The sequence below is a fragment of the Rousettus aegyptiacus genome, unplaced genomic scaffold, assembly GCF_014176215.1.
Source record: "Rousettus aegyptiacus isolate mRouAeg1 unplaced genomic scaffold, mRouAeg1.p scaffold_m13_p_3, whole genome shotgun sequence".
NCBI lineage: Eukaryota > Metazoa > Chordata > Mammalia > Chiroptera > Pteropodidae > Rousettus > Rousettus aegyptiacus.
Window position 1 is genome coordinate 39,738,020 of NW_023416306.1, and position 281,729 is coordinate 40,019,748.

General features: G+C 37.2%; 1 protein-coding gene and 2 pseudogenes across 4 annotated transcripts; 2 read left to right on the plus strand and 1 right to left on the minus strand.

Annotated features, from left to right (window-relative positions):
* Positions 1-13,499: 13,499 nt before the first annotated feature.
* PRUNE2 (prune homolog 2 with BCH domain) lies at positions 13,500-222,971 on the plus strand. Of its 4 annotated transcripts, XM_036238787.1 has the most exons (21): positions 19,854-20,109; positions 53,664-53,768; positions 56,699-56,901; positions 58,924-59,087; positions 73,264-73,416; positions 75,901-75,995; positions 148,827-148,985; positions 151,214-157,745; positions 158,080-158,842; positions 189,250-189,329; positions 191,240-191,440; positions 196,643-196,816; positions 199,586-199,594; positions 202,303-202,405; positions 203,069-203,200; positions 204,237-204,323; positions 208,531-208,629; positions 211,636-211,671; positions 212,197-212,235; positions 215,855-215,902; positions 220,190-222,971. In XM_036238787.1, the coding sequence occupies exons 1-21, from the start codon at positions 19,924-19,926 to the stop codon at positions 220,218-220,220; spliced, it is 9,399 nt and encodes a 3,132-aa protein (XP_036094680.1). In that variant the 5' UTR covers positions 19,854-19,923; the 3' UTR covers positions 220,221-222,971. The 4 variants fall into 4 exon arrangements, with proteins under 4 accessions (XP_036094678.1, XP_036094680.1, XP_036094677.1 ...); XM_036238785.1 differs by lacking the exons at positions 19,854-20,109; positions 211,636-211,671 and adding an exon at positions 13,500-13,735; XM_036238784.1 differs by lacking the exons at positions 211,636-211,671; positions 212,197-212,235; positions 215,855-215,902.
* On the minus strand, positions 18,620-19,790 carry LOC118615008 (annotated as a pseudogene).
* Positions 222,972-272,670: 49,699 nt separating the features above from the next.
* Positions 272,671-272,789, plus strand: LOC118601341 (annotated as a pseudogene).
* The last annotated feature ends 8,940 nt before the right edge of the window (positions 272,790-281,729 follow it).

Genomic DNA, 281,729 nt, shown 5'->3' on the forward strand with positions numbered 1-281,729 from the left:
TTCTATATGTCAGAAACTTTATATCATCTCATCAAATATTCACAACAACCTGTCAAAGTAAGCACTAGTATTTCTATTACGGATGAGAAAATGAGATTAAAGACTTCCAAAAACTAGCTCACAATTCAGTGATAAAAGGAAATGAGCTATCGATCCATGAAAAGATATGGAGGAACCTTAAATACATATTGCTAAGTGAAAGAAATCAGTTTTAAAGGCAAAATACTCTATGATTACAACTAGGTGACATTCTAGAAAAGCTAAAATTATAGAGACAGTTAAAAAATTAGTGATCAATGGGGTTTGGAGTAGGAAGAAGGAGGGTGGGAGAGATGAATAGGTGGAGTGCAGGGGAATTTTAGGGTAAAAAAGTATTCTGTATACCATAATGATGGATACATGACATTATGCATTTGGGAAAACTCATAGAATTGTACAACACAAAGAGCAAACACAAAGTATATTATGAATTTGTTAATATAATAATTTATCAATATTGGTTCATTAAGTGTAACAAATATACTACAACTAATGTAAGATGTTGATAATAGGAGACACTCTGGGGCAGGGAAGGGTATACATGAGAATTCTATATTTTCTGCTAAAACTTTCTGTAAATCTAATTTGCTCCAAGAAATAAAAATCTGTTAATTAAAAAAATTAATAACAATAAAAAACTAGCCTGGCTGGTATGTGGCAGAATCAGTATTTAACCTCAGAAACATTTGGCTCTAAGAATCGCATGTGACTCAAATGATGCGAATTCTGGAGGTTCCAATGCCTTCAGAATTGTTTAACTAGTGGATGACAACTTTTTGCCAAACACATATTTTAAAAAAAACAAGATTGTATTATTTTTGCTACTTTTCTAACATGATTTTTTAATGTGACTATAATGTTGTCTTCCCAAGTCAGGTATATATATGTATAAATAAATTTTGATGGCATTATTTTACTCTACAGGTACAAATTATTAATTAATTATTTATGAACAATGAGGTTTTTCAAATTTATGATATTATAAACAAACTTGTGGCAAATATTCTTACATATACGTAGGTCATTTCACACTTCTTTGACTGTTTTTGAGAATATATTTCTAAGAGTAGACTTTCTGAGTCAGATGATAGGCACATCGTAAACACTTTTCATATGTATTTTTAGAAAAGGTCAGCGACTGGAGCCGGCTTGTAGCAGCTTACGAGAGCCAGTTGTCTGCATTTCTTCCCAACCTCGTGTTCATTGATGTCATGTTGGTATCTCAAAATTGGCCATGGTGGGACTATTTGTACCATGGAAATTAGCAAATGCTACAAATATTCCCCCTTCTTCTTCTGGAGAGCTGGTTGTTAAACATTTACTATCATACAACTGGAAAATATATACAAATCTTCAGTCCTAATAGTTTATGAAGACAACCATTTTCATCTCAAAATCCATATCAGTGCTTAAGACAGTAATAATTCCAATTGTAATTTGTATATTCTAATATTGACAATTTACAATACAAGTTGTTACCTCTGGCTTTTCTCTTCATAGCTTATTTAGAGATTGAAAACAGTTTGGGGTATATTTGGATATATTTTGTACTCGACCAGATCAATATAGTCTACTACAGACAACAAACTTTGCAGAGATTTGGCATGATTGTGTGATAATGCCAAAGGGTGTCTGTACTTTGGCAAATTGTTATTTATAAAAACCTTTTAAAAAGTTGCTTCAGCTCATATTGTTGATTTACAAGGAACAATGAACTTAATGACTCATAGAAAAGGGGAGAGAGTGATCGGAATCTCCAGGAGATATTATCTAACTTTCCATGATCATCTCATACACTCCATTTAAGCCTACAGGTAGGGTTCTTCCAGACCTTGACCTCTATACCCTGCTTCAGTAGCTAGTAAACCACTCTATTAATGTGCCACTTTGCTATAGTGGAATAAAAGTGTGGGCCACTGACTAATCTAGTTCTAAGAAGCTATGATTCTATAAGAAACTATAAATGAAGGGGAAGAAGACTGCATAATAAAAATAATATTAACTTGGGAGTCAAGGTCTCCAGAATTCTAGGTTCTACTTTGCCACTGGGCTGTGCAAGGAATCCGATGGCTTCCTCTATCACATTTCTACTCCATAGGCTTGATTTGCTGATCTAGCCAACTACATTGGTGCTTCATTTTCCCTCACTGCTTCTTCTAGGTCTTTCCGACAAGGACCTAAAAGGAGCTACCTAGGAAATTCCCACATGGAAGAGTAATGTCTTTCTACTGGATAAGAACATAGGAGTAGCCATTTTACCTCTAGCTAGCTGTATGCTCTTAGACAAGCCTCAGTTTTCTTATTAGTAGAGTGGGGGTATAGGAGATTGGGTTCAATTTGTGAGACCTGAAGTTTAATGATTCCATGAAACCAGTTCACCTGCATAGCAAATGTAGTGGAATCAAAATAGCCTCACCGCTAGAAACTAAACTTCCTTGAAAGGAGGGTTTTATCTAGCTTCCACAGAGTGCTATATGAGAAATGATGCTAGCATGTCACTGGAAGTGTGCAGTAATGATGTAAAAGACTATTACAAGGTTATGCCATTTGGGAATGTTTGTGCCCCATGTTTGTAAAGACTATAATTCACTTACATACAGACATCAAATGTTACGGAGTCATTGGGAAAGTTCTAATTATCTTAAAGCCATCTATAAAATGTGTATCTTTTATTAAGTAATATGAATATGAAGTAAATCAAATTCTGTCTGAGCTGCCCATCCTACTGATCACCTATGGAGCATTTCAGACTGTGTAGTCCCATATTCTCTCTTTTTTCACAAGTATCAATGACAGTTGTCCACCCAATGTAAGTTGGAGGGTACAATTGAAATCACTAACTCCAAAATATCTTTTCCACCAACACTTTGGAAATGCTTGCTACTTGAGATGCAGAAATCCTGCCTTCCCTTGTTAAAAACATTGTAGTATAAATTGGTCACTAATGTTGGCCTGGAATGGACGATGCGGTCGCCAAATATGTCAGCTTTCTAGGGCCGCTGTGAAAGTCACCACAAACTTGGTGGCTTAAAACAACAGAAATTTATTCTTTCAATATTCTGGGGGCCAGGAGTCCAAAACCAAAGTGTTGGCAGGGTTGGTTCATCTGGAGGACCTCAGAGAGGATCTGTTCCAGGCCTCTCTTCTAGCTTCTGGGGGCCGCCAGCAATCCTTAGTATTCCTTGACTTGTAGACACATCACTCCAATTGTTGCCTCCGTCTCACATTATCTTTCTCTTTCTCTGTCTCAAATCTCTTTCTGCCTTTTTCCTATAAGAACCGCTGAATTTAGATTCAGGGCCTACCCTAAATCCAGGATGAACTCAAGATTTTTAATTTAGTTATAATCATAAAGACACTTTTCCTAAATAGGGTTACATTCATAGGTTCCAGGGCTCAGAACATGGACATATATTTTTGGAGGGGACCTCTACAAGCCACTATACCAAGGGAAGCCCTGACAAAAAGGGTCCAAGGATAACAAATTTTGACTGGAAGCAATGGTAAAAAGAAATATTTTAAAAGGTAGCATCAAGATACTAGGTTGGAATTGAGGGAAAGGCTGGGGATGGATAAAGGGAAACTAATTTCCATTTTATTGGATGAGTATTCTGAAAAGGGAGCTGATAACACCTGAAGAAAACTTGGCCTCTGGGCTCTCCTTGCCAGCCAAGTCATTGGTGTGACAAATCACTGATTCTCAGGCTGTTGGTACCAACAAAGCACCTGGGAATGTGAACAGAACTGAACCATTACATGGTTTGTTTGTTTTTTAACCTGGCTCTTCATTCATCTATTTAAGAAACATTTATTAAACACTTACTATGTTCCAAGAATATGGTAGACTACCATTTTCTCAAGTGCTTTTTTGGGATTTTCTGTCCCTGTTTGCACCCTGCATTGGAGTTGCATCTTGTCAAATTGGTCACTATGGTTACAATCAAGTAAAGTCAAAATTGGCCTAGAAAACTTCTTAAAACATTTATAAAGTATATTCATGTGATTTTCTCTATGCCTGAATAAATGATTCAGATATAACAAGCAATCACAGGATGAAGATGAATGGAATACGCCCTAGGATGGTTAACATTCATCTAATATTATTTCAGTTGTTTTATTTTTCCCTTTGCCAAGTTTACAGAATTAAGTTTCTGAAAGTTATACATTTGACTCTAGCCAAAACCACATGAGTACCTGTTAGAGATGTAGGAATTGGAAACTCCCAAAACTGTGTGAGCCAGAGGAAACTACAGGGATATTTTGTGAGCTCGTTCACTTAGAGGTCACGGTTATGTGGTGAAGGAGAATGAGCTGAGGTGTGTGTGGGGCAAAAAGGTCTGGGTTTGAGTCCAGTTCAAACACTTCTTTCTGTGTAATATGGAAAATTCCACAAGAGACTCATGCAACCTACCAAAGTCTGGGTTGCCTCCTGGTTCATTTTAATGATCCCTCACAAAGGACCCACCAGTCAGGTAATCTTCAAAGCACTGAAAATGGTTTAAATCTTTTTCTGAAATGTCATGAATATGCACCAAAGAGGAAGTCCATACGTAGTATACTTTCTTAAAATTCCCTCTGCTACATCTCTTTTCCAACATTTCACACATCACAGATGGCAGTTACCTAAAATTCCCACTTTTTATCCATTAAAATTCTGGAAATTCTCCCGAAGTTGTCTGCCCTCTGATTTTTCTCTCTCCTTGCCCTCTCGCTTTCCTGATTTCAACTTCCTGCCCTTTAAATGTAAATTGTAAATCGATGAGATGGTTTTGGCTTTTTTCAGTTCTCTTGACCATTTCCCTCCTCCTTCCCTCAATCTGGTGCACAAAGACCAAGGCAAAACTACACAGAAAATTGGGGGATTAACTTGTATTTGAACTGAGCAGTCTGATTTTGCTACTTACTAGCTATGTGATCTTAGGCAAGTCACCCTTAACTCTCTGATCCTCCTTTTTTTCTTTCTTAATTCGTAAAGTAAAGCAAAAAATATCAATTTAAGATAGTTTGAGGATTAAGTGAAATAAAATATTTCCAGATTCCTACCCACAAAGCTGCCCCGTCTGAGGCAATCAAAAATACGCTAGTCTTCTTTTCTCTACAGACAGACCTCTATGTAGAGACAAATTGTAATCAAAGGCTGCTTGATCAATGTTGTTATTATTATTATCTTCCTTTTCTCCATCTCCTTTGCAACCAGTCTTGGTCTAAGCCATCACCATCTTTTGTGTAGATGAGAAGATAGATCACTAAGAGGTCTGTAAGTCTTCCTTCCTTCCCTCCACATTTGGAGTGGTCTTTATAAAAACACACGTGAGGCCATATTACTCCTCTGATTGTTTCTCACCATTATTTTTATGTGGGATAAAATGCTAATATCCTACCTTGACCCTAAGGGCCCTAAAGAGCTGGCCCTGTCTCTGTAGGGCCATCTCCTGCTTCTCCCCTTGTCCTGGGTGTTGCAGCTATGCTGACCTGCTTTCTATTAGTACATTTGTTTTCATGTTCCCTCTACCTAGAGTGCCTTCTGATCCATCTTTATATGGCTGGCTTCTTGTCATTCGGGTCTCAGTAGAGACTTTCTGGCCACTTCATTTTAAGTAGACCTGGCTCTTCCCCAATCATTATCATGTCATTCTGCTTTTTCTTTATGCCATCCACTACCCTCTGATATTTTGAGTTGATTATTTATTTAATTGCTTATTGTCTTTCTTCCTCCAACTGAAGTCTCCATGAGACCGTATGCCTGTATATATCTCCAGTGCCTAGAATAGTGCCTGGAACACAATAGGAGCTTAATAAACATTATCTTTATACACAGGGACTTGCCATGAACATGTCTGTGATGACCAAACAAATTCTTCATTTCTTCCCTTGCCTTCTAGGTGCTTTCCTTCATTTAGAGCTGTCCCTTTCCAGAGCTACCAAGATTTCTCGGTCATTATGAGGCTTTATCACAAAGAGAAAGAATCCCAGTTTCCTGCCTCTCTTTCCTCCCTGAGTCAGTTTTCTCTACTTCAGGCTGCCTCTGCTGTGTGCACAGTTCAAATATCTGTCTCAGTTTTAATTATTCAGTGTTGAATGGGCATATTTGCATATGCAAATATTTGAGGAATTGAAATGGCAATTAACAGATGTATATTTGAGATTATTTTAAAATATCTTTGTCTTCCTGTTTTCTTTACTTCTGTGGCCCAGCAGTAATTTAGTGATTCTGTGTTTCTCCATTCAGCATGTTTTCAGATCTACAGTAAGTCAGACTTCTGGAAAATATTGTCTTTGAATACAATCGAAAATCACCATTTTGATTCATTTTTAAAACCTAATTAAAGGTTTCAAAACTACCTGCATTGCTTCCTAATTCCAGCTCGTTAATGAGCCTTTCTTGGGCAAGACTTCAGCTAGCGGAAGTGATCAACAATTGTAATTATAATTATTTGAGGACCTAATATGGACAGGGCACTGTGCTGGACACAGTGGTGAGATACAGAGAGGAGTGAGGCCAAAGCCGTATAATTCCACAAGAGAAGCTGTGAAGTTTAATAACCTTAAACTGGCATTTGGTGGATGACATAGCATTCAACATATAATGTTTGCGATCCCACGAAGCTGCCAACAGTTACTGAATGGTTTTGGTAGTTTCCATGGCATTTTCCAAAAAACAATGTCTTTCCTTTTATGGTTTGTGTATAAATAAAAGTTTTTCAACTAACTGCTCTATTGGGGGAAATTGAGTCTATATCAATTTATTGACAAATGATGACCAAATTAGGTTCTTATTGTAGTTTTGAAGTGGTCATAGAGCAGGCTTTCCCTGACTACTAACTCCACATTCTAAAATTATTTTTAGAATTTTTTCCCCTTTCATTTACAAAAGGCACAGCACAAGGAATCTAGAATAGAGAAAAGGGTAGTGTCTGTGCCTAACTTAAATTTCTGGCTAAGTCTAGTGGAATATTAACATTAATCCTTTACAGGAGACAGAGCACTTGAATGGCAGCATTTCTCAAAGCTACTTAAGTCCAACTGGTATACCTAGGGACTGGGGCAAAGAGAGCTTGACAGAGATGTTTGTTGGGAAGCAAGTTCTTTGTGGTGATGTCCGGGCTCAGGAAACTACAGCCAAGAAGCCAAATGCTGCAGCTGGGTGCAAGAGCTCTGTATTAATGGAACTGGATTTTCTTCTTCCTTTCCTCCTGGAAATCCAGTCGTCTTATGATGAAATATTTAGAGTAGGGAAATGCAGAGCAAGTAATTTTTGCCCTCATTTAAATTGACAGTTTGTTGGACTTTTTAACATAACCATTTGTATTTTTCTATTTTCTATACAATATTACTGGAAGTATGTTGAACAGTGAATTTCTTTTCTTTCTTTCTTTTTTTCTGAGTGAAATATCACCACTGTGTCAGAAGAGAGATCAATGGTTCTTGTTAAACAACAATTTAACAACATCCTTTAACTGAAATTTGAGTCATTTTTCCCCAAGCTTCCTGTCATGAATAGATAATTCTGAGCACATCAACATCTAAAACATAAGAAGCCAGATACTTTTCATGAATCCTGCTAGTTAATTTCTCTCTTTCTAACCTATTGGTTTAAATATCTTAATTACTGGGCAAAATTAGATATTCCTTAAAACACATTATTTTTTTTTTAGGGAAACATTTTTATTCCATCTTAACATAATCTTCTGAGTTGTCCACATACATACAAAAATATTTAAGGAGTTTTTATCAAAAATAAGAATTTTAAAATATTTCTTTCTGTTCTTTATAGATATATAATGATTGCATGATTTGGTTTTATAATCATGGAATTTTAAAGTTGGAAACATCTGCTCAAGAGTCTCATTTCTCCTAGAAAATAAAGACCTGGAAATGTTAAAATCACTGTCCAAAGCACTTAAACTCCTCTTTGACTATCACTACATGGTGTTTTTCACTTAATCAGGGTGGAAGCTGGGTTCGAGGATGGGTGCTGGATAAAGGACCACATGGTGGGAAAGAAGGAACTCTTCAACTTAGCCATAATCTATGGCAAGAATTTTTAATGACTTATGATCCCCGAGATCTTGGGATAGTCGCCTCTCTCTGGTGAATTTTCTGGTGCATCTTCACATAGCAGTTATGATATTTATGTGGCCAGATCACTCTTAAGTGTAATGAAAGAGCAATTGAAAGAGTAGTAGTGAGAACTTATTCTCTAATCTTCAGGCTTTTCCCCCACTAGATGTAGAGCAATGAACAGGCAGTGATGTGCAGTAGTTTAATACCTGGATTTTGGGGCTTCTCACCTGAGTTAGAATTCTGACTTGGTGGTCACTTACTACTTAGGTAATTTTAGGCAACTTACATTTTTGCACCTCGGTTTCCACATCTTTTAAATGAGGATAACAAGAGTAACCACTTCATACATTTATTATGAGGACTAAATGCTAATAATATAAAACAATGGTTCATGTAAAGTAACTGCTCAGTAACAATGGCCTTTGTAATAAAAAGGGTTTGAATTTTTTTAATCCAGTGTTCAGATTTCAATCTTTGGACATGGCAATACAGAATTTTGGGCCTCAGTTTTGCTATCTCTAAAGTGGGATTGGTTGTAGTCTCTATTATTCTGGACTTTGTAGGATTGTTGCAAGAATGAGAGATCATGTAGGTAGATTCTCAAAACTTAGAAATTGTTAATAGTTCACTCTCCTTGTCAAATACTTGCCCAATGGAAATGCATGATGGGACGGACCATAAGTTAAAACTTATGCAGTAACTCTGCCATGTAGTATTGTTTTGAGGCAATTGAGCTACCATTTTGCAGGAAGAGAGTGTGTAAAACTTGGACCACCTGCCTCGAATAGTGTAGTTTTAAAGGAGTAGAGACGTTAAGACCATCATCCCTCATCTTTCAGCAGGCCACAGATCTGAAAACATGGCCACTGTCTCATTATCCTGATGACTCATAGAGCCAGAGTACTTTGCCTTTCCTCTGCTGTCCTTTCAAATTAAATTCATTGTTCTGCAATATGTCTGCAGTTCCCAGAAATGACGCAAGTGGTATGCACCCTATTCAAAAACTGGACATTTGACTCTCACGACATTCTCCCAAGTGATCTGGATCCTGTCACTTGCTAATAACAGCCGCTGATAATTCCAAAATTCTTTCTCCCTCTTTCTTAACAGAAAGTCAGAGAGGATTATGGCTATAAGGACTCTTAAAGAAAAGTCTTGCAAAGCTCACTGAAAAAAATTTGGATATCCTTGGTGAAACACATGATAAAAAAATGAATTTCCTTTGATATTATTTTCATAATTGGTAGTATTTGACCAGCCACAGAGTAAAAAGCAGGCATTTAATAGTTTCTTAAAAGCTAAATAATAGGCACTAGTTAACTTATATTAATTAACCAGTTAATGCATATCAGTCCTTCTTCAGTCTCTCATCTTTGAAACAAGCTTGAAATGCTTTTAAGTCTAGTCAAAGTGGGAGGCACAGTTTCTTGAACATCTTTTGACCAGGAATTGGGCGCTTTGTATGTATTATTGTATTTAACTTTTACAACAATCCTGAGAGTATTATTCCTATTTTGTAAATGAAGATGGTAGAGTTTAGAGGATAACTTGCCTAAAGGTACTTAGGTTGTAAATGACCAGGTGTTCTGGTTATCTCTTGCTGCCTAACAAATTACCAAAAAAATGTATTGGCTTATGATAACAATCGTTTTGTTATATCTCACTATTTTGTGGGTCAAGAATTTAGGTAAGTTTCAGCAGAGATAGCTAACTCTGTTCCACATGATATCAGCTAATGTAGCTTGACTCAGGTTAGAAAATCTATTTTCAAGATGGCTCATTTATATGTCTGGCAACTGGACTATTAGTCAGGGTCCTTAGTTCTTTTCCATGAGGACTCTCCATGTAGCATGATAGGTAGTTTCTAAGAGTGTGTATTCTAAAAGACAAGAAGTGGAAGCTACCAATCTCTTAAGACCTGGTCCAAGAAACTGTCATAGTATCACTTCTACTATCTTTTATTTTTCAAGAAGTCACTGAGCTCTCCTAGATTCAAGGAGAGGGAGCATAGACCCAACCTCTCATTGGGATGTGTCAAAGAATTTCAGTCATGTTTACTCTGCTACAGCAAGGATGAGAATCTGGATTATAGTCATGACACTGTATTCCATTTCAACTGGTACGATACCAGATTCATTTTTTGATCACTGCATTTATCTCTTTGGATGATAGTAACTGGAATATGAGCAACTTAAGGGCAAGGATCTTGTCTTATACACCTTGGGTTAGGCAGAATGCCTACCTGAGTATAGTCAATGATCCATAAATGCTGAAGGAATGAATGATGGAAAGCTGAGGTCCCATCCTGGCTCTGCTTCTATGCAGCTCTGTTAGGCAAAGCAGGAAGTTGAAGTACTCTGAGCTTTGGTACTTGCTCAGTAAAATAAGGTGGTGGAATTAGATGATCCCAAAGTTGTTCTTACCCAGCACTAACATTGTATGAGTCTGCTCAGGCTGCTATAATAAAATACCATAAACTGAGCAGCTTATACAAGACAGTTATTTCTCACAGTTCTGGAGGCTGGGAAGTGCAAGACCAAGGTGCTGTCCAATTTGGTGATTCCATTATGCAGCCAGGGCTGATAATTAATCTAGAGTTAAAGGCACTAGATTTCTGGCTGCTATGGAATAATAAGAAATCAAGGATCAAAAGCTGATGGCTACCAAATAACTTGGAGTGTGGGTTGTATCGTATGTAGAATAATGGCTTCCCAAAGATGTCAGCATCCTAAACCTCAAAACCTGGAAATGTGTTAGGTTATATAACACAGGAGAATCAAGGTTGCTAATCAACTTACCTTAAAATGGAGAGATTATCCTGGGACAATGTAATCACAAAGGTCCTTAAAAAGTGTAAGAGGAAGATAAAATAAGTCAGGAGATGTTGCTGGTGATGGAAGAATAGTTAGAGCTAGGAAACATTGTTGCTTTTGAAGTTGGAAGAAAGTACCATGAGTCAATGAATGTGGGATACTTTTAGAAGCTGGAGAAAGAAAAAGAAAGAAAGAAAGAAAGAAAGAAAAAGAAATGTATTATTCCCTAGAGCTTCTAGAAAAGATTGCAGCTCTGTTGACAACTTGATTTTCACCTGGTGAGACCTGCATTAGACTTCTGACCTACAGAAGTGGAAGATAATGAATTCATATTGCTTTAAGCTACTGAATTTGTGGTAATTTGTTACAGTAGCCTCAGGAACCTAGTGGAGATAGTCAGTTCAGGAAGGCTTCCTGGAGGAAGTAAATTTTTTAAACTTTTGCTGGGACGTTTTTGGTGGAGAAAAACTTGGGGTGACAGATGATAGAATTTGAGTCCATCAGAAGAAAATTTAAGAAATCTCAATGCTGTATAATACCTACCCATAATGTTTAAAATCAAAAGTTAGAAGAATAAAATAGTATTTGTGATTGTCATTAAATTTCCAAATGAAGTCAGGCAAGGAATTCTTGGGAATTTTTCTCAGTAATGTTACTTGAATTGTGATCATCAATTCACAGATTTAAAGGCTGACAAAACACTTGTTTTACTGGATGGTTTTAAACTTCTTAAGTCAGCAAGGAAAGCAGATAGAATCTGCAGCTTCCAGACAGCTCATCACCTGAATGCAAACTGGAGCTTAATGCTCCTATCACCCTCCTTTAATCAGGTCTCTAAACTCTGCTGATTTCTTTTCATTGACACCTCCTGAATTAAAGTAATTGAATAATCTCTGTGTGTGTGTCTCACACATGCAGAAAAAGGGAGCAAAAAACCTTCCATATGCACATTTGTTCATTAAAATGTATTTATTGAAGATCTATATATGACATGAACTGTGTTAGGGAAGCATCAATGATGAAACAGGCAAGGCCCTTGTTCTCGTGAACTTAACAGCCCGTGGAGAACACAGACAAATAATCAGGCAATGTATAGTATAGTAGAAAATATAGGTTACTATGAAAGAACAGGGAAAGGGCAATTGACTCAATCTGGGGTGGAAAGGGAGGAGTATATCAGGGGAGGCTTCCTAGAGAAAGATAACTTTTAAGTCGGTCATCCTCAAAGTACGGTACCTGAAACAGCAGCATTAGCAAATCTTGGGACACTGTTAAAAATGCAAATTCTCAGACCCATTAAGCCAAACCTATTAATTCTGGAGAGGCACAAAAAATTGTGTTTTGATAGATCTCTAAGTGGTTGAGATATATGTTAAAGTTTGACAACCATTGAGAACCAGAAGATCATACCTGACTGCACATTAGAATCACTTGGAGCACTTACACACCTGACTGATGCTTGCGGCCCCACCCCTAGAGATACTGATTCAATTGATATGAGATAAAGCCTGAGAACCAGTATTTTTAAAGCCCTGAGTCATTATAATATGATTTTAATGTGTAGTCAGTGTTGAGACCAGTTCTCCAAGCTGACAACTAAAGCTTGTAGCTAGGTAGTGTGGACTGGGGAGAGGGCAAAAGGGTATTACAGGCTGAGGTGCAAAGTCCCAGATGTGAGAGAAAGCCTGAGGTGGTATATCTGGGGATCTGATAAAGCTAGAGAGTACACGCAACAAAATTCCATGGCTTAAAAATAAGATCCATGGCTGTACATTTAAGTGCATATTGCACTACTTCTGAAACTTTAACACACACAGAAATTATCTGAGGATCTTATAGAAACACAGACGGTAGGAAAGTTCTGTTTCCCCAGCTTCCCCTGAGTGTCCAAGTCAGAGAGCAGATGGAGACTGCAGAAGGATATATCTATGCATCAGCCCCAGGGCCAACATAAGCAAACCCAGTTGGGGTGAACTGCAGATGCCCGTTGCTGGGTGGGTATGTTTTGAGGCTAAGAAGGAAAGATGCATCCTAGCACAACCTTCCAGCCTGATCTTCTGATTATATTCCATCAAGGTTGTACAGCTTTTAGCTCAGCAGTAACAACATCCCCTCTTCCCCCACCCTCCAACCCTGCCCCCCATCAAATTGAGTGCATCCCCTGGCCAGGCCAGCAGAGACATCATTAAGTGACCGCTGGAGCTCCCTGAAACGTACCAGCCAGCCAGGGAGGCGCTGGCCGAAGAGGGGGGACGCTCTCTAGACGCCTCCTTTCCCCACTCTCCCTCTTCCCACCTCCCTGGCCGACAGCGGTGGTGCCTGCGGCAGAGCCTCTCTCTGCAGCAGCCCCTTGCACTTGGCTCGCACTTCTGGGCGCTGTCCATGGTTGCAGCATCTTTCGGCGCGCCACGTCAGGAGGCCGCAGCAGGGCCTTGCGATTGGCCAAGGAGCCCCTCGCCATCCCCCTCAACACACCCGCCCCCGGGTCCCTGTCCTGAGCTCTGGCCCCGCAGGCGCGTGCCAGCAAGCGTGCGGGGCGCGCCCTGGGGCTCCCGGTGGCACATCCACTTTCCTTAATAGGGCAGAGTCGAATGCCCAGAGCAGGCGGGGAAGCGCGGGGGTGGGGCAGGGAGCCCTGGGACTCAACAGTCGAGGGCGCAGCCACCTCCACAGCCGCCTCTGAGCGGCAGGAGGGAGCAGCCAGTCGCTGCGCTCCTCTCCTCTCCTCTCCACCGAGATCTGCGCCCTTTCGGGTACCCCTGGTCTAAACCTCTCGCAACGATATGGAAGAATTTTTGCAACGCGCTAAATCTAAACTGGTAAGTTGAGGAAGCAAGACTGTGCGTGTGTGTATGTGTATGTGTGTGTCTGCGCGCGCGCGCGTGTGAGCGTGTGCGTGCTGAGGAGAGAAAAGGACATTGCAGTAGAGGAGGAAGAAACAACTTTGCCACTTAGTTGTCAGGGTGTGCGGGCTGTCATCTGGATAAAAATCTCTGGAATTCTGATGCTTACAACAGGCAGTCTGTCTCTAGAATTCTCCCCATAAGCCAGACAAAGTGCTGAGCTGGGGGTAGTTATAACCTGTATTTCAAGTTATGTCCTGTGTGTTCAGCTTTGGTCCTCTTTGGCCTGAGGTTGAAGAAGGATGGATCCAGCCAAATCTGCAATTTGCTCCTGAAGGCTAGAGGATGAATGGGTGTGGTGCTCCATGTGAAAAAGAGCCCAGCCTCTGCAGACACAGTGTATGTAAGTGTAAGAGGAAAAAAAGAATTCCGTAGAACTGGACATCAGGGCGCTAGCTAGTAGGAACATGTGCCAATGCTCAGTTTACCCAAACACTCCTCATACAGTGCAGGAGTTGGGGAGATTCCAGTGTGAATTGTGTGTCTCTGGTCTCTATTCAGATCTGTAACTTGGGGCGGAGAGAAGGGGAAAGCCCCAACTGTTGCTGGTGATGTGGGTTTTGCCAGACTGTTGTTCTTCTGGGAGGAGACCAGCATGTTGACTGGCTATGTACAAAGAGTGAACCGAAATTTTCTGTGTATGTTGACAGTAGCTGTACATTCTGGAACAACAGATTCCAGCAGTCTCCTAATTCCAAATTGTTTTGGCTCTCAAGCATAGCAGTAATAAACATAATGGAAATGTTTCTGTTTCAGCACTTAAAAGAAACGTCTGTCCATTTTAAAGCAATATCTTTAATGAACAGTGAAAGCAGCTTTTATGGGAGTGGCATAGGAGGAAATGCGTAATTTATGATGCCTTTAACCTTTAAACCTTCATGGAAACCAAAATATAAAGTCTGTATTAAGATGAATTCTTAATCACAAGGCAAGATATTTGCAGGCTTATTACTGTAACTCGCCTATGAACGATAAAGGGAATGCAGAGAAAAGTGTGATTCTTACAGTGACTTAACTGTAAGTATCTTGAAAAAAACATTAAAGTTTATTAATGCTAATATAAGTACTTTGTGTTTTATCTTAAGCCTCTCAGAGAGTTGAACATGTGTGGGAATTTCAGAATAGAGAAAATTTGTGATCATTCCTGTGTTTATTGCTGACTCTCTTCTGAGTTTTAGATGAACACACAAAGGAAAAATACTGATTGCAGAAACTCACTTGCATTTCTGATAGTGTAAGTTTTCTCTGTCCCTTACCTAATAATGAGAAAAATGGTGTAAAAAAAAAAGTCAATTTTGGCAACATTTTTTTGCATGTGCGTGGATGAAAATTAATGGTAATCAACAATAAATGCAGTTTTAGACTGCACCTGTGTTCCACTTCCCTAATATTTATTTTAACAATAAACATTTAGCTTGAGAGTTCTAATATGAGCAAGAGGTTTATCTCATTTCTGAAGAGCAATTACTGGGATGGAAAGAGTGTCTATTTCAGAGTAATCAGTTGAGAGTCATCTGTAAGTTTATTTACCGAGTCCCTTCATTAGACGAGCAATTGCTCTACATCATTAAAAAGAAAGACAGGAAAAAGAAGTGGTTGTTTGAAATACTGTTCTTGGTCTTCTGCTTTCGCTAGAAGCACAATTACTGTTAATTTTGTTTTCTTGGGATAGGTTTCTTGCTAGAGATCCCAATTAGCCCTTCATATTCAGCTATAGCAAAGGTGTTTGAGTCACTTTTAGTGTCACATTTTCCCTGACAAATTACATTTTCTAGGTAAAAAAAATTTTTTTACTTAATATGTAGCATTCAAATATTGTAATAGATATAACCTTTGTTTTAGAGGATAGATCGTTTTTGTTTAAGAGAAAAAAATTAAGTCAATAATTATGGCATTTAGTTGTGAGTTTATTCATAAGAAAATGGTAGGATTTTTAAAACTTAGGCTAATTTTTGGAAAACATTTTAAGGAGAAAAAAATTATCACGTTAGTTTTCACTTAAGCTTTATTAGGCCAGAATTCGATAGAATTTAGGTTTCGTGTTTAAGCTGTTTTCCATCAGAAGTTAATAGAGATTTATCCACATTATACCTAAAAAGTCTAATAGACAGGTTTTTTGCTACCTACTTGACTTCTTGCTTGGATATTGTGTAGGTATTATATGTGTGTGTGTGTGTGTGTATGTGTGTGTGTGTGTGTGTATTTTATATATATATATATATATATATATATATATATATATATATATATATTTGGCTGGTTTGAAATAGTCAGTGTTCCTTCCAAAGTCTTAACATAACCTCATTATTGTTGGAACTAGCTAATTTCAATAGAGTAAAGGAGTTTAAAATTCCAAAATAGAATTTCTATTGACCATAGACAAAATCTGTAATAATCAAAACTTGAAGAAATTATTTGTGTTCCTTTTTCCCCCCAACTAGGAGCATTTATTATTTATCTATCATTGTGAGGAGAAGCTCTCATTCTAGGACATTCCCTTGGGTTGAGCAGAAATCTTCGAAGGGGAAAGGATGTTTTTGAATTTTTATCAGGTAGTTTGGAGCTTATTTCTGTTGAAATTGGGGGAGCATTCTCTCAGTTCTATTTATCATCCCAGTCTGGTTTTGCTGGTCCTTAAAATGAAGCCTATTCATTGACATAATCCCATCTCCCTTTTCCTTAAATATCCCTTTCTGATGCTCCCCTTTCATTCCTGAGAATAGGTAGAACAGGTAGAATTTATCATAAATGGCTCTTCTCCTGCTTCTCTACGGGACCTGCCTTCTTCCTTGATAGGACAGGCTCTGGTGCCTGGAGCTTCTTTGTGAAAAATTATTTCAGCTGAAGGTGAAGAGCAGCAAGGAACGTAGTCACTCTTGCCACACACAGTTTCCAGAAATGGTACCTTCTTGATAAATAGGGAGTTGATACAATTATTGTTAAAACAATCAAGACAGTAGAATAACTGAGAGCTAGAATCTGAGGCAGTAGAAATGGCGGTCAAAAGGTAATGTTTGTTGCCTGAGTTCCTTTTCCTATGTAAGAAGCCAGCTAAGTTTCTGATCTGTACTCTCAGTGCTAGAACTAGAAATGAAAGTGAAAACAAATTTTCTTTTTTTCCTCCCATCGCCCACCTGGCTTTTCTTCTACCTGCCCATTCTGAGATGGAATAGGGACAGAAATCAAATCCTATAGTTCCTGTTTCACCCTTAAGTTTTTGCCGTGCTTTCTATCTTTAGTTATGCCACTTCTGTGGTGGTGCCTTAGTCATTCTCAGTTATATGATTTCTATGGTAAGAGAAATGGAAGCAGGTAAGGAATGAGGGCTTCCTGCCCTAGGCTGTAATTTGGGGGATGTCCTCCAATTTCATAGTGGCTAGCTCAGAAAAATATTCAGGCTGAGACAGTAGTAAACGGTTCAAGTTCCCATGAACTTTGTAGAAAAAAATGAGGTAAATAGGAACTCAGAGGCCTGGGGCTCTGGCTAGCAGGAAGCCAGGGTCCCCACACGGTGTACACTGGCTTCTGAACTTCTGCTACTGCCCAGAGCCCACCAGCTGATGCAATTCAAGCAGCTGCTCAAGGGTGGGGGACATTAAGCGCACATGCCCTAAGATGTAGGTCATGAGCCGGCCTTGGGTGTGTGTGGTGGGAGTGTCAGCTGCCAGAAGTATACGGAGCATAGTAATGCCCTAGGAATGCTGTTTTTAAAAGACAGGGTGGGGACAGGGTCACCACTACAGTCTGGGGAATGCATCTGCCACTTCAGCAGTGACAACTGCAAGTGAAGGACTCATATCTGCAGTGAGTATTGTTCAATATGTGGTCTTCTATAGAAGAAAAGTTGTGGGTGACCTAAACGTCAATTTATACTCTGTGGTATGTGGCATAGAGAAAAGAAAATACATTCAAAACCCTAAATAAACAACCACTTTAGAGTTTACAGAGGAGGTGGGGTTTTTAAAAAGAAAGATAACACTGCAGCATGTGTGCAGAATAATCATCTTGATTAGAAATTGGAGGAATATATTCTTCCTGATTTCTCTTATAGGAAGAAGGTCATATGTTTCAATAAAAAGCAACTTTAAAGTGAATGCCTTTCAAAGGACCGCTGTGGTAAGGACTAGTAATGATGGAGATGCTGGCGGAGCAGTTTCATTTGGGGAGCTGAGCTCATCCTGATCACAGACCATGGGATCAGCTCCCTCCTCATAAGTGAGAACTGGTACACTTGAGACTGCGCCTCTTGCCAGAGCATCCTGAGCAGGAAACTCAGGAATCCAAAGCACTTCTGTAAATGTGGCGCTCCGCCCCCCAGGAGCTGATGAGAAAATAGCCCTTGATTGCTTTAGTCCTGGAGTTAACTCCATTTCTCACTGCAGAAGCTTTTAGACCAGGAGCTGTGATTACCCCAGCCTCAGGGCCTGTGGAGAAGACCCAGACTTTTTCAGTGCAAATCTCATAGACTGGATTGGTCTGCCTTGAAGGTAAAGAATTGATTGCTACCATTCAGACAGCATTTTGGACTTGGAGGGTGTGATCAGGTGAGCAAGGACACCTGGAGAATATTTGGAGACTATTTTATGTTAACTGGGTTAAAAGGCAACAGTTTTGGTGTTTGTTTCTATATAACATTTATTTGGGCAGATGGTAATATTGTTTGGGGTTTGGCATACTAGTCTGGGGAGCTCTTGTAAGCAATGGTGTCTTGGTGATGGAGGCATCACTCTTCCCTTACATCCGCTCCTCCCTGTAGTGCTAACTGAGCAGAGAAAAGGAAGACAGAGGAATACCTAGTTCTGGGTGAATGCTGCAAAAGGGGAAAGAACATCTGGGGACCAGAGAAGTAAACTGCACGGTGTCGCCTTGGTCGTTGATTCTTTTTGAATCTTGGTATTTATAGGAGAGTCATGGAGTTTGGTGTCTACTTTGAAAAAGAAGCTGGGGAGAGTCAGGGCTGATATGTTCAGAAGGCATCTCTCATATGGACTTTGATATGACTGGGTCCCTCTGGGTTTCGGCAGTATGCAGCCTGCACAATCATACATGGCTGCCCTGCCATGGGTCCCAGAGTAGCCCACTCAAAATCTCTGGCAGTATCCCAGATCCATTTCTATTGGAGCCCTATGGCTTTCAGGCTTTGGTTTCCAGGGAAAGGTAATCTTTCTTTTAAAGAACTCTTGGAAGGTTAATTTGGTATTAGATTGCTCAGAAAAATCAAATCTATGAAGGCTTGGTTAGAAAAACTTGTTGAAATTGGTAATCTTGCCAGTCTCCAAGTCAATCTGAATGGCGTTTTTTACTTTGAGGAGAGGATCAGGGTAGTGGATGGTTTGAGCACCATGGGTCACCAGATGAGGGATTTTTTTATGCCTAAAAAGTTATTTCTTATTTTGCATAACTTGTACTTGCCCTCCTCATATGTTAACCAAATAGCAAAGCCACTGTTAATGTCATAGATCAGATGGAAATTCTCTACACTCTTGTCAATGCTGATGACATCCACCAGGGCAGGCTGTATCAATTCAGACCTTGCCATGAATCTTGATGAACTGCTGCATGCATATCTTCTTTACTTCATTTCCTGTCATGGCAGATTTAAGTCTGTTCCTTATAAAATGATGAGGGAAAGACATTCTCTCAGCTTGTGTGGACCAGTCGATAGAAGGGGAACAAACACATCAGTCAGTTTATCCAGCATCTAATGTTTCATATGCTTCTTAGCCATGACTGTTCTAAGCATAAAACAAGCAAGGTGTTTTTAGAATGAAAGATACTGTAAAACAAGAATCTTGCATGAAGACTGGACTCCACCCACAGCAAAGCTGCAGTAATGACCATGGGCCAGTAAAATAAGATCCCTAAGAACAGCCCGAGAGTGAGGGGACTTTCAATTATTTGAAAGGTTTATATGGAAGGGTTTCCACTCATAGGAATCATTTCCCTTCAGGTGGAAGGACAGGACTTTTAGGATGAGCGGCTTTTTTTTTTTTTTTTAAGAAGCACATCAAGTCAATAAGGTTCAACTGCATTGCTGTGAAAAATTATCAGTTAATTAAAGGTTGCAAAAGAGCTATGTGCCTGCTTGCCTCTTGCTCTCTAAAATGGAAAAAAAAAGGAAAAAGGAATTGCCTAAATTCATCCCGCACGTTGAAGCATTTTGCTCATCTTCGCACTCTTCACACACAGATTCTCTAGCAAGTGACCTAGCAACTGGCCAAACTGGCACCTGGCTCTGGGAAGACAGAAGAGTCACAGCAGGTGGACAGATCAGCTGCTCCCTGCTGTGGGTATGTCTAAGAGGACACACTCTGGCTGTTCCCCTGGGAGACAGTGTCCCTGGGCCCCTCTCCAGGGAGGCAAAGGGGCAAGTCTCCCTCTATCCTCCCAGCCCCCATTCTCTGCTTCTTAAAACACCTGTCTTCCTACTCGCCCTTAGCAGCCTGGTTTGGTTTGCATGCAGCATTTGCTGTCTGAAATACTGGATAGGATTTTTTCACCCTTTGGTGGCTACAATAGAAACAGACTGAGAGCCACTGCCTTTTGGAGGGCTGGATTCTTTCTGGAAAAGGTGAGCGGTATTTCCACTAATCCCTGTGGATTAATGCAAGCCTAAACTTTGATTCAGGTTTTATGTTTTAAGTATCTACCAAGATCATAGGGAGAAATATTTGTTTGTTTGTTTTTAGATTGTGGACAATTTGAAAGCCTAGTCTTGGGAAATATATAAAAGTCGCAGAACAGATAAATAAGAGAGAGAGTATTATCGCGTAGCTGAATATTTCTTCTATTATTTCATTGCGAATTTGCTTTGTAATATCCTAATAGAACCCTGCATGAATCAAAAGTAATTTCAATGGATCTGTAATTGTGTCCTTGCCACTTGGCTGATAGCTCTGGACTGTGGCCTGAAGTGCCATCATCACCCTTGGCTCAAGCCTTCAGAAAAATTCCAGACATAAACTCATAGTGGTGGATGCAGATCAAAATGCCATTCCAGAACTGGCTTTTAAGACATTTTGAAAAATTCATTAGCCCTCCAAAGCAGTAGGTCGTTCTGAGCCTTATGGAGGACAAAATGTACCTCTCACTTCTTTGGAATTATTACATGCCAAAATAGCCTTCTGACCAAGCATGACATCGCTGTGAAAACCAATTCACACACAAAGAGTTTCATAAGCTAGCATTTATGTAGACTGCTTTGATGAATCTCACAGACATGGAGCCATACTTATTACTACTGGCTCCTTTGTTGGACTCTAGCTCTCAGCAAGATTTATATTCAGCCACCCTAATCACTATGTTACACTGGACAGACCCTGACCTGTCACTTCAGGGAACAGGCATCAGGATCCACGTATTTAGACACAGCATTCTATAGCCATTGTCTTTTATTAGTGATTTCTTGCTGTGAAACTTATTTTAATCACAGACCTTTATGTTGAAACTATTTCAGAAGGATAAATTTTTAACATTGAAACCGATGACTCTAGACTTTGTCTATTTCCACCTCTGGTATTATGGTTTAGACTTCATTTATTTACAGCATAATAAGTAAACATTAGAGCAAATTTGTGAAATAAAGGAAAGATGAAAATTGCATTGCAAACAATAAAAAAAAAAAACTAAAAATAAAAATTACCCACTTTCATCAAAGCATGACCATTGGCAATATTGTGGTAAGTAGTTTTCTTAGTCTTTCTTTCCTGTGCGTAGGATTAAAATAAGGATATTCACATATCTAGATATCTTTATTTTCATTTTACTTAATATTATTTATTAAGTACTATTGCTTAGTATTCCAAATCAATATTTTAAATAAGAGCATATAATTTAATAATGAAGATATGCTATGGTTAAACATTTTGATTAACCCTTCCTCTTTTGCTATTGTTAATTGCACTATAACAACATCTTTGTACCTAAAACATTTTATCCTGCTTAGGATTATGTCCTTAAAATAGCTTTTCGAATATGTAATTATTGTAGCAAAAGATATAAATATTCTTAGGTATGATAAATCCTTTCAAATCGATTTCTGAATGAAATCCATTAAATTTGAAGATTCAGCAAGGTTCAGAAGGGTTATCTTATCCCATAGAACATTGTGGCAGAGCCAAGAATAGATTTCAGGTCTCCTGTCAAATATGAGAGGCTGTACAGTATAGTGAGGAGAGTACAATGCTAATTTTTATATTATTTTATTATTTTTTTAATTTTTAATTTTTATTTATTTTTATTTTTTAGGTGAGGCAACCCTTGGTGGACCTCACAGATTGCAAAGACCTTGTCAGTTTACAATCCCTTACTTTTTTTTTTTTATTTTTTATGTATACTGTACCCAGTCTTCCTAGGTGGTCTCCCATCCAAGTTCTAACCAGGCTTGACCCTGCTTAGCTTCACGAGATCAGACTGGATCAGGCTTGTTCCGGATAGCATGGCTGTGGACCAATGCTAATTTTTAAAATATGGTTTTGAGCAAGTAATCTGAAGCTGCCTTGCTGCTAAATTAAAACAATCATAATACAATCTGTGCCACACCAGTTACAGCTGTTATTTGAGACCAGGAGGAAGTATCTGACTACAGAAGCCACTTCCCTTTTTTCTTTTCACTTCCTCTTTCAATTATTTCAAAAGGATTGAGCCTTACGGAACAATCAGGCAGTTGCTATTATACTTGGCATGGTAATTCAAGTCATACTATTGTACTTCATGCTGCTCCCACCCATGTGATCTCATTTTCTCAACCTTGGACAGAACACATTATTATATCTAAGTTACAGATGAAAGAACAAGACCAGAGAGGTGAAACTCAGCCTTCCCCAAGGACACACAGCCTATAAATGGCAGAGCTGGCCATAGAATCTGTGTTTTCTGATTCCCAAGCCTTTGCTTCCAACAGTATCTATAACAACAAAAATTGGTTCACATTCTCAAAGGATAGTTCAAAGGTTTCATTGAGAGTTTGGTGGTTTGGATTCATCTCCATAAAAGAATATGGCTGACTGAAAATACAGAACACTTTTCCAAGAGGAAAATGTTCAATGATGAAATGCATTCATGTTGAAGCCATGTTGCAGGAAACACACAGGAGAGCAAGCCCATGGAGCTTTAGAATTTCGTGTGATAGACTCTGATGAACAGTTTGCAAGTACAAGATTAATGAATGTGTCATTGGTGGAAACATGCTCAGCTCCACAGGCACTGGAGAACAAGTGTCTCCTGTGACTGGAAAGAGGCTCCTAAGAGGCAGGTCTCTGTAGGGCCTGTGGGCTTCATCCCACATACTCATAATGGGGACAACAGGTGACTGGACATCGCTTATGTTGACTTCAGCTGAGAGCTCTATGTAATGAAAGGAAGGAAGTTTAATTGCCTGTAACACAAGCTTTTTCCTTGCTATGGATGAGGTATAATTCTGTGAAATACTCTTCTCTCTCTCTCTCTCTCTCTCTCTCTCTCTCTCTCTCTCTCTCTCTCTCTCTCTCTCTCTTTCTCTCTCCCCTGTCTCTACCAATTCCATCTCCACTATTTCTCCATTTGAGTCATATTCATTAACAGGCAAAAAAACCTATATGCATACCTATATTGATGCAATGGGGAGTAATTTTAGTTTAGTGCAATTTAATGTAGTATAAGCTAGATTTTTCTCTTTCAAATAGATTCGCACTGAGAAACATATATCTCTGGACCAACATTTCTTATAGCCACAGCCTGACAGAGGCTACATGATTGCTAAATTCAATATGCACAAAGATGAAGGTGCATCAGACAGATTGGCCTATGGGTTGAGGTTCTGGGTTGCCTTTATTTTCCAAAGTACTGTAAGAGTTTGACTGATGACACTGGTAAAAAAAGTCAAACACACACAGAACTGAGAGGACACTTAGGGAGCTGGAGCTCAATGTTAGCCTGGTCTTGAAATTCTGTATTAATGAAAATTTTAGGTTTATAGATACCAGTTGTCCTGAAAGCCTAATATGATATTTTAAAGAGAATTCTATTGTCTACAGATGGTTTGTATATAATTCGATACTTTCTTTACAGTTGGGGAGCTTTAATGAGGCCGAGGGAAATACACTTGGGATGATATTTTCTGGTAAGGTTTGAGATGGGAGAGGAAATCACTGAGTCTGAGAGACTTAGTTGTGTGGTTGTTAAATCATGCACATCTGCAAAATAATTAGCATGTGGAGGGGCAGGAGGTTTTCGAAGGAAATCCTTTTGTACCACAACTCCTAGCTATCCAACCCCTGTCTGAATATGCTTCTGCTCTTTATTTTTTTATTTTATTTTTTCAGACGAGGCAACCCTTGGTTGATCTCATGGATTGCAAAGACTTTGTCAGCTTACAATCCCTTATTTTTTTATTTTTTATGCCTATGGCAACTGGTCTTCCTAAGTTGTCTCCCATCCAAGTACTAACCAGGCCCGACCCTGGTTAGCTTCTGAGATCATACAGGATTGGGCTCGCTCAGGGTAGCATGGTCGTACACTGCTTCTGCTCTTTAAAAGACGTGGAGCAGAGAACACGGAGGGCCAGATGGGAACATTCTCGTTAAGCCTGTGTCTTGCCATGACCCTAGCAATGTCCTATGCTTGGCTTTTTCCCTGCTCCTGCTTCCTCGGAACATCTCTATTCTGCTTCTTACCCCTGGCACTTACCTATCATCAAAACTTGCTCTTGCCCAGCAACCAATGGAGTTACCACCTATTAATATTTACTCTACAGTTTATACATGTTATTTCATTTGGCCTTCATAGCAATCCTCAGATATATGGGGTAAAACGAGGCTCAGAGAGGTCAAGTGACTTGCTCAAGGGCACATAGCTAATGGATGTTAGAGCTAAATTTCTAGTATGCTCTACCTGAGAGTCTTAAAGTATGTTTTTCCATTTCGACACATCTCTTGGGCATAATACACTTAACTTCAGAAGGAGTGACCTTTATAGCAATGCTCCTTAAACTTTCATGTGCATAGAAGTCATCCAGAGGCCCTATTAAAATGCAGATTCTGATTCACTGTGGTTTGGGATAGGACCTGGGATACTGCACTTCTAACAAGCTCTCGGGTAATGCTGATGCTGCCAACCCAGATCACAATTTGAGTCATGAGAGTCCACAGCATCGAGTTGCTGAGAGGCAGAGGCCACCATGCATGGCCTATTTAAAGGAGGCTGCCCCCAGCTGAAGTGGGCTGTTTCTCCTGGAGGAGGTGTTGCCTTACCACACTTTCCTACTAGCAGCCTTGTAATTCAACATACAATGTGGAGATGCCTGTTGAGACCGTGCTGCTCTCTCCTAGGGTGTTAAAAATTTGATGCAAAGGAAGAAATCTTTAGTGGTTATATTTCAGGTGAGAGAAGAATTGTTTAGGAGCAAAGAAGAATCACTTTGCTGTCACACCACAAATTACTCATGAGGCAGAGCCTGCACACAGTACATGTTTCTAATATGTGTTGCTGTTAAAATTATTTAATATCTCTTATGCTTTGCCCATACAAAATATGGGCCCACAAACATGTTAATGAGCTTTAAGGAGTGAGTGGGAAGAAAGAGCTGAAGGAAGTGGCAGTGTCTTAAGAAATGCAGAGCTCTTAACCAGGTCCTTTGCATTAGCCCAGGAAGAAAGCACACCTATGGTCTCGAGGACTTGCTTCGGGAAACAAAATGTTTGAATCAAAGTATTTTTTTTCTCTTATAAACAAAACCATTTACAGTCTCTTCACCACTGTTTGGTCTCTTTCTTTATCAAAATTATTTTTAGTTTTTCTTGTCTTTATTTGATATGGCCTTTCTGACAGTCCTTTGGCATCTGAATGCTTATTTGCTTTAGGTGGCCTTGTCCCCTTTCCTTGCTGTTAGTAGTGCATGTTTATATGTGACGCTTTGTTATGGATGGTGTTCCTTTATTATTTATGCCTTTTCTCTGTTGATGGCTTTTGCTTAGTCACTCTCCTTCTCTCCTAAGTGTTCTTTGTTCACACTCTATTTCCTTCGGCCCCATAGCTCTTTCCAATTCCTTTTCCATTAACACAGAATTCTGTTTCTCTTAACATGGTGGGGAGCCCAGAGTGGCTTTGGAATCTCATGCAGTTTGGGGATGATAGTAGACATCTTTGGGTTTTTAGGAATCATTTTAGATACTGCTCTGCATTACTCAGCTTTAACTAGACTATGTTCTGTTAGCAAAAATCCCCAATGTCAGTGGCTTTCGACAGCAAAGACATATTTCTTACTCATGTTATGAATTGCTGTGGCTTCAAGTACTTTCTTCATTCTGGATGCAGGCTAAAGAAGCAATAACTCTATGAATTAGACTGCTCTCAGGCAAAAGAAAAGTAACAGAGCAGGTAAAGTCTACCGTTTGTTCTTAGAGCTTCTGCTCAGAACTGGAATAAGCCACTTCCAGTTGTATTTCATCAGCCAAAACAAGTCACATGGCCAAGCCCATTGTTAGTAGAGCAGGAAGTACTCTCCTCCCACAGGTGTGTACTACAAGTTACATGGCATTGCACAAGGAGCTATTGTTTTCCTTCTATAGGAAGGAAAGTTAAGAATTGGAAATAGTATTGTAGTGTACTGTGTAGTCTAAAGCTAGAACTTATTCTGACATAGGACAGAGCCACACTTATATTCTACTAATGGTCATATCAATGGGCAAATATTCACCAAATAAAAACTTTGGTTAAGAAACCTGAGATTTTTTTTGGCAGTTTTTGACATTATTAATCAATAAAAGTCTCTACTAGCTATTTATCATCTCTTATGTCTGCAGATGAAGCATGGATGGGGGCGTTTCCATGGCATGTTTGGGATAACTTTAGGCTGCATCTGGATCCCAAGATAGGGATGTGGGAAGCTGGGTTAACGACTTTAGATCACCAGAGAAGCGTTTATGGAACAAGACTGCCTGGGAAAATCCTTGAAGTTCTCTGCACCTTAGTTTCTTCATGTATAAATTGAGAAAACCAATAAATGCCCCTCTGTAGGGGGTCTTGAGGCTTAGACTGTAGATATAAAGCTCTTAGAACTGTTTTTGATATATAATAAAAATATTTGAGTGTTTGCTTTCATGATAATGATGATGAAGATGATGATAATGATGATCATTTCTACCACTTAAGTATTTGAACCCTGAAAAGCATATCGAGGATTCTAAAACCATCAAATTTAGAGCTGATTGATAATGAGACTAGTGTTTCCAAGTTTGATATTTGCTTATAAACACATAAAATCAAAATTAACCCAGAAAGTAGGAGCTTAAATTCTTGGACTTTTGATAAGACTAACAATAATTTCACATAGAGAAATTAATCTCTAGGTCGAGTGTTCATGCTCTCTAGTCATTGTATGGAGTGAAAGTCCTTTAAAAGTTGTTACATAAAGTCCTTGGTTCATTTGGTGACTATAGTGCACTTGGGGCTTTTGTGGGTGGGGATAGCTGCATGGTTTGCTGAGAAATTCCAGACAAGGACGAAGAGGAGAGGAACAGGACTTTTGTTCAGAAGTCAATAGCTTAGCCTAGGGTACTGGTTCTGGGGGAAATGGGTAGAGATATGCAGATTAGTGCTGTGTCAGGAGTTTACTGGGGAACATAATGAGGCTTCCAGCCTGGATGCTTGCTTTTGTCCCATCAACTCAGCCTGAGCAGCCCCAAGGTGAAAGGAAATGAAGAAAGGTCATAGAATCAGAATGTCAAGTTCAGTGACTTCTCAACTATGTAGATGTTTCTTAACCACTTTGGGCCTCAGTTTACTCATAAATGTTATATTATTTAATATTTATCCAGCCATGGTCATGTATGAAAGCATTGTATATATTCTTTAAACATTTGCTAAATGATTTTATTTGCACCGCAACCCTATTTGGTGGTTATGATTTACTCATTTTTCAGGTAGAGAGATGAATAACTTGTCTGCCCTAACATAGGCAGAAATGAATGGAGCCAGGTTTTGAACTCAACCAGTCTAGCTCCCAAGGCTACCTTCATATCTACCATGCATACTTTGCTGCCTCTTGGTACAGTCAGCTCTTTACCTGGGGTTGCTGCTGTGAAGATTAAGTCTGTTCATCTCTTCTAAATCCTAGTCTGCTACCTGTCATGTAATAAGAAGGTGCTCAATAAATATTAAGAGTTATTACCCTTTTCTCTTCTCTTCTGCTCTTTCCTTTCAGCTGTCCTGGGAGACTGCGGGAACCAGAATTAGTGGGGCGGGAGATATTTAGCCCAATTTTCTGTGGGTAAAGCTTCTCATAACTCTTAAATTTACCTTGCACTTTAAAGTCCGCTTCCATCCCATTTACTGAATGAAGCTCTCTTCCACTGTTCTGGCCTTTACTATACCAGGCTGGAGGGTGTGATGTCATCTTATAGAGAAAGACACAAATTCAAATGAACGATGGCACAGTTTGATGTTCCTTCCAACACATCATCATATCCATATATGAAAACTCTTTATTCAAGTAACATGTGAATGATCTTTACATGTTTTGGGCATATCTATCTTTAAAAAGTTACTTTATTTATTTATTTATTTATTTAGTTAGTTAGTTAGTTAGTTAGTTATCCTTTACTCGACATGATGTCAAAATGGAGACCTCCTCTCTCCTTCCCTTGGGATAAATAACCACTAAGCCAAAAGGTGCGTTACAAACAGAGCAGCCACCATGAAGACCTAAATTCATGACAAACATCTTCAATAATTGTTTCCTTAAACTTGCCTTCTCCTACTGGTGACTTGGTTCCAACATGTCCCTGTGACTAGTGCATGTTCCAGAGGAAGAATTTTGTCGTGGAAAAAGAAATGACTATGGGGAATAACAAGACCTGGATTTTAGTGCTTTCGCTTCCATGTGGAACCGGCATGACCTTGGCGAATCTCTGATCCTTTCCGAGCTTCTGTTTCTTCAGTTGTAAAATGAGAAGCTGGGGTTTGTTCAACTGTTACCAGCCAGGGGCGCTAATACTTTACGATCTCCCAAGACAGAGATCCATTTTAATATTTCAAAACTAATAATGCTGCTGAATGGTAGATAACATTATGTTAAGTGAAAGAAGCCAGTGACGAAAGGTCACATATTGTGTGATTGCATACCCAAAACAGGTAAATCAGTAGTGACAGATTGTAGGATGCTGGTTGCCAGGGACTAGGGAACAAGGGTGGACAGTAGGAAGTGACTGCTTAATGTATGTGGGGTTTCCTTTTAGGGTGATGAAGATGTTGGGAACTAGACAGTCTCCAACATTATGAATGTACTAAATGCCCCTGAATTGTTCACTTTAAAATGATTAATTTTATGTTATGTCAATTTCACTTCAATTAAAAGCCCCAAATATATACATAATCATATGTATAAATACTTATACACACGCGTGTGCATAGCGTTCTTCCCTTCCTATTGATATAGTGTTTTTCAATTTTTTTGGTTTTAAGACAACTTCATGCGCTTAAAAATAATTGAGGATAAAAAAAATTATTGAGGATGATAAAAGCTTCTATTTACTGTTTTATCTGTCAATATTTATGATAATAGAAATCAAAATGGAAAACATTAAAAATGTATTAGTTCATTAAAAACATAAACCAATTACATGTTAACAAAATAACATTTTATTAAAAATAATATTTTCCAAAACAAAAATATTTAGTGAGAAGCAACTTATCAGCTCACAACTCAAATAATTGCATAATTCCTTTTCCTATGGACAACCTTCAGTCTTCAGAATGCAACAGAAATGATTTATGTATACTTCCCATTTTGTCATTGTTAAAAAGATGTTTCTTCTCAAGGTTCGAGATTTACTTAATGTTATTTTACTGTTTCATCAAGGTCATCCTTAAGTGACCGTTTTTCCATGGTCATGGCTGTGAAGAATATAATACTGACTGGTCTCGCTTTTGCCACTGCCTTGATTCTCACTAAGACCCTGCCAGTCTGACCCACCATTGCTTTTGTACCATCAGTGTAAAATGTCTGCACAATGAAAAGGGCGAATAGTGTCTTCTAATTTTCATGAAAATAGGTTTGACTTCACGGCCCCTCCTGAGAGTTTCCCAGATATCCCCGGGGCTCTGAAAACCACACATGAAGGGTGAATTCCTCAAAGTTAAGTACAAGACTCGCGAATTACGAGTACTTAAAACATGTATGGATTTTTAAAATGTTAGACCACTTACTTTCTTAAAAGACTAAATAGTCTTTATAGTGGAAATGAAAAACAGGACCTTGCTTCAATCGAATTTTGAATCCTTCTCTCTGATATACTCTTACCTCAGGTATTTTCTGGACCCTTTGCTCAGAATGTTTTTCTTCCATTTGTGTGATAATTCACTCACTTACCTCCTTTGAGGCCTTACTTAGGTGTCAGCTCAAGGAACCTTCTTCGGCCACCTTATCTAAAATACCGCCCCTCCTCCAACACACAGGCTCAGAAACATACACACGCACATGCACACGCACACACACGCACACACACACACACTGCCTATGCACTACACACAAACAGATTTGGAACAAACTAAGTATCCGAGAGGCCTTGTGACATAAACATGTTAAACTCAATGTTTTCCAAACTTTTTACTAGTGTTCTTTGGAACATGCTCTGGGAGATGCTTTCCTATGTTTCAGCATCATTGTGAAGGTCAATTGGGATTTAAAAAACAAACAAACGCTAACGATTCTCTTATATTCTGGAGAGCTATACCAACATAAGATATTATCATTAGCTTATCTAAGTGGAAAATAAAAAATATTTCATTTTGTAATTCTTGATTTTGTGTGCTGGTAAAACATTTTGGTGATACAGAAGACTGAAACAGAAGTCTCTCTGTATTCATATATTTAAAAATATATACTTTAAAACAAGAGTAATTCCTTGTAATTCAGATTGCTTTGAGATGGACGGGTGGGGGTTAACTAGGGCAAGTAGTTAGACTTTTATAATTTTGGAAGAGAGTTTGAGGAATACTCTAATTCCAGTGGTACCTGTCACTCAGAGTCACCCAGTGGCCCATTAAACCCGGAGGAATGAATCCTCTGCTTCAGTCTTTACACATGGTAAAGAGAGAAAGTCTCTATAGACAATTACTCCTGATAAGAAATTCTTACTATGTGCCTTCTAGCTTTGCTAAAGTGGGTGGTCTATCCTACACCTCCTGGTAAATAGTCAATAGAATGTTGCTGCGGGGATTCAGAAATCTATGGATCTGGGGCTACTTCTAGTCCTCTCTAAGTAACTTTTCATTATGCAGCTGGAAGCCCAACACAATTGTGGATGAGAAAACCCAAGCCAAGGGGGCAGTCGCTTCTTCATGAGAACACTGTGTTTCATCTTGCTCAGAACACCCTGCCTTCCTCCGAAGAATTCCCCGCTTCAAATCTCTTACATAACCATGGGCTTTAAGAGTGGACATTATTCCACGGCCCTTCCCTTTCTCTTTTTCTCCTCTTTGACAGACTTTAAAGAGGAAATTTGGTTCTCTAACCAGCTGCCCTGTTCTCAAGGTCGGTCTTTATTTTTGTGCTCAGAGTCATCAATGACTTACATCTCCAGTGACCTCAAGGACCATCTGATTGACCACAGAGCTGACCTTTCCTTTCAAAAACACCATTTCTGATAAGTCAGCAGGCCCTGCAGAGTCTTGCTTATGCAGCTATTGATCCACAAACCCGCCTTGTTAAACAGATTGAGCTGCCCCAGAATCTGTCAATAAAATCACCACTGGTGAACCCACACTTCCTGCTAAGTCCAGACCCCACTAAGGGTCACAGGATATCTTCGTACTACACTTAAGTAAATTGTACTTTCTGTCTTGAGCAAGTGTATCCCCCCGGCAAATATTCTTTCATAGTCACAGTGGTTGAAAATGATATAAAAGATAGCAGTTGTCTATCCCTAAAAAACTGTTTAATTGTGCATTATTTATAACCCAGAGAAAAGTTTCCTTCTTCAAATAGCAGATTATTTATTGTCCATTTTTGATTACCGCATTCTAATGTCTTGATTTTTTAAAGCATTAATCAAACAAATTCAGGAGAAAGTCAACAGCTGAGGAAAATCTCTCTGGGGCAGTATGATTAGAGGTCACCTCAAAGTCTTGAGTGGGGCAGTGCCTGAAATTCCACCATTAGAAAGTCATTCCTTCAATTTTTTTAAAATGAAAAATGCATAGGTCCTCTTTTAAAATGCAAACCCCCCTGGGATCCCTCTCTCACATCCATATTCTTTTGTAGACTCATTCTAGAGCATTAAAGCTGAAAGGAATCAATGATCATCTGGTCTAACCTTCTTTTGTTAGCGATGAAGAATCCGAAGCTGAGAAGGCAGGAGTGTCTAGAGTAAGATCTCACAGCTAGTTAGTGGAAGAGTAAGATCACTACCCTGTGTCTCCTGCCTCTTTACCTAGAAACTTTATGTATCCTATGGTGTCCTTAGGAGATAACTTTCCTTCAAATGTGTCAACCTGTATTAAAGTTTATGCCTAAAAATATTTCATGTAATGCAGTTCGACTAGCATTTCTCTAGAGTCACTGCAATTTTAAAGGTGGCAAGTATTGGGATAATTATATATAAACTTCCTCTTGGGTTAAGTCATTTACAAGATCCAATGGTTATTTTAAAATTAGTGCATCAAGTGACGTTTGGGTAGCATTAATATTAGAAACAGAAGAATTAGAATGATGGACAGGCCCTGCAGATCTATTTATCAATTTTACCGCAGATAGTGGAATGGTCTTGGGTCTCACCCCCACCCGACACCACCAAATGTAATTGGTGTGTCTGTGCATGAGGAAAGGAGCCCGGGTATCACAGAAAGAGGGGATAAATTGAAGGAGAGAAATTTTAAAAGACAGTTATTTATGTAAGTGTGTCTGTGGAATCAGCATCTCACATCACCTGCTGCAGGAAAGGCCTGAAAAGTCCAAGGGAAGTTAGCCTCAGAAAGGGCAGCGATATGGCCAGCAGGAGCCCCGTACCCAGTCTCTCTGGCAGTGTGGGTCATGGACATGGAGTGCTCTTGTATTCCTAAGCGGAAAAAGCTATTCCTCGCCTTTGCAGGAATATTTTTGACAGTTGTCTGTGATTCACTGCAGTCAAATTCAAAGATATTTTCAGCTCTGAGTACCAATTGTATTTTTTAATTTCTATTTCGCCATTAAAATAGTTTTCTTCTAAAACCCAAGACAACCCCTCTGTGTCTGGATGAATCATTCCTCTTGAAATGGGTTTCACAAGCAGACGTGTGGAAGCGATTTCATCTACCTCATGGGAAATAAGAATTTCTATTATTAATATGTCATAGAGCCATGATTCTTAGATTTTGATGTGCATCACATCGCCTTGGAGTTTAGTGAAAACACAGGCACCTGGACCCCGCTTCAGATCTACCTGGTAACAGTATAGCAGGATGGCCCTTGGGCTGTGTGTTTTCAAAAGTTCCTCATGCTCCTCCTGCACCTGCTCTATAATTTTGTTGTTCTTCCGTTTGAGACACACCAGAAGGATGTAGGAAAGAACAATGGCTTAAGTGTTTGGAGAGCCTCTGTGCCCAAGTTCCTCATTCATTTATTTATAAACATTTATTGAGCACCTATTTACTATGTACACAGAAAGGTGCTAGGTTTGGGGCTAACCAGGATGATTCAAACACAAGTCCTGCCCTGAAGCTGCTCACAATTTAGGACAAGTAGCTCTGATGATGTCTATTTACAATTCAGATATCTTTGGTGCTAGAGAGTACTGCAGGTAGTGTGGGCAGGGTGGTCAAGAGAGGGTTAATAGGAAAGGAATGTTTGAGCAGTTTTGAAAGAAGAGTCACTGTTTTCCAGCAGATGGGGGAGGGGAAAAGGGAATTCTAATGAGAACTGCCAGTGCCTAGGTTTGGGGATTAAGGCGGGTGAGTTAACAACATTTCAGGTCCCTTTCTGTGGCTGAATCACAGTAAGGAGTGCGTAGGAGGAGGAAAGCCTGGGGAAAGGGTTCACTGGCCTAAGAAAAATAGATTCACACACACACACACACACACACACACACACACACACACGATAGTAGGGGGTTATTGACAAGAAAGCAGATTGTGTGCATGGGAAATTAGTGTTTTAAAATTGGTTACTGGAATTTTGGTGTTAATTTATTATTAATTAACATTGTCCCCATACGCTACAGAAGAGGTCTGTGGCCCTTAGGAACAGGCCGCACAGCAGGAGGTGAGCTGTGGGCAGGGAGGGAAGCTTCATCTGTATTCCCCCTGCTAGCATCACCGTCTCAGCTCCACCTCAGATCATCAGGCATCAGATTTTCATAGGAGCACCGGTCCCTGGTGCCCGAAAGGCTGGGGACCTCTGCACTATAGTACTCCCCCTGGCCCCTCTTTCTGATCTCATCTAGGGATTCTTAATACACTCTGTCAGCTGCAGGCTCCTTCTCCTTTTGTCCTTATTGTCATCTTTTATGTTTCTCTCATGCTCTATATCTAAAACATTGCTTGCGCCTACAGTTCCAACATTACTCCTATGACGTTTAAACCATCTTATTAGAATTTATATGTCTATTTCCTTTAAATGTTAATTTTAAGTTAAGCACCAATGCCAAATGAAGCTCCAGTAATGAGATGGAAAATGCTGACTGTCTTTTAACAATTAGACTGACCTAGGAATGTGACAGATTTTTAAAAAGTTGTTGTTTCTTTTTAATGTCAGGAAAACTTAATAAAGCTCTCTCTAGATTTTTAACCTAATGGCCATCAGAGTTAATGTTGTAAATTGCTTATTTTGTGTTAGCTTCACGTCCTTTGCCCATTGGTAACAATATAAATAATACTTGGCACTGGTTCAAGTCTTTACACTTTCCAACGTCCTTCTGTGTGCACTTTTAAAATGTTTTGTTTTTGTTTTTGTTTTTGTTTTTACCAGGAATCTTGTGACTCTCATAGGATGTGATTATTATTATTTTCCCAAAGTAACAGGTGAGAAGAATGAGACCTCGCCTGATTAATAATTTTCTGTAGTGATTACATTTTGATGTTTAATGTGAGTAGTATTCCATGTAGTTCAGGGGGCAGTTGGCTTTCCTTCCAATTACAACTTTAAATAATGCCATGACCAAAGCAGAGGCGCTGGTGTTGCCCTTTGATATTCATAATTAAGATAGCCTTTATTTGTACTAATAATTCAGTATTACATCTCCCTAATAGATGTACTGAGCAAGCACCACGGTGACAAGATAAGTTGCCCTGTTTTGTTCCATATGTCTGTGTTCTAACTATTCCATAGTTTTAATTGGTTCCCTGCAGAATAACATTTACAAGCATATGGTATGGAAAATGCTGACTGCTTTTGTTATCATATATTTTAGTACTTGTGGTGGCCCTGGTTCACTTAGCCTTTAAATGTGATTATGAGGTGATTTAATGCACTTTATGGTATACTTTTTCTTAACCTGCCTACTGAGTGTTAAATGCCATCAATATGGCATACCCAGTAGCCGGTTCACATTTGGGTAGAAAACTAATTCACCAAAGCTTTCATCATGGGTTTGTGCTGCAAGATGCTTCTCCCTCCTCGCCTCGTGTGCAGTTGTCAGAGGCACTATGAGGCTGCCTGCAATTACGCTTCAGAGCAGGATGCACTGTTTGGAGCCTGAACGAGCCAAGAGGCACAATAGAGCTCTCTGGCACCTTGTTTGGGAGATTTACCAGTGATTCCTTGAAAAGAGATTACAGAAGTGAAATTGGACTCATGGACTGAAGAGGGGACCAGCTGTATTTTTGAATATTATAGCTACTTTGGTTCTTGGGTGGTTTCCTCAGGGAGTGCTTTAGCGCAGTGCAGCTAAATTATTAATATTTCTCAGACTTCACAAGGATTTCTTCTTTTTTTAACCTTTGTATTGTGAAAAATTTCAAACACCTATAAAAATGGGAAAAATTGTATAGTGACTCCCCAGTAGAGGTATGATTTAGTTTTCTAGGGCAACTAAACCAAAATACCGAAAAAATAAGTGGCTTAAGCACAGAATTTATTGTCTCACAGTTCTGGAGGCTAGGAGACTGAGACCTAGGTGTTCACAGGCTCACACACCCTATGAAGGCTCTAGGGTAGGATCTGTTCCAGGCCTCTCTTATAACCTCTGGTAGTCCGAGGGGTTTCTTGGCTTGTAGGTGTCCTCCTCCTTATATCTTCATATCATCTTCCCTCGTGTGTGTGCCCCTATGTCCAAATTTCCCCTTTTTACAAGGGCACAGTTGTATTGGATTAGGGCCCACCCTAACAACCTCATCCCAACCCAGCTAATTAGATCTGCCACAACCCCATTTCCAGATAAGGTTATATTCTGAGGTGCTGTAGGTTAGAATCCCAACCTAGGAATTTTGAGGGCACACAACTTAACCTATAACACTTATCTTCAAAAATTATTAATGTTTTGCCAATGTTTCCACACCGTACATGTACACATGTAAATTTTTAGTTCCTGAGGTATTTTAAAGACAATCACAGACATCATGCCATTCTTCAGTATTCATCTCTGACCAAAAACGAGTGTGTGTGTGTGTGTGTGTGTGTGTGTGTGTGTGTGTGTGCGTGCATGCGCGCGTGCTTTATAACCACTGTGTTCAACAGTTTTGCACTTAAGGAGAAACAGTAGAGGCTCCTGCTACTTCTCAGTCTGAGAAGCTCTTGCCTTTCTTCCCTAGAAGAAAGACAAAAGTCACCTCCTCTATGAAGGAAGCTTCCTTAGGGCCATTAATGCTCCTGTCCACTATGCCCTCATGCTGTTTTTCAGTGACCCGTAGCATAGGAATAATCACACTGTTTTTGTAGTAGGGCGAAGTAGAAATAAAAACACTCTTTTTTTGCACCTCATTGCCCTGTTCCCTCCCCTGTTCTCTAGAAGAGGCTTTTCTAAAAGCCTACAGAGGCACAAGGAGCTCAGAGAGGGAGGGCTGAGAGAAGGCTTTGGAATGTACTTATAAGGAGGCCTTGATGGTGGAACTGGCTGATGCTTCACTCTCAGTGGGCATTGCTGAAAGGGAAGCTCAGCTCGCCAAAGTACAACTCTTCCAGTTGGCAAGGACTCTGGTCCATATGGCATGATGTCTATTGTTCCTGAGTGGGGGCAGACAACAGAGGTCTTCTAAATAGCATGCAATTGTCTCTGCTAATCTGTATAAATGTTTATTATTTTCATTTTCTACAATGGCATTACCTATAGTGTAATTTTTTTTTGAAATTATCATAATAATCCATAGTTGCCCCATTTGTCCCAAGATAATCTAGGGTTGACCATAATAATATTTTAAACATGTATGAAATGGCCTAAGAGGTAGAGTGAAGTAGGGCTGAGCAGAGCCTTGGAGGAACAGGATTACCAAAAACACTTCACCGCTGCGGGGTCCCCTGGAGGGGAAGTGGTCAAATGAAAGGCTTTGTGATCCCAGTCTTGGGACAGTTACCTCAGACAGACTGTATGAACCAGACTTCTTAACTTGGGGATAGTAAAAGGTCTCCTGTCCAAAATTCTGAGAGCCCTGTGAAATGATGCCAGGATCAGACAAAGCATGTAATCTACAGCAGCAGCTCTGCAGTTGCTCTGGAGGCATCATTCACCTCGTATGCATGTGAATGATGCTCCTTAGAGCACAATCACGTGAAATGTGAATGGTGCCCTCTGGAGTCGTGCGTCGCTGAGGTACTCTCTGCCGTCACTGTTGCTGTTAACTGGTTGCCGCCACTGGGTTTCCCTCTTTAGTTAGCTGAGATTTGCCAACTAAGCGAGTGGGAAGAGAGGACCACTGTTCCATAATGGTCCCACATTCTCTCTCGAATTTCTTTTCTTGTTCCCACCTCATACTTTGCTACCAACACCTTCTTACCACCACATCCAGGAATTTAACCATCAAGGATTTTTTTTTTTTTTGGCATCCTTTCCCTCCTTTCTGTTCTAAGATTCTGAATATCTCAAGATAAGAGTAAATGAAAAAGTCACTTCTCCTCACATACATACACAAACTGTTGGAGAGTCTTGCTCTCTGTTTTTCTTTTGATGAAAATTTATATTAAATATTATCTAAGGGCTCTTAACTGCTATATGCTTCTGCAACAGAAATTAACCACCAACAACAATAGACTTGGGGGGCGTACCATAGGGTAAGACTTTCATCTATTCATGAAGATAAGTGATACTTAATCAGTTCAAGATCACTGCTTAGATATTGTTACCCTTTTGGGTCTTCAAACCATAGGTTCACTTCTCTGATTTTTGTTCAGCGAGTAATTAAACAAGTCTTTCTAAAGACACTGTTTCTGCAGCGGTAACTGCAAAGGCTTCACATCTATACCTTAGGCAGTATGTCATAAAGTAGAAGAGTTCCAAATATTTGGAGTTTTCAGAGCAGACACCACGTATTAATAAATTAACCTGTAATATTCTGGTGGCTTTTGGAAATCTGCAAAGGAAATTACTCAGAAAGAACACTCTCTTAAGGAAAATAAAATGGTAAGAAAATTCGAGTTGTTAATTAAAAGCTTTACATAGTTCATCACTAAACATAGCCATAAGCCCAACATGAGCAAAGGTTAATTTTACAAGATGAGTGAAAAAAATTTAAAGCTGATGTCATTTGTTTTACAGATGTTTACTATGGTGAAAGATACTGGTGGTTTAATGACTTTTTATTATGTATTGTTAAGATTTCCATATTTTTAAACCTTTCTCACTTGTCAGTCTTTTGATATGTATTGTTTAATTGAAAGTCCAATATAATACCTGTTTAAAAATCAAAATAACAAAATCTTCCTTTAATATAACAGCTTTCTTTTTTTTATGTAACTCATTGATTGAAAACATCAAGGCAGAAAAATTTGTTTAAATATTTTGTATTAAAGTACTTCTCAATAATCTATTCAGTTGATTATGCATCTTAAAGTGACAAAAATAGAACTCACATTGATGTACTGAAAAATTTCCATATTGAAGGGCTATGTTTGGAGATTGCTGGCAATTCTCTCAACAGAAGAAATCAGACAAAGGGAAAATGTCTGGGCAATTGAAAAATAGGTTATTTACTGCTTAGAACCATAAAATCATATTCTGAGGTGGTTGGAAGGATCTGATGCTTAGAAGACTTGAAAGTTTTCATTGGGAAAGCTTGTTCTTATCAGAGTGTGGTATTAACTCAACGTTAACATCTTATGCTTTGAAAATATCAGTGGAGTCATACAGAATTTATATATGTATATAATATTTCTATATCTATCTTCATCCATATCTATATCTTATTGCACTATTCTATGCCACGAGACATATTTTAATAAAATTTATTTAATATCTTACTAATGTGTGCCAGGTACTTTTTAGTTTGAAAAGAGTTTCCTATTTTACAAAATATTGAGAGAGAGAGAGAGAGAGAGAGAGAGAAAGGGTCACCCAGAAGGTGAGAGTTCTTCTGTCACTGAAAAACACACAGTGTAATAAATAATGGCATCATTAAAAACTGTCATCTTTGCAAAGTACAGTAATTGCTCTGCACATCCCTTGTACATTTCCCTGTGAACCTGCATAAGTGCATCTTGCTGGAAACACATCTTCTCCTTCTGCCCGCTGTCAGCCACTTATCTGTTCATTACTGTCATGTCTGAGCAGATTTCAGACATGCCAGGTGTGTGGTGTCACCTGCCTGACGTCCATTCCAAATACAGACATTTATGTGTGTGAGTATTAAAGCAATAGATCTTCCTATGACAACAAAAAGCTGACTGAAGAAAAGTAAAGCTTCTGGGGAAAGTCTTCCGAGAGCATCTTGGCTTGTTCATGGGGCGAGAAGACCTGACTAATTAGCTCCAACTCTTCCAATCTGAGGGAGGAGAAATAATTAAAGTATCCGGAGCAACCTGTGCCACATAGCAGCTGGCTTTGGTAGGGGCGCCACTTTAAGAGGACCTGATCAGAGAGAAGGCTCATGAAAACAAGTTCTGGAAACTTAGTGTGGAGTGGCAGAAGCCTTTTTTTTTTCCCCCATAAAGACTGATTAAAGAAAATCTAAATTATTTATGAATCACAAATTTTCCAATAAAAATGAAATGATTTCAACTGAAAAGAAAGTAAATTATTTCAACTTATAACAATTTAAAGATGAGAAAAATAGCAAAAGAAATGAGGACTATGTAATTATTAAAATATTAATCTTCGGGGCAAATTTGAGAAGTAGTAACAAAGGCACAGCTTTCTAATCTTTTTTTTTCTGAATAATATTATATTTTGAAGCTCTGTAGATGGAGTGTTGTCCACCCCTGGACACAAATCCTTTGTCCCAGAGATGTTACCGTAAGCTGCTCCAGCAGGGAGTGTGTAAATGACCTGCATGGGTGGACTTCCATCTAGGAAAGAATTTCCTTGGCAGGTATTAATCCTCTAGTGCAACTCTTGGGGAGAAAAGGTGGCTAAACTAAGGGGATTTTAGTTTCTAAAATTTTACATAAGGGTTAGTAACGTCATATCCTCTTTATTCCCATGTGCACACTCATTCGAGAAATTGTTCGTATTGATGGACACAGTAAGCTAGACCAGACCTAGAGAGTATTGTGTGGACATCAACTAAGCAACCCACTAGTATGTGTATGCACAAAGATGAACACCTTATTTTTCTATATTGTTAGGAGAAAGCATTGAAAATGTGTTTGGAAGGATAGACAGAGGTAAATTGAGGAAGTTCAAGGGCATCGTATATTTTGTTATTTGGGGTCTTTTTCTCAGTTCTTCACTTGAATTTAGCCAAAAGGCCAAGAAACATTTTTTCTCAGTTCTTTATAAAAGTTACTATAAAAGTTTTTAAGAAACATTTAGTACATGTCACATATGTACGGAGTCATCCTAAGTTTTCCCATGATATATTGATAAGAACCTCCCCCCACCCACCATCTTTACCCACTTCTGTGAATGCATTTTTTTTTTTTTGCCCCCAGAGATGTGGAAAGTGAAAAATGGAGAGCTCTAGTGTATCATGAGTGAAATCACAATTTGGGGCTATTTCTCCACCTTTCGTAAATTGACTTTGATTTATTGCAGCCAGGATAAACAGGCACACAAGAACATAGGAATAACACGGGGCCATCAAGATGAAGAGGGAAAAAGAAGCAAAACCACAAAAGTAAAGCAAAGCGAAAGCTTCTCATTCTTTATTTTCCTCCAGTATTTTTTCTGATAGTAATCAACCTGACAGCCTCTGGAAGCATCATTGATTTAGCCCTAAATTCTAGTTTCACTAAGAATATTTTCCATTACTTCTCAGAAGATTCTGTTTGAACTGTGTGTCAGGATGGCTTTGTATGGTCTGAGATGGTTTGTTATTTCTTTGTTGTTGTGCTGACGGTGTTGTGAGCACTGCCATTCTCCTCTCCTCTCTCCCCATGAGACAAAGACAAGAACAACTATCTAAGAGGATGTGAGGTGCATGTGAGGGTTTGTGGGAGAGAATATAGTAGGAGATAAAGTAGGGGGAAGGGCAGATAAATCATTTTCCCGTGTTTGCTATTCTTTTCCCAATCTGGACTTCAGCTGCCCATGAACTCAGAATTTGGCCTCCTTATTTTTTTACTTTGGTTCATTCTTTCAATAGATATTTAGTCGAATATTTCTACCACATGCAATTCTAAGTGCTGGTTCACTTCTATAGATTAAAACCAGGAACATGCTCTGACCAGTTACCAAGGGTATCCACTCAAGGGTTTGGGCTGTTCATAAAACCCCGTGCTAAGGGCACTCCCTCCCTTCCTACCTCCCACTTCCCTCCCTCCCTCTCTTCCTTCTCTTTCCTTCCTTCCTTGTAAAACTCTGAATTTTTTGGTCCCAGTCTCTTGTAGAGTTATTTTTTATTATTTAAGTTTTCAAACAGGCACCATGGAAAGGCTAGAGAAAAATCCACATGTCTCTCTCTCAGCTTTGGAAATTATTAACATTTTGTGAAAAGAGTATTCTACATTTGAACACTTAATGACCTTCAGAAAAAGCAGGTGTATGTCTTATTGTCATCTTATTTATGAATAGGGAGTAGGAAATAATTTCAACTTTATAACACATTTCTCACATTTTGTCAACCAAAAGAGATACTCTGTGACTGCAAGAGAGATAAAAAGCACCACATGAAGTTTGGGAAATCCTTAGAAATCACTGTGTGTAAAATCAGTGCCTTGAGGCCACAACCTCAGTAGCTCTGATTATTAATATAATAGATACCCTTTTAGTCTTGAAATCATTTAAACTAGAATTTAAAAATTACACGTGACACTCATTAATCACCTAAATGTTGGGGACAGAGCTAAGTGACACCCAGTAGCTAATTACAATCATGTCCTCCTATAGTGGTTTATGGATCTATTTCAGGGCCCAGGATCAGGCCTGCTGGATATATATGTACTGATAGCAAGTCATGTTATGACAGAGTTCCATGGTGTACTTCTTCGCACTGCTTGAGACATTTAAAATAAAAATTATTGCAACAGTTACATCTTTAAAATAATGGATAAATTAGAATGTCCAATAGACTCAGAAGTTAAATGTCTTAAGGCTTGAGAGGAAAGGGGAAAATATGTGTTGACATAAATATTCATAAAATCTGTTACTTTATAAAATCATTTTAAAACACTTTTTGGAACTTTACATCATGAAGTAGATAGAATACACATGGTATAATGTTCTGGTGTGTGGTGTGTGTGTGTGTGTGTGTGTGTCTGTGTGTGTCTGTGTGTGTCTGTGTGTGTCTGTGTGTGTCTGTGTGTGTCTGTGTGTGTGTGTCTGTGTGGGGGGCAGTGGGGAGAGAGAGAAATATAGAAAGGGATCTCACCACCAAATGAGAGTCTGTTAAGCAACCTGTCATTATACTTTTAACTTTTGGGCAATTAACAAAGTATCACTCCATAGTGCTGTTATTTCATAAGAACATGACAAAGAGGAAAGGATATAAAATGGAAAACTATCTTTTGCCCAACTATTATACCTAAACTCATCATTTTCACTAACAAATGCTCATTTGCACTGTGTGCAGAGCACTCACCATCTTGGAAACTCTGGGTAAATCAAGTTCAAGATGTGGCTAGGGGTCTCAAGGAACCATCAGTCTAGTGGAATTGGATCTCTAATGTTGAATAGCTGACCTCTAGATGCATGAGTGACTAGGATCTAGAGACTGCACTCACCAACAAATGAAGAGAGTTCCTGTTCAGTTTCATTTGTGTGGTCTATGTTTATTTCTCTATGCTTCTCAGGGGGAATAGAACATTGGTCTGACAAGGCGGCATGGTGGACTTATTACCTGCCCTGTTGTTTCTCACTTGGTTCTTGGTTGTCTCATCTATAAGGAAAAAAAATGGTCTCTAATTTTTTTTTTTTTTTTTTTGTCGTACAACGGCATTAGTAAAAGTCTTTTGAGTATGTTTTCTCAAAACATGTATTTATTTCTGGAGTCTATCCATGCATTTCTATACTAGCAAATAAGGCATAGTGTAAAGCATTTAAAATACAGAAAAATTTAAAGGATGAGATAAATAAGAGTTTGAGTGGTTCCTTCCCTTACTCTCAGGTCCTCTGCTTCACCTTGGAAACCATTAATGGGTTTCAACTAGGTAAATCTTAGGACCTCTTCTAACTCTAAACTAAACTTAAGTAAATCTAATTAATAGAACACCAGCACTGCTCTCTGAAATTATACTTGATCTAGGGGAACTCGAGCAGTCTCTATCAAAAACCGAATGCAGATACATTTTGCAGCTCACAGAGCCAGGTGGTCCTTGGAATCTAGTCATGGGTCCTTTTTAAGGCCATGGTTCCCAAACCAGTCATATAATTCCTAGTTAAGTATCAGGGGTGGGGCTCAGTAATTTGAATGTCAGTAATGTCCCAGTAGGTGCTGCTAGATCTGTCACCAAGATATTAGTATCACCCAAGTGGAAACCACAGCATGCTTTTTGTCTGACAGGCAGGATCCAGGAAGGAAGAAGCAGACATGTAATGTCATGGGAAGAATATTGGAGTACTTCTTTCCAGTTCATTAAATACCGATCTAACTCATTTGTTTGGTGATAACTGCTTTGATTCTATTTTATGGATATTCCATAACTTATCCAATAATTCCTTGATTGTTGTACATTGAGATGTTTCTTATTTTTTGTTTTCTCCACCACAAATATTGCTTCAATAAACATTCTTTGGGATTTTATTACGTATCTATGTTTCACAACAGATTTTAAATAAGAAATTTTAAAATATCCATTCTTATTGGTGATTTTATTTCTACAGAATAGATTCCTAGAAGTGGATCCAAAAGTGTGAACATTCTACATTTTAATTATACTATCAAATTATTCCCACGCAAGTTGTATTTTTTTACGGCTACCTATAGTTTAAACATTTATAGATGTTAACACTTAATTTTTTACCAATCTGATAGGCCAAAAAATGACATTTTACTGTTGATTTAATTTCCATTTCTGTGACTACTAAGGAAGTTGAGTTTATTTTCATATATGTATGTCTTCTTCTGTTAATTACGTATTCACATCTTTTACCAATTATTCCATTGTGTATTTTAAAAATCAATATTTAAGAACTTTTCATATATTAGGAATATTCTTTTAATGGCAAGATGATGCAGATATTATGCAAGTATTTTCTCCCACTCTATTGTTTGTCTTTTATTATTTTTTGGTGCCATCATCCTACCAAAATTTCACTGGTTTTAAAGACATTTAATAATGACACATTTAACACCTTAGATTTAATTTTAAGTTGCATTATCATTTTTGCATGGAGCTAAGTACAAAAGAGAGAAGTAAATGCATTTCATTCAAGAGCTAGGAGACCAAGGCTGTTTCTCCAGCAAAGTCTAATGCATTACTGCAGCATTTTCAGAAATCAGAGTAGGTAGATTGAGGAAAGGATGGTTCAGAATGTACCATTGCTCTTTAGAGCTTGAAATGATGTCATATTAAATAATGAATGTTTATTGCATACTTAATGAAATTTATTTAGCAAGTTGTTTCATAGATGCCCAAACTCAGAGGACAAAGCAATATGGTATTGATGATACCAGAATATGTTAATAATATTTTAATCCTTTATTCATCAAGGAGAGTAGGACAAAAATCCTAAAAGATACATGAGAAAAAATCACAAAAAATTCCATGCGAAGACAATAATGTTTAGTGTTCATATGAAAAAATAACTAATAGTTATAATAAATATAAATTAACATTAAGATATTATTTATTTTACCTATCAACATGATAATGCTTAAACACTGAGTTGATGGTTTGAAAATTAGGTGTTTCTGTAGGTGAAATATGTAACTTTCTACAACCATTCTGGTGAGCAGCAAAATATGTACATTCTTTGACCCAGAAATGTAAAATCTAGTTTATCCTGGAAAAGTAACAAGGAATGGGCATGAAAATATTATTTTCCAAATATTCATTGCAGTCTTACTTATACTATGAAAAATTTAAAATAACTTAAATCTGCAACAGTAAAAAATTGACTAACTAAATTTTAATGGTCCATATTAAAGAATACTATATCTATTAAATGTCATCATTATTAATTCATTCATTTCTTTTGCAATATTTATTGAGTACCTACTGTATGCAAAGCAGTAGGCTGGCAGTTAGGGTTATAAAAGTAAATACATATCACCCCTAGCCATTACAACATTTATCATTTAGAACTTTAGAACAATACTTAGAATGTTGTTAAAAAGAGGTTATAAAATGTCATGTATAACAGTATCACAGTATTACAAAAGAGATCACTCATACAAGTATAGAAAAAATTGGAAGAAAACACTTAATGTTCATGATGGTTAACTTTGAGGGTTTTTTTTCTCTTGATGAGTTTCTACATATTTTAAATGTTTTCTGATGACTATGTACATTACTTTATCAAATAACTAATGTATAAACCTTAGGTTACACGGGTGTAGGTTTCTATGTGTGCATATCAGGGATGTTCTTTCTCATTTTGTCTCTAAAATTGGCATTGCCATTGACATCGATCGTTTAGTAAAAGAAGTTCTTTTAAGTTTTCCTTAAAGTTCAATTATCTTCCTAATGGTTTTGAATTTTGGAATGACTCCAACCTAGAGGTCTGTCTTTGTCAGCTGGAGCTGCCATGACAAAATATTGTAACCTGGGTGGCTTAAACAACAGAAATTTATTTCTCAGAGTTCTGGAGGCTGGAAGTCCAAGACCAGGGTGCCAGCATAGTCAGGGTTCTGGTGAGAGCCCTCCTCGCGGACTGCAGACAGCTCCTTTCTCCCTGTGATCTTACATGGCAGAGAGAAAGTAAGAGAGAGGGAGAGAGCGAGCATGCATGCTGTCTGATGTCTCTTTTCATAAGAACACTAATCCCATGTTGAGGGCCCCATTCCAAATACCATCACCTTGGAGATTAGGGCTCTGACATGAATTTGAGGGGCACACGATTTAGTCCCTAGCAAAGTCTAAGCACAGTAAGGGGGCATAGACAGCAGAAAGTCAGAGGAGGCACAGGAAAGCCTTGAGGCCCAGGGTGCATGTCCATATGAGGCTAGATGAAAAGAGCTATAGCTCTTGAGTCTGAAAGTGAATGGATAAGAGACTATAAAGACCCATGAAACCATGAAGGACAAACTTCTGGGTTGGGACATCTATATAAGCTAGAAGGAAGCAGTACCTAAATGGGAGATTGAAGAGCTACCCTATTCATTGGGTAATAAATGTATGAACACATTTCCCTCAAAACTGAAATGGCTGGAAAAGAAACATATTGTAGAAAGCTATATAGGACAATTCTTATAGGGGCTTTTCAGGAAAGGTAAGGATTGGGGGTGGAGGGCATCTTTGACCTTTTGTAATTAAAGTTGTGGAGGGAAAATAATGGTGCTTCTCCTAAAAACTTGTTCTTTGAGGACACCATTAGAAAGAAAATCTTTAAAAATATATTAAATGCTCTAAGTAGAAGAACAATTCTGGCCCAGATCATTATTATGATCCAGAAGGTATATACAAACTGTGTATAAGGTCGCTCCTTTTGAAACCCTTTGCTTCCAAGATGGGAAAAGCACATAGGTTGAGAAAGAATGGATTCAGCTGAGAAGGCAAAAGAGTGGTTGAGACAATGTCCTCAAGGTGCTGGGGGACCCACGCTGGGCACCTGAAAAGGAGGGCCTCAGGCGATCCTTGGGTTTAGCTTTTCGGCTTTGCCTGTTGCCTTCCCACAATGGCCTCTTACATTTGATGGTATAGACGGAGGTACAGGTGCCCAGGATCTGAGCCATTTATATTTGCTCAGACTGACTCTCATCCTTCATTTTTTCACAAATGAGAGATATTAAAAGAGGGCATTCGCCAGCGTGGCAAAGAGAAGGCTGAGGGGGAAAATATTATTGGAGTTGTTTGGGGAGTAATGAAGGTCAGGTAATATATAATATGTATTTATCCGAATTGATTAGGTTTCAGTTTTATCAGTAAATTAGACAACTAAATTACCTCAAAATCATTTGAGTCATATCATCGAAATCTTTTTGCCTTTGCCTAATTTATCTGTTTATATTCATCCAGTTTGTCACCAATTAAATTAGGACATTTATGAGAAAATTAAATATAAAATGTTGATGTCCTGAATTTGTAGATTCTGGTAACTGTTTTTGCTTTAACATATTACCCAAAGTATAGCTCTCAGAAGTGGCTTCCCAGTCACTTATTGTCTATTCATTAACCATTGTAATAGAACTGGACGAGGTGGCCAGTGAACCAGTGTTTCTTATTTGGCAATATAATGGAGATTTTGGACAGGGGCAAAGGCACCTAGGCTGATTCTAGATATTCTATGTATGATTCTATATATGATTCTACATATCACCCTCCCATCCTCCATCTCCTAATACTCATGTGTCCACACAGTAGCTACCATTAAGCCAGAAAGAATGAAGTGTTTTAACTATGGAAAAAGATACATAGTATACAGTTAAATGAAAAGAAGGAAGTTTCTAAAGAATGGGAATAAAAGCACCCCATTTTTATACAGTATATGTGTTAATATATGTGCATAAATAAAAATGTGAAATAATCAGTGATATGTTAACAAAGTAGTTATCTTTGTTTTGTTAATCTTTGTTGTGTCTGACTTTATAATGGCATGTATTTCTTTTCTTACCAGAGAAATAAACAAAAATAAAGAATAAAATGAAAAGGTTTCAATTGGCAGGAAAAATTCCTGTGTTCTGAAGATCTTGTAAGGTGTGATAAACACTTCCTTCTTTGCTTTTTTTAAACTTTTGGTTGATGTCATATTATTCCCTCTAGCATTCTCTCCCTCAGGGTCACAACCTCTCTACAGATAATGATAAGATGAATTTACAGATAACGATAAGAGAAATTCAGGTCAGGAGTTCTAGAAATCAGCATAAACCCAGGACCAGTATCCAGAGGCACCTCATTTGTTTACCAAATGAACAAAGAATATGACTTCAGTCATATGTGGCAGAGATATCTGAGAGCTTTTGTCCCTGCCTTTGGAAGACTAGGTTGCTTTGGGTTTCTCCACAGCTCCCAAATGAGGCTGCTTTTTTGGCTGTGGCCCCTTATACATCCCCTCCCACCTTTTCCAGCCTGGTGGAGTTGGGGACCTATGGGGACATCAGTAGCATGTTAGAGTTCCTCCTGACAACTTTCTGAGTCTTCTCACTTAGAATCATGGCAGCTACAAGTGCATGGGGTTTCCTGGGGAGGAACCAGGCCCTTCTCTGTGCCACCCACAGCCAGCCTCCAAGAAGAAAGACCACTCATTGACTAGGAGTTACTAAGTAGTCGAGGTAGCACTAGCTCGACGGTCAACTCTTTTCTGTGCCTGAATTTCTTTGGGATACCATCCAATAAATTCAAAAGGCTTTTTCTCTCACTTCTTCATTTGCTGGTCAAAGATAAGAGACCAAGAAAAGTGCCCTGCTTTAGTGTGCAAGGAAAGAGACTCTTCGACTTCTGTGGTTTCGTCTACAGTGTTTTCAATACAAAATTTTTTTCAGTCAATTAATTTTTTAAAAAACTCATAAGATTTTTAAGAAAAGAGGTATAGAGAGATTATAGCATAGCTGTATTGCAGGGACTTGTAGATGAAAGGTCTGTTATGGGATTTTAGATGTGGAAAGTTGGGAGCAGCTTTGTTTCCCAGAGGATGGAGTCATGGAAAAAAAAAAAAAAAAACAACCCTGATGAGGGGCCTAAATTTATGGCAGGACCATGGAAGCCCTCTTTCTGATCTTTTTTTTTTTCTGTGGGTGTGTTCGAAAGTGCTTTTGCCTGACAAGTTCAGTGTCCTTTAATAGGCCATTGAATCTGAGTGCCTAGGCATTTTGCTGGCTTTTAAAAAGAGATAAGAAGTAAACTTCATTAAGAAGTCTCATTTTAGTAATGTATAGGATTACACTTTGAAAGCATATTAAAGTCGTGACCTGGAATGCCAGCCTATTCAATGTATTTTCTTTTATATATTGATTATAAAAGGGTTCTGTCCATCCATTTGGAAGCGCAGATGAAAAAGCAATATAGCATCTATTTCGACCCATTACCAGGATTCCATTATGTGTTGGCCTTGTGCAGTGCTGCATTTAGGCATCAGCAATGAATCTCCGTAATACTTGGTGTGCTTGTGTACTAGGGAATGGGTATTTACTTTCTAGATCTATTTTCTCTTGGCTAAGAGTTTACAGTCACATTTAGAAGCTTTATACTCTAGGTAGTAGTTACTTGTCGAACACGCTGGGTGTTCCCACCTCGGAGCCTTTGTACTTGTTATTTTCTTGGCCTGAGATACCCTTAGGTCCACTTCTTCACTTCAGGTCTTTACTCAGATGTCACCTTCTCAAATGTGTCGTATCCTAGCACACTCAACCTCCTCTATGCATCACTAATTATTTGGTTCATATCTCCTTGCACTAAAACGCAAGTGGGATTTTTATCTATTTGGTTCACTGCTGTATCCCTAGGGCTTAGGACCACTCCTGGCACTTTTATTAGTTGAATGACAATAATACATTGAATCGATAAATTTGTACATTTCACTTTTTTATTTGGACATAATTAGTCTGTTTGTGAATAACTCAGACTCCGACGTGAACTGTATCAAGGGACCTAGATATTATGATTGAATATCTGTGAGTCTGTGAATATGTGGAGAAATGACATAGGAAGGGGCCCACAGACCTGATATGAGAGGTGCAAAGTATCATTATGGTCAGAAGTCTTCTCAATTCTGTGGTGAAGCTGCTGCAGGTGAGGCCATTGCCACAGAGTAGACCAGGCATCACAAAGAATCCCTGCTACCAGCCCTGGACACCTGACTTCAGTCCCCAGACTTTTCTGCCTTCACTTAACCCCTGTGCTTGCTCTGTTCACACTGCTAAGCAAATAGTAAGCTTAAAAGTGGATCTATATTTACTGGTTCTTGACCCTCCGATTTGAAGAGGGCACTCCTTGAGCTTACCTACTGGGTGAATCTAAACAACTAATGTCACGTTTTATTCCTTCGAACAGGCAGGAGTCAGTTTAAACATGGTTACTATGATATCTACCTTGTGCCATCCTTGGTTACTATGGTATCTACCTTGTGCCATGGTTACTATGATATCTACCTCGTGCCATCCTAATTATATCTTATCAGTGGTTTTTGGTAGGAATCAAGTACTTAGGAACATCTTAGATATTTTGAGGTGGAGCCAATTGCTTTTAAGGCTCATTGGCAGGCGCCAAAGACACTTTCTGGTAATGATAACCCTTCTGTCTGGTCCAACATTCTCAGCCAGCCTAAAATTTCTGATCATCTTTTAGGATTGTGGTATCATCCTTGAAAGGTCTCTTTAAAATGAAAGTATGTTACCCTGATGGGTAAATCATTAATTCAGGGATACCTGTTGGCATGGACTCTCCATTAGAATTGCTGGTGGAGAGCAGATAGATCCATGAAAGTATGGGCACCAGGATGCTACATTTTGATGGAGGTGGGTGGTGGGAGTAAGAGTGTTGGAGCCTGGGAGCTAGGGCATTGACTAGAGATGGCAGACATGAGCAAATGGCACTAGAACAAGCAATGACTATGAGGAAACTTGATACGTGGGAAGAAGGGAAGTCAGGAGGGAAATGAGGGAGCATGAAAAAGGCATGGGGCAACAAAGAGAAACCTCAAAGTTTTGCACTGGGATCTTCTACAGCCTGGCCTACAAGATAATACATACTTTTTCCTCTTTAAAAGGAGCAGAAATAAATCATATTCTTGAAAGTTTCCTAAGTTGTGAAAATTGATCTAACATGTTTTGGGTTCATATCCTATTTAACTTATTTCTTTTCCTAAGTAGTAATTGGTTTGGGCTTGAAAATGAATTGGCACACAAGGCTTCTTATTTCCCCCATATATTATTCCATGAGAGTTGAATATTTAATACTGAGCTGTGCCTGGGAATTAATCGAAGCTAGACAAGAAAGGAGATAGGTCAGCTTTGGGGTAATTCGATGCTGAAGCCTTGCTGTAGTTACAATACATATTTAACATCCTCTTTTTTTCTTCAATCCCTATGCTCATTCATTTTGTAGATTCTGAAGTCATTAGGGCATTTTGGAATTGGTTGTTGCAGGGTAGAGGAGACAGGGCTCACTGCACTGGGTCATGAGTTCTGGGAACAATCTTGGCCCCATCACTGACTCCATTGACCTATAAAAGGTGTTGTTAATCTTCTTACTGTCTGCCTTATAAGATCTGGGAGGAGAAATGAGGTAATGTCTACTTAGACCTTTAAGCTTCTCGGAAGAACAGCATTCTACAGTAATATGATTTCCTAATGCATTTGTTTGTATTATAATGGAGTGTAATTCCATTTGTCTAAATTTCTTGAGATGCCTCTAGAATATCTGACAATCTTGCACAGGGGAAGCTGTCTGGTTTTGAAAGTGAGAACTGGGCCCAGACTAGAACCCTCAAAGAGTATTTAGTCAAGTGAGCCAGCTATGAATTTATGAGGTTAAGGGAAAGAAGCTGGAAGAGGAAGGAATGGGATCTAGAATTGGTAGTGATGTGGGAAAGGAGTTGTAATTATTTTTAGAGAGTTTATATCATACTTTTATATTATGTTGTTTTACTAAAGAGCAATATCAATATATATTAAAATACGTATTTAATTTAACATGTTACATATTGTTATGTAATGTTACATATTGAGTGACTCATCTGCAATATTGATCCTATCATCATTCTCTATATTGATAGACTCTAACCCAGCCCTCTTTGAGATTTACTTTATTATGCTACTTGGGCCACAACTTGGTCATTTAATAACTTATTTTTGATTCCAACACCTGCAGTTCCATACAAACACTGACACATTTCTAGATTCATTTATAAAATACCTAGTAAATTGCTAATAATGCTTTATCTTTATTCTGTAGGTAAGGGAATAAGTAAGTTTTTTTTTTTTTTTTTTTTTACTGGAACAGCCATGAACAGTGTAATTTTTATATAGCCTCCTTGAGCAGTATTACAATTGAATTCTAATCAGCCCTAAAAAGAAGATAAAACAAAGAATATAAAGTGAGGAAGCATACATGTGTCATCTCTGACATACTATAAGGATGTCAGTTTAGGTTATAATTATCATTATTGGACAATTTTGTTGGAGAATTTGTTAAAAGCTATTGGTTCTTTGGGATTTCCAATTTAGTGTTTCAAAAAGAGGCCAGACTTCTGTAAAGGAATTTTAAGTTAACTATTGAGTTAACCAGGAAAGGCAACAGTATATCTTCTCCACAGAAGTGACTATATATACTTTTTAATAGCAACTGATTTGTATTTTTAGAGCAACGATACTAATCTTTTTCCTTTCTTGGAGGGGAGGAAAAGTGTTACCAATTTCATTTGCTAAATTATAGAATATAATGCAGAGATAATATATCCTGTCACCCAAAACGTGGCATGAAAAAACAAATTCCTATACCAAATTGTGTGTTGCATGCCAGAGGCATAAGAAAAATAGCCACTTTGTCTATCAAATTAAGGACATCAAATTAAGAACACCTTATAGAAGGAACTGATATAGACTACTATGGAACTGCTCTTCAGACCAAAATAAGCTTTTACTAAAAAATTAAAACTCAAAGTTACAGTTCATATCAGGTTAGATTGTGGATAATCTTAATAAAACCACATTTTTTATTGGAAGATGTCATTGAGAGTATATGACCACCAGTTGACCTGTGAGCCAGACCCCAGTTAGTTGGAGGCTCCTCATGCCTTGCTCTGCCTTTGGAATCTATGTTCTGCTGTGGTTCCCACAGTAGGATCCTTTTTCAAGGACACAGCCTTAAGATATAATGTGTTGTTGAGGCCACACCTGACTGAACCCAGTTAAGGCCTCTATATAAACTTTTAAGTTTCTGATGGGCGGTGCAGAGATCTAATTGTCTTGTGGCCCAAGACAAGCCCCATGAATTTATTAAAACTGCCACCTATCAGTCTGGAGTGGTCTGCATCTTTCTCAGTCTCACCTTACCCTCTGTGTTTTGGGGCTGGTTTCAGATTTCACCCAGAGAAAAACTCTTGAGGTTATGAACAATTTTCTATTCCTGATGATTTACTAAAATTTGAGTATTTCTGGATGTTAAATCTCTTGTGCAATTTGATGTCCTCATGTAAAACTTCATGATAAATTTATGAATTTATGCAACCTTGTATTAATTTAACTAAGGCATACTTTAAAAAAAGATTGAAAAATATCTTCTTTATATGGATCTGTTGCAATTTAAATTGTAATGGTTTATTTGAATTTGTTTCAGAATCGAAGCAAACGCTTGGAGAAGGTCCATGTGGTTATTGGACATAAATCGTGTGACTTGGATTCTCTTATTTCTGCCTTCACATATGCTTACTTTCTAGATAAGGTGAGGAAAAAGAAGATTTTACTTTTTAATTTAAAATTTGATGTAACTTTGAGAACAAATGTTTTCTGGGAAAATAAGGAATCTTAATTTTTCATGTTTTGTTTTATTGTTGCAGAGAATAATGTGTTATAATCCATTAATCAAGCTTTGGTCTAGTTATTTCTTACTGATTCTTTTCATATAACATTATTTCAATAAGATCAATGTTCTCAAATAAAAATTAAATTTTTTTTTTATAATAGTTGATTATCTATGTGGAGATTCAGAGAACTAACAACAGTAAGGGTCAGAATTTCTTGTTTTCCTTTATCGTTCTTGTTGGATTGTCTTGCCCTTAAGAGTAGAAAAATATGTCAGAATAACCTGTGAGAACATTACATGAAGTACAGAGCATATTGACTAAAATTTTCAGTAACAGAGGTATTTCATGTCACATCTATATTCTGTTTTTGCTTTTTAGCCCTGATGTTGTACAGCAAAGTCATTTCCTGTTAGCAATAATCTCCCTTGAGTGAGAATCTTAGTACTCTGAAATTTATAAAATGCTTATAGAGGTGGAAAAGACTTTTCAATAAGTTGTTTTAAAATTTCCATTTCATAAAATTTATCAGCTCATGATAATGCATTAGCTTAAAGCCTAAAACAGTATATTACGAGTATTTTGGTGCTTTTCCAACTTCACACGATTTTTAATTTCCTGGACTCCAGTTTGTTTTACTCAAATCTTGTTTGGATCCTTGGCTCTCTGAGTATGCATAGCTGAACTAGGGTCATTTAATTCACATGAAACTCAGTTCACTAGAATGAGCTGTGGATGGCAAGAATGGCTTTAGAGCAGCAGCTGACCAGAATGCCAGGTCAAGTATTCCAATCTCTACATATTGGCTGTATAGTAAATTTATCTTAAAATTTGTTGAACTTTACAAGAGAGATTAATTGTATGAGGAGATAAGTGCCTATGTCAAGACATGCATATTAAATACTAATCTTATTAACTGGATTTTTGCCTCCTAGAGGGGAAAAAATGCTGCTTGTCTTGAGAACAAAGAATTGATTGAATCAGACTGATTTTTAAACTGATAGTGGCATAGACTCAAGGAAATCATGTAACAGTTACACCATCAACAGCAACTGCGATGTCTTGAGTGATATAATAACATCCAACAAAAGGATTAGGAGAAGAAGTTGTAATAGTAAAATAGATAAAAATAAAGAGATAAGTGGCCTCTTTTACCCTTCTTCTAAACGTCACCATTAAGCATGGAGACAAATATGAATTACTGAAAGGTCACACACTGGGGATTTGTTATATTTCTATGCCTTGCTCTTAGTGTACTGGGTTCCCCCGCCCCCCTACCAGAAGTCCGCATTTCCATTTAAATTTTTCCTGACAACCTGGCTACTTCCTCTCAGAGTATTAACACAAGGATAAGTACAGAACTTTGTAGCTAAACCTATGTGACGTTGTTTAAGTGCTTTCACTCTGGTAGATATACCCCATTCTATGGATGAGGAAAACTGAGACTCAGGAAAGAAGTTGGCTTTCTAAAAGTCACACAGCAGAGACTGGGGCTAGCACCTAGTTCTTCTGAATCTAACCTCAGAACAGGTCCTGCCAGGGTAGGCTCAGGCCACATGCTCTTGACTCATTTCATTATCAGAATTAGATATAACTTTATCAATTAATTAGGCAAAATAACTCTACATAGATAATGATTAATAATGATTACTATACAGTTGTTATTCAGTATTAGCCTGACAGGTAGGAGCAAAACATTTCGTTGGAGTGGCTTTATGCTTCATATACTATAGCAGTGAGCAATTCATTTATTTCACTCAACAAATACATATTAAATTCCTACTCTGTGCCAGACCATTTTATGCACTGGGAAACATAACTGAACAAAAGAGGCAAAAAGCACTACCATCTTAGTGTTAAGAAAGAGAGACGAATGATAAAGATGTTAAAACTGTGCAAAAAACACTATGCTTGTGACAGAGCTGGTGATGATGTGAGAATAAAGGTCATTTACTTTATGCAAAAATTTAGTGTTATCAAATCCCAGATTCTGTCAGTGATATTTAGGGTTTATTGCTATACACTTAACAGTAATTTTTTAAAACCCTTTATGTTTTAAAATTTCTATAGAAAAATGTTTATTATCGTGAATCTGAATTCTCTAACTTCTACCCATTTCATTTCCCCCTATTGCCACAATTTTTAATAAGAGGTTTGTTAATGTAAGATTTTAAAAATAATATTAAAAAAACGAAACAACAGAAATCACAGCAATTAGTCTATGAGCCAAAATCTGGCTCATAAATGAGTTTTTATTAACCTACATAATAGTTTTATTAAAAAATTAATTGCAACAATTGAGCATCACAAGTAATATCTCTCAATATAGATTTCCAAGTTTTCTTGAGTAATTGAAAGATTTAACTATCCTGAACCCAAAGTTTTTGTATGTAAACAATTGGCTGGAGCTGAGTGACAGGCATACAAGAGAGATGAGACGTACATGTCTTCCTGTGTTACAGCAGTCCTCACCTGTCCTGTTTCAATCATTCTAATTTTCTGCTAATTTCATAGAGAGATGTGAATTTGTTTCCTCTGAAGAGGAGAATATAATATAGGTACATATATTTTTATACATAGTATATACATTATATATTTTTTTAATTGTGGAGGGATTGAAACGAGGCATAGAATATTTCAAATAAGATACAAGAAGTTTTATGTAGAGTAACAAGAGGTTAAATTAGGATTTTCTGCTAATGGGGTGCAGGAAAAGCTGGTTATGGATGTCAAATAGTTTAGCAAAGCCAAAGAACTTCTGCTCCCTTTTCTGGTTAAACCTGGGCTTGAGAAGATGTAGTTTTCTTTCCTCCTGCTATTGTCAGTGATTGTTAACTTCTTTTTCCACTAGGTCAGTCCACCTGGGGTTCTCTGTTTGCCAGTGCTGAACATACCAAGAACTGAATTTAACTACTTCACTGAGACAAAGTTTATTTTAGAAGAGCTAAATATTTCTGAATCATTCCACATATTCCGAGATGAAATTAATCTACATCAGCTAAATAATGAGGGGAAGTTATCCATAACACTTGTTGGTGGCAACGTGCTGGCAAGGTGAGGCTCTGGAGGTCTGATATTTTAATGAAGGCTCTTCTGGGCAAAATGTCACCTTGTTCGTGAGTTTTGTGGTTTAGGGAGATCACTGAACGCTGAGAACATTCAGAAAGATGGAAAATTTTTTTCTCTTATGGCAAAACTTGGGCTATGCCAATCCTTTGTTTTACTTTTGCATTTCAAATATGACATCTTTGAATGGAAAGTTCTTGTAAAATTGACCAAAATTATAATTTTAAACCATTTCAAGCACTTTCTTATAGTAATGCAACTGTCCTGTATATTGATGCTGAAAATGTGTAATGAAAATTGAAATTAAATGCTTAATAAAACTGAAAGTTGCTTAAGGAAAAAATCTCAGTAGTGAAATGAAAAATTATACAGATGGACTATAAAAGTCATTTGATCTTTGACTCATCATTCAAAGCATTTTATACCATGAGAGCAGGATGGATGTTTTGTTTAAGTTCATGTAGTTTGAACTCCATATTTTATGGACAAGAAACCTGACATCTGGTGTTACAAATGACTTACCCAAGGTACCACCTGCAGTTAGTAGAAGCCTTTGGATTAGAACTTGGGACTTCTGTGTCCTTCAATTACTGCTTAAGAATTACTAATTGGTACAAGAATCTAAAGATACATAAAGAGAAATAATATAAATTCTCTGCCTTCAAGGACCTTACAACTCAAAAGAAAGATACCTTTTGACAAACTATTGCTACTGAATGAAGAATCACAGTTACATATCTCAGTCATTTGAGATGTTAGTTTTTTTGCATACTTTGCCAATTTACTAATCTTTGATGACATTAATGGTGGACATAGACTTTAGTGTACATGAAATAAAAACTGTACAAGTATCTATCTTTTTATTTAACTATTTTTTAGAAAGCATATTTAGGTATGAAGACATCATAATGTCAGTTGTGCAATTTACTCAATTATAAAGAGTTTTCAAAATAATCTACCTGCATGGTGCTGTTTTTATTCCATTGTGTTTGAAAAACACAAAATCCTTTTTGAGTAATATTTATCAATCAGTAATTGATAACTGGCTGAGAATTATGGGCAAGTTATTTGACTGACTTCATTTATCAATATTCAGGATGACCACATACTTTATTAAATTTATGTGTTAACCTATTCAGATTGATAAATGCAGGTAGATATGGAAAAAGACAGTTTAAGAAGCCACATGAAATATGTGTGTCAGTTGAAACCTTAGGAAGAGTTTTGCTACCAATTAAAATTGAAAAATTTTGCTTATTTTGAGACTGAAGCTATGAACGCTGGCTTTGGGATTGTTTATGAAATGAAATGCTTTTCAAAAATAAGTCGAGATCTTCTTTCCCTTCACTTCCATTCTTCTGGTTTGGGCAGACAGAAAGAATAAAGTTTGTTTTAGCCATATTTTTCTTTCTGCCTTTGATAAAAGCCAACTCTATCTCATGTAAAAAGAATAATTGTGGAAGTAAATAAGCCAGTAGTATTTTTCCTTCAGCACCATGACTGGATGTACAAGCTTTGGAACTAGATTACCAGAGTTTAAATATAAGCTAGCCTACTTACAAGCTTTGCGACCTTGGACAAATTTCTTCACCTCTTCATGCCTCTGTTTCCCCATTTAAAAAATAGAAATTTCAAAAGAACCCATTTCATAGGGTCATTTTATAGTATAAAATGTGATAATACTCTGAGATATTTATATAGAGTCTGGCCTGTAGTAGAAGCTCAATAAATGTTAGCTATTATTATTATTGTTGTTGTTTTCTAACAGCTAAACAACAAACAGAAGTGCTGAGGTGTGAAGACACTCTTAGAAACTTGAGGAGATGATTAGTTAAAATGAAATGTGAAAACACATAGAATCAGTTTCTATGCTTCTGAGTCACGTACGCTTACTCATATTTTTGGTTATTGTGAGGAAGTCATTTGTGTGGGAGAAGAAATTAAATCATTCCGAAAAGTAAGAAAACGTGCCATATCACTTTCTCCTCCTCTCCTACATTTGCTTTACAGTGAGGACAAAACTTTAGAATCAGCTGTTGTCAAAGTTATTAGCCCAGTCGAGCAGAGCGATGCTGGGCTTGAGATCCCAGAGTCTTCCTCCTCCCTCGTCGTGAGAGAGATTCTCCAGGAGGCTCCCGAGCTCATCACCGAGCAGCTGGCTCATCTCCTCAGAGGTGAGAGATAACTCTTTCTATTAAATACTGGAAGGCTTAATGGAGTGTCTCTGGACTTGCTCATGCAGAAAGAGTGCGATCCATTCTTGGGTTAACAATCCCTTTAAAGACCACGGGAAGCTTCATCAGAGAGGCAGGGAGTAAAGAGTTTGTTAAAGAGTAGCATTATACTGAATATTAAAAATGTGCATTTAAAAATAGACATGAAGGATCTTTGCTGTTTTACTAGACAAGAATATTAAATGGAACTGCTGCACCTCTGTGGGTGAGCTGATTGCTCCCCTGGCTGTCTCACAGCTTCCAGGAGTGATTCTTGCCCGGTAACAGTGTGAATATGGGTCAGAATTCCATGTTCCCATATTAAAATACCTCCTGGTACTGATATATGCTTTTTTATTTTATATGATACGGTTTGGATGGCAAAACAGTACCTTTCATATGGTGATACTGTGCAGGATGGACTTTTATAGTCAAATTGTCACCTCCTTCTCTCCCCTTCTTGTAATGTATTCTGTCTTCACTCAGCCTGCTTTGGGCACTGTGGTCTCGAGCCGATTGTCATCAATTATTCTCCTAATCTCTATTTCACTCTGGTCAGTGGAGCCCCCGGCTTCCAAAAAATGATTTCTGAGCTTGAAATTGTCAGTTGACTTTACTGCCACAAAATTACCACAAAATCTGTACTGTCTCATTTAGGACAGTTTTAGGTTTGTATAAAGCTTTTTTTTTCCCTCCTTCAACACTCTTTCTTAAACGTGGTAGACATAGATTTTCTCAGAAACATTTAACATAAGAAAGCGAAGAACAATGATTAGCAAGCTGAAAGAATTAAAAAAGGAAGAAAACCAAGAGAATGTTGACAACTCTTTTCAAGACTTTTACCTTCACTTCCTCTGTCTCTACCACAATTTGGAGGGGAAAAGTTTTAAGCATTACATAGTTCCTATAAATGGTTTAGAACTAATGGCCCCAGTACACCTGTTTTAAATATTTTTCTGGCTATGGGCACCTGTAAAAATCATTTATCTCTGTGACGGGGTAGGAAGAAAATAAAGGTAATTGGGGATCTCAGCCAAGAAGGAAGATGTTTGACAGTGCAAATGTGGAGTGCAGGCAAACACAAGAGAATATTTTGTTCACAAATTGGAGAAGTTTGGTTTATTGTTCAAAAAATACATGTTATTTAGCAGGAAAGAATTACAGTCAATGAATAGCTCATCATTATGATTTTTCTATAAATAGTAAAAAAATATGAAACTGAAATACATTGGTACAAATGATTTTGTTGATCATGATGATGATGATGGTGATATTCGGATGTAGGGGATTAGAAGGAATGCAGACCCTTTGGTTAGTTACCTTGGTTTTAGTTAGCGAAGTTACCAAGAATTAAAGCTATGGCAAAGGATTTGTTTTTCTAATCATCAGAGATTTTGCATAAAGGTAGGTTTGAAATGGGATTAGGAAGCAAGCAGAATAATGACATCACTTCCTTGTCATTTGGAAATCGGAATGTGAGAGAATGAAGTACTGCCAGTACTGAAGGAACAAAGGACGATGACCCAAGGAGTTTGATTCTGAAGAGGTAGCTTAAGTGTTCAGAAGGGCAATGGGCTGATTCTGAATCTTTTAAATATATGTATATATGTATATATATTTATATATATTTATAAATATATGTATATATGTATATATATTTATATATACATATATATGTATATATATTTATATATATATGTATATATAAAATAATCAAGTAGAACTTTACCATATTCACTAAACTCAAACTTAAATTTCATAATTTTCCAGTCACGTATTAACATCAAACCCAAAGGGAGGTTTCTTATGTGCTTATAAATAATTTTAGCATTCTTCGTTTTCATAACATGAGTAGTTCTCTTTCTAAAGAATTTTTCTCTATAACAACTATGATGTTATTTTATATTTTAGAGTGTTCAAAATGATCATTAATTTGACACACATTTCTAGAACATATCTTTACGCATTTTTCTATGACTTGATGGAATGCAAAATTGCTATGTACACCCTAGCCATAAAGAATTTTTAAAAATGTCTGATGCCAGATGTTGTGAGACTAGATATTTATGGCTAACTTGGAAGTTTTTAAAAGCTTCATAATTAGAACTCTATGGAGGATATATTATTATAAACTTTGTACCAAAAATACCTGAATTTACTATGAACTAAATACTTAATCACTTTGGTTATTCTTTGCCTTTCATGCCAAGGCATGCTCATGTAGATTTCAAGTGTGCCAAGATATTGATCCCCTCAATCCTTGGGGAATACCCTAAGCATGCCTCTTAGCCTGGTGTGCTGAAAAAAACTGTAATTTTCAATGTTTCTTAATTTCGAAAAGGTTGGGCCTGATCTTTCTTCGTTTACTTTGTTAGTTCTTTTTTACTCAACTTCTAAGCATTGCAGTACCCTACAGTGTTGTCTTAGGCACTTTTTGCCCTATATGCTGACCTTGTTTAGTTCTGAGACTAAATATAATACTCGGGCTGTGACTCCTGGTATCTCCAATTGTCACCTATGTTTAGAATTCCAGGTTCCTATCCGGCGCCTACATAACCTCTTCACATGTATATCTAATTAGTGCCACCACCTTTTCATGGCTGAAATGGAACCCTTTAGTTCTCTGTACCTGCAAAACTGCTTTTATCCCAGTTTCCCCGTTTCAGTAAAAGCCACTGCCAACCACCCAGTTACTTAGGTCACAATCTAGTCCAGTGGACTATACATCTAGAAAATCACCATGATCACTACTAGGGTTCCAGTCAAGTCACCACTCTGTCTCTCCTCAACTAATGTAATCGCTGCCTGACTGTTGCCCTATTTCCTCCTTAAAATCTATTGTCTATGAAGTAGTCAGAATGACCTTTTAAAAATATAAATCAGGGCATATCATTCCCCTGCTTAAAACTTATCATGCTCAAAACCCAAGCGCTCCATTATTACAGTCCAAAACACAATCTTTCTCTTCCTACTCTATAATCATCTCATGCTATTTCTCCTTTTCTCATTGTGTGTTCCAGGGACAAGGGCTTTCCAGTCTTTTAAATATGCCCAACTCTTTCCACTTTTGAGGATTTACATAAGCTCCTTCTAGAATGCATGTTTCTATCTATCTACTTATCTTTCTTTTTTTCTGTAACTAATGTCCTCCTTCCCCTTGATCTCTCACTGAAGAATGTAAGCTTCATGAGAAAAGGGACCTGACATGTTTTGTTCATTGCTCCACTCTTGTGTCTCTGGTGCCTGGAACTATGCTTGCCACATAGAGGACCCTCGAATACTGTCGTAAAATGAATTTTGCAAGATCATTTATATATTTTCTATTTTTTAATGGTTAAATTGATTTAATTAGTGCTATAATATTTTAATTTCCATTGCATTCCAGCCCATCCCTCAAACATTCTTAATGTCTGGACTTTGGACGTTATTCATTCTAATACTTAATCTTTTTTTTTTTTTCTTTTTAGCTTTTAGAAATCCTAGTAGAATTTGTTTTACTGTTTTGCAAACATTTATTTTTATTTTCATCTTTTGGTTGTCGTTATATGTACATGATGCGCATATACACGCACATATATATCACTTTAACCCTTTCACAGTGTATAATACATGTACAGAAATGAATACAAAACATGAATAAAATTACATAAATATACAGTTCAATGAGTTATCTCAAAAGCAACACCATTTTAACAATAACTCAGGTAGAGAAATAGAACAAGATGGCCTCTTTGTACCTCTTTTCTTCACTATTCGCTCCTTCTCTAACCAAAGGTAACCAGCATTCTGGTTTTTATGGCACACATTTTCTTGCATTTCTTTATACTTTGTCACCCCTGTGTGTAACCCATAACCTTACAAATTGGTTTCGCCTGTCTTATACATAACAGGAATTAAATGGTATACACTCATTGTTATTAGACCTCTAGGTTTATATTAAATGTAACATCTATTTGCATAGGTCAATTATCTATCATCTATCTATTATTATTTTATTATTATATCCTTCATTCCTGCATAGAAAATTTGAAATTACTTATGCAAATATAATAAATGCATACAAATGTAATAAAATAGAAAAATTGTCAGAGTTGGGAAACATAAAAATATGTAGAGAAGGGAATAAGATCAAGATAGAATTTAAAAACTGAAGGGTTTATATACAATGGAATATTACTCAGCCATAAGAAGATATGAAATATTGCCATTTGCGACAACGTGGAAGGACCTTGAGATAATCATGCTAAGTGAAATAAGCCAGACAGAAAAAGCTGAAAACTACATGATATCACTTATATGTGGGATATAAACCTAAAAGCAACAAAGAGCAGGACAAACAAACAGAGACTCATGGACATGGACTATAGACTAGTGGTTACCAGCGGGTAAGGGGTGAAGGGAGGGGAGGTAAATGGGGTAAAGGGGGTCAAATATGTGGTGACAGAAAGAAATCGAACTATGGGAGGTAAATGCACAGTGTAAATTTATATATGCCTTACCGTTAAAATATACGACTGAAACTTATTGGATTTTGTTAACCAATGTCACCATAAACAAACAAACAAACAAATAAATAAATAAAAACAAGGAGTAAAAATAGTGTTCAGTTTGAAACTGGCTATGAGCTTTCTAGAACCAATAGAAAGTGGAAATTTTAATTAATTGTAAAATTTATATTATTACTGAAACAAACACATATATCAATTCCTCATTAAAAAAAATCTAAGTCTAAAGTATTTTTTCTTTGCATCGGTCTTGCTTCAGTCTCCTTGAAAAGACATTTGATAATATCAGAGACGTTCTCCAATGCATGTAATAGTGGTTTATGCAGGAACTGGGCACAGTGTGTCGGATGCTTCCCACTTCTCAATCAGTGTATGGGAATTGTTTTAATCAACATCATCTTCAGTCTAGTAACATTATTTTCTGTTCTGAATTTTATCTTTTGTATACACGTTGATGTTTTTCTCTAAATATAGGAAATAAATATTTAAATTCAGTCATATTGGAATCTTTCGTAGTCTTATACTTATTATAGCTGTATGTCAAATTGTATTATGGGATAATACTGCATTCAAATATTGAGGTAGAACCGTATTATTACAGATTTGATTAAAAGATCATTTAGAAGTAGGAATCATGTTGCCAGTATAGAAATAGCCTGCTATGTTTCTCTATTAATCTCCCCAGTCACTGTATCTTCTGGGCCCTGGCAGGACACATATGGATAAATGTCAACAGGTGACTCAGCCACAGCCAGTGTGTGTTCAGTTCAGACTTTGTAGGGGATTCAATTAAGTTGAAATAATTTGCATTTTCTTAAGTTAATACTTCTTGTAATAGCTAGGTCTTGCCGTTGTCTTTTAATAGGACATATCTCTAATTTAGAAATTGCAGGATACAGAATGTTAGCATAATTTCCATCAGGAAAAGCACAGACTTACTTAATGTAGATTATTTTCTAATTATTTGTATGTATAAGAAATTATTTGTCTAAGAGGATGAGATCATAAATTACCCTTATTTTTTGGAAAAGTGTCTTTTCACACCTTCGTTTCCTCCCTACTGCCCTTTTCCTGTTGTGGTTACCTATTTTCTTTGTTTTCTTTCTCCTGCCCTCCTTTCCCTGTCATCTCCTCCTCTTCCTCCTCTTCTCCCTCCTGTCTGCTTCTAAGATCTTGTTGTTATCACTTTCAGATAAGCTGCAGCTTGATCTATCTAAAAGTCACTTTATATAGTCACAATGGCCTAACATCGGTATTTGGTTATGCCCTGGGCTTGTGCCAAAAGCGAACAATTACTTTTGACCTGCCAGACTCCTCAACTTATATGTTTTTCATTTCCCCAGAGATGTATACTAGGGGATTAATGCCAAATTTAAGGTCCCTTAAAGTGCTAGATCATCACAGTGTGTGTGTGTGTGTGTGTGTGTATGTGTGTGTGTGTGTGTGTGTGTGTGTGTGTGTGTGTGTGTTTCCAGGAACAAGCTGGCAATGATGGGATTTCAGCCACTGATTACCAGGCATGTTTCATCAAGACCACGCTTCACTCAAAAGGCCTTGCACATTATTTATGTAAGACCTTGACAGAGCCACAATATGAATACAGAAACAAACAACAGCAATTGTTCTTAGCTCAGGACGTGGAAAAACTATCCCCTTGGGTTTTAAGAAATAATTTCTCTTCTTTCTATTGGTAGCCCCATTTGAACTTTAATAAAGAATAGTTCCTTGCTATTTTAGTAGCCTGGACTAACAGCTTCGATAAGATCCTTTTAAGGAGGTCAAATAGGAAAAGAACAGAGCCAGGTTTTTTTTTTTTCTTTTTTCTCTTGCCCAAAGAGTGAATCATCCATTTCCTGAAATGGTTACAAAGTCCAAAGGGAATGACATCGCTTGTTTTGCTTAGGAAGAGGAAAAACCTGTATTGGGGGTAGGGGAAGGAAATTATTTTTTTCAGCTAATATAAAATCAGAACGATTCCTCAACCTAAGAGTGTTAATTATTTCTTCTCCCTTACAAAGATAAACCTTTTTAAATTCAGACATTTTAAATTTATAAGATTATTAAGCACTTGAATAACATGCTTCTTTTTTATTCCTTTTCAAGCAAACATGTAAGCTAAGTTGTATTTTCTATCTTTTTTTCCTCCTTCCTTCTCTATTTTCTCCTTTTCCTCTCTCTATTATTCATTCCTTAATTTTTTCTTTCTTTCAGTATGAATCAATTTCAGGTGAAATAAGGAAAGAGGTTTAAATCCCTTATTTTCTGCTAAGAATTTATCATGCAGAATATGTCTTTATCATGGTGAATGTTTTCCCTAAACAACTTCCGACTTCATTAGATCATGTTTAATATTAATGTACTGCAATTGCTTTTGGCAAGTGGTCCTTCACTTCATTCTTTTGAACAAAGAATATTGTGGCCGATTTTTTTTTTTTCTAATGTAATGAAATGTTTGTTACTATTTTATTATAATTGCTTTCTTTGTTGCTTGTTGTTGATCCCCCCTGGCCTGTGAATAGCTGGGACACTTTTGGGTACATGTGTATGGATTTAAGTAGTCTTTTAGTTCTGCAGAATTTGCTGGAAGTTAAATCAACTTTTATCTGAAAATGGATTTGATTTCGCTAAGAAATGCCTTTGGCTGTTGTGTATCCTGATACAGATATGTAACTAACTATGTAGCTAAATGGGTCTCTAATGTGAAAAAGAAAAATTTGCAATAGATGAATCCCTTGGATAAAGTTGGGCTGTAGCTTTTCTTATACACTAGAAACAACACAGTCTATGGTGAACATCTTTTTGATGCTAATTATTTTTTTCTTTTAGGTAGTACATCTCTTTTCTAAGTGTCAAGTCATACTTCATCATAAACTAGTATTGAATTATCTTGTTCTCTGTTTAGTGAGGCCCTGTTAGGTTAATTTCTGAGTACTCCTTTTCTATTTTATCTATTTTAAAATCAAGATCCTCAAATCAAAAAAGCTGGATTCTTGGTTTGACTATAAGCCAGGTATATTTTTGCGAAATTTGTTCCTAAGTATCTTATACTTTGATTTAGTATTTTTTTAATTTTTAAATTTGATTTTCCAATTGTGACTGTTTTATAGATACAGATTTTGTTATTAAACATATCTAGCAATCTTGCTAAATTTACTTACTATTTTAAGCTCATTTATAGATTCTCTGAGTTTCTTACATACACAAACATACCATCTATAAGGAAAGACTTTTCATTTCTTTTTTCCTTTATTTATACTGTTTACTTCTTTTGCTTGCCTATTGCTCTGGCTATGATTCACAGTGCAGTGCCGAATGGAAATAGTAAAGTCAGGCATCTTTGTCTTGTTTCCGATTTAAAGTGGAAGCTTTCAGTACTTCACAAATATAATGTTTGCTTTCTTTATTTGGTTTTTATAAATGCCCTTTGTCAATTAATGATGTTGTCTTCTATTTTACTTGGCTGAGATTTGTATAGTGATTAAATCTTGGATTTTATCAAGTGGTTTTACTAAGTGACATCTATTGAGATGATCATGATTTTTTTCTCTTTTATTCTATTAACATAGTGAGTTATATTGATTAAGTTTTGAATGTTAATTTGCTCTTTAATTCCTAGGCAATCCCTTCCTGGTGACTACACAATATCCTATTATAGATTGTTACTTCGATTTGGGACTAGTTTAAAAAATTTTTGCATCTGTAACTATGAGAGAGATTTGCCTCTAATTCTTAATTCTTATTTCTTATTGTCCCTATTGAGTATCGATGTCAAGACAATGCTGGATTCAGAAAATAAGTCGGGAAGTGTTCTTTCTTTTTATTCTTTGGAAGATTTTCTGAAAAATTAGTATATTTCTTTTTTAAATGCTAGAACTATGGATATTAAACTATGGATTTGGTTTTAAATGAAAATAGAAATGTCCATATTTTTAACTTCTTTTCCTCCCAGTTTTGGCAGGTTAAGTTTTTTCTGGAAGCGTTTACTTCCTCTATATTTTAAAATTTATTAAAATGAAGTCGTACTTATCTTTTAATGTCAGTAGAACCTGTACTATTTCACTAGTCCATTCCTAATATTGGTGAATTACCCCTTCTCTCAGTCTTTGTATTTCTTGACAGCTTTCGAAACTCTTTATATTATTTTTTTAGAGTCAATTTTTTTGTTTTATAAACTTTATTCGTATATGTTTTTTTCCTATATCTTTAAGTTTTGCTTTTATCTTTATTATATCCTTGCTTTTGTATTTTTTTAGTTGTATTTTCTGGGTTTTCTTTTAACATCTTATGCTTTTGAGGATACAAAATTTTCTCAGAGCACAGTCATAGTTGCATCCCACAAGTTTAAATGTCATATTTTATTTATAATTTAATTAAAATATATTCTAATTTATATTGTGTTTTCTTTCCCATGAGTTATTTGGAAGTGCATTAATTTTCAAAAATTTGGGAATGTTCTAGTGTTTGTTTTATTATGATTTTCAGACTTTTTATGTTGGCTACAGAATATAACTCTGTAATTGCAATATTTTGAAATTTGTTAAGATTTGATCAATGCCTCAACAGAAGGTTAGTTTTGGTAAATGTTTCATTTGTACCAGAAAAGAAAGCATAACCTGCCATTGTTGATAATGATGTTCGATATATGTCAGTTAGGTCATTCATTACCCATGTTACTCAACTATTCTACATCTTCACAGATTTTTTTTCCTACTAGTTCTTAGAGTTGTTGAGAAAGGTCTGTTAAAGTTTCCCACTGTGTATTTATCTCTTTCTTCATCTAGTTTTGTCAATTTTCACCTTTTGTATTGAGAAGCTATGTTATTAGCACATAAAAATTTAGGATTGATATATCTTCCTGAGGGTTGGCCCTTTAATAATAAAGAAATATTTGTTTTAATCTCAAGCAATTCTTCTTGTCTTGTAGTCTACTTTGCTATTAGAATATTATGTCAATGTTATATTGTTTTCTATCCTTTTACTTTCAATCATTATCATAGTTACATGTTTTAAATGAACAGTATGGTTTTTAAAATTTAGTATGATAATTTTTGTCTTTAAATTAAAGTACTTTGTCTCTTTTTTATTTTGGTAAAAAACACACAACATTAAATTTACCAATTTAACCATTTTTAATCATAAAGTTCAGTAATGTTAAGTATATATATATTGTTCTGTAAGAGATCTCTAGCATTTTTTCATTTTGCAACATTGAAACTCTATACCCACTAAACAGTAATTGTCTCTTTACATTTAATGTAATTTCTCTTATATTTGGGTTTGAATTTTTCATTTTGCTTTTTGTTTTCTATTTGTCTCATGTTATCCTCTTTTCTTCTCATTTCCTTACTTAGCTTATGCTAAATAACTATTTTTGCCATTACATTTCTCAGTATTGGCTTGTTAGTTATGAATTATTTTAGTAATTGCAATCAAAATTACAACATACAATTAAAATCTCATATAAATTGATATTTTAACCAGTTCTGTGATAATCCAAGAATCTTAGAACAATTTATCTTTCCTTAGTTTCTTCTGCAATTTGTTATCATTGAAATGTATTTAAATTACACATATATTTTAAACTCCATTGATATTATAATTGTTTTATACACTGAATATTGATTTTTATCCCACATATTTACACTCTCCAGTTTTTTTTTTCCTTCTTAATTTCTTTGCTTCCATCCATAATAATTTTCCTCTGCCTGAGTCTTCTTGTGACAAATACTTCGTTTGTTTTTCTAAAAATTTTTTTATTCTGCATTCATTTTTTTTCATATATTTTCATTTAGTATAGAACTCTAGAGCAGTAATTATATTATATGAGAACTTTGAACATACATTTCCATTGTCTTCTGACTTTCATCATTTAAATGAGGTCAACTCTCAGTTTTATTGTAGTTCCCTTGACAGTAATATCTTTTTATACTGATTGATTTAAATTATTTTTTCTCTGTAATTTTATTAGTTTTGTCATGGGCATAGAGCTGCTTTTTTTTCTTTGCATTGATCTTGATTTGAATTCTCGTCTATCTTAAAAATTAGAGTATTATTTTTCATTAACTTTGAAAACTGGCCATTGACTTTTCAAATATTCAGTCCCATTCTCTCTCTCCTCTCAAAGGACAACTACTATTAGATATATATTAGACCTTTTCACGTCTCGTGTCTCTTATGCTCTACTGTATATATTTTTTATCCCTTTTTCTCTCCATGTTTTACATGGTTATTTTCTTGACATATTTTCCAGTTCACTAATCTTTTCTTTAGTTTGCCTAATCTGTTCTTAAACACATTTTTTGAGTTCTTAAATTGTTATTAAATTGACAATTTTAAAATTCTTTTGAATATTTTATTTATAGATGCTAAGTCTCTACTATAATTCTTCAGTTAATTTTTTTTATTCCTTCTAGTTCTGTTTCTGTGTTTTTCATGAGTTTTCCCCTCTGGAATTTCCAGTTATTTGGTCATAGTTCCTATATGTCTGGTAATTTTTTATTGATTGGTGAATAACATATATAAAAAATATAGAGACGATGAAACTATACATGATGAAACTTTTGCTCTAGATAGGATTTGCTTTCACACCTTAAAGACAGTTGGAAGAGTCAGATAAACTTAATCTGTTTTGTGTTTGAGCTGATTCAAAACAGGATTTCAGTCTTTATAAAGACTGCTCTATTTTTGGCAGGAGTAAGCAAACTTTTTCTGCATGGGGCCAGATAGTAAATATTTTAGGCTTTGCAGGCCTGTGCTCTCAGTTTAAACTACTTAATCCTGTCATTGAAGCATAAAAGCATCTATAACAATATGTAAATTAGTAAATGTGGTTGTGTTCCAATAACACTTTATTTGTAAAAACAAGCAGTGGACCAGATTTGCCCCTTAGACTACAGTTTTCCAGTTTTTATTCCAGGACTTAGCTCTGCACAGGAACTATTTCAAAACCTGGGTTATTTAACCAAGACTCCATCTCTGTGGAGAGTACTAGACTCTAATTTTTGTCTCTTTACTTCTGTGAAACTACCGTTAGAACTGCTAACCCTTTCAGCTCTTTGACTACAACTTATGAATTAGCAAGTACTGTGAGGAGAAAAGCAACATCCAGTGTTAAGTTCACCTCTATGTACTTACTTTCCCTCCAGGATCTTAGATTCTAAGATAGTCACCTGGATAACTGATGCTTTCACAATGTTTTTTAAAAATTTTATCCAGCATTTTTCTTTGTTCTTGGCACAATGGTAGTCTGTCAGAGCCAGAAGCAGATGAGAATCTTTTTTCAAAATTCAGATTCACCATTGCCTGAACAAAGAGGGGAAAAATCCCTGTCCTCTGGCAGGACTTCTCTTTCTGGGGCCAGGAACTACTCTTTGCATCGAGGAGTCACTTAAAAAAGAACTAAGAATCTTTGAGGGAAATGGCTTCTAAAATCCTTTATATATAGGCAGCTTTGCTAGAGGGGACTTGTTCTTTTCTGAATAGTGTTGCCGCAATTGAAATGCAAGATGAAAAGCTATTTTCTTAATGTAATGTAACAATAGTCACAGCTGTGTGTCCACTGTACTCTGGTTGGACTTGGTGTATACTCTAACTTAAGAAATAAATAACTCAAGAGAAGAAAAGTTTTGGATTTTATGTCAGAAATTGCTAGAGCAAGGGGTATACTCAGAATCCAATTGGCTACTTCCTACCTTCAAATAATAATTTATCTTGAACAGTTCAATTTTCTGCATACTGACTGTTCCTTCCTTAGTTCTCATCTAAAACAGTCTTCTAACTAATCCTCCTGATATGCCTTGTCTAATTCATTTTCTTCATAGTTTCCAGAGTGATTCTTATTAAACAAATTTGGGAATGTTACCTCTTCCTGCTTAAAACTTTTTAATGTCTTCTTATTTCTCTTTGAATACAAAAGGCAAACTTTAAGATGGCTTCTAAAGCCCTTTCTGACCTGACCGCTGTTTACCTCTCCAACCTAATTTGTCAACATTTTCCCCCTAAAATCTACTCTCTGGCTCTAATTAACTGCTTGAACTGGCCAAATCCCCTCTCACTTCAGTGCCTTTGCACATGATCTGCCTGGGTCATGATCTCCCTCCTACCTTGCCTTCGCCTTAAGTCTCTAGTTATCATCGAAGTCTCTGCTTAGGTTAATTCTCTCTAGGAAACCTTTTCTAGGAAAAGAAACCCTAAATTCTGGCATAGATTCAGAGTACTGTGTATTTCCCCAGTGATATTTCTTATCCTCATTATGTTGAAAATGTATATATTTACTTATCTTTAGCTCTCAAACTACCATGAGCATCAGGGGCAAGGCTATCTCTATCCTAGTCTTGAATCTTTAGCATCTAGTACAGTGCTTGGCCCCCAGTAGGTGCTCAATAGTTATATGCTGAAGGAATGAATGAGCGAAATACTTTAACTTTATTTAGCAATATTTACTTTTCATTATAATGTATACATTCATTGTTCTCAATATAACCTCATAAGCTAGGAAAGCAATGTTATTTCTGTTTTAAAATTGGGCAAATGGGAACAGAAAGGCCAGATGACTTGCTTGGGTGCTTTTTTTTTTTTTTTTCCCAAGATGTTTTAATGGTAAATGTACATCTAATCTCTAGGTTCTATAGGTCTCAGGGTAGATGTCACTGTCCTATGTCTTAGTTTTCCCTCACTCACCATTCCATTTCTCCTACATTCTTACCTCTTTCTTTCCACTCCAGCCTCCCATGACTATTTTTATGGCCACGCTGAAAGCTATAGAGATGGTGACATCTTGATTAATTAATAGATTTGGAATTTTTAGAGAGATTAATAATTCGTCATCAAGCAAAAATTCTCTTTTTTCTATGACTCCATGTTAGTCTGAGCTCAGGGTGCAGGGGTAAGGGATGTGATAACTCTTTCCTTTCAAACTGAGATTATGCATAGAAATTCCAGGAGTTAGTGAGAGGCTCGTCATTCCTATATCGGCAAATGACTTTTTAATAGAAACCTATGATTTAGACCTAGCTTGTGAATTGTTACAATTAAATAATAGTGAATAACTTCAAAATTGTGTGGTGCCTGGAAAATTGGGAATGGATTCCAGGTTCACCACCTTGTCAGGTTTTTTTTTTTGCTACCGACAGTGGAACTATGCAATTTAGTTGTTCAAAGGAGGAAGTTTATATGTGAAATCAGTATTGCAGTACGTAAGAACAGTCTTCTCTGTGGTCTCTTAAATGGAATGTTGAAGAAAGATAGTAAATAACATTTAATGTTTTGAAACAGTTTGCCATTAACTTCCATTCTTAAATTACTTAAAACCAACATATATCATTTTTGTGTTTTTATGTGGGGTGAAGGGAAACTATACATTTTATTCCTCTATCAATAACTCTGTGTCACAGAGTGCACTATAGTCAGTTAAGTTATGGAGATTAATACCTGGAGAATAATGAGGCAGAGCCGATGGTATTTGAACGATTTTCTAAAAATTGCCTCTTGAATGTTACACTGTGGAAGCCCTCTTGTCCAGCCAAGAAACTGGAAGTGGAGGCATAGATAGAGAGGCCAGTAAACATTGCTTTTCCTTGCCCTCTTCCTGGTTTGGCTGGAAGGTTAAAGCCGTTTTTATTCATGCCTTTTAGGTAGCATCCTTTTTAAGTACATGACCATGGAATCCAAAAAGATCTCAGAGAAGCAGGAGGAAATTCTTTCTATCCTGGAAGAAAAATATCCCAGCCTGCCTCCAAGAGAGGACATTATCAACGTCCTACAAGAGAGCCAATTCAGTGCTCAGGGTGAGTGACTGTCCTCCATCTTCCAAATAGAGTTGTTTGTGGTATGGCGTGTTGCTAGGCCCTGAAAGGTAAATTGATTGTGTCTTTACTTTCTTCTTGATTGTTCATGCTTGTGGAAGGTTTTCAGGCATGTAATGTTAGCTCACCTGGAAGCAGACTTCCTGTACTGCAGACTCCCCTCTGAGGCCTTCGTGTCTGGATGCGTGGTTAATTCACCCATCTAACACACACCCCGGATGCTTCATAACATGATATCTCTGTCTGAGAGGGTTCTATTTTGAGAATATTGCAAGAACAATGTCAAGCACAATGGGGTTTCATAAATCAATGACTTTTAGGAAAAAATAAGAGAAGACAGCTAAGCAGATAAAATAGTTCTCCAGGTCTAGGCTTTACGAAGAGAGTTGATTTTCTGAATCAATTGTTTTATTATAATAATAAATCGCTATAATTCATTGAGTGCCTAAAATACTCAGGTTTTGTTGGATTACCTCTCTAGGTCCTCATGACAACTCTGTTAGGTGCTGTTATTATCCCAAATTTCCAGATGAGAAAACGGAAGTGCAGAGAGGCATGTGCTTTCCCGTCATCACACACACAGCTGGCAAGCGGCCAGGCCAGGATTTAAACGCAGACAGCATTCTCCCTTTGTTTGGGATTTCCCAAGGGCAGGGTCTCAGGGAAAGCAGTCTGAGAGTTGACCCCAGCAAACACCTAGTGGATGGAGTGCTTGATCCAGCAAGTTCCAGGCTTCTCTTGGAAACCAGGCCTTTGTCCCACTAGGGAACTATGGGAAAGAGTGTAAAATTTCACATCTGTATCACCCCACCCGAGGGTGCAGTGGTATGTTGAAACTTGTTCATATGAGCTCCAAGAGCTGATTATTAAATTTTCAGGAATTTTGTGAATTGGTTGATGTTGGGTTAGCAGCTTGAGATCATCTACTGTAGAAGTATTGACACCAGAGAAACTGACAGATACTATGAATCAGATTTTCTTGCTGGTTGCTAAACATTTATCAACATACCACTGGAATATTGAGGGCTAGTTAGTCCCAGGTGATGTTAATTCTTCTAGAAAGAGCTCTGGTGGTCAGAGAAAGCCCTCAAGAAAAGAGGCAGAGGTGCTGGTGGCTGAGCACCGTTCTGTGTGATGGGAATGTCTGATGAAACGTGCGTGGGATGCTGTGTATCTGCCACACCTGCCGTTACAGATGCACGTGTGTGGATGTGCAGGTGTGTATACCCATGTGATGCTATGCATTTTGTTATCCATTTTCAAAATAAGACCAAAATTTTAATATCACAGGGTATTCTATAAATCATTTTATGCTGCAGCATGACTCAATCTTTGAGTCAAAGAAAAATATTGAGAATCTGCCTGTTTCCCCAGACTGCTATGATCGACAATGTTCTAAGTTGAGAAGGCAGGTGGTTGACTCTGGCGTCTTAACATGGATCTGGGAAGGATATATGTGTTTTACTAGTCTTTATTTTGGGTCTTTCCCAAAAGGCTAGCCCTAATCAGATATAATAACCTGGAGTGAAAGTCAAAAATCAAGCCAGGTCCTTTCCTGTTTTTTGGCCATAGATTTTATTGAAGCACATTGGTCAGCTGACTAAAAATATGCAGTTCTGGATAATTTTACCTTTCTGGATTATTCCTCCCATCATTTAAGTAATTCAATAGCTTCTATTACCAGAGTCTATTACAGGGGTGACCAACATAATTATGACAGTTTTATGGTTCACATTTATAACGTGCATTTTTAATAAAATTGTACTAGAAAGCATGCAGGCTTACCTAAATGTAGCCTAAAAGCAAATTTTGGCCTTCTTAGATATTATTTTGCTAGGTTGCATAGTTATGCTAGTTTTTCTTCGTTTGCCCACCTCCCCCACTCCATTCTCTGCCCTTGTATTCTCTGAGCCTCCAGAGGCTGAGCCTTGAGTATTTAAACTTCTGGGCTCCCTGATTATTGGCTTCCTGTCGGGTTTGGTCAATGGGAAGAATTAGCAGCAACACATGGGATGTGGAAGTTGTGGGAAAGAGAGGAGAGAGGCTGTATGTAGTATTTCCTCCCTGCTCCCTTCCTGATCTGGAGTGCTGGAGCTCTGGCGGCTCCTCTTAGGCAGGTCCAGATCTCTGTTTCCTGCTCTTGTCCCTTTGCTAAGCTTTGAATGCTCACCAGCTTTTATTCACTCTCCCTGTCCTGCCCGTATCTCTGTAAATGTCTGGCCATTAAAGAATCTTCTTTTGGATTATGAGGGGTGAATTATTTTTTCCTGCTGGAATACTAACTGATGCAAATGTTGTCACTAATGTGATTTTTGCCTTAATATGTGTGTGTTTATTATGGATAAAAGCAATATCAAAGGGAAAAATGTTGAAATTGACAGGATAAATTTTTAAAATAATCATCCTTTGATATTAGCAAAAAACGTTCCCCAGGTATAACATACTGCTTTCCCCTCTCATCCACAGGTTTAAGTATTGAACAGGCAATGCTGAAGGATCTAAAGGAACTGTCAGATGGAGAAATAAAAGTGGCCATTAGTACTGTGAACATGACCCTTGAGGTAAGGGTGAGAAGGCTTTTTCAGCAATGATAGATTTTACACAACTGGAATACAACTTTTTCTACCACAGAAATCAACGTTAGTCTTTTGCTGCGAATGCTTCTTTGTGATATATTCGATTAGGAATGCAGAATGTTATTTGGTTATTTGGGGTGAAAATATTATGCTAAGTCAGTGAAAAACACCAAACCTAGATTCCCAAGATGAGTGTTGTTTGATTCTTCTCAGTAAAATACCTAAAACCCACTCACATGTGTGTGCGTATGTGTAACCTGTTTGATAACAATGATTATTTATGCGGCTGCATTCACTCTCGTTTTTTAATGTGCACCACCTGCATTTTGCATAGAACTTTTCTAAGAAAACAGGTTGTCCTTTGGCCTTTGTAAGCTGTTTTGATGCATGTCATTTCGGTAATCAGTGGTGACAACTCAAGTATTAAGCAGACCCTACTTCTAATACTTCAAATTTTGACTCAGAGTAGAATGCTACTCTTCTTGTCTTTGTGAGTTTCCTTGGTAAATTATCTTTTGTCTACTTTGTGGGTTTTTCAATGACTTGTACATTAATCTTAATTAACCCAACTAATGGGAATTATATATTACAAAGGCACATTTTACCATGCAGAAGTCTGCATATTTCTTTACTGTTATATTGCCTCGATCCAGCTAATCCACCTTTGAGGCACTGAGCTCTCAAGTCACCCTTAATGGAGACAAAATTTGCACTGTAAGAATTTATCTTTCTGTTTTTAGAATTGTATGTTGCTATACTTTTTTTTTTCTCATGGTGATGGTGACTATATCTATAGCTATCTATATATCTATATCTATCTATCTATCTATCTATCTATCTATCTATCTATCTATCTATCTATATCTATCTATCTATTTCTAGAGAATAGTAAGAATGCCTATGGGTGTCAACACCTCAAAAACCCAAGAACAAACCACGTATTTGTTTTCTGTGATTTCTTTGTAAAATTTATTCCCAGTCGATTGGCATTATAATTCAGCCTACAGATCCCTAATGGCACCAGGAGGCAGATTGGTGTCACTAACAGTAATCACACTTGGTGGTTATGTAGCGTCTCATACTTTATGGAGCACATTCTTATTGTATGTAGGGACTCTGCTGTTTCCCTGGACTTTCAAATTGATAAATGCTCCTTGTAATTAGATGTTACTATGACTCAATACAATGAATACATGCAATTTGGGATGTAGTAACTAGATAATCGCCTTCAATTAGAAATCTGTTTTGTGTCTAAAAATCCAAGGAAAACGTGGATCTTGCAAGGGTCAGTAGCTCTGAGAATCATTTCCCATAGTTCAAGCCTTAGGGTTTTCTTCCTCTTTCCTCCCTCCCTTGTCTCCCTTCATTTAATGGCATCTTATTAGGTTTTAAATGGTTTGTTTAGAATTCCTCTCTAAATTAACAGAGTGCCTTGTAATTGCTGAGGGAACCGTCTGTAGTTAGCAAATTACTTTAAGGCTATTATTATTATAGACTTATCAGAGCTTTAATGTACCTTCATTTCTATTATAGGGTTATACAAATGCCTTTATCAGATATGTTAAACTATAAATGTTTATCAAGCTGAAAAAGTGATAAAATCATCATCATAATCTTGACAGTAATTTATATAGAGGGCCAGTAATTAATCAGACAGTTAATTATATCTTTGGAAGTGCTATGTGATCTTCTGGGAAGAGGGAGAAGAACATTTGTACATTTAAAGAAGAGTACATAGATTATGCTTTAATCAGCTGAATGACCATTTTTTACTTGTGCATAATGGGAATATTAAAGATGACTGAGAAATGGCAAAGGAATTCCTTAGTAACTTCTATACCTTCTTTGAAAGAGAAATTGCACATTATTTACTCAATCTGTCAGTTGGAAAAATCCCCAAGATAAGGGAAGAGTTCAGTTTTCTCCCTAGATCATCCTGTGATACAATAGCGTTTTCCCAGGCCTTGCTCACACTTGACTATATTTCAGCATTCCTTTCCCATTCCCTTGGACCTCACTTTTTTGAATAATGAAAATATCCACACTATCTTATTTTGTGTGTTTTAGAATAGCTGTCTATTCGCTTTTTAAATCTAAATATATTCTCAAAGAAATAGTCTTAGTTTCTATGACTTTCTAAATCTCACTTGTCCTCCAAAGCATGGTCGAGACTTAGCGACTTCATGATGACTCTTATAAATTCTCTATTTAAAAAAAAAAACACTCTCTGAACTCTTGCGATATTTAGTCTAAATGACCAACTTAGGACTTATGCTATACTATATCTTCCATTAATTTTGAACTTGTTTCTTGTATTTAAGCATGGTTAGATGATATTTTAAGTTAATTGAGGGTAATGATCTTTGACTTCTGTCTCCCTTTAATTTCCTGGCACTGTGATGAGCACATAATAGGTACTTAGTAAATACAAAGAGCTAGTACACTTTGGCCTCTGCAGTTTGTCCCTTTGATATCTGATTTTCATTTCCTTTTGAATTTAAATAAACAGCTAGGAAAGCAAAGCCACCTAGCTGTGCATCCAAGGCAATCTACTTTGTTGTCTCTCAAACAGTTTTTTCCAGATAACATGACTTAATGCTAAGTTGAATAAAATGTGCAGAACATATTTGCAGAGAGTACTGCTTATGCAGATGTCCAAAAATGGATCGGGCGGCTTTGCAAAATAGTTAGCTGTTTTCATTGGAAGGAATCAGGTGAAGGTTCTGTGGCACATCAGAGAAATGAGAAAGAGGATTCCTTACATTTTCAATGATCCTTTGCAAGCTGCAGTTCTACCAATCTATGTGTCATGGCCTTTATTTTTCTGGTGTCCCAATTAATTTTCTTGGATGAAAATATTGAGAAAATTAGAAGAATTTGTCTCCTTGCAACATACACACATGTTATTCAGATCAAACTACTAGTTTGAGAGGTAGAAATCACTGCCTTTGACAGAGGAATTAACTCTGTCCCTCTGTGTTACAGGGAGAAACTGACTAAACCCTTTGTCTTCATTTTATTGTAGCGTATGTCACAAATGATAGTTGTAATCTAATCAAGGCGATAGGAGTTATTGAAAGATCTACCATAGAAAGCAAACAATTATAATAATACAGAGTTTCAATGCTTTGCTCAATATCTGAGGTCAGAATGGATATGACTTTGAGGAGCAGTGAATAAACGAGGGCCTTCCCAGAAGCATGGCCAGAGGAGTAGCCTTTCTTTACAGGGAGGACTCGGAAGCTAGAACCATGAAAAAGACACCACTGTCTGTCCCATTTCACATGGCCTCCAGGTCAGTCTGAGTCTGAATATAGCACATATCCCTTGGGGCATACACACCACATATTGGAATCCACTTCATTGATTATCATTGTGCCTGATTTTTCTGCCCTTTTCACTGTTTGCCAATTTGATCATCAGAAGAGAAACACAGGTGGCTTTGATTCTGTTTCAATCCTTCATTTCAGTAGTGGAACAAGTAGAAACAAGTTGCCAGAAACAAACCATGTTAAACGTGGAAACATATAAAAATTAAAAAGAATAGAGTCTTATTTAGAAAAAAAAAAAGAAAGAAAGAAAAGAGAGTTTATGATCAAAGCACATGCCTAAGTGGAACAAACCTTGCCTTTATTCTTTTGCTGGCAGAAATGAAGTGGTGCTTTTACATCCTGGGCCTACTTTACTCTCTAGGAAAGCAGTATGTTATGGTTTGAGGGGAAGGGAAAATTTTTCACTCATGAGGTCCCACTGAAGCAACTGAGGTTGCTCATGGCAGCGCCACATTAATAGTTCTCTTGTGAACGTCAAATATTTTTATACCCCCTGTAAGCATCTCCCGACAGGCTGTTAAGTCTTTAGCTTCTTTTCTCAAGGAGAACAATAACCAGGTACTGACTCGATTGCTTTTTATTATGATCAATCACGTCATGATTTATTCCTTTGTGTATGCTGTATTAGTTTGCTCAAGCTGCCATAACAGAGCACCACAAACTGGGTGACTTAAACACCAGAAATGTATTGTCTCACAGATCTGGAGGCTAGAGGTTTTAGATCTGGTATTGGCAAGATAGGTTCCTTTTGAGGGCTGTGAGAGCGAATCTGTTCCGTACCTCTAGCCTGGTTTCCGATGGTTTTGCTGGCGATCTTTCGTGGTCCTTGGCTTGTAGAAGCATTGCCCTGATCTCTGCCTTCATCTTCATGTCATTCCTATTCATGTCTCTTTGTCCAGATTTTCCCGTTTTATGTGGACACCAGTCATATTGGATTAGGGCCCTCCCTAATGACCTCATCTTAACTAATACATCTGCAACGATCCCCTTTTCAAACAAGGTCACCTTCTGAGGTGCTAGAAGTTAGGACCTCAACATAGATATTTGGGGGAACATAATTCAATCTATAACATACACTGTTCATAAAAATAGTCATATTCCAGTCAACTTAAAGGAATGAAGCTTATAATTAGATTGTCTGAGTGATCCTGTTGCCTGCTAAGTCAATTTCATTTGTTGCTTCCACATTTTCATTTTAAATCAGTTCCTTTAAATGAAGAACAATGGGGATTTTCAACTCCTGAAATATTGTCTCCTTTATTTGGAGCTGGAGTCTGAGTAAATTGTTCGGGTCTGGTTTCTCTCTGCGGCTCTGCTGTGCTCTCAGCTAGGGGCCTCCTGATGACCAGACACTCTGCTATTTGAAATCTGGAATAGAGCACATGAGATGCATTCTGTTAAAGTGACTCAGACTGCTAACTCATTCTGCCCTGCAGAAATTACCAGCCAAGCTGCACCTTGGAACACTGTGGAGGGAAAAATACCAACATTTTCCTTTAGCATTCAGAGCACAGATCAGAATGAATTCCTGAAGTCCCTGTTAAACTCCTCCCTAACAAAAGGGAACATTTACTCAGTACATAGTGAAGCATCATTGAACCATTGTAACTAGTGATTTAAGACTGAGCGAACCAGCCTGAAATCTGGATTACTGATTTTAAGCACCAAATGTGATTTCTCATTGTTTGAGCTTGGAGTTTTTCAGAGTTCATGATGAAAGTAGCTCTAGAACATTTACCTATGTTATTTTATCATAGAATGCATAGTAATATTTTGGGAGAGCATATGTTATTTTTATTTATCATTTTCTTCAAAATGTCAACTGTTACACTGAAGGTGATTTTTTAAAGCCATCTGGCTAACCAATGGAACTATATGCAACCTCTCCTCTAGGTTCTTAATTAAAAGTGCCTCCATTTCCTTTTTGGCCCAGTTCTTCCAAACTTCTTGCTAAGAAGGAGTTAACATTTAATGATGAGCATTCACTGTGTACCAAAGAGTAAGGGCTTACAAGCATTATCTCATTTAATCCTCCCCAAAACCCCATGTGGTAGAAGTGCTGTGATTACCCCTGCATTTGCTAAGATAGCTCTAGTAACTGTGACAGATAAACCTCAAATCTCAGTGGCTCAACCCAAAAGTTGTTCAATTTTTGCTCGCGCTGCAATCCAATTTGGTGTTTCTGATTGGGTGGCCAGGGGTGATTCAGAGACCATCTTTAACACATGCCTCCCAAGATTGCCTGGGAACATTTCATCGTATTTGTCAAGAGGAAGAAGAACTTGGAGGGCAGAAAGGTGGAGGTTTTATGGATCCAGTCTGGACAGAGCATCCATCACTTCTACTCACATTTCATTGGTTCAGTCCCATAGTCGCATGTAACTATTCTTCTAGCCATACTTCTCTACAAATGGCCATTTATTTCCCTAAATGATACAAAATACCTCAGTACAGCTTTCTAGCTCTCATTTTGCAGCAGGAATGAGAGAAATTGAGATCCAAAGTATAGAGATTATTATGTATTATGCATTCTTTAGCATTGGGTATTGGCCTGGTCCTTTCTCCTCCCCTAAAACACTAATAAAAATATATTCAGTAGAGAAGGTAGAGAGAAGAAGTATAGAAAACACAGGGCCTGCCCCAGGTATGAACTCTCCTCAGGGTCCAGTAATCCCCACTGACTTTCCTGGGTAACTGTGCAGTGGGAATGAGATAATGAGATTAGATGCAATGAGGACATGGTCTCATCTAGAGGCTGCAGGGAATTTAAGTGACACTAGCCTCAAAAATGGCTGTTTAGCTTTGTGCAGAAAGGGAGAAAGTTGTGGGAGTAGTCGCTTGCCATTCTAGGAAGCCCAAATGTGGTTGATCAGTAGTACATGCACAGGGTACAGTCAGTGTTCCATTAAATGGCATTCTTCTTGCTGCATCTCTAGTGGAGAATGGCTTTATATGATTTAGATTTATATGCAAACATGGATGTGTATTATTCATTACATCCCTGCCCCCAACATGTTTGTGTATCTGCTTTTGCATTAAAGGTGTAGAACAAAATAGAGCTGCAATATGACAACCTAGAGTTCCTGATGTCATAATGTGTTGGGTCCAATTTGTTCCCTTCTCACTGCCTCCTCTTCAAAATAAAATGGTGTTTCAATTATGTACTGTTGTCTAGCAAGCCATCCCCAGAACCCAGAGGCTTAAAACAAGATATTATCTCTTGTAGTTCTATGGGTTTATTGTCACCTGGCTTGGGTTTCTCACAGCCTGACACTTAGGTTCTAAGAGAGAGAGAAAGACCCCCACAAGAGCAAGCTTTCTAAAAGACTCAGGTGGAAGCTGCACTTGTGATGCAATTTGAAATGTCTCAGATTATTATTGTTCATGCAAGTCTCAAAGATCAGCCCAGATTTATGATAAGGGCAACCAGTAGTGGTGTGCTGGCAAATGTTTAACGAGGTACTTTTCTGGAATATATATATAAAATAAATATGTATAAAATATATAAATATGTATTTATAATTTATATATATATTTATATATATCTATGCACACACATATGTATATATGCATACACTCATGTATATGTATATATATACACATGTTACTGATATAAAGGGTATATAGCACATAATTTGCTAATAATATATCTTTTGTTATAAATTACACACAATCATTGAATCTCACAGAATCAGTTGATTTTTTGTGCAACTCTTGCATTGCATCGATGAACGAGTGTAATTTAAACAATAATGTAGTTGATATTTTATTTTCCTTAACGAGAAAGTGAAATGATGACAACTTTTGTCTAAACTTTACCTCTTTATCAACCATATGAGTGACTTTGCTGAATTAAAGGATAGTTTTCAAATACTGGAAGAACATATCCTCAAGAGTTGTTCTGAGTTTTTGGGGGGGAGGGGAGTGCTCTTTACCATGAGATGACTATAAATACAAATCATCTTTAAGTTTAGCCTGTGTAATTAACTTTTTCTTCATTACTTTCCTAAGTCTAGACGAGACAAAAATTTTCTTTTTTTTTGTAAAGAGGCAGATAGTAAATATTTTAGACTTTGTGGTCAGAGGCAAAATTAAAATTTTTATGTAGGAACTTAAATAACAGCTCTTGAATGTGTTTAGCTCAGGGGCCATATTAAAACAGGCAGTGGGCTGAATTTGGCCTATGGGCTGTAGTTTGCTAACAGTTGCTCTAGAAAATCGATAAAACAAGCTTTGCTGTGTAGTGTTTGCCAATTTTCATAGTTTAAATACTCTTAACATGGCCAATTTTCAGATGCCAATGTGATATCAAAACAAGAGTTGGAAATAGTTGATAACACTGTATTGTATAATTGAAATTTGCTAAGAGAGAGGATCGTAAGCATTCTCTCTCTCACACACGCACACACAAAAGAAAGAAAAGGAAAAAAAGTCATCCTCATGTTGTATACTTTAACTATATTACAATTTTGTAAAAAAAAAATGGATTGGAAAGAGATGCATAGAAGCATACCATTATGTATTATTTCCGCCAGATGGATGCCATAGATATAAATAACCTCAACAGCATAGATAATAGTAAATGTAAAATAATTAGGAAGTGATAAGTTTTAAGAATTTGTGACTTTTGTCTTAAATATAATTAATATAATCTGAAATATGTAATTTAATTTTTGTAATGGCTATGTTTAATTTGTAAATGTGGGGTTTGCAAATTTCCTGCAAATTTCACAACTGTTTCTCACCAACATGTACAAACAGCTCCAGCACAGCACTGGGAATTAGAACCCAACTTTTGATGTGAGGAGGAGCATGTGCATGTAGAGTAGGGGAAAGAATTGAAGGTGGCCATTTTTAGAGACTATATATCAAAGAAAGGTATTGCATCTGGTATCCAAGGCTGTGTGATTAAGTCCCAGAGTTTTTTCTATAAGTCTAGGAAAAGTAGAACCTTAATTTATGATTCATAATTTGCTTATATGATTTCATGCACTTTGGCCGATGGTATCATATTTCTGACAATTAATAATCTTAGATTAAAAGTAGGTAGGGCCACCCTGCAGCTAGAGATAACAGTACCAAACAGCATTGAAAAATTAGTCTTTATGGTCTTTCGTATTTGGACGCAAAACATCACAGCCACCCCTGCCTCCACTCATCAGCCACCACATAATCTAGGGTCTCAGGCTCTTACCCCAGAAGCCATTTCTCCACAACTCTCTGCTTTCTTCTACTCAGCTGGACACACAGAGCTTGCTCTCTCTAAGAATGCATCTAGATTGTTACCACTTTCCTCCTGAGCTTCATGCCTCATGGGCTGTACTAGTGAGTTCTGATAATACTCTTTGGACCACATTATGGTTCATATCATTTATATCACTCCCCATCTTTCCTTTCCTTAGCAGGTTTGCACAGCTGCTCCCTTTTCCATATGTCCATCTGCTCCTTTTCAGGAACTCTGCTCCATTCTTCGCTGCTACTTCTCTTGCTTGGGTATTACCACACTTTCTTCTAGTAATTACCATAATACATATTTATAATTAAAAAGCCAATAAAAAGTCTTTCCATATGTCATCAAAATACCTAAGGCTCTACATTTAGATACGATATTTCTGGTACTTCTGTCGTCTTACTTGGGGACCTTCCCTTTAATTTTACAATCACCTTTGGGGAAATGGGTATATTAGCAGAAGGTATTTTGAATAAATTAATGTATTATTTCATTTTATAAAAATAAAAATCGTACATTTCTGGACCTTCAAAAGTAATAAGGCCAATTCTGGTTTATTGAAATCCTTTAGTAGGAAACGTAGATCAACCCTTTCCTTGTGAATGAAATAGAGTATCAATGCCCACTTTTCTGAGAAGTGAACTCCATAATATTGGTAGATTCACCGCTTCTCTCATTATTGCCCTTTAGTAAATGTTGGTATTTGGAAAGCTTATAAATAGGCTTCAGTTCTAGTCATTTTCATCATCCCATAAGATGACAAAGAAACCAGAAAATAGCCTGTTAAGTTAATTTATTCTCAACCTCAGCACTGCTGAGAGAATTAAGAGATAGCGTTTCACAAAATATGTCTGACAATTTGAACTTTTTTCATAGCACACTAATTCTCTTCTGCATCTTTCTTTATGAGAAGGGAAACCCTCAGGATATAGTGATATGCTAGGATGACTGCTCTTTCACTCTGTAAATACATTTTTTTAAGTGTACTATAATGTCATTTTGATAGTTTAATTTCTGGAAGGATTTGGCTAATTACATTTTTAGGAATGTGCTCAGACCAGTTTTAGCTGCCTGGCGTCACTTTTAATAGCAGCTGTTGGTTACCTTTTCTCTTGTTTATCTTCTCTCTCTCTTGCTTTCAGAGATATTGTGCTGATTTGGAGACCTGACCTTGGTTTAAATTAGTTTGTCTGTACTGCTCATGTGAATTATATGCAATATTTTAATAGTTAATTACTACATTGCATCAAGTTGTCATAGAAAAGCAGGCTGTGAGACTAAAGGAAAATTGTTACCTTTTCTTGTGACAGAGGAACCTATACAAAAGAGAAAAACAGTGGAATGTCATTGTATTATTTCCCCCTTCCCATCCATGTAGGTAAATGCCAAATTGGTTCCCTAAGTAACAAGGGCTCTTTTTTTAGTAAACATTGAAATGAAATTCTAAATTTATACCAAAGAGCCAGTGGCAAGTAAGAGAAATAAGAAGGCTCAAACGAAGGAATAATTTAGGATAGTTACTTTCTAGAATAGACATCTTTTTTGTTGTTTCTTAATCAACAGTGATTGCTAAGGTTGGCTGTGCGGTGTTGGAAAAGTTATTATAGACCGGTGGTGCCGCCTAGTGGTGGATAAAGGAAAATGGATCAGATGCTAGACTAGGATTTGGTTCTTTATAATCGTCTTCTTTTATTCCTTCAAAAGAATAATTTAATGCTCCTTGTATTAATAACAATGTGCTAGTCAACACCTTGAATAATTCAAATTAAAAAAATAAACAGAATAGGAACCAATATTCACTGAGTGTTTATTATGTACCATACATTTTATTTTTATTTTCTCAGTGAACTTCCATGACTACCATTTGAAATAGGTCTGTTATTATTTATATCTTATAAATAAACTGTAGAAGAGTCTTCTAGAAAAGGTAGTTCATGATATTAGATATTTATGGCTACGTTTTGCTTTCCAACATATAAAGATTTACTTTGAACTTGTAAGAATTCACAGTGGTAGGAAATTATAGAAAGTAAAAAGACACCTGGATGATCAGGTTAGAAATGTTCATTCATAAATCTGAAAGAATATACAACTGGGAAAGTTCATATCTGTGTATGGTATGATATAGTTTGAAAGTATTATAATATTTACACATCTCAAGGTAATAAATTTGTAATGAGATAGTATCAGTTCCAGCAGGAGAAGAGGGACCATTCAATTAGGATAATTTGAAGGATGTCTAATAATGTGAGCCATTTTATTAGGTGAAGTCAGAGTGAGGGATACTATAGGGAAGGGAGTAGTATCCCAGGAGTCACCACCCTAAGCCTGAAATGAAAGGGAGGGGAAAGTTTCTAGAACAGGGAAGGAGAAGGTTGAAAATAGAGGGTCACCTAGACAGGAGCCTTTAGTCAAGGAAAGGCCATGTTCAAGGTTACCCCAAACAAAAAGGAAATGGAAGAATAAACCATCTGCCCTCATTCTCCTTCCTTCCCAGCACCTGTAAGGGTTTTTCATTGGCTGAAACCATCAAGAAACCAGAAGCTGGAAGAGACTCTCGGTGTTGTCCCTAAAGTCAGTGTGCTGTGACAGACAGTAGAGGGGGGTGGAGAGTGATACAAAATTTTCAGAAGTAGATGAAATCTAGTTATACTGCTTTTAAGTTTCTCACCATCTTGGGGGAATAAAAGGATTGAAATTTGGAAAGAGAAAAGAAGAGACATTTTGAGATGTGTGTCTCTCATGTGATTAAGGGCAAGAGGGCATCAGTCCCTCACCTTGAACTTGGCTCACTTCAGAGAGACTCATGTGCACCCCTTTCAGTTTGGGGAACACAGTGGACATGTGTTTCACTCCTGCCTACAAACTCTAATGGGTGAGAAACGTGCTGACTGACTGCGTTGACAGTGAGGCACAGGCTAGATCGCTATGTGGAGTAGCCTTTACCACAACAAAATTGTCTAAGTAGTACATGCAGCAGTATTTATGATAAACCAAATCTGGCCACGTGTGAAGGAGACTTGAAATGAAAACAAAGCAGATCCCATCTGAGAGAAGCTGGAGGCAGAGCCAGCTTCCTCAAGGCTGGGGAAGTGAGGAATAGAACTGGATTCCAGTTGTTCAGAAGCACAGGAAGATAGGAGATGGGAGCTCCCACAGGCCCATGCAGAGCTGATGAGGGTGACCTGCCTGTGAAGAGCAGAAAGCGCAGTGTTGAGGGACTCTGGAAAGTAGCCGTCAGGAATAACTTTCCTTCTCCTCTGACCTCTTCTTACTTTTCGGTGCTCCAACCCGAAATGGGTCAAGAACTAGAGTTAGCGAGATGAATGAGGAGTAGAAGGTAAAGGTGGGGAACGAATGAAGAGGAGATCACACTCGCTCCCACCAGCAATGGGCCTCACTGGAGGAGGGTAAAAGCTTGACTCTATAAAGACTGCAATTTTGATTGCTCACTTGAGACTTTACCCTGTGAAATGCCTGAGCTTTGTTACCTAAGAGTGAGTGTCCAAAAAAAATCATGGGGTTCGCCTGATATTTTTTTACATAGGATCAGGGCAAGATTACAAATCTGTATATACCTATAGAGAAACATGAGTTCCTGTGTTCTCTACAATAAGGAAGGCAGTCTCGTTCCTTCCCCTATTCCCTATATGCCTCCCTGCCAGGTATTCAATCCTTCAGGAACTTTTCCTTCTTAAAAACCTCCTTGATTTTAACTATGTGAGACTTGCTTAGAAGTTCGATGGAGAAAGCAGGGAGGGAGGGAGCAAACAATATGATTTTTCTTATGTTTTTACCTCCTAAGGATATCCCTGTGCCTTCAACATTTTGGTCATGTGAACTCAAAATTAAGTGATTTGAAACTGAACCATACTTGACAGGAGAGTGCATTAGTGTCAGCATGTGTATCCAAAGCTAACACGTATGTCCTGGGCCAAGTTTCATGGCATATTTTAAGCACATTATATAAAGGAAGGAAAAAGCTTTATTCTTTGAAAGAGCAAGACTATATCGTTAGAACTTTCCGATTATTAGTATCTATATATATTTTGCAGACAAAGGTAAAGTATATATAGATTTCTGTTTTTTATTTAAGGTTTATTTACAAGTTTGAACTTTTGATATTCATCCATAGTTTGACATTAGTGTTTGATTTTTGCAACCTTGCTTCCATTTTATATTCCTGTATGTGTCGGGCACTAAGATAGTGCATGAATTTGTTTTTGTTGCTAAAGAAACAAGTAAACATGTTAACAGTTAATCTTCCAGTAATGGAATCAGAAACAAAAAAAATCTCAGCAACTTACAATGCTGTTCAGAGATATTTTTCCGCTGCCTGTTGTGAGAAGTTAGGGTATGTAAAATAAATGATGTATGGAGCTGTAGGAATGCGACTTTTCCAGACTACCTTATGTCTAAGGAACATTAAACATAGGGTTCTCGTTTAGCAAATAAATAACCATTCATTTCAATGGCTGCATAGTCTGGACTTTCGTGCATATTTTTGCAAAGATAAGGAGAGGCCATTAGGGATTTAATATAAAATAAATCGCCAAGGGGTCTTCTTGTAGTCCTAGTCTTTCTGCCACATGGTGTGTTACTAATGTGCATAAATGGGCTTAAATGAATTTGTTATCTGTATTGCATTTGCAGTATGTATATATTTATATATTATTTTTTAATTGTGTTTAAAAATAAAACATTAAATACATCATTTTGGAGAGATGAAAACGTAGAATACGTAAATCAATCAGCTTCAATTAGTATTAAAAATGTCAGTATATTAGATTTGCCCGTGGGTGTATTTCCCCACAGAGTTTAATATATTTTAGTTTTGTCATCGATGAGGTAGCCATATGGTTAATTTGTCACCTTTTAAGAATAGACTGTTACAATCCAAGCTCGATTAATGATATAATGCTTATGTGCCATCAAAAGTCCATGTTGTTGTTGTTTTATTGATGCCCTAGGTCAGATTCTGAACATCATCTCTATGCAGTACTGATGGCTCCTACTAACCAAGGAGCATTGCTGCTTTGATCTCTTCTCGAGTTATCACATTTAAGTACAGAAAGAAAGTGAAAGGAAATGTTCTGTATCGTATGAAACGATTTGATGATGTTTATTATTGTATCCACAAGGTAGTTGCTAAACGTTTACCTTTAGACTTTCTCTCTCTTTGTCTCTCTTCTTTTTACTGTAAGTGGAATTGTATTTTTTACAGTGATAGATGAAAATTAATGAATTATAATCTGATAAAATTTAAAAGTTAGATATGATCTTATTTAGATTAGACTCTGGGATGATTTCAGATAGTTTTGCTAACATATTTTAAAATATAGCTAATCATCACATAAGAATAGCTTTAATGTTTGCCCCACAGAAATAGTTCTTATTAAAGAAATTTTAAAAAATTAGTTACTTAGTAATGCCAATTAATTTCTATTAGTTTTCATGAATAACTTACTAAAGTGATGTTGAATTTTTGTGACCATGCTAAAATATAGATATCTTTTATATCTATTTTATATGTCAAGCATAGACTGTGGCACAAATATATTCTAATATTATTTTCTGTTAATTTTATTTGAGACTACCATTTTCAAAAGAGCAAAAACTTTCTAAATTACATGTGACCAATATTTCCTTTTTAAGCAGTCTTAATGCAACACTATTGTAGAAATATACAGTTAAAATATTTATTGGTAACTATTAGACCTTGGTTAATAGCTTTTATTCATATTTGTTTCTACACCCAAATGAAATCACTGTTTTCTAATTTAATGCAAGGAAAAAGACAATTGGCGAGCATGAGTATGTAACCTCTGCATTTGACTGGTAAGGAAAATACTGCTTATTTTGACTTCTCTAAATTTGACCCATTTATCATCTGAGGGTTGTTACTTTTGCTTTTTATCACTGTTTTACTGAAAATGTCTATTGGGGCATGGGCTTTAACAGCAGGAGGTGAAAAATGTTTTTTGAAAAATGTTAAGTATAAAATATAGCTTGTGACATTCATATGTTATTCAGTGCTTATTTCTATTCTTTGACAACGTATGCATACAATCCGACATTTCTGAGTAATCTTAGATAGTAAAGCTTGCCCTTGATTCCCTCAATCCAGATGAACAAACAGAGGGGCTAAGGTTCACTGCTGAGGTTAATTCCATGTCCGGAACACTGGGGTCCACTGACCTCCTTTTTCGAAGCACTAACTGATGCAAAACTTATTTAACCTCACAGAGGTTAGCAATCCACTGCCAAACAAAACAGCAATTTTGGGGTAAGAATTAAAGGTAAAGAAGTAAAATTAGAAAATTAATTTGGATATTTTAAATTTAAAATAATGTCCATAAATGACAGTAAAAAAAAATTACCTCATTTCCATTTCGCTTTGCTGTTTCCAAATAAATGATCCATTGTGTCTCTGATAAAAAAAGAGAGCCTGGGATTCTAATTCTCAAATCTTTGATTTCTCAGCCACTGCTGCTGCACATCTCAAGTGAGTATTTGCCATATAGGGGACATTTCAAGAAAATAGGCATTCAGGCAGTGGCTCTCACCTCTTCTGTGGTCAGTGAACTACAAATTTTTCATACATGTCACATTTAAGTTTTAATAAATTATGAACTACTAAGCAAGGCAGTATTGCTTTTAACACAATTGCTACTAAACAAAAGAGTTTATGATATCTATAAAGATATTCACAGGGATCACACAGTTCTCTTGCTTGCCCTTCCAGTTGGAGCAGAACTTTTAACTGCCCAGACCACCTGGCTTAATGTACTCACAGGTCAAAGTTCTTTAACTTTTTGATACACAAATGCTCTTTCTCCAGCCCCAGCATGATGTAACATGGTGCCTCCTGTGTTTAACTTAGAAAAAATTATGCTCATTTCCTATTCTGGATCTCATATCCTTCCCTGTTCAATATTTGATTAAGGCTCTGTATTAACGATCTGTGTGCTCAATTGTGGCAAAAATAAATTTTGCACATCGATCAAAATTTGGTAACACATCTATGGCTCGCTCCATTCATTGAAATCACTGATCTTAAATTTTGACCACTGTCATATTATGAAGTCTTCTTCCCTGGTAACCTGGATGGATTGCACATGACTCTCTAAGGAGTTTTCTTGCCAAAGCTGGTGGCAGGCAGGACAGGGGATTAGGTCCCTTTTCCTCTGAGCCCTTCCTGACATTGGCAATTACTATAATATGGATGAACCTTGGGGACATTATGCAAATAAAATAAGCCAGTCACAAAAGGTCATAGATTGTATGATTCCACTTATACGAGGAATCCAGATGGTCAGATTCCTAGAAACTGAAAGTAGAATGATGGTTACCAGTGGCTGGAGGAAGGGAGAAATGGAGAGTTCTTGCTTACTGGGTATAGAGTTTCATTTTGCAAGCTGAAAATTTTCTAGAGATTGGTTGTACAACAATGTGAATATATTTAACACTACTGAACTTTATACTAAAAATAATTAATATGCTAAATTTTATTTTTAAACCGTAATTAAAAATTAAAAAAAATTTTAAATGCAATAATTATATTGAATCTCAAGAAATTCAGTTCCATGTAGCTTTATATATATGGGATAGGGGAGGAAAAGAATCTTATTCTGAGGGTGCCTGTCACCCTACATGTTTATTATATGAGTGAAATGTGTAAAAACAAACAAGAAAGCAAGATTCAAAGCAAAAAAGTGAGGTGTGACATAAAGGGTAACTACAGGTGTCTGCTTTTAGGAAGAATAAGGCTGGTTGCTAAGCAGCCCCCCATCTCTACTCCACATCATACTTTGACTATATATGTATGAATAAATCTCAGGACTTTTATTTAAAACCCCGCATGATATACCACCTCCTTCTCCTCTCTCTTCTTCTACATATGTAGTATCAGATATCCTACCCCAGTGAAAGCTCAGGGAGTTTTATGTACTCAGGAATTACTGCTGCTTTTTAAATTATTATTATTAAAAATTATTGGGGTGACATTGATCATCAAAATCCAGTAAGTTTCAAGTGTACAATTCAATGGTATGTCGTATATATATTGCATGGGATAAAAAGGGTCAAATATGTACTGCGGCTTTTTAGCTGCCAATGGTTGAGCCCCTCAGGATTCTTGGGAGGTTCAGGCTTCTATGAAAGAGACATATGCAAGTAAAACCTTGACTTTCATATAGAGCACATTTTGCATATATCAGTGATAAGGTAGTATTAGAAACAAAGGAAGAATACAGATTAGTGACTATAACTTCTAAATTTCCAGACTTTGGGGAAATAATTTTTTAAATAATGATTATCTAGTTTTATTTCTTTTGAATAACAATAAATAAGCACATATTATATTTTTGTAAAACATGCAAACATTAAAAAAAAAAACTAGCTATAATTCCCTTTGACTATCACCTCAATCCCAAACCAGAAGTAATTGCCAGTTTTGTATATCTTTTCTTTCCAGTTCTTTTTCTGTGAATTTTCATACATATGTACCTATAAAAGTGTATATTATTTTCCTTACATAGAATTGTGAAACAAAGAAAATAAAGAAATATATTCTTTCTGGCCAGGTAACTTCTATTGCTATTTTTAAAATAAAAATAGTGCATATAAAAGTTAAAAAATTTTAAGAGTGCACAAATGTCAAAATGAAAAGTTTAACTTTCTCTCTGCCCAACCCCTCTCCAAAGAGTAGCACTATTAAAGGCTTGCATATATGTGTGCACTTGTATGTATGCATGTGTGTGTATGTGATTTCATTTTAGAAACAATCTTAATAAATAGAATACATGATTCATTAAAAGGACTATATTTTGGTGCTGTTAATGAAAGTTTATTTTTACAATGAACAAAATTTCTCTCTCCTTCCTTCAACTGCCATTTTCTGTTTTTCTCACTCTCTCTTTCTCAGACTTGTTTACAGGAAACCATAAGTAATAAAGTCATATCACTTCAGCAACTGAAAACATTAGGTTGAATCACAAAATAAGACAGGTTGAGTTGTGAACTGTCTCTGGGTTAAGGTTTATCTTTCAGGCTGTTTTGAGATATAATGATGTCTGCAAAGTTGCAATTTACAGAATAACACTAGAGGGACCAGAAATAAGGCAGAATCTCTTTCAACAGCAGGGTCTGTGTCTTGTGCTTGATTCCTCTCAATGTTGGTCTGGATCCTACCTGTGTGGTGACCTTTGCAGAGTTAAAGTGCTTTGGCAGTATGCAGATGCCTTTGAAGACCATTGCCATTGATGGTGGCATTATCCAGAAGAAGATAGACCTTGGTTTTAGACATCTGTGTGCCCTAGATGCCCATAGCTGAGTCCTAGATGGAATTATAGTTTATGGAAATTCATTCTGGAGGTTGGCCAGAACTGTCTCTTGGCATCTGACTACTGGAGCCCAGTCAACTGGTTGTTCATTTAAGCCCCATTCCCAGGTAAGGCCTGTCTTTTGTCTCAGCCCTGACCATGTGTTAATGCAGCAGGAGGCCAAAACCTTCTCCTGCCTTCTTCATGGCAGGCTGAAGGGCATTGGAGGCTGGGGTTTTTTTTGTTTTTGTTTTTTTGTCCTTCTAGTAGGTCTAGATCTTGGACACTGTACCTTAAAACTTACTGTGAATTGTCCCATTTCATTCTTAAGTCCGCTCTATAAGGTAGTTACTATTAGCAATCCCATGTTATAGAGCAGATGTCTGAGGCTTACAGGGGTCATTTAAATTGATCAAGGTCACTCAGCTACAGAAGTGGTGGAGAACCGAAGATTTACACATAGGCCTCTCATGGCCAGAGGATGAGACTTTTGTCACCACCATATTGCCTCCGGATATTTCCCAAGTGAGAAGGCATATGGCCCAAGGCTGAATTCCTGGCTCTGCTTTTCACTTTATGAGTATATTTATTTGTATTCTCAGAGTTACAGTATCTCATCTCTAAAAAAGAAATTTTAAAACCTACTTCATAGAATTGTTTTGAGAATTTAGCGAATGTAAAATGCTTAGTAGTTCTTAATACATATTAAGTGTTCAATAAATAGCAGCTAGTCTTCTTAAAATAGGTCTTATTAAAATTTAAAAAAGAACACTTGCTTGGCTCTAGAAAAAGCAATGCATTGTCCAGGAAGCCAGTTGACATCATACCTGTAGCTGCCTAAGCCCTTACCAAGTAAGCTACAGTATTTTTACATGCCTATTCCTTTTTGAAAATCAGACTGGAAGGAATATAAAATCTGCGGAAATCCTATATATGTTGTATGAAGCAAAAAACCTTGAAGAAGGCATTAAAAACTGGAATTCTAAACCTAGATTTGTGACAAGCTAGCTAGGTGAATTTAAGCTAACAACATAAAGTCCCCTGAGTCTTTCTTTTCTTTTCTTTTTTTTTTTTTTTGTTTCAAGAACAATAGGGACTGGGTGTGGCAATGGGGACTACTAAATTAGATATGCTCTATAGGTCTTTTGAGTACAAATTTCTATTATTCCAAATCTAAGCCTGTCCAGACTGACTGGTATGATAGTAGTTGAGTAAATTATGCCCAGAGTTCCTGCTCCCTTCACAGATTTTCTCTTGTCTGAATGGGTCTTGGTCAGAGCTAAGAGATTCACCCTTCATCCTGAGCCAGTTCCAGAATTGTCTAGGACAATGTGGGCTGCCATTAGTGGCTCTAACCAGATGGTTCCTAGATAGGCATGATGGCTCTTACGTTAGCTGCCGTAATTTTATTCTTCTTATTCATCATTGATGACCCTGTCAGGCAAACATCTGTCAACACTCAGCTCCCCTTCAGAACACATTTATAACTTTTGCTTGTATATCTCCTCTTGGATTAATAAACTGTTGTTTATCGTCTGCTGTATGCAGTATTATTTACATTATTTACTTTACATCGTATACTTATCACCTAGTGTTTCAAATGTTTCCTTTCATCCTTATTCCTTTCAACCCTTTCTAGCCTAAGAAGCAATAGTCTGAAAGTTCCCTCTGCACTTTCCCTTTTCTATATATCATAAATGCAGATGGACCAAACCCCATATGATATAATCGACTTGGATTTGAGCAATTTCTTATAATAGCACTTTAATTTTGGACAAATTACTTAACTCTAAGCATCAGTTTTGTTGTCTGTAAAACAGGGTAGTAAGACTCATCTTTCAGAGATATCATGAGGATGAGAGAACATGTACCGAGCCAGCACACAAGTGTTAGCATTTGCCAGGTAGCTGACTTAATAATGCTCAAGTCTACCAAGGGTAAAAGAAACCTTACATTAAAAGATCAAAATAAAACAAAGCTAAGAAGATACTTGCCACTTATTGGCAATATCTTTAACATAGGAAAAATCTTTATGAATTAATAATAGCAAAATCCCTAATTTAAAAAATAGACAAAAGATCTAAACAAATAATTAATGAATCTATAGAAAAATATTTAGCTTTAAAAATAAAGGATAGAATGTACATTTGAATCATACTATGTTTGTTTTTCTGATAGGAGTATTCATTCTTTAAATAATGCCATTGAGGGTGCTGCATCCCAATGGGTCAGGCCTTTTTCTCTCTGCCCAGACCATGCCACTTTGGGGCACATGGTGAAGAATTCTACAGCCCCTCATTTCTGTCATCCTGCCCTCTGTGAGACTTCAGTCCTGATCTGCTTCAGCACCCACATATACACTGCTCCTGACCTTGTTCCACTCAGGAAATGGAAAAGCTGATGTTGACTACTTTCTCAGACCCTTGTTGAGAAGCGGGCATAGGTCAGGACTGCTCCTGGGTGCTCAAACCCATCTGAGGTGTTTGCACTGTGCTCCCTTCTCTCTCTCTCCTTCTCGTGAGCCCCAGCCCTTTCATGGGCTCCTATCAGCATCTTTCTCAAGGTCTCCCAGCATCTAAGCTTTCTTCCTTCCCTTTCTGCTCCTTCCCGACTCCCTTAGCTAGACGCTTCTAAGTCTAGTCTGGAGACAGGGTGGTCTGGTTCTTTGTCTAGTTTTCCAAATCTGTCATTTATTTCTTGTGCCCTTTCTCTGTTACTCAGCTACATCACCTCAGCCATGACCAATGGATCCCCCATAATCTCTCTTCTATGAGACTGAAATCAGAAAGTTAAATGGAATGCTGGGAATGAAAAGCATACTGTTTTCTATAGTAAAATTCTATCATATATTCTACCTCCTACTTCTCATGTATATTGGAGGATAAAGACCATATGGGCAGTCCTTACTTTCATTTGTCCCTGGCTAAAATGCCATAGACTAACATTTATTCAGAAGCCACTGAGGAGAGCAGGGTTTGCGCTGGACAGGTTGGGCAAACTGGTTAACCTAGAAGAAAGTAATTTTAGAACCCAGAAAATAAGGACAGGAACAATGTGAAATATCAATCGTCCATCTGAAGATAAGAGGATAGAAGCTGAAGGAAATTGTGAAGAAGACTTAAGCTCCCACTAAACCTTTCCTGTGTCTTCCCCTGGGAGAAAATGGCTGTTGGGTGTTTGTACTTGCTCTTCTCAGCAAGGTACAATTGCGACAGCTATCTTAATACACCTCAAATCTTACATACACATCTTTTCCTGGGATTCAAAACAACAAAACAGAGACTCAGATTTGGAACCTGATTCACTGAATCAGATGAATCAGACCTATTTGAAGGCCAACTATGTGCCAAGAATTTATTAGTTCCTTTGTACTTACAAATCTGAGTTTTAATCTTTTTTTTCTTATAAAATTGATAATCTCTGAAAGTTCCATTTACTGGATGTAGCCTCACTCAGACCATCATCTTCTTCAAATTGGAAGTCATAATAACTAACAAATCGTGAGTGCTTAAATTATGTCAAGCACTGCCCTAAGTGCTTTCTGTAAATTCGTTGAATACTCACAGTCATAATACTCATCATCATTGTCACACTTTATAGATGAGAAAGATTAAGTTTTCCCCTAAAAGCACATAACTAGTAAGTAGAGGAGCTTTGCAACCCAGGAAGTCAGGCTATAAAATCAAACATTTGACCACTTTGTCTCAGGAAGTTTTACAAAGGAGATGTGAGTGGTTTGTTAGTTCAAGATCCAGTATAATAATTATCAACAGGATTCATAAGATATGTTGCTTATTTTTTAAATAATGCATTTACCTGTGGTGACTCCATCCATGGTAAGAGATGTGTCTCTTTTGACTGGAATATAGATCTGGTTAGTGAGGTTTTGCTAGTTATTTCATGCCATTTTGACTCTTATGTCTTCAACAAAACTAAGGAAATAATTGCTTAGGGCATACTAGGTCTTTAGGAGATAAACATCTTTTAAAGAAAGATATACTCTGAGTTCTGAGGTGCTCAGAATCTATTGCACAGGTGAAGGCACAAAGTGCTTTAGTTGCCGGTGATAGCTTCAGACACCAGGGACTCAAGAAGAATCTTAAAAGAGGAAGAAGAGCCAGGTGGAAGAAAGGGCAGAAAGCATCCTAGACAGAGAATATTCTGAGGCAATGTGTGAAAAAGAAAACGTAGGGACCAGAAAGGGCGAGAAGCTGGGTTTGCTGCAGAACAAGAAGGGTGAAAAGTTTCAGTTAGAGGTGAATAAATAAGGAGAAGCTGGGCTGTGAAGGACTGTGGGCACCATGTTATTAGATTTGGCTTTCTCTTATGGGCAGTGGGATGCTGGACCAGAGAAGGAGAGTCTAGTGACCATTGGAGCACTGTAGAGGCTGTTGTCATAAACAGGCCAGGCTGGAACTGCCGAAGCCCTGAACCAAACAATATGAGATTATGCAATGCATTTTCTACCTCAAGAAATAAATGAACAGAAATTTGAAAGAGGGAAAGTGAAATATATACCAAAAAAAGAGAGATAATAAGTACAGCAAATGATCAGTTTTTTAAAAGTTAAGAATAAGGATAAATTTATACCAAATTAAATTTATACTTAAGATAATAAAATCATAATAAAAAATAGTATAACAATATAATCTAAAAATAAAATAAAGAGAATAAAAAACACTTTGGTAATAGGAAAATAAATGCTATGACGAAGAATTAAAGTGATATCGTATGCCAAAACACTGTAAGAAGAAGTAATTTGGAAGTAGGATTTTGGAAAAAGAAATTTTCAACAAGATTAAAAAATGGATAGAGCAGATAAAAAATGTGAGTTCCTAATTGGAATTCTCAGGTATAGCAAGCTCTGAGGCTCCTTGGTAAGGAGAGAAGGTATGAAGTTCCTGGGGGCAGGGAGCACGTCAGGTCTTGCCCCTGATGACTGAGAACAAGACCCTCCACCCAAGTGGTGTAATCAGTCATCCTTCTGGCTTCGGTGACTCTCTACCCTCAAACTTTGCATGCATGTACCACAAGAAGCCACTGGGATTCTAATTTACATGAATCCATTGAGGATCATGCTGTTAAAGTGCAATCAGTAATAAAGGGAGAGGAGCAAGTCTAGGAGGCGAAAGAAAGAGAGGAAGATAATGATTTCGATTTGGGATTTTTTAAATACCTAAAGTTTATCTAAGGCAATATAGTCCATAGGCAGCATGTATTGGAGATAATAAGTAGGGGACTGAACACTCAGTTAGTAGCAGGGATGGCAATAAAGACTTGAGAGTTATTGTTATTGTTATTGTGGAGAAAGATAACACAACAGAGTGAAGAGAGGATTGTGTTGGGAGTTACACAGACAAAGACATGGAAGCAAAGGCTAAAAGCTAATTTATGTCAAGAAAAGGAGACAGAGATGGCCAAAAGCTAATACCAGTATTAGGAGAATTAAACTCACAACGTTTGACTCATTAGTTTAACTCTGATGGACTGAGACCCCCGCATTGGGCCCTGCTGTTGACCATGGTTCATTGGAATAAGGGACAGTGATTTCTCAAAGTTCTTTGTACCCTTGTTTCTTTTGACCAATGTGAGCGTAAATATAATATTTCTTTGAATCTCTGTTGTTGGTATCATTTGGAGTTCTCTTTTTCTTTCCTATGAGCATCAATTCAAAGATAACCTCATTCATTGGACCATCAGTGAACAAAGAGGGATGGAATTTCAGAGATATCTGTGGAAACACCTGAGCTGCCACATCCTCTCCAGACCTGATAAATGATTCTTAAAAGATGAGAGAATTCAAATTCTGGCTTCTGCTGAGAATTGAATATTCCCCCAAATTGCCTGATGCACAGCCCCAGCTGAGACCTAATGCAAGTATTTTGTAAGAGAACTCGCAAATGTGAGAGGTGCTTCTAACAATATGTGTCAAGCAGTGTGTAGCCGATGCTAGAAGTTAGATTTATGCATATTGTGGTTGTCCATTTCCAGCTGCTTTTGTGAAGTCAAACTTTTTTTATGTTAACAGATCACATTATTATCGCATTTAGTGGAGAATAATGAGATATGATGGTGATACATCATTGGCAGCTCATAGCGCCATTTGAAAACATGCTTGTTTTTTAAGTGTGCAATAATGGGTCAAAGAGAGAGAGGCACACTCTGATATGCACACAGCCACAAACACAGCTCTTAACAGCTAGTCCTGAGTAGCTCTTTGTAAATGTTTTATTGCTAGGAGTGAATCTCAATAGAGGCTCACAAGAGTGCCCTATTTCTCCCAATTGACAAAGGTCATAAAGACATCTCAAAATTGAGATAGGCGACCAGTGGAATTTGCTAAAATTCTGAAGAATGGTGTGTATAGAATGAAATGGATAGAGGTTACCTTTGGGGATTAGTGCTACATTGACTCTATAAAAAGCTCATTTGATGCTGTGAAAATGAAAGTTCAGCTCATGCAGAGGCTATGGGAATCACAGCAGAACATTGTCGCTGCACCCCGGATTGCCCAAGTATTCTCTATAGCCAGTAGTCTATTCTCTTTTTCTCTTTGTGTTTCTTCTTTATCTTTCTTTCTTTATCTCTGTTTTACCTTTGGAGGGTGTAAATGGAGAAAGAAATGAAGTATGTTATGTGGGAAATATAAGGTTCTTTATCTTTGTCCTCCACCCCAAGCTTAGGGGCATACCCCAAAAACATTCTGCCTGTGGCTTTTGTCTCCCATAAATTTATCTAAACCCTTTCTCATCAAGTTATCCTTCCAGGGTGTCCATTTCATGTGATAATGAATTCCCTATTTTGCATGAGGTAAGATGTGCTATTTATTAAAAACTTTCTATCATTCAAGATTTAGAAGATGAGGAAGAGCCTCTTAGGCAGAGGGAATAATGTTCTACTAACATGTCTAGGGAATTCTAAAGTAGAGAGATTTTGTTGGTGCACATGGGATGGGGTGATGGTGTTGACAAAGGAGGCTAAAAGGAGGGAGAGAGGTACAGTCATGCAGAGCCTTAGGGCAAGGCTAAGCATTTGAACTTTATGCTGGAAGGAAACTGAGGAGGAATAAAGGCCTCAGTCATCTCTGGATTATAAAATGCCATTGGTGTCTCTCAGGAGTTTTCCAGTTCCAGCAGGGATTATTTAAAACTAAAAACATTTGTGTAAGGATATAGAAAATAGAATATGCAATTAAATTCCCACAGCTGCATGTAACATTGAATTCTTCTAGGTGAAAAATAAAAAGGTTGATCTGATAGATATTAAATGGAATTTCATTTTGAGGTCTTGAGATGGGCACAGAGTGAAAAAGGCATTTCAGTGTGGACAAAGGCACTTAGGATGATTGGAATCAGATAATTCACTCCATAATTGTCATGCTGTGTGCTACTGAATATAGTACTGAGAAGGTTTCAAGACTCACTACAGGTAATTTATCAATATCTTGGACCAATATCCTGCTTTAGGAAAAATAGTCAGCCAAATATTGGGCAACAACATGAACATACACTTGGTCTTTGAATCAAATAGAAAATGTTGTCTTACCGATGCAGAAAGGTCAATGTACAGAGTTGGAAAGTTAACATTAAAACAATGTGGCTAGATATATAGAGATGTTGGGACCAGAAGAGGCTCAGAGATCAACTGTTCTGATGCCTTTGTTTTGCAGCTTAGAAAATGGAGGCTAGGAAATATTAAATGATTTCGTCAAAGACACACAGTTTAGGCAGCAGAGCCAGGATTCTGACCTTCTGATCTATGGTATTTCTCTCTCTACCCTCCTGCACCCCCTTTCCCCAAGCTTGCCCACATCACAGTCAACACAGGTTTTGGTGTGGTTTGTTATATGTCTTGTGAGACCATCAAAGCCCTTGTTTCTTGCCTATTTCTCTCTCTCATTGGTAATGCTCACTTACTGACTGCATTTTCAATCTTGAATCACTGTCAAATAAACACTCACAATAGGATCTAGGCATAAGACTGGTTAATGTCCCAAGATGGCAGCAGGGTACCTCTCCCTGAGACAAGAGAATGGGAAGGATGAATACAGAAGGACAGGAGCCGACCCAAGATAGGGAATCCAGACTCTGTGAGGATAAATCCAAGAGGTCCAAATGGACCATAGGAACCCAGGCATGGGGAAAGGGCAATGAGTTCTGAGAGGCCAATGTCTAGGAAGCATAGAAATGAATGGAGGAAGCCAAGGCCATAAACAATTTCTGAGGAGGAAATCAGGCTCTCAGTGCTGCTTCATAAAGTAGTTATTTCTGTGCTTCCTTTTGTGTTTGTGTGTAGAGTATTTATAGTTATTAAGTATCTGCTTTGTTTCTGGCTCTGTGCCTTTCTGTTTAATCATCACAATACCTTCGATTTCGCTGCTTGTAAGAAACCATTTTAAAAGAAACCAAAGAAATATAAGACACGTAATTGCAGGGTTTAGAGAGATCTTGAGATTATCGAATTCAAAGCCCTTGTTTCATAGACAACAATAAGACCTAGAACATTTGCTGAGGTCACACAGCTAGGTAATAGCAGGGCCATGGTGCAAAGCCAGAGCTTCTGGCTTCTGGTCTGGTTCTCATTCTTCCATGTAAGTCATTCCAGCCATCAAGACTTCTAATAATCTGGTTCACTGACTATGCAGAGAAATATTGTTATCAGTGGTAATCAATAGAGAAATAACAGTATCAATGGTAATCAGGAACTATATCACAACTGAGATTTAGAGTGGACTAGCTCTTTGCTTATTGACCATGGTGTTTATTGAGAAACTAAATATATGTGTTATAATTTGTTAGGATGTAAAGCAGTGGTACCAAAGGAGATGGCTCCAAACCAAGTCATAACTCCAAAATTTTATTTTTATTTAACATACTCCTATAGAACTTAATGCGTAGGTGGTACTCTTTGAAGGATTTTACAATACTTAATTTATTTAAGCCTCATAATAATTCCAAGAAGATGTATTATTGTTATCTCCATTTTTCAGATAAAGAAAGTGAGACACAGAGAAAATAAGAACTCCCCCAAGGTTGTATAAATATGAAGAAGCAGAATCTGGCCTCAGAGTTCAAGCTCTTATGCACTCCACTGTACTGCCTCTAAAATTATCAAAAATGCTGAGTGTTCCTCCCAATGAAGGACATCTTTTTACTCATTCTCTCTTTTTCTGGAAGTTTCTCTGTGTCATTTCTCCTCCAAGGGGGTTGCAGTCCACTTGGGTTTTCTGATGTTTTCTGTCTCTGATTATCTAGCCTACCTGTATTCTGACTCTGAGGTCTCCGTCTTCTTTGCTGTACACTTTTCGTTTAGGGAATTAGTGTCCCAAAAGGTAAAAGGTAAGATATCCAGATATTTTAATTAACTCCTTCACTTACACTACATGCTAGGTGCTAGCTGTTAGAGATAGAGGAAGATAAAAAAAAAATACACGTAGTTTTATCCTCGTGGAGCTTTTAGTCTAGTGGGAGAATTAGACATTAAATGATCACAGAAATAAATATATATTTTAAACTAATGTAAGTACTTTGAAGAAAAATATAGGGTCCTGCTATGAGAAAATGTAATAATATAACCTAATTTACATTAGGGTGTGGGCGTAAAGCCTCCTAGAGAAAGTGATTTTTAAGCTTATAAATCAAAGGTACACTGTAGTGAGCCAAGAGAAGACTAGGGATAAGAGCAATGCAGGCAAAGAGAATAGCAGTGCAAACCCCCTGAAGTAGGAAATAGGTTGGCACATTCAGGAGAACGGACAGAACATCCATTAGGAACTGGGTGGATCGGAGTGAATGTGGGGGGGAAGGTGGCATGGCTGGAGAGGTGGCTGGGTTAGATCGTGCAAGGCCTCAAGTAAACACCGGATTTTACTGGATTTATTGAATTTTATTCTAAGTATAATGGAAGCCATTGGATGGTGGGGGCAGGGGAACTGTAGTAGATAAATTCAAGATATATTTTTGAGTTATAATTAATAGGATTTGTTTATGGACAGTCCATGGGGTTTAGGATGGAAAAAAATATCATAGATAAATCTCAGCTATGTAGTATAAAAATTTGATGGATGTTCTGGATCATTGGCTGGGATGCAAAACACTGGAGGTCAAGGTGGCAAGCACACCGCAGCTTTTCAGTGCAGTATGCATGGCCCTGGGTAAATCCACAGATGTCTCTTGATGCTGCTGTAGAGCTGACTTCACTGTAACTCTCAGTGGCTGTCTTTCTGAGAGTAATTGCTGGCACCTAAAAAGCTTATTTTTGTTTTAGCCTTATCTTTGTGCCTTGGTTTTAAATGAATCTTGGGTACGTGTGACCAGACAAAATTGTCTTCAACTTTTCTTCCAGTTTAGGATTTTTAATTTTTCATATTTTTCACTTCTTTCTGAAAATTTGTTCAACTCCAAATTAGTGGTGGTGAGGGAATATTTCATTATTGGATTACTGGCTGATAATCAGATAAAATAGAAAATATAATTGGATTATGTAATTATCACTAACTAGTTTTTAAATATTTTGTTTGTTTTTGGATATTACATATGTCGAAGATTTAAGTGCACCATTTTGGGAATATTTTATACAATTGTTGAATTAGAGGCTAACAAAGATAACGTGTTAAGAAAATAGTGTTATTTTTCCTAACTATGAAATCAAAGGCCCTTGTCCAAAGATGGAGTTGACTAGTTATAAGAATCTACCTATTGTCCTGGTTTAATCCTTGTCATTTCCTGTAATAGACTTGTATTTTATCAGCAGCCCTCACATGATTTCTTTGTGAAAAATATTTCTCAGTATAGAAGAAAGTTTATCATTTAGAATGTTAAATGCAATTATATTGACATATGGTGATAATGGGATAAAGCATACGGGTTAAAGGTTGCGGGAACCATGGCTTGGCAATTAGTGATGTAAATGAAACATTCATTATCCATCATGCTGAGAAGTTGATGAACTGTACAGTAAATCTGAGCCCACAGTCAGGACTGAGATAAGTCATTTCAGACAATACAGTGGAGTATTTATGAGCACCAGGGACAATGTTTCAGATTCTCGTCATGGAGATTTCTTTACTTATTAGTGTATGTTGAATAAAGACATTATAAACTCCAAACCATGACACTTTCTTTCCACTGGAATATATATGAGATTCTAAAACTTTCTCTTAAAATGAAACATGTTGAGAGCTAAAGCGACTAAATGTTGACAATTGATTGTTTTTTTTTTTCCATAAAAGTCTATTCCAAAAAAAAAATTGAAAATGTATGGTGGATTATTTGTCTTGGATAAGAGCTTTGATGTATTTCAAAGTAGAACTTTGATTTTGGAAGAAAATGATGCATTTAGAAATCACAGTCTTTCCCCCAAGAACCGTAATTCTGGAGATCGGATTGTATAGAAGTAACTGCTATTTTTCAATTCTTGACCGAATAACTAAAGAGAATATTAAGATGCTTAAAAAAAATGTCTAAGCTTTTTACTTTGCCTGTTGCCCATTTAATTATCATGTGTATATTCTAAAGCATTTCTTGCAAACATGAATGCTGCCCATCCAGAATATCTGAATCTACATTGATTTTGTATTTTGTTGAAACCTGTTCTTCTCAAGGTTTTAAAAATTTTTAATCAGATAAAATAGTGTCTTCAAAAGTGAGAATCATTGGAGAAATGTTAAAATTTTGTTTAAAGATAACTCAACATAGCTAGAAAGCTCAAGAAGACAACTGGAAAGGAAATGTATGGCTCGGGTCCTCAACCCTTGCTCAGAACCAGAAATACCTTTGTTGACAGCTTAATTTGTTGAGGTTCGAGAAAGAACAAATCATGCCAGGTCAAAACTGTGAAGGCTGATAATAATAATGGGAACATCTCACATTTCTTAATTCTCGCTTTATGCCATTTATTAATTCTCCGCCCATATATGCTAAGCCAGGCATTGTTCCAAGCACATAAAATAAATAACTCAATTCATCCTCCTAATAACCCACAAAGTAGATCATATTATTATCCTACTTTATGGATCAGGCTCAGAGGTAAGAAATGATCATCCAGTCATCCAAATTCACAAAGCTAGTAAACATATGGACTCAGCCTCAGATCCATCCCTGTGCAATCCCAAAGTCCTTATCAAACCACTTTGCTACTGAGCTTGCTTTAAGCTGATCTACCTCACCTCTGATCTTCCTATAGTTCCAGTTTTGCTTCAGTTTGGGAGCACTCTTCTCTTCATCATTAGGCATCCACTGCCTTCCAGGTTTTAAAAAAAATTTTATTAAAAATTATTGGGGTGACATTGATCAACAAAATCCAATAAGTTTCAACTGTACAATTCAACAGTATGTCATATATATTGTATGAGTGTTCACCACCACCCAGAGTTAGATTTCTTTCCAATACTACTTATTTGACACCTTTTACCCTATCTACCTCCCACTCTCCCCCCTTTCCTATGGCACCCACTAATCCACTGTCCATGTCCATGAGTCTCTGCTTGTCATGTTTGTTTCTTTTAGATTTATATTCCACATATGAGTGATATCATGTAGTTTTCAACTTTTTCTATCTGACTTATTTTGCTTAGTATGATTATCTCGAGATCTACCCATGTTGTCACAAATGGCAGTATTTCATCTCGTCTTATAGCTCAGTAATATTGCATTGTATACATATATGTACCACCTCTTCTTTATCCAGTCATCTGTTGTAGGGCATTTCGGTTGCTTCCATGTCCTGGCCACTGTGGATAATGCTGCTATGAATATTGGTGTGCATATATCGTTTCAGATAAATATTTTCAGAGTTTAGGGGTAAATACTCAGTAGAGGGATTGCTGGATCATACTTCAATTCTTAGTTTTTTTGAGGAAACTTCATACTGTTTTCCATAATGATTGTACCTATATGCAGTCCCACCAACAGTGTATGAGGGTTCTTTTTTCTCTACGTCCTCTTCAACACTTGTTGCTTGTCCTGCTTCCAGTTTTTAATTGTCTTCTCCTACCAAAAGAGAAACAATTAACCGTTAGAACTTGCCTGCTTCAGTAGCCTTCCACATTTTTCTTCCTTCTTGTCATTCCTGTGCTCATCACACATTCTCCCTCAGTAAACTCTTCCTTTCCCCGCTGTCAGGAGCAGAGTGGTGTGAAAAAGCTCTCTACTGAAGCTGAGGTTGACATTCTCTCTCCTTTCATGGGAGATCCTTGACTACTTTCCCTAACCCTTGGTCCCTATAGGAAGCTAGCTGGATGGCAGGGCAGTGGCAAAAGTGGGAACTCCATGCAAGAGGAATAGCCTAGACATGCCAGGATCTCAGCTGAGTGGAAAAAAGATACAGGATCCTTTTCTTTGTGTATGATGACAATGAGAGAGGTAATTACAGGGAAGGCTTAATAACTCTTTAAACATACCAAACACTGCCTTATAGAATAAGAAAGGTTAACTATGGAGGACCAAACTAGACTCAGTAGTGTACAAAGTCCCAGAAACTCAGGTTTTGACTCAGTTTTTGGAAGTCCTTTTACATCACTAGAACTATCAAACAATATAATGAATTTTGCTGGCTCTCTTGTAAGAAAATGAGGCCTCTATTATTGGGGACATTCAGAGAAAGGGTAGATGACCTTCATATAGATACGCTGCGTAGTATATTCCACTGTTAGCTGAGAGATAATACAATATGCCACTAAAGTCTTTCCATCTTTAGAATGCCTTTAATCATTGATCAATAAGATATGAAGAAAAAGAATCTATGAACCTTATGGATATTATAGATATTTATGAGTAGAGGAAAAATAAAAAATTTGATTTGCTAGTTAAAATTAGTATCATTTTTTTTTTTTACTCCTTAACATTTCTTGTTAACTCCTATGTAAGGGTGTTATAATTTTATATGCTTTTAACTGTAAGTTGTATTTGATTATAACAGGGAATTATATTCAATTATCATAGCTTGTTGATTATACAGAAGGTCCTTAGTCCATTGCTTAAAAAAAAAACAGAGGGAACAATGACCAGAAAAACAAACATCCCAGTAATTTTGGTGAATAATCAGGACTAAACTTCTGAAAGTTTGGAAAGGGGTCTTTATGAAGCCATTCTGATTATTTATACCATTATGCTCTTCATAAAACAGCCCTCCATATTTTACTGAATCAATATTTCATTTTTTACTGAATTGTTAATTTTTTCTTACAAACCAATTTTTCTCGGAAACTAGAAATTGTTTTTTGTAGTTATGAAGAAGAGACATGTAAAAGTAAAGTCTGTTCTTATTCCTATTTCTTCTAAAACCTGGTGCCTAGAAAACAGGTTTGAATTTTTTGAAAGGAAATAATGTGGAACTAGGAGTTCTAAGACAAATGTGAAGAGATAATAGTCCTTGCAGACTGGAAATATGGGTAGAAGAGAAAAGCGCTTTTAAAAGTTAAAAAGTATAAAATGGTCCTCTGATAGTATTGTTCCTCTTTGTCATTGCAAAAAGATGCGTTCTGGCTGGATGTTTCCGTCTACAGCCTCAACCTCATGTTTCTTTAGTGTTCTCCAGTCTTTCAAATAGGGAGTAAGTGAACCAGGCCATTTTTTCTCCACGTAAACTTTTTCTGTTTAATCCTATTCTGCTGTTTGGCAAGTAACAGGGAGTCTTTTTCTTCCTCTTTAGGATCGAAGTATTGTTTTTATAGTTTATAGATGATCACAGTGTGACAAAGACTGGGTGTAAACTATCTCTGTTTCTTACAACCTCTCTGTGGAGTGATCATTGGACTTCTCGTTTTACAGTTGAGGAAACTGAAGTTCAGGGACAAAATGTCTTTCACAGCTGGCAACAGAATTCGAACTCCTATTCTTCTGTCCCTAAAATCTGCAGCATCTTCACTACCCAAAGGCGCTAGATCCCACATGGTCCCTCCATTTTTACCTTTTTTGAAATTTTAATTTCTCTCTGGTTTAGAAAAGTGAACTTATGCCTTTTCCTCTATTCAGCCCACATTTTCAAATAAATAATCTAGTTGTTATTTGAAACAATCCAATTAAGTTTGAAAATACCTGTTCTTCCCTAGCCCTGTTGACTTAAAATAGATCTGCCATCTTCTAAACTGTCATTTCATTGAGTTTTCACTTGCCCCTTTCTTTTTATAATACCCATTTCTCCACCTCCTTTCTGTGGGGTTATTTTTACCCAAATTAATTAACACATGAGGTCTCCTAAGTAAGTTTTCTTGTTGTTAAATTCCCTTTACCAACCAATTGTAACATAGGAATAGTCAAGAAAAGATTCTGGTGTTATTACTGCATGTATCTATGTAAGATATATTAGTTTGTGTGTAATGTGACTGCAGGGTGACATTTAGAAAGCCAGATAACATGAATAAAGAATACTTTGTCCAACACAGATAAACTTTTCTTCCAGTTTTTCATTCTGATATCCTCTCAGGGTTTACAAAGATTTCTATTTCTACAGTGGAAAAGGTTTGGGGGTACTGTGGGTTGTCTATTTAATTCCTTCTCAATCAGTGTGTATATTAATTCAAACTTTTTTCTTGAGCTTGATGAATTCCAACAGTGACAACAAAAGACCACTTTGGTAAAGTAAAATTAACTTGGAAAATAATTATGTGCTTAAAGTAGTAGAAAATAGGGGAAGGTGGTGGGATCCCAGCTAACAAATTCCAATTTAAGAAATTGTATTATTTGATTTGATTTGATTTTTGTTTCTTAATACAAATTGTTCTTGTCACAAATGGAAAGGTTTGGAGCAAATAAGAACTTTTTCAGTGAATGCAAAAGAATAAAAAGTGACTTGATTTTGCTTCCTACCTTTCACTGAAGTCATTTAGTCTTTGAAGTCCAAGTGTAGCTGTCATCATCAAAAGTTGTAAGTTAGACTTTCCTGGAGAAGTCTTTTGCAATGTCACAGAGGATGTCTTTGGTTTTTCGTTTGAGTTTTCCAGAGCCTGGGGACAAATAGTTCCCAGCATTTCAAGACTATGCACACTATAACAAGTGTTGGATAAGCTCAACCCGTGTGTTGCTGTGGTTGCAGAGGCCCAAAATGACTATTGTAATTAAACAATTAAATTAAATATTTTTGATGAAATGATTGTGAATATTGAACTGAAAAGTTCCTCTCTCAGAGAGCCTCTCCATATCAGTGGCTAAGAAGCCATGGCAACCCTGTAACTGTCTTTAGTGGGCACTGGTGTCTACACAAGGAGAAGCATTTGGGGGCCTAGATAGGGTAAAAAAAAAAACACCAAGCAAAAATCTCTTTTCCTTCAGCAGCCAGGGAGCAAAAAGGAGGCTTTTCCCAACTGACCCCCTGGTTTAAAGCATTGAGTAGAGTTCAAGGATTTGCGAGTTAAAAGGCAGTTTGTATTGCACTAAGTACTCTGTTCTCTGACTTCTTGTGGCAAATCTGCAGCATTGTTGCTTTGTTTTTGGCATCAGTATACTGGAAGCATCTTAATGAACCCACTGAATCCCATGCTGTTGTCCTTAGCACCAAGCGAGCATTCCTACTGACTTTTAATCAGGTAAACTGGTGTTGCCTTTCCTTTTGCACTCAACATCCAGTCTGAAAATCATACCTGAGTGGTCTGTGGTTTTCGTAGGTGGTACGAATATGATGGCTTCTCTTCTCAGAAAATGATTGGAAATAAAACAAAATGCTTTAGCAGATTCTCAGGTGGACCCTTTAGCCAAAATAACACATAGGGTTTTCCTACTTTTTGGTTCTCACTGAATTTTCTGAAAAACAATTTGCTGAGTGAACATTTAGCAAATTAAAAAAAAAATGTAATTTACCACAAACTGTTTTGAAACATACATTTTACAGCCACTCAGGACTCTGTTCAATGTTACTCGAACCCCATCCTTGAACACTTGATTTAACCTAACAATTCCCTCATTCCTGACTCCACCTTAGTTTTCTTCATTGGATTCACCCTCATGTGACATTGTTATGGTTTGTGTCTATCTCCCGGCTAGGGTTCAAGTTCCCTTGTGTAAGGACTTTGTTCATTCTATAGCTCTCATTCTTTGAAGAGTGCCCAGCACATGGTAAGACATCAATTAATCTTTATGAAATGCTTGAAAAACATTTCTATTTAACAGCTTGGGGAATTTGATTTTGTTAAAACAAGCATATGTTATTCCTATAATTAAATTTTTTTATAAAGAAAAAAATTTTAATAGTAGGAATTATGCTACATAAGGGTTTACAAGGTCTTTTTTAAAACATATGGCATAAAAGCCATGTTGAGTCTCTTACCACACAGATAGCCAATGATTTGTGTTTAAGTTATATGGAGAAATTATCAATAGGGTCAAAGGCAACTAAGAAATGGAAAACAAGGAGATAAACTATTCTGTTTGAGTAGGTTCTTGGTTACTATAGTCAGTAGCTTCAATAGAGGTGAGTTTATGCATTTGTTCAACAGATATTTATCCATCACTAATATGTGAGATACCATCCTAGACACTGGAGAATATAGCAGTGACTAAGACAGATGAGGTTTATGACTTTATGGAACTCACCTTCTCCTTGGTAGGGCAAGTGTGGTGATGGAGACACACAATAAACAATAAATAAGGAAATTAGGATAATTTTGAATAGTGATTTTGTGTGTGCGTGTGTGTGTGTGTGTGTGTGAACTGTAAGCGACAGTGGTAGGGTAGGAGTAGAGGGTAATACTTTGGCTTGGATAATACTTCAGAGAGGAAGGCCTCACAGAAGAAGTAATGTTTGAACTCCCTGTAAGGCAGGAAGAAGCCAAACATGAGGAAAGCTGGGAGTAGAACATTTTAGTGTGAAAAATGGCAAATCCAAAAGCCCAAAAGCAAGAGCAAGATATTCCTGAACAACAAACCCATTGTTGCTGGACATCGGAGAATGGGGGGAAGTAGTACAAGATGAAATGAAAGAGGAATATAGGGACCAAACCATGAGAATGAAAGCAAGAGTCCTCCCCCAAATGGGTGGGAAGAAACATTGTCTGTGAACATGATCTAATTGTCCAAGAAGCTTAATTTCACAGAGAGAAATGGAATGTTAATTGGTTCAGAAGTTGAATTTAATAATACATGTTCTTATTTTGAATCAAGGATTGTTGAACATCCTTAAAGACAAAAAGGGAAGAATTCATAAGAAAAGAGAGTGTTGACTCCTCTTCCTTCAGTGACCATTAGTAGTATTTTCTCCCTGTAAAGCACATAGCCACCCACTCAATGCTGGCATTAATCTCATACAGATAGGCTTTGCATGGTTTGTGAACATATGGCATCCCTGAAACTTTCAACCCTGCTTAGAGTTAGTTTGTAAAAATCAAAAATGACCTTATAGTTACATTAGTGTATTTATTATGATATTTAAAACTTCTAAACAATATGCTTTGATTCAAAGATTTTAAAGCTGGATGTTAGAGCCCATTTAGTCTAACCTCTTCATTTCATAGGTAAGGAAACTGAGACCCAGAAAAATATTAGTTTGGCCAAGTTCAGAAAGCTAAACAGTGATTGCGGAGACCATATTTTGTCCCCTAACTCCTGATTCAATGGAGCTGGCTCTTTCTCATTATTCTCACTAGATAAGACTTTGCCTTCTAGGTCAAAGACCCAAATCCCAGGGATGGATAGATGGATGGATGGGTGGACGGATGGATGTTAGATAGATGGATGGATGGATAGATTATGATGCATGGATGGGTGGATGGATAATTCATTCATCTATTTACTTAAGAAAGATTGAATAACTACCTGGTTAAACAGTGTGCTAATGCAAATATGAAAGATATTTACAGTTCTTGTCTCCGCTTCCTCATGTCCCTTATTTCCTTAATCCACTCCAGACAGGTTTATAAAACCACCATTCTGCTGAGACTTCTTTTGTCAAGGTCACCAACATCCTCTGTTGTCAAATCTAAAGGTTATTTACCTGTTCATATCTTTCTTGGCATCTCAGCAGCATTCGAAATAATTGACTACTTCTTGCTTTGTGACAACCATTTTCTTCCAGATTCCTCCCACTTCCGGGAAGCTCCTTTTCTACCTCTTTTGTTGGCTCCTCCTCTTCAGTTTAACTTCTAAATATTAGAGCTTCCAGCTTGCTTCTAGGTCACGGTCTTTTCTCTAACTCCATGCCCAATATAGGTCAGTGATCCCCAAATGTACATCTGCTACTGAACTCAATCTCTAATCACCTATTTGACATCTCCACTTAAATGTCTAGTAGGTAGCTCAAATTTAACATGTCCTAAACAGAATTTTTGACTTTGTCCCTAAATCTGCCCTGTACCATTTTTCCCCTCTTTGTAAATTCATTCGACAACATTTAACAAATGTCTTCTATATGCCAAGTTCTATTCTAAATACTGGGATGGAGTAATGAATGAAACTCAAATTCCTGTCATCAGTAGCTTATATTCCAGTGGAGGGAGAAGTGGCTCATGAAAGCTAAGCAAATAACTTGTTCAATCCAAAAAGCCCTAGGCCCAGCCATCTCCTTCACCTTGGCCATTGCAATAACATAGCTAACCTCTCAGCTCCTACCCCTTCTATTGTCTAATCTCTAAATAATGGCCAGAGTAAAATTCAAATATAAACACAAATTGTAAGTTGGGCATCCCTCACCTTTAAACCTCTAATAGTTCCCCATTACCCTTTAAGTAAAATCTAAACTCATTTCTATGACCCACAAAGCTCTACATCATCCAGTCCTTTCTGCTACTCAGACTCCTCTTTGTTGCCTTGTCTGCAGCCCACCAACTTCCTCTGTTTCTCTAATCCATTGAGTTGACCCCAAGCCTTTTGCACTTATTTTTTCTTCTATTTGGAATACTCTGACCTCAAGTTTGAAGGAGCTGGCCATTTCTCATCATTCAAAAATGTCAACTCAAATATCTTATCGCTTCCAAGAGATTCCAATTTAATCCTTCCTTATACATCATCATGCTCCCTTCCATCATGCTATGTTATATTCTTTTGGGCACATGTCACTACTAAAAATTGTCAGATTGATTTATTTATTTGCTCTCTGTCTTTGTGCACTAAATTCAACTCTGTGAGAGTACCGCCATGGCCTGTTTTGTTGGCTATCATATCACCACTACCTAGAACAGTGTCAGACATACAAAAATTGTTCATAAATGTGTGCCCTGTGAACTAATGAATAAACAAAATTAATGAATGAGAACATTCTCCCTACACTTTCCTGACATTTAATCTTATGAACCTTACAAAGTTGACATCCAAAGGTCACTCGTAAAGGTGTCCCTCTAGTAAACCCTAGTCCAAACAGGAATTCTCATCTTCATTGCCGTTTCTCAAACCATGTGACATGCTCCAAGGGCACAGCCCATGGCAACTAATTGACATGCATCAGAGTAAGGAAAAAAAACCCTCAGTAACTCCAAAGAGCAATACATTTGTCCATCTACCCTATCTTAATACGTTACTTATAGCTTTATATGAAATTATGGCTATTGCATTGGTTATAGGTGCTGAAAGGAGTATTTTTAAATTATTTAATAAAAATTGCATACTTTTGTCAATGTTTTCTAAAGACTTTCATTTTCCCATGGAAATTCAGAGCCACCTAGTGACCAAAAATATAATATCTAAAATATAAAATGACAACAACAAAAAATCCCAACAAAAGAGAAAATCAATCATTTGACCCTGGTCTTTGATATCCAAGGATAAAATTCTGTCCAGCTCAGGTCTACAAAATGAGAGTTCCCACAAATTCAATAGAATATATCTTTGGTTCATTTGGGAGTTAAAGAGTTTAAATACAGACTTGAGATGGTAGGTATGATTAATTTTTGCAACGTTTAACATAAATACTATTTTACCATATGAGATATATGTGACCTACACAAATATAGACTACTATTCCTTATAGACTAATAACTTATTTCTTGATGATGTGATCTACTCCAGAAAAGTATAGAGAAGGGGAGAGGGGGGAGGTCTTACAGAAAATAGGTCCAATGGTGTAAGGAACGAGGAAGGTAAGAGGCAGTGTTAACTTGCTCAGCTGAAGCTTCTGATTTATATTCATTTAGGAGCATAAGGATTCAGGTAATTCTATTCAATTTGATTTGATTAAATTCAGTGAAACTCTACTCAGTTCTAATATGGACAAGTTTCTTGGTAAGCATGGATATGGTCAATCTGAGGTTGTTAGGGGGCCAGGATGTTCAGCTTGATTGAAGTAGAGTGAGTCTGGAAGGACAAAATAGGAGGTGAAGGCAGAGAGATAGGACATAGTCATGGTATGGAACACAGTGGCAGTTACATGTTACTTTTGGAGGACTTTTGACTAGTCATGGTAAGATTTAAGAAGATTAATCTAGATGCAGTATGCAGAGTAGAGATGGGGGAAGAGAAGCTCAGTTATTCTGATAGTTTTGGATGGAAGTCATAAACTTACAACACAGAATTATTAAAGTCAGAAAGCAAACAATGACCAGACAAAAGAAGAATCTTTGGTACTGATATGGGGGTATTTTAAAGGGCGACTCCAAAATTCCTTCCCTAAACGATGAGAAAAGAAAAATGATGCCAGTAACAGAAATAAGAACCCCAGGGAAGTAGCTAGTGTGGCACGGTGAGAGTACGAGTCTGGTCCTAGATATCTATTCATTTGTTTCGAAAAATGTACAGAATCCCTGCTAGATGTGGGTGCTGAGGCTGCAGTGCTACCAGGGAAACGGGAGTCAGCTCCACTGCTACACCAAGGGTCCACATTAGATTCAAGTGACAAGCTCTTTACCAGGTACATCATCTTATTTTAATTAATTTATTTAAAATCCAAAACAACTCCTAGAGGTAATTATTATTATGTTAATTTTACCAAGGAGAGAACTAAAAGTCAAACAGATGCAACAATGAGTTTAAGGAAGAGCTCTGTGAGGGAGGCAGGCTTCAAACACTGTTTCCATGACACCTGTGGTTGTCTCCAGGGAGGAAAACCAAACAGAGGGGCGCCTAGGCAGGACATCAGCTTCTGAGAACTGCCCCTGTATCCTGTACCTTCTTAACTCAGTGACTGCAACCATTTGCCCCAAAAGCTTAGTGCAGTTTTACACATTAATAGTGTCAGAAATGTAAATACTATAAACTTACAAAGAACTAAATTTGGAAGTGTAATTATTTTCCTTTCTTTTACACTTATTTAGTTTTGTAAGTTTTGAGTAATTTTGGAACTTTATGGTTTTTTTTTTATTTTCCTGATCAAAGATGACAAACTTAACTGGAAGAAAAAAAAATTATAATTCAAAATCACTTTTTTCCAAATTTATAAACTAAATAAGTGTAAAATGAATAAAAATAAAATTTTGAATGATGTTTTATGTATATTTTTTAACATGTGTATTTTTGAAGTCATTAAAGTTTAAAACTACACTAAGACTTTGGGGATATATTGTATTTATAACTAATGCCATTTTTCTAGGATTTTCTCAAAGCATGGTCCATGGATGACAGCACCAGAATCCCCTGGAGTGCTTGTTAAAATGTGAATTCATGGGGCCTGCCTCAAATGTCTGGGATAGAGGCCAGGAATCCACATTTTAAATGCATTCCTTAGGTGATTCTTTGTGAACCCATGAACTAATATTTATTTTCAGTATTATAATCACTTGACCATTCCATAAGAAATAAAGCTTTGGGTTTCATTAATAAATTCTCTATCACCTCCATTATTTTCACAATTATTACCAATTAAGACCTTCACTTTATCAGTAATTTATTGGCATCATCTCTAGCAGAAAAATGAGAATGGTTTATGGGTCCTTTCATTTAAAAAATGTTGGTCTTAATCCTAGTTTTGGTACATTACTCATTTACATAAGAGTAAGAAGCAGTTTTCAACAATTCACATGGCTCAGAATATACCCAAGCAATCAATAAAAGCTTCTCTTTGAGTTTGCCAGTTGACAGCATTTATTCTGACAGTAGTTAGTACATCTAAATATTAACTAATTAATCTAGCTTGTAATATTCACTGCTGCTTTCATTGAATGAGGTGGGAGTGGGTCAAATCTGCAGACCATTCAATCTCCAAATGCAAATAATGTAGCATTTGTTTGTAGGTGGAACCAAATGATTATAAATGAATGGTGGGCCATCTCCTGGGATTGGACATAAAGGTCTTGTAAACGGAGAATTGTATCAACAAACAGCTGTTGGGAAAATACTATTATGCTATAATAGCTGCTATTAAAATCCATTAGCAATCTTGATGGCGTGTTTGAATTTGATGCATCATTTGCTCTAAATAGCGTTTCTTCAAAAAATTTTTGTGGCAGAATTTATGCAGATTGATAGGCAGTAGCAGCGACATTCTGGGAGATTAATACCAATTACACACTTTGCCTGCGCTGGCTAATCCAGTCCTGAGAAATGCTGCAAATGCTGGGGGGAAAATATACAGCATCAAGACATCCTCCCCCTCCACATCCTCTCACACTTAGTGTGCAACATCCGTTTTGTTTCTTTGACAGATGTTTTCACATTATGAGCGGGTCCCCTGTTTCCCACTTGCTTTTTAATAATCTGGCTTTTTTTTTTTTTTTTATCCTAGTACCTTTTCCAGGCTCTAGGGAGGCCCCAGGGAGTACACAAACCCTTGTGCCCTCAGGACACAAACTTGGCGGAAAATATTACATAACTAATGAAATTTTGAAAAACGCATGTGTTGGCAAAAAGAATGCAGCTGTTCCAAGGGGTGGAGGAAGCATCCGAAAGAGCTGCCAGGAAGAATGAGGAAGTAGCGCCATCTGGCTGGTGAATAAAGCAAAAAGCTTCCAGGAGTTTTATTAATCCAGAGAGGAGAGGTCAGGACTAGGTTTACATTAAGCTCGCAGTTCTTGTGCATCCTGTGTGATCAAGAATATGTTTCACATAGATTAGAAGAGACATTAGGGCACATATCCTCTATATGTCTGGTGAATTAAATCAAAACGTGATTTTTGTATCTTGAAAAAACAGTTCTTTTTGACACGTTGTCAGATTTTCACCAAAGTATCTGTAAAGAGCTGCATTTTAACAAGACTGGGCATTTGAATGCTTGTTCAGGTTGAAGAGGCAAGGGAGAATGGGGTTACCTTTCCTACAGTGAAGGTGCAAAACAAAGACTTCTAGCCTTAGGCAGGTCCCTTACCACCTTTTTTCTTTAAGTAAACTCTCATAGATCTCTCACTAAAATTATATTTATCAACACTTTGTATGAAGATAGGAAAACTTTGATTTTAAATATGAATTTACTTAAAATTCCATGTGATCAATGTTTTAAAAAGTACTTTTAGCCATGTCTTATGAGTACCTCGAGCCAGTTCTCTCCCAAATTTTGGAGTCCTAGACTTTGAGTCTTAGAATAAAACTTTTTATTAGTTGAGATTTTTAGTTTTTTAATGTACGCAAAAAAGGAAATGGCAATTTTAGAAGTTTTTTTTTCTGTTTTTTAAAAACCAAATTCTCTTCTTTAAAACACCTTTAACTCTGTAGTCTGTTAGTATTTGCTCAAGTTATAAGTGAAATAGCAAAAGCTGGCAATTGTGGAGGAAACGGAGCAGGGGAGGGTGGGATTTTATTGTTTTTAAATTAAATTGCATTTTGTGGTTAGGCTACTATTCAAAGGCATTTTCTCAGTCATTTTGCGTAACAAAGAGTGATAAGAAAAGGACAGAAACGCAAAGCACCAGCTAGTTCTGGAACTTCCTGTGTTCGGTTGAAAGGCTGTTGGGTGGGCAGGGGGCAAGGAGTCTTCCCAAGTTGTTAAAGAAATTTATGTTGTTAGCTGGTTGATACTTAAAATAACATTATGGAGCTCTAAAAAAATTCCTAACAGCTATATTGAATGAGCACTATATAGTTCTGTTATAGCGCTGGTTTTGAAAATGTGTATTTATTGTAATGCAATCGATATATTAGGGAACGATTTCATCGTAATGCAGATTTCATGTTTGATTGTGCAGGATTCCATCCTTGAAACACACCAGGGGAACACAGCAAAAGGCACCCAACTGAATAGAACCTTATAAGAGTATATAAGACACACACCAGCTGTCTCAGTTCATAGCATGTGTTATGAGCTCATCTATGTCTGGTGCTAGGACTTTGAGTCTGATTTCAGGTAATCCTCTTTCCACAGCTTCATGGTAACTCACAAGCTGCAACCCTTCCAATGCCCACTTCCAGAAGCAAAGTTTAGGTCTTTTTCAAGATAAAGTGTGATCTTTATTATAGTGTTTATTAACCACTTACCATGTGTAAAACTGTGCTACCATTTTTATTAGGTTTCCCTCTCTCTCTCTCTCTTTTTTTTTTACATGTCAATGATGAAATTTTTGAGGGTTACGTGCCATCCCTGTTTTTCCAGTAACCTCTGTGGTTTTTACTGTGTGATTTTTGCATAGGAATATTTTAACGATGTGCCACATTTTAGCAGAACTAACTGTGCTGTCTGGCTAGTGCTTCAGATATACTAATTCATTTATTCCTAACAACAACTTAATGAAGTAATTACCTTTCAAATTCTCATTTTACATATGAGGAAACTGAGAACAGAGAAGTTAAGTAAACTGTCCAAGGTCATTGTATGTTGGCCTGCCATGACCATGAAGTCTGTTCTTGATAAAATAAATCTGGTGTTAGCCAAAGTGGGTGTTTTCTACTGCCTTGGTATATACTTGTCACAAAGTAGATGAAGTCATTGTTGAACATCAATCTGTTGGTGAGCTCTATTTGGAATACTATTCTGAAATCTCCACTTCTATTTCTCATTGCTCTGAGTCCTGCCCTTCGCTCTCTGTTCTACTCATCGTAAATGTTAGGCCCTGCTTGGCCACTGGGCAAATCTCTCTCCTCTTTCACACCTCATCTCAAGCACCAGCTTTATGAGGGAGCTTTACCTGACTTCTCCAGGCAGGCAGATTCCTTCGGCTCTGCTTGCAATGCTTTTTGTTCAGACCTCCACAAGACAACTTAACATCTTGTATGTTTGGCTGCATTAGAATTGCAGACTCCTTTAGGACAGGAAGCTTGACACATTTTTCCTATCCCCAGAGTCTGACACATGGTATTCACTTATCCATCCAGCCAGCCACCTATCCTTTCATCCATTTGTTCACTCACTTATTTACTCACTCATTTGTTTATTCATTCGGTAAATATCTATTAAGCATCTACATGGACCAGTCAGTGCTTTGGGTATCAGGGACATAGAATGAACATGACAAAGTCCCTGTTATCATGGAACTAAAATTCTGTTGGGTGCAGGCAAGACAGACAATAAAGTAGACAATTAAATATACAATGTTCTTTCAGGTTTTTCGAAGTGACTTGAAGAAAAATAAATCAAATCAGGGAATACAGAGGACTTTAAATAAATATCTGTTTAAAAAATAGTTGGATGAATAAAAAAAAGATATAGGCCTTTAATATAAATTTAAGAATCAAAGTGGTAGAATAAAGAAGTGTCGTATATAATTGATCAAATGGAAAATAAGTGCATGAACTGTCACATTTGAAGGAAGAAAAAACAAAAAAACAGGAGGAGTTTGGCCTGTAAAATCCAGCAAGAAGTTAACATTAGAACTACTTGAGAGTACATTTTAAAAAATAATTCTTATGCTTGCCATATTAAGAGGATCCATTAAGATATGATAGATTCTTTCTGTGGAATTAGTAAGGTTGGGATGTCCTAGAACATTTTAATTCATAAGTAAGAGAGTGACAGCAGAGAGGGAAAATGTTAACATGTCAGGGACTGGCCTGTTAGTCTGCTTTTTCTTTGCCAAATCAGCAGGTCCTGTGCAGTCTCAATTTGAGTTAGTCCTAACACTAGCTTTTCTATATGTGCATCCTTCCCAATGCAAAGGACTGTTTTTTGTTTGTTTGTTTGTTTGTTTGTTTCAAAGGATGAGGTATAAAGAAGAGAAGCTGGCAATAATGCATGTTGGAAACAATTCCAGATTGTTGAGTCATGAGACCTGAGTTCCAATCCTACCTTTTGCCTGTGAATAGCCATGTGACTGACCTTTTACAGGTTTGCAATCTGAAACATAATGGATTTTGACCAGATCCATGGTTCTCAACCTTGATGGCACATTGAATTCACTGAGGCAACTTTAAAACACTAATGTGCTCAAGCCTACCCCTGGCCATTCAAATTGGAATCTCAGGGGAGAAGTAGGTGTGCCAGGCATGGTGGTTGGTTTTCAAAAAGTGTTCTAATATTATCCAGAATGTAGACTCCCTCAGATCAGCTGTTCTGTAAGGTTCCTTATTACTTGTGACAGAAAACAAGAGTGCTTTTGTTTCGTTGATGTCCAAAGCACACATTTACATAAGCAGGCTGCTCTCACTTCTAATGTGATTTTGTAGGTTTGTTTTAATTGCATTTTTTAGTAACAAATGTGTGTAAAAATGTGTCTTTCAAAAACAATACTTTCTTTAGAGTTACTAGATAGTTTAAATGTCTCATTAGTAGACGAAGTTAAAAATAGCAGTTTTCCTTTTCTCTTAGAATTTTCAAAGAGAAGACCACATGCTCTCTTCAAATACTCTCAGAGATTTAACTACTCAATCTCAGATTATTAAAATATAGAACTTGGACCCTGGAATCAGTCATACTGGACCCATCACTTAAAAAGCATGTGGCATTGAGAAAGTTATTTTAACTCTTCTTTGTCTCAGTCTTCCACTTAAATGTAGATTGAGAATTATATTAATATCAACATTAATCTGTCCAAAAGGATAATTTGAATAATAAATAAATGAATCCATGTACTATGTCCAGAGCAGTGCCTGCCATGTGGTAAGCACTCAAATATTCATTATTATTACCAACATTCTATTTAGGAGATTCAAAGCCAGTAAGAAGAAGCTTAAGGAGACAATTTTGCTTCCATATAAGAAAAAAATTTTCTCGTATACCTGTTCAAAATGGAAAAAGCCATCTCAGGTGGTCATCACTTTCCCATCTATAGAAGTATTCAATCCCATGTTTCATAAACCCTTGGCAGAATGAGGTCTAAAAATTTTAATAATTGGGCTGGTGATTGAACTAAATGACCTTTATGGCCCATCTCAACCCTAACCTTCAATTTTGCTTTCATTTCAATTCTAAAAGTGTAGGATTTTATAAAGAATACAACGAGTTTCTCTTGAAGAGAAGGAATTTCAATGGATACTTCCAATGGTGTCATGTGTTTTCTTGAGATCCGGATTTGATAGTTCTCTACATTTAAATTGAGTAGGAGAAAAGTCCACTGCTTTGAAAACCACCACTAGTTTTCTGATTTATAAAGTTTTAAAAAGAATGTGTTCTGTATAGCCCTACTTTATTTCTATCACAATGACTAACCAAATCTATTTAGTTATTCATTTTGGCTGGAGGTTAGAGGAATCATTCAGAATTTCTAGTAGTATCTTCTATGAGAAATTTTTCCAAGCAATTTAAACAAACCAAATGAATACTCTGCCACATTACATTATGGATTTATCTAGAATGCTTCTCAAGAAGATACAAGTTTAAAATTTTTCTACTTCTTATGACAAAGGCAGACGGGAATCTGAGGTTTATAGAATAATTTACTCTTTAAAAGTGAAATATAAAATGCAAAGTGTTTTTGTTCATAAAATTTGTAAGCATGGAATCCATAAGAAACACTAACTTACGTATGTTTTTAATTCCAAGCCGTTCCCTTCACTCTAAATTTTAGTAACTTCATTGATGAATATTAATATTATCGACCTTATTAGGGTTTCTGTGTGTGTGTGTGTGTGTGTGCGCGCGCGCGCTCACCCTAGGAAATTGCTACCATCTGTCAGTAAAGAATATCTAGCATTCTCGCGAAGAACAGCTGTTTATACCCATCCAGACTGCTTAGCAGAAGTATGAGAAGAGGCTACTGGTGAGGCAAAAGGAAAGTTCAACTTATGCATTATGTACGTTATATGTTTAGATTTAGGTGGACTACTGTGTGGAGCCGAAAAGCTTGGCAAATTGATAGAGGAGGGACCTTCTGTTGAACATCAATCATTTCTTTCCTTAAACTTTATGCTTATCTCCTAGTACAGCTTAGAAAATAACAATGAATTCCTATGCCTTTTGCATTTTTCAGCAGAGACTCAATCTCAGTTTGCATTCTCACAAACTGTCCTTTGGGTATGCATTAGCGACTTCCAAGTTACATTTTTAGATTTGGCCTTTAATTTCTAGACACATAAGGATGAAGGATATCATACAGCTCCCTTTACTTTCATTCAAGCACCTCAAATTCACAAGGCAAATGTGCAAATAAATGTGAATTTGTTCCCTTCTCTCTAATCCCTTTGCTACTGCTCTAGTTCAATTACCCAGAACATAGCACTCAAGATTGTGATTGGTCACCTATGTGCAAATTAGGGCAAAACCCCTTCCTTCAGTTGATAGTGCCTCACTCTCCAAAATGGCTTTGTGAGTTGATCCTGGACTTAATTTCAGCCTCACTCTACCCTGGTGTTGGATACCCCTACTCAGAGCACAGCCTGCAAGCTGTGGACCTGATAGGAAGACTCTTACAAGCCATCTGTATGTAACTGGCTTTCTGATTTTCAGTTTGCCCTTCATATTAAAATGCAAATTTAATTGGACCCTGCTCCCTTGTTAAGCCCTTCAGTGACTCTGCATACCTTTCCAAGTGAAACCTCCCTATGTGGGAAAGAAGGGTATTTAGCTTCTAATCCTCATACTGACTTGCACTCCCTCAAAATCAGGATTTCTTCTCATTATCTTAGGGGAAGAAGTCATTCCTGGTGATAAGAAATGTTGGAACTTTGGTCAGAGTTCCTGCTAGGAAAGAAGTAGAGAGTATGAAGGGAGAAAGGTGGGAATTAAGGAAGATAATAGAGTTATCTCCAAAGAGAAATTGCCCCTAGAGGATTTGTTGTCATCTTTAAGCAGTGTTGTTGAGGAATTCCTTCAAGGGTCCATTTCTTAAGGGGGTCAATTGATTTTCTTCCCTTAGAGGAGTTGTCTTCCCACATCCAGGAACCAATGTAGTAAAGCAGAGGGCCAAGCTTCAGAATTCAACAGAACTCAGTAGTTTGAATTGAGGCTCCTCCTCTGACTACCTGTGTGACATTAGACAAGTTGCTAGTCCCCTCTGAGCCTCAGTCTCCTCACCTATAGAATGGGAAAGATAATAAGATGATGTGTTTAAAAATCTGGTACAATTCTTAGCACAATGAAGACTCAATAAATAGTAACTTTTTGCATTAGTCAGGACTCTGGTTTTAAAGACAGAAAACTAAGTTGACTCTAGTTAAGCAAAAAAAAAAAAAAAGTGAGGGGGGTCAGGCTTCACTGGCTTCTATTACTGAGCCATGGAATCTCTTCGACCTCTTAGCTCTGCTTCCCTCTAGATCTCCCTCATTCTTTTCTTCTGGGCGTTTGGGGTGTCACGTGCTCTAGATACACTGGGAAAGTTTTGCCATCAAAGAGCTGCTCTCTAAGTTCAGAAGCCTGATGCTTGTAGGATCTCATGCCCCTTCCCTTTACCTGTCACTAGGGGTAGTGAGAGTAAGATAGTACTATCATTAGTCCAGTTTGGCTCACCTGCCCATCCCTGTGGCCAGAAAGAGGGATCTATTAACAAAAGGAGAGAAAGGGTGCTGGGCAGACAAAGGCAAGAGGTACATAGTACTGTTTTCTTTCTCCTTTGCTGGAAGGTAGAACCATTAGCCAAAATCAGGATTCTTTGAACCAGTGGCTATGTGGTCTTCATAAGCAACTTGCTGGGGAGAGTCTGGGGCTTGACCTGACTACTTCTTTTTGAGAACAGTTGCTTCTGGGCGAAGCTGACCCATCTGTGAGGAGCCAACTAAAGAAGTTCGTCAAAGTACAGAATGGTAGCAGCACCCTTTGATCTGCTCTCTGCAAACAAGGTCCATGTGTGAGTGATATGGAGCCCTGGCAGATGAGCGAGGTACAGCCATGGTGAGAGCTACAATCTACATTGTGATAGGACTAAAGAGTTGGGGCTTCTTTCCCAAGGAGGATTAAAAAAACAGGGGTTCATAGCAGGGGTAAGAGTGGTAGGGAAGGGAAGAGAGATTATCTACCATGTGGAGAACATTGTGGGAATGCAGGGGACAATGCTAGGTTTACCTTGTAAACCAGATTAGTGGTCTCAGCAAGTTCATATTCAACCCCACACCCCAAGGTTTAGAGTGGGATGGGTAGGGGGGATGCTTAGGTCTAAGGCTGAGTATGCACAAGGGGCGATAAGGAGCAGCTGTGGAGAGGCATGGAAATGAGGCAAGAGAAGGCAGCCCCACGCTTGGGGTAGTAAACCGCCATCTGTGTAATCTCTTCAAGTCCCTGGACATTTGCTGTCCAGCCCATCAGCAGTGAGGCATCTCCCTACTAATAGAAGTTTTCTGTGGCCCACCTTATATTCAGAAAGGAATCTTCCCTAATCACTCATCTAGTGCTTTAACTTCAACTCCCTTTATTGCTTTGACCTTGGAATGTTTGGTTTTCCTAGTTTAAACCTTACAAGAATATTTGCCAGCTGAAAAAATGATTATAATAACACAGCCTCTGAACTTGGCATAGGAGACGCATCTGCAGAGTTTTTTCTTGTTTGGGTAGATAATGACTTGAATTTCGTTCAGAAGGAACTGACTGTTTAACAAATGAGTTGCTGAAGGCGCCTCAGTTAACTCTCAGACCCACAAGTGCTTATTAGTGCACTTAGACAAACTTGAGCATATGATCCAGACTCTCTACATCATAAACCAAAAACAAACTCATAGTTCTTTTTATTATTCTCTCATTTTCTCTTTATTTTATTTTTTAAATTACAAAAATATACATGCTTATTTTATTAAGAAAAATGGTATAAAATATATAAAGGAACACTAGGTAAATTATCCTGCACTTCTACATCCTCAAGTACATTCTCCCAAGGTAACTAAAGCTAATAAATGCTATGTTTACACAATTGCATACAGACCTATATACATATATATATAGGAGTACATATACATGGAATTATAGAATATGTAATTATATTGATGTTAACAATAGGATCATACTATATACATCATTCTGGAATTTTCTTTTCTCTTAACAATATTCAGGTAAAGTTCTATATCTAATTCTGTCTTTTAATATCAAATGGTATTCCTTTCCATGGTTGGATGAGACATGACTGTGCTTTAATGGGGAGAGACTGTCTCCACAGAGGGACAATCAACTGTTCAACTTTTTGCCATCATGAAACAATACTGCATTAAATATCCTTACATAGCATTTTTTAAAATGTTATAGAATACTTTCTTAAAACTATTGAATTGTTGACTCATAAGCTATGTTTTTTAGTATTAATATTAATATTGTCAAAATTTCATTGTAATCCACACTGTTACTAGTGATGTTTGAGAGAACATATTGCTTGTATCCTTAGTAGCTCTAGATTTTTCTCCTTTTAAAATTTAAGATACCTCATAGTAAAAATGGTATCTCATTTGTGTTTAATTTGCTTTTTCTTTGATTACTTATAACATAGAAAATTTTTCATAAGTTAATGGACCATTTATTTTTTTCTCTCAATTGCAAGTTTATTTCTTTTGACACCTTTTTGATGGGGGTGTTTGCTTTTCTTCTTACTGATATTTTTGGAAGGTGATGTATGTTAGGGATTAATATTTGTTTTTCAGATCGTTTTCCCAGTCCATCATTTATCTTTTGACTTTGCATATGATATGTTAACACACAATTTTTGAATTTTATATAGTCAAGTATGTGTCTTCCTTTATGGTCTTTGAGTTTTTGGTGTTCTTAATTTGCTCTCCAAGTATAGGATTATATAAACAATCTCCTTGATTTTTTAAAAATAGTTTATTACTTAACTTTTTTACATTTAGATCATTAACCCATCTGGAATTTAATTTTATCATTTTTTCTTTAGATATATACCAATTATGTTAACACCATTATTAATCAAAAGACTCATTTCCCACTGAGTCTGAAGTACCACCCTGGTCATATATTAAATTCCTATATATGCTTTCTGGACTCTGTATTCTGGTTCATGAATCTATTGCTAGTGCTGTTAGCTGGCATCCATTCCATGACACTCTTGTTGTGATTATACCAAACATATTTGATAACACCAAGAGAGATCACAATATAATATTGTAGTTTAGAGAAAAATCACATAAAGAAAAACAGTCTTATTCTATTTGAGAACCAAGACTTTTAGTATTAGCATATCTGACCCAAAAACTCAACTAATGGAGAAATGAGTACAACCAAAGGTACAATGCATCTATAAACCATATTTGCCTATGATTGGCAAATGTATTGTACATAAATGGAATTTTATGGTTCATACATATAAATAAATTACTTTAAAATTTTTTATGAGTATAACCTGAGCCATTAAATTTTGACTAGAAATCTGCTTTGAAATTTCAATGTGGCCCCAGTGCTAGGAATAAATTCCTTTGGAATGGAGTTCAAACCTCAATAATTTAGAAAAATGCAGGCAAAGCCAATGTAAATGAGTAAGATGTGAATTAGAGATTATTTTTAAAATAAAAATATTTTCTAACTTAAACATCAAAATTTGAATCAACCAACAGATATCTGATAACTAGAAGAAATTTAGAAATTTACCTAGATTACTAGCTAAGAGAAATTTCTAATTAAGTATAAAAATTTTAATTTTAATTATTATAAAATATTTACTTTAATATAAAAATTTTAAAAATATGATTCTTAAGCAAGTAAAATGTTTATCTTGTAGCATCTGGGAACCACTCAGTGTTTTCACTGAGAAAACAAATGTGAATTTTGGACAGTCTACCATTTGAATTAATTATTAGAGTTTATATTAATAAGACTTTTCTTTAATGTCCTTTGGCTCTGTTCTTTGAATTGACTCACGATGATGGTCAATCAGAGGAACTTTCAATGCCTAATTCTAAGTTTATCTCAGCATATAATTAGAAGGATTCTCTGCTCTTTTCACTGAGCGATGGATATTTAATATTTAACATTTTATTGAGAATTAGTCCAGGTCTACAATCCCTCATCTGCAATTCTGAAATCATAAAAGTTCTGAAAACCTCTAGAATTTTTGAAAATCTTTGACAGCAACTCTGACCTGATATTTATAGTCTTTATCCCACAATATGCATTTTGTTGCATAAATATTTGTGTGTTTTAGGGGTGCTGACCCAGCATGATATTCATTATATGTACCATATTACTTTTCTCAGATAAAAACAATCGCGATTTACAAAATATATCCCTGGCCCCAGGTATTTCTGATAAGAAATTAAAGATCTATATTTTGGAAAGTTTCAGTGGAGCTTTTTGTTACCATTATTAATGATGGCATCAAAGAATTTTAGTAGTGTCGTGTATTGAGAACTTGCTGAATATATGGGCACTGCTTTAAACTGAGAGCTCGAGGCTGTAACTCTTCACAGTAAGATACTTAAAGGCAGAACTGTGTTGGATACAGCTGGTATCCCAACTGAGAACTCTAGCATGTATTTTCACATCTTATGTATATTCGTCCATGAGATTTTTCTCTTACCCCTTGGGTTCCTGTTTCATTTCTACATGCTGGTGTTCTGTCTGGAAAATAGGGTTGCGTGCAAAGTCACATCCTAGCTTCCTACTTCTAAGTATCTTCTTAAAGGCAAAGAAATGTATAACTTTGCTCTTGGTTCCTTAAGGCACTTCGAATGAAATATCCTCTTTTATATACTTTTAGTTTAGTTTGGTTGAGGTCCTTTTCTCTACCTGTTTCTTCACTTGTAAATGGGCTCAAAAGCCAGCTTTATCCATTTCACAGGGTAATTGAGGTTCCGATAAGCTAAGATATATAAAGGGCTGTGAAAGGAAAAAAGTGGTTTATGATAACATGATGACTTCAACTTCATCTCTCTAAAAATATCTTTCCAAAGAATCTTTAATTCTAAAATATGGCAATCTGTAATTCTTAATGTTCAGAGTTCTAAACAGAGGTTACGTAGAGTTGGATCCTCAAAGAAGAAAAACAATGAAAGCCTGGATGACTCTGAGCATGCTCTGAAACGCATCCCTCAACAACCATGAATTTTTAGGCCAAAGTTGTCACTTAAGAACCTGCCATCTTCAGAGTGTCAGTGAGCTTGCAGACCCGCAGTGGTTAAATCAATAGTTAATGATGTTCATCATGTAATTTGAGCCTCTAGTTTGTTTATGCTAGACCAACTTTATCCATACTCCAAACAAATTATCTCTTATAATTACCAGCCTGAAGATAAATCTCTAAATGTTTTTCTGATGATAGTGCTGTGGTTGGCAGGTGTTAAAAGTGCCTCCCAGGGACAAAGATTGAAGATGAGCTTGTTCTCGCAAATCCTTCAGGCGAGGATGTTGAGCTTTCTATCCTGCCATGTGCAAAGGAGCCTTGTATGGTGCCCTGTTAATGAAATCTAATAGGCAAAGGTCGTATATCTTTACAAAGAAAAATGCAAAGCTGCTATGTGATAAATGGGCTCCATGGGACTCAGTGGACGAGGTTTGGTGAGAAAACCCATGTTTAAACAGTTGACTTGGTTTCTCTCTAATGTTTATGCCTTAAATATCTCCTCGTAGTGATTCTCCTACCTGGTAGAATGATTAAAATAAATATAAAAATAAGAAATCTATGTGTCTTAAGTGCTTTGAACCAAAGTGACTGGTCATCCAGTGTTAATGTTAAATTTTAACCACTGGAACAAACTGTTTGCATTAAAGATAAGCTGTAGATCCTTAGAGAAATCCTTTTTATAAATTACTTCATGTTAATGTCCTTTAGTCTTTAAAAAGAGAGAAGTCTTCGAATCTATATGCTTTGATTAGTACTATCAGAATGCTAAATAATGTATACAAATGTGCAAGATTTTATACAAAAATTTGTGCTGTTTAGAAAGAGACTTAAAATCAATATGCTTGGAGTTAAAATGCAAGAATAAGTTAAATCTAGAATTATAAAGAGTTAAATAATTCAGATATTGTTCAATTGAATCGCTGCTGGTTTTAGGAGAAGTTATCAGTTCATTTGCTGTAGTTGTACTGCTGAGCTAAGAGACAGTTCAATAAATCAACTCAAGCTTGATGGATTCTTCAATTCATTGAAATGAGTGCATGGAAGAGAAAAGAAATCTCTTAGTATTCCCTCTTTGACAAAAGGGTATGCAAAGAGCCTGAATGGATGAATGGTTGATTAATTTTGCCAGAAATTTTCTTGACAGCAGGAAATGTGTTTTTGCATTACTCTGTTTGCCTGGGATTTATTTGGTAGAATATGAATTATTGCATGTAAATTTGTACCTGAGGCTATGCTGCTAAAGTAGATAGCTCCTGGTGAGCTTTCTGACTATGGGACCTGTAATATTTTCATATGGTCTTGCACTCTATACCCTTACAGGTTGCCCTATAGCAGTTTATATAAATGCTTGCTCTCACTAATGTTAGTAGTAAAGTCAAGTACTGCCCGTAATTCAATATTGGGCTTGGTTTGAGTGATAATCTGTGCCCTTTTCAAGAAAGGATGGGGCTGGAGGCAACCAACTGCCAAAGCTTGATAATTCTTAGACTCATCAGCCTGGCAGTTTACTTGTAGAGTCTTACCTTTAAATAAGGAAAAGAAGGCACAAGGTATGCCCTTGTGCTTCTATTTATATTAAGCCTACAAGTGAGCATGTTTCTTAATTTTATCTCAAGAAGGCATACAGCTATACATGAAAGAACCTAGACTGCCATTGATGACAGCTAAACTTTGTGAGAACAGAAATAGGGATAATCTCTCTACTTATTACTTTATATCTTTCCCTTAAGTAATGATACTGTACCACACATGTGACCTTTCCTGGGTCATTATGGAGGATAGGAAGGCTTATGGTGCTCAGAAGCTCTATCTGGGCACAAAGTGATGCTGTGATTACTTATACTTAAATGTCCCCTGCTGCCATAGTCAGATGCTGGAATACTGGAAAGCATAAGAACGAAGCCACCCATAAGTTATTTAGCAACTTCCTGATCATTTGGTTTTTCTTCCAGGGGTTAACACCAGAACTTCCCTTTCTTTTAAGCACCAGACCAGAAATTATCTTTAGCTTAGGCACATTATGTAACCTTTCACCTAATTTTGCAGTATGTATATTTACAGACCAACACCAGGTCTCCTAAATGCTTGCCACCACAGTGCTTATACTATTTCTGAAAAACAATGTAAAGAGAAATTCTCTCTTAAAAGTTTTCAAATACATACCATACAAAGCCACAAAGATGCCAAGTAGTTTCATCAACTATCAAATGTGGTTTCTGATATTTCCTCCATAGATTACAATATGAGAATGAGAAGAAATTAAAAGAAAGGCAATGTTAAGTTAAACAAGTTTACTTTTATGTTCATATGAGGTCTTGCACGTAACCTCAAATGAGGACAGATGGCATACACAAGCATGCTAGAACAAAGCTCAGAAAACTTAGGTTCCAATTCCTGCTCCACCGTCAAATAACTATGTATGATATTGGGAATATTCCTGAATGTTCTTGAGCCTCAACTTTCTCATCTATCAAATGGATACCACCAATTTTTATCTTACAGCCAGCTAGAGAATTGGTAAATGTAAACTAAGATTACTTTGATCATATATAGAAAAACCAACATTGCTCTATGGACATAAATTTTACTTCTTCCTTATGTGTCAGAACACTTTTAGGTTGATTCTTTACATGTCAGTCTTTGTTCAATGATAGCTTCCTGGGCTGATGCAGCCTAACAAGTGATCTTAAAGTCCCCCATGGTCAGACTTCCAGCTACTTCTGCTATTTCCCCGTCCTTGACTTTATAGGAGTCTAATTGGTAGACTTCCCCAAGTCTTTTGGTCTCAGAAACTAAATTTTCAGCCTCCATGAAGCTATCCACCAGCTATGAGTACGAGGGGAAAACACTAACTTCTTCAATAAAAAGGGGGGCTCTGTTTCTAAAATGTAAAATGTATGAGTTAGAAGAAAAGGTTTTCTCTTGAAGAAGCCTCTGCTTCTGAAAATGTCCACTGCTTATTATAATCACTTAGTAGGTTTTCATAAGTTGTAGATTTGTTTCTCTATTCATATTTCTTTGGTTGTAAGTGACAGAAATTCCACTCAAATTTACTTAAGGAAAACAGAGGACTAATTGCACTGGTAAGTGATAATCCCGGGTAGAACAAGCTTCTGATGCTCTTGGATTCCAAGTCAAATTATGTCATCAGAGCTTGTCTCTTTTTTTCTACCCTATGCCTCTGTGTTTCTCAGTATTGGCTTCATTCTCAGGTAGCTCTTCTGTGATTCCTCAAAATGACTGTGGGCAGCTCCAAACTTATGAAAGTCTTAAATCTCAGGATCTCAGAGAAAAAGAGAGCTTTACAAAACTCAGGTGAAAGCCCTGATTGACCAGGTCAGATCACAGTTTATTCCCAAAGCCGTCATGTAGCCAAATGGATGAAAGATAGTTTGACTAGGCCTGAGTCACCTGCCGCACCTAGAACTCAGTTTGGAGATAAGGGCAGCCCCACATTAGCCACACGAAGTGAGGAGGCCTCTTCCCCAAAAGAAGGAATGACAGACAGACAGAAATGCATATGTCTATAACATTAAACTCCTCTTTTTTATATAAACTGAGTATTGGTTATTTATAATATTCCAAGCACTGTGCTAGCATTTTATATGAACTATGTCATTTAATCCTCTCAATAAACTATGAGGTAGGTATTGTTATTCACATTTTGGATGTCAAAGTCAAGGTATAGAGGCTAAGTAACTTTCCCAAAGTCATGTAACTATAAATGACATAGCTGAAAATCAAAGCAGAGACTACCTCATTTCAGAGCCAGGGATCTTCATTGCTTCACTTTATTACCATCTTTTCTCTTGTAGGTTCAATAATTTTAAAATCTAAACATTTTTTGTTCATTTATCATCCTCTCCTTTATCTCTGATAGACCCTAGCTTCTGAACATCTTTTCATCTTAGAATTATTAAATTATGAAAATCAGAACTCGAGGGGACCTTACAAACACCTACCCCACCTCCATCGTTTTGATGTAAGGAAGAGAGATGATTTAAAAACTGGAAAAAAATCCACTCACCAGAATTTTATTTGCCATTTCATTTGACAGTATTTAACCTGAATCCCCTATACAGAAGAACTTCAATAAACACTTTTCTTTGATAATCAAAGATACCAGATTATTTAAATCATTTATGTTACCTGTCTTTTGGAAAGAGAACACCTAAACATTTTTATACACTGACCACTTTAAGAAAAAAATGACTTTATGGATCATAAAATTAATAACAACAAAAACCCTAAAAGAACAAAATGATACTTGCCGTTTTATGGAACTGGGTAGGAAATACTGTAAACATAGAGGCAAATCAGTGAATTATCTGAACTCTGATAATTCGTATAGTTCATAGGATTGTCCTGAAACATCGTAGGTGAGGATTTTAATGAACTTAGATGACACCTCATCAACTTGGGCTCTTAAACATCATAAGGAAGATCTGCGGTTTTATGATGATTCCAGAGAAACTATATAGTTAAGAAACAAAATCAGAGGTTTTTAGTTTAGAATAAGCTCTGTTGGTCAGCAACATCATTTTAGCTCCTAAAGCTCTTCCTGTCTGTTTTTCAGATGTTGGGGCAGCACTATTGCATGTGTGCTGGAATGATACTCAGAGAAGTTGAGCCCAGCCATGCAGGAGGCAAAAAGCTTACTTCTTAATTTCTCCCAAGGACCCGTAACTGTGGCAAACTCAGTCATATAGAAGAGTAGTCTCTCTCAAAAAGTAGAAAAATGACTCTATTGTTATTTTCCCAGCTAGCCAGCTGCCTAGCTATTTCAAAAAAAAAAAATTAAAATAATAAAAATGGCAGAATTGGAGAGGAGAGGCAAGACTCTAAATCTATACTGAGAAGTATTTTTGTAGACCTCCTCTCTGCCGTCACGTGGTAGAAGGCTGGGCACAGTGCAGAAAGCTGCCCTGATGCCTTGTCTCACTTCTCAAGAAGGAGGGTCCGCTCTTCAACGTTAAAAGTACTTGTGGCCAGTGGTTTATATGTGTGTCTATCGTCTGCCTTGAAATGTTCAGCAGTCCATTTTATTCAGATTTTAAGAAATGCCGGTGATTTTCAGTTGCTTTTATTGAATAATATATTCTTTTAGATACTTTTAGCACGTTCATAAGAAGATTCTTCAGAGAGCACAGAAGCCATCCTACCTCTGCTCTCTTCTCATCAACTAGTTTGAGACACAAGGATCATCACAAGTTAGAAAGCACTGTTCTAGAGCACGTGCTAAGGCTGAAGACACTGATGGGGTTCAGAGAAGTGGAAGATTAAAGGATGTACTCCATGAGGCAGAGGAAGCCTGAAGTGAGAGGAGCAGGATTTGGGAGGGGATCAGGTGGAAGGGCAGTGCATTTCAAGCAAGGGTGACCTCAGCCTATTCCAGAGTTTCCATATTTGATGCAGAAGATGCATCTTTGAGTTGGAGAAGGCTCTTCACCCACTGAGTGTGTCAACTTGCAGATATGTGTGCAGCATTTTTCTACAGAGGTTTCTGTTCAGTAGTCAGTGCTGAAGATGAAGTATCAGTGTGTTCAGTAGGAATCTTCAACTAGGAGAAATTTGCTTCTGTCCAATCTTTTAGCCAATCTGATAGACATATAGGCATTGTTGGTGGTCTTTTAGGCTGAGAGTGAAAGCAGAGTTGAGAATAATGAAGAAAGTAGGAAAATAAATACAGAAACACATAGAGGCTTTCTAAACCATTAGCCTTGGCCCAGGGACTGATTGGGTCATTGGAAGTCCACTTCACCCTCATGCAGTCCATGTCAGGAAGATGTCTTTCAGGGTCATGTCAGAAGCCAGAATTAGGAAAGATGGATGCTTCGAACCTCACTAATGGACATCTCAAGCCCTAGGAAAAACCAGACACAGGCAAACTACAGAAACTAAGAACTGCACATGCTTTAAGGTATTTGGGGCAGCTAACTAGAGACTATGGACAACGGGGTTCCTTTTTTTTTTGCAGCTGTCCAAGAAATGAGGAAGCTTTAACAGTGGCCTGATCTTAAAGTTGGGGTAAATAAAAAGCAACAAAATAGAATAATTCAAAACATGTCAAAAATCAAGCCAAATGTTTGTATGCAGGGAATTCTTAGGGGTTCTAGACCAGGATAGACAAAGAGAAGCTTGCAGATTCAGGTCACCCTTTTCCCCAGAGAATATGTCTGTGTATAATTTTCTACGACAGAAAGATATTAAGAATATTCATTGTTTCCTTGCAGATTCACTGTTAGCATCATCTCTTTTGTTGTTCATTCCAGGATGGACCCCTCCTTTTTAATGGCTTCTAACGGCATTGGTTAATATCTTCCTACTAAAAACGTGGTCCATAGACTAGTGCAAAGACATCACGTGGGAGCTTATAAAATGCTGCATCATAGGCCCCAACCCAAACCTGCTAAATCAGAATCTGCATGTTAACAAAGTTCCCAGTGATTTGTATTAAAGTTTGAGAGGCTCTTGGTTAACATATCTTATGACCCAAAATGGTTATTTTGAGGGGTGAGGAGGAAGGGCCATACACCTTGCCTCTGATAATAGAAGCTCTCTAGATTTTCCCTTAACTAATGTGCCAAACTAAACACATTCTCCATTCTTCTTTGTAACATATATCTACTGATAACTGCAGGTGAATGCTCCCAGCTCTCTGAAAACATGTATCCCCTTTAAATGAATTTAGTGTTTAGTAAGAATCAGCTGTTTGCTTCCAAACCCGTCCATACCAGTTGTGCTAGTTAATATAATTACACAATTTAAAGAAACAGATTAATAGTAGTAGGAAAAGTAGCTGTTTCTAAGATGAATGCTTTGGAAAGATTTGATGAGCTGAAATGAAATGAAACATACTCTCAACGAAATATGTTCTCGAATTAGGTCAAAATAGCCGTAAAAAATTGAGAGGGAATTGTAAAAGATATAGAAAGAGTCTGCATTCAGATTGTTTCACATATCTGTTTTTATTCCACATTAATGAAACTGAAATTAGTAATTAAAAATTATGTTTTATATGTATGTTTAATGCAGGATGGGAAGTTCTTATAGACCCACATTCAAGAAATATTTAAAAAGCCGTTGGCCCTATATGAAGGTCATAAATAAATGTGTAATTTTATGTTCAGATTCAAATACAATTGCTATCTTATTTTATAGGAAAACATTTATTTTTTAACAATTTCCCTCTTCAACCAGATTTTTAATTAGCCAACTTCTTGTCCTAATCGTATTGGCTAATATAAATAAAAACATAATAGAAGACTTGTACTCTATAGCTTTATTTTTAAAGAGTCAAGGAAAGTTTAAGCAAGGAGGGGTTTTGTTTTTTTTTGTTTTTGTTTTTGTTGTGGCTTCAGTGGACTCTTCCTTCTTCAAGTTAGGAATTTGAGGTCAAGGAAGGTGAAATTCTTGCTTTGGATCAAAGTGTCATTCTCAAAGTGTGGTTCCCAAACCAGCCATATCAATGTCACCTGGAAGATTGCTATAAATGACATTTCTCAACTGGCCCCAGACCTATTAATAGAATCAGAAACCCTGCGAGTGCAGCCCAGATTTCTGTTTCCAGAAGCCCTCTAGGTGAATCTGATGCAGCTGAACTTTGAGGCCCATTGGTTTACTATGACCACACAGCAAAAGCTACGAATGAGAACATGTTTGCCAATTAATCTGGACTATTACGCTGTCTGGCTAATTTGTCAGGCACTTTCTCTAAACCTGATTCTCCTTTTAATCAGAAATTTTAGAGTTTACATAATTGAAAAATGGGCTACAACAAAAGAATCTTAGATAGAAAAGGATTCTTTCTAATATATATAAAGTAAAAAGATAATCTCTAAAGTATACATAAGGATGAATAATTTCTAAAACCTTAATTGACAGATAAATTTACTGTTAATATAGTTGTAGCTGTTGGACCTGCTGCTGCTGCCATGAGGGGCTACCATGTATCGAGGGCTGACTCTGTGAGAGATCCTGGACTAAACCATTTAAATTGAAATCTCATGGGATGGGGTCCACATATTTGATTTGTTATTTTACAGCTCGGGATCAAAGGTCATCTCAGGTGAACCAGTGATGCAGACATGTAGGTTCAGGTATTCAGTCTCAGAAATGGATTTTGATGAATTTTTTCATGTAGCCTGTTATCAGGCAAAAATGCTAGCCATTCACTGAACACTTGCAATGCTCCAGGCATGTTGTATTGCCCTCAAATATCTGCTGTATTTGGGGATTACCAAAATGGAGTTAAAATAAATAAGCATGTCATTTTTAGGAATCCTAGGATAAAGTTTGGCATATTAAAGTATTCTAATTACGTATAACTTACCTGGATTCATACAATTTTTCTAGACTAACAAAGCCTTGGAAAACACCTACTAAGCCTCTTTTTCCTGGAATAGGAAGTAGATGTTTAGTAAAATCCTGCCTCTTTCTTTTAAATCATTCTATTTTTTTTCTTTGTATGAGAGAATCAAAATGCTGTTTATTTTATAAGCATACCACTATAAACTAAAAGATAATTGACGGAAATTTAAAATTTTTGCGAGCTTAGAAAAAGGAAATATTTGGCCAGTTAGTGTTAAGGATTTGTGTAAATGCTCCCTAGTCCTGTCTTTCATTGTTGTTGTTGTTCTCCTACCTCTTAAATTAGACAGAATTAATGACGTGTCATGCTTTACTTATGCCATGATGTTTCTAAAAACATTTAATGCAATATAAATTATTTTCTAAGTTTGCAAGACTCTTCTATGATTATTCTCTAAAGCAGTGGTTTTTAATTAGGGTGTTTTTGTCCCTCAGGGGACATTTGACAATGTCTGGATACTTATTTGATTGTCACGACTAGGGGAGGGAGTTGCCATTAGCATCTAGTGGGTAGAGGCCAGTGATGCTGCTAAATGTCCTATTATGCACAGAACAGCCCCCTCGACAAAGAATTACCAAGCCCAAAATGTTAATAACGCCAAGGTTGGGAAGCCCTGCTCTAAAGTTATTTCTTTTTACCTGTTATGAATTTTGAGGGTTTTTTTCCTCCATAATTGGCCTGCTTAGAGCCCTTTTATAAATAACTCTTGTATAAAATGAAAACATATAAATACAACTCCTGTTCCAGCAGAGTTAGCTAAAATACTCTGCATTATAGGAAGGGCTCATAGATCTTTCTAATCTGTATTTAAAACATTTCAACACCTCATGTGTATGGTGCAAATAGCATTACAGTTTGACAGTGGTGGAGATTTGAGCATCTGAAAACTTCAGGGACCAAAAAGATAATCCCTCTCCTTGACCTGAAAGAATAAAGATTAAGAGGCTTGGCCTCTTTCCTGCATTGATTCACAGGCACTACATATTTTTGACTGATTAAGCATAATTTTTATTTTATAAGCTTAACACTTTTATACATTTGTTTTGTCATTCCTCTTTATGGGATACAAACTGCCATACAAATGAAAGTTAGCTAAATTACTTCCCTAAAGTTATCTTTTCAAGCATCATGTTTTTTTCCTTTACTGGACTTGATTAGCAGGAAATCAAATGAGAATTTGGGAAGTTATATGATGCATGTGTGTAGGGGGTGTTAGAGTGTGTGTGCATATGCATGTGTGCCTGTATGTGTGTACGTGTTTACGTACATGTTAGTCCCTTGTGCTTGATATCTAGGGTGCACACCTATGGGTTTATCTGCTCAGCATCCCCTCTTCTAAGAAATTACTCTTACCCATTACTCTTGTTATAACTCGTGCCATTTTTGTATTTTGCGATCTTCCCAATCCACCTCTATTGCTTGGTGCAGGCCAAGCACTCGACCCAAGTGAGAACAACCAGAATTCCTTCTCCGGGTTTTTCAAACTCAAAACCAAGAAGAGTGGGCCATGGCTAAAATGAAAAGATCTACACAGGAGCTGCAGCCACCCATGTTTTCCACCACATGGAGAACACTATTTGGCTGCAGGAGAGGAGAATGAAGCCAGGCAAAGAGAATGGAGAAGGTGGGTGGCCACCCCATAATCCTGGCAATACCTATCATCTTCCAAGCTTGTCCCCTAGTTCTTCCTTTGCTTCTTCAAGAATGCTCCCATGTCCTTCTGACTTCCTTTTATTTTATTTAAACCAATTTGAGTTAAGTTCCTGTGACTTGTGACCAAGAGAGTCATGACAATAGTGCCCCTGTCTGAAAATGAATTCCTTAAGCTCCCACCCCCCACCCCACAGACTTCTCCAAATGAAAACAAAACCACAAGCCCCAGAGTGTATCTGTTTTCAGGAGGGGGTTTCTGGTAATTAGCTTAGATTGCAACAAATGGCACACACAGACTGTTGGCTCTGCATGTGTGCTCTAAGATTGGTGTTTACCCTATTATGTTCCAATTTAAGAATGTCATTGAGTTTATCAGTGAGCTCATGGAAACTAGCAAGAATGCATATGTGAGTGGTGAGAGGTGTGTGCCTTGTTATATAGATATTTTTAGTCCTCAAAAAAATTAATTTCATTGGGTCGATAGCACAACCATATTCCCCACTTAAACTTGGTGATAGTTAGGTATTTTTAGCAAATGAGTTGTCAGCAGAAAGGCTTCATTAGACCCATCAGGGTATCTGCCCATGAAGAACGAATCCCAAACTGTACTGGCAGTTTCCTTGAGCCAAAATGATGAAGCACCTCTGACAAGAGCCATATTGTGCTCCCCATGTGAGGAACAAAAGAGACAGTGTGATCTTCATTTGGTCAGGTTAATATTGACACAGCTTAGAAAAATCAGAAGTGTGTGTATGTACATGTACAGCAAGCACTCCGGAGACTTGACTGGTGGTTTCCATAAATCAGAAAGGAGTACACAGAGAGGAAGAAAGGTCTCCTGCTTTCTTGAAATATTGTTCAAACTAGATGATTTATTTTTACAAAGGAAAATAAGCAAAGCCATAAGTATTCAGGCTCATGGCTCAAAATAAGCCAATAGGGATTTTTTAAAACATCTATGTACAACTATGGAAATAATTTATCATTATTATTTGATCTCTAGGGTGTTGCCTAGGTTCTACCACTTCAAAAATAATGCATGCCTAATGAGTGGATTTTCCATTATGTATGGGTTCTAAGTTATGTATTTTCATGAAGAAATCCTTATGAACATGCATAAATAAAAAAGGGGCCCTTAAAGGGATCAACAGTACAACCCTTTTCACACCGAATCCTTAAATCCATACTGTATCAAAAGGATTCGATGATTATGGTTCTGTCCTTAAAGAAAATGTAAACTAGCCCGAGCTAGTTAATGAGATGATGACTTATTTGTCAATGATTGGTTTTGAACCTCCCCACGTACAAGTATTCAATCTACTATTAACTAGTTGTGAGAGTCTGCCAAGGACTAGTCTTCTATGAAGTATGGTATATGTAAACTTCTTTTTTCAGAGCAACTCTCTATTGGATTAACACTACTTCTCTTTATGATGGAGACAGTGAGGACGGGTTAGGACTTCAATTCACTTAATTTCAGGTGGATCTGAAACCAGCCCACTTCATTTCAAGAAGTCCTTAACTCAAGCCTGTGCTTTCAGATGAATTATCTCCCATGCACTCCTCCCCTGTCTCTGGTCATTAATGATATGGTTATAGGAGGTAATAGATATTTGTCTCATGACATAAAAACTATGACTTTCAGTTTTCAATAAACATGTGCTCTCCCACTCTGTTCTTGAATTCTTGAACTCAAATGATGACCTTAGAAAGGTGATTGCTTAAAAGACTTTTGGTTTCTCCTCAAATACTTGTGACATACTTGACCTAAATTGAAGCAACTGTACATTGATACTTAATCTTGTCTTTGGTCGTTGTGCCTTTACAAGAGGACTTTGCTTGAAATGATGATGATGATACTGTAGGCTTTCCCTTTTAAAATGTCCACTCCTTCAAGGTAAAAAATAACATCTTTTGTCTCCCGACCTACCTCCTACAATCTTAATTCCTAGTTTTCTCTGGGCTTTTGAGCAGAAAAAAAGAAATGTTGAGGGCATCCTTAGATGATGAGATTTTTACATACTGAATGGTAAAGTGAGATTCTTCCATTTTGTGTGTTTAAGCTATTGGAGTAAGAAAAACTACAATACATGAGAATGATTCTGGATAACCAGCGACTATACCCATTTCCCTGCCTTTAATTTTTTTTCACTGTGTGTATGCGTATGCTCATCTTTTTTAAAGTATATATTGCTGCAAGAATATCAGAGCAATCTTCTTTATAAGTTTCTTTGGGCAAGTTTTCAATTTTAGGTTTATACATATAGCTAATGGTCAGCCTGAATTTATATTTTACAGAGTAGATGAGAAAGTAGAAACTAATCATAAAGCATGATAACATTAGGTCATCAAAATCTTGAAGCAGAACATTATTATTAGCATTTGTTAAAATCAAAGATATGGCTTATGTATAGTGACAAGGGAGAATCAATACTAAACAGAAATAAATGGATCAGCAAAAAACTTTTATTAAATTAAAAATGGAATTAATTACTAATATCTTTGGTGATGAAAATATTCTCATTCAAATATAACATAGAGGTAAGAACATGGGCTCTGGAGTAAGACTACTTGGGTTCGAGTCCTATTTTCCACTTGTGTAAAGTTGTGTGACATCAGTTACTTAACCTCCCAAAGCCTCCATTTTCTCAATGCAAAACAAAGATGATGTTATTCATTGCATGGCAGCATCTGAAAGTTTAAATGGGATGATGCAAAGTATTTAATAGAGTGCTTAATGCAAAGCAGTGCTTTATTAAGTTGTTAGGCAACGTACTACTGGTTTAAATGAAAATTATATTGAATAGCGTATATATGTTACATATTCATCTATATATTGTAATATTTTTAATTTTCACAAAATATGTTCTTCATAAAGGACTTTTTCTTTAGCTATAAAGAATGATAATGTATACTGTCTATTTTCAAAATATAATGTATAATATAGTTTTAATAAACTATAGTAGTTTGTACTTCTAAACTATCTTGGCTAGCTTATAAATATAAGAACAACAGAGTTTTTAAAAAATGGCATCTGGGAAAAACATGGGAAATATCTTTGCTTACCAATTAAAGGGTACACAGAAAACAGAATAAATAAAATCTCTTAATTTATGCATTTTGTGTTCTCATAAATCATTTCCTGTCAAAATTATCAGACTTTATTATTGCTGAATATTTTAAACATCATAATGGAATTTGGGTGGCATAAATCATAAAGCTTTCAGTTAGAACATTTGTGTACATACCTCAGCATTTTTCTTATATCTCGATTAAAAAATAGTCTTCATTCTAGAAATAAATCCATGCAGAATATAAATGTCAAACCATACTCTTAAATTTCAGTAACTCAGCAATCCATGCTGGCCACGGCGCTTACAAGGTAGTTATGGCTTGTCAAACCATGTTTCTGAGACTTACTGTTTTCAAAAATGAAGCTGCACAGCTTTTGTTTTAATCTTGGTAGAAATTTTTATCTACAAGTAGCGTACCTATGGATGATTCCTTCTCACTTGATCTTTCTCTTTCAGATATAATAGATCTGGAAATAGCTTGTTCATGACATTAGATAATTTGTTTCATTTAATGAAAGCCTTACTCAACATATTTTATTTATGATTTTTAAGAGAGGCAAGTGTTTGGGATTATGTGTATTGACCAGAATGCTGCACCTAAGTGCAAAGTATTTTCATTAGGAGTAAAATCCACTAAAGGCTATATGGTACTTGGAGGCGAAACGGTGGAAATGATGAAAAAGGCTCTGTCCGTGTGATTTAGCTGAAGGAAAAAATGACTACACATTTTTCTGATACTTTGAAAGCTGCTTTACGTACAAAGGAAAACAGGAGCTCATTCATTGAGTCTAACTTGAAATTAAGGATAAAGATTTCATTAATGAGATAAATACTGCATTACTGAGAGTTTCTGTAACCTACATCATTTTTTAAATAATTGTTTCATTTTTGACTTTGTGTAACTTCTTCTATCCTCTCACATCTAGGAAGGTAACATGTGAATTACTCATATGACTTAAAAATATGTGTTATTTTTATTTAAAAGTTTGCATATATTGTAAAGGATATAAGGAAAGAAGTTATAATATGAACAACCAGTTTCCATACCAAGAATTTGTAAAATACTCTCTATGAATTGGATTAATCCCATGAATCCTTAGAATGATCTTTTGATAGCTTAAGAATTAGGAAAGGAAAGAGATCTAATGTTTATTGTCTACTATGTACTATGCACTGGGCTTGCTTTTTTATATATGTTCTTAATTCTTACAATGGTCCTATGAGGTAGAGGATTATGGGGATGGAAAATTAAGGCTCAAGGAGGTGAAGCAACTCATCCAACTAGTGAATATCAGAGTCAAGGGTTAACCTCATGGTCACACAACTCCAGAGCTTCACTAGAAACCTTAGAGAAGGTACGCTAAAATAACGGAGAGACACGATCAGATTTTAGATTTGCAATTTGGCTAAATAATAACAACTTTAATGTCAGGGTATCTTAATGTCCATTGTACATCAGATTTCACTATATATTATTTGAATACATCTAGAAAAAATGTTCAATTTTATATGATTAGAGAAATTGTTTTCCACTTAACACCATTATCAGTGTTTTCTTGTGTCATTAAGTATTCCTTGATAATGTGATTTTTAATAGCAGCATAATATTCTTTTGTGTGATTCTTCCATAGTTTATTTAACCACTTGTTTATTGTTATACATTTAGATTGTTTCTAAATTTTAGTTATTAAAGTAATAATTCAGTGAATAGCTGTGTCCACAAATCTTTTTTGTGCATGTCATATTACTTCTTTAGAAAATATTTCTAATAGTGTATGAGAGTACTCATTTAGAAATATTTGCTAATATTAGGAAAAGAAGATAAAATACCATACTATCAAAGAATTTCTCTGATTATCATTGAGTTCATATATTTATTGGCCATTTGTATTTCAACTCTGATTTGTGTTTTATGTATATATATATATATATATATATATATATATATATATATATATAGTTATATAATCTCTAGGACGTTAGACCTTTCTCCTCCCAGTTTAAAAACAGTTAATAGCTATTGCATTGAGAAACTTTTGAGTGGATTGTAAACAGAAATGTGCCATGATTTTATGTACATTTTTAAAAGCTTTCTCCCTACTGATAGTAGGGAGACAAAAGCAGCTGCAGGGAGACCAGTTGGGGGGCTGTCACTAAATTTATAACAAGAAATGATGGTGACTGTAGCTATGATAGTAATAGACATAGAGAGAAGTGAGAAAAATATTTGGACTTGAGCTGTGTTTCAGAAGTAAATAGGATTTGCCAATAGATGAGGAATGAGGAAAGAAAAGAATCGAGAATAATTCCTAGATACTTGGCTTGAGTAACTAGATGGATGATGGTGCATTTAATGGTGTGGAGGAAACTAAGGCAGAGGTAGGTTGTATTTTATTTTAAATGCTTACTAGACATTTACATGAAAATATGTGGATAAATGAGGTTAGAGTTCAGGTGGATATAGATTTGGTTTGTTACTGGCAGATAAATGATCTGAAAGCATTGTGACTGGGTGAGATCGCCAGAGAGAACATGTAGATGAGAGAAAAGGGTTTGGAAACAAAGTCTGAGGCAGTGAATATTTAGAGGTCAACTAAGGTAGAGAAACCAGCAAAGGTTACTGAGGAGTAACCAATGAGTTGAGAAAAAAACAAAGAATGTGAAGGAATTAATTGTTTCAAGGACAAAGGGTCAACCTCATGGAATTCTTCAGAGAAGTCAAATAGAGTAAGAACAGGAAAGTGATTTTTGGATTTGACAACCTGGAAGTGATTAGCACTTTTGAGAACAGCATTTTCAGTGGAATATTGGAGACAGAAACCTGACAGGAGACAATGAAATAAGAATAAATGAGCAATGTTAAAAAGAGTGGGTTTTTCTCTCCCAAGGAATATCCACATTTAAGTACTCAAATGTTTACAAAACATTATTTAGATCACTTTTATTTCATGTGATGCACTGATGCTTTCAGCATATAGCATAAAGACTAAATTTTTCGGAGCAATGGAGTGAGAGCTAAAGTAAGATTTTGTGAGGGAGTAGAAATTTCCACTGCATTTGTCCACTCAGTTTCAACCACAAATATAGTAACACTATTGGATACTATCGTCACAATTTCAGGTTTTGTATTAGTTAAAGTGAGCTGTATCATTTTGTTTCCCTTTCTTTTACCATTTTATAATCATCAATCTCTTTTCAGGGCCCTGAGGTCTATACCTTAGCTTTTGGTTAAGAACTAACAGTCTTATTCTCTCCACATTTCCAGGCCTTCCTTCTCATTCCAAAACTAGGAATTGCTCTAGGCAAAAGAACTCATGACCTCTAAAAATGTTTTAATGATCGAACCTTTGGACTCATGAGTGACAAAGGACTCTGACAGGAAACAATTCCCATCCTTCCTAACTGATGGGAATAGGCTGGCTTTCTGTCAGTCAATTCCCAGCTGTAATAATTAGTGAAGTAACTTCCTAATTCCATGCTGCATACTTAGGCTGGGGTCATATTTCAAATGTGGAAGGTTGTATGGTACGGGCAGGGGTGGTAAATTAAGATAAGATCCCTTTATTTTCTAAGCTTTTGGCAAATTGAGTGGAAGATATATCTGTACATGTATATAATTTTAAGTTAAGGTGGGGAAACATTTTAGAGACATTTGAGCAGGTTAACAAATAGTATTTGTATACATGTAACTAAAACAGTAATTTATCAGGTAGAAGGCAGATGGGGGGAATAAAATGCCAACCTGTATCTACAGTTGGGTTGTGTTGATGATGAAGTGCTGTTTATTCAGGCCCAGCCTAGCTTGTCAGCAACATAAGAGCCATCGTAGCACATGACTCCCTGCGTAGCTAGAAGACAATAATAAATTATCTCCTATGCAAATAGCACCAGCAAAAAAGCAGAACAAACAGACTCTGCCTCCTGATTCCTGAAGATTCTCACTCATTCCCTTGTTTGATTCTGTTTTAAACATGAAATTTCTGACATTATCTTAAAGCCAGTAAGATCAGATCTGGTTTGGACAATTTTATTAGGGTAGATGGATATAGTTGTTGACAACCTCTATTCTGAGGTTGCTGTAAAATGTGAATATTTTGGTTCATTAATATGCCTAAGTGAGTCACATAAATCTTTATTTTTTCAATACTTCATTTTAACCTTTGGAACTCAGGAGCAGCCTGAGGAAACTGGGAGGGTGTTACTCAAAGGTGTTTGATCCTAAGAATCATTTGAGGTCCATAATGAAAATACAGATTCTTGAACCTAATCCTTGTCCTGCTAAATGAGAACCTCTAGCAAGGTGGCCCAGAAATATGCACCCAAGGTGATTTTTATGATGAGGACAGTATGAGGAACATAGAGCTGAGAACGTGAGTCAGGAAGTCCTGTGACAACACTGAGAGCCCAAAGGACTGGTTCATAGGGAAATAAAAAATTAAAAAATACCTTTGTAGATCAGGGCTCTTCAGATTTCACTGTGTATTCAAATCAGCTAAGATTTTTGGAAAATGCAGATTCTGCTTCAGTAGGTCTGGAGTGTGGACTGAGACTCTGCATTTCTAACAAGATGCCTGCTGTTGTGAAGACTTAGCCAAGCAAGATCTAGAGCTGTCATTTTAACATAAGAGAATCCAAATAGACTGGAGCTCAGCCAGCATTTTGGAATAGCAAATGTTTCATAAGTACGGCTTTCAATAATGCTGATTCTACTGAATCCTAATCTTGTACTCAGATACCAGTGAAGCCTGCTTTTCTCTTGTTTAAGTGACCCAGGCAGGAGTGTTATTATATGTGAAAATCTCTTAGAAGTATTGTGTCTTATCTCAGGGGGTTATAAATATATTTGGGAATTTTTATGTACACAATAAAAAAGTATTTTGCAAGCAACCTTCTAGGTCTTCTTGTGCCAAAGCCTTCAGTCATTGGTGACAACATATAAGTACTTGCTGTCCATTCTTGTTTTACTTCAGAACCAAATCTTCTCTTATGGTTCGTAATGGCAAAAAGCTCACTATTGAGGTTCTTGATGGATAACACCAATGATGGTTTGAAATAATTTTATCTATTGAATGCACATTGCTTATAATATGAGGTTCATTTTTCTTTTTAAAGTTCAGCCTAAATATCTACTTCTATTGTGGGTGAATTAATTTTTTAAAGTATCTATTTAAAGATTGTTATTATGGCATTTGGACAATAAATAAAAAGACCGAAGGCTGACATTTTGGAAAACATACTTCCAAAAGCTATTGTATTTGAACATCATACATTTTATTACCAAGTTAGTATAATAGACCCTTGGTATTCATCAGCAACATATCCTGAGACTTTGTGAATTTCTTTGTGCAATTCCTTGTAACCAAAAACTGAGAATGACCTTATAAGATACCTAATGAGAGTGGCTGCTGCAGGAATAGACAGCAAAGGTTCCCCGAGGTGTGGAAGTTGGTGATGGGCTGGACCTGCACATCTGCCCTAGCATCTCATGTGCCTTCTAAGGGACCTCATAGACCTTGAGATCTGACTCAACATAGAGTATATGTGATATGGATATTTTAAATGGTCTGGTAAATAGTCTAAGCCACAAGTATCAAATCTACAAAATTCAAAGAGCCACCACATACAAACATTAATCTGGGCATGGAAAAAATCTGTACCTATATGCACTGTTGAGCTTTTTGCAGTGGTTATCTGAGGAGGGCACTAATACTTTCCATGGTATACATTTCTGTATTGCTTTAATATTTTACTAGTGGCATGTATAATTCTGATGACTTTTGTAATCATAAGAAAATTAAGTAGTACAGTACACTGTCAGTTTATTGATTATGTATGATGATCATATATATATATATATGAGATATATATTTACACTGTGATAGACAATTATATAGCACAGATTGATTTTGTCTCTCCTGTCATTCAACAGACATTTCTTGAGCAACTAGTATATGCCAGGCATTATGTTAAGGGCTAACATATGGTCTTCACTGTGTTTCCTTAAGAGAAAGAGACAACTACACCAACAACTGCAGTTAATAAAACTTTAAAAGGCCAGCACATTTCTGAAGACGACAGGAGTCACAGGTTTGGGTGCTCCATGGTAGTGGGTGCCTTTTCTGTGATTACTCATTTCTCCTTAGTTACCATATAGAGCAAATGGATCTAACATCACAGCCTTTATACAAATCTCCTAGACATCCACACTGGGATTAAAAGCATTTGATAAACTCAGATAGGTTCATTCTTAGGAATTCTGCTTGGAGTTAATAATGATCATTAGAAAACAATCATAGAAAAGAACAATAACTTTCTCCTATTTTTCTAGTGATAGGTGCAATAATAGCAGACATTCCTATGTCCTATGAACAATAAGAGGAAAAGTGTGTTTCGGAAAGCGAAAGCATTTGAATAAATATTTTAAGGAAAAAGTTTTAGATATTTATTTCTTATCTAAACTATTCTTAATAATAATGGCAGAGATTCCTTCCTTTTTTGGTTTAGGAAAACAAACAACCAATGTGTATCTTAAGCCATCACATGAAAGTTTCCAAACTTTGTCAAAGTGTTTATATTTAACTTGCATTTAATAAAATATCTCTGTTGTAATACATCATAAGACTGGACAAATTTATGGCACTGTGCCCCAAACCTGAGAGGTTATATTAATTAACATCAGATTGCCTGTTTTTCTTTCAGAACTGTATGTTTCACAGCAATATCACTAGTGATTTGAAAGCATTCACAGATAAGTTCGGTTTTGATGTCCTCATCCTCTTGGCCAGCTACCTGTCAGAGGAACAGCAGCCAAGACAACAGATCGCTGTGTACTCTGAGAACTTAGAGCTGTGCAGTCAGGTAAGGATCTGCTCCAAACCTGGCACATTTCACTGCATATTAACCTGCTGCCTCTCAGAACATGCAGTAGAGGATGGGAATGGATTGGTGGCATAAAGAAATTGACCCAAGAGATAAAGTCCTTGAGTTTGAGTTTTAAGAAATATTGGGGTTATTTTGTACATTGGGCCTTTTTAAAGAGCTCCATAACTATTTCTTTTCTAGAAAGAATCCATTGAGAGAGAGATCATAGTTTTCTCACCCAAATGAGGGCAATACTCCTTTGAGTGCTATTCTTTGAGGACTGATCCCTTGTAATAACTAACAAAGTTTAGTCCCTGTTTGGTGTCCAGGGTTGAATAACTGGTGATCTGATGCTTTAATCAAAGTTAGTCTGTCTCCTGGTATAAAAATTCTGACTGGGTAATTAGTCAGATCCTCTCAGTTGAGAGCTGCATCTTTCGACCCAAACATGTAGAAATATATAAGATGCAGACAGAATTAATCAAAATAGGGTACTGGACATAACAAACCAGCTGTGTTTAGTAAGTAATATGAGAACATACATGATTCATTATAATATGCACGGCATGGGTATAGAATGGTTTCATCATAAATCTTTCCTCACCAATAGATTAGACACCTCAGGTATCCACAGGTAGCTAGGGGCAAAGTCTTGACTCCTTTTTTTTCTATATCCTCACTTCTGTCAATCAAAGAGATCCACTGTGGCTCTCTTAATGTATGACTGTAGGTATATTTGCTGGCTCCTCTGTGCTTCCTCATGCACAAATATGAAAGAGCCCTCACCCCTGTGGCAGATGCATTTTGTACCCTCTTTCTAACCCACACACATCTGTGCATTGTGTCATCAGCCTGGGCATTTTCAGTGCTTTGCTCTGCATTGGGATTCATTGAATTTTATCTTTGGCCACTGGTTTCCCATGGACAGGACTTGGGTCTCCTAAGCCTTCAATATGGTGGTTTTCAAATAATTTTTAGTAGCAAATCGATTTTAAAATTGGTTAATTTAAAATAGACAAAGGCAGAAGAACAGTTAAAGGGGTTAGCAGACTCCACCCTGCCTTTCCTCCCACTCAATCTTCCTCACCCATCATCCAGGAGATAGTTCCTCAGAATCTTGAGCAACACAGTCAAAACTACTGATAGGAATCTCTCATTGTCCACATGGTCACAGTTGGTCAAGGGTCAGCATCTGCAACTCAGCTGCATGAGTTAAAAATGTGGATCCATTATTTGTTAGCTCTATGTGGTTGTTCAAAGTATTGAATTTTCCTGTGTCTCTGTTTACTCATTGGTAAAATGAGGATAAAGAGTCCCTACCTTCTAGAATTAGTGTGAGGATTAAAGGAGATAATACACATAAAACCTTTAGAACTGTGCTTAGCAAATGGAAACATTCAATAAATATTTATTATTATTATTATTATTGTTACTTTCTATGTGAGCTCTATAGTTTTTGTTTTTATTGTTGATGATGTTGTTGTTGTTACCTCCACTAATCCTGTGGGACCATTTCAAAGGCCTAGTGTGCAAAATATTCCCATCATTTCCTAAAAGTCATAGAACTCTGGCTCAGTTCTGGCCTTGCACTGACTGTCATACGTTCTCTTGGCTTCCCCAGGCAGCTCTGTCTGTTATGGGCTCCCTGGGGCAGGAAAGTACAGTTGGGGCCTGAGTGCTGTTGGAAGACTTTGCCACCCACAAGTGCTTTCTCTTTCCTACTTTCTCTTTTACCTTATGAGACTATCAAAGGTTAAAGCAGGTCCTGGATGTCTGCTCCTTAATAAAGCCTTTCTCCTGCCCCATTTTCCTTTATTTCAACATTTTTACTCTAGTTCTGGTCAGCAACTGGCATTACTTCTGTTTTCTACAAACTTGAAGAAGGTTTGCATTTTTTTCACATTTCCATTCCTCTTGGAAGATGATATAATATTACACTAAGGATTTAAATTATTTTTAAGCTCTTTGCCTATCATTTTCAGGAGCAGCAACGTTGAGTAGCTGGATTTTGAGATCAATGAAATGCCAATTTGATAGGACTAGAGAAAGAGTTGGTGGTATATTAAGTGGACTTCCCATGTTTTATATGATACAGTTTTCAGTTGTTTGAGTTCTTTCTAGACAAATGAACACAGATTAATTTATATTAAGAAATTTAGAAATACAATTTGCAAAGAACAAAGAGTACATGAATGCTCACACAAATCCCTACGCCTCCCCAACAGATTTGTTGTGAACTAGAAGAGTGCCAGAACCCTTGCCTAGAGCTGGAGCCCTTTGAATGTGGCTGTGACGAGATCCTGGTGTACCAACAGGAGAACCCTTCAGTGACTTGTGACCAAGTGGTTCTCCTTGTCAAGGAAGTCCTCAATAGAAGGTGTCCAGAGATGGTCTCCAACAGCCGGACATCCTCCACAGAAGCTGTGGCAGGCAGCGCCCCACTCTCCCAGGGATCTTCTGGAATTATGGAGTTATATGGCTCTGACATAGAACCACAGCCCAACTCCGTGAATTTCATAGAAAACCCTCCAGATCTCAATGATTCTAACCAGGCCCAGGTGGATGCCAACATAGACCTTGTTAGCCCAGATAGTGGACTGGCCACCATTAGGAGCAGCCGTTCATCCAAGGAGAGCTCAGTTTTCCTCAGTGATGACAGTCCAGTGGGAGAAGGTGCTGGGCCTCATCACAGCCTCCTCCCAGGGTTTGACTCCTATAGTCCCATCCCTGAAGGGGCAGCAGTGGAGGAGCATGCACGGTCCGGGGAACATGGGGAACACTTTGACCTCTTCAACTTTGACTCAGCCCCCATGGTTTCCGGGCAGTCCCAACCATCTTCCCATTCTGCAGACTACTCCCCGGCAGATGACTCCTTCCCCAACAGTGATTCATCAGAAGGACAGCTCCCCACAGGGCCTAAAGGACTCAATGGGATAGGGATGGACATGTCTAATTATTCATCCAGTTCACTTTTGTCAAAGGCTGGCAAAGATAGCCTTGTGGAATTTGATGAGAATTTTGTCCAGAGACAAGGAAGTCTTGGGGATAACACTGAAAAAAATTTGAGCCTGACAGGTTTTGTGCAAGATGAATCTTTTTCGCCAGAAAGGCTGAAAAATATTGGAAAGAGTGTCCCACCAACGCCTATGAATAGCTTTGTAGAGAGCTCGCCATCCACTGAAGAACCAGCTCTACTCTATCCAGACAACATGACCCCAAAAGCAGTCGACACAGGTCACACAGGGCCACCTCAGACTCGTGCGAGGTGTAGCAGCTGGTGGGGTGGTTTGGAAATTGACTCTAAAAATATTGCAGATGCATGGAGTTCCAGTGAACAGGAATCTGTCTTCCAGAGCCCCGAATCCTGGAAAGATCATAAGCCCAGCCTCGTTGATAGGAGAGCCTCGGATTCTATATTTCAGCCAAAGAGTCTTGAGTTCCCAAAGTCGGGTCGCTGGGAGTCAGAATTTGGGCAGTCTGGGCCAGGCAGTGATAACATTCAAGACCAAAATGAGGAGGGCTTGCAATTTCAGAACCTGCCCACTGAAAAGTCACATTTGCTGAACGCCTCTCCTCAGGGAACAAACCACCTGATAGAAGACTTTGCTGCTTTGTGGCGTTCTGATCGCTCTCCCACAGCGATGCCTGAGCCATGGGGAAATCCCGCGGATGACGATGAACCAGCTACTGCAGTGTCGTTCCCAGCCTGGAGTGCATTTGGTAAAGAAAATGACACCCAGGCTTTGAAAAATACCTGGAATCTGCACCCAGCAAGTGGTGAGACACCCTCTGTAAGGGACTCGAAAGAGTGGGCCATGGCAAAAGGTGGATTTCCTTTTCCTTCAGAAGACCCAGTGGACAATTCACCCAGTGAAACAAATAATGAAACACCCCCAGAAATCTGGAGCAAGAAGGACCATGACTCCAAGGCTAGTGCCCTTATATCTGGAAATCCTAGGTCTGATCTGGATCATGCATGGAACAGTTGTAAGCCAGCAAAGAATGATCAGGGTGGTGTCATGGATCCAAAAATTAGGGGGAAAGTGTATGAAAAGGTAGATTCTTGGAACCTGTTTGAGGAGAGTGTCAAGAAAGGAGGGTCAGACATCTTAGCTCCTTGGGAAGATTCCTTCTTATCATATAAATGTTCCGATTACAGTGCATCCAACTTAGGGGAAGATTCAGTGCCTTCCCCCTTAGATACCAATTACTCCACCTCTGATTCTTATACGTCACCAACCTTTGCTGGAGATGAAAAAGAAACTGAAAACAAGCCATTTTCTAAAGAGGGAGATTTTGAGTCAAAAGATGCTAACTCTACCACAGAGGAGACTGAAATCCCACCTCAGTCACCACAGCAACCACCTAGAAATAGAATTAGTTCAGGTCCTGGGAACCTAGATATGTGGGCTTCACCTCATACAGATCATAATTCTGAAATAAATGCCACTCACAGCTCAGATAAAGATCTACTCAAGACAGAGCCCACAGATGACAAGGACATCTCCATGGAAGATGACGTTGGGGAGAGCAGCCGGTCCAGTTATGATGACCCCAGCATGATGCAGCTGTACAACGAAACAAACCGACAGCTCACACTTTTACACAGCAACACCAACTCCCGGCAGGCAGCCCCCGACACTCTCGACCTGTGGAACAGAGTGATTCTGGAGGACACTCAGTCCACTGCAACCATCTCGGATAATGATCTGGATTGGGATGACTGCAGTGCTGGTGTAGCGATCCCCGGTGAAGGTCAAGCGCAAGGATTTTTGCCCGGAAGTACCGAACCTGAAACCCGATTTTCAGTGAGACAGCTAGAACCATGGGGCGTGGAGTATCAGGAACCAAATCAGGCAGATTGGGAACTCCCTGTCTCTTCAGAGCATAGCAAGGACACTGCTCCCAAAGAATATCACATATTGAATGAAAAAAGTGGACAGCTAATCGCAAATAGTATTTGGGATTCTGTCATGAGAGACAGCGACATGTCGTCATTAATGTTACCAGGCCCATCATATGTTACAGACTCAGGACAAAGCAAATTGCCTCCTGAAACTCCCAGCTCATCAGAAGAAATTAAAGACAGTCATATCCCAGACATGCTCGAAGCCTCTGGAACCAATGAGTCAGGAGCACTTGATTCTGACCAGCAAGACACGTGCATAGGAAACCTGCCAAATAATACCATGTCCCTGGTGACCAGGCTTGAAAATTCAGGGCATTTTGTATGCTCAGATTCATGGAAAGGTCCGAACTATGGACAAAATGAAAGTGAGAAGGAAGCCCACAAAGCCACTGATTGGGAGTACCTAGGCAAGAAGGAAGTGATGCATAGAGACTTGGGGACTTCTGGAAAAGGGCAAGGTGACCAGGAATACTCTTCCCTAGTTGCATTTGAATATCAAGAAATATACAATGAGTCAAGCAAAATCAGCTCTCTTTCAGTCACCTCCAGTCCTCAGAGTGAGGAACCCAAGGAGATTTTAGAGCATGAGAAGGAATCTTACAATCCAGACCCCTGTGATATGCAAACAGAAGTGTCCACAAATCACTTCCAGGAAAAGGGAACCTGTGAAAAGCACCTGACAAATCACAGAAATTCAGGTGAAACTACTGAAATTTTAGGTAGGCTGAATTTAACAGAAAATGTATCTTTGCCAGAAATGGATCTTGAGAAAAGTGAAGAATGTAACATTCTGGAGCTAGAAAGAGCGAACCGAGAGCTACCTCATGAATGTCCCCAAAGCCTTGATGTTTGGGATGGCCCTATAGACAGTGATGTTCAGGTCAGTTGCACAAGTTCTGAGATAACTGAGAATCTTAAAGTTAAGAGTGCTAAAAACAGCCCTCTAGGAGCCAGTTTATCGGTAAACAATGACAGAGATACTATTTCTAGTGAGTATACACATTCAAGTGCATCAAGTCCTGACCTAAATGATTCTTCAGCCGCACTACTTTCTTGGGACCATGGACCCAATATTGGGCATCAGACAGTAAATCAAGATGATTGGAGTAAACAGAATCCCCAGGATTCTGAACCAATTACTACTGATGGCCAAATAGAAGTAATTACTGAAGTGAAGGACCTGGAGAAAAACAAAATGGATGGGTTTGAAAGGCGCTTAGATCACAAGGTTCCTAAAATTTTAGAGATATGGAATGACTCAGTAGATGGTGATTCCTTCTCCTCTTTATCCAGCCCTGAAACAGGCAAATATTCTGAATATTCAGGTACATATCAGGAAAGAAATCTAATGTTTAGCCATCAGGAGAAAAATGAGCACAATATTCCTAACACTGTGCAGCAAGAGGATACCAGGTCCATTTCAACAAGCTCAGATTCTGATGATGATAGTGTAGGCAATGAAGAGTCAGCGGAAAAAGAGATTCCTTTGGCCACTTGTCATGTTGCTCAGAGTGAACCCAGAGCTTGGGACTCATTGAAAGAATCCAACAAGTTCTTGGCGGTGGATGGTCCCAAGTCTGAGGAATTATCTACTCATCATGTAGACAGTTCAGAACCAGCAGAGAATGAGAAAACATCAAACCCATTCTGTAACAGTCAAGAAAGCAGCCCTGATCACTGGAATTTCTCACCATTAAAGAAGACCGAAATACAGATTACAGCAGTGGATGGAGAGAAGAGCTCATCTCCAGAAACAGGGAAGACAGAAGATATCATATGGAAAATATCTCCCAACACTGAACCAAAAAATGAAAATTATTCTCAATTGGAAATGGTTGGCTTCTCAGCTGAGAGTACCAAGTGGTGGAATGCCTCTTCACAGGAAATGTGGCCAACTGAGAATGCATTTGAAGGGGAATTATCTAACTCAGGTGGTGCGTTAGAGATGAATTGTTCAGGATACCAAAACATGGGCCCGTGGGGAGTGCCCATTCAGGGTGATTCAGAGTCCATGGAAACTCATTGTACTAATCCTTTCACTGATAAGCATCAGTCACCCTTTCTGGATAGTAATGAAGAGAACTCCCATGAGCAACTTTGGAACATTCGACCAAGCCAGCCAGACCCAGAAGCTGATCAGCTTAGCCAGCTTGTAATATTAGACCAAATTAAAGAAAAGAATCCTGGAGAGCAAACCTTCACGTCTTCTGCTGGTGACGAACTCACTTCTGAAACACCTACCCAAGAGCAGTGTCAGGATACAGTGTTGTTTATCCGGGATCAACCAAATCCGAAATTTACTCACACAGATGAAAATGGATGCATTGTCTCTAATGTCTCAACAACTGAGTGTCAAGAAACAAATTGGTGGGAGGAAGAAAAATCATACCCCAGTGAAAAGACAAATTCAAGCATCGCCTCAAAAGATTTTCCTGCTGTCAGTTCTTCCACCCAGTTGATAAAGAAGTCAGGTGCTGAATGGGACACCTCTACCCCTAGCGAGGGCTCCCAAAGCACTTTTGTTCCAGATATTTTACATGGCAACTTCCAAGAGGGTGGGCAACTGGCCTCAGCTTCCCCTGACTTGTGGATAGATGCTAAGGAGCCCCTCGGTTTGAAAACAGATGGTGAGAATCCTGATATACTGACTCACTGTGACCAGGACAGCAATTCTCAGGCTTCCAACAGCCCTGATATATGTCATGATTACGAAACCAAGCAAGAGCCTGAGCTGCACATTGGTGCTGGGATGACACCTGAAGAAGGAGCCAGCAAGTTATATCTCACTGAGCCAAAGCCTGATGAGGGACTCAGTCAGGAGCCGGAGCAGGAATCCGTCCCATCCAATTTAGAACTATGTTCTGAAAATATAATTCCACTGCCTCCTGTCAGTGGTTCTCCCGAACCTTCTGAAATAAGTGGTGAAAACAACACAGGTGTAAAAGCATCAGAAAAGGGAACTGACTCAGATACAGCACCAACTTTAGAACACAGTGACAGAACAATCCCAATGATTAAAAATGTGGGAACCAGTATTTTCGTAACTCATCAAGAGCCAACTACGGTTAGCAACAGCTCTTGGACCTCAGAGGTCTTTTCTTCTGAATGTCAGACAGACACAGGAGCCTTGTTGGCCCTCGAGCAGCCTTTGACAACAGAGAAACCTGCCTTAGTTCCTGTCACTAGGCTAGCCTCAGACACTTGTCTGGATGTAAGTGAAGCTGCCTTTGACCACAGTTTAAGCGATGCCTCAGGCCTCAACACATCCACGGGAACAATAGATGACATGAGTAAATTGACATTATCAGAAGGCAATCTCGAAACACCAGTTGATGGGGATGCAGGGAAGCAAGATATCTGCTCATCAGAAGCCTCGTGGGGTGATTTTGAATATGATGTCATGGGCCAAAATATCGATGAAGATTTAATGAAAGAGCCTGAACACTTTCTCTATGGCGGTGACCATCCCTTGGAAGAAGATGCTCTGAAACAATCATTGGCACCATACACACCTCCCTTCGATTTGTCTTGTCTTACAGAACCAACTCTTGGTGTTGAAACAACAGAGGAAGCTGGGATTCCAGAGGATGAGTCTCTGGGTAGCGAAGCAGCAGAGATATTGCTTCCTGCCCTTCCTGACCAAAGAAGCAAGGAAAGCCACACTGAGACCACAAATGGACAGCATGGACACCAGCTGGTTGTACTACATATTCAGGAAGACCCCGCATCAATTTCTTTGTCTGTAGGAGCCGACTCCAACGTGGAGTTGTCTCCATCAAACATTGATTGGGAAATAGAAACAGATAATTTGGATTCGCCAGCAGATGGAGACATAGAACTACCAAATGGTAAGAAACATCCCATTCCGCCATCCTCCAGAATCTGCTGCATTCATTCAATCAATACATTTGCAAAATACACTCTTTCAATTAATGTGGGTAAAGAAAAGCTAACTGTATTTGTAATGCATGCCCAACCAAGTCCTACATTACAGCAGTAATATCTATACTGCTTGCAGAATACCTATCCTTGAGAGAGCATGAGAAAATTAAACAGCTTTACAAAATTAAAATATTTCTTAAATTATCTCCCTTTAGATGGCTCATTTGCAAAGATCACAAATCACATAATGTGTTAATTAAGTCTTGTTCTTCCCTTCTCACCTTCATCTTCCACATTTAGGTGCCAGCAAGAGAATATTAGAGTTGGAAGGAGAAAAAATAATTCCTACCAAAGAATCTGAGCAGATAAAACCAGAATACAGGGAAGAAAGATACACAGAGAAGAATGAAGATCATCAGGCACAACACATGGATTACATACTTGTAAGACGTGAAGAAAATTCACCCCCAAAGCTAGAGGCCTACGAAGTAAGAGAAAGCACATCTGAACTGGAAGAGTTTCATATAGGTTCTGAACAAACAAGGCTGCCAGGAACTCAATTAGCAAGCCTCCCAGACACATGTTACCCTGCCTCCTTGAATGAAAGAGAAGATCATTCTGCAGAGAGCATGTCTTCCAAAGATGATAACAGATTATCTCTTGAAAGCCCTGGGCAAGACCAGAATTGGATGGTCTTGGGCCATAATGAGGTTGGCAGTCCAGCATCAGAAGCTAGGGACCAAGGGCCTGGATGGCCCAGCAAGGCTGTGAAGCCAACCTCTGATCAAGACTTGAGCAAAGGTCCCCAAATGCAGGTACTGAGAGAAATGAAACCTCTAGAATCTTTAGCACTAGAGGAAACTTCTGGTCTGGACAGCCAATCACGGAAGAGCAAGAACCGAGGCAGGGCTGGCCCAGATGCAGTTATGCTGCAGCCTGTCACCCAGGACAATGAATGGGAGATGCTTTCACCACAGCCCTCTGAGAAAAATGTGACCCCAGAAACAGAAATGGAGGAGACAGAGTTTCTTGAGCCCAGAACAAGGAAACCAAGACAAAGTGGGTAAGCAAAAAGCTAAATTTGCTTTTTTCTTGAAAACTATTTTATTAGAAACCAGCAAAATGATGAGAAATAATGGGATACGAAGAATACCCAGATGACAGGAGCTTTGTTTACATTTATTACAAAGCATCCCATCAATAAAAGCAGCTGCTTGATACCCATAATGATAATGATGATACGTGTATATTTTCAGCCTCCGAAACCCCTTCGATTTCCATTTAGAATCTTATACTTACCCTCCTGATATTTATAACGACTCTACCTTCTCAGCACCAGTAACACTCTTAAATAGGCAGTAGGAACCAGATGAGGTGGGCACTAACATTTATTAACAAGGCAGTTTCGACATATCATCTCATTTAATCCTTACGACAACTCTTAGGTGGTAGGTATTATTATCTTTATATTACACATACTGGTGGTGGAGGGGACTTAAGGCTCAGAAAGTTTCTATAACTTGCCTAGAATTAAATAACCAGAGTGAACAGCCTGGATTCAAAGTTTTTCACTCTCAAAGCCTATACTTTTCCAGCAGACACACTGCTTATCATACAGAAAAAGGTGATTCTGGTTTTATACAAGCACCTAACTTACTGTATGAATAAGGAGTCTCCACAACAGGCTTAAACAACCATCAAACCAGTGATTCGGTCAGTCAGTCAGTCAGTCGGTCAGTCAATCACCACGTGGTTTTTGCGAATCTGTTCTGTGCCAAGTGGCTGAGTACCAGTGGGGTACTCTACCAGGGAACGGGATGTTATTCCTGTCCCCAGCCTTCCAGGCCCTGCTGACATGGGTTAGTGTTGTTCACTTCTCTTCATTTCTCTTGATAAAGCCCTCCTGCTTCCAGGGACAAAAGGGCAAATTGTGAAAAGTAACTTAAGTAAAGGGAAAAGTCATGTTTACCCCTTAAAATATAATGGAGAAATGATACTTTTTCCTGCTCATTTCGGGAATGCAAAGGACTATATATGCCACATATCCATTGTAGGACAAGAAATCTGGATTCCAGCCTGGCTCTATCATATCCGGTTATATATTTTAGAATAACCCTAGGCTTCAGCTTCGTCAGGTGCAAAGCCAGTGAGATGGAGTGGAGGATCTCCAGCCTTCCTTCAGTATTAAATCATGGGGGCTTAATTTATGCATAAATACAATGTATCCAGGAAAGCTTTGGTATTCAGAAATTACATTTCTCTGGGAAAGGAACCAGAGAACTAGAAAGAATAGCAGAGGTGTGTTGAGGGTTAGTAAAGTGTCATCAAGAGTTAAAAACGCTGTGTCACATTCAAGTGCAGCTTCATAAATCCAGATCTATTCAGTTGGCCTAATCTTTCTTTCTTCCCGTCAAGCTACTTCCTATCAGAGACCCCAGATCCGTTAACAGAAAGAGGGCAGCAGATGGATCCCAGCAGCCCTGCTGGCATTGTTATAGATTGAGCTAAGAACTCAGGCAGCCTCAAGTTGGCTGAGCTATTGTTTGGCTTCTTGTCTGCATTTTGCACATGCCCATGAAATCTGACAGATGATAATGTTCAATTGTGCCACTAATCCCTTTTCTTTCAATAAGATTTCTTCACTTATCCCTTTAGGCTCAGCCCCTGCAGTAATGAAAGTTTTCTTACAGTTGGGGGGAGGGGGCAGATTTTCACTAAACTGTGTACTATCTTTTGCATAAATAACTTACTCTGAAATATTTGTATTATTAAAATACTAATGTCATTAGCGGTGTTAATACTAGCATTAAAATATTGGCCTTTGAAAACTTCCATCTGTGCTAAATTTGGGGAGGGGCCAGAGCTATCTAAAGCAGTGATTCTGTAAGTGTGGTGTAAAAACCAGTGGCCTCAGCATCACCTGGGTAATTACCAGTCCCACTCCAGACCTCCTGAATCAAGAACTTGGAGTGGGGCCCAGCCATCCCTCTTTCAACACCTCTTGCTGCTTATTCTGATGCATGCGAAAGTTTGAGAACCACTGGTCTAAAACTAACTCAGAATCCTCTAGGAGTTTACATCAGGGAAAGGGTAGATAACTGCATAATATTTGAATCAAGATAGTTAGTGACCAAAGTCTGATTAAGTAGAAATAGCTACCAAGTACAAGCATTTGCCATGGACCAGGTACTAAGCACTGTATATACACGATCTCATGTTACCATGACAACTGAATGAGGTAAGAATTACACGAGGGTGGAAAATTATGTTCAGAAAGGTTGAATCACTTGCTCTGGTTTATAGTTAAAAAGTAAGGAAGCTGGGATTTGAATTTGAGTTTCTCTGTATCCAGAGTGTGTGTTAATGCTAGTAAGGTAAGAGGAGAGGCATATATACAGGGTATTTTCGTGGAAGAAACAGGGACGGCTTTTTATCCAGTAGGATCAGGAGGCAGAGTGCCAGGGCCTGTCATACTCTAAGGGGCCCATGAGAAACTTTGAAAATCAAACTTTAAAATCAAAGGGAAAATTAGTAGATACTCCTGCGTGGATTATATTTCTTTCTACCAACAAAGATGCAAAATAAATTCAAAAAAAAAGTTTTTTTAATGAAAGAAACAGCTCATGAAGACAAAAGCACCTAAGGCGCATGAAAAGTCTTATTGCACGCTGAGAGGTACAATTTGAGACAGGCATTAAATGAAGATCATAATCTGGAAGGGCACAGGAGAGGGTAAGAGTCCAGCCAAGTTAACTGTGAAGAATAAGGTGAAGGAAATCGTGAAGCAATATGATAAGATAACTATATTTGCCCAGCCAAAAACTTGGAAACATATTCCAACACATAATCTCATCATAGGACAGAATAACCAAAATTAAAACTCTCCTGAAAAAAAAATTAAAACCTGGTCTTCAAAAATAGCAGTAGGCTGATAGTATATTAGATATGACACACCAGCTACAAACTGGCTTCTCGTCTTCCCCTCATTTAGGCACACCCTCTCTCAGCTCTCACACTGTTTGAGAGCACTAAGCTATACTTTCAAAACCCGAGGAAGTATTCAAAAGATGCCTCTTCCTTCACCTCCCGACTCTTGTCAACAAAGCATGTTATTAGCGCTGAGAGATGAACTTTCCCTTGAGATTTTCAGGGCTGTGTTCTAGTTCCTTAGCCTCAATTTTCCCAGAGACTTTTTGCCAAAACCTTGGTTATCCTCCAGCTATGGACCCACCAGCTCAGAATTGAACACTAATTCCTGACACAGTGATGGGTGGGCCTCATCTTTCCTATGTGTGGCAGATAACATCTGCAGAGTTCTGCAGCACACAAAATGTTCTGAAAATGAAAAACCATCTATACATTTATTTTAAAGAAGTCATGGTGGCAAGAATGTTATGTGAACAAAGGATAATTTGATTATGTACTAGTGTTCTTCAGAGAAACATCATTTAAGAGCAATAGGAGATTAGAGAGATAATAGATGATGATGATAGGTAGATAGATAGATAGATAGATAGATAGATAGATAGATAGATAGATAGACAGATGATAGAAGAAAGAAAGAAGAAGAAGAAAGAAAGAAAGAAGAAAGACAGAAGAAAGAAGGAAGGAAGGAAGGACGAAGGGACGGAAGGCAGGAAGGAACAAAAACGACGCACACGACAAGAAGCCAGAAAGAACGACAGACCGCCCGCACCAGACCGACCTGCCGCCACCCGTGCCGTCAGTCTTCTCCTGCCTTCTTCCTTCCGGACGACTGGAGTCCTGAAAAGGAATTGTTTTAAGGAACTGGAATTGGCTCACACAATTTATGGGCTAGCAAGTCTGAGATATGTAGAACAGGCCACTGGCTAGAAACTCAGCAAGAGTTGTTGCAATCTTAAGTCCAAATTTTGCAAGGCAGTAGAGTCTCTGTGTTGCAGAGCAATAGGAGATTAGGGGGAACTTGAGACTTTGCTTAAGGCCTTCAGCTGGTTGGATGAGGCCCACCCACATTCTAAGGGGTAATCTGCCTTACTCAAAGTCTGCTGATTTCAGTGTTAATCACATCTGAAAAATACCTGCACAGCCACAACATATTTTATATTCCACAGGACCTGCTTCTTACAGTGATCTCTGTGCATTATTTCTTTTTCAATTAGTAATGTGGGGCCTTTAGTTCTGTCTGGCAAGACTCTGGAAAAGATTTCAATTTCTCTCTGTGAGTGACACCATTAGATCATTTTATGTTTTTCATGAGACATCCTGAAATCGGGCTTGTTCTGTCCATGACTTATGGTTAAGAAGTTAGTATATTGGATTTTACACCCATGTGGATGTTGAAAATGAAAAAAAGGAAAGAAATAATCCATCAGCTCTTCCTCTCAATGTTGAGCACTCAGTGAAGAATTGAGCTCTTTGAGCACATTCTGCCCCTTCTCTGGATCCTGCTGTTTGGATGGACTGTGTCCCAGCTCCAAACATTTGCCCTTTCTCCAACATAAGTTGATACTCCATAAACAACAGTGTTCCCTTGTTTATTCACTGTTTTTTGTTTTTGTTTTTGTTTTTATTTTTTGCTTTGCCATGAACTGAATCGAAGTTGGCATTGACTCTGTGTTCATTTCTTTTTATAATTATATTTGATCATCTGGTGTGTTTGGTGAGTTGGTAGTAATAATTAAGTATCATTCAGTCTTTAAATTTGCACTTTAATTCAGCCTTTTTTTAAAAAAAAAATTAATTTTGAAGGATATCTCCTTCCCATTTCACTCCCTCCCCTGCCACCTCTGTACTTATGGCCAGCCCTACCCAGACTGCCGATAAATGCTTACAGATAGACAAATACATCATTTTTCTTTGGTTCACCCAATCAGCATTTGAGATAAGGCAAGTTTTATCCCTATTTCAAAGATGAACAAACTGACTCAATAAGAGAGCTATTTAATGTAGTTAAGAAATGAGAAAGTGGTAAAGTTGGGATTTGAATGCCTCTTCTCCCTTCTAGCCAAAAGCTTGTCAATAAGACACAGAAGGCAAGACAATTATTTTTTAGAACTTATTCTCTAGGTTAATGCATTTATTCCTATTCTTCCATGGTCCCATTGAAAGACATATCAAGTTTAATAGCCAAAGTCCCCAACACAGTATTTTGAGAATAATTGAACCAGAACTTTCCTCTGACTCTTCACACTGTCATGAGACCTTCTGAGCTCTTTTCACTGCTAAATATTTATTTTCCATCACAGCAGATCTGTGTCAGCTACTGTGATGTCAGTGGGCTGCTCCCCACCTGTGGTGTGTGGGGCCAACTCGAGTGGCCAGAGGCCAGAGGGAGGTGAGAGAATGAAAGCCCTTCAATGTACATTTAAGTTTTCCAAATATTTATAGATGTGGTATTTTGTGGTGAGGGATTTCATAGCAGGAAAGCAATGACACATTCAAATAAGGGTAATTTGAGAAATACTTAATAAAGGGAGTATTTACAAAGATGGGAACGAAGTGTGAGGAACCCGCGTGGAATAGTGCAGTAAACCAGGAATAGTAACAGTACAGCGTTGTTATTCTTAGGCCTTAGGGGCGAGGAGAGGGGGTGATTTCCAGAGCCCAGAACAGGAGTTTTGGGTAGAAAAGGCCACACTGAGGGGAGTGAATTGCTAAGGGGCCCAGCCAGCCTGAGGCATTCTCACAAGGAGGAAGCCAGGTGAGTACATATCCTTGATCTCCCTCAGATCTCCCACCAGGTCAAAACCAAGTGGAATTCTGTGGGTGAAGGAGCCTCCTGAGGCAGAGAGCAGGTGGAGTAAGTAAGAGAGTGGACCTGAAGAAGCAAGCAGAAGTTATTCAGTACAGCTGGCTTAACTAGGGAGTGGTAGAACCTCAGCTTTTGAAAAGTATACTGAGATATTTTAACACACAGAATTAGCTAACTAGTCCTCCAGTGTGTTGGAGGATCTGTTTCCTTCCAAGAGCCACCTGAGAGTTCTTTTTAGAACAAAAGCTGTCAAAACGTCACTCCAGGATTAGGTCACCCTTTGTGGAAATCCAAACTATACCAATGCAGAAAATTACAATGCTACTTTCTTTCAATTTGAACTGTTGATTAAGGGATGTGGCTTCTTTAATTGTTAACAAAAGAGAGTTTTGTTCTGGGTAATTCACTCCCATAAACCACCTTAAAATGTGGATCAACTCAGAATCAGGACTGATGAAAGACCGAGTTAAAAATATGCCATGCATATGTTTATTTACATGTCCAAACTCTGCCCCAAATTAAGCCCAAGCCAGCTGAGAACTATGTACATGTACCATGTTGCAGAGGATTTCTTTATCTTGTATTGTTTTGTTGTGTACCATTGGCTTACCCTGATGGAAAACTTTAAGTCTTCCCAAAGAAACTCATCACTATCAAAGGATGTTATTGAGACCATAATTTTCTAAGCAGAATACCTGTGATCTCACGAGCAAATTCAATGCTGTCTCCATCTTGACTATTAGTTAAGGAATCTGACTTTATTTAATAACATTTATGTAATTGATAGTGTTTATTCTTTTGAGTCAGCTCCATGGATGCTTACATTTCACAAACAAATTCATCACTCACCGGTATCAAGTATATAGAATTCTGGAATATGTATTTTATTATATTAGTCTAAGTCCTAACCCCATGTTGTGATCCTATCACTTTTTTCTTTTGGGCTATTTTTTAAGTCATGTAATGGTGATGGATTTTTATGTCTGTTAACATTGTCTTAAAGTGGAAGTGTAAATAAACGCACATATCCTCTCCATGGAACTGTTTATGGTTCCTCTAAAGAGACCATTTTTTTTCCTTGCCTCTTTGCTCTTTTCTCAGCAGCTCTTTTAATTCTTTGCTCCCCTATCTTCTTTTCTGCATTTTGAAATTCTCCTTTTCACTGAAGACCCAGACCAAATGTCTCTTCTTTCCTAAAATATTCTCCATTCTTTTCAAATAGAAGGACTCCTTCCCACCTCCCTATACTTTATACCACTTTTGTGGCTCCTTCACATTTTGCTCCATATTTATAGGGGCTCTCTTACTAATCCACCTGGATGTAAGCCACTTGAGGCTGTGATTTGGCTTATACATCTCTATATCCCACACTGCCTTAAACAGCATTTACTTTTCACTCCTTAAGTTGTGACTTAAAGTCAAATAATAACTGAAGGGGGATAACAAGTTGTTTAGATGAGTGAATCTTAGAAACTTTAGTGGTTACTTAGTTTTCTTCCACCATAGAAAATCATTTACATTTTCATAAATGACACTGGCCTACGATTTTCTTTTTCTTTTCTTTTCTTTTTTTTTTTAACGCCTATAGCACCTGGTCTTCCTAGGTGGGCTCCCATCAGGTACTAACCAGGCTTGATCCTGCTTAGCTTCCAAGATCAGACAGGATCAGACTTGTTCGGGGTGGCATGACCCTAGACTGGTCTATGATTTTCCTTCATAGTATGCTCTTATCTAGCTTGGAAATCAGTTATATCGCCACCATATAACTGGCAACCCATAAATATGCCAGATTAAATGAATAGAAAAGAAAGTGAAGTCTCTCCAACATAATTTGCTTTTAGAGAAACTGATAATTTCTGGTGTTTGCTGCTTCCTTTTCCAAGGCTGATGTGTGAGTCTTAATTTGGGAGTGTCTTAGTCAGTTTGGCCTGCTACAAAAATTTACTGTTGACTAGGTGGTTTATAAACAACAGAAATTTCTCATAGTTCTGGAGGCTGAAAGTCTGAAATCAGGGTGTCATCATGGTTGGATTCTAGTGAGCGCCTTCTTCCAGGTTACAGACTGCTGACTTCTCATTGTGCCCTCACGTGCAGAGAGTGAGAGAACTCTCTGGGGTCTCTTTTATAAGGGCACTGATTCCACTTATAAGGGCTCCACCCTCATGATCTCATCCAATCCTAATTACATTGCAGAAGCTCCACCTCTTAATACCATCACATGGGGAACTGGGGAGAGAGTTTCAGTAAATGAATATGGAGGCGCACAAACATTCAATACATACAGGAATATGCATCTTTCTTTTCTAATGTTGTAAAATTCATCTTTTCCCTTATTTTGAAATTTGAGGCCATATTACTTTTATTTTTTAGTGTTCTTGTGCTTCTGTTCATTACAGTTCCTTCAAGATTCTTATAACCTTTCAGTTTTCTTACAGTGCTGTTATCCACTTCACTCAACCTCATGGGGAACAATAGGTGTGCCTGTTCAGGTTTTTTTCTTGATCTTCTGTTGCCTATCCCAGTTTGATTGTCCAGAGAGTAAAAATTGTTCTACTTACTTAGTTGTCTGTTATACCGTCAACTCAAGTAACAGTTGACAATACATACTCTTCAAAGACTTGTTTTACTTTTTTTTTTAACCCCAATTCATTAAGTAAATGTCACCTTACACCTGTCAGAATGGCTATTAACAAAAAATCAAAAACGAGCGTTGATGAGGATGTAGAGAAAAGGGAACTCTTGTGCACTGTTAGTGAGATTGCAAATTGGTACAGCCACTATGGAAAACAGTTTGGAGGTTCCTCAAAAAATTAAAAATAGAACTATCTTTTGACCTAGCAATTACACTTCTGGATATTTATTCAAAGAAAACCAAAATACTAATTTGTAAAGATCTATGCACCCTTATGTTCACTGCAGTGCTAGTCACAATAGCTAAGATACGGAAGCAATATGAATACCCATCAACAAATGGCTGGATAAAAAAGTTATTATGGTTCATTTGTGCAATGGAATATTACTCAGCTATAATAAAGGTAAATATTAACCATTTGCAATGACACGGATGGGCCTAGACGGTATTATGCTGAGTGAAATATGTCAGACAGAGAAGGATAAATACTATATGATTTCATTTATATGTGGAATCTAAGTAGTGAAAGAAATGAACAAACTAAACAAAAACAAACTCATAAATACAGAGAGCAAACTGGTGATGGCCAGAGGGGAGTGGGATTGGGGGGCTGTGTGAAAAATGTGAAAGGATGAAGAAGTACAAGTTAGGATTATAAACAGTCATAGGATACAGCATAGGGAATATAATCAATACTCTTGTAATGGCTGTGTGGAGGCCAGATGGATGCTGGAGTAATCTGGAGGATCACTTCCTAAACTATATAAATACATAACCATTATACTGTATACCTTAAACTAATATAAAATAATAATAGTAAAGGATCATGTAACATGGGATTCCCAATAAGCTCATTCTGAAGATGGTATCCATTGTTACTTTCATATTGACATTTTGCCCGATTATGACCAGAAGTCTTTGGTTTGTCTGACAAAATATTTTTTTTTCTTTGAAGATCAAACAAATGAATGCATGTCTTTCTATTATGCAAACTTTTCATTCATATTTCATTTGCCTTAACTGCATCAAATATTTCCACCGGCATTTTTAGAATTAATAATAGTATTAGTAGCTAACATTTATTGTGAGTTTATTTTAACCCAGTCTCTCTAAGATCTCTACCTAGATTATCTTTAAAGTAACACTAATATTATTATGATCTACTTGTCAATCAGCAGTCTGAGTCATCAGATAGTTTAGTAACTGGTCCAAACTTGCCAATAAGTAGTGAAAGTCAGATTCAAACTTGGGCCTGCTGACTCTGGGGTTCACGTGCTTAATGGCCACTCCTGTGTCTCTCAATAGCCAAAGCTGTGTGGATCTCGGGCAAACATCCTAACTTTCTCTGAAACCTCCAAATGGACTTTTTACTGTATCCCACTATGCTTTCATGTAGTCCATTATTGTTCATAGTACATGAAATGAAAATGATTATACTGCTTTCTTACTGAGTGTGCTGTGAAGGATTTTTTTTTTTTTCTTAAGAGGTCTCAGGGGAATTAAATTACTTCCAGCCAGTACTTTGAGCCCATTCATATCCAGTCTCACTCAAGAACAGAGGTGGCAGCAGTATTTCTGAGCAGACATAAAAATCAAGGGGGCGTTTCTGACTCTGCAACCTAGACAAAAGAGTATTTTCTATTCCCAAGTGAAATTGCATAGCCCCAGCTACGTCCCCCAGCCAGAGCAGCAGCAGCGGTGGCCGGTGGCCGGTACACTGAGAGAGCTGGGAGGCAGGTGATCATCCTTATTTAGATGTGCCAGTGATCATGTGACCAGAAAATGGAGGCGAATCTGTATTTCCAGTTAACTGCTCCAGAAGGGAGATGCTGAGGAGCTGTAAGGAAGCATCCTTCTCACCCTCCTGGTAGCCAGCCTCCTTGCATCCTCAGAAGGTAGGTGGGTCCTGGTGCTGCTTTAGGAGGATCGGGTGTGGGGAGGACAGATTGCAAGGGAGAGTGTTGTTCTCTCAACTGGTGTGTTGCTGCTGGGAAGTTGGAGGGGGAAGAGGAGGGGGCTGAGAGGATGCGGAGCTCTGCCCGGCTCCTTGAAAGTGACATCTGGCAGCTGCTTTTCATGTTGCATCAATTCATTCTGGAAAAGCTTGTGGTTTTTTATGCTATATCCCACCCCTCCCTCAGCAATCAGGTAATTAGGGAACACAGACTCTGTACTGCTATAAATATATTTTTTTTATGTCTGAGATGAAAATGAAGAAAGGAAATCAAAGGAAGTGACAATTTGGAAACTGTTTAGGACTCTTGCCCTAATGGGTATCACAGTCTATTCAGATTATTTGACAAGCAGAGCTACCTTGGTACAGTGGCATTTTTATTTTTTGTATTATTGATAATATTTATTGAAGGTAGTGGCATACACTTCTCTTTTTTCTAACGGATCTTGTAACCTTTAAATCTTACCTACATTCTAAGCTATAGAAATAGGTCATCCTGAAAAATGAGCTTATGTTATTCTCTATTGCCTTTTAAAAATTGAGAAAGAATGTACTATTTATAGAATGTCAATATTTCCCCTGAGAAACTAAAAAAAAAAAAAAAAAAAAAAAAGATTACCACCTGGTCAATTTCAAATAAGAAATAGTTTATTAAATTTCTCCGTAGAAACCAAAAAACAAAACTAGACTCCCACCTAGAAGTGGTTTAAAGTATGTTTCAACCTGAGATTAGAGTACTGGTTATGGTGATTTAAAGGAGGGGGACAAAAATCTCTATAAACTACATCCCCCCTACCCTTTTTCATATGAACTCTTGACACGATGTTGATCTTATGTAAACTGCTATGTGAGCACAGCTTCCAGGGCTCACTTCCAACCAGGTGGCCGCCCTAAGCTCCTCCTGTAGAGAAAAATGGGAGCTGCCACTGAATGAGTTCATTTCGGAATGTTCATTTGATGAAAGTTTTCTTAAAATCATAATTGATAATATTCACAATATAAAATCCTGAAACATTAAGTTAAAGTTCCAGGTGACTAAAAGAAAATGGCCCATGAAATTTCTCTTGATAACAGTGACTTCTTATCTGAGAGGAATAAACATCCTTTGTGGATATGTTTCTATTAGTAAATTACACATATTAAGATAATGAAAGCTCTGTACTTCGAAGTAGTTCAGACCTTGTGCTGCAACTCAAAAAACAAAGAAAAAGACGAGGCTGTTGTCATTCACAGTCAGCATCCTGAAGAGATTTAGTTTTGTAATGCAAAGTGACCCTTATGTCTCATAGATGCTTGAGGATAAAGAGCCACATTCTCCTTTTTATTAAGAAGTCAGGCTAACTTTTCCCCAATGGTTAAGACTTTCTAAGGTGCACCTGGTGAATTTCCATTTACATTCTACTTGGTTTTTCATTCTTTAATGGTTTTGTACTAAGAAAGAATTTATTTCTTATTAAAGGACTTCGTACTTTTTAGACAAGGTATGGGGTTTGCACAAAGATTCAGGTACCCAATATAAGTTATGATGGGGAAGCTGGAATTCACCTACAGCAAATAAAAGCTTATCTTTTTCTTTTTAGCTAGCCTGGAATTGCTTGCCCTTTGTTTGACATGCCAAGATTTTACAGATCGAGGCTTTACATGAACCAAGTTCCTGCTAGAGCAGTATCTGAATTTGGGATAAGTTCTCAATTCCTTATCACTTCCAGTTAATAGAATAGTTGGGGGTGAGAAATAGCAGAAGGGAAAGTAGTGGAGGAGAAATACTCTCCTTGGTATCCTATCTGTGGCAGAGTTGACAAAGTACATTTGGATACAGAGGCTTCTGGATTAATAATGTCCGGAATCACCGGGTACTGATGGATAGGTGTGCAAGAGAGGTGTAGGAGAAGAGGCAGGAGTGAGTGCTCCCTCTCTGAATACCATTATTATTTGAGAGCTCTCAAGCCATTTGCCTGCAATTCTGATAGTTGCCTGATTCTCTGTATTGTTCTTGCATCCTGGGTTTCAATTGCTAAGGTAATATAAGCTGCAATAAATCTTAGAATTCATTTTGACTAACTTCTTCAGGTGACAGGCAAGAAAATTAACACTGGTTAGAGTGAGTGATTGTATCAAGACCACCCAGTCAGCGGCTGGGCTGGGATCGAAGCAGGGTGGCCTAGCTATTGATCTTGTGCTATTTCCTTCCACCCAGAGCCTTTGAGAAGCCCCTAGAAAATTCTGATCCATACATTTTTTTAAGAAAAAAATCTGTCACTCTTCTATTTTAAGGATAAGATGGCATTCCCTGATTCCTTACAACCTTTAGAAATTTGGGGAAAATGAAACTGAATGCCGCTCTTAGAGCTTGTGCATTTGTTATGAACAAGATGCTTCCCTAAGGACTGCATGTGATACAAAGGTAATTAAGATGCAGTCTCTTACCTTACTCTAGCAGAGAGGAGGGCAAAAAACAAATGGCTTGCAAAGGACTGTGTGAAGTCAGTTCTATAAGAAGTATAATCAACAGCATCTGGGCCCTCAAAAGTGGGAGAGCCTTGCTCCTTCCCCTTTGTTCTGGAGGAGCAAGGACAGGATTCATGGATGAGGTAGAATCAATAGTTGTGGGAAGGAGCATTTTAGCAGAAGGGAATGTAAACCAAACTATAGTGGCAAAGAACTACACCAAGACTTAGGAAACTAGGAGCTCATTTTGTCTGAAAGATAGAACATTTGAGGATGCTAAGAGTGGATTGATCTAAATAGTATAGAGCCCTGAGAGATGAACAAAGAATTTTGTATTAAATGTGTTGGCAGTGGAAGCCAGTGTTTTTTGAGCTGGGCGTTGTGATTGTCTGTAGACTGGCAATGGTGCAGGAAAGATGGGAGGCAAATGGGAGGTAGTAGTCCACCTGAAATATAATAGAGGATGGAACTGTCCTAGGAGACAAAGATGGGGGGCAATTCCAGAACTGCAGACATGGAAGATAGGTATAGTGCTTTAAAATTGAGAGAGATGAGGATCTACTGGGGAGCACCTGAAGAAGTACTGGCATACTCTGTGATAGATTATCATTTCATTTCTCATGATTGAGAATCAGCAGCCTTGCTGCATTTGAAATAAGTTAATATAAGTAGGGGGAAGAAGCACGAAGCTCTCTCATCTGAACAAGATGGAGCCACCTTTGGCAGATGCACTTGCAGAAAGCTAAACAAACATCTGAGTAGTCAGCATTACATCATGGTCCCAAAGCTGGGCCATGATTTGTATGACTACATCTCTGTTATTACCAAAAGCACAGGTCTGCAAACCTTTATATCTACTGAGGTGGACCTATTGTGTTAGAGAGTGAAGTGGATGGTGACGTTTTCCTCCAGTCATCCTCTTTTCTCCTGAGCAGTGTCTGACTCTAATCTAATAAGGACAAGAAGGAGAATTCCCAGTTCGAGAACAGGAATCAGGCCAAATGGTACCCTTGACAAGCTCCAAAAAGATTCTGACTCAGAGTGGAAAAACAGAATGAGTCTTGATTATGGGCATGGGGGTGGCTGGAGACAAAGCAAGGAGGAAAGAAAAAGGAGAGCTCAGGTGTCATCTATCCCCACTCCCTCCCCAACCTGCCCCATGGTCCAGCTCTAATACTGCGTCTTGCCTGGAGACTTCCAGGGTCATCTACTCTATGCCCACAGGTGGAGAAATTAACTACTGCTGTCCCTGAAATCCCATGGTTAGCTCTCATGGCATCTTACCCCGCTGTGCTGTTTTGTGTGAACCTGTATGTGTCTGTTCCTCTTTATTCTCCTCGATTTTAAATTCTCTGAGGGCAGAATGTGTGTCTAAATCATTCTCTTTGTAATACAACTTCCTCTAGACTATTTTAACACTTTCCATATGATTCTAGGATGGAAACATTTGTTGAACTTCTACCCGAAAGAATAGCTTGGGAAATAAACAGTGAGTACAGAGGAGCTACATCTGTCAAAGCTTGTGAGGAACTGGTTTAGAAACCATAGGTGGAAAATGGGAATTGTTTAGGTATAGTTTTGCTTCCAGACAGAGATCTTTCAAAGTCTCCTCTAATCCAAAAATATAGAAAAGAACACAGGCTTTCTAGAGCACCCTAAAACGCAGGATTTAGGTTGTCCAAACCCAATGTAGAAGTCCACTGATAAAGCCACCATTGTGCATGAGGCAAGAGAACTACAAAAGGGATTTTTTTAGAAAAGTTACTATTTAGCAATTACATTTTTCTACATCCAACTCCAAGAAATACCCAATAAAGATTGATGAAACTAAAAGTTCTAGAAATAGTTCTTAAAATAAAACTGGAATGAAACCAACATAGTGTGATCTTAAGAGAGCCCTTGTGCAAGATGTATGATAGGAGGGTAGGTAAAATGGAGATGAGAAGAGAGCTTGTTAGAGATAAGATGAAAGATTATTGATCTATGGAAAGGTCAGTATGGATAACTGAAAGATAAGCTTGGAATGGAGTAAAGCCCCATCTCCAGGCTAGCCATGAGGAAGTTTTCTTTGGACTAAGTTTAGGGATCATCAAAGGTTACATTCTTGAAATAAAGCCCAAGCCTGGATTTCCCATGAGAAGCCTCTCACCCAATTTGTTATGCATTTACTAGTTTATAATATCAAGCCTCGTTTCTAACTAGCTCGATGGTTAAGTAGCTGATCTTAGGCTGTTAATTTTATTTCCCAGTACCACCGACTCTTATTCACCAGCAGAGATCTGGGAATTAGAAAATGTGAGTGATATACCAGACTCTTAGAATTCCATGTAATGCTATAATTTTGTGAACAACAATTATCGAAAAGCATAAGCACACCCCCCCCCCCAAATGACTGTCTTCATTTACGCATTGAAGACATACCAATGTCAAAGAAATAGCTAAATGAATCAGATCTCTCTGTGAATTTGGCATAGCTATGTGGTTTCTGAATATATCCCTCAAGAGAGTATGAAATTAATCAAGTCTCAAATTAGTTTCATAGAATGTGATTATACTATGTAGCAGGGCATGTGTAAGTAAGTAAAGGGGCTGCCTTCTGCCTCAGTCTTGAGGGGCCTGACTTAGGCTTCTCTTTCTCCCTCTAGATATGTCAGGCAGCAAGGCTTTCTAGCAGAAAGGATGAAGGACTAATATACCCCTTCCAGAGCTAAGATTCTTCTTGAAACTGGGTGTTCCGGTGAAGAGGATCAGATACTGAATTCATTTGCTTGAGCTGCCAAATGGAGTACCACAAACTGGGTGGCTTAAACAACATCGATTTACTTTTTCATAATTCTGGGGGCTAGAAGTCTGAAATCAAGGTGTTGTCAGTGCTGGTTTCTCCCGAGTCCCCCTTGGCTTGTAGGTAACCATCTTTTCCCTGTGTCTTCACGTGGTCTTCCTTCTCTGTGTGTTTGTGTCCTAATCCCCTCTTCTTGTAAGGGTATCAGTTATATGGCATTATAATGAACTCATTATATAATGACACTAGTGACCTCATTTTAACTTTATCACCTCTTTAAAGACCTTATCTCCGAAGACTGTATCTCACGTTCTGAGGTACTGAAGGTTAGGATTTCAACATATGAATTTTAGGGGGACAAAATCTAGCCCATAACAGTTACCTTAGGCATGTGACAGTGGACGTGCTGAGAATTCCTGTTGCTTTCATGACCAGTGACTGGACCCTATACTTCATTTGTCATACTTCAGTGTTGAGTTTAAAGGTGATTCAGAGGTTTGGTCACTACTTTGGAAACTTGTAGTAAATAGAGGACTATTTTAGCTCAAAGTCTTCTAATAACAGTAAGAGTGATATTAAGTAAATAAGAATAATATTAAATACTATAATATGAATAACATTAAATAGTATAATGAAACTTTTGCCAGACCCTTTACTCATCATCTTTCTGAAATTTCACACAATCTTTTCTCATACCCATATTGTAGATGAAGAAGCTAAGTCTTAGAGAGGCTAAGTAACTTTACCACAGTTAACATGGTTAATAAGAGGCAGGAGTGGGGTTGATCCCATTGATAACACCATAATAGATTGCCTCCCTACATGCAAACATTGGTTTTTCTTTATTAAACTACTCTGAAAGTCTAAGGAAAAACTCCTTGTAAGAGAATGAAGTTGGGGATGGAGCTATGAAAAAACTTTTTTTCAGCTTTGAATTAGGAACCTAAGGGAGTCCAGATTTCCCAAAGAACATGGAGATGCTATGTAATTCATTGCCAAGAGGTCAGCTAACCTAGACCTGTTACACCCTAACCTTTGGCAAGATGGAGGAAATGAGAACAAGGGGCAGGAACTGGGATTAGGGGCTCTGGAGCAGCCCTGAAGTCAGGTATGCAGCCAGCTCAATGTCCCATTTATCTAGGTTTGCTTTTGTTGCCTGAGCTTTTTGTGTCATAGCCAAGAAATTATTGCCAAATCATGAAGTCTTTCCCTATATTTTCTTTCAGTTTTATAGTTTTAGGTCTTACATTTAGGTCTTTTATCCATTTGAGTTAGTTTTTGTATATGGTATATAGTAAGAGTCCAACTTCATGCTTTTGCATGTAGATATCCAGTTTTCCTAGCATCATTTGTGGAAGAGACTGTCCTTACCCCATTGAATGGTCATGGTATCCTTGTCAAAAATCATTTGACCATATATAGGTTTATTTGGGGGCTCTCTAGTCTGTTCCATTGGTTTATATTTCTGTTTTTATGCTGATACCACACTACTTTGATTACTATAGGTTTATAATAAGTTTTGAAGTCAGGAAGTGCGAGACCTCCAACTTTGTTCTTTTTCAAGATTGTTTTGGCTGTTTGGTTACTTGAAATTCCATCTGCATTTCAGGACGGATATTTCTATCTCTGCAAAAATGCTCAAGGCACCTACTTTTGAAAACCTATTCTATTCTAATTTTTAGCAAAATTCTTGAAATAATAACAATAACAATATCTAATCCTTCTGTAGCATCAACCGTGATGTGCCAGGCAGTTGTCTCTCTATCCTTACCTAAATCAATTCATTTAATCCTTACAACAAATGTCTAAGTAGGTAGTATTACTTTTCTCATTTACAGATGAGGAAACAGAGGTGCATAGAAATTCTATAACTTTCTTAAGGCTATACAATTTGAAAGGTCAAAGCCAGGATTCAAGTACAGGCAGTCTGACTCCAGAGTCCGAGGCTTCAGCTGCTATTCTGTACTCTTTCTAGAAGAAGAAAAAATACCATATGCCTGTTCAGGGCACTGGCTTCAGGAATCGCTAGCTTAAACAATTGACTGGAAGTGCCCTTCCTGTGTGTCTTTTGCCATGGGGGCGGTTTGGAACACTTAGATTCAAATCCTCCCCATGTGTTCATTTTTGTGTCCGTGCCTCTCAGTCACAGGCCTAAGCACAGAGGAAGCTGATTGTGGGAGAGGATTCGAGAAATATGCTGTATCTATCTTGCCACAGCCTGCTTCCTGGGATGACTGGGGTCTGAGAGGCAACTCTGTTTTAAACCACAGCCAGTGACAGTGTGGAAGTGAAAAGATAAAAGTTCTTTATACTAAGGGAAACCAAGCAACAGGTGACCCACCGGGAAGGAAATACAGAAATGGGATGGTGTTACCGAAAGCACGGAGCTCTGGAGCGTTCACCATGTATTTATCCGGCAGATGCTCACTAGGTGCCTGGCAGTGCTCTCAGCCCCTGGGGATTCTGTGAGGAGCATGGTACCAGCTGGCCCTTTAGGAGCTGACAGTCAGCCCATCCGGGTGGAAATACTTCCATTCTCTCCCGTTTCTTCACCTGGGAAACAAAACAAAAAATAATGCCTTAAAGGGATGCTATCAAAAAAGCAGTATTAATTTCAAAAGCATAAAGACTTTTAGAGTCAGAGATACTATATGGAATTAAGGGGTTTTTTTTTTTTCTTTAAAGAAAAAAACATAAATAAAATAGTGAAAATTTCAGAAACAAAAGAAAAAAGAAAAAAATTTTTTAAAGAAACAAAATCCCAAAATGAAACACAAAAAGCAAATTTAAGAAAATGAAGAAAGACACTGTAAAAGGAACCAAAGTGAAAAGGACAGCGTTTTGGAAAAGAGAAAGTATAAAAAGATAGAAAGTGAAGATACAAACAACAGACTGAAAAATAAGGGTACAATTAGATAAATTTAAAACAACCTATTGCAAAAGAGGAATCAGCAACTGCCGTGAGGAGCAAATAGTAGCTGTCTTATCTATCTTAATATCCCCACTGCTTTCCCAGATCAGACCTTCAGGCAATACTTGTGAGGATGAATGAATGTGATGGACATGATGCCAGAAGAACCAATAGCACCTCTGTCATAAGGGGCTAATTAAAGGCTGGGCTTCTCCGCCTTTTTTTGGTGATGTTAATATTTCAAGTCCTATGCTTTGCTATGCCGGCTGCTTCCTACATTTTATTTTGGAAACCATCAAGAGCCCAGATAATATGGCAGTGGGATGTGACAGCATAATATTGCTACCGATAAATAACTGAAATCACTACGTAATTGAGCACTTAATTTTTTTGAATGTTATTTTGAATTTGTTCAAGATTTCTAGAAATGCTTTTAGAATCGTATTATACTTAAATTACCTCTTTATTTTTAAATGTTGCATGTGCTCATGTTTAAGAAATTGAAACAACACAGAAAAGTAAATAAATAAAGTAAAAATTCCTTTGTCCTCGTATCAACTGTTATTATTTCCATTCCCTCTAAATATTATTTATGCCTAAAAATGTACATAAATATACATAATTTTATACAAATTAGTATAACTTTATACTAATTTTATTTATTAAATATATCTTAGATGCCATTTCATGTCAATATTTTTAGAAATTTTTTATATTGATATGCCATAATGAATTTCATTCTATATTTAATCACTTCCCTATTAAAGATCATTTAGATTTCCTTTTATGTTTTTGTAAAACAATTAATTATTTGAGTGGAAAAATTCCTTTAGTCACTGAATGGATAACTAGGTCCAAGGCTGAGGGCATAAAGGTGCAAAGTACTCTGTATCTCAAAGAGAGAGATGGCAGGAAACTCTCAAGGTTAGATGCTTCCCCCAAGGCCTTTTAGAAAGTGGCCCAACTTAGCTAAACTCAACTATCGCCCCATCCAATATGAGCATAAGACTAGGGAGGAGCAGAGAGAGGGAATCATCAAGAGTCATTGCCTTGTTTGGAGTCCTAGAGTGAGTCTCTTTCTGACCCTTCAAAGCCAATGAAGAGTTGTTCTGTGAGAGTCATAGGTAGAGATTCAGAATACCTTCCATGAGGGAGGCGGGCTCTCACTCCTACTTGGATGTCAGCTTAGGCAGTAGACTTGTGGGTCTGCCCTGATACTGCCTGACAGTGAAAAGAACATTAAAGAAATGGAGGCAGTGGGGTGACCTGCACTATCACTGTATGGTGAGGCAGGATGGTATGGGTGTCCTGTGCGTGCAATGACCCCATGGACAGTAGCGGACTTGATCCATTTTGTAGTACCCTACCTGTCATGGTCTAAATTATGCCCTCCTCTTTCTCCACTGTCCTCCACCCAACCCCTGCTGCCAGTTCATATGTTGAAGTCCTAACTCCCAGGATTTGGAGATAGGGTCTTAATGAAGTAATTTAGTTAAAATGAGGTCATTAAAGGTAGGATCCTAATCTGACGTGACTGACATCCTTATAGAAGATTAGGACACAGACACACACAAATAGGAAGGCGCAGGGAGAACTCAGCCATCTAACAAGCCAAGGAGAGAGGCCTCAGAAGACTTGAACCTTGCCGACACCTTGATTTTGGACTTCTAGCTTCTAGAATTTCAGGAAAGTAAATTTCTGTTGTTTAAGTCACCCAGTCTGTAGTACTTATCATGGCAGACCTAGGAAGCTAATACAGCACCTAAGGTGAGATGGTCTCAGTCAGAGGCAGTCCCCAGACCCAAGGACAGAGTGAAGTGGTGGAGTCGTCAGACCTCCTATATCAGAGAAGTGGGCAGTGAGGAGGCCCCACGGACCCTCAGGGAGCTCATATAAGGATGGAACAGAGGGAGAAGATTCAGGAGAATGGAACCCCCTGCTAAAGTTGGGGCTCACCTCACCCCACCCACCCAGACCCTTCACTGGATCTCAGATGCTGAAGTAAGAAGAGAGATGGAAAAGCATTCCTATCTCAAGTTTTCTGAGGCACAACTTTACCCAGTACCAGGTAGGACAATGAAGGGTCTAAGCTTTTAAGATAAGAAATTAACAGCTTTATTTATTTATTTTTTTTACCTTAATTTTTTTTAAATTTTATTTTAATTTTCAATTGCAGTTGACATACAATATTACATTAGTTTCAGGCTAGTGATTAAACATTTATATAGCTTACAAAGTGATCACCCCAATAAGTCTAGCACCTACCTGACACTATACACAGTTATTACAATATTATTGACTATATTCCCTATTCTGTATTTTATAAACTCATGGCTATTTTATAACTGTCAGAGAAATTAGTGGTTTTAAATGGAATTGGATTTAATAACCGAAAGTGACAACATGGCATAGGGAAGGGAAAGTCAACATAGTACAGTTAGGAGAGCAGTGATTAGAGAAAGTTTAAACTATTTCGTGTTTGTATTATCGAATTCATGCTGCTCAAAAATAAGTTTGTTTGTTTGTTTTTTACAATAAACATCTTCTACATATATCTTGGTGTGTATCTATGAGTACCTGTGCTATGTATTTTTATAATTAGAATAACTGGTCAAAAGCTATCTGCATTTAAAATTTTGATACTTGCAAATGCTGCCTACAAGAGACTCATTTTAGATTAAAAGAGACATGAAGATTAAAAGTAAATGGATAGAAAAATGTGTTTCATGATGGACCTAGAGGGTGTTGTGCTGAGTGGAGTAAGTCAGATAAAGACAAATGCCGTATGATTGCATGTGTATGTGGAATCTAAGGAACGAAATAAAAATAAAAATAAAAAATAAAACAGAAACAAACTCATAGATACAGAGAACATTTTGAGGGCTACCAGATGGGAAGGGGGTTGAGGGATCAGTGAAAAAGGGCAGAGGGATTAAGAAGTACAAAGTAGTAGTTACAAAATAGTCATGGAGATATAAAGTATAGCATAAAGAATATAGCCAATAATATTATAATAACTATGTACGATGTCAGAGGGGCACTAGATTTATTGGGGTGATCACTTTGTGGGTTATGTAGATGTGTAATCACTATGTTGTACACCTGAAACTAATATAATATTATATACCAACTACAACTAAAGAGTAAAAAAAATTATTAAAAAATAAAATAAAATTTTGATAAATACAGCTCCAAACTATCTTCAACTTATACTCTTTATACTCACAATCATATTTGGGGGTACCACTTGCACAAAATGTAGGCTCCTGTGGTTCATATTTCTGGTGCCAGAGTGTCCATACTCTTGAATGACTCAGGGAAAGAAAATAAAACTAAGTCAGTGCAGCCATTGCATGAAACTGTGTGGAGAGGAACCCTTGTGAGTATATTACCTTGGACAAAAGAGTAAGACATGAAGGCATATGCAGACTGGTCTGCACAAAAGAGAAATCCCAGGTGGTGCTGAGCTGGCGAAGTCGGGGTTGGGCAGGATTGCAGAAGTCTGCGCAGAGAGTCCCTTCACTTGGCCATCCTACAAAGGCTGCTGCCCGTGGTATTGAGGACGTATCTCCAGTCCTGAAGACAGACAACAGTGCACTTCTCTTCCCCTCCCTTCCTAACAACTTCATCCTTGCTCAGCCATGCCTACCCCAGCTTCTCCTGATATTGTCAGAGAGCAGCTTTTATTGTTAGGGGAGAGGGCACAGTAAAATCTACACAGGGCAAGCTTTACCTAGTTATGTTTAATTACTTCCTTGTAATTCACTTCTGTAAGAGTCACTTAACATTTCTAAATTATGTTTTCACAAAAGCTTATTATCAAAAATAATTTGTTGGTAGAGAATTTTGATGATTAAGTTCCAATGTGTGGTGAGAATAAGGAGCATTTACCAGAAAAGTAGGGCACCCTCACATTTCTAAATAAGGGTGATTGTTCGCAGGTATTTTATTCACCTCCACCACGTGCTACGCCCTGTGCTGAGCGTTGGGAGTGCCTATCCTCCATGCATCCCCCATTCATAACCAAGGATTTCATTATCACCTGAAAAGCAAATGGTTTAAATGGTACATAGGCTTTCCTTCTATTCCTGCTCGGTGTTCCTCAAACTTTAATATTCATGACATTTACTGTAAAGAATTTTATATACAAAACCATATACGCTTTAATTCAGGGAACAATTCAAAAACTTATCCAAGGATCATTCGTGCTAAAGTAATTTTTGCTACCTGCAGATTTTTAGAATCCAACCCTGGGTAAGGAGACTGACCACAGTGTGTTCCTCTCCCCCAAAACCTGAAAACAGATGGCTGTAGTTTGCGGGTTTTTGCAAAATCCCTAGAGAATCTGGTATCCAGGTGAGGGCCCAGTGCTTGTCTTCCTTTTGTTTGCTGTCATCTATTTTCCTTATTCTCACCCTCTCTTTATCTGCCTCAGCAACTGGCTTCTAGGGGCCACAGCACTTCCATTGTAGGATGAGTGAGGCCCAGCTGCGTAGCTAATTGCTGCCCAAGGCCTCATTTCATAGGCTCAAACCCAGCTTTCTGTTGTAGGACCGAAACTCCCATTTTTTCCTTGGTATCAGCTCAATTAAGCTGAGTATGAAACCCAGTCTTGCTTCCTAGTTGAGTAATTTGGTAACCGCCGCAGAGCTCACAGAGTGCCATGCACTCTTACCTCAAATTGTGCGGCCTACTTTATCAGACGATAATCCTGAAATGGCAATTCTCCAACCACTGGGCTTTCAATGACTAATTTATGTACTTAACAAAGGAAGACAAGCATCTCATGAAAGGTTTTATTTGTTTGTTTTCTATCTCCATTTCTAGAAAAAGTACTTTTATCATTTTGTTTATCATTTCATTTTACTTGACTAGAAGGAAGACAGGAGAATTTTAGGAACTCTGACATAAAGGAACTTTCTATATCATCATTTCCCCAAAATATATCGGCATAACTGTCTGGTATTTTTCTAAATAACAATTAATGTTTTAACCTGCTATCTCATTTTTATGGAGCTGTATTTTTTAGTTGCCAATCTTATAAGAATGATTATTCCCAAAAAGGGCTGCTGCCTGGCACTGGGTGTACATGCCTGTCAGGGAACATTGCCATCTGGAAATGCCGTCTCTGAGTGTGTACATGCCAAGTCTTGGTTCACTGCTTGTTTCCTATTAAAAAGAACCTGATCTCAGGCAAGACTAATCCTTCAACAACAATTAAATCTTCCAGATTCAGAAATGCTAGAAGGCAAGATGGTGCATTTAGCTATGTACAAAAGTGTGGCGTTTGTGGTCCTTCATGCTGTGGCGTCAGGGCTACCATGCTACTACATGCTGGCTTACTTATTAAGAAATATCAGAAACACAAACTCTACTAATACACATGGGATCTAGTCTCGAATGGGAGAATTTCATTTATACCACCATTCCCCACCTAGTGATATCAATGGTCAGTACGAGCTGCACAGGTTTAGTATGAATAGCCCTGGCTCACAGAAGAGTACCGTTTTTTTTTTTTTTCCAGCTTCCTGGGTTGAGTTGAACCCTTAGCTAATTCAGACCTTTTTTTTCTTTTTTCTAATTTCTGAATGTAAAGCTATTTATTTTCCTCTCGAAATTTCTCTAGCTACATCCACAAGTTTTGATACATAGGGCTCTATCGTTCAGTTACTTATAAGTATGTTTTTCAGTTTCCAAACTTTTTGTGACTGATTTCTAGATATATGGTCCTGAAGTCCAAGAATATGCTACATGTTAGCTTGACTTTTGGTATTTTATGAGACATTCTATATAGTTAATTTGTGTGAGTTTGAAAAAATTTTGTATTTTTATTGAATGCACAGGTATCCACTAGATTGAACTGTATTATTACATTGTTTGGATCTTCTATATTCTTATGCATTTTTTTCAGATTGATTTATAAATTCTTGAGAAGTATAATCAAATTTGCCCCATTGAATTAATTTCTCCTTATAATTTATCTTCAATATTTGTTTTATATATTTTTAGGATATGCTGGATTATTACATCTTCTCAATTATGCTTCTTATCATGAAATGCTGTTTCTTAAGCCTTAATAATGCTTTTCTGCCTAACATCTATTTTATTTGACATTAATATTGTTGATACTTCCTTTCCTGGGGATAGTATTTTTCTGACATATCTTTTTATATCACTTTATTGTCAGCATTTCCACATAATTACTTTTTATATGTTTTCTTTTTAAGCAGCATGGCCACTGAGGGTAAGTCAGTAATGCTACCTACTAGGACAAATACTCCAAATCTCAGGGCTTTAACACAACAAAGGTTTAAAATAGCTCTTTAATCATTATAATCTTTTTCATATTATTCTTTTTTGGGGGGTGGGGGGGACTTCTATTGCTAATTCTTCTGTTTACTGTGTCTACTGGTAATTTCGTATTGTGTTTTTTCCCTAATGTATAGTTTATAGTTTGGGGGGGTTTATTTTGGTGTGAGCTCATCTTTATGAGGGTTTTTTCTTTCTCCTAAGTAGATTTCCAGTGAATCCTAGTTTGTAAAAGTAGCGCTACCAAGTGGTTTCATATATGAATCTTCTGGAACCCTAGGGCTCCAGGTCGTCAATAGTCCTGGATGAATTTTAATTTTAACTTTTTGACTTGAGTTTCCTGCATCATTCAGGTGATATAAATTAAGACTCACAATTAGTGTCTCTAATTCTCATAGGTCGCTTTTTATTTCCACCCAAGAATCCAGACAGACTATCCTTTCCAAGGCCAGAGGATAGAGTTTGTTCTCATCCCCTTTTCATTAAGGAAGCAGTTCTTTAAAGTTCAAGGCCTTATTTAGAAAGTTCATGTCTAGATCTTTCTTCTAGTACCTGGAATCATTTCCCTTTTGGGGCCCGAAGGCCTAAGTTCAGTCCAAAAACCCTGTGTGCTTCCTTCTACTTGGCTTTCTAGAATAGGTCTTCATTTCTAGCACTTGGGGATACTTCTTGGTTTCTTTCAAATTTGAAAATGTATTAATTACTTTTGAGATGTTCTATCTTGTATAGCATTTCTTCGTATTTACAATGGTACATGGCATGGCATTATATCTTACCAGAACCTTTTAATCTTTTTGCGTGATTCGGTAGGGAGGGGCAGGATGAGCGAGGAGTCGAGGGGGGAGGGGAGGAGGAGGAGAGGGAGGAGGGAGGAGGAGGAGGAGGAGGAGGGGGAGGAGGAGGAGGAGGAGGGGAGGAGGAGGAGAGGAGGGAGGAGGAGGAGGAGGAGGAGGGGAGAGGAGGAGAGGAGGGAGAGAGGAGGAGAGTGGGAGGAGGAGGGGAGGAGGAGGAGGAGGAGGAGGAGGAGGGAAGGAGGAGGAGGCGGAGGAGGAGGAGGAGGAGGAGAGCAGAGGAGGAGGAAGGAAAGGAAGGAACGGAGAAGAGAAGGAGAAGCGAGGAAAGGAGAAGGAGAAGGAGAAGGAGAAGGGAGAAGGCAAGGGCGAAGGGAGCAAGGAGAAGGAGAAGGAGAAGGAGAATGAGAAGGAGAAGAGCAGGGAAAGAACGAAGAAAGAAGTAAGAAGACTCATTCCTCCTCCTCTTCTTCTTCTTATACTTCTTCTTCTTCTTGCTTCTTTTCTGCTTCTCTTCTCTTAGTTCTTCTTCTTCCTCCTCTTCCTCTTCCTCTTCCTCTTCCTCTTCCTCTTCCTCTCCTCCTCCTCCTCCTCCTCCTCCTCCTCCTTTCTTCTTTCTTTCTTCTTTCAACAAAAAGAGAATGTCTCAGAGAGCCCAGGAGGGAGTTCTGCCTTGAATATGATAGCATCATTTTATTTTTATTATATTTAATTTATACAACTTTTTTTAGGTGATTCTAAGTTTTCATATATACTAGTGATATAACACTTTCTTTCAAAATAATTTTACTTAACTCAAGCAAATTGATTTAAAGAAAAATATTAAACAAATTTGTAAGTGCCAAATGGCTGTGAAAAAACCATAAAAATGATATGTTAATACTCACGTTTATGGAATAATTGAAAGCATTTGATGCCTTTGCTAGCTTTTGTCCCCATTTTTAAAAATGTTATTTCATACCTTTCAGACAGAAAATGTGTACTATCAACATGAGCCTGAGTTGAAAATGTGGGAAATAGGTTATCCAAATTAAGGCACAATGTGAGTCAGATAGTCCCTTCAAAACACGCAATAAAGGCCAACCTTACTAGTCAGAATGGGCTAGGTTAGGATGTGGTAACAGAGAAACCTAACATCTTAGAGCAAAATGAAACAAAAATTCCTTTCTTATTCACATATCCAATGAGCTTTAATTGGGGCCTCTGTTCCTCACAGTAACTCTGACACTAAGCCTGCTAGAGCCCTTCCACACCAAGGCTGGGAAGAGCACATGGCACTTCCTCTTAATTCTTTTGACCCGAAGTGACACCTGCCACTTCTACTCTCATTTAATTTGTCAAAGCAACTCATGTGACTGCCCTAAGTACAATTTTACCATATGCCTCAAAGGTCGAGATCCAGAAATATCTGATGAAGTATTTGGCTTATAAAGATTATAAACTCTCCAGCAAACAGTTCTGGATCCAACCTCTAGATGGAGATGTGGAGCTAAGCATCTGTGGTAGGTCAACCATAGAGTCAAACATGTTTACAACTTCCTCAGCCTCTTTGGTAGCTCTATTCTGTACACACACACACAAAGCCAAATTAAGTAGTTGGTATGGCTAGATAAGATAAAATACTTCCCTTCATGCTGGAATGATTTGTTACCTAAGAAGTCTCAAGAAGCTTCCATTACCCATTGTAAAACTCCACCCTGCACAGTTGCCAAGTACTCTGTTTTGCCCACTTCATTTCTACAGTGATTTATGGACCTAAAGTATAAATGTGGTTGAAGTATTTACAATCATTGCAACTGGATTTCTCCCAGGTGTGCCTCTGGGCTGTTCTGGTTCAGCTTCCCTCTCTGTTCCTGGGATTTCCTAAAATATCCCCATGGTCTTCTGCAATATCCATGGGTTTGTGAGAGTGCCTCTCCTCTGATCACCACCTGATCACAGCCTTCAGCTTTTCCGTTCCCCCATGCATGCCACCAATGGCTTTCTAGCACCTTCTTGACAAGGTCCCTTCTTTGTGTTGCAAAGAAGCATGAAGAGACAAAGGCTATGTTCACTAATGTCAGTGAGTTCAAGGGTACTTACAGGCTCTATGGAGATTTGTGCCGTCCTCAAGTTTACCCTTACCCAAATTATAGTAACCTCAATTATGTTTTGTCCAACCATGACGCATATTTCAATTAAATCACTGATCCTAATAGTATGTTAAAAATGAGGAAATGTAATACCTCAAACTTAATGCTTTATAAATTACAGAGTGCTTTCGTATGTGTTATATTTATTTTCCACGGTCATTGTGATGTTAGGTATGTATTATCTCCATTTAAAATCACATAGATGCTCAGTCAGTTTTCTTAATCAGCTTGTCAGTACTATACGCTCATATCTAGGACTTTTTTCACTTATTCCATGATGTCGCCCATAACTCACAAAAATTAACAAAATCTACAAAACTTTAAGACGGATACTATCTATTGAAAAACTCTCCGTTTTTATTTTGGATTAAAGGCCAGTACCTTTATGTGCTCTGTCAGGCTGGTAGTGATACAATGATGTCTTTTTATTTATTTATTTTTTCAGGTTGACTTATAGGCAGAGGACTAGTGAAAATATTGTACATGTGCATTTAGGGTATTTCAAGATCGATAATCAATCCACATATCTATCATATAGTTATTTTTCCCAGGTGCTGAAGACATAATAGCAAAAAAGATGGACATGGTTCCTGTCTTCATGAAGTTTCACAGCTAATGGAAAAGGCCATTATAATAGATAACAAAAAGAACTACAATAGGAATAGAAAACCATTCTTATCTTTCAGTGTTATCCCATATAAGGGTTTTTCAGGCATTGCATAGTCTCTCCCTTTTATTGGTGAGGGAACTGAATAACTGGCAATAGAACACACAATAAGTAATCGCACAAAGATTTTAGTCCAGCTGCTCTTAACAGCAGCATTTTGCCACTTTACAGGTTACTATTTGATGTCAAGGAGAACACACACATAACTTCAAGAAACTGAGAGATAACTTTCCTTTTTTGAGGAAATTGGGAAACTGCAGCAGCATGGGAAACCTGGGCATCGAGTCCCAAGATGCAGAGCTGGAGCCCAGCATAGGCCTTCTCTTTACTCACCTCTCCCGTCGCTTTTACTGGACAATTTGGTTTGTTGTCACTCAGTAGCTGTGTCTCTGTTTGGCACGGTTTATCCTGTTTCTGCCAATACATTATTGCTTTTGACTCATACACCAACTTCTTGCTCACTGTTTTTCCTTTAGGGTGCAGGATTCATTTTAGGGGATATATAGAGTAGAAGCCATAGCAAATGAATGGAGAAAGAAACTTCCTGAGGTTGTTTTTGAAGGGGTCTGTGGGGTTGGTGGGTAAGGAAACAGGCATTTACTTCTCTCAGGGGAGCAGCACTAAGTTATTGGTGTTAGTCATCATTATTTGAACCCTATCATCCCATCTTCACCACAAGAATGAGGCTGGTCTATTTTTTTCCTCTATATCCTCAGCATGTAGTAGATGCTAAATACTTATTTGTTAAATAAATGAAGCAAATACAGTTATTACTAGAGACATATATAATTTTGCTTTTATCATAGTGCATTATTGACAATAGGGGTTTAACTTGGATCCTGGAGAAATTGATCATCCACATAAGCAAACTCCAAATGTTTGGTAGGTCTGGACTGAAATGGAGAGAAATCTCAATAAGAGAGAAAGTGAGGGACCAAATTTAGAACTTTAACACAAAAGTTTATCATGTTTAAATTTAGATTAGTGTGGGATGTGGTTCTATAGTGTAGCAGCTAGCACGTCTGCTTTACACACAGAAAGTCCAGGGTTCACGCCTCAGTGGAACCACAGTCCATGGTCTATGGCTATGCTACCCCGAACAAGCCCGATGTCTGATCTCAGTTAGTACTTGGATGGGAGACCACTCAGGAAGACCAGGTGCTGTAGGCATAAATAATAATAAACAAACAAACAAACAAATTAATTAATTAATTTAGATTAGTGCCTATATTGCAAGGATTCACTCTAGGTGAGTGAAATTAGGTGGCAACCACCAAGAAGAAAAATGTATCCTGATAAATGAGGATTTACTGAACGAGGGATGGGAGATGAAAAATAAGTCAAGGGGAATTGACTATGAATAGTGGTCAGCTTCCTACAAGAGTATATAGATTTGTTGCTATTTTCTCCAGCGTTTTCTTGTTCCCCTGCACTTATCTTACCAAGTGGGCTATCATAAATGGTATTGGGATTGGAACTAATTAGAGAGGGGAGATGGTAACTCATGACCAGAATTGTCTTTACCAATGAATTTTTAGATTTTCAAGGAATTAAGGAAAATAACATTTGTTCATACATTTTCAGGAACGTTAGTCAATTGCTTAGTCTTTTAACGGCTCATTGAGGTAGGTGGTATATCCCTATTTTACAAATGAAGAAAATGAGACCCTCTGGGTATGCTTTTCTCTGCCCACAGCAGTTTAAATTATATACACTGAGGACGATATATACAAAATCAGGTGGGTCTTTATCCTAAAACACATATATTGCCTTTCTTGTTGAAAAAAATATGTATTAAATGCCCCCTTAAGTATATTTTACCAGTTATTTGCTTTTCCTGTTCCTGAGTCTTTGACTTGGGGTATGTTTACTTATGTGAGCTGGTAGAAGAAGTGACTTCTGCACACAGAGAGTAAAGCTGGTGTCCATGGTTCTCATTCACACTAACTGCAGAGAGTCTTTATTCTAACTTGGAGCCACTTACAGTGGATTCAGTACACATATTTGGTTTATGCCAAGTGAGTTAAAAATGTTATCCTGGAATCTCTGGGTTTCTTTTTCAAAGAAAATTAAACCCCATACAATGTTTTACACCCTTTGCTTTCTTTCAGACAACTGTCAGAGGATGTAGGAATGGATGTCCCCTTTGAGGAGGGAATGCTGAGCCCCAGTGCTGCAGACATGAGGCCTGGTGAGAGGAGCATTTGTTCAGTTCCTTCAGCAGTATTTTATATCCAAACAGTGTCATTATTCAGTGAGAAATCCATTTCCTGTGCACCCGACTTGTGATTTCAGTGATAAAAGTGAAGAGAAGAAAAAAAAATATGCGAGTAAGGTGTTGGGTTCAATTTGGCTAATTTCAGAGTTGACTTGAATATTGATGCTCACTGGTGTAGGCCACCTTTTATACCCTGAGCCACTGCCTGAACAGCCCATGTTTTCAGTTCTGGTGACAATTGGCTACTGTATAACAATACCGAATTCTAACTAATATCTAAGTTCACCCAATTTATACTTAACTGTGAGAATGTTTAAAATTAGAAATGCGATATGATATTAAGAAGAATCAGTATCCTGACTATTAAAAAAAAAGGGGAAAAACCCTACACCTTAAGGGTTTACAATCCAAGACATTTACAACAGGGAATTTTAAGATTTCTGTTAAAATCTGTATGAGTCTCACTTTATACTAAGGTCACTCCTTTGCACTGTGCCAGCATCAGGTTTATACCAAGATCCTGAGCCCTTGCATGGAGTAGGAAGAAGGGGGTCAATTAATTTTTTTTCCGCTCAAGTATTTAAAGTGCATTCTTCAAAATACTAGCCATGTGACATAGTTATTTTTAAATGTTCTATAGCCAAGTAAGCATGGTGACCATGGTGTGTCTACTCCACACTTTGAGGTTCACAATGCACTTTGAATAGTAAAGGCACTAAAGCCTATGGTTATCCCGTATGTAGCAATTAGCCACATGTGACTATTTAAATTAATTAAAATTCAAAATATATTTGAAAAGTTTAATTCTTCAGTTGCACTAGCTTTGTTTCAGGTGATCAACATTTCTATCATTACAAAAAATGATTTGAGATAAGATTTTTTTTGAGAATTCCTATACTATAGAAGTCCGCTGTTTTTCAAACTTATTGGTCAGTAGAAACTTTTTTCATGTAATACATAAAAACATTACATGGAACACAGTTTGGGTGATGTTCTACACTGAAAAGAAAAATCTTAGTGACAAAGAAACAGTGTCAACTCCCTTGGGACAAGACCAGAGTTAGAATTCCAGAATTGAGAGTTATACCAGATGGCCACCAAAATAATTTGTGATGGGGCCTCCTGGAATTGCTACTTTTAGGCTATGTCTCTACCATTGTTTAGTTGGAATCAACTTGGTTAAAAATGACTTCTCTAACTCTGCTTCTCTTAAGTGAAAGTCACAATAGTGGTAAATGCGTATTACAATGACAGGGTAGGAGCTACTTAACATAAGACTGTCACTTACAGTATAGGAACCAATGTCAAACAATACCAGCGTGAGAAATCACAAATACTTGATTGGACAATGTCATCTAGGAGGGTACCTCAGTTTTATTAAAACAAACAAAAAAATTATGTCAGCCAAAGAAAGGTCACTGCACATCATACACAGAATTGTCAGAAACTGAAGAAAAATATTTGGGGAGTATATATAAATATAATAGGTAAAAAATTCTTACCCTCCATTCCACAGAAGTAAAGGCTACAGGAACCATTATAACGTGTGTGTAAGCTTAACTAAGCTTTTCTCATGTGATATGCACCATAAAAATTCAATATTATATCAAGTTCTCGAAACTGAGCAGATAGTTCTAAAAACTAGTTGTCTGCACATTTAACAATGGCTCCCACTTGTAATTTCTACACAGCCAAGGCCAAAAAAACTGGGGCAGCCAGTCTGCTGGACAAGAAGAGGGTCCAAATCCCATATATATATTTTTTAGCAGGTCTGCCTTTGCTGAAAGGGCCTTACAAATGTTATCCCACTAGGGCCCATACCCACTCCTGGCAGCCATGTATATGTTCTAATACTTGATCTTGTTAATTTTCTTTTTCTTTAGAACCTCCTAATTCTCTGGACCTTAATGGCGGTCACCCTCAGAGAATCAAGCTCACAGCCCCAAATATCAATCTTTCTCTGGACCAAAGTGAAGGGTCTATTCTCTCTGATGATAACCTGGACAGTCCAGATGAAATTGACATCAATGTGGATGAACTCGATACCCCTGATGAAGCAGATTCTTTTGAGTATACTGGGCATGGTAAGTTGCCAAGTGGGCAAAACCAAAGTTATGTGAAAAGTGAAAGATTATCTATGTGACATTAATAATAAACCTCTCATTGTGTTGCCAGTGGTTCTCTTCTGTGGTTTCTAGAAGTTTCTGTTTGTATCTCAGCTCATAGATAACCAGAACAAGTGCGATTCACAGAGAACACACCGAGTCATTGCTCTTTATGTAAACCCCTACTCTATAACAGGCCTTGTGCTAGGTGCTGGATTTGCAGAAAAAGAAAACTTAATCTGGAAGATTACATTTGAAGCAGAGAAATTAGAGTTTACCAATTTCCTTGTTCAATTTTCCACTATCTGCAATGTTCTATCCCCCAGATCCTTATGTGGCTGTTTTCTTTTCTCTATTCAGATCTTACATGAGATAGATGTCATCTCCTCAGCCAGACTTTCCTTGATCTCTATAATCAATTGTACTCCCCTTCCCCACCACCACCACCCAATCATTCTCTATCCCTGTATTCATTTTATTTTCTATGTGTCACTAATTGAATCATATTGTTTAACATTTTTTTGTTTTGGGGTTTTATTTTATTTTATTTTTTTTTTGTTTTACATCTTTGTCTTTTTTTTCCCACTAGAATGTCTGCTCCATGAGGGCAGGAACTGGATTATGCTTGTTGTTATATTGCTGATAAAGTAGGAGGGAAGGAAAGATGGAGTAGGGAGGGTATAGTGGGAGAAGAATAAAAAAGGAAAAAATTAAAAGTTGTTAGATCAAATATTCCCGATATGAATATCAGTCTCATTTTAGTTCTTTCTCTTGCTCAATGAAATTGGGTTTGTTAAGAAATATGTACAAATACAAAGCATTTACTTTGTTAAAAAATGGCATCATGTAGTTTCTGTTTTATATGGTGTTATTCTCTGACTGTATCACATTTGATATCAAAAGTGAGAGAATCCTTGCCACAGCTATTACTTTGATACACTGTAAACATTCTTCTTAAAATTAATGATTTTATTTTTTCTTTAAAAAGTTTTAAAAATCTTCTTTCAAATTACTTAAAAAGAAATATCAGCATTAAATGATGCGTTGACTTTTAGAGTCATGCTAATTCCAGTATGTCGTTCATAGAACATATTTAGCAAATTCATCAACTTAGTGAATTAATTCAACCAATGGTTATTGAGCCACCAGGGCTACAACATAATCAGGACAGATTGAGACCCTGCCTTCACAAAACGTATGGCTTTATTTCCTCAAACAAAAAAAAAAAAAAAAAAAAATGAAGTGACTACACTACTTGTTCTACAGTTTATTCTATTTTAAGTAGGGATTTTATATTACATTTTTGTCATGTTTTCAAATTTTTATAGCTATCTGGGTATTCGACCCTGTAGGTTGAAATACACAAATAAAAGGCGAAAGAAGGTTTTGAATTCATCTTCTTTTCTACCATCTCAGAAACTCTACTCCAGCTACTCCAACCATCCCAGCTGCCCCCAGTTGCACCAGCCCTTTTTCTGTTAATATATTCTCACATGTAAGAATCATGCCTTGATTTACAATCCCAGAGAAGATAGCTGCGGCATGACCCTGCTGGTCCTTCCCTCTCCTCCCCCTGTACTTTGTTTTGCCGTGGGGAGTTATATCGCACCACATCTGAACCTTTATTTTTATAAATAGTAAAACTGCCAAGCAAAGTGGTAGTGGCTGAGCAAACTGGTAATTAAAGCTGCCACTTGCTGACACAGTTCTTTTTACTTAGTCAATACAGTTATGTTGAAAGAACCAGTTTAACGGCCATGACTCTACTTTTAGGTCTTAAATTCAAAGGACAAAATGTTAATGTATGTTGAATTTTAAAGTCCACACTGTCTAGACACTGTTTTAAACAAACAAATAAGAACATTAAGCATTGAAAACACAAAGTACATCTGAACAGCTATATTTTATAAACACGTGGACATGGATAACTGACTATATAAGAGGGATGGAATACATTGTGGTCCCAAAGTATGAAGTAAATGCTTGAAGGCTGCATGCTATTTGAATTTCTTGTGTGAATGTTTTGAACTAGGCATACACATTCTAAAACGATTTGGTCAGTACTTTATTTTATTTAATGAACACTTTCATAGTGCTTACTATGTGCCAAGGTTCATGCTAGGTGCTTTAAAAATATTAACTATTTCCATCCTCAGGTCAACTCTATGAATAGGTATTATTTTCCCCCATTTTAAGATGAGGTACAGAGAGGTTAAGTAATTTACCAAAGTTCACATAGCTGGTAAATGTCAGAGCCGGGCACTTAAACCCTGAATTGTTGTCCTTGACTCCGGGCCATGCTACTTCTCCATGAAAACACTGACAATGAATAGGAGAGGGTCTTTCACTAGATTAGACTAACATACCTGAAGCCAAGGATGATAGCCTCCATGCCCCTCACATTTACACATCCTTTTATCCAGCCATTTTCATGACTTGAGGGCTTTTAATTTACCAAGTGCCTTTATGTTATTTGCCTGTGTCAGGCAGCAGCTGATGACCAAACATTACCATAAGGTTATTTGCCCACAATATGATTTTGCTTATGAAAAACTTTTGAATTTCACTATCAAAAGATGTTAAATTGGTCTTTACTTCCAAGCAATTTCCTTTAACAATGGTGTCCAAATAGTTGGGAAATATTCAAAGTACCAACATAGTTAAGGCTTGCTTTCCTTTCCTATCTATAGGTGCCAAATATATCAGAAATATATAGGTAATGAAGGGCTTAGGAGGTCAATCTTTCTATAAGAGAGACCTGAGCTTTTTTAAAAAAAGTTTTAAGATTAGAAACTGAAATATATCTTAAGGTCAGAAAAGATAATGACCTATTTTTGTTTTCCAAATGAACAGCAAAGTTACTTTTACCATAATTCAGATCTTAACAAAGGAATTTCACAAGAGAAATAAAAAACAATGATAAAGAGTTTTAGCCTGAATATTTCTGATAAGAATGTTATAAGAAATACTCATGCACCCTTATATTTTTTCTTCCTAAATGATGTTCGGTGACTTCATTTAAGCTATCTTTTCTAAAATTAACCCCTAAATGACTGTTTTCTCTGTGAATAAGTTACCCCAACATTTTTCCCGATAATAAGAAAGTCACTTCATTTAACTTTCCCACCTACATTCTTCCACTGTTTTCACAGCCTGCAGAGAACCAGCTTTTAAAATCAATTCTGCGTTTTAACTCTGAATATAAACTAATCAAGTGTTAAGTTTACCTTATTATTTTACCTACAAACGACTTTATACCATAATGGTGCCATCTTAAAGGAAGATGATTTTTTTTTTTGTACTTTTTTTCCCCTCCAAACAACATTGTTCTTTGAAAAGAAACGGGCCAAATGAAAACACACACACAGTTTTTTTTTTTTTTTCTCTCTTGCGTTTCCCTCCCTGTTTCTTTGTACTTTTGAATGTTGAATTTTTACATCCAGATTTATTGCCTGCCTGCTCTTTGTCACCAAAAAACTTTAAAGACTTCTTAACTGTGTACAGGGTGTCTTCCTTCTAATAAGAAAAAAATTTAACTATTTCATCTACTAAGATTATTTACACTATCAGTGCAAGCAAGAGTACAATATGAAAAGCTAGTCTCTTTTCACAGGAAGGCCACAGCTGATGTCATCGTTAGTTAGTCCCTAATGACACCAACAGTGGCTTCCCCACCATGATCTGTGTAATGCAGGACATTCAAGAGCTTATGTTCTATCTCATTTCACAAGAGAAATGTTCAAATTGACTTCTCCCCTGCATACCCAAACTTAATTGACTTCAACAGTCACCAGGGAGAAAAATTTATTTAAAAAAGGAGACAAAGAAAATTAAGCATTTCTTAGTGAAGAAGACATGAGACCAAAAATTAAAACTGGAGGGCCTGGGGCTAGATTGTTAAATGAGACCTGAAAATTTTCAAAATAGTGATAAAATGATGACTGGGGGATAGATGGTAATTTATAGTTATAGAAGAATTATTAAGGTTGGGAGGATAGTGCTAATTCAAGGAAGTAAAATAAAGCTATCTTTACTTCTTACTAGCTTATATTGTTTACTTCTAGAAATGAACACCTTTTAATCTCATTAAAAGCATACAGAAAACAAAACAACCCCATACAGATTACCAGGGCCAAGTTAGAGCAGGCCCAAAAGTCCCAAACAGGAAGAAGAGGAGTTGGTGGGTGGTGAGTCCATTGCAGGGGAGAGCGTGTGTGCACAGGAGCATCGAAAGACAAATCCACATCAGAGCCCAAAGTCATACCAAAAGAATACAAAGTCCAATGTAAATCAAAGATCATTTTCCATGAGTAGAAAACTAAGAATGATAATATCTCACAAACTTCTTTTGAAAGTTATAAATAATATTTTCTTTCAAATTACGTAAACATACAAAGACTAACCATTGTTAACTCTGGTACTTAAAGTAAAAATGGAAACAATTACAGTTTATTATTTTTTAAAAAATTGAACATGGTTTTATTTTCTGGATACACAAGAGTGGGTAGTAAATTTCTCCCCCAAGATGCTCAGTGGGCTTTTTTATTGCCTTATGCACTCACAAATAGGAGTCTTGAGAATTTTTGACCTTTCCAGTCTACAAAATTCATTGTTTCTTGCTGACTGTAAAATATTTCTATAGCATGTTTTTAAAACTTTATAGGAAGTAATATCAAATTTATGCTGAGATGCACTCCCAGTGGGGAAGAGGGTTCAGCTCCTTTGTAAGAGTCTCTGAGCAAGGGCGAGGCTAGCGGTATCATCAAGGTACTAAATTTAAGGCCTCCAAAAGACTCTGAGTACTCAGGAAATGCCAGGAAATGTGTCCCAAAGAAAATAAGATTATCTGGGCCTGATAAATAGCCTTTCACCACATTGGAAAGGCCTGTGGCCTTCAACCTGTATGATCAAGGATTAATTGGTACCAGCCCATTGGACCACTGCTGACACAAGACAGCTCTAGCCCTGCATCTGTTCCCACCCTCAGCTTGGCCCTAGCAATGGGTCTGGTTGTCCAGTCAGTCAATAACAAGACTTCACTGAGTGTCCTTTATGTGGTCAAGATGGTGTTAAGCTCGGTAAGAAATGGGGAGTTCCAGCAGGTTGACTCTGCCAGGAGACAGCTAGTTAGTTGTTGAACTGCCTCAACTGTAAGGGTCTTGCTCTGTGCTTCATTTCCAGAGGATCCCACAGCCAACAAAGATTCTGGCCAAGAATCAGAGTCTATTCCAGAATATACAGCAGAAGAGGAGCGGGAGGACAACCGGTTGTGGAGGACAGTGGTGATTGGTGAACAAGAGCAGCGGATTGACATGAAGGTCATCGAGCCCTACAGGAGAGTCATTTCTCACGGAGGTAGTCAAGCTCTGTGTGAACCTGGGAAGTGGGGAATGGGTGGCCATATTTTTTATTAGGAAACAAAACTAGGGTTCCCTGCAGCGTGACATCCCAAAGACCCTATTGGGCAGTCAACGTTCAGGGGACCGTAGAGCTAAGTATATTATGTCATATGCAATTCAAGAAACACTGGAAAACTTACTATGCAAAAATAACTTTCCAATGTGAAAAATGCTTTTGACATCACATATCCGATAGCTATAACCTTCTGTGTAAATTTCTTGAAATCCATAGTTGTCCAATTAAATAATGGTGTTCGGAATTCATTTAGGTCAGTTTAGGATTTAACTAAATAGTTTTCGAGTCTGTACTACCATAATCTATAGTAAGATCAGTACACTAGTTGTACTTCTAATTAGAAAATGGTCTTTTGAATCCTCTTCAGAAGCTTTAGGAAACTTTTTGAGACTCAGCCTTGTCATTTTTTTTCCCTACCTGAAATTGGGTTTTCTATAAACTCCATTACATCTATGCTTGACAACAGTCAGTTCCAGCCAAAGCCTCCACTCTCTTAGTGAGGGGTAAGAGAGAAAGAAATTGTGTTTTGTATTTCTAGTGCTTTCTTGGAGCTCTAGAGCCTTAGTCTGACTAATCTGGAATTCACGAAAAGTCAGATGAGTACAAGCAACACATTTAATGTTGTCAACTTCCAAAAGCATAAACAGCTTTTTTTATTTTTCTGCCGCATGCGCTCCTTTCCTGCAGTCCTGAGGCACCACCTTAACACTCAGCTGTTCCAGAGAAGTATAAGCTGACAAGGCGATCACTGTTCTCTCCTTAACGAGGACAGGGAAATAAGTGTCTTGGCATGACATTAAACTTGTAGCTTTTGTTTTCTAACTAGCAGGAAGATATTTTGTTTTTTTCAATCAAATTTCCTTCCACCAGCAGATTTTCCATTTTCCATCCCATGCATTGTTCACTACCTGCAAATAAGTATCCTACCACCCAGGGAGTCCAACCATGACAGTGAAGGAAAATGCCAATAGGTGTCCTTGGCCATGACCTCCTTTTTTCCTGCCTCACTATTTGACCTGAAATGGTACTATTGCCCTGTGATAGTTGCTGTGGGGCTGAGGCTATTTCCTCCAAGGGAAATTTTTCCCATAGCCTTTCAGAATGAGAGTTGGCCTGATCTTGCCAAAAGAGGAAGGCTGGCTGGAGAGTCAACCCTTTTGTTATGATGAAAACCACAACCTGAACATCATCCAGCTCTTTCCACAAGGTCAAACCTCCCTTTCACCACCCGCTAGATATTTTTGGTTTGTTTAGCTTCTTGGGAATAAAAACAAAACAAAGGTTGACTTTAAAAGTAGCCTTTGTGTTTATTCTAAAAAGTACAAAAAAAAAATGTAGAACAGTGATAATCCCTATACATTTTTACACCTCAGGTCTTAAATTAAGTACCCTTTTGTTGTGAAGAAGGCAGGCTCACTTTCTCTCTGCAATCCTAAAGCTTACTCTTGTTGCTCCAATAGACTCACCCGCTTGGTCTTTCCACTAAGGGAAATTAGATGGGCTGTGGGTGGATGGGTCTGTTGCCCGCATCAGGAAAGAGTGATTATTATCAGTACATGAGGGTCAGAAAAAAAGCAGAAAAAGCCCCTGCTTCTGCTTGTCACATTCCTTGTGAAAACTGATCTGACACTTAAGGGATAACCTGGTTTGCCGTGTCCTCCATTCCTGCCACCTAACTCCCTTTGGAATTTGCTCCTCTATGTTCTATGTTGTGAGCTTGATTTTTGTCTGTGTGACTGTCCCACTGGTTTGGAAGAGAAGGCCACCTTTCCTCCCCGCAGCTCTGCCACAGCCTCCTCCGGGTGCTGGCCTGCATGAGTGTGCCCCTGGCTGCACCTCTCCGGAACGTTAGTGAGATGCCACCTATTCCTACACTCTGAACAACTTTTGTGCTCTGCTCTATAGCTAAAGATTATTCGAATATTACCTCTGAATTTTCCAAAGCTTTGTCTTCTGTGTTGGGAGTTTACACCACTTTCTTAGACATGAGTGATGATAAAGCAATCCTCCATAGTTACCCATCTATTGAGCTTGTTGTCCTGGCTTCTGATGAGCATTTAAAAAGCACTACTCCATACCGAACAGAGATCTTATTTTCATGTCTTGCATTTTGCTATAAGGAAGTTTTCCCATTCAGGCCAGTAGGAAAGTACCAGCTGTACAGTGCTCTGTGCAGCATAACTGTAAGATGGGTTTGGGAGTGATTAAAAGAGGTGTATAAATTAACTGAAAAATAGGGCCCTACCAAGTGTTCATAGCAGTTGGGAATATTGGCATGTGAAAGCGGTATTTAAACAAATAATTCAGTCTTCAGCTTTGGTGACCTTAAAATGAGCTATTGTCAGTGACCCTGTACACCATGCAGAAGAACAGAATTCAAGACCCATCTTTGCTACTAATGTGTCTATAACCTTGGTACATCACTTAACTTCTCTGGGCCTCAGTTACTTCATCAGTTATGAGAGGGTGATCTCAAAACCAATGTTACCTCCTATGAGCCCATGAACAATGTTCCTTCCATCTGCTTAAATAAAAAAGCAAAGAGAAGTCTGGGTGGTTTGGATCGGCCAACAGTGTGGCTTTTTTGAACCTGAAGCAGAGAACACATTTGAATGACCAAGGACAGTCACACCAAAGCATTGTAACAAGGAGTTTCCTTTCTTGTTTTTTTTCTTTTTTCTTTTTTTTACTTCTCTCATTTTATTGTAGGAGATTCAGGTAACCTTCTCTGCAGTGTTGCTGGACAAATGATCCGGGAAAGAATGAGGAGAAGAGTTGCAGGCTGGTGTGTGTGTGTGTATGTTTTGGTTGCGACTGTGACATCTTTCCTTCTGTCTCCATTCCACTTGCTGGCCAGCAAACTTGTGTTACGTCCCTTTCATGCCTCTCTGTTCTGCCTCAGGTAAGGTTTGCACCACTGCTTCAGAGGGTCCCAGGAAGCACCACCTAAGATTGCTCATGCACCTCAGCACACATGCCTTGAATTCACCTCATGGTTATTGAGAAGCGAGTCTAATAAAATACATGTTTTTAAAAACCAAACTTCGAACCTATCAGGCAACTTCACTTGAATAAGCTGCATATTTAAGAATAGAAATCGTGTTAGCTGACTCCCTTGAGGGCATCTTCAAGAGACAAAAAGTGAATGATCCTACTCTTCTAATTATTACACTCTATCAGCAATTGCTATTTTAAATATCTCTAAAGCCTGACAATGATGCCACCAGCTCTGAATTTTTTACACCTTACACCTTACATCCCTTCTTCTCCTTTTGTTTTCTTCCTCTTTTCTTCCCTTCCTACAGTTCCTCTGCCCCAAAGTACAAAAAGCCATCTTCATTAGTAAATTTCAGTAATTTTTGTATAGAAAGACATTCCTGACTTAGTGATCAGAAAGTGGTAAGTTGATCCTTAAGTATTGGTGTGGTTAAATGAACTCAAGTGAACACAACTTGAATATTACAGCATTCTAGGGACAGACAGCATGGACACAAAGAGCTGAATTGCCATTTAAGATATCTGAAATACTGTTTATTAACCTCAGGCTTTCCTTTTAAAAACTTTTTTAAAGTAATCCTTCAAAAATGGAAAAATAAATCAAAGTGACTGAGCAGTCAGGATCTTGAAGCTATTCTGACACCCTGGAGCCAGACAGCTACATTTAGAAAGATGCTTTTGAAAAGATGCTTTCAAACTCATTTTTAAGTTGGATTCATTATGTCTTTGTCTCAGTCTTTTTCGTTGTGCTAAGTCTGAATTGCATACCTTCATGGTGTAGTATTAGTGTGGTTAAGCCGCGTTATCCTTTATGGATTTCCATTTAGTTATAAAGCTTCTTAAATGAAATTGTTCGGAAGAATACTTCTTGTATTAAAATATATCTCCTTATGTCATTTTCCTTCATATCATATTCTAAAAAGAAGTTGATAAATACCAATATACTGGAAAAGATGGAACTAAAGCAAAAAGTCCGGAGGGAAGCTACCACAATCCTGTATCACAAACATGTGTTGCATCAGATGTATACTTAACATAGGTAGTATCTTCTAGGATATGTAGTATAAACACTGTATACAACAACCTCAAATTAGTAATACACAAAACCCCATAATTTGATATATTTTTAGTTGATATCTCTTCCCCCACCTCTTTTGTGGTAAAGTCATACTTTCTCTTCGTCAAGAACATCTTATTAAACTGCTTTTCAAGAGTTAACCCCATCCAAATCTATATCCAGCCCATATTTTACTGCCATGTCATCACTCGAGGGATATTTAGAGTTCTGAAAGAATAAAATATACTGAGTTCTGAGATGGCTGGATCAGGCCTGAGGGTGTGTCCTGTCCTTCTATAAAAAGAACTTTCTACTTAATGATTCTGAAGTTCACAACTATGTTATATGACAAAAATTGCAAGTTTTAAAAAGGGACATAAAAAATGAAAATACAGTGCATTGCTTTTATTTTTAAGTCTGGAAGACACATGAGATTCCATACACAAACCCATGGGGACCTGATCAACCACTGCCATGAACTTCAAAGACAAACTCTAAGGGGACATAGAGCTTGATTTTCAATGACCACACTTATCTGCATCTCCCACCTTCAATTTTCTTGCCACCACCTCCAAATAGCACTTCCACCCCTCTCTCCAAACCATGTAACCAGGAAGTAATTCTTGAGTTTTCCCAAAAGCATATATTTTCATATATTTAACCAGACCATCCCTTCTTGAGTTTGCCCCTTTCTTTAAGAGACTAGGCTCTAAATTCTGTGCTTAGTTATTCTATACCTGGGCAGAATTTCCCATGTTTTCCTAGACTGCCTGTTGAATCTGGAGACCCCAGGAACACTACAGGCAAGTGAACCAGTCCCCTACATCAAAATAAAGGTGTTTTACTTGTCTATTCACTAATTATCTGGTCACTGGAGTGTGTGAGTCTGAGATTATACTGAAGTTCAGCAACTGAATTTCTCTTCAAACCAAAACTAAAAAGTGCGAATCAGAACCTCTTTCTTAGCCATTAAAGAAGTAATATATAAATTAGATATTGTAATATGTGTTAGAAATGCTTAAGTCAAAAAGTGTTGCTCCTGCATCCTTTGACATGTTGAACAGTTAGACATCCTATTCACGACACATACATAATCAGCCATAATATATGGATACCCTATATAGGCAAATATATTCACACTATATATTTAAAACTTTATATAACATATGTTAACCACTGAAAGTTAATTACAAGCATATATACTTATAGAAGTATAGTCTATATAATAGTAATTTATTACATTTATTACATTTATCACATCCACATCTACACACTTGCCAAGGCTTCCAGATTTGTCCTCGGTTAATAGGTTAAATATTATCTTGTTAAAAGCTTTTAATGGGTTACAAATGTCTTTTTGTTTGTCCCCCAGGATACTATGGGGACGGTCTAAATGCCATCATTGTGTTTGCCGCCTGTTTTCTGCCAGACAGCAGTCGGGCGGATTACCACTATGTCATGGAAAATCTTTTCCTGTGAGTGATACTTATGACAAAGTGCTTTGAATTGATGTCTGTGGGCATGTAAAGCAGATAAGCATCGTTAATAAAAGGAAATAAATAATGGAACGTATCCTAAGCCTTTGGTAAAAAGTCAATGAAATCTCCATCAAGGAACATTTCTCCAGAGACTAAACCTTGAAGGTCACTCTTTTGTCAGCAGAATAGATTGAAAACAAAACAAACAGTTTGGCCTGTGTTTGAAAATTCTGTAACATTTCCTTTGGGTGAAGTGTTATATTTGTTCTCTGATAACATGTTCTTAGTCAACTGATGATAACCTGAATTCATTTATATCTGCTCTTATTTAATCTGAGTTGCCCTTAGTATATGACAACATTGTTGCCCTTAGTATATGACAACATTGTTGACATGTTTCTTACCCATCTATTTTTCAAGTGTACCTGCATTTTTTAAAAAAACATAACTGTACAGACAAATGAATAACACTCACTCTCAGAAGATGATCTTAGGTAACTGCATTCTTTTCAAGGTGAAGAGGTAATATTCACAACTGCTCTTAAATGTCATACACCCTGTCATTTAAATGTTATATCATTACGGTGTAATTATGAAATATTACACCATGAAATATTTCATGTAGGAACTGAAAACACTCTTCTTCCTTTCTGTGATCAGATATGTAATAAGTACTTTAGAGTTGATGGTTGCTGAAGATTATATGATTGTGTACTTGAATGGCGCAACTCCAAGACGGAAGATGCCAGGGCTTGGCTGGATGAAGAAATGTTACCAGATGATTGACAGACGGTAGGTGGACTCCATTATTTAATCCCTATTTTGACTTTTTCAATAACCCCTGTTTTTAATTCCCTTTTAATCTACAAAAAAATGCGATCACATTTTAGGAACATGAAATTATGCAAAATTAAGATAATAAATTATAAAAAATATTAAAAGAGTCACTTGATGCCCCAAATCTGAAATAAAGCAAATCTTCCCCAGATTTTGTTAAATGTTGTTATCTCAAACCTGGTGACCAAGTCTGTTTTAAACTACATGTATGCTATTGCCCCATGGAGGTGCAATTTGAGCTGATAAACTAAAGTATCCATGATTCTTTACTGTTGTCATGTGATTTTGATGCTGTTTATATCCACTGGTACTATTGTTATTTGGAGAATTGTTGTACTCTTATTTCAAGATTCATTGTTAATTCAAGTTAACCATTAGCCTACATGGTGCCTTAGGGTGTCCCTCCTCCAAGGTACTTTACTTTCATCTGTGCAAGTACCCTGTTATATTAACTAAAATTTGTTTAATGAGCCAAACATTTATAAAGTAACATTATTAATGCTGAAAAATGTGCCTGAAAATCAGGAATGTTAAAATGGTATTCTGAAGGCCAAAGAATCACATGATATATGGTTACTATTTTCACTATATATAAGAAGACACCAAGGCTTAATAAGATCAAATAAATGGTCTAAGTTGTTAATAAGAGTGTAATCTTTTCAAAATAGTAAAGATAATGCTGACAAAAATGAAAAACATCATTAAACAAATATATTCCATGATGATTATAGATTTATGGACTCTGAGAATACGACCATTCTATTTTACATTTATTCTGAGAAAATAAGCTTTGAATTATATAAGTGTCAGATTATATATCAAAAAGGATTCTTTTTATTAATCATGGCTATTCTATACTTTCTCTACTGATAATAGTAACTTGCCTACAACTCTCTAATATTATATATATTCTTGTTTAGGGATATACTTTCTGGTTTAATTCCCACTAAAAATGGCTTATGGGTCATTTTTTTTTCTTTTTTCAAAATAGGTTACGGAAGAATTTAAAATCATTCATCATTGTTCATCCATCTTGGTTCATCAGAACAATTCTTGCAGTGACGCGACCTTTTATAAGGTATAGCTTTATCTTTGTGAAAGCACTACTAGTAGTTTTTAAATGCTATGTATTCATTTTCCTTTTCCTATAAATAAGAATTCACCAACTAAGAGGAAGACATATTTACCTCTGCCTTTCCTGAAAAGATACTTTGGAATACCTAGCAAGAGACCCTAATCAAGAGTGAGCAGTATTTCATAATAGCTATTTTCTCCCCATTATTATAAAACGTGATCTCTATGTTGGTTGCCATAAATATAGAAGATGAATTCATGGGTTTCCATACCACATTACAAAAAAATACAGACAATACTTTTAAAGTGATATATGGTATTTTGTAGAGAATAAGTAAGGTAGAGTAACATTACAATAGAAAATAAAGACAAAGCAAGGACAGAAACAGGAGCCACGTCTCACCTTAATTTTTCTATTTCTGCTAAACGAATATCATGTAGGTCACTGAAGTTAGGTGAAGAGTCTTGGCAGCCATTCTGAGAGCTTTGTTTTGCTGTCTCATGAGCGTTCTTGGTTTTGATTCAGTTTAATTGGTGAATACTTATTCATCATTTATGTTGTGCTAGATGCTATATAACTGTACATTTTAGGGATGCTAAAAAAGTAAGATGTGTATCATAATTCAGAAAGACTTGGAACAGTTAAATGAAAGAGATAGTAGGTATTTTCTAGAGAACTTTAAAAATGTAATAAAATAAAGCCTTGCCTAACATCAGGATACAGATTAGATAAATCAAAAATTTCCTGCCTCAAACCTATTAATGAATCCCTAAAAAAATTCTGATAACTTCACTTTCAGGGAAAAAAAATTATAGGTTAAAATTCCTTTTTTAAAAAACATATATTTTACTGTGCCTTTCAGATTCTACCTTTTTTTGTTCAGTGTTTATTTAGCATTCCCATTTTCTATTTCCTGCAATTGAGTAGCACAATTCGATCTAATTTTCCTTTAGCAAAGGTTAGCTCTTTACTATGCCATGTTAAATTGCCCTAAAAAAATAACATGAAATATTGAAGATTTACAAAAAGCCATTTATTTTAATAATAGTAGAAAATATTTTAACAAAAGAATAGGAATCGGTGTACACTGAAGAGCTTATAAAAAGTTTAATGTGTAAAAGTAAACAGAATATCCAGAATCCAAGGAACAAAAGAAACAAACAAAGTAAATGAAAACAGACTCGCAGATGCAGAGAACAAACTGGTGATTGCCAGAGGGGAGGGGTGTTGGGGACTGGGTGAAAAAGGTAGAGGGATGAAGAGGTACGAATTAGTAGTTACAAAACTGTCATGGAGGTGTACAGTATAGCATAAGAAATATAGTCAATTTTATTGTAATGGCTATGTGTAGTACCAGACGGGTGCTGGAGTAATTGGGGTATCACATCATAAATTATATAAATGTCTAGCCATTGTATAGCGTATCTGAAACTAATATAAAATTTTAAAAAGTAAACACTTGAATTGATATTAATTTGTTGATGTTTGTTTAATAATTCAATTTTCATATTTAGAAAACAAATGTTTCTTCTTGATAAATAATGAAATGTTTGTTACTATAAGAATATTGAAAAATGATTATAATTCAACATTATTTACTAAAGAGAGTTTCAAGATAATAATCTTACAGCAATAATAACAAAATTGTAGCAAATAGTGTTGAGGTAAAAAATATATATATATATATATATATATATATATATATATATATAATAATGGCTTACATTTATTCAGTGCTTACATGCATTATTTCGTTTAATCCTAATGACGGTCCTCTGAAGGAAGTGCTACTTACCATTTCCATTATATAGAGAAAACCCTGACATTCAATGAGGTCAAATAAATGGTCTAAAGCAAGAACCAGCAAACTCACTCTGTTAAGGATCAAACAGTAAATATTTTAGGTTTTGTGGGACACATGGGCTCAGTAACAGCTACTCAGCTTTGACATGGTAAGGCTGAAGCAGCCATAGGTAATATGTAAACAATAAATATGGCTGTGTTCCAATAAAACTTGATTTATGAATAATGAAATGGAATTTCCTAAAAATTTTTACATGTCACAAAATATTCTTGCTTTGATATTTTTTCAACCATTTAAAAAACACAAAAACCATTCTTAGCTCAAGAAGTGTGAAAAACTGTCAACTAGTTGGCTTTAGCCTGTGGGCTGTAGTTTGCTAACTCCAGGTCTCAGGTAACATAGCCAATAAATGATAGACTCAGGCTTTGAACTGAATTATATGCCTAATTCTAAAGAATACACATTTCAGGTATTTTTACGTTGTATTTACAGTTTTATCATGTAAGACTCTCTTTAAAGATACCCCTTCTAAATCAATTTGCATCAGTGTAACTAATTTCTCATCTAAAAGAAGAAGCCACCAAAATGCATTATAGGTCTATTTTATAGGTTATTGGTAGTGTGTGTTCACCCAAGACTTATTAGGAGGGCTAGAAGTGATTATATGTAAAGGAAGATTGTTCGCAAGGTACAACCAGTGGCCCAAGGTCAAAACTGCTAGTAAGATGCTAAAGGGTAACTCTACGGTAGAAGTAAATGGCAAGTTCCTTTTAAAAATGAATTGTTTGTCTGTGCCAAGCATTGGATTAGGTGCTGGAAATTGAGAAATTAAATAGCTCAATTGCTATCCCTAAGGAGCGCAAAGCAGACATAGGCAGACGATAAACAGTTATAATATAGGGTACAAATGAAGCACTAAGAGGGGAGATAACACAAGGTGAGAGTGAGTTTGGGGGTAACAGGTGGAGAGTAGAGGCTGAGAGTCTGCATCAAGAAAGGCTTTTCAGAACAAGAGTCTTCAAGGTGAATTTTGAAGAACTAATAGAATTAGCTAGCTAAAACCAGTAATACCGGATACAAAAACACAAAGAGGAGAACCCGTGGCTTGTTTAGAGAACTGCATTCTAGCCCATGTCACCCTGGAGATGCGGATTTCCCCTCGCATGACCGCTTCCCTCTCATTTCACCTATTGTCTTTTATCAAAATCCGAATTTAGCTCAGAAACTCTGGAGGAAGGAAGAGGTCTAAGGTAGCGTACCAGTGGTAGTGTGTGTTTACCCAAGACTTATTAGAAGTGACTGCATAAAGATCGTTCACAAGTCACAACCAATGACTCAGAGTCAAAACTGCAAGTAAATGTGAAAGATTGACGTATAGAGACATGACCTTGAAAATGCTTCCTGCTAGAATGCATAGTAGATAAACAGAAGATAGTGCAGTTGGCAGACAGCTCAGCATGGTCCCAGTAGACTGGGAAGGAGGGAGGAAGGAGTTGTCTTTTAATATAAAACCATTCAAGAAAGTTTGATGTTTGATCAAGTTCTCTTTCAAATGAAATAATACATTTTTTAAATTAGTTTGCAATTACAACAAAAATAGAGAAATTTGTCCTTATAAAACATCCAATCATTACAGATAAAATCAACAACTACCAATTCCTGCTTCTAACTTCCCTTTCCCAGAGGCAGATTTCTTTATCCATTTCAGTGGTCTCCTTTCAAGCTATTTTCTATGCATTTACACACATCTAAAATGGTAACATTTAGATAAAAATTGTTTGTAATTTGAATCCATTCATTGGAACAGTTTTTGAACATTGGTACATCTGGAATGAACTTTAGAAAAGTAAGTTTTTAAACTATTTAACATAAAACTAAAACTAAAGAAAGAAAAAAGAGGAAAATGAGTTCTATACACTTAAAAATGGTAACTTTTGTTTTTCTGAATGGACTAATGACAAGATTTTTGTTTGTTAAAAAGAAATAAACAAAGTCAAAGAAACTATAAACCAGTGGTATCTCAGAGTGGCAGAAACTACTGGGAGGCCATGTACTGCATGGACAAGAGTGTGGAAAAAGTTTAAATCTAGGCTCTGATGAGTACTTAACTCCTTGTGTCTCAGTTTCCTCATCTTTAAAAAGAGAATAATAATAGTGCCTACCTCACTAGACTATAATAAGAAATAAATGAGTTAATATATGTGTGTGTGTGTGTGTGTGTGTGTGTGTATAATCACATAAAACAATGCCTAGCACATAACTACTTGAATAATGTAGCCTTTCTTCTTAGTAAGAGTGCTGAGGCAAGGTATTAAGTATATCAGAATTTTCAAGAAGAGGCAATGGCCTTAGGAGGGATGAAGGAATGAGTAATGATAAATTTTTTCTTTTCTTCTTTTTTTTTAGTTCAAAATTCAGCAGTAAAATTAAGTATGTCAATAGCTTATCGGAACTCAGTGGGCTGATCCCAATGGATTGCATTCATATTCCAGAGAGCATTATCAAGTAAGTCCTGATGGTTTCGAAGATTCGGTAAGAAATATTGAATGTTTGGAGGAGATTGGAAAATAATCCATTTCTTAAATAGAGGGGAAATGGCATTATCTTATGTTTAAAACAAATATTAAATATTCTCTACTAAATAGTTTTTACTACCATTTTGGAGAAAGCATAAATTTAACATTAATCAATATATCTATTATGCATGTCTCCCACTCCACACAGACACCATAGGATGTGAGCATAGCTTGGATTTCTTCATTGCCTTATGTAAAGTAATTTATCTGCATGACCCAGGAAAAGAGAAAAAATTTACCCTTTCTCTGTTTTCTTCTAAATCCTTTTTCTCATGGCTCACGTCAGGTGAAAAATAAGGCAGAGTGGTGGGTGGCACAGTTAAGAATGTTTTCTTAATCAGCGCAGGGTAATGTAACAGCATGATGCTGAAGGTTACAGAATTATCCTACAAAAATAAGAGTAGACGTTAACTAGACAACCACTTGGAGCTGGAATTTAAAAACACAGATACCGGAGAGTAAACACTCCTATTTGGTTTATTGTTGCAAAGAATCATTGTTTTTCATGGATCATGTTTTTCTCTCACTGTGTCCTACTTACTAGTTTTTTATTCGATTAGAATTGAGAGGAAGGTAACCATCAGGTCAAAGAAAACAGACAAGAATAGCCCATCTTCCTCCAGGTGTTAGGTAACAAAATGGACCTCTCAATTCGGGCACCCCAAAGAAGAGTTCTCACTTAAAAAAAAAAGGCACAGAAACTGGAAGAAGAAGACTCCGATTTAGTGGGCATCTGTTCTATGCCAGGCATAGATAGCGCTCTCTTTATATCACTTACAGCTATGGGAAGATAACTTAGTAAAGAGAAGTTGCTTATGCAAACTATAAATAGGAACCAGGAAAAGACAGAACCAGAATCAAATCTGAGTCAGCCTGATACCAAAATTCCCATGCCCTTTTCTAGTAATTTCCTTAACCCCCTTTAAAGTTTTGACCTAAAGTCAAAAATCAGGAGTAGATGCCTTTGGTTTCCCTACATCCCATTATCAGGCATGAACCCAGGCTACTGACTGGGCTTAGAGAGACCAGCTGGCTCAGCTGAATCAAGCAGAATGTTCATAAGGTCTTAGCAGTGGCTATAATCCTCTTTAGCTTCATAGAGTTCTTACAACCAGGACACCTCACAGCTCTGGCCTGCTCCTTCAAAAAAATGCACCCATTTCCAAAACACTCCTACTCTTTAAATAAAAAAAGTACTGGAGACCCCCCACCTCCTATAATAATGTCTCTCTTTGCAAAAGATGATAAGAACATTTTCTTTGCAAGTGGAAATGAGCATTGTCCACACTAGTTAAAAATAGTAATGCTTTCACGGAGTGGCTGTTGGAAAAAGAGAAGAGAATGGATTTTGGAGGCTCAGCATTCGATGTGAACCTTTCCTCCTTCCTTTCAATGTCTCACAGACTTCAAGCAACTTATTAAAACTCCCTGAATCTCAGCTTTAGCATCAAACATAGTAGAGAAGTAAAGTACAATTCATGGAATGGTCCTGAGGACTGAATGAGAACAAGGTACATAAAGCACTCAGAAAGCCTACTGGCATGAAATTAGCAATCCAGAATGTTAGTTGTTATAACAATGTTGCTTTTAGAGATTCGCTATCATATGGGAAAGTTTCATTGAAAAGTTAAATGTGCCCAGTGCAGTTTCCATTTATCTACACACACCAGTTTTTTCAAAGACTCCAGGCAGGAAAAGTTACTTCAGGAAAAACGTTTCCATTTGGAAAGATTTTCTTCTGGAGGAAGAAATTCGCAACCATACATGTCCTCCTCGTGTGTCCATGTTATCGCCCGTCTTCTGTAATCCATCTCCTCTGGTCGTCCTTTCTGCCATTTGTGTTACTGGCACTCATTGCCTCATTTTCATGTTATACCATTTTGAAACTGATGAAAGCTGTAGCTCCTTCCTGTTACTGAATAACATTCAGAGTATCGGATCTCAGCCAAACCCAAGATCAGTATTCAGCTGGGATGGAGCCTGTTGTCAAAGGGCTTCAATGAAAGAAAAACTTGCCCAACCCGGAATCAGATTTATAATCACTGATTACAGTCAGTTCTTGATATTTGCAGTGGCGATGTTATAGAACACCAAACAGTGAATATTGATGTCATTCCTAGGGACAAGGTGAGGTTCTTGAGAGATGCTGGTCACATTTTTGTCAACCAATTAATATATAACCTTGTGTTATGTGTATTTCTGTGTTTAAAGATACTTTATTTGGGGGTGTGTGTGTGTATATATATATATGTATATATATATGTATATGTGTGTATACATATATATGTATATATGTGTATATATATGTGTGTGTGTATATATATTTATAGTTGATTCATTAATATTGAACTGACAGCTAGCAACACTACAACTCCTCCTAAACAAAGCTTATCTAACATACATATGTTCTCCATAAGGCATATCATAGCCTTCTGGTGCTTCGGATCATTATACAGCACTATGTTGAGGGCCATTTTAAATGGCAAAATACCCAAAAAAATAAATAAAAAAAATAAAAAGGAAGAACATGGCACTAAATAGAGTACAAAAAGGACAGTTGTTTACAGTATGAGAACAGAGCCTTGTTTTGTTTAAGCTCAGCTAGGTGAGTCAAATTTTTTGCCACTCTACGAATGTCTAGAAGTGACTGTGAAAGTGCCACAGGTATTGATTTGGGGGTTATGAATAAAGTTTAGCAAGCAGACAAATTTGCAAACACAGAATCTGCAAATAATGAGAATTGGCTGTATTTAATTATAAATTCTAAGTCATTGATTATGTCTAATGAAAATAAGATTCTTTCCAAAAAGCAATTTGATTATTATTTTGATAGGCTTTTCCTCTCATGTTTTGACTGTTCCTTAAAACATTTACCTGTCATTTTTTTCATCTGTTGGATTGTTTTCCTCACTGCATTCGTTTTTTATCTCGTAAGGTACGATGAAGAGAGATCTTATAAGAGAAGTGTGAGGTAAAATGTCCTGATCTACAATTCACACTGGACCCCCTGTGTGTGTGTATACCTGTGTCTTACTTGTGGGTGACCTCAACATGCTTCCAGAGCAAGGAGTCATTGTATCAGTCCCATGTGTATAGCATTCTCCATCTTTGTCTGGTGCATAAAGCTGTTGAGGTCAACCTGATTTGCAACTGAAGCCTACTAAACCAGATACATCCCTGACTTGACCCAGGCTGCAAGCTAACTTTAACTGTACCTGACAGACTGATGTGGATGTTTTCAGCTATATTTAGCCAGCATGTTTCTGATCTCCTTGCAACTTTTATGAAGGATCTTGCAAAGTAAACATATATAAACACTGAATGGGAAGAAATGACACCGTATTTAATTCAAGGAATGTGTCTCGGTGCTTCAGAGGATGGTTTTTAAAAGCACCTACACTCACTTATGTTTGGCTCTGCTTTGCCGGGTGACTCTCTCATGCTCTGCTTGCTTCCTTTTTTTTTTTTCCTACACTGATAATTTTTGCTCATGCAGACTGGATGAAGAACTGAGGGAAGAATCAGAAGCAGCTAAGTAAGACTTGGTTTTCGTTCAGCAGCTGGCGTGATGTTGGCTTGCATTTCAGGAATGAATTGGGAGCCTGCATGCCTAGTGTTGTATTCCTGCATCCTGATGATAATGCTGCGCTTTAAAAGTTCCCTTTGTCCTGTGATAGACCCAATTTCAGTTATTTCAGTACAGTTTATTTCCCCCCATGATCTTGATTATCTTGAAGAATGAGTTTGTTACTGTTTAACTTTTAAAAAATGTACATGCAATTTTAAGTGTCCAGCAAAAGAACACAGCATAGTTACACACGCATATATATACATACTCACATACACACATATTATATATATATATGTATATACATATATATATGTATAACACATAGAATATAACATCCAAATGATCATTAGATATATCAAGACAATAAAACCTCACTAATTCATACTAGTGGAGAGAAATGATGGCAAGTTTAAATTTGGGATGTTTTTGTAGAGCCAATTTAATGATTTGTCAAGATTTTTTAAAACATCTTATTTAGTGACTTGGGAATATTGCTTAATTAACAGCTTCTAAGCTATCTGGATGAATAAAAAAATGCTCATTAAAAAATGCTCAATAAAAAAATGTTGTTCATGTATAATTTTTAAAAAGGCAAAATCATAACTTTAATGCAAATATAAAATGAATACTAATAGTTTTATTCAACTAATTATTTAATGAAGAAACCAGTAGATGTTAAAACCAGTTCCAGGAGCATTTGAAAAGCTAGATATCAAAGACAATTTATAAAGGAATGTTAGGACAAGATTATTGGTTTAGATACAACACTGATTAACGATCAGCAAAGCAATAAACCGCAACCTTAGGGTTCTCTTTTGCACTGGACAGAAATTGTTTGCATCTCTGGTCAACAAAAATCTAAAAATTAACCTCTGATCCTACAGAATTATAAATAGTCCATCAGTAGAATGCACTGCTTTGAAAAAATATCCAGTAATCTCCTTCTTTTATTTCCAAGTTACAATAATTTTCCTGACACTATATGTTAGATGTAGACAAGTAGTATTTGGTTTGCTGTTTTGAGCTTTCTCTCCATTTCAAATGTTGCTTAAACTTAATTTTTATAACCAGTTCCCATTTTAATAAATGTTGCAAAAGCAGAAAGTCCGTACAATATGCAAACAGTTACAAATTCTGGATAAATAAGATCTGGATTAGTAAAATTTTTTCTGCATAGATGTAAATGTCAATTCTTCATTAAAACAATCCATTTAGATATTTTTTTCTACGGTCCATTTTTATTGAAGGTATTCAGTAGAATTATTTGCCTATAGTGCAAACCTTTGGGGTTAAAAAATCAAGAAAAGTTTTTTGCTTTAGAAAGTTTAGCATTAGGGTATTTTTCTATTACAATATTCCTATCCTCAAGATAACTGTTCTAATTATTAGACTAACAATACTCAAAAATATATTCATTTTTACTCTAGCAGAATCTTCTTAGTCTCTAACTCAACTGTGAAAAGCAAGAAGTCGTGGAAATGAGGATGATATTTGGAATCGAGGGGCTGAATGTTGGTCTAATGTACTCCATTAGCATTTATGAGATTCCCCAGATAAAGAAACAGCAATAAGTTTCTCTTTCAGGTTTTCTTCCTTCCTTCCTTCCTTCCTTCCTTCCTTCCTTCCTTCCTTCCTTCCTTCCTTCCTTCCTTCCTTCCTTCTTTCCTTCTTTCCTTCTTTCCTTCCTTTCTACCCAAACCCATTATAAAGTCATATTGCCATATATTTTCATTAGTACCATAAAATTTTGCCTCTCTCAATAGATTTTTTTTCCCCTCCATATTTTTACTCTTCCTGTATAGCTACTGTAATGAAACAGTTACTTTTGGTTTAGTTGTGTAGCTTTCTCTTTTTTTTGCTCAAATCCTTCATTTTTTTTCTCTTCTCTACCCTCATAGTCCCCTACTCAGGTATCTAAATAGTCTCAAGTAGTCCTGAGAAGTCTCGATCTCGTTCCTAAAGGAAGCACCAAGCTCATGCCTAGTACAAAGTAGAAGCTCAGTAAATTTCTGCTGCATAAATTGACAAATGTGCATGAGATTAAGATCATTGCTGTGGAGCAGTGGCTCTCAAACTTTACCGTGCAGCAGAATCACGTGGATCACTGGTTAAAACAGTGTCCTGGGCCTTACCTGCCAAGTTGCTTTATTTCTAACAAGAATCTGTATTTCTAACAAGTTCCCAGTGATGCTGATGCTGCCCATCAGGACCATGCTTTGAGACCAAACACCTTAAAGTAATTGACTGAGAAAATGAAGACACATTTAGAAAAGGAAATAAAACTAATTTCGAAACATGTAAAAAAGAAAGTAATTGGCTGAATTAAAATAATTAGATTTGTCTTAGGAGTCTTCACTCTTGCTTTGTAGTCAGTGGGTAAGCTGCCTGTCTGAACGCTCTTCCCGTTGATCCTATTTCTTTTGATGGTGACATTACATGTATGAGGAATGGAAATATATTTTCACATTTGAAAATGTGTAAGGAGAGAGCATTTTACTTCGTTGACCCCACATATGATTGAAATGCCTCTGAAGTGGGCCCCAAATCTTTGGAAACATTGTATGTGATCATTGAGGGTTCGGAAAACACAGTCACTGCAGATCTATGGTTAGATTCTAGAAGCCAGATAACCCAGATTCTTTTTATTAACAGATGCACTCTGGCTTTCCACGTGACCTTTATTAAAAAACTTCAGACTGGTTTTAACTAAAAGCAAACATATATTGGAGTATAGATACATTAGCTTGTGAAATTATCCACATTACAAAAGGAGCTTTGGCATGTAAAATGGATCATAGATCCCTTTAAATGGTGTTTGTTTGCCAAAAATAAAATATTTAGCAGAGGAGAAAGAGGTAAAGTATACTAAGTATTAATTAGATACTAATATAAAGCATATTTGAAATTTGCTAACAGAGGAATCATACCAATATTGCACCAAAAAAGCATAAACACATTCATAGACCATAACAAAACTTTTATTTCATGATTCTATATGGTTACATTTTTCTTTCTGGACACATTCGATTCAGGTTAATGTCAGGATCCATTTGTATTACTTGACCACAGCTCAGCTCTACGGTAGCACACATCCACTGCATTTCTGTCACAACAACAAGGAAAGCTGACACTGGTATTTTTCCTTTTAGTGTTTTGGAAAATTCTCCTTTCTATGAAAACTGAAAGTTAACTGTGTTTATATGTAAATGAAATTGGGTTGCTTGAAAGAGATTGTTCTTTGTATATAAAATATTATATTTTGGGGGTACAAATGAAAATTTGCAATATTATATTATAGATTGAAAATTTAGAAAAGAAAATGACAAAGACAGAAGAGACCAGTGGAAATGTTTGGAGTTTTCGATCCTCCTTTTATGTTTCTGAATCATGGCAATTACTATATATTTCAATACCAATGGTAAAAGAATCACAGCTTAATCACTTCATTGGTTTAGGTATAGATTCGTTCAATGTATTAGCAATGGGACAACATTAAACAGTTTAAATTGCCCAAATCTACTATGCTTACAAAGTGGTAACAGTGGAGAAAATGTTTACTGCTTCCTCTTTTCCTTGCACTCAGAACTAGCTGCCTTTACAATGATCCAGAACTGTCTTCTATGGAGAAGGAGTAAGAATTCACCATCAACAACTATGTGGTTACTTGCAGTATGGCTGAGCTCTGAAAGTAAAAAATTCATTGAGGAATGGGTAAACCCCGTTTAGATGTTCAGCTTCCATTTATCTATTCCCGAAATTAGAAACTTAAAGAGGAAAGTGCCAGCTTAACATTGTCTCATTCATGATCACTGTTTAAATCCCTTACAGACAACCTATGTCCATACTTGACCTTCTATTTTTCCAATCCAAAAATGAGGAGAAAATAAATATTAGAGTCAAATATAAGAGTATTTGGGCAAGAGTAATGCAAGTCTACTTGCTAAATTGCATCATCTATTTTAATTGGGACTTCCATTTGAACTTAATATTTTGGCGGATGGGAGAGAAAATGTTCTCATTTTGAAAATTCCAGGAGGCAGTTTAGTCTCTATGAGGCCTGAGGACTGATCTAGTCCATTCAGTCCCACCCTGTGAGAAACAGAAATCAAACACATATTGAGCCCTTAGCACGTGCCAGGCTCCATGTAAAAAGCTTCATGCGCACTATCTGATTTTTATCATTAGAATAAGTCTATGAGGTACATTTTATAGATAAGGAAAGAGTGGCCCTGAGAGATTATCTATTCAGCCCAATGTTTACAGTTGTAAAAATGGCCCAGAGCCGGGTTGAATCTGTAGTGCAGTTCCAGTGACAGTGGTTTTGAAATCATATGGAGATAGTCTGGATACATAACCTCTGATTGAACCAAAAATTAGTGAGATCAAAATCAGTCACCTAAAAAACAATCAAACAAACAAACGAAAACAGTTAATTTCAGTTTCAGGCCAAGTCAGTCTCAGAGAATTAACTTGGTCACCAACATGCTCTCAAAAGGAACTTGGCCATTCAGTTAAGGGCTACAACACTGGTTTGAATTATGCAAAATGTTAACCTTTCCTTTATTCCAAGAATCCAGGAGGGACAGACATCAGATTTAAACATGTCAGCTATTGTCACACCTTGTTCTTTTGGGCTCCCTTTTTCTCAAGTTTGCAACTTGAAGGGAAATTGCAAAGTCACAGTGACCTTACAGTTTAAGGAAGTTTATGCATAAATACTCCAGAGAACAGGTACCAACTGGAAAGTATACAAAGAATGAAGGTCGTCAGGGGACCTTTGAAAGCATGCAACTATTTTTCTAAAGTTTACACTTGTCCCACCTCTTTGAGATGAAAATAACAATTGCTTCAAGCAATTTCTGAAAAGCAAAAATATCTCAGTCCCTTAGTATACCATAATTTTTGTAAATCTTTCCTTTCTCAGTAAAACATCACCTCCTAGAGCAATGTCTTGTGCCCTCAGTTAAAGAGGTGTATGGGCAAAATCTCACTCACTGATCTATGGCTGCTACATCTGCGGGCTTACCCACTCCTTGGTCTGCCTTGTCTGTTTTGTTCCTCATCTCTATATAGAGCTGTTTGGGTTGGGGAGAGGGCAAAGCACTGCTTCTTGCTTGGATTCATTCCAGGGCTAGACATTGGGGAAGGAGGGATGCTGCAAACTGTTGATGTTACTTCCCATTTCTCAGAACATGTTCTTCCCTACACTTCCCTTTTCTTCAGCCTTCCCTTTCCTAAGCCATACCAAGCACATGATCCCAGTGCAGACAATGAGATCTGGGATGAGGGGCAAGAGTGGCTAAAATATTTTTCTGCTGACTTCCAACCCTGGACTTCTGGCTTTCCTCAGTATTAGAATAAGAGGCTTTGTTTTCCTTTTTCTGGTTCCTGTGTGGAAGCATTTTACACCTGCTAGTATTGAATGGGTAAACTGCAAAATGGGCAAAGACTGTTTTCCAAGAAGCTCAGTCAGGCCAGGAATAAAAGGAAATGTGTACCAATACTATAGTTGCTTCTCATTTTCCCTAGAGAGAGAAGAGAAAGTTATGGCCATATTCCCCTTTTTTCTATCTAAACACAGAGCTTTATCATTACTAAACAATATGGTCAGGCACATTGTAAGGAACCTCATTTAACACATGCTGGAAGCCAAAATAGCCCATTAGTAAAATTGTCGACGGTTGCTATATCTCACTGGAAAGCTGGTTATAGATAAATAAGCCCATTTGCCCCAAAGTGAGAAATACTCCTTTCATATTTCAATTCTAATTAAAAGTATTTCTTTTTTTAAAAAAAGCATACTATTTTTCAAAATAGTCCTAAGTGCTTTTCCCCTTCACTTGTAGGTTGATGTTTTATTTATTCATGTGTGTCCTAAAACTCGCAATGTGCTTTTAAGTATTGTTTTATACATGGAAAACATATGTGACCCAGGGGACATAGTTCTATTTGGGGAGACTTAACTTAGCAGCATTATCGGTAGCTTCATTAGCTGCACAAAATAACTGCTGTCTCAAAAAATAATCTTCAGCATGGTTCCCTGAATTTGCTTAAAAATTGTTTGCTTTTTTTTTCAAATACAGTTGACATTTTGTATTTTTTTTATATTAGTTTCATAAACTGAGTAAATAGGTTTCAATCTTTAGTTTTTTGTTTACCATAAGCCAAAGGGATAAATTAAACCCTAAAAGGTTTACAGACAAGTCATTGTGAAAAATGAATTGTTCGAAAATGGGCACCATGATGTAAGTGGTGTTTTTTTTTCTATTTTTTTTTAAGATTTTTATCAGGTACCTAAGTGAATATTCACTTTAAACTTTCCAAAATGATTTTAAATATTCTAACCCACATCCACACTTTTTAGACAGCATGCTCCAAATTTTTGTCCAACAAATATTCTCATGGCCCATAAGAGAAACTGAGCCATCACTATGGAAGAAAGAATAAAATTTAATCATCGAATCAAACTTACTAAAGACTCTTGGGAATAACTACAGCTGGGAAGTATAATTTAGAAGCAAAACAAGATCAAGAAAGATTTATTTTGTAAAAGCACATTCGAAAAAGGTCTAGGGGTCACAGTGGATAAAAATAGGGCACCTTCATGGTAAAACTCTGCAGATAGAAAACAAGTCAGATCCCTTAGGGCATAAAAGAGAAATTAATTTCCTTGACTACCCAGTCTTTCCTGGCAATCAACATGTCCAGGCCTGAAAGCTCCCAAAGGACACAAGATTATTATAAGCAAAATAATTAAGCAGACAAATGATTTTTTGCATTTCAAAAAGTGTGTACTACTACTACTACTAATAGACATTTACTGTATGTTCACTATGTACAATTGAAAATACTTTAGACTTAATCCTTAGCAAAGTATGAGAGAGAAATGATTATTCTACTTTATAGACACAGAAATGGAAACTTAGAGAAGGTAGGTAACTTGGCCAAGGCCCCAAAGCTAATAAGTAGTGGAATTGCTGAAGATATTTCAAAGGGAAGATACTTTACTACTATAAACAGGATGAGCAGGCAGTGTGGGTTACCGCTGGCTTTATTTGCAAAGCTACTACAATAAGCTCTGCTGGATTGCAGATTCCACACCAGAGAAACCTTTGCAAGGTTCAGACTTCTGACTCAGGACAGTGGATCTAAGTGAAATCCGCAAATACTTCCCAATTGTCATTTTTAAACAATGAGTTTTTTTTTCCTTTTTTCGTGGTTGAAATTCTTCCTCTGAGTGTTCACTGGCTGTAACTCTCTCTTCTGGTAGATGAGAGGCAGTCATGATATGTTCACTAAGAAGCAAAAGAGATATAAGTGGCCTGAGGACATTTTAGATGTATTCCTTAGCTATTTGGGAACCCACTAGACATTCTTAAAAATAAGCTTTTCTTGGGTTATAAGAATCCATGTCACTGAGGTAGGCTAACCCCTTTCAGGCAAATCCTTTGGCAAAAGAAAATGCTGGGAGGGTGTGCCACTGCTGTTGCATTGTTTATCATTTTCTTAACTATTTAGCACATGTCAGACAGATTATTTATTTGGTTTACAAAGAAGGTCATTTACTAAAACTAGGTAGATTTCTTATTTCCGAAATGCAATAATGTTCCTTATCACAACGTACTTTAAGAATAAGGCTTAAGAAGAGTCATTTGCCTTCCTAGATCACTTCAAAAGGCGTAAAATGCTTCCAAAAACAATTTTGTTAAAATAAACAGATTCTATATTTTAGAGGAAGCTTTGCCAACTAGGGAAGATTGTTTCACCAAATTTTTCTAGTGTAAGAAACTTGCATGATTTATTTTCAGTAAGTCCTTTGAGGAAAATAAAAAACAAAAACAAAAACACATGCCACCCTTAATCATTACTAAATGTTTCTTACTCAGTTTCTCATTTTTCTTCTTCCTTTTTTTCCAAGTATCGACATGAAGCTGAAAGAAAAGCCCTAGTTGGCTGTGGCTGAAAGAAGAGGATGCTTTTTTGCTTTGTGGTTCTGTTGAAGCATATCTACCTGGAAGAGACAGGGCTGATTATTTTTTTCCACTTTGCACTACCTGGTGCCATTCTAAATTTCTAAGGGGAAAACAGTAAGGGAATTTGTTTACTCTTAACGTGTTCTATGAAATTGTGTGTATTTTCCTATTTTGCCAATTATGTGCCTCAAAGATTTTAGTTGAACCTTAGCAAGAAAGTAGTACAACCTTCAATTTCCATATTTTATTAACACTTGGTGCGGTGGTTTGTCTCTTAGACTGGTATTGATCAATAAGATCACTTCAATCCACTGTGAATTATGCGTGGATTTGTTTCCATAGATTAGCTGGATCTCTCTTTGAGAATCATATTAGGTTTAAAATACACAGGGCTCAACTCTCCCTGGGAAAGTCATCCCCATGTTACTCCACCATTAAAATCCTAAACGTACTTAACACAGCCGTAAACCAGACACAGGTGAAATCACCATCAGCTATGTGCCCACTTGGTTCTTGTCCACATGAATCATCTCTAACTTTTCAAAGCGAAGTCAGGCTTTCTAATTCACACCAATTTTATTTTAGTTATCAAGCTGACTATCATATTTTCTGTGGTTGGTTTTTTAAAAAATTTCTCCAATGATTGTTGAAGACCTCCACACTGAGAACTTTAGTGAACAATGTCTACATTTCTGGTAGCTGACTGTGCTTCGGGCTGTAAACTTAGTTCAGGTTGTTACACTTTAAGTGCCAAGGACTCAGGGGTAGGACGACTCACTCAGAAATTCATTATTTGGTATCATTCGGTTATCTGAATTTCTCTCTCACATGCATTAAAAAAAGTAATCTACTTTAAAATGCTCTAGTCTGATCACAGGTTTAAAATTAAATATGAGTATGTACTGTCATTCACAAAACTTTCCTTTATAATTTTCACATGGCATTTAAAATGCCAACATATTTTTGACTCTGGCCTAGTTAAGAATGGTTTTCACATTTTGAATCGAAAATTTTTTTTTTATTATTTCATGACACATGAAAATTGTCTAGCTTTCAGTGTTCACTAATAAAGTTTAATTGAAACACGGCCACACAAATTCGTTTACGAAATCTCTGCTATTTTTGCACTAGAGTAGCAGAGTTCAGTAGTTGCAACAGACTGTGTGGCCTACAAAACCTAAAACATTCACTACTTTATAGAAAAAATTTGCTGAGCCCTGCTCCAGCACATACATCTTTTGTCCTCCCCCCAAAATTTGTATTTAGATATTCATTTCTCTAAAAGAATGCACTAGTAAGCCTGCAAACTAATTTATTCTTTAAAAAATAAAATTTGGCATCCACAGTCAGAAAAATACATGGCCTGCTGAAAAAGATGGCTCAGGCTGTGTTCACATAACCCACAGTGAAGCCTAAGAAGGTTGTTGGCTGTTTACAGGTGTTATTTAACTGTTCTTTTGGGTCTCCTCCCTCATAATATCTGGTTTGTCTTATAGAAGAACCCTAGAGCATACCTTGTCTCACAGCCCACTTCCACCTTTGAAAGCCCAAATTATGCCTCTCCCAGAACTTAGTGTTGACCAAAGCGTAGTGACCCAATATTCCGGTTTGTTCTCCGTTTACTGCTGTTGTCCTAGCATAATTATTAGCAATGCTTCCCTTCGCTCAGTTGTGTCCTATTTTGGAAGATGAATTACATGGTTTCCCTAGCCACCAGAAGTAACGAAAAATTCAGTGTTCAGCTTAACAGTGCAAGCCTGAGGATACCGAGCTTTTGATAGAGGGCTCTTGTCACATTCAACAAGACACAGCAACACTCCCACCATTCACATTTTTGAGCTTGTCCAGCCTTCTCATGGAATACTATTCAGGTGGTATTCTCTTTTGAATCTTAATCTCCCTACACAGACATTATAAATTTCTTTCCCAGTCAGTGATTTCATTTGGGCTGTCCTATGGGCTGTATAATCATTCTGATAGGCATTTGCTATTTTATTATCTTAAAAAGACAAGTTAATTTAATTGCATGTGCTAGAGAAAATTCAATCCAAGAAAATAGAATCCTAGAAGAATGCTGGAAAAATAATCTCTAAGCAGATAGGTAGGCAAATATAAACATTCACATCATTAGCTATCTAGCTCTTGCATTCTGAGCATTCTTGCTTTGGTTCTGACTTCTGGGAACTGTTTAGCACTTTTGCTGTAGATTTGTAGTTAAGGGAACCAACGGGTCATTGGGGCAAAAGTACGGTTTTCCCAAAGTGGCAACCACTCTTTGCTTACCTCCTTGATTAAGAGAAAGAACAAAAATCTGCCCAGAAGATACCGTCAAGGAGTGAGGGCAATAGCTGGGTGTGGAAGAAAACCCTGAAGATCCTATTGAAGCCATACAGTGTTTTATGGGGTTATCTTCTAAGACATACTCCAAGATGTGTGAGGAAGTCACTAATCCAAGCCTTTGTATTATTAAGACTCCATTTAAAGAATTCAGTTATGGTACTGTTTGCAATTCTCATCTAATCACGATGCCTCAGTGGTTTGCTCCCTTAGACACACTTAGATGTGCACAAATTAATCTTTTATATATTTAAAGGGTTTTCTACCATGTATTGGATTGCTCAGAATAAAGTATCTATTAGATTTTGTTTGAGTAAGTAAGTAAATAAGTAATAAATAAATAAATACAATTCTCCTTAAATAATGTAGATTAATAATATAAAAATATGTAACAACACTATATATATATACATATATATGTATATGTATATGTATAGCCTCTCTGTATAATTCAAAAATAAAATTTGATTCCAGAAGTTACGACTTTCTTTCTTTGAGTCAGCGGAGTCTTTAGCTTCACCTTTGCAGCAGTCTTATCTGAATATCAGTCTAGCTTGGCACTTGGTGCTTGAGGACAGTATAAATTTTCATGTTCTTATCATCCAAATTTTACTCTTTTCATTTTTTGCCTTCCATGTGTCAATGATCCAAGCTTTCGAAATGTGTTGTTTACCCTCTGGATAAGTAAATTTTCACATTGAAAATGTCTCTATGTTTCATGGTTACTTGATTTTGTCAGCTTTTTTTTTCTTTCCCTGCCTTTTCATGGTATATATTTATTTTTGAGTTAAAATCTACTGCATGGTATTTTATTTTTGTTTTTCTTTTCTGTTTTTTTTGGGGGGGAGGTAGATTTTAGTTTTGGTTGTTTGCTTACTTTTACCACCTTCAGGCAAAATCAGAGTTGGGAATTATCACTATAATTTTGTTTTGTTTTGTTTTAAGTAATAAATAAATGAATCTGTCCCTCTGCCTCTCAGAAAATCTTTGGAGGAACCAAATGAAAAGTTGCTGTACAAAAAGTGAGACATCACATGTGCTCATGATCTCAAAATGAGTTCTGGTGGATTTTGTGCTCTATCCAAAGAAGGAAAGGGCAAGAGAAGACTGAGGTAATTACAGGCAAATGAAAGGCATGCAAATACAAGGTGGACTGCTGTATTCATGCAGCTCCCTTTACCTCACTTTGGTAGTGGGAACTGGAGGCAGGCTGGGTGTCCAGTACTCAGGGAAAGCATGGTAAAATGCGTAGATACACACTCTGGTATATTGCACAGCTGTTAGAAGCAACAAACTACACATTCATAGAGCAACACTTAAATCATAGGGTAGAGTGGGAAAAGTAAGAAAGCACTCAGTATTTATAGCATAGTGCTATTTATGTAACTTCTAAATCTACACACCTACACAGACAGTGCTACATATTATACAAAATCTATGCATGTTTAAGGACTTAGCACACTCATTGGAGTGAGCCCAGGGAGTGGGAATCCAAGATGAAGTTAGGAGCCTAATTAAAAAATGAAATCAGAAAGAATCTTTTATGGGCCAAAGTTAAAAGTAAATAAAATGAAGAGACCTTAAACTTTCAGCCATCGGTGCCAAAACTTTCAACTACAGGTTACAGAAAAGCTGTGTTAAGGCACTTGGGGTCCCCAGGGAGCTATTCCCTTCCACGGTTTCTCCTGTCAGCTTCTCCTGTCACTGTACCATTTCCTTGTGTTGGCAACATCAGTGTGCTGCAGCTGCCAGAAGCCAGCCTTGTGCTACATCACCCTGTATAGTCATGGAGCTTTTAATTAAGCTGCTGCCTTTTGACACATCAATCCTCACACAGATGTGGCTTTATAGAGCAAAGAGATTGCTTTGTGAGGCTAATTTTCCTAGAGAGTTCCACTCGCTGTTCACCCAAAATAACTCTTTTTAGCCCGGCAAAGTTATTGACTTTCGATATATAACTCTTTTAATGACACTTAGCTGGCAGACGCTAATTGCTGTCATTCGTTATTTCTCTAACCTTACCTCTAGTGAGAGACCTGCACTTGATCATGCCCTCCTTGTGTGTGACACTTTTCCCCCTTAGATTTGTGAATTGAATTACCCTTACTCTGTTTCCCACATATTCTTCTCAGTCAGTTCTCATTATTTAAGGTAGTTATGTCCTGTATGTCACTGAGAACACTGAATTAGCTAGCAAATGCCGAATCATTGCCCCAAGAGGGGTTAGGTTCCTGCCAGCCTCTGGTCACGTCATCTCCATGAACTGATCAATACACAATCTTCTTTTATGTGTGTTTCTGTTTAAATACACTTTGTTTAATATATATTGATGATTCATTAACATTGAATTCACAGCCAACGGCCTGAATGTAACTCAGGCCTGAACAAAGCTTATCTAATGTACAAATTTTCTCCATAAGGCACATTACAGCTTTCTTGTGCGTAGGATCACAAAACAGCACTTGAGCTCTATGCTTGGAGACCATTTTAACCAGTAAAGTCACCAAGAAACATCACAAAAATGTCAAAAATGTGGCACTAAATAGACCATGAAAAGGACACTTGTTTATAATATGAGAATTGAAAAAAGAAGGCAAAACCTTGCCTTGTTCCACCTCAGCGGAGAGTGTGCTTCAGGCATCTCAAATTTGTCACTGCTCCATATGTGTTCTTAGTGAAAGTATGGTGAATATGGATTTGGGGGTTACAAATAAATTTCAGTGAGCAGGTGAATTTACAAGTATTTAATCCTTAGATAATGAAGATGGACTGACTGTGACAAAACTTAGTGGTGTAAAATGACACACATTCTCCAGTTTCTACGATTAGAAATCCAGGTGCATCTTAGCTAGCTCCTCCACTTCCAGGTTTCTCACAGGCTCCAATCACAGTATTGGCTCAGCATCTCTCACGAGATTCCATTAAGGTTCAACTGGGACAGAACCTGCATCCAAGGTCATTCACATGGTTCTTGGCAAGAGTCAGTTTCTCGAAGGCTGTTGGAATGAGGACCTCAATTCCTGCTGGCTGTGAGCTGGAGTCTGTCCTTACCTCTTTTACTCATCGGCCTTTCCAACATGGCAGCTTATTTCATTGAAATGAAACCAACAAGACGGTCTGCTAACAAGATGGAAGTTATAATTTTTTGTAACCCAATCAGAGAAGTGACATGTCATTTTTGCTATTTTTTTTTTTTTTTTTTTTTTTTGGTTAGAAGCAAGTCACTAAATCCAGCCCACACTCAGAGGTAGAGGATTACATGAGAGTGTGAATGCTAGGAGGTGGGGATCTTTAAATGCCATCTTAGAAGTTGGCCTACACCCTAAGCCCTCTGCCAATTCCTGTTTGGCATCCTCTCACCTAAAAGAGATGGTGTTTCTCAATGTTTTTCTTGCTTTGCTTTTTCTGCCATCTCCCCATGATTTCAACATATCTCCTCAGTGTATTCAAATCCTAGTTTTAATCTCAACCTCCAAACCCCCACCATCATTTTCTCACTCAGTCTCTGTGTCCTCTCAAAACTCCAAGGAGAAAATTTGAATTCTCTCCCTTCCCTGACCTGGTGAGACTATTGCCTTACTATCCCATTGTCACTAAAATCACAGACACCAGGATTTAAATCCTGGTTCTGTTTGCCAGCTGTATTACTTTGAGCTAGTTACTTAACTTCTTTGAGCCTCATAAGCCTTGTCTTATTCATTTTTAAATGTGGCTAAAGCTCTCATCTTACACATTTATGTAAGAGTTATATGGGATTTAAATGCCCAGACTAGCACTTAATATATACAAGGCCTTCAATAAATATTAGTTCTCTTCTTTACCCTCTTTTTTCCTTCACCTTCCTGCTCACCAACTCTTTTCTTTGTTAATTTGCCAACTCCTCCAAATCCATTGCCAAGCCCACCTTTAGTTTCTGTCAGCTATGTTAGCATCTCATTTCTTCTTCCACCTCTCTTCTAAATAGACTAATTCTCTTTCGTCTTTCCTCCTCTTCTCTTAGATATAGCTATTTTACTCCATCCCCTGTCTTACGCCTCCCCTCGTTTCTTCCAAGCTTTCCATTTTTGTTGTCTTTGTGAAGTTTGCCTCTGGTTTTACTTTTCATTTAGGAACAATCTCAAACTTTCAAGAACAGTAAGAGAAATTACTTTTCCTAAAACACTTGAGAATAAGTTGCCTACAGAATGCCTCATCACCTTCAGAATGTTTGGTGTATTCCCTACAAACAAGGACATTCTCCTCTTAATCCAGTATAACTATCAAAACCAGTAAACTAACATTGAAACATTACTACCACCTAATCCTTCAAATTTCACCTGTTGTCTCAATACATGTCCTTTATAGCAAAGCAGTACAGTTCCGAATCACAATGCATTTAGTTGTCATGTCTCTTTTGTCTCCTGCAATCTGGAACAATTTTTTTTAGTCTTTCCTTGACTTTCATAACACTAACACTTACGAAGATTACTCAGAGTTATTCTGTAGAATGTCCCTCGATTTGGGTTTGCTCATCAGATTCAGTTTATCCATCTTTGGAAATAGTAGCTCAGAATTGATTTGTGTTCCTCTCATTGCACCTTGGAGATGTTGACTTAGAACGCTTGATTAAAATAGTGTCTACAAAGCTGTTCCACTGTAAAAGTACATTTTTCCCTTTGTAATTAATGAGTCTTTTATTTGGAAGTGTTTTGAGTATATGCAAATGTACTGTTGCTCATCGAACTTTCAATTCATTCATTCATTTCTATCAAATAAACTCATGGAATTCTACATTATTTGATAAGTTATAATCTGTTAGTATGATTACTTATTTTGATCCTCAAATTGCCCCAAATCTGCCCAGTAAGAGCCGCTTCAATCTGGCTTCTGTGTTTTTTGATATGTCTCCATCAGTCTTTGAGCATTTTTTTTTATTCTTTGGCACAAGAAGATTTCCAGGCTCATCGTGTATTTTCTCTACCCCAGCTTTCGAAATCACCCATTTGTTCAAGGAGCTCTTGTCTCTTTTAATGAAGAACGATATTCGGAAGCCAAGATCTGAATGCTAGGTGTGCTCATTGCTAACTGGGGTGCCATTACTCCCAGGATCTCTTTTGGACAGAGCTAGGGAAAACACACATGTGCAGGTACACACACTGATTTACGTCTATATTTATTTCTTCATCTATCTCTATATATTGAGATCCATGAGTTCACACTGATATTTCCCGTTCCAATCCAAAATTACAAGATTCATTCTATTTCTCTTTTCATATTTATACATTTCTTCTTTAGTGGTAAGAAATCTGGCTCCCATTATCCTTAACATATTTCTTATTTGATCAATCCCCCGTATGTACCCGATCTTCCATAGCTACCCTGCCCCCACCGTGTATTATCTGCCATCTCACTCCCCTTAGGCTCTGAAATTATACACCAGGTGATCCATCTTCCTGCACAGATGGGATCCTCATTCCACTTGGGATCTGACACCCTGCACTGGGCTGAAACCGATGCAATCTCATGGAATAAGAGCAGTGGTCCTCAATCTTTTTGGCATCTGGCACCAGTGCTTCTATGAGAATCTAATGCTCGATGATCTGAGGTGGAGCTGAAGCTACGATGCTAGTGCTAGGGAGTGGCTATAAATACTGATGAAGCTTTTTTCACTTGTCCATCATTCATCTCCTGCTGTGTGGCCCAGTTCCTAACAGGCCACTGATCAGTACTGGTCCATGGCTCAAGGGTTGGGGACCCCTGGTATAGATGCCCTGCTCAGCTTGTGCAAACTTTGATACCCAGCACAATGGTGCCCCCTCACCAGGTCCTCCTCACCCCACCCAGGCTGTTCGGTTGCCTTTGGTAGCCTAAAAGCAAAACTAATTAGAAATGCTTCAGGCTGATAATATAAGCATAGGATTCACTGGCAATGTTCCACAGAAGGATGATTTTGAACAGCCCAGAATCGAATTCTTTAGAAGCCCCAAGAATTCACATAGTTAATCCTTGAAGGATAAGTATAATTTAAACAGGAAAAAAAAAAAAAAACAAGGAAAATATTAATAGTGGGACAAATGGCAGAAATCTGGAGGGAATGTGTAGTATTTCAACAATGGCATGTATAATGATTTTTCATCTGTTTTCCTTCGATTGGTTGAAGCAGAGCATTCGTAATCATTCAATATCAAACATCTACATTATAATAACATTAATATTGTGATAGAGGTTGACTGTGCAAGTGTGCCTTGGGCATAGAGGCACGACATGATCCAGTTCTCAAAGAGCTGTAGGACCAAAAGGTCAACTACCAACTATAGTAGCAGAGGGACGGGACTCCGCGTTCAGTCTCAGGGACTGTGGAGGGCAAGAAGAGTTCAGAGGAAGAGGTAGTTTGGAATTCCTGCCCAGGAGGAATTAAAATCCACGTTGTATAGATAAGGAAACTAAAGCTTATGAGCTAAATATTACATACCAAGTTAGACAATTATTATCAATAATGTTTTGCCTTTCTTTTACATATTCCTTTAAGGAATACCTAAGATAACAAAAATAACTAGCAAGTGGTAGAGTCTACAGTTGAAATCAGATCTGTCTGGTTTCAAAACTCTTACTTCTCAAAATGTGGTCTGTAGACCAGGAACATCAGCATTATCTAGGAGCAGGGCCGGCTCTATAATTTGTGTGCAAAATAAAGATGTTGGCCTCTTGTACAAAAAAGCAGGGAGAAAGTACCAGTGAAGGTACTAAATATAAAGCTTTTTCCTTTCCTCCACAGCCTTTCAACTTGTCGTGGTATTTCATATTTGCTATTTAATGTCACTCTAAGTTAAAGAAAACATGTTTTTTTCTTTAAACTGCTAGCATGGATTTACCGTTCATCTTTTTATCGTGTAATGCCAGTTTTAAATAGAAATGTAAATTTAATACATATGTGGAATCATCAAAATTACACAATTTATATGTTGTCACTTATACGCACATATGTATTTTGTTCTTACCAGACAGTGGGACACTGAACAAAGCAGCTCAATTGTTTTTATTTCACTTCTTAATGCACACACATCCTACCAACAATCTTTACCTTCTGCTTCCTGATGAACAATAAAGGCCTCAAAGGAACTAGAACTTTCCCTTTATTTCTATGGTTTCATTTTTAGCTGAAAGTGGTTGGCTAACAGGGAACAGAAATACAGAAAAGATATGAGAGGTTTCCTTGGTCATTCATCTTTCTTAGAACATCATTTCCTTCTTTCTGAGGTCAAAGCAAGTTTTGGTTTCAAGGCCGTCAATGCTCCCAACCTTTCTAGACATAAGATATTATGTTATACATTAAGACTTGTCGGACTCCCATCAGAATTTTGTACTCCTGGGGCATCTTGGACACTATATGCAAATGAACAGCAAGAGACAGGAGACATGCATATTCATACTGCATTGCTCCATTCTCATACGGCCTCAATTGTTCCATCAGACTTTACTTACAAAACACAAGTGCAAATGTAAAATTATTAAGAATTTCGAGAATGTGACAATAAAGCATTAAACCAAACTAAGATCCCTTCTGAGTGCTGGGCTTTGTGTGGCTGTACAGGTTGCAGCCCTTGAAGCTGGCTCTGCCTGGGAACTTCTTAGAAATGCAGATTCTTAACAATCCCCACCCCCACTGCTGCTCCCCAGCTGACTCAGAATCTACGTCTTAATAAGCTCCCTGGGTGGTTTGTGGGTGTGTTAAAGTTCAGGAAACTCTGACCTAGTCTAGGCCACTGAAGGGACTGTCTACTTAGCTTGCTGGGTGAATGAAAGTGTTTTCCCTGGTCTTCCCAGTCCTTCTGTCTTCCCTCCTGCGGGCCTAACTGCCTCTCCCCCAGGATGTCACCAACCCAATAACCTGTGGGCTTTTCTGAAAACCTATTTATAAGGCTTTGCTGAAATCTCAGGTTTCTTCTGCATTCCACCTAAAACCTTTGTGCATTCACGAATCCCTGTGGCAAGAAAAAAGAAAAAATACAGAGCAGATTTCAGAGACTTTCACAGTCTTGTTAATTTACATGTCCATGTGTAACTGAGATGTCTTTATTATTAAGAACTCAAAAGTGAGAACCTTGTTTTCCTCCACATTTGCTATTTAATTTCATTTGTTTCTTTATTTTTGCTAGCTTTACATTTTCCCAGAGTGTATGAGGATTCACTATACTCTTTTCTCTGCACTTGTTGGAGATTTTTCATGACTAAAAATTAGGAAACCCCCAGAAAACTTTTAGAAAAAGAAGAGGAGGAGGAGGAGAAAAGAATGGAAAATGTGATTTCGTTGACATTGACAAAGTGCCTAAGAATAATAACTTGAGAAAAGACGTTAAATAAGAATTAATAAATTTCTTCTTGTTTCACTTTCAACCACAGAAATAAAATAGAATCAATTAAGCCAAAACTTAAGTGCCCCTCATCCTGTGAGCAAAGCTTTGCTGCATCTCAGCGTTGAAGGCAAATCTGTATTTTCATACACAACAGTGGCCCCTCTCCTGTGTGGGAGGCATAAAAAAGGAAGAGAAAATACAAGGAAAAAAAAAGAAAAGAAATGTTTTGAAAAGATACTTGTTACCCTTTGATGGAAATGACCTCCTTTTTTTCCAAAGCTTCATGGTCAAGCCCACCAGAAAACGTCCTTCAGTGGCCAAGCTTGTCAGAAGCCAATATTGGCTCAGTACCCACTCATAATTTATCAGTACTTTTCTGACATACAGACATCTCAATTCAAAAACCAAGCTTCTGTGTTCCCTAACCAGGACTAGAAATGGTTTACAGAAAGCACAGCCTAGGATGGGGAATGAGGAAGCAGCAGGGGAAGTGGGAGGGCATTACTTAGACCCACAGAGGAAGTGGAGGATAAGACTTGAAACCATAGACAAAGTGGGGGGCATAACTTAGACCCAAAAAAGTGAGGGCCATGACTGGAACCCACAGAGAGAGTAGGGGACATGACTTGGATCCACAGAGTGATTCAGGGTCATAACTCAAACTCACAGTCAGTAGGGGACATGCCTGGGACCCACAGAGAGGGTGGGAGGCATGACTGGTACCTCCTGAAGGTTTTGGGCTTTTCAGCAGCTCTTCTCCTTTCTCTACCCCCAATCAAGGCAAGGACAATGAAAAAACAGCTGAGTAGTTAGCTCCTTGGGCATGAGTTTTTACTGCATAACTAAGTGCTGTGAAGTATTTCCTTATAAATTGTCCTGCTGGCACAATGATTGCATTCTCTTGTGGATCACCAACACAGGACATTTGGTAGCATGAGAGACAGGGACATTTTAAATTCATGGGAATACAAAACCCCCTTTGTGGGCATTGGTTTCAGCTGCCGCCTCAGGTAACAAGAGTTGAGCTAAATTTTCCTCCTTTTCCTTTCCTTATCCATTGATTCTCTGGCCAAGGTGCTATCAAGTAGCCTGCTGACCCGTAGGCCAAGAGAGGGAGGAGGAGATGAAAAGCTAGTTAATTCACCAGATGGAGAGTAGGACAGTTGCATTGGGAGACAGCTGCATTTCCAAAGCTGGATCAAAATCAGGTTCAAAAATTAAGTCCTGCTGGACAAGTGAAGGCATAGAGATCTAAGTGGGTCTGAGCTGGCTGGACTAGGATATGAGGAACCCTCATTTCCTCTCCTCCATTTCTCAAAGGCCTGGACATAGAAGATACTAGGCTGGAAAGCCCTCACTGTCTGTAGTTAGAGGCCTTGCAGTTAGTCAGACCTTGATTCAAATCCCATTTCTCTTCTTGGGCAAGATTACGTCACCGAACTTCAATATTTTCATCTGTAAAACCTTTCTCATTGGTTTTCTGGGAAGAATCAATGAATGAGAAAATATATGTAACAGCTCAACAGCCCAGCACATGTAGAGTCCCACTGTGTTGCCTGTAGATGTTTTTAAGGGCTGCCTTGCAGACCCCTTTCAGCTGCTTAAGACAGCTCACCTCCTTTTCTTCTGAGTGCATCCCAGGTCCCCATGTCTAAGTGATGATAGTTTATGGGTGCCATGAAGATTTTTGCCAGCACATCTCTTCCATATTACTCTGTGAGGAGCCTGGCATTCTATTCTGAGATTCATTCTACTGCTTTCTAGAAACCTCTCTCACGGAACTAAGATGTTATATAACTTAAGGAGAGTTCCACATTAACCAGGGTCAGAGCATCTGGTACCTACTGAGTCCTTACAGGAAGGTGAACATAGGATGGGTTTCAGGAGGAGAAAAGCCCACAGCTCAGTTCCTTGGTGAGAAGCCTCGGGCCAAATGGAGGTAGATACTGTTCATGATGGATGTGTTTGGGGCTGGGGGCCACTTAAAGCACAAAAAGCATAATTCACAGCCTTGCCAGGCACCTGCTCCATTTCCCCTCTGGCATTTTTTTGTTTCAAAAGCTATAGAGGTAGTGATTGTTTCCATTTCCCCTATATACTGCAAGAAGGGGGCACCTTTTCACTAAGGAAAGGCTATGGAGATCATTGAAGATGTTCCCTCTTCAGATAAAGCCATCTTGAGCCCTTCAGTGATGCCCAGGCTACTGTAGAAACTCATTCCATTTCTCTGAGCCAGGCCTAAGCTCCCCTTCAGCCTTATTCTTGGACACTTCGCCCTTCACACCTTTTACTGCAGCCATCACAGGATATTTTTGGTTTCCTGCATGTGGCCCCTTCTCCACTGTGGAAGGAAGGAAATGCTCTTCCTTCCACTGAGCTTGGCTGGCCTTCTGCAAATATGTCTTCTTGTCCTTCCTCCCTATTGGTTTTAAGATCACTTGGGCACCCTTAGCCTGCCATGCAGACTTTATCCTGCTCTTTCCCACTTCACAGCATGTGTTTCCCCTTTTATCTGGCTTCTCTCTTAGACTGTACACTTTTGGACAGCAGGATTAGGCTTTATTCTTTGTGTTCTAGCTTGGGACTAGATGAGTGGCACCTTCTGTGTGCTCATAGTGTTCCCGAGTCTTAACTTCGACACAGACAGCTCAGTATTTTAGATTTGTGTGAGTGAAACAAGTACAGATATGCACGTGCATTTTTTGTGTGTGCATTTAGTATTATTTTATGGCACAATATCACATTCATGCGGAAGAAGGGCATAAAAAAATGAACCTTAATATAGATTGTCATTTAAAGAAAACAACTTTGTTTTGCTCCCTCAATTCCCTCGAATGTCTGCCAGGTGTTTTGGGCCCTCTGCTCATATTTACAAGTAGGTTCTGGAATTTTCTGAGAGTATGAGTGAGGCATATCCACAGTGGCTTCTTCTCAGGGCACAGGACTGGGCTCTTTTCCTGGAGAACTTCCACTATCAGAATTTCTCTTGGTTTACATTCTCCCTAAGCATAACCAGAGAAAAGAAGCCAAGGTCAGGTAATATATTTCAGAGATGATCTCAGGGAGGCTTGGTGGAAAGTGGAGAAGTGAAGGAAGGCGGCCAGTCCAGAGTGAGGAACACAAGCTCAATGCTGTGCAGAACTGAAGTCAGTGTAGGTCACACAGCTCAGGGTGGTCTACCCGATGCAAGAGCAAGGTAGCTGGGCTCTTTATCCACCAACTGCAGAGATGTTTACTCTGGCCTTTCTGGATAGTATGTGCATCCTCCCCAAGAAAGTTGCAGGAATTTGTAGGAAGCAGTTTCTCATACAGGAGTGAATGCTATGGGGATACGAGCAGGGGCTGAGGGGGCTGCTTCAGAATCTGCAGGTCTTCTCTTAGGCTGATCAGCTTCTCCTGAGATGAGTGTTCTCTCCTACCTAAAAAGTCGAAGACCAGCTGCCAGCATCCTAGGATCTGAGTGAGAAAGGGGTTTGGAGTCTCACTGTTTCATTTTAGCTTTCACTCAGCCACCTCATTTTCAGTATAAACATGCCTCAGCCGTGCTTCTGTCCCTGAGTCACCATTGGTTCATACTCTCTAGAGCACTGCTGTCCAATGTAATATGGACATAATTTTAAATTTTTTCTCGGACACATAAAAAAATAATAAGCAAGAGAAATGAATTTCAATAATGTTGAATTTAACCCAGTATATCGAAAACATCGCAGTTTCAACATACAGTCCAATACTTGAAAAAAAAAATCAAAAGATATTTTACATTCTTTTTTATTGTTTTACATCTCCTAGATGGGTACATATTTCACACTTACAACATATCTCAATTCAGAAGAGCCACATTTAAAGTACTAAAAACTATGTGTCCCTGCTGGCCATTGCATTGGGCAGCAGTGTTCTAGAGACTCATCTTCTAGTCCCGTATGAGGATAAGGAAGGGACAGGTCCTCTGCTATAAAGCCTTGCGAGGGGAGCTGGGAGACTAACTGCGTCTTAAAAAGAGTTTCAACATTCACCCTCATTTTACAGCTACCAATTCCTGAGCGTTTCTAAGGTCATGTGGTGTGAATTGAACCAATGACTCTTTCCATCCCCGCCAATTTAGGATTTAGCTTTTTTGAGTCAGCTGGGTCAGTTCCTACTTATCCATTGGCTTTCCATCTTCCATTTTGCCCTGCCGTTCCTCCACTCTCTTTGTTTTAATGGGTTTGTGCTCTAGTAGTGTCTAAGAATTAACCAAGATAACATATGTATTTATCCATTTTTAACTAACAATGTTTTTCATATCATTGAAATTTGAAGATTTTTTTTTATTTGTTCTATATATTTTATTAAGCGTGTCTGGCATTTTGATTTAAATCACCAGACACCCTATGTATGCAGCAACTGTCTCCTAAAGGAATGAATCCATGAATGAAGAGATATACATGAGAATAACTTAATTATCAGAGGTTGTCCAACCCAGTTGAAACCAGTGCCACACAGTGACACCTTCTAGGTCACCCTGTAGGGAGCCTATTCTTCCTTCCATTCATTAGCTCAGCTCAATTATCTGCCTTGCATCTCGCAGTTACCACTGAGCTAAGAAAACCCTTACAATCACAACATACCCCTAGAAGTAACTAAGAATTTATAAAGGCATTAACAGTAAGCCACCTAGAAGAGGGAACCATGAGTCAGTTGTTTCCATTTCCTTTCAACCACATTGCTCCACTACCTGCTAGAACTGACCACTTCCTTGCAATTTTCACGCCGCCTTTAGCTTTCTCTTGCATGGGGATTTCTTAACTCTGCCATCCCCATACTTTAACCTCATCTTATTTTTGAAAGGTGCTGAATTTCTTCCTGTGGTTTTTCTGAAGTCTTTTAAAAATGAAGTCTAAGTCCCTCTAACGTAGAGCAACATTAGAACCCAGTCTTTACGAGTAATCTATATAGGGCTAAGGTCCTTTTTTGGCTTGATTGTGCTTATTCATTCATTGTTCTAGCATCCAAGAATAAATAAAAAGCAATTTAGATATGTAAAAGAATCCCTTATAAAAATGCCAGATATGAGCTTTTATTCATAATATATGAGAAAGCTTCTTATGTTCATTCTTTTTCCACACATAGAATCTTTGAGAATCAAGGAATTTTCAGACTCAGAGATTTCATTTAGTTGGCTTCTTGTGTTGAAGTAGGAGATAGGTAAATTAGATATCACACATATCTGGACAGTAGACAGTAATGAAAGGGAAGTTCTAGAAGCTGCTACAGTGATGTCAGTACATAGAGGAAATTTCCATGGAACTAAAGAGAAGTAAATTTGGTAATGGGGCTTTCCTTAAAAGAAGAATCTTGTTCTTGCCAAGTTTACAGTAAGATGGTCAAAAAATACATAAATTAAATTAAGTTGAAAATTCTTCAAAGCACTTCCCATAAACTTATAGTATTCTGGTTTCACCAAGGTCCAATGTGTGCAGCCCCAACCCTCACCCAGGCATATCCCATACTTTATTTCTCCAGGACACATTTTCAGCTCTGTATATTGGGTTACATTTTAGTTACATCAATTTTGTAAATCATAAAGCAAATAGTTTTTGCCCTACTAAAAATTTGTATTACCTTAATATTTCCTGACAAAATGTTTTTTTATAAAAATGTTATATGTGCATAGGTTTTTATAGTTTCAAAACATTTCAGAATGCCTTATCTCACTTCATCTTTATAACAACTACTTCTATTTTAGGTATACAGAGAAAGGGACTCTTACTTATTAATCATTTTATTTATTTCTCACACATTTACGAAGGACTAGAAGTGGAAAAATAGGCTTCCCACTCCTAGCGAAGTACAGGGCCAGGACTAGATGCTGGGTCTCCTGACTTCTAGCCTGGTGCCCTATCCGCTAAAACGCGTGATCACTCAGACTTTCAACTCTGTGCCCAGAGACAGTCTTTGAGGCAAACCTGATCAGAAGCATAGAACCTTAAGAGTTGCTCAGGATTTGCCGTGATGATGATTTATAGCTACCTAACCATCCTAAAATAACCCTTATGCCAAAGACACATTTTAAGGTGGCAAATCCTGCTCCCCTTCAAGGAACACAAAAAGCTGAATTTGACATTGATGTGGGGAGTCGGGCTGAGTGGGTTAGGAAGATTGCCTTGAAGTTGCTTTGGGGACTTAGAGACCCAGCTAGGTGAGGAGAGCATTGCCACAGCACACTAAGGGGGTGTGAAGTGCAGAGAATCCATACCCCAGTGAGATAAGGAATTGGTGGTGGAGTCTAAGTGGGGTGAGAATGCCTTCCACATAGTGATGATGTCAGGGCAGAGCGAGGAGGACATATACGGGGGCAACAGGGCAGGGGCCATGACCGGAGATTGGTTACATACTGGGGGATTGAGCAAACAAGGAGATTTAAGGATACTGGGAGCCAAATTTTTGCTGTTGGAGTTGGCAGTTGTAAATGTGGAAAAGGAGAAAACTAGAATGAATTCCATGGTGTTGGATAAGAATTGGATGGATCGGGGTGAATTGATGGTTTTCAACATGTAGAATAGATATAAAAATAAATATAGATAAAAATATGTGTATATTTACATATTTGTATATGCATATATCTATATAAATTTGCATGTAGCTATGTACTTACATATATCCCACAATGTCATCTGCTAAGAGGAACTCTAATAGTAATCAACACAGGCTTGATTTCATATTCTTGACACCATTCTCCATCTTTTGGAAAAATGGCTAATTGCAGGGCCGAGGCAGGAAACTTACAGGATGGACTTTGTGTCTGAAAGCAAGAAAATGATAGGGACAGAACAAAATGACACAGAAGCCAGCTTCGACATCAGAATAAACTATTATTATAATGGATTATAACTCTTGAATAAAATTGAAAAGCACAAGTCCTTAGTGAAATAAATATATGGATAAATTGAAAGTTTAATGAAGAATAGGATATTTACATGGAACTCCCAGTCACAAAATATGTATTAGTTATAGCAGAGAAAAGAGTAACTTCCTAGTGGAAAGGGTGGCAGACAGAGCCATAATCAAACGATCAAAGCGAACATCATCAGTAACTAGGAAAATAGACATCTTGTGCTCCCAATAGGATGCAATGAGAAGTACAAAGTGTCACGTCCTGCTAAAGATACATAAATTAAATTTTATATCAGATAAACTCAAATTGAGCGATATCTATAAGATAACAGGCCTGTGATCTTCAAAAGCATCAAAATCAGAAAAGTCAAGGAAAGACCAAGGAACTGTTGCAGACTGGGGAGACTAAAGCCATGGCCCATGAAATGCAGCAAGGGATTTTAAAGTGGATCCTTTTGCTATAATGGACTCATTGGATGATTGATAAAACTTGAATGAGGTCTGAGTAGACAGCTGTAATGCTAAGATGTTAATTGCATATGTTAATGAGTGTATTGTTCTTTTGAAAAAGGATGCTCTTGTTTTTAGGAAATACCCACTGATGTATTGAGGGTGGAGGTGGGGGTGGATGTTGTATCATGTAATCAACCTACTATCAAATGGTTCAAGAGGAAAAAATTTGTACTGTTTTTGCAGTTTCTGTTAGTTTGAGATTGTTCAAAATAAAATTTATTGTAAAATGAAATTAGTTGTCAGTTATAAGGACAACAGTAACAGAAAAGAAAAAAAAAAGATTATGTCACACCAGATGCAATATAGTGGTGGCGGGAAAATATTAAGTACTATGAGTCTCACGTGGATCAAAGAGATTGCCATTTACAGTAAGTTACTGACTCAGGGGACAACAAGGCAAAGCGCATTCATTCCAAATAAAGCAACAAAAAATCTTTATTTATTTATTTTTTTATTCTATAACCACAGACAAGCCCTAGAGAGACTATGCAAAAGCAAGTCCCAGGAAGAGGAAAAGGTCGCATTCCCCATCCCATTATTATCAAGAAGGTGTTCTTCTTGTTTTTATAAATACCGCTTTTTAATTGGTAAAAATAGTCTCCTTTCATTTAAAAGAAAAATGTCAGCTTAATAGAAAGCTTTGAACTAGAAAAAGTTTCTTCAAGCAGTTTTGGAAAACAGAGGTGAAATAAAAATTGCATCCCCTGCCACAATGACTATTATGTTCTTCGTGTGCTCTTTTGAGTTTTTATGTCTCCTTTTTAAATAACTGTAATCCTAGCAGCTGTTTTATGAGTATAGCATAGAGGTTAAACACAGGCTTCAAAGCTGACCAACCAAGACTACATCAGGCCTCTATCTCTCTATCTGACTTTGAGTTACTTCCTCAACTGCTAAAATCCTCCATTTTTTCCTGTATCAAAAAGGGTCAGTATACTCCCTTATCTTGGGGTTTATGGGAGGATTAAATTAGATAATGGATATAAAGCACTTAACACAGTATATTTCACATTTTATACATTGAGTAAATACCCATTATTGAAACATAAACACTTTCCAATGTTTTTAAATCACTGTCACATTACAATTATTATTAGCTGCTTCTAAAGAGATGTTCAAAGATAGCTTTGATGAGTACCTTTTTCAGTGGTTGGTGTAGTACAATCTGTTAGCTGTTCAGCAAACCTGGTTTCCTTTTCTTCCTGAGCACACAGCTAGATGACGTTTCCTATATACCTTTGCAGTTAGATGTGCCATGTAACTGAGTTTTAGCAGTAGTGTATAAGTAGAAGGAATATATACCACTTTCCATGTTCAATCCTCCATGTTCTTTTGAAGAAGAAATTTGAAGAATTTACATTTAAAAGCTAATCAGTTCTTTGTTCTGCTTCTGTAAATATGCTTATACTTTATACCTTGGCAGAACCTGCTTCCTGTAATAATTTGTATTCGCTGGTTACCCATAGCAACTTCCACCCTTCTCCAATGTTACTACTTGCAATCTGCATAGCAACTCCAGCCATTTGCAACAGTTCGAGTTCAAACTGACCAATCAGCTTGTGTAAAATCCTTGTATATGAGGAACATTGCCACTGAGCACACTGCTCAGATCTTCAGAGCACTAGCTCCTCTGGGACCACATGTAATAAAACTGAATTCTCTTTCTCTCTGAGTTACTGCTTGATTTTTCACTGGACTGGTTTTAGGATTTTTCCATAACACTTTCCCTTTGGGGCTCATTGAGATAGCAACGCCCCACCTCAGTAGTATGACTTTAGTAATAATATTTTGAAAATGGCAAAGACACCATTCGATTAAGTTCTGTAGAGCAAAACCTTCTCCTAATAATCAATAGAACAGAATAAAAAGACCCCGATTCATTTTATAAAGTCAAAATATATGTAACCAAAACTGATAAAGATAAGACAAAATTGAAAATTATAGACAACCTCATGAATATAGATTTTAAAAATCTAAATAAAACATTAAAAAGTAGGATCCAGTCATGTATCAAAAAAGCAGACCAAGACTTCAAGGGTGATTCAGTACCAGAAAGTCCAGCAACACAATCTATTACATCAGTCTTTTGAAAAAGAAAAACTATAGATCATATCCTTAGGTGTTTTAAAGTCCTGTAGTGAAATGGTAGCCATTCTTAATGAGCAAAATAAGAATTTAAAAAATCATTTAATATAATAAAGGCTATTTACCAAACCAATGTCAGGTAGTATCCTAAAATACAAAATGCCATAACTATTTTAATTAAACAAAAACTACACAGGGATGCTCACCATCATCATTATGACTAAACATTGACTTGAAAGAAATTTCACACTCATTAACGCAATAAAATTAAGTAATTGAGCTAACACTTGAAAATAACAATAGAATTCTTTGTTTTTGCTGATGAAGTGATTGTTTTCTAAAAAACAAACAAACAAACAAACAAAAGACCCCAAAGACTCAGCTACAGGTAATTAGAGAATTTGCTAACAGAAGTAGACAAATATTTTTAAATCGATAGCTTTTTCTTTATCTTAACAATAATTACATAGAAGTAGAAACATGGAAAACTATTTCATTCACAACAATGGCAAAGAAACGAATCCCTTATAAAATATATATTATATTTATATTATATTATAATTATATCATATAGTTATATAAAATATAAAATATATGTAGAATTTTATTGAAGAAAATAAAACAGGATTTGAATAAATAAAAGAGAGACTATGTTCTAGAATGAGAAAACTAATACCATAGAAATGTCAGTTTTCAAAAAATTAATACATAAATTTAATGTGTTTTCTATTGTAATGTTATATTAGTTTTCTATTGCTGCTCTAACAAATCGCCACAAATTTAGTGTCTTAAAATTATTCTCTTACTATTCTGGAGATCAAAGTCCAAAATTAGTTTTATAGGGCTAAAGTCAAGGAATTGACAGGGCTGATTCTTTCTGGAGACTTTGAGAAGAGAATCCATTTTCTTGCTTTTCTCAACGTCTCGTGGCCATCTGTATTTCTTGGCTGTGGCCCTTCCTACATCTTCAAAGCACATCACTTCAGTCTCTGCTTCTGTCATCACAATGCCTTCTCTTCCAACTCTGACTTCTCCTGTGTTCCTCTTATAAGGATTTTTTTTTGTGTGATGAAATTGTACCCATGGGATAATTTTGGATAAATTCCTCATCTCAAAATTATTAAGTTAACCACATCCACAAAGTTCCTTTTGCCACATAAGGTAACATTCATAGGTTCTAGGGACCAAGAAGTAAACATATTTGGGGAGTGGGTGGAGAGGAAAATTATTCAGTCTACCATCACACGGGATTCTTAAAACTGCTATAGGAGAATAAATGTCCAAGAATAGCCAAAAATGTATGAAAAAGAAAAATAACAAGAGGGGACACATTAAAAGGCATTATAATAAAATCAATATAATATTATAGAGACATAAATAGATTAGTGTAACAAAATAGAGAATCTAGAAAGATATCTTAGTGTATACAGAAATTTGATACTTGACAAAAGTGCTATTTCAACCCAAGGAGACAAGAATTGATTATTTAATAAATGATGCTATAACTATCATGTCACGGAAAGAAAATAAAAGTATCTCATGAAATACAAAATGGTATAAACTGCATAAAGAATGAAAGCTTAAATGCAAATTAAGAAAAAATAGTGTACAAAAACTTTGGACATATACAATGTAGAAATAAACAATACCTTCTTAACTGAGACTGGAATCTCAAAAGCTTTTTTTTTTTTTTAAAAAAAAACATATTAGAACATAGATAAATGAAAACTTCGTATCTGGAAAATGTGCTAGGTAAAAATCAACTGACAAAACAATATGGTTCAAAATTTTTTGAATGCCGAAGCCAAGTGTTAGCATCTCTAATATACAAAGAGTTCTTGCAAATGGAGGGAAATAAGACAAAAAAAAAAAAAAAGTCATTAAAACCACCGTGAACTGCCTGCCTGTCAGTTGCTCCATTTTTCCATCCTTCTATCTCTAAGGGAGGCTGGTTCATCACTGGGCAGAATTTTCAGAGCTCTAAAATACTATTATCTTTATAATTCCATAGTTATGAGAACCAAATGAATGGTGATCTTGCTGGTAACTAACATAAAACGGTTATCTGTTCTTGCTAGTGAGAGAATCAAATATTTTTCACTTCTTCCACTGACGCTGAATTAAAAAGAAGAAAAGAAAGAAAAAAGAATGTCCTTATTCATTTGTTTTTTTCTCCTCTTTTTGTTGGAGATCACTTAAAAGTTTTCATAATAAGCTAAGTTTTAGGCTTTTTTTTTTTTTTTTTTTTTTTAACAGACCAAATACTATTTTGCTTTGCAGAGTAATTCTCCCATCTGAATTTCAGATTTTAAGGTGGGGTAATTTGTTCGTTGCAGTATGTCAACTTTTCCCTTCTACTTTTATTCAGTAAGCTATTCTAAATTTGAAAAGAAAAAAAAAACCCAGAGTTGGCAACATGAGAGGAAAATAGAAGCTCATCTTGTGCTTAACGCTGCATGCTCACTTACTTGTTACACCCATGAAAGAACTTTCTATTTTAATGCAAACTCTTTCTCCTTCTAAAATATAAATCCAGACAGTGAATGATGCAGACAAATCTTGCTTGAAATCCAAATCTAGAATTGACAGAAATTCTAGATGACATTTGTGGTAAGAGTCAGAAAAAGATAAAACGTTTTCTTCAGGGAAATGATACAACAAAAAGAAATAGAGGATGGAATTAAGAATATTAGCCTGAGAGTCACACAGGCCTCAGTTTGAGTCTCTTACCAAGCTTTTATCCTCTCTAAGCCTCAGTTTACTAATATGTAAAATGAAAAGAAAAGTAGTATCTGTTTCATAAGGTTGTTTCGGAGAGTCAATTGGATAATGCACATAATTGAGCCAAGAGCCTGGCAGATAGTAAGACTTCAAGTGTTTATTATTATTATTTTGTTTTTATGTAGATCTATGAGCACTAGATTAGAACAGTGACTGTAGAGTTGACCCTTAAACAATTTGTGGGTAGGAGTACTGACAACCTCCCAGTGGAAAATCCCTGTATAACTTTTGACTCCCCAAGACTTGACCACAGTCAGCCCTTGGCATCCCCGGATTCAACCGACCATGGGAATCAGCAGCTGGGAATGAGAAAATACTGTTTTCTATCTGTGATTTGTTGAATCTGCTGTTTGAACCCCATGGAAACAAAGGGCTAACTGCGGTTATTGGAAAACATCCACATATAAGAGGACCTGTGCACCTCAAACCTGTGTTGTTCAAGCATCAACTGTATTTTCATCTGCCTTCTGGGAGGCCACTGGCCTTCACTATGTACGGTGGAGGCTACTGTTCCAGAAGTTTTTAAACTTTGTTCCTCAGAGCTTGGAATTCTACAGGTAGCCTATGGGTTGCAGAGAAATCAACAGGCTGCGATGGCGAGTGAAAAGCTTTCCTTTTTTTTTTTTTTTCTTTTTTCCTGTTTTACGAAAGAAGTCTGCTTAAGATTTCACTTCAAAAACCTCTGATCCTTATAATCTGCAGGGGTATTACAATTCTATTATTCAGTGGGCATTCTTCCTTTTTAAAATGACTTTTCCAAACTTTTTCATTATCCATCCTTAGCCACCTGATCCCTCCTGAGAGAAAAAGCATTGGAGCAGCCCCATGTGTTTTAGTATGGATTACTTAGATTATTATGCCTTCTAGGAGGTACCTGCATTTTAAGAGTCCAAATGAGAAGGGAACAAATAAAGATTGCTTTTCTATTAACAGAAATCCTGGCAATATGGGGAAGACATAGGTTGGGAAGGGGGAAGATCTTTCATAGAACTGCTAAAATGACAGCTTCAACTACAGCTTTAATAAAAAAAATAATGACTAGCATTTGTGTAAAGATTCCAGATTTACATAACAATTTCATCTCCATTTTTTTAGCTGATTAATACAAGATTCCTATAGAAGAGACATTGCTTTTTACCTCATCTGTATTTCCAAGCTAAGGTTATGGAGGCCCTGGGTGGCTCAGTGACTCACCTCATTTGGCAACTAGGCCTTGACTCTAGTCTTGGGCTCTCTCCTCAGACCTGCTATGTTGCCTCCATCCATGTGAAAAACCAAGCCTGCTGATTACCCACAAGATGCAGACTTTTGAACACTGTATTTGCAGAAATGGCACAAGCAGTTTGGCTGGTTTTTCTGACTCTATGGAAATAAAGAAATGGTTGTAGCAGAACTGTCAGCTCTCAATGAGCTCTTTGTGCAAAAAAATTCCAGAGTTTTTATGAAAGATGATGGCAGTGAGGGCTGCTTCCCCCACCCACCACTACCCCGCCCCTACCAGTTGTCAGAAAGTTGATGTTTCAGCCGTGTCTGGCAATCCTCCAGAAAAATCTTGGCCATATGCATTATGACTTGTGCACTCCCAGGTCAGTGAACTTCAGAGACTGGAGAAAAAGAGATAAAAAAAAGGCTTAGGGCAAAACAAGAAGTCTTTGTTTTTAATAGGTATATTTTTCTTTCCCTGTCAAAATCTATGGGGACACAATTTTTTAAAGTTCAAAAGAGGACACATGAAAGTCATTAATCAGTTGGGGGAAAGATTGCCTTTTTCTATCATATATATATAAAACAAATGGTCTGATTTGTACTTATACCCTCATATCAAGGCTGATATGAGGATAAATGTGTAACAAGATCTCAATACGTATTTGTTAATGAGTGAATGAATGAATATGTCCTTTAATTTGGGGCCAAGAAATTATGATAGCAGAAGCAATAGGAACAATATAATGACCTCCTCTGGGATTGTCTTTCATTATGACTGACTCCTTGGAGACACCAGCAAATAACACAAATTATTGCTTATTGCACTTAGAGTCATCATCACCTTGATAGGATCTTAGCAGCATCTCTGAGGAGGGAGAGCCAAACTGGGGTATTTGTAAGGTTTTAGGGCCTGGTTGAAGGCAGTATTTCAATGCATGGTTGTGATATAATCATTTAGGATTGGTGGACACAGCAAAATGCAGGTTTTGCAGTAAGTTTTGCATAGTCTTAGAGAGAAAACTGTCACTTGATTTTATTTAATGGAAAGTTCAATAGTCTGATGTTCATTCAATTCGTTTTTCCAAAGTTATTTGCAACTTTTATTATCTTGAACGAGAATTTTCTGGAATAGGAAAGTCATTGTGGTGAAGACAGTGGAACAGCAAGGTCATCATGTTAATGAAGATAACAGACTAGTACAATGATGGTCATCGAAGTCTACAAACTCCAGTCCAGAAGCCAAATCTTTCCTGTGGCCCGTTTTTGTAAATAATGTTTGACTGGGGCATGGTCAAGTCCGGTCTCTTAAGTATTATCTGTGGCTGCTTTCATACTGAAAACGTAGAGTTAAGTAATTGTAATACACACTATATGGCCACAAAGTCTAAAATGATTACAGAAAATGTTCACAGTCCTTGATACAGGCAGTAAACTGTGTGGGAGTAGATGGTTTCTTTTCTCATTATATTCATTCATCAAATATTTATTAGGCACCTACTGTGTGCAAGATACCTTCAAAGGTGCTGGGAATTTAACACTCAACAAAACAAATGCCTGTCTTCATGAGAATAAATCAGTAAATAATATAATTCAGATAGTGATAACTGCTCTAAAGAAAAATTTATCATGGAGAGAAGATAGAGAGGAAGAGGATTGGTAGAAGGGGTTGAAGGGATGTAGTTGAAGGAAAGCTTCTCTTAAGAGGTAATATCTGAGTAAGAACCTGAATGAGGTGAACTATGAAGATATGGGATAAGATTCTGGGGAGAGATTTCCATGCAAAGGGTACAGAAATTCAAAGATCTGGAGCTGGAACAAACTCCATGTGCTGATAATAGCAAGCAGGCTAGTGTTGCTGGGGCAGTGTAAGTAAATGGCAGAGTGAAAAGCTCAAATTGAAGAAGTAGCCAGGGCCAGGTGAAGTAGCAGAGACTCATGGGAGGTGGCAGGATTTGAATTTTATTCTGAATGTGATGGAACGCTAATTAGAGGGCATTATTAATTTACTTATTTTTCACCCTTTGGTTCCTAGTAGGCCAATTCCCTTGAAATTTTCGAAGATAATGATCCATGAAAAACATTTCTACCTGAAGCTTTGCCATGGCCTCTTTTTTTTTTTTTTTTTAAAAAATCATTTAATTAGAAATGGTTTCTAATCTCATTCATGATTTCTTTGTTGACCCATGGATTATTAGGGAGTGCACTGCTTAATTTATAAATTAAGTGGTGTGATTTTCTACCTACGTTTTCTGTCATTATTTTCTAATTTAAAGAGATCGGTGTATGCTTAAAACATATATTCTATATATGTAAATCTTTTTAAAAATTTGTATTATGGTCAAGAATATGGTCTAGCTTGGTGAATGTTCTATGTGCACTTGAAAAGAATGTGTATTCTGCAGTTGTTGGGTATAGTGTTCTATAAATGTCAGTAAAATCAAGTTGGTTTGATATATCTGTTCTGACCTTCTAAATTCTTCTTGAATTTGATTTAATTTTATTAATTTACCAACATAGAGCTGTTAAAATCTCCAACCATGATTGTCAATTTGTTATTTCATCCTTTACTTCTGCCAATTTTATTTTATGTATTTTAGAGCTCTGTCATCAAGAGCATATAATTTAGGGTTGTTTTGTCTTCTTGATAAAATGAATCTTTATCATTCAGAAATAATCATCTTATCTCTGATAATATTCTTTGTCTTGAAATCTGCTTTGTCCAAAATCAACATAGCCACATCTGTTTGCATGGGATTTTTCACCCTTTCAACTTTCAACTTTCTACTTCCCTATTTTTTTACCCATCCTCCACTCCCCCCTTTAGTAACCATCAACTCGTTCTTTATATCTATAGGTCCGTTTTTGTCTTGTTTTGTTTATTCATTTATTTTGTTCTTCTTAGATTCCCTATGTAAGTGAAATCATATGGTATCCGTCTTTGACTTATTTCACTTAGTGTGAAACCTTCTAGGTTCATCCATGTTATTGCAAATGGCAAGACTTAGTTCATTTTTATGGCTAAGATTCCATTGTGTATATATTACCATATCTTCTTTATTTATTCATATATGGATGGACACCTAGTTTGCTTACATATCTTGGCTATTGTAATTAATGCTGCAATTTAGGGGTTAAGCAAAGGAGCCATGGGGATATAACTTACATTTTAAATGCTCACTCTGACTGTCATGTAGAAATTGACTGCAGAGGGACAGAGTAGAGGCAGAGATGCCACCAAAGGAGAGAAATTCTGCTTAGATTACATGGCAAGAACCAGAGGTGGTGGCTACATATTGCTGATGAATTTTAAAGGCACAGCTAATAAGACCTGCTAATGAGTTGGACATGGGGTATGAGAGAAAGAAAGAATCAGGTATGATTCTGAGGGTTTAGAATTGAGTAACTGGGTGAATGATGATGCCATCTACTGAGATAATGGAAGACTTTGGAGGCAGATAGGGGTGAATCAAAAGTTCTGTTTCATTCTTGTTAAATTTCACTTGTCTGTTAGACATCCAAATGAAGATGTCAAATTGACAGTTAGATATGAATATGTATAAATGAAGTAGATTGAGCCTAAGATCTAATTTGGGATTCCTCAATATATGGATGGTATTTAAAGCCATGAGGTCACCTAGAAAATAACTATAAATAAAGAAAAGGGCTGATTACTAAACCCTAGAGTCAGTATAAGCTAGAACTTGCTAGCCTGCTAGTGAGAGCTGATTGAGTACATCCCTTCCCAACTCCCCACTCAGTATCAGCACGCTAATAGCTCGAAATCAGCCACAGTGAAAATATTTGTGCCATGACAACTGGCCAACACCACACACCAAAGTTTTTTTGCCCCATAGAGCCAGATGTTAAACATTTATCAGCACACCACTGCTTAGGACACTATTTTTAACTGCAGTTAGAGGTCAGGGAAAGCAGGAAGAAGCAGTATGAGATTGAAAAGGACTGGAACATGACTGAAGTAGGAAGACTACAAGAAGAGAGTGGTATCCTTGTCCAAGTGTATTGTATTGTTTCATGTCTTGTCCAAAAGTCAAGAGACTATATGGTCTTTCTCTTCTCTCTCTTTACGAAGCCTTTCAGCGCTTAATGCTGATAGAACATATCAACAGAACATAAATCTTTTTGTTTAACTATCCAATCTGTCTTTCACTTAATGACTTAAACTTATTCATGTAAACCCTAATGCTCTGAGAAGCCATTATCTGAAAAAATATTTCCATGAATTCTAATGGGAAAAATTATGATGTGTTCTGTCTTAACCCAAGCAAGATATCCAAGTGATTTCCACAAACAGAAAAATAAATCATTGAAAGCCAAGTTTAAATGATAGAGGATAAATCGAAAGTAAATAGAGATTGTATCTAAAATGTAAATTAGTGAGAGTTTACTGTAATCATTGAAAAAGAAAAGTTGTAAGAGAGGGTAGTGGATGGGAGAAGCAGGTAAGTGGGAATCACACTGTGGAGTATATATTCTTTAATCATTTTTTTATACTTTTTTCAACTTCTGTAGCTCATGGTTATCTTACACTCAAAATGCATTTAAAAATAAGATTGTAGCACAGAAAAACACATTTAGAGCTAAAGAAAGTTTAAACACATGATTACTTTGAAACATATGGTAATGATATACAAATGCTCCTGAACTTACAATGGCTTTATGTTCTGAAAACTCACCTTAAGTTGAAAATAACATAAGTCAAAAATGCATTTAATACACCTAATCTCCTTAGCCCAGTCTACCTTAAATGTGCTCAGAACACAATATCCAAAAAAGCACTGGCAGTACAGTACCCTGTAGATGTTGGTTGTTTATCTGGAAGTGGCTGCTGCCCAAAGTGAGTATCGTACCATATATTACTAGCCTGGGAAAAGATCAAAATTAAAAATTCGAAAAACAATTTCAACTGAATACATACTGCTTTTGCACTCATCGTAAAGTCAAAAATCATAAAGTCAAGCTATCACAAGTTGGAGACTTGTGTGTACATGCATACCAAAAATAAAGAGTTCTAGAAAATGCTACTCATTCATTCTTTTTGTTTGACCCACATTTGCAAAGCAAAATATCTGGGCACTTAGGGATGCTATCTGAATACAAATTGTTTGTATCAAGTGAATAGGTATGTCTTTGCTTAAAATCATAGTGTCAAAATAGCAATTCTTATAGAGCACATAATTATTTTGTTTTGAGGCAAAAACTTGTTATATCAAACAAAAGTGGAATTGTCCAAAAGTGGTAGTACTTCTCAACACCATTGTGCTGAGAAGTTGTTAACAGAACAGTGCTGTGGAAGGTCTCTCTGTATTCAATTTTACTGTCCAAGAAGAAAGCTCTCCCTGTTGCACAGAAAGTAGAAGGCTGTCCATTCTATGAAAAGGTTCGCATGTTTTGCTTTTGAAAGACTTCAGCCTCACAGAATCCCTATTATCATCATCACTATTATTATAGCTACTGTTTATTCATAACCTAACACATATTGAGCAAGATAAAGATTATTTATCCCCCATTATACAGAAGAAAAAGCTGTGTCAAGATAAAGATTATTTATCCCCCATTATACAGAAGAAAAAGCAGTAATGCAGGATGGATGACTTAAGCAGTATCCTCTAAGCAACCAAAATTAGGAGAAATATTTTAAATGATGATTTAATTATAAAACTAAAAAACGTGTTTATATGCTTCTTGACATATACAGTCCTTCAATACCAAGAAAACAGCAGAACAGAACTTATATTTAGTAAGAATACCTCTTTAAAGTAGGAAACTACTATGAGCATGTATTATTAGTAAAATCCACCTATAAGGCATGCATAAATGACAATGGCTGTCTGGGGCATGTTTTATAGTGTATTTCTTAAGCACCAAATTGGCACTTATGGTTTCTGCTCAAGAATACTAATGCAGTTACTCTAAAATACAAAACTGGTATTTAGCGGAGTAGAAATTCACACGCAGCTCTCTGGCACTTTCCATCATAACAAGCAGCCTCTTGCTTCCTTTACACAACTCACACCCAGAGCTTCATTTATCTCTTTATAGTGGTAATGAAATTTCCCAAGCCAGAATCCCAAGCCCTCTTGTGCTCTGGTGTAAGTCTGACACTTTATCCTCCTCTGCCACACTTTTCATTTTGCCTTCAGTGAATTCCCAGAAATTTCCACATTCCACTCCATATCGAAGTCTTGGATAGGAAGTAGACACCAGGATCATTTCCCTCCTCTAACCCCTATAATCAAGAACACAATAGCAAGGATTATTATTATTTTTGTTATTATTTCTGCCCACTTGGAGCCTGATCTTCTGCTTTGAAAAAAGTATAATTCAGCTCCTCTGAATGTTAACATCTTCATTTACATTGTGATTTCTTTTGTCTCTTCCCACCCCCTAATTCTCAGCAAGTTTAGAGAACTGCTAATAAACAGCAGTTGCACAAGAAAAAGTAATCCCATATGTTCATGCTAATTCAAAAGTTTGTGTCATCTTGTGGAGTCCCTAGGTTTGGGGCTGAGATTTCATTTCCTTCTATCCGTTCTCACCACCAACTTGTTTCCTCATGCCGCAACACCCAATTTATTATGCTCCCTACAATAGAAGACTCAAAGGTGGCAAAATTCAGGGCTGTCTAAGAGGAAACAGTCGGAAGATGCGCTAGACAAAATCAAAAGCCAGAGTTAGTAGGTGCAAGCTGCTGCCAGTTAGACTGTATAACGTCACCCACGGGAAGAGGAGCCTATAAAAGGAAGCACTAAACATGGAAACCAACATGCCAGAAGGACTGCCATTCCTACCCTGTGAGGATACTATGGAATGTGGTGGAGAGTAAGAGAATAGACAGCAAGGTCTGAAAGAATCATGTTTTAATCCTAGCTCTTTCGCTTTGATGAATACATTATTTTATTTATACATTTATTCAATAAATATTTATTAAGGAACTACTATGTTTCTCATTATTCTAAATTTTACAGATATAATGAGGAATAAAACATTTCTAGCCTCAAGAAGACTAAGAGAATACTTAATGTATGTTGTTGGTCAATTTACTTAACCTCTAAAATACTTGAATGATAAATAATAACTACCTCATAGGTAAAGATTAAACTAGAATAATATATATAAAATATGTGGTGCCATAGATGTGGTAAACAAGGAATAAATTATAGCCATTATTACTACATATTTCCCCTCACCCCATTCCCAAGTTCCTGCCTCATTTAAGGCAAACACTTCTAAAAATGTCATTAATTTTGACAAAAAGTGATATTCTAGATTTGGTGTTTGGGCACCTGTGATTTTAAAGGTATGGATACTTACTGGAACTCGGTGAGAAGGAGTCTCTAATATCTGAGCCCAAGGTGCACTGAGGCCATGCTTCAAACATCCTACCAGGGTAGACAAACGACAGTAGAGTGGATAAAATTTGGATAGTGTTTAAATTGTTTTGGAAGAAGATATTATAAAATTTAACCAGGGCAATGCAAAGTTAGTTATTCAAATGTCTCAAGCATATAGGACATCTAAAAGAGAAGCATTATATACATTTATAATACTCTCATGCAGTGTTTTAAGACATTGGAAATTATAAGTCTCTTAGATTTACTGTGAAATCCAGTAAATGCTTAGTTAGCAGTCATATCCATCAGTGACAGAATCACCTAGTTTCTACTAACTTGTGGAATGACCTTAAGTTTAAGTAAATGTTTATGTGTAAGTTTCTAAATATTGGCTGGCATATAAATTAATCTGAAAGAAGAAAAAGGAGATTTTTATTCTAAACTAAAAGATAGATCCTCGAGTCGGTGGTTTTGTTTTAGGTTTTTACCCCTACTCAACCACTTTAACCACGCTTTGGTCTAGATCTGAAACAAACAAGTCTTTATGTCTACCGATTAAGTAATCTGATCTCCAGCCAAAAAATATAACTGGCTCCTAATAACCAGGTGTGATGCAAGAACGTACCTGAAAGGTTATTCTACATAAATAGAAGTCAATGGAGTGACTGTGTGAGTCCCAGGAATTTTCCGGTAAAGAAAACAATCAAGGGAAAAAGAAACTTTTGTTGTGGAAACCTCTGGCCAAATTAGAAACAGATTTGATATTGTTTCTTATCTTCAAAGGTTTGGATTCTGAGATTCCACTGAACTACTTTCATAGGCCTTAGGCTGAGGGCTTGCATAGCTGGGATCTAACATGATCTGTTTAAATTTTTAAATAGTGTCAGTGTGGTGATATTTTGCTGAGTATAAACATTATCTCTGTTCTAGCAGACTAATTACCTGTTAATGTTCATTTGAAATATAGAACTAATTTTTTTCTAAGTTTCGCCATTATTGTCAGAGATCATTGTTCCTACTTCCTCTGCCTGCCTCCAAAAGAGAACCAATAGTTTTTCCATTTTCATTTTCATTCCCCCGAACAGCAAGAGAAGATTTGTGTTTATATGATTATCTGTGATCCTTTAACTTGGGCAAAATGACATGTTTTTATCAACTAGAGTCTGAAAGTATGGAAGGACAGAGAATTCACCATGAGAGAAAGAAAAAAAAATGTTAGGGGGATATAGCAAGCTCTGCTCTGCTGCTTGAGTATTCAATATCCAGACTTTCTTTCTTTCTATTAATAGACCCATATTCTGTTCAGGTCTCTACTCAACAAGAGAGGGTGACTTTATCCCCACTTCAGAATTAAATCTAAGATTACAAACTTTTTAGACTGTAACTCGGAATAAGAAATAAATTTCACATGGCAACCATGCATTTTATATAACATATAGAAAATTGAAAAAGAAAGCTTAAACAATATCTACCTTTTTATTTTATATTATGCTTTGATATGTTTATTCTATTCCACTGCTTTTTTTAAAGCGACGATTCTGACCCACTACACTGGTTTCCCAACCACTAATGGGTTAGGAGACAAAGTTTCAAAAACAATGATCTGAGACTGTCATGTCAATCTTACTCCTCTTGACAACGAATGATGTTGAGCTTAGTGATCCATTCAAGTTCCTGAGACATGAAGAAAGTTTACCAGGGATTTTTTTTTTAATTTTTTTTTTACTCTTAAAAGAGAATTAAAAGAAGGAATTACACTGAGTTCATGGATTGGAAGAACATAATATTGTTAATATGTCAATTCTCCCCAAATTGATACATAGATTCAAGACTATATTAATCAAAATTCCAGAAAGATTTTTTTATGTATATTGAAAAACAATTCTAAGAGTTGTATGGAAATTGAAAGGAAGTAGAATAGTCAAAACATTTTGGGGAAAAAAAAAATATATATATATATAAAGGTGTTAAACTCATACAACCTGACTTCAAATTTCACAACAATGAAGCTATAGTAATCAAGACATATTGGTATTGGTGAGAGAATAGACACATGGGAACAGAATAGCCTAGAAACAGACCCACATGAATGAAGTCTACTGATTTTGAATAGTGATCAAAGCCTACTAATTAAAGGTAATTAAATTTTTCAAAAATAATCTTTTCAACAAATAGTGCTGAAAAATTAGACATCCATATGTAAAAAAAAAAAAATGTTGTGAACCTCAAGCTGTGCCTCACACTTTTTACAAAAACTACTTAAAATGGATCCCAGACATAAATGGACAACTATAAAGCTTTTAGAAGAAAACATGGAAGAAAATCTTTGTGAACTTGGATTAAGCAAAGACTTCTTAGCTATGATACCAAAAGCACAATCAATGAAAGCAAAAAAAGGTAAATTGTACTTTGCAAAACTAAAATAGTTTGCTGCACAAAAAATAGCATCAGGGGGATGAAAAGACAATCTACAGTCTTTGGAAGATATATTGGGAAAACATATGTCAAGAATTTTCAAAGAGTATCTTTATTGAGCTTTATATAAAAGATTATCTTGTGATTTTTAAAATGCAATGTAAGTGAAATGTGATTTGGGATTAGCAGGTGTCACAAATTGAAAGAAGATGGTCATACCCAACTCACAGTTATCTATTTCTTTAAACAAATACTTCATGTGCTTTCTTAGTGCTTTTTCACCAGAGTCAAAGTGTATTTATAGTAATAAAAAAGAACTACACCATACATGATTTTAAAGTCGAATGATTTTGGAACCAAAGGGAAATTGAATTTCAAAATAATGTCTTTGGTATATGCTTAATGTCAGACTTTATGAAATATAATAACTGACACCTGCAGTGCCTTTGACCTTTCTAAGCTTTCAGTCAAGTAGGATAAACAGATACTGAACAGGTAATTCCAAATGTGACACACATTATAAACAAAAGAAAAGATAAGATGTTGTGGGAACATGTAACAAGAGTATGGAAATCAGCTCATATGTCCCAAGAATGCTCCAGAAAATGACATTTAGGCCCAAGATCCAAAGCAGAAGTCATCAAGGCAAAGGGTAGAGTTCGTGAGTTCATAATGATATTTTATTTGAAAATTCAAATGGAATGAGACAGGTGAAAAAAGAAGAAAAGCTATTTTGGTATGAGTGACCCATAATGTAAGTGACTAGGCTGAAGCAAAGACATTTTGAGGCAGTCACCTTGATATGGCTCTTTTCATTTGGAAGTTATTTTTAAAACTGAAGTTTTGACAAAGGTATGTTGATTTAAAAATTATCTTTTCTATTACCAGTTATGCGTGCAATAGACCTTCTTTATCTAAACCCTGTAGTTCTCAGCTGCAGGCAGTTGTGCTCCTCAAGAGACAAAATCTGGAGACATTTTTGCTTGTCACAACTGAAAGGGGGTAGCAACCCTACTGGCAACTAGTGGGTGGGGGTCAGGGATGCTGCTCAACATCCTACAATTCAGGACACGGCCCCCAACGACAAAGAATTATCCAGACCTAAATGTCATTGGTGCCGAGGTTGAAAAACCCTGCTCTAACCCCATTTCTGAGTGCCTTCCCTTGTATAATTTTTTAACCTGTGAATTAAAATCATTGGAGTTTCATTTTCAAATTTATTATATTATATGTTGTTTGAATTATTTATAAATGAATACATAGCGCTTTAAAAGAATGCTAGAATTTTATAAAAATCTTTTAGAACTAACTCAGCTTCCGAAAAGTATGACACTTATCCCTCAAAAATTCCATTGTAAAATTTATAAACAATTTTAATGTGCATGTATTACTCAGTTAGAAGAAAATCATTAGACATTTGCCTGAACACTCTTAACAGAATAAGGAATTATTTTTAGTTAAAAATTTTTTCTCTCCTTTTTCCTCTTGAAACGTGATGTAAAGCCATAAAGAAGCTGGAGTCACTATAGATTTCTCTTTCTTTCTTTTCCTTTCTCTCTCTCTCACTCTTTCTCTCTCTCTTTCCTTGTTTATATTTTAGATAGACTCTACTTCCTATTAAAAAGATAAAGAAATTACCACTAAGTATGATCTTTTGACTCCCTCCCTCTCTCTACTTCCCAATATTCATTTGTATTTGTAAAATAATAATGTTAGTTTTACATTATTAAGGTTTATAAAACTTACATTGTATACTGAATTATAAATTATAAATGAAACAGCTGTTTCATTTTAATTTTATAAATATATTCAATGTGTATTACTATTTCTTTTACTAAACCTTCTGTATTTCTGACCTTCTAATTTTGATTCTTCCGTTGGTTGGCTTGATTTTGTCAATGAACCGTTTGTTTTTTCCCAAAATAATTTTTTCGTGAAAGATTTGTGAGTTCCGTGCACACAATGACTAACCACCTCATTTATCTGGGACTGTTGGGTTTTAACACTGAAAGTCCTTTTTCCCCCCAGCAACATCTCAGTCCCAGGCAAACAGGGACAGGTGGTCACTGTACCCATATCCCCTTAGTTCTTGTTTTACAGGTAAAGCAGTTGGATTCACACTTCCCTAAGAAGACAGTAAGCATTGCTTTGCTGACTTCTGATACAAAGCGTTGCTGGGCCAAAGTACGCAGTACACCTGAACTGTCCCCTATATACTGGTCTTGTTTTTTCAGCCTTGAAGCCAGTCAGATTCTTTTTCAGTCTTGACATTCAATAATTTTTCTTCTCTTAGTTTTTTTTTTTCCCTCCCTGAGGACAGGGTATAGTCTTTCATTATTCCAAGTAAGATCCATTCTTGTTTTACATTTTCAAATATTTTTTCTGTTTCTTTTTGTTTTTTGTTTTTTGTTTTTGTTTTTTTTCTATCTCCAGGAACTTCAGTTATGTGTATTTTTTCTCTTCTAATCTCTCTGTGCTTCTTTTTGAGTGAAGTCCTGAGTCCTGTCATGCTTTCTCAATGCTGTCCAGTGCATCATTTCCCTGTCAAATTTTGGGCCTCTTGAGAGTCATGATATTAGCAGCTGAAGGAGAATAGAATTTGCCACCTCAAAATATGCCTTTTTTGGGGGATATTGATTATCTTAATTTTTAGCTAAAATTTTAAAGAAGCAAAGAACTTTGGAAAAACCTTTGACTTTCTCCCTAGCTACCTAAAGAATTTGGATAGGGGACCTGCTCTGGAAAGGGAGGGGTCATAATAGACAGCTATAGTTTAACATGAGCTAGGAGTGATATACGGGGAAGAACCTAGTGAGGCCTATTTACACAGGCTTCTCTGTGTCCCACTGGTAAAGATAGTCTAGTAAATATTTGTTTACCAAACATTTGCTTTTCCATCGCCTTGTGAATTAACTTTCTGCCCTTTGAAGTCTCAAACTACTACCTCTACCTTCCTCTCCTTAGTCCAGAAGGGCTTGTAAGCTTTAATTGCCCAATGTATTCTTCGGTCCCATATTCTTAGGGAACTTTTGTAAGTACTTATGTAATACATTTGGTCATTTTCTCCTGTTAATCTATCTCATGTCAATTTGATTATTAGACCAGCCAGAAGAACTTAGAAGGGTAGGAGGAGAATTATTATTTCTCCCCCACATAATCATCGTCATCTATTCCATCATCCCAATTGTGGAAACCTACTGAGCACGCCGCTCTCATGTGTGCTACTCCATTGTATTTGATTTGTGCTCTTTGAAACTTTGAATGATAAGGAATTGCTGAAGTGAATTCATTCAGTTTCTATTAATTAAATCATTTATTTGGCTCTTTCATTGAAAACCTAATACAGTTGAATACTATGTCAGGTGTTAGAAATACAAAAACATATAAAATAGGACCATTGCCCTCAAAGCAATTCTAGCCTGTCACAGTGGGGGGAAAAAAAGAAAAGAAAAGACACACTTATAAACAGATCGATTGCCATCTTCCTTGCTAAGTGCCACAAGAGAAGAGTGAACTAATTCCCATAGTATCACAGAGGCTGCTGAGGCCTGTGTGCTGTGTCTGGGAGGATGAGAAGGTGTTCAGACAAGGGAGTACGTGTCAAGGAAGAGGCTTATTCCAGGCCTAAGTAATGACACACATGTACTGCTAAGTTGAAAGAGAACATATTCTATGTTCAAGGAATAATGAAAAATTTAAGGTGGCTTGAGTATAAGGTACAGGAAACGATATGTAAGACGTGTGACTAGAGAAGCAAGTTAGGGCCAAATGAGTTCTATGCTCTCCTAATTAACACTCTACCCTGGATGTTGATGAGTTTAAAAGTTCTTAGAAGGCTCATGTATACTGAGATCAAACTTTCTACATAGTGCTGCAGAGTGCTTGCGTCAGTTATTGGTTCATATTTGATATTTCCAGCTGATTATAAGAATGTTCTCCTACTTTTGGTTTTCTTCATTCAGCCTGGATGAGGACTGGGCACCAGTTGATGTCTCGCTTTCCTAAAGAAATCAGTCTGGTCCAGCAACTTCTTTCCGACACAATGTGAGCAACATGAAGAGAGAAGAGGGCAAATACAGATATTTAAGACATTTTTTTTTTTTGAAAACAGTGCGTTTTTGTTTCATTTTTAACCTGAGAGCAAACTTTCTGGCAGTACCTTTCCATCAATGAGTAACTTGTGCAAGGGGTAGCTCAAGGGTGAATTGCCAGGAAGTTTTAGTACGTTGATTCAGTTGACTGTGATGTTTTCTGAATAGTGGGGCCCACAGAACTGCAGTTCCTGTTCCTGGAGCTTGCACAAACAACCTGATACTTTAGGGGGAAAAAAATTTAAAGCTTTAAGGATTGATTCACATAAAAAAAAAAAAACTATAGCTTTCTGCTTTCAAAAAAATCATTTTGAGAGCATAGTTGGTATATGTATTTTTCAAAATAACAAATCTATTTTATAAAATAACAATTTTAGAAAATAACAATTTTAGAAAATAACAATAAATGTGGGGTTTTTTTAATTGAAATGTCTGGCAAATGATTAAACTTACAGCCAATTTTCCAGTTTTAGTAAAAAGGCAGATTTGGATGGAAATCAATGAAATAGGAGGAGACATAAGTGAAGGGAGAGAAAAGAAACTGCTGTGAAAAAAAAAAACAGGAAAGCGGTTTTCAGGAACAACATATCCATTAGTCACAGTGGGCAAAATGCCCAAGGCCCACAATACTTTTAGAAGCCCACAAAAATGATTTAATTTTTCTTTTTAAGTTAAAAGGGAAAAAATGAATATATTATAATGAGCCCAACCTGGATTATATTCAGCTTTATATTTATATAGTTGTAAAATGTAATTTTTAATGTCTTTTTCATGAAAGAAAGAGCCCACGAAGGCAAAAGTGCTGAGGGCCATGTAAGTCCTAATATGGCCTTGGTGGTTACTAAAGGTATTAGCTCGAAGGCCTTAGAAAACATAACCCTGATGTCTGCAGTTACATTAACATGGATAGTGCTCATATTTCACGGGCTGTGTGGCCCCATCCGCAGAGCTACAGGATTTCAGTCTACCTCTCCAAATTTCCCCAGTTTGTTCTGGAGTCTGCCACGTGCTCAGGAACAGGGACAATCAGATTCATTGGTGCCACTGCCAAGAAGCCAGATCAGGAGATGCCCCACCAATGATACTTTAACTGGCACCTACTGCAGCTTTTCTCTCCAGGTGCTGTTCTTCTAATTTTAACTCCTCGAGGTGTCCAAAGAGCACCACAGTGCCTTCCATCCCAATCTAGTGTTAAAGCTGTGCCGCATGCTCCCAGGAATGCAGACTCCTCAGCCCACAATCTGGTTGGCAAGAGCTCACTGAACTCCCGAAATAGCACTGCTTATAATGGAGCCTCCACAAGTGCCTCATGTAAATTAGCAACTCCAGTTAGTTATTGGTCTCTGAGCTGCACTGGGGAACAAATAATGCCCTATCTGACCCTTTCCCATTTGCTCTTGTTTCTTCTCCCAGATATCTTTGAAAGATTCTATCCTTTCCAGAAAATATATACATATCACTTCGGTGCTGCCCGTGTAACACTGATACACATTAAATATAGTTAAAGCCAAATATTTCAAAAATAATTTGATATTTTTAAATATTTCAAAAGCAAACACACACACACACATACGAAACAAACCTTTACCAAAATTGTTAATGGGGGGTATAATTAATACGTTCTCTTTTTATCATTTGTTCTAAGCTCTAGTGAACAATTTTGATCCATAATACCTAATGAAAGGTGTGAGTGATAGTTCTAGAACTTCAGCAAAGAGACAAAGAGAGAATGCCATACTGGATGTTGATGCTTAATTGATATAACAGGTCCAGACAGTTATAAAGAAGTGGTCAAAGAAACGAAAACAAATATCGAACCCGGTAATCAGAGATTGGTAGAAATACTTTTACTTATGAAGGATACTCTAGATATCACTGCACTGAAGCCTGGGAAAACTGCCCAGGGCATGTTCTGAGGCCGCTGATGGAGTCTGACCCCTTGACTATGTTCCTCCTTTTCCAGCTGTAGAAGCACCTTGCGTTCTCCCTAGAGACATGTGAAGCAGCTTGGAAGCCATTAATACAGTTCTCAACCAGGATAGTACTTTGAAAATGTTTCAGCGTCTTAAAAAAAAAAAAAAAAAAATCTTTGGCTTTTAGTGGACAAGGGCAAGGAATGTTGAGTGTCTTGCAAGATGGGCATAGTTGACCAAAAGAAGAAATTATTTTTTACCCCCAAATATCCACAATCCCCCCAGAAAGATGTATTTATTTCAGTTGGGGAATTTGATTGAGATAATTTCTTCCCTTGCTCTTATAAGTGTTTAACTCCTGTATAGATGTTAAAGGCATATGTGATAATAACTGACGTGACTTTCCACATTCACTATTTTGTCCCACAAAATGTACAGGAAGGCCCTGTTCTCCCCAAGTTCCCCCACAGTTCAGGAGAAGCATGGGGAGAGACTATATTGACCTTGAATGATACATGAAAGAGAGAACACCTAATCAAGGGTCCTAGACCAGGATGGGGGACACATCAAAGGAATGAAGGGTGCCCTGACCTTACTGGGAATTGGGTAAGGGCACAAATTGCTGTGAACTGGCCCAAGCCAATGGGATCACATAAAACTCTTAGGTTGTTTTTGCTTGGAAAATAGTCGTCGCTAAAGAAGTTTGAGGAAGTGAGATTTAGCTACATTCTCATCATCTATCAGGTTACAGGGATGACAATCATGGGCCAAGTTCTACCACCCTTATAAATGTTTACTACACATCTATTCATTAGTAGTCATCAAAGAGTTAATATTCTCCTGTTTGTTCAATGAGATTACCTTTTGAGTGATCCGATTACACACTGCAGGGAATATTTAAAGGCAGTGAACACTTCAGAAGCCAAGAGTCCATGATTTCTAACTTACATCATTCAGAACTCCTATACCAACAGCTGGGCAAAAGACCATGTAGAGCTCAAGCTAGATTTTAGATGTTCCTAAATTCTTAAACCTCATTCATGTAGAATAAGGAGTCTCTTTAAGGTATTTTTAGCCAGTCCTTACATTTTGAATATCTTTAAGATCACCAATTAGACCTCATTTCTAGGAATCATCATGCTAAATAATTAAGTGTATTAACAAATTAAGTTACTTGTTTCTCCAATAAAACTCTCTTTCTGACATTCACTGTGCTGATTAGCAAAGTGTTTTTGATGAAGCCACCTCTGTACTGTAACCTTTTCTGATTTAAGCCTAGCTGATCACTCTTGGACTACGGGTTCTGGATTACCTCCTGGGTTTTGCTTAGCCTAAAAGACAGATAAAAAATATCACAATGTATATGCTAGAGTATTTTAAAATAAATTATAGCCCCTGTAACACAGTGGCTTTTCTATGGGTCCCAATACTATGAGTCCCCACCTGCAGATCTGCCACCACGCAGAGCACCTTGGGTACCACACAAATGCCAAGGAGATAATCAGGAGCCGAAGGCCAGCAGGAAACTGCAAAAGAAAGACCCAGAAGCAAGGTGACGCCTTTCTCACTCTCAATTATTGGCAGTAGTGTAAGAATCCAAGGATATAGAACCAATGGAGGGGGAAGGAGATTAGGAAGATAAAACCCTGAAAAGAGGCACATCCTCATGAGATAGCCATCTAACTCTGAAGAATCCAAAAAAATTAATACCTTGGGCTATTAATAGAATTAAGCTATTTCTTGACAGAACTAATAAACTAAAAAATAACAGAATTAACAAAATTAAATGTTTCTTTCTGCTAGAAATGGGAGCCATGATCTTCTACATAAATTTATTTCAAATTAAAGTTACATTTCTTACCCCTGAAATTTGGGGACTGACGTGACTATGAAATTATACCTGTTACAAAGTGACTGCATGTTTAATCATATAGAGTCTACATAGGTTCATACTCCTTAAGTGAGAAATGAGTTCATCTATCATTTCTGACATGAGTCCTGCCAACAACTTGGGAGGAAACGCAGCCTTTGGATGTGAACCTGGGACTGTAATTTCAGCAGAAATCTCAATGATATTAATTATGATGATGAAGGTGCTTATGGAGTGATCTGGCCCTGAGAGCCCAGACATAAAAACATCTTCTGCCAAATATGAAATAGAAAAAGGAGCAGATAGCTGTGCTAGGATCTAAAACCAACTTCTGAAATTTATGTTTCTCATATTTTCTGACTTACTCATCTTCGGTTATCTCCTTAGCATGTTTGGCAAGGTGTTTTTGAAAATTCCAGCCATACTAAGGGATATTATAAAGAGCAATTTTGTTTCTGCCTGCTTGAGAGATTTAGTAGGGAAATAAATGGTGCTCTCCGGGTACCAGTTTGTTGATGGCAGCAGTGATGAGATTTCTTAAGTGGAGAGTGAAACTTAGAGGCACAGAATGGTCCTTCTCATCTGCCAGATCTTTCCAAATGAAGAATATTTGTTTTGCTCTTTCTTAAAATTACACAAATAATATGTATTTACTGTAGAACATTTGAAAGTGCAAATAAAATGTTTAAAAATATGAATCACTTATAACCTCCTCAGCCAGTGATAACAACTGTCAACATTTTAATGTACATCTTTACTGATCTGTTTCGACACATTCATGTGCATGTATGAATATTCAAAAGTAGTATTACACTGTATATACTCTTTTGTAATCTGCTTTTATTTAACTCATTATATGGTGGACCTCTTTTCGTGTCTTTAAATGTTGGTCTATTCCAGTGCTTCTCAAACTCGAGTATGCATCAGAATCACTTGAAGAGCTTGATACAACACAAATCCCAGGGAATCATGATCCTCCAGTTGGCCTATGCCCCTGCCAAATGCAAGAGAGGCAAAAAAGGGAAGAAAGTACTCCACCTTCTTTTCCTTGTTTCCTCAAACTAGTAAATAATATTGTGAATGGTAGCATTCTGGAAATTAAAAGTACTTAGTCCAGTTTTCACAGGGATCTGTTGGCCCAAATAATGATGTAACAATTCTCAGCCAAGCATTGCTCCTAGTAGCCCTAAAACAATTTCAATAGGGATGCCCAGAGTTACTAAAGGAGAGTTTTGGTGTCTTTATCTATTTTGTACAAGGATCATGCATAAATGTTATGATTGGAAAAATGGTTTTAATTTAAAATAAAGTATGGTAGTCTGAAAGTGTTTGTTTCTCCTTCACTGAAATGTCTGTATCATTTAAGCAAGAGGCAATAATACCTCTATTGATACGGAGATCATCTTTGACATGACAAGTTTCTCCATTAAAAGGCTTCTCCTGAAAAATCAACTAAAATATTCAAAAGAATAAGAATATTTGAACCTTATCTTTTTTTTTCCTTTGTATTAGTTTCCTATTACTGTTATAACAAATTAGTGCAAATTTACTGGCTTAAAATAACACAAATGTGTTTCCCTTATGGTTGTGGAAGCCACAAGTTTGAAATCAGTTTTTACTGAACTAAGCTCAAGGTACCCACGGGGCTGTTTCCTTCTGCATGTCTAGGGGAAAATTCATTTCCTTCTCTTTTCTGCCTAAAATGCATTCCTTGCATTCTTTGACTCAAGGCCCCCTCCTCCATCTTCAAATAGCATCTTCAATTATCACATGGCCTTCTCTCTGGCTGACTTCTCCTGCATCCCTCTTAGCAGGACCCTGTGAGTACATCAAACCCACCCAGGATAATCCAAAATAATCTCCCTTAATCACATCTGCCAAATCTCTTTTACCAAGAAAGGTAACATAGTCACAGGTTCTAGGGATTAAGATAAAGACACCTTTGGGCTCCATCATTCATTATTCATCCTACCTCACCTTCTTGCTAAATTAACAATGTAAACTGAGAGAGAAATTATAAATCAAGGAACATTTACTTTAGATTAATACAAAAATTACTGAAAACATGTAACACATCAGGTACTTCTTGTTTAGCTCCAGAATTTTTCTCTTAAAATTTTGTTACCTGGAAAGTACACTAAAAAGTTTAAAAAATTATTTTGAGGTACAATGTACATATAATAAATATATATACCCTTGATTAAGTTGGGTTAAATTTTGCTCATTCCCAGCCCAGGTGGAACATGGTGAGGTTCTGCCTTCTCATTTCATCTCTCATCCTGTAAAATGTACTTTTCAGTCTATTTAGTGCTATGTTTTTCTCATTTTTTGTGTGCTTTTTGTTGATGATTTTGTTATTTAAAATGCGCCCCTCCCCCCCCCAGGCGCGCGCGCACACACACACACACACACACACACACACACACACACACTGCAGTGCTAAAATGCTCTCCAGTGTTTCTAAATGCAAGAAGATTGGGGTGGGCCTTACAGAGGAAATACATGTGTTAGATAAGCTTCGTTCAGGCCTGGGTTTTAGTGTTGTTGGCTGTACATTTAATGTTTATGAATTCTCAATGTCTATATCCAGGAAAGGGAAAGGAAATTTGCCAGTTTGAGTGAGGCCACTTCTGAAGGTGCTAAAGTAACACCTATAATGCATGATGAAGCTATGGAAAAGTAGCCAAATTTGTTGATTCATAAGATGATAATTTTTTAAAGCATTATTGTGAGGCTGAAAACCAAAGACATTTATGGGCATGTTATCTAGAGTCAAAAACGTTAAACGATTTTTGGCTAGTACTAACTGCCTCACACATTTTGAAAGATGATAAGGCACAAAATATGTTAAAGAGGCTGGTTCTGCAAATAAAGAAGCTTTGAAGCTAGTTTTTAAATATCTGCTGGGTGTTTAACAGGAAAAGGGTTTTGTGGAAGAACAGATTTTAAATGCTGATGAGACTAGCTTGTTTTACAAAAAAGTTGGCAGACAGACCTACATAAGACCAATGGCACTTTGGTTGACGAAAATGTTGTGATTGAAGGTTCCTGGGAACTTAACCCTGTATTTCCTCCGGGAGCAATAGTTCAGTGTTCACTAATTTAGTGTTTGCAGTGACTTTATAGAACATAACTACCATGAAGAACAAGAGTCGACTATACCTGTTTGACCCTCATGAATTTTGAAACATGAGGTGGAGCCCAGATAATCTTTTTTTTATTAACCCTTTCATTTGCTTTTGAGCAGTCTAGTATTTGAGAGTCATTGGTATAACTGGTTTCCACATACTTCTGAAAGCCTATTATATTTTCCTTAGATATCTTTGTTTTCTGTTCTTTATTAGGATATGATGGAGTACTAGGTCTGCCCTCACAAAATGACTCCTTTTACCTCCTGTGATTGGCTAAGGAGAGAGTTGCTTGGGTAACTTTTTTTAAACACTGGTTGATTCCTAAAAGAAATCACAACGAACTATTGAGACATCCTTCATCCATCTGCTCATCACTCATCCATCAGATTGAAGGTGTACGTGAACAGCTACCATGAATATTTGGTTTACCACGGTAAATCTAATACCTAATTAGTGATTTTCACATGGTAGACACTCTGCCTGGGCAGTATGATGGGAATTGAATTATTCTTATAAATCATTGATTTCAAGCAAGGATAATTTCCTCCCAGGGGACATTTAGCAATATCTAGAGGTATCTTTGGTTGTCACAACTTGAGAAGTGGCAAGGTGCTATGGGTATCTAATGTGTAGGGGCCAAGGATGCCAAGGATGCTGCTAAACATCCTACCATGCACAAAATAGCCTCCACCCTCATAACAAAGGATCATCTGGCCTAAAAATGTGAATAATGCGTGGATTAAGGAAAAACTGCTTAAATAGATGTAGCAATAACAGTTGGCAATTTCTCATCCTTGGACATGGCGCTCCTGCCAAAGGCTGTTGAAATAACACAGCAGTACTGAATCATGTTACTCCCCACAACCTGCCTACCATGTAGTAGTTATGTGGAAAGATACCTGGGGAAGGCTTTCCTTTCTCCTGTCCCCCTGGTTGGTTGTTGTTCATCCTGGGCCAAGAATGCATGTACTTTCTTCCTCAAGTTTTTAAACACATGTCTTCCCTATATTTTTTTAAATTTTATTTTATTAGTTTCAAGTACCTTTGTTAGACATTTATGTGGTTTCTAAAACAACCCCCCTAATCGTTCTTTCCTTTGGCTTTCCACCTAGCCATTACATTGATGCTAACTGCATTCCCTGTGCCGTGCTCCCCTTCTCCATGACTATCTATCAAGTACTAATGTGTACTTCTTTAACCCTATTTTTATTTTCCACACCTATTTCCTTGTTTGCATTTCAAACAAAGAATAGTCCAGCTTTGTAGGAAACAGATGTATCTTGACCGCATTGGTGGAGTTTCTATAAATGGCTTGAGAAAAAAATGCATCTAGGGTCCTGGAAACACGCAGTGCCTCTACCTCTTCTTCCCTGAAAGAAACTTCGACCTACTAGAGAGCCAAACTGTGACTGCATATGCAGAATGGGACTGCTCTCTGGTTACCTTAGTCACATGCTCAGGCAGTGAGAAAAAAACACCAGATTCACAAAGATCGAATTTCCTGGACAGAAATATTTGTGAGCAGGGGAAAAAAATGACAGGACACTTTAATTCAGGTGCAGCATTTAGTTTTCATTTAAATTTGGTTTCACAGAATGAAAACAAGTTGAAAGTAGCCAAATGTTAGATGGTTGTTAGGAAATCTCTTTTCCCTTCTGTTGTTATGATTTCTGTCTATTTGAGAGTAAAATAATATATCTAAAAAGAGATTTTTTTTCTTCCTTAAAAAAAGTTAATCAAGATTGAGCAAATTAATTTTCTTTGTTTGCCACATGAACACTTAAGTTATATCGTGCTCTGTACTAGGCCTGGAAATACCAAACTGAAGGGAACATAGTCCCTGTCCCCAAGGAACAATATCAGCTATTAAGCTAACATTTTAACATGAATTTTTCTATTAAAAAATTCAGTTGCACACTGAAGGGAAATATTTGCAAAAAAACATAACTTACAAAGGACTGTTATCTAAAATATAAAAGGCATTCTTAAAATTCAAGAAAATGAATGATCTAATTAAAAAATGGGCAAAAGATCTTAACAGACACCTCACCAAAGAAGATAAGTAGGTGGCAAATAAGCATGTGAAAAGATGCTCGACGTCATATATTATAAGGGAATTGCAAATTAAAACAATGAGATACCACTATACACCTATATGGTCAAAATCCAGAGCACTGACAACACCAAATGCTGATGAAGATGTGGAGCAACAGGAACTCTCATTTATAGCTGGAGGGAATGCAAAGCTGTAGAGCCACTTTGAAAGATAGTTTGGTCATTTATTATAAAACTATTAAATATGCTCTTACTATATGATCCAGCAGTCATGTTCCTTGTTTTATCCAAAGGAGTTAAAAACTTATGTCCACACAAAAACCTGCACACTGATATTTATAGCAACTTTATTCAGAATTTCCAAAACTTGGAAGCAAGCATGATTTCCTTCGGTAGGTGAATGATAAATAAATAAAAAGAAATAAGCTATCAAACAATGAAAAGACATGGAGAAACTTTAAATGCACATTAAGTGAAAGAAGACAATCTGAAGAGACTGCAAACTGTAGGATTCGAACTACACGATATCTAGAAAAAGCAAAATTATAAAGTAAAAGTATCAGTGGTTTATCGGGATCAGGAGGGGAGGGATGAATAAGCAAAGAACAGAGAGTTTTTAGGGCAATGAAACTATGGTGGTGGATCCATGTCATTTTACATTTGTCCAAATGTAAAATTTGGACAACACCAAGAGGAAACCCTAATGTAAACTCTGGATTTGGGGTGATAATGATGTGTCAATGTAGGTTTATCTATTATAACAAGAAAACCTCTCTGGTATGAGATGTTGATGGTGAGGGAGACTCTATGTGTGGGAGGAAGCAGGGAATAAAGGGAAACCTTGTACCTTCCACTCAATTCTGCTGTGAACCAAAAATAGCTCTAAAAAATATAGTCTATTTTTTAAACAATGCACCCAGCTACACGTATAGGTATATGAATAAGTTCAATGGCCTCTTTTAGATAGTAGCAATAGACAGCACACATGGTACTGTGGAAGCCAAAAATCACAGCGACCATTTATATAAAGTTGGTGTGGTGGGGAGGAGAGGTGGTCACGAAGGACCTCATAGAGGAGATGATACCTGAGTTGTGTTAAAAGGTGAGGGCATTCTATTATGAATGCCTGGAGAATGTGTTCTAACAGAGTGTATATTGTGAATCGGGTCCTTTTCTGATGCAAGTCCTTTAAAAAAAATTCAGCTTGATCTCTCTTAAGCAACAAAAGTTAAAGTTTATTGGTCCCTATGAATGAATAGGCCTTGCTCGGTTAGGCTTCTCGAGTACCATAAGAGGATGCCATCCCCATGCCCTGATTGGTTATGATTTTCTCCTTAATCATAAACTTCACCTGTATGTGTCTGGGCTTACTTGTGGCCCCAGTTCTTTCTTTTACCTGAATTTCTGAATTGTTAATACCCAGAAAGCATACATTTCACTCTCATAGCATTGACGGATATTTTCCTGAAGATTTGGGGTGGGGGGTTGAGGAGGAAACTCACCCTGGTTTTAGCACTTGATGTCCCAGGCCCCAGGAACCTCTTCGGTCCTGTACAAAGCAAGATGGTTGGTCACCTGAGATCAAGGAGAAGGTTAAGACTCCCTTCACAATCTTCTCTTGTCCTCGAGTTCTCTTCACAGGCTTCTGCTCCACCAATACCCCATCGTCCTACCTGGAACAGTTCTTTGTTGTCCTTAAGCTGATACCTCCTCCCCTCCCCTTTCTTAGCAAAATCCACCAACTTGCATAATTCCTTCAGCAATACAAAAGCCAGTTCAATATGGCTCAGCCAAACAAAATTATGTATGGCTCCTCCCTCCTTTGTGTGAGTGAGGGTATATTTATTACATTAGCTAGAGAAACAATGATTGACTACAGGAAAGTATACTTAAATGGAGACTATCTCTGGTAATTGGAGGTTGACACTTGCTAAAACATTCCCTTCTCAAAACTTCCATGCTTTCATCAATGTTAAGACTGACAGAACTTGAAATTATTCCACTTCTGGACTCCCCTCTCTGGCTTTTCCTCCCATTTTTCAAGACTATACGTCTCAGGATTTCTCCCCAGCCTCTCCTCGGTGACATTCTCCTAATTGACAGATGTTCACCATGCTTCCGCTTTTTTTCCTCTCTCTCCTCACACTTTTTTGGGGATGATTTCAGCAAGACTCAAGGATTAATTTTTTTGTTTTGCTTTGTTTTCACCCCTTTTATTTCTCAGTACATTTGCTTATTTAAAATAAAAAAGAAACACTATACTCAAAGTAGGTTAGGGTCTGGGGAATGGAGGTGAACAGGTCAGAGAAAAAAAATTTTTAAGATACCATTTGTCACAGATTCATGTACCTCTTTTCCCTCTTTGCAAATTGAGCAAATAGCAGTGCTCGCTCCCAAGGTTGTTGTGAAACCAAAGGAGGTAATAAATGTAAAGTGCTTAGAATATTGAGTAAGAAATGCTCAATATTATTACCAATGACTTTAAGGAACATATTTCAAAGGGCATTTTTTTCTTTGGGTGGAAGAGTGGGGAAGGAAAGCTTCTCCTCCCAAATATTTCTCCTCTGAATCAAGTTAAATAAAAGAATTCTGACTAGTCCAGGAAGAGTTTACTAATAGGTCTGATGACAAAGAAAATAAATAAACTAAAATACCCAGTAACATTTAAACTAGGATTAGTTCTGCAGAAATAAATCCTTAAGGGGGAAAAAAAAAAGTTTTCCTTAAGAAAAGTTGGATTCTGTTTCCTAGCTAATTTAAAGACCTTCTTAAAGGCTAATCTTAAAGAGCCTTCACATGAAATGCACAAAATTCTTGAGACTTCCTCCTGCACCAATATTGCTCATCAAAATTATTCCCATGGTCAGATGTTTAGAATGATGCTACTAGAGAGTATGAATATTTTCAGGTCCTCCTGCTAAGGTAACGTCTCTTTTTGCATTGGCATGCTGCTGAAAGAACCAGACCATTCTCACCTTTAACAAGCAATTAAATTAATATTTACTTGGTATCAGAAAATGAAATTCCTTATAAAGATTTTAAGGAGCTAGAGGCAAATCTGCTGCCAATCTTAGCATCTTGAGATCTTAAAGCCAGGTTGACAGTTCCTTATAAAATTGGTTAAATTATTTTTCAGGTTAGAGTTGCAAAGAGCTCTCTCCACCTAGGATATACAATTGGAGTATTTTATGGAGTTATCCAGAGTATAAGGCCTCAGAACACATCGCTAAACACCAAAGCTTAAATCTAAAAACATTGGTGTCATGTAAGAGGGATGGAGAGAAAGCAGTCTTTCTTCTTTCCCCAAGTAAGGGCTGGGAGTGAGGAGTCTTAATAGGACTCCCAAAGGCAAACCATATGTGGAAAATGCTCCACATAGGTAGTTGGCAAGCAACATTTTTTTGGAGTTGGAAGGAATCACTACCAAAATATCAAGATGCAATATTTCAAGGAAATTCTGAATTTTCCTTTTGTTCAATATCCTTTCTTTTCATATAATTGAAATCACATTACATGTAGTCTTCCATTTTCTTTACTTCACTTAATCTATACTGATTTTTCATGGCATTAGGCATAATATAAGAATATTTCATAATACCATATGAAATATATTTTTTAAAGTACATAATTATTCCTAGAGATTTATGTAATTTTACATTTTATAAATAGGGATATGACAAATACTGGGCTTAAATGTGGAATCGGAGCTCTGATTATCCCTTAAGACATTGTCCAAGAAGTGAAGTACTGATTAAAGAATTTAAATATTTTAAAGGCTCTTCATGAAGTCAAACTGCTTTTCTAGGAGATTTTTAACACTCTTTTCTGCAGTACGAGCATGCATTTCTCAACAGAGTCTCTTAAGTGTTGAGGATGAATTTAAAACAACAACGAAAACTCCTGCTAATTTGGTGTGTAAAAATTAAATTGTTTTAATTTGAATTATTTTTATTGAATTTCAATTTTTCATGTTAGCCATTTGTACTTCCCTTATTTCACCTTCTGTGAATTTTTACATCCTTTATTCATTTTTCTCTTGGCATCTTAATGCTTTTTAAAAAATGTATTAGTATAAGGAGATTGAGAGGTAATAAAGAGTGATCACTGAAGGGTATAGGGCTTCTTTGGGGGAGGTGATGAAAATGTTTTAAAACTGATTGTGATGATTATACTAAAAATCATTGATCTGTATACTTCAAGTGGATGAATGGTATGGTATACAAATTATATCTCAATAAAGCTATTTGAAATATTATAATAAATAGTTTACATATTAAGGTTTCAGCCTCCCTCTTTCAAAATGTGTTGGCAAATTTTCCAATTCTAATGACTTTTTGCTTTCTCATATTCAGAAGATAGATACTTTTAGTTAAATCTATAATCTGTTCCTTAATGAATCCTCCCATTGCTTTTATTTGGAAAGTTCCATCACATGTGGAGATAGTCACTGATATATTTTTTTAGTTTATTTTCTTTCTTAATCCATCCAGATTTTGATGTAAAATACAAGACTAGAATCTAAATGTTCTTCAATAAATAAATAAATAAATAAATAAATAAACACACACATACACAAATAAATGTTTTTCAAATAAGTACTTATTGAACAAGTTTACCCTTTCTTTTCTCTCTATGTTCCGTTGGTTCCTTTGCAATAGTTTACATATACTAACATCTATTTCTGAGTTATTATTGGTCTCAGAGTTCAAATGTAAACTAATAATACACTTTTAAAAATTTTAAAGTATTGCAAGACTTCATTACTTTTCTCTTTCAAAGTATTCCTAGCTATTCTTGCATATTATTTCTTTTAAGTGAAATTTAGAACAATTTTATCAACACTTTGAGAATATAATTGGGCTAACATTTAACTGATAGACCGATTTTGGAAGATGAGATATATTTATCAGCTAGGAGCACAATGCATTTTACCATCTATACAGGTTTTCTATTTTCTTCCTATAGGCCCCACACAATTTAAATTTGTCCACACATTTGTGAGGAAGAGTAGGGATTCCTCCTCACTCTACCCTTCTATGGCTAGACTGGTAATAAAATTAACACAGACTAGATTAACAAGAAAAAAAATACTAACACATGTGTGCATAGGAGAATCATAATACAATGTTCAGATCGTAAAATGAGGCTCAAAGAAATTATTGAACTAGGCAGTTTTCAAATTACTAAGATGAAGAAACAATAAGTTTGGAATAAATTAACAAAACAGAAAAAAAGTGCTCATTAGAAAGGAATCTAAGCAAGGTTTGGGTATTCAATAGCGAGGAATTTAAACAAAGTAAATTCAAAAAGAGGCAAAAAGATTTGGTTATACAGACTTTTTGACTCTGAGTTGTTTTAGCAATAAAGGGTGTTTTCTAGGTGTTATGAGAATTATTTCACATGGGAGATTAATTTCCTGCATTCAAGGAGACAAGGGCACCAAGTAAGTTGATTCAAAGTAGTCAATATGAGTCTACGGTCATACCGCCCTGAACGTGCCCAATCTCGTCTGATCTTGGAAGCTAAGCAGGGTTGAGCCTTGTTAGTACTTGGATGGGAGACCACCTAGAAATACTAGGGGCTGTAGGGGTGTTAAAAAAAAAAGTACTCAATATGTCATTGTGGGATATTTTAGGGCACCTTCTCTTGGGCCCTGACATTTCGTTCCTCTGAAACTTCTCTAGGAAATTCATATATTAAAAGCTGGGCTGGTAGCTGTGTAGAGAAAAAACTGATTAAAAGCTAAGTGGTAAGAGACTTGCAAAAAGGAAAAGAACATAGATTAGAATGAGGGTGAATAAACAGAAAAGAACTATTCGGAGCACATTTCTTTACATCCCATTAAATTAGTTCCCATTTCTGGAAATGTCACTCCAATGAAATGTCTTTGTTTCATTTATTTGATGGAAAATATTAATCTTTTCTTTTAACAGATTTAAGTTAGGTATTACTTGTTCTATTTGGTTTCTATAGAAGCAGCATTTTCCAGCAATGATTGCTTAAGCTCCCCCTTTCTGGGCATTTAATGTATCTAGAGCATGAGGATTTTGGAGTATAATAGAGGCTAAGCTGTTAACTTCCGAAAGGAGTATTCCCAAAGTTTGCATAGTGGTGTTGAACTCTTGTTCCCTTATCATGAAGAGATTTAAGATCACTTTTTCCAATTCATAATCTCCAAAGCTGGAGAATAAGACCTTCAAGTTGAAAAGCACTTGGAACTATGATATACTGGCAGATTTTCTGTAATTTCTCAACTGGTATGTTTATGTGGCAAAATTTTGTGAACAAAAGAGCCCAAATTTATATTTGGCTGGCATTTAGGGTAGAGTATTTAGCAACAGAAGGAGCCAGGTATCAGAGTCTCTATCCTCCTGAGCATTTAGGTGGGAACCCTTTATATGCTTTATTGCTACATAAAATAATAATAATAATAATAATAATAATAATAATAATAATAAAGACAAGTGTGGTTTACGGACAAAGTTAAAGTGGACTCTGTAATTTCCAGGATCTGAAATATTTCGTGATGTATGTCATTATCCATATATCTCCAATCTCCACATGCCCTGTCAATCTGTGTGAGCAGAACAGATTGCAAAATAGGTGGTATAAAGGCCTGTAGTCTGGTTTTGGCAGCCACAAAGCTGGATTCTGGCTAAATCCAGATTTTGGATCCACCTATATATGGTCTGTGGTATTGGGCAGCTTAATCAGGAGAGCAGCTGCAACACCCACACATTACACAAGAATGGCTTGTGAGTCATCAAAAACATTTGATGATTTAACAAGAGTTTGTGCCCAAAAGGATAGTGCTAGAGTCACTTCCAATCTCCTTGAAGGTTTGAAGATGCTACCTGTGGAATCAAACCACAGAGTTTTCCTGGTAAGTCACCCAGGAAAAATCCAGTATTATGTTTGCTCTCAGTGCAAAGGGAAATTTTTTACACCTGGAGACTTCACCTGGGTAAAGGACATTCCTTGAGCTTCTACAGTTTTCCTCAGGCCCAAATGATTCACCAGAAAAGGAGACAGAATGACATTTGTCTTGTCATGTATGTCACACCTTCTTGTTTGTCTATTTTCTGTACTTAGCCCACCAGGTGTTCACATCAACAATGACAAAAATTAACTAGTTCAGGTTCTTTTTCACTGTTGAGATGTTGACACAGGCAACAATCAGATTGATAAGGGTTTGACAAGGGTTTGGTAAACTGGCACAAGAGGGTGCCAGTTGGTCTGCTCTCAACCTGTTCAAAAAAAGATTGCTAATAAGAGCAAGATACAGGTTGAAAAAGAGTCCATGGTGAAAAATTAGAGAGAGGAAGTAGGATAGATAGAGATAAGCACTCTCCTGTCAGCCTTCTAATAAATCATTAATAACGTGGGAGAGTCCTAACCAGAACGATGGGGCAAGAGAAAGAAATAAATAATATCCAAATTGGGAATGAAAAAGTAAAAATTGTCACTTCTTGCAGATGACATGATTCTTTATATAGAAAGCACTAAAGACTAAAGACTCCACCAAAAAACTATTAGAAACAATAAACAAATACGGTTAAGTTTTAGAATACAAAATCAATTTGCAAAAATCCATTGCATTCCTGTATTCTAACAATGAAATTTCAGATAAAGAAATTTTTAAAAATTCTTTTTGCAATTGCAACAAAAAGAATAAAATACCTAGGAATAAGCTTAACAAAGGGTATGAAGGACCTATATACTGAAAACTATAAGATATTATTTTTAAAAATTAAATAAGACACAAAGAAATAAAAGGATATTTTGTGTTCATGGATTGGAAGAATGAACATAGTTGAAACGGCCATATTAACCAAAGTAATATACAGAGTTAATGCAATCCCCATCAAAATATCAATGGCATTTTTTTAAAAAGAAATAGAACCAAAAAACCATCAGATTTTTATGGAACCACAAAAGACCTCAGATAGGATAGCCAAAACAATCCTAAGAAAAAAGGACAAAGCCGGAAGTATCTCACTCCCTGACTTCAAATTGTACTACAAAGTGACAATAATCAAAACAGCATGGTAATGGCAGAAAGACAGACAGTCCAATGGGACAGAATTGAGAGCCTAGTAGAAACCCACATATATATATGAGCAAATAATTTTTGATAAAGAAGCCAAAAACATACAATGGAGGGGAAAAAAACCTCTTCAATAAATGGTGCTGGGAAAATTGGAAAGCCATATGCAAAAGAATGAAACTAGACTGCCATTTGTCACCATACACAAAAACTAACTCAAAATGGATCAAAGACCTAAATATAAGATCTGAAACAATAAAATATATATATAAGATAAGTACTAAACTCATGGACCTTGGTTTAAGAGAGGTTTTATGAATTTGACCTCAAAGGCAAGGGAAGTAAAAGGAAAAATAAATGAATGGGACTACATCAGACTAAAAAGCTTCTGCACAGCAAAAGAAACCAACAAAACAAAAAGGCAACTAAACAAATGGGAGAATATATTTGCCAACGAGGCCTCTGATAAGGAGCTAATATTCAGAATAGATGAAGAACTCCTACAACTCAAAAACTAACAAAAAATTATCCAATTTAAAAATGAACAGAGGACCTAAACAGACATTTTTGCCAAGAAGACATACAAATAGCCTACAGATACATGAAAAGATGTTCAACTTCACTAGCTATTAGAGAAATGCAAATCAAAACCACAATGAGATACCATCTCATATCTGTAAGAGCTATTATCAATAAGACAAGTAATTACAAATATTAGAGAGGATGCAGAGAAAAAGGAACCCTCATACACTGCTGGTGGGAATGTAAATTGGTATAGTCACTATGGAAAACAGTATGGAGGTTCCTCAAAAAACTAAGAATTCTATGATAGAAGATTGGCTGAAGAAGCTGTGGTACATACATATAATGGAATATTACTCAGCCATAAGCAGAGGTGAAATACTGCCTTTTGCAACAACATAGGTGGACCTCGAGGTAATCATGCTAAGTAAAATAAGCCAGACAGAAAAAGTTGAAAACTACATGATATCACTTATATGTGGGATATAAACCTAAAAGTAACAAACAAACCGGACAAACAAACAGAGACTCATGGATATGGACAATAGAATAGTGGTTACCAGAGAGGAGGGGTGAGAGGGGAGGGGGAGGTAGATGGGGTAAAAGGGGTCAAACATGTGATGACAGAACGAAATCTAACTATGAGAGGTGAACACACTATATCTATATCAGTATGTGTGTGTGTGTGCGTGTGTGTGTGTGTGTGTGTGTGTGTATATATTTTACTGTTAAAATGTACAGTTTAAACTGATCAGATTTTGTTAACCAATGTAGCCATAAAAAATAATTAATTAATTAATTTAAAAAAAACTGAAAGCAACTGGCAAAAAAGACAAACAAAAGCTCATAGACACAGAAAACGGTATGGTGGTTTCCAGAGGGAAAGGGGCGTGGTGGGGGAGAGGGAGAGGTAGATAAGAGTAAAAGGGTCAAATATATGGTGACAGAAGGAGATTTAACTTTGGGCGGTGAACACACAATGCAACATACAGATAATGTATTATACAATTGTACACTTGAAACCTACGTAATTTTATTAACCAATGTCACCCTAATAAATTGAATAAAATTTAAAATAAAGAAATGTGTGGGAAAAGGTGTTCATTAATAAGAGAAGATGTTTGTTATTGTTGTTTGTTTTTGTTTTTTGTTTGAGGGGTGGGTTAAAGGAGAGGGCAATAGGTAAGAGAAAAATTTCTGATTTGTGATCTTGGGAAAAGATGTTTTTGTCATGATGCCATTTGCTTCTAGGGCCTGGGGATTAGCCCTGAAAATCCTTAGTTTAAGGTGCCCTGTCGTAATTGCCTCCCAGTTTTTGTGAGGGTGCTTGGGTATATTTTGGCATGGCTTGCATGGATCCAGGAAGACTTCTCTTTTACTTAAGATTAGTGTAGTTAGTTAGCAGTACCTCCTAAGGTCTTTCACAGTGAGGTGACAGTGCATGTTATAAAGACCACGATGTATACCCGATCTCCTGGTCAAAAGGGATGGCAAGTCTTGTCCGTCGGTGATTTTACCTATTTTACCTATTGGTGATATACTTTAAGGATACTGGCTTATTCTTGTACCTAGCTAGTTATAGCATCAAATTGTTCACTTAAGTTTCCATAATGTTCATTTAATCCTGGAATGAAAGATTTAGAAATGCCAGTAGGCACTGTGTGTCCAAATACTCTTTCAAAAGGCGGTCAATTCATACCTCCTATTCGGAGTATTCCAGATCTTTATCAGGGCCAGTGGCAAAGCTTCTGGCCATTAAAGTCCAGTTTTTCTGACAGATCTCTCCTAAAGTCCTTTTTATGTTTAGATTTTTGTTTCATTACACTAATGATTGAGAATGGTATAGGGTATTAAAATTTAATGAGTACCACAGAGTTTTTGCAAGCAGTGGTTTGTCTCTGCTATAAAATGAATTCATTGGTCTGATTCAATCCATAAAGAAATGCCAAAATGAGGAATAATCTCAGTAATTAATTTCTTTACCACTATTGTGGCATCAGCACATGTAGTTGAATGGCATTCAGTTCACCCACTAAGCACAAACAATCACCAAACAGTGAGAATAGCCCAAACTGAGGGCAAGTTATAAAACCATTTGGGCTTAAGAGGATTTCTTGAAATACATTGATTTCTTCCAAGAGGTTTGGTGAGATTTACAAACAGTACACTGAGAAATTATTTGGTCAGAAATTTTGTGGATTACAGGGCAAAACCAATTGTCTTTTAGTTCTTTAATTATCCCATCATGTCTGTACATATGTCCATGTGGCAGGATGTAAGTGCAAGCCAAAAAGTCAAAAAGTCAAAAAGTCAAAAAAAAAAAAAAAGGAGCTACAGGAAGTCTGTTAGGCCCTATATATAAAATATATGGTAATTGTCCAGCACACTTTTGTATCCATTTGTCTTTTTCAGATTGTGAAGTATTTACCTGGTAATTAAGAATATCAGTGAGGGATAAAGACAGGTTTAAAAATTAGTAGAGAAGAAAATGAAACCGTTTCGAGCTGCGTATTCAACAGTTCTGTCAGCACTGCCATTTCTTAAAGATGCAGTACCAGTTGCCTTAGCCTCAGGCGAAGAGTGAACAATAGCCAAGTTAGAATGGAGGAGAACAGCTCGTAACAGGGCAGCAATTTTATGCCTGTTAGCAAGAGAAGTACCTGCAGAAGTTAGGGGTCCATGGGATTTCCAAATTGTGCCTACAGCATGACAGACTCCAAAAGCATATTTAGAGTCTGCGGAAATAGTGTCAGTTAGTCATTTTGCTTATGTGCAAGAAAGCTCTAGGAAGAGCTATGAGTTTAGCCACTTGGGCTAATTTTATAGTTGGCAGAGAGTATGCTCCCAGCATTTCATGTGGGGAAAATTATAGCATGGCCATTTATAATTTTTCCCTGGAAATTCTATTTATAGGAGTCATCACAATATAAAGGTAAGTCTCAGTTGTCTAAAGAGATGTTTGAAAGATCCTCTCATGGCTATGAGACCATTTCTATAGTAAGGTGAGGCGAAGTAGAGTTTTGCCACCCTAAAATATGCCTTTTGAGATATTGATTATTTTAAGCTGGTTGTTTTTAAGAAACAAAAGACTCAGAAGGAATCTTTGACCCTTCCCTTTACCTGCCTAAAAGAATTCAGATAAAAAAAAAACCTGCTTCAAGGAAGGGAGCTATCACTTTAGCATAATATCAATTAAGCATGGGAGGAACTTAGAAAGGACTGTTAGACTCTCCTCTGGGCTCCATTGGTTGTGGAAAGTCTGGCAAGAATCTGTTTACCAAATGTTTGCTCTTCCTTATCTACCTGTGAATCACCTACTTTCCTTCTGAAGTCCCAGGCTCCTGCCTCAAGCTCCTTAGTCCAGAATGGCACAGAAGCCTCAATTGCCCAATTTGTCCTCAGGTCTCGTATTTTTAGGGAAGCCCAGTATGCATATATGTAATAAATTTGGTTATTTTCTCCTATTAATCTGTTTCATGTCAGTTTGATTATTAGACTGGCTGGAAGGACTTAGAAGAGTAGAAAAAAAATCATTTTTCTTTCCTACAAAGGCAATCATGTGGAATAGAGTGGGGCTCTCCATCATCAGAAAGAGGTAGTAAAATAGCTGGATTTAAACCATGCAAAATGATGAAGGGGTTAGTTATAAGTGCCTGTTCATTGGTTCTCTGTAACAGGTGTGGAGAGGGTTGCATCCTATAATCATCTTGCAGATTGTAGTCACAACAAGGGGGAGCACAAGATAAATCGGGAGCCTAATGTTAGAGTACTGGCCCTGTCAATCAGGGTGGTAGCTGTGGTTATCACAGGTAAACATGGGGCCATGTCCAATGCTATAGGGTCGATTTGGCACAAGAAATGTGCTATAGGACGTATATAAGAGGCAAAAGATTATCCTAGAATGCTTGTAGCAATCCCATTACTTTCTCGGCTGTAAATGGTTTATCTTAGCTGGGGCATAGCAAAGAGCTGATTTCAAGGCTTCAGAGGAGGTTAATGCCCCTGATGGCTAGGAAAAATAGGCGCTGGGAGAAAGACATACAGAGATTTAGCGAGGCCTGCACAACTAGGAATCCATTGATGACAGTAGCTAGCTGCTCCTAAGAATTTATGTACCTGTGGGTATTTTTTTTGTTCTGGGGAGAGAGATGGACAAAACTGACTCCAGGTGTTTCAGGGTGTTTTTGAATGCCCTAAAGATATCTCATGTCCTAAGTAAATAACGGTTGTTGGCACTCATTGAAGTTTAGATCTGAAGGTTCTACGGCCTAGTTCAGCTAGTAGTGCCTTTAAGAGAGTGAGGCAATTTCTAACAGTTCCTAGCTCCATTCGATTACAGAGCAAAAGGTGATCAGTATATTTCAGCAGCATGAAGCTTAAGGTAAAGATTATAGAATTTAAGTTGGCTTTATGGACTTAGAAAAATATTGAGAAAGACTCACAATATCCCTACGCAAGTTCATGTTAACTATCTCCCTTTAAATGTAAATACAAAAAGAAATTGTGAGCTGGGATGCAAAAGGATTGAAAAGAAAGCTGAGCAGAGGTCATCTACTATAAACCAGGCTGCATTATCAGAAATTAGGTTGAGAATAGGAGCCAAATTGGGACTACAGGGGGGCCAAAGAATTACAACAGTCTAGGTTCCGGACGAATCAGTAAATTTGATTCTCATTTGAATCAAATTTGCCTTCTTTCTTTAATGGCAAGATGGGACTGTTACAGGATAAAAAACTAAAAATTAATATGTGGTTTAAAGAGGGAGTTTATTATAAGGCTAATTCCTCATTTTGTATCTATAATCATTTGATTATATAGACTTTTCAGCTCTGAGTTGTTTATTACCCTAATGATGTGTGGCAGGGGGAGTCTTCAGGTGTGGGGAGGAAATCTTTTACACAGGAGATTTATTTCCTGCATTCAGGTGACAAGGGGGGGTGGTGGTCAGGGTGCTCTTCTAGCACCAGCTGCTTATCAACTTTAATTCTAAGTAATCAATATGCCAAGGTGGGATATTTTGAAGAGGCCTGCTTTGGGCCTTCAACACATTTTAGAGTTTTTTGCCAAGATGAAAGGTAATGTAATCTCATTATGTTAAAACTATCTTTTTGGCTTAAATATGGAAAAACTATTAATTTTTGGTATCTGGAGGTATTAGCTTATTTCATATTAATTCTGAGAAGAGATTCCTGAGCTTTTTACTTGGGTAATCATATCTGCAGTAATAAAGTCTTTTCTTTCCCAATAGTTATAACTCATTCTAGTTTGGGTCTTTTTGCATCAGAAAACATTAAATCAATCAATATTCCAATGACAAGCCCTGAAAACAGATATTAAAAATCATTAGACAAGCATGCTTATAAAGGATATGTAGAGCTCTAAAGCTTTTGAAAAAGATCTGAGGTCAATCAAGTTTTCTACTTTCTAGTCTGTTTCATCTAAAATGGGGCTAAAGAGCATCCAGAAGGGTTTACCAGGTGAGATGAGAGAACATCTGGAGCACTCAATATTTGGTGGGGAGGGGCTTCCATTTTCCATCAGTTGTGCCCTCCACAAGCAAACCACAAGTAATGGATACTGTTAGTATTTGTGGCCAGAGTAGAAAACCTTACTGGAAAACTGCTCTCCCCCCTCAGCAGATAGGCTGAACCTAGTCATGACCTAGAATGCAATACTGGCTATAAAATGGCATTCTTCTCAGCGCCTTGTCCAAATCTTTTTGTATAATCAGTGTTCAATTTTCTGTCCTTGCCACACCCTCTTCCTCACAGACTATTCTGCCTGGAGAATTAATCTTATATTTTTAAGCACTATTCACACACAACACTAGTTGGTTACAAAGTACCACAGCAACTACTGAGTTTAACATTTGGGTCTTGGTAGCTAAAGAAAAGTTTGTGGAGATAAGGGATTGGTTTCTGAATGGCTGATTTTAATGGTGGTCTATGGTAAGTTCCAAAT

Excerpts from the sequence above, each read along its gene's own strand:
- PRUNE2 (XM_036238787.1), top strand. The coding sequence starts at position 19,924 with ATGGAAAAAAAAAGGAAAAAGGAATTGCCTAAATTCATCCCGCACGTT. Across the intron at positions 53,769-56,698 it reads ATGCTTACTTTCTAGATAAG|GTCAGTCCACCTGGGGTTCT; the intron begins GTGAGGAAAAAG and ends TTTTTCCACTAG. Across the intron at positions 191,441-196,642 it reads TTTTGAGTATACTGGGCATG|AGGATCCCACAGCCAACAAA; the intron begins GTAAGTTGCCAA and ends CTTCATTTCCAG.